This window comes from Diadema antillarum, unplaced genomic scaffold (genome assembly GCF_040938485.1).
Source record: "Diadema antillarum isolate AM-2024a unplaced genomic scaffold, OU_Dant_1.0 scf00000036, whole genome shotgun sequence".
NCBI lineage: Eukaryota > Metazoa > Echinodermata > Echinoidea > Diadematoida > Diadematidae > Diadema > Diadema antillarum.
In genome coordinates this window covers 4480350-4730058 of record NW_027270925.1, presented here as the reverse complement: position 1 = coordinate 4730058, position 249709 = coordinate 4480350, and the positions used below count along the sequence as shown (strand labels likewise).

The window sequence follows — 249709 nt, the reverse complement described above, 5'->3', positions numbered from 1 at the left end:
CCTCAATTTGCACAGACAAGATGGCATCTGAGTAAATAGTGATTATTTTGTGAAATGATCCTTGTAACATGGTCTTTGCGTGTGCAAAATATGGGAAAGATAAGACATGTATTCACTAAGATACAGGGTGAAACACCTATGACCTTTGACCCTAATTTACATACCCAAGATGGTGTCCGATCAAGTAGCTGTTATTTTATGAAATAATTCACGTGACATGAACTAAACATGAGCAAAATATAGAAGTGATAGAGGCCGTTTTTCTTGAGTTATTGCAAAGAAAGTTGCAGAAAGAAAGAAATATCTCAATACATCGAAGATAAGCCTGAATTTCAACCCAATTTTTTGACGTGATTTTGACATCGTATGAAAAAACAAAGGGCACACTTACGGTAGCGTAAAGTCTCAGCTACAACATATTAAAATCTGGGAGAAATTTACCGAAGCTTAAGTGAGCTAGTGCTCGATAAAGATAGTCATGTCAATTTTCATTTCCAGAAAAACTGCACTCCCATAGAGATAACACGTAAACTGGTCAAATTTGACAAGATTACTTTTAATCCATTTTTACGAGGTGATACTGTTATCCAATCAGAACACTGTAATTTTATGTTTGAAAGAACATTAAATAAGCTACATCATACTGAAATCTGGGTGAAAATTGACAAAGGACTAGTGAGATACGCTCGAATGAACTTGAAATTTGATGACGTCATTTTGAAAATTTACTTTTTTTACTTTATTAAGAAATTTGATATCTTTTAATCATTTTGTCAGCGTTGCCAACCCATGAAATGACATGTACAACTCATCAGTTTTCAAAATATGTATAGAAAATGGGGGGTCACCGTCCATCCTAACGAGTAAAATCGGATTCAAAATTGGCAGTTTTTTGGCATAGTTGTACTGTATATCGCCATTGACGCGCGCGCGGAATTTCAACTTTGACGGGCCCGTATGACGTCATATTGAGTCGGATTGACTTGAAACTTGGTAGAAATATTCCTTGACATTTCAGGCAGCCGATACGTGTGAAAAAACGGGAAATTTCTATTGCATATAAGCTGTGCGTGCGTATATGCGCGCGCGCGTACGCGTCCGTCCGATTTTTTCAATTTTTCAAAAAATGCTCCAAATGGTCTGAAACGTGTGCAAAAAAAATTTGAGCTCGATTTGAGCATACAAATATTTCAACGCGCGCGTACGCGCACGTACTAAGAGAAAATGTAAATTTTGAGAATATGAGTAGAATGTGCATAACTTGAAATATATGTGACGTGAATTTCATTGAAAAACTTCATTCCATTAATGAGATATGACTGAAAATGTGTTTTCATATAATGACGTCATAGTGACGTCACGGTCGACTGATCACTTTGATTTTAGTTCGATTGCCGTCTTTGGGACACGATACATACATGGTATAAGTTTGAAATTGATAGGCAGAGTACTTTCTGAGCTAACCTCTGCACAACTTTTGGGGAGAAATAAAGAAAGAAAGAAGAAGAAAGAATCCGTACAGATACAATAGGTGATCCGAGAGGATACTCGGATCACCTAACTAGAGATTGTAATTTGTCATCACTGACAAATTAAGGTGATCCGATTTTTTTTATCAATGATTCGAGTCCTGATCGCAATAGGCATGACCATACAAGTTTCATCTCTGTTTAGAGACATTGTCCGTGTGATGTTTGCATTCTCATTTAGAAAAGGGAGTCATATCTGCCATCTTTGGTACCAAATTCTGTATACACTGAATAACGAAGATACAGCAATGAATACATATGACCTTTGACCCACCTTTGCACTCCCAAGATTGCATCTGATGAAATAGTGGTTATTTTGTGAAATGATTCTCGCGACATCGTCGATACGTGTGAAAAATATGGGAAAGATAGGACAGGTATTCACTAAGATACAAGATGAAACATTTATGACCTTTGACCCTAATTTACATACCCAAGATGTTGTCCGATCTAGTAGTTGTTATTTTATGAAATAATGTACGAGACATGAACTAAACATGTGCAAAATATGGGGGTGATAGGGCGTGTTTTTCTTGAGTTATTGCAAAGAAAGTTGCAGAAAGAAAGAAATATCTCAATACATAGAAGATAAGCTTTAATTTCAACCAATTTTTTATCGTCATCCCGACATCGTATGAAAAAACAAAGGAAATAAAACGATAGCGCAAAGTCTCAGCTACAACATATTAAAATCTGGGAGAAATTCACCGAAGGGTAAGTGAGCTAGTGCTCGATAAAGACAATCATGTCAATTTTCACATTAAAGAAAATTCCCTCCCATAGAGATAACACGTCATAACGAAGATACAAAAAGAAGTACATATGACCTTTGACCTCAAATTGTACAGACAAGATGGCATCTGAGTAAAAAGTGGTTATTTTGTGAAATGATCCTTGTAACATGGTCTTTGCGTATGCAAAATATGGGAAAGATAGGACATGTATTCACTAAGATACAGGGTGAAACACTTATGACCTTTGACCCTAATTTACATACCCAAGATGGTGTCCGATCAAGTAGTTGTTGTTTTATGAAATAATTCACGTGACATGAACTAAACATGTGCAAAATATAGAAGTGATAGAGGCCGTTTTTCTTGAGTTATTGCAAAGAAAGTTGCAGAAAGAAAGAAATATCTCAATACATCGAAGATAAGCCTGAATTTCAACCCAATTTTTTGACGTGATTCTGACATCGTATGAAAAAACAAAGGGCACACCTACGGTAGCGTAAAGTCTCAGCTACAACATATTAAAATCTGGGAGAAATTTACCGAAGCTTAAGTGAGCTAGTGCTCGATAAAGATAGTCATGTCAATTTTCATTTCCAGAAAAACTGCACTCCCATAGAGATAACACGTAAACTGGTCAAATTTGACAAGATTACATTTAATCCATTTTTACGAGGTGATACCGTTATCCAATCAAAATATTGTAATTTTATGTTTGAAAGAACATTAGACAAGCTACATCATACTGAAATCTGGGTGAAAATTGACAAAGGACTAGTGAGATATGCTCGAATGAACTTGAAATTTGATGACGTCATTTTGAAAATTTACTTTTTTTACTTTATTAAGAAATTTGATATCTTTTAATCATTTTGTCAGCATTGCCACCCCATGAAATGACATGTACAACTCATCAGCTTTCAAAATATGTAAAGAAAATGGGGGGTCACCGTCCATCCTGACGAGTAAAATCGGATTTAAAATTGGCAGTTTTTTGGCATAGTTGCACTGTATATCGCCATTGACGCGCGCGCGGAATTTCAACTTTGACGGGCCCGTATGACGTCATATTGAGTCGGATTGATTTGAAACTTGGTATAAATATTCCTTAACATTTCAGACATCCGATCAAAGTGAAAAAACTGGAAATTTCAATTGCACATGAGCTGTGCGTGCGTATATGCGCGCGCGCGTACGCGTCCGTCCGATTTTTTCAATTTTTCAAAAAATGCTCCAAATGGTCTGAAACGTGTGCAAAAAAATTTTGAGCTCGATTGGAGCATACAAATATTTCAACGCGCGCGTACGCGCACGTTTTAAGAGAATATATGAATTTTGAGAACATGAGTAGAATGCGCATAATTTGAAATATATGTGACGTAAATTTCATTGAAAAATTTCATTCCATTAATGAGATATGATTGAGAATGTGTTTTCATATAATGACGTCATAGTGACGTCACGGTCCACTGATCACAATGATACATTAGATTTGTCGTCTTTGGGACATGATGCATACATGGTATAATTTTGAAATTGATAGGCAGCGGACTTTCTGAGCTAACCTCTGCACAACTTTTGCGGAGAAATAAAGAAACAAAGAAGAAGAAAGAATCCGTACAGATACAGAAGGTGATCCGAAGGATACTCGGATCACCTAAAAAGAAGAAAGAATCCGTACAGATACAGAAGGTGATCCGAGAGGATACTCGGATCACCTAATTAGGTGATCCGAGTATCCTTCGGATCACCTTCTGTATCTGTACGGATTCTTTCTTCTTCTTTCTTTCTTTATTTCTCCGCAAAAGTTGTGCAGAGGTTAGCTCAGAAAGTCCGCTGCCTATCAATTTCAAAATTATACCATGTATGCATCATGTCCCAAAGACGACAAATCTAATGTATCATTGTGATCAGTGGACCGTGACGTCACTATGACGTCATTATATGAAAACACATTCTCAATCATATCTCATTAATGGAATGAAATTTTTCAATGAAATTTACGTCACATATATTTCAAATTATGCGCATTCTACTCATGTTCTCAAAATTCATATTTTCTCTTAAAACGTGCGCGTACGCGCGCGTTGAAATATTTGTATGCTCCAATCGAGCTCAAAATTTTTTTGCACACGTTTCAGACCATTTGGAGCATTTTTTGAAAAATTGAAAAAATCGGACGGACGCGTACGCGCGCGCGCATATACGCACGCACAGCTCATGTGCAATTGAAATTTCCAGTTTTTTCACTTTGATCGGATGTCTGAAATGTTAAGGAATATTTATACCAAGTTTCAAGTCAATCCGACTCAATATGACGTCATACGGGCCCGTCAAAGTTGAAATTCCGCGCGCGCGTCAATGGCGATATACAGTGCAACTATGCCAAAAAACTGCCAATTTTAAATCCGATTTTACTCGTCAGGATGGACGGTGACCCCCCATTTTCTGTACATATTTTGAAAGCTGATGAGTTGTACATGTCATTTCATGGGGTGGCAATGCTGACAAAATGATTAAAAGATATCAAATTTCTTAATAAAGTAAAAAAAGTAAATTTTCAAAATGACGTCATCAAATTTTAAGTTCATTCGAGCATATCTCACTAGTCCTTTGTCAATTTTCACCCAGATTTCAGTATGATGTAGCTTATTTCATGTTCTTTCAAACATAAAATTACAATATTTTGATTGGATAACGGTATCACCTCGTAAAAATGGATTGAAAGTAATCTTGTCAAATTTGACCAGTTTACGTGTTATCTCTATGGGAGTGCAGTTTTTCTGGAAATGAAAATTGACATGACTATCTTTATCGAGCACTAGCTCACTTAAGCTTCGGTAAATTTCTCCCAGATTTTAATATGTTGTAGCTGAGACTTTACGCTACCGTAAGTGTGCCCTTTGTTTTTTCATACGATGTCAGAATCACGTCAAAAAATTGGGTTGAAATTCAGGCTTATCTTCGATGTATTGAGATATTTCTTTCTTTCTGCAACTTTCTTTGCAATAACTCAAGAAAAACGGCCTCTATCACTTCTATATTTTGCACATGTTTAGTTCATGTCACGTGAATTATTTCATAAAAAAACAATTACTTGATCGGACACCATCTTGGGTATGTAAATTAGGGTCAAAGGTCATAAGTGTTTCACCCTGTATCTTAGTGAATACATGTCCTATCTTTCCCATATTTTGCATACGCAAAGACCATGTTACAAGAATCATTTCACAAAATAACCACTTTTTACTCAGATGCCATCTTGTCTGTACAAATTGAGGTCAAAGGTCATATGTACTTCTTTTTGTATCTTCGTTATGACGTGTTATCTCTATGGGAGGGAATTTTCTTTAATGTGAAAATTGACATGATTGTCTTTATCGAGCACTAGCTCACTTACCCTTCGGTGAATTTCTCCCAGATTTTAATATGTTGTAGCTGAGACTTTGCGCTATCGTTTAGTTTCCTTTGTTTTTTCATACGATGTCGGGATGACGATAAAAAATTGGTTGAAATTAAAGCTTATCTTCTATGTATTGAGATATTTCTTTCTTTCTGCAACTTTCTTTGCAATAACTCAAGAAAAACACGCCCTATCACCCCCATATTTTGCACATGTTTAGTTCATGTCTCGTACATTATTTCATAAAATAACAACTACTAGATCGGACATCTTGGGAATGTAAATTAGGGTCAAAGGTCATAAATGTTTCATCTTGTATCTTAGTGAATACCTGTCCTATCTTTCCCATATTTTTCACACGTATAGACGATGTCGCGAGAATCATTTCACAAAATAACCACTATTTCATCAGATGCAATCTTGGGAGTGCAAAGGTGGGTCAAAGGTCATATGTATTCATTGCTGTATCTTCGTTATTCAGTGTATACAGAATTTGGTACCAAAGATGGCAGATATGACTCCCTTTTCTAAATGAGAATGCAAACATCACACGGCCAATGTCTCTAAACAGAGATGGAACTTGTATGGTCATGCCTATTGCGATCAGGACTCGAATCATTGATAAAAAAAATCGGATCACCTTAATTTGTCAGTGATGACAAATTACAATCTCTAGTTAGGTGATCCGAGTATCCTCTCGGATCACCTATTGTATCTGTACGGATTCTTTCTTCTTCTTTCTTTCTTTATTTCTCCCCAAAAGTTGTGCAGAGGTTAGCTCAGAAAGTACTATGCCTATCAAGTTCAAACTTACACCATGTATGTATCGTGTCCCAAAGACGGCAATCGAACTAAAATCAAAGTGATCAGTCGACCGTGACGTCACTATGACGTCATTATATGAAAACACATTCTCAATCATATCTCATTAATGGAATGAAGTTTTTCAATGAAATTTACGTCACATATATTTCAAGTTAAGTGGATTCTATTCATATTCTCAAAATTCATTTTTATCTCAAAACGCGCGCGTACGCGCGCGTTGAAATATTTGTATGCTCAAATCGAGCTCAAATTTTTTTTGCACACGTTTCAGACCATTTGGAGCATTTTTTGAAAAATTGAAAAAATCGGACGGACGCGTACGCGCGCGCGCATATACGCACGCACAGCTCATATGCAATAGAAATTTTCAGTTTTTTCACACGGATCGGATGTCCACAATGTCAAGGAATATTTCTATCAAGTTTCAAGTCGATCCGACTCAATATGACATCATACGGGCCCGTCAAATTCAAAATTCCGCGCGTGCGTCAATGGGGATACACTGTGCAACTATGCCAAAAAACCGCCAATTTTAAATCGGATTTTACTCGTCAGGATGGACGGTGACCTCCCATTTTTTTGACATATTCTGAAAGCTGATGAGTTGTACATGTCATGTCATGGGTTGGCGATGTTGACAAAATGATTAAAAGATATCAAATTTCTTAATAAAGTAAAAAAAGTAAATTTTCAAAATGACGTCATCAAATTTCAAGTTTACTCGAGCGTATCTCACTTATCCTTTGCCAATTTTCACCCAAATTTCAATATATTGTAGCTTATAAAATGTTCTTTCATAAATATAAAAACATAATTTTGGTTGGATGACGGCATCACCTCGTACAAATGGATTGAAAGTAACCTTGTCAAATTTGACCAGTTTACGTGTTATCTTTATGGGAGAGCAGTTTTTCTGGCAGTGAAAATTGACATGACTATCTTTGTCGAGTACTAGCTCACTTATGCTTCGGTGAATTTTCCCCAGATTTTAGTATGTTGTAGCTGAGACTTCGGGCTATCGTAAGTGTGCCCTCCATTTTTTCATACGACGTCGTCATCACGTCGATAAACTTGGTTGAAAAATGGCACGTGGCTTCGATGCAGCGTCATTTTGCTTAATACACAGGGCCTATGGAGCATGAAATAGGTCATTGCATAGCGCATCCGACTCGTAATCCTAAGGTCCCTGGTTCGAGGCTCACCCCTGCCAATATATTTTTTAATTTTTTAAATACTTTTTTTTCTTCTTTTTCTTTAGTTAGTCTTAATCTCCCTTCATAACTTTATCTTTTTCTGATTTTTTTATGCTTCTCCTTCAAATTTCTATAAAATAACATATTTTTTTCTTTATTTTTCTTTCTTTTTACTACTTTCTGTGCGATAGATGTACAACAACAATGGCTATTGATCCCACATTTTGCACATGTGTAGTTCATGTCACGTACATTATTTCATAAAATAACAACTACTTGATCAGACGTCATCTTGGGTATGTAAATTAGGGTCAAAGGTCATAGATGTTTCATCCTGTATCTTGGTGAATACATGTCCTATCTTTCCCATATTTTGCACACGTAAAAGCCATGTTACAAGGATCATTTCACAAAATAACCACTTTTTGCTCAGATGCCATCTTGTCTGTGCAAATTGGGGTCAAATGTCATATGTACTTCTTTCTGTATCTTCGTTATGACGTGTTATCTCTATGGGACGGAATTTTTTAAATGTGAAAATTGACATGATAGTCTTTATCGAGCACTAGCTCACTTACCCTTCGGTGAATTTCTCCCAGATATTAACAGGTTGTAACTGAGTCTTTTGGCTATCGTAAGTGTGCCCTTCGTTTTTTCATACGATATCGGGATCACGTAAAAAAAAACTTGGTTGAAATTAAAGTTTATCTTCGATGTATTGAAATATTTCTTTCTTTTTGCAACTTTATGTGCGATAACTCAAGAAAAACATACCCTATCACCACCATATTTTGCACATGTTTAGTTCATGTCACGAACATTATTTCATGAAATAACAACTACTTGATTGGACAATATCGTGGGTATGTAAATAAGGGTCAAAGGTCATAAATGTTGCATTTTGTATCTTGGTGAATACATGTCCTATCTTTGCCATATTTTGCACACGTATATAGGCGATGTCGCAAGAATCATTTCACAAAATAACCACTTTTTCCTCAGATGCCATCTTGGGAGTGTAAAGGTGGGTCAAAGGTCATATGTATTCGTTGCTGTATCTTCGTTATTCAGTCTATACAGAATTTGGTACCAAAGATGGCAGATATGACTCCCTTTTCTAAACGAGAATTCAAACATCACACGGCCAACGTTTTTAACAACAGACGAAACCTGTATGGTCATGCCTATTGCGATCAGGACTCGAATCATTGAAAAAAAAAATCGGATCACCTTAATTTGTCAGTGATGACAAATTACAATCTCTAGTTTTTCTTTATTTCTCCCCAAAAGTTGTGCAGAGGTTAGCTCAGAAAGTCCGCTGCCTGTCAATTTCAAAATTATATCATGTATGCATCATGTCCCAAAGACGGCAAATCTAATGTATCATTGTGATCAGTCGACCGTGACGTCACTATGACGTCATTATATGAAAACACATTCTCAATCATATCTCATTAATGAAATAGAATTTTTCAATGAAATTTACGTCACATATATTTAAAGTTATGCGCATTCTACTCATGCTCTCAAAATTCATATTTTCTCTTAAAACGTGCGCGTACGCGCGCGTTGAAATATTTGTATGCTCCAATCGAGCTCAAAATTTTTTTGCACACGTTTCAGACCATTTGGAGCATTTTTTGAAAAATTGAAAAAATCGGACGGACGCGTACGCGCGCGCGCATATACGCACGCACAGCTCATATGCAGTTGTAATTTCCAGTTTTTTCACTTTGATCGCATGTCTGAAATGTCAAGGAATATTTATACCACGTTTCAAGTCAATCCGACTCAATATGACGTCATACGGGGCCGTCAAAGTTGAAATTCCGCGCGCGCGTCAATGGCGATATACAGTGCAACTATGCCAAAAAACTGCCAATTTTAAATCCGATTTTACTCGTCAGGATGGACGGTGACCCCCCATTTTCTTTACATATATTGAAAGCTGATGAGTTGTACATGTCATTTCATGGGTAGGCAATGCTGACAAAATGATTAAAAGATATCAAATTTCTTAATAAAGTAAAAAAAGTAAATTTTCAAAATGACGTCATCAAATTACAAGTTTACTCGAGCGTATCTCACTTATCCTCTGCCAATTTTCTCCCATATTTCAGTATGTTGTAGCTTATGAAATGTTCTTTCATTAATGTAAAAACAACATTTTGATTGGATGACGTCATCGCCTCGTAAAAATGGATTGAATGTATCCTTGTAGAATTTGACCAGTTTACGTGTTATCTCTATGGGAGAGCAGTTTTTCTGGCAGTGAAAATTGACATGACTCTCTTTTTCGAGCACTAGCTCACTTTTGCTTCGGTGAATTTTTCCCAGATTTTAGTATGTTGTAGCTGAGACTTTGGGCTATCGTTAGTGTGCCCTTCATTTTTTCATACGACGTCGGCATCACGTCGAAAAACTTGGTTTAAAATGGCACGTGGCTTCGATGCAGCGTCATTTTGCTTAATACACAGGGCCTATGGAGCATGAAATAGGTCATTGCATAGCGCATCCGACTCGTAATCCTAAGGTCCCTGGTTCGAGGCTCACCCCTGCCAATATTTTTTTTTTCATTTTTTTAAACACTTTTTTTCTTCTTTTTCTTTAGTTAGTCTTAATCTCCCTTCCTAACTTTATCTTTTTCTGATTTTTTTATGCTTCTCCTTCAAATTTCTATAAAATAACATATTTTTTTCTTTATTTTTCTTTCTTTCTACTACTTTCTGTGCAATAGATGAACAACAACAATGGCTATCAATCCCATATTTTGCACATGTTTAGTTCATGTCACGTACATTATTTCATAAAATAACAACTACTTGATCAGACACCATCTTGGGTATGTAAATTAGGGTCAAAGGTCATAAATGTTTCATCCTGTATCTTGGTGAATACATGTCCTATCTTTCCCATATTTTGCACACACAAAGACCATGTAACAAGGATCATTTCACAAAATAACCACTTTTTGCTCAGACGCCATCTTGGGTGTGCAAAGTGAGGTCAAAGGTCATATGTACTTCTTTCTGTATTTTCGTTATGACGTGTTATCTCTATGGGAGGGATTTTTTTTTAATGTGAAAATCGACATGCTTTTCTTTATCGAGCACTAGCTCTCACTTACCCTTCGGTGAATTTCTCCCAGATTTTATGTTGTACCTAAGACTTTGCATTTTGCATCTTGGTGAATACCTGTCCTATCTTTGCCATATTTTGCACACGAATATAGACGATGTCGCAAGAATCATTTCACAAAATAACCACTTTTTCCTCAGATGCCATCTTGGGAGTGTAAAGGTGGGTCAAAGGTCATATGTATTCGTTGCTGTATCTTCGTTATTCAGTGTATACAGAATTGGTACCAAAGATGGCAGATATGACTCCCTTTTCTAAATGAGAATCCAAACCTCACACGGCCAATGTCTCTAAACACAGATGAAACTTGTGTTGTCATGCCTATTACGATCAGGACTCGAATCATTGATTAAAAAAAAAAATCGGATCACCTTAATTTGTCAGTGATGACAAATTACAATCTCTAGTTAGGTGATCCGAGTATCCTCTCGGATCACCTATTGTTTCTGTACGGATTCTTTCTTTATTTCTATCTCCTCAAAATTTGTGCATCGATTAGCTCAGAAAGTGCATTGCCTCTCAATGTCAAACTTATACCATATATGTATCATGTCACAAAGACGACAGCGCAAGTAAAATCAAAGTGATCAGTCGACCGTGACGTCACTATGACGTCATTATATGAAAACACATTTTCATGCATATCTCATTAATGGAATGGAATATTTCAATGAAATTTACGTCACATATATTTCAAGTCAAGTGAATTGTACTCATATTCTCAAAATTCATTTTTATCTCAAAAACGCGCGCGTACGCGCGCGTTGAAATATTTGTATGCTCAAATCGAGCTCAAAATTTTTTTGCACACGTTTCAGACCATTTGGAGCATTTTTTGAAAAATTGAAAAAATTGGACGGACGCGTACGCGCGCGCACATATTCGCATGCACAGCTCATATGCAATAGAAATTTTCAGTTTTTTCACACGGATCGAATGTCCAAAATGTCAAGGAATATTTCTACCAAGTTTCAAGTCGATCCGACTCAATATGACGTCATACGGGCCCGTCAAAATCAAAATTCCGCGCGTGCGTCAATGGGGATACACAGTGCAACTATGCCAAAAAACCGCCAATTTTAAATCGGATTTTACTCGTCAGGATGGACGGTGACCCCCCAATTTCTTGACATATTCTGAAAGCTGATGAGTTGTACATATCATTTCATGGGTTGGCTATGCAGACAAAATGATTAAAAGATATCAAATTTCTTAATAAAGTAAAAAAAGTTAATTTTCAAAATGACGTCATCAAATTTCAAGTTTACTCAAGCGTATCTCACTTATCCTTTGCCAATTTTCACCCAAATTTCAGTATGTTGTAGCTTATGAATTGTTCTTTCATAATTGTAGAAACATAATTTTGATTGGATGACGGCATCACCTCGTAAAAATGGATTGAAAGTAACCTTGTCAAATTTGACCAGTTTACGTGTAATCTCTATGGGAGTGCAGTTTTTATGGAAATGAAAATTGACATTCCTATCTTTATCGAGCACTAGCTCACTTATGCTTCAGTGAATTTCTCCCAGATTTTAATATATTGTAGCTGAGATTTTGGGCTATCGTAAGTGTGCCCTCCGTTTTTTCTAACGATGTCGGGATCATGTCAAAAATCTTACTTGAAATTAATGTTTATCTTCCATGTATTGAAATATTTCTTTCTTTTTGCAACTTTATGTGCAATAACCCAAGAAAAACATACCCTATCACCACATTATTTTGCACATGTTTAGTTCATATCACGAACATTATTTCATAAAATAACAACTACTTGATCGAACACCATCTTGGGTATGTAAATTAGGGTCAAAGGTCATAAGTGTTTCACCTTGTATCTTAGTGAATATATGTTGTATCTTTCCCATATTTTGCACACGCAAAGGCCATGTTACAAGGATCATTTCACAAAATAACCACTTTTTACTCAGATGCCATCTTGTCTGTGCAAATTGAGGTCAAAGGTCATATGTACTTCTTTTTGTATCTTCGTTATGACGTGTTATCTCTATGGGAGGGAATTTTCTTTAATGTGAAAATTGGCATGATTGTCTTTATCGAACACTAGCTTACTTACCCTTCGGTGAATTTCTCCCAGATTTTAATATGTTGTAGCTGAGACTTTGCGCTATCGTTTTGTTTCCTTCGTTTTTTCATACAATGTCGGGATTACGATGAAAAATTGGTTAAAATTAAAGCTTATCTTCTATGTATTGAGATATTTCTTTCTTTCTGCAACTTTCTTTGCAATAACTCAAGAAAAACACGCCTTATCACCCCCATATTTTGCACATGTTTAGTTCATGTCACGTACATTATTTCATAAAATAACAACTACTAGATCGGACAACATCTTGGGTATGTAAATTAGGGTCAAAGGTCATAAAGGTTTCATCTTGTATCTTAGTGAATACCTGTTCTATCTTTCCCATATTTTTCACACGTATAGACGATGTCGCGAGAATCATTTCACAAAATAACCACTATTTCATCAGATGCAATCTTGGGAGTGCAAAGGTGGGTCAAAGGTCATATGTATTCATTGCTGTATCTTCGTTATTCAGTGTATACAGAATTTGGTACCAAAGATGGCAGATATGACTCCCTTTTCTAAATGAGAATGCAAACATCACACGGCCAATGTCTCTAAACACAGATGAAACTTGTATGGTCATGCCTATTGCGATCAGGACTCGAATCATTGATAAAAAAAATCGGATCACCTTAATTTGTCAGTGATGACAAATTACAATCTCTAGTCTTCTTTGTTTCTTTATTTCTCCGCAAAAGTTGTGCAGAGGTTAGCTCAGAAAGTCCGCTGCCTATCAATTTCAAAATTATACCATGTATGCATCATGTCCCAAAGACGACAAATCTAATGTATCATTGTGATCAGTGGACCGTGACGTCACTATGACGTCATTATATGAAAACACATTCTCAATCATATCTCATTAATGGAATGAAATTTTTCAATGAAATTTACGTCACATATATTTCAAATTATGCGCATTCTACTCATGTTCTCAAAATTCATATTTTCTCTTAAAACGTGCGCGTACGCGCGCGTTGAAATATTTGTATGCTCCAATCGAGCTCAAAATTTTTTTGCACACGTTTCAGACCATTTGGAGCATTTTTTGAAAAATTGAAAAAATCGGACGGACGCGTACGCGCGCGCGCATATACGCACGCACAGCTCATGTGCAATTGAAATTTCCAGTTTTTTCACTTTGATCGGCTGTCTGAAATGTTAAGGAATATTTATACCAAGTTTCAAATCAATCCGACTCAATATGACGTCATACGGGCCCGTCAAAGTTGAAATTCCGCGCGCGCGTCAATGGCGATATACAGTGCAACTATGCCAAAAAACTGCCAATTTTAAATCCGATTTTACTCGTCAGGATGGACGGTGACCCCCCATTTTCTGTACATATTTTGAAAGCTGATGAGTTGTACATGTCATTTCATGGGGTGGCAATGCTGACAAAATGATTAAAAGATATCAAATTTCTTAATAAAGTAAAAAAAGTAAATTTTCAAAATGACGTCATCAAATTTCAAGTTCATTCGAGCATATCTCACTAGTCCTTTGTCAATTTTCACCCAGATTTCAGTATGATGTAGCTTATTTAATGTTCTTTCAAACATAAAATTACAATATTTTGATTGGATAACGGTATCACCTCGTAAAAATGGATTAAAAGTAATCTTGTCAAATTTGACCAGTTTACGTGTTATCTCTATGGGAGTGCAGTTTTTCTGGAAATGAAAATTGACATGACTATCTTTATCGAGCACTAGCTCACTTAAGCTTCGGTAAATTTCTCCCAGATTTTAATATGTTGTAGCTGAGACTTTACGCTACCGTAAGTGTGCCCTTTGTTTTTTCATACGATGTCAGAATCACGTCAAAAAATTGGGTTGAAATTCAGGCTTATCTTCGATGTATTGAGATATTTCTTTCTTTCTGCAACTTTCTTTGCAATAACTCAAGAAAAACGGCCTCTATCACTTCTATATTTTGCACATGTTTAGTTCATGTCACGTGAATTATTTCATAAAATAACAACTACTTGATCGGACACCATCTTGGGTATGTAAATTAGGGTCAAAAGTCATAAGTGTTTTATCCTGTATCTTGGTGAATACATGTTCTATCTTCCCCATATTTTGCACACGTAAAGACCGTGTTACAAGGATCATTTCACAAAATAACCACTTTTTGCTCAGATGCCATCTTGTCTGTGTAGATCGGGGTCAAAGGTCATATGTATTTCTTTCTTTATCTTCGTTATGACGTGTTATCTCTATGGGAGGGAATTTTTCTAGATGGGAAAAATTGACATGATTGTCTTTATCGAGCACTAGCTCACTTACCCTTCGGTGAATTTCTCCCAGATTTTAATATGTTGTAGCTGAGACTTTGCGCTATCGTTTTGTTTCCTTTCTTTTTTCATACGATGTCGGGATGACGATAAAAAATTGGTTGAAATTAAAGCTTATCTTCTATGTATTGAGATATTTCTTTCTTTCTGCAACTTTCTTTGCAATAACTCAAGAAAAACACGCCCTATCACCCCCATATTTTGCACATGTTTAGTTCATGTCTCGTACATTATTTCATAAAATAACAACTACTAGATCGGACAACATCTTGGGTATGTAAATTAGGGTCAAAGGTCATAAATGTTTCATCTTGTATCTTAGTGAATACCTGTCCTATCTTTCCCATATTTTTCACACGTATAGACGATGTCGCGAGAATCATTTCACAAAATAACCACTATTTCATCAGATGCAATCTTGGGAGTGCAAAGGTGGGTCAAAGGTCATATGTATTCATTGCTGTATCTTCGTTATTCAGTGTATACAGAATTTGGTACCAAAGATGGCAGATATGACTCCCTTTTCTAAATGAGAATGCAAACATCACACGGCCAATGTCTCTAAACAGAGATGAAACTTGTATGGTCATGCCTATTGCGATCAGGACTCGAATCATTGATAAAAAAAATCGGATCACCTTAATTTGTCAGTGATGACAAATTACAATCTCTAGTTTTTCTTCTTCTTCTTCTTTATTTCTCCTCAAAAGTTGTGCAGAGGTTAGCTCAGAAAGTCCGCTGCCTGTCAATTTCAAAATTATATCATGTATGCATCATGTCCCAAAGACGGCAAATCTAATGTATCATTGTGATCAGTCGACCGTGACGTCACTATGACGTCATTATATGAAAACACATTCTCAATCATATCTCATTAATGAAATAGAATTTTGCAATGAAATTTACGTCACATATATTTAAAGTTATGCGCATTCTACTCATGTTCTCAAAATTCATATTTTCTCTTAAAACGTGCGCGTACGCGCGCGTTGAAATATTTGTATGCTCCAATCGAGCTCAAATTTTTTTTGCACACGTTTCAGACCATTTGGAGCATTTTTTGAAAAATTGAAAAAATCGGACGGACGCGTACGCGCGCGCGCATATACGCACGCACAGCTCATATGCAATTGAAATTTCCAGTTTTTTCACTTTGATCGCATGTCTGAAATGTCAAGGAATATTTATACCACGTTTCAAGTCAATCCGACTCAATATGACGTCATACGGGGCCGTCAAAGTTGAAATTCCGCGCGCGCGTCAATGGCGATATACAGTGTAACTATGCCAAAAAACTGCCAATTTTAAATCCGATTTTACTCGTCAGGATGGACGGTGACCCCCCATTTTCTTTACATATATTGAAAGCTGATGAGTTGTACATGTCATTTCATGGGTAGGCAATGCTGACAAAATGATTAAAAGATATCAAATTTCTTAATAAAGTAAAAAAAGTAAATTTTCAAAATGACGTCATCAAATTACAAGTTTACTCGAGCGTATCTCACTTATCCTCTGCCAATTTTCTCCCATATTTCAGTATGTTGTAGCTTATGAAATGTTCTTTCATTAATGTGAAAACAACATTTTGATTGGATGACGTCATCGCCTCGTAAAAATGGATTGAATGTATCCTTGTAGAATTTGACCAGTTTACGTGTTATCTCTATGGGAGAGCAGTTTTTCTGGCAGTGAAAATTGACATGACTCTCTTTTTCGAGCACTAGCTCACTTTTGCTTCGGTGAATTTTTCCCAGATTTTAGTATGTTGTAGTTGAGACTTTGGGCTATCGTAAGTGTGCCCTTCATTTTTTCATACGACGTCGGCATCACGTCGAAAAACTTGGTTGAAAATGGCACGTGGCTTCGGTGCAGCGTCATTTTGCTTAATACACAGGGCCTATGGAGCATGAAATAGGTCATTGCATAGCGCATCCGACTCGTAATCCTAAGGTCCCTGGTTCGAGGCTCACCCCTGCCAATATTTTTTTTTCATTTTTTTAAACACTTTTTTTCTTCTTTTTCTTTAGTTAGTCTTAATCTCCCTTCCTAACTTTATCTTTTTCTGATTTTTTTATGCTTCTCCTTCAAATTTCTATAAAATAACATATTTTTAGGTGATCCGAGTATCCTCTCGGATCACCTTCTGTATCTGTACGGATTCTTTGTTTTTCTTCTTTATTTCTCCTCAAAAGTTGTGCAGAGGTTAGCTCAGAAAGTGCAATGCCTATCAATGTCATACTTATATCATATATGTATTGTGTCCCAAAGACGACAAATTTAGTAAAATCATTGTGATCAGTTGACCGTGACGTCACTATGACGTCATTATATGAAAACACATTCTCAATCATATCTCATTAATGGAATGGAGTTTTTCAATGAAATTTACGTCACATATATTTCAGGTCAAGTGCATTCTACTCATAGTCTCAAAATTCATCTATACCTTAAAACGTGCGCGTACGCGCGCGTTGAAATATTTGTATGCTCAAATCGAGCTCAAATTTTTTTTGCACACGTTTCAGACCATTTGAAGCATTTTTTGAAAAATTGAAAAATTTGGACGGACGCGTACGCGCGCGCTCATATACGCACGCACAGCTCATATGCAATAGAAATTTCCCGTTTTTTCACACTTATCGGCTGCCTGAAATGTCAAGGAATATGTCTACCAAGTTTCAAGTCAATCCGACTCAATATGACGTCATACGGGCCCGTCAAAGTTGAAATTCCGCGCGCGCGTCAATGGCGATATACAGTGCAACTATGCCAAAAAAATGACAATTTTAAATCCGATTTTACTCGTCAGGATGGACGGTGACCCCCCATTTTCTGTACACATTTTGAAAGCTGATGAGTTGTACATGTCATTTCATGGGGTGGCAATGCTGACAAAATGATTAAAAGATATCAAATTTCTTAATAAAGTAAAAAAAGTAAATTTTCAAAATGACGTCATCAAATTTGAAGTTCATTCGAGCGTATCTCACTAGTCCTTTGTCAATTTTCACCCAGATTTCAGTATGATGTAGCTTATTTAATGTTCTTTCAAACATAAAATTACAATATTTTGATTGGATAACGGTATCACCTCGTAAAAATGGATTAAAAGTAATCTTGTCAAATTTGACCAGTTTACGTGTTATCTCTATGGGAGTGCAGTTTTTCTGGAAATGAAAATTGACATGACTATCTTTATCGAGCACTAGCTCACTTAAGCTTCGGTAAATTTCTCCCAGATTTTAATATGTTGTAGCTGAGACTTTACGCTACCGTAAGTGTGCCCTTTGTTTTTTCATACGATGTCAGAATCACGTCAAAAAATTGGGTTGAAATTCAGGCTTATCTTCGATGTATTGAGATATTTCTTTCTTTCTGCAACTTTCTTTGCAATAACTCAAGAAAAACGGCCTCTATCACTTCTATATTTTGCACATGTTTAGTTCATGTCACGTGAATTATTTCATAAAATAACAACTACTTGATCGAACACCATCTTGGGTGTGTAAATTACGGTCAAAGGTCATAAGTGTTTCACCTTGTATCTTAGTGAATACAATGTTCTATCTTTCCCATATTTTGCACACGCAAAGACCATATTACAAGGATCATTTCACAAGATAACCACTTTTTACTCAGATGCCATCTTGTCTGTGCAAATTGAGGTCAAAGGTCATATGTACTTCTTTTTGTATCTTCGTTATGACGTGTTATCTCTATGGGAGGGAATTTTATTTAATGTGAAAATTGACATGATTGTCTTTATCGAGCAGTAGCTCACTTACCCTTCGATGAATTTCTGTCAGATTTTAATATGTTGTAGCTGAGCCTTTGCGCTATCGTACGTGCTCCCTTCGTCTTTCATACAATGTCGGGATTACGATGAAAAATTGGTTGAAATTAAAGCGTATCTTCTATGTATTGAGATATTTCTTTCCTTCTGCAACTTTCTTTGCAATAACTCAAGAAAAACACGCCCTATCACCCCCATATTTTGCACATGTTAAGTTCATGTCTCGTACATTATTTCATAAAATAACAACTACTAGATCGGACAACATCTTGGGTATGTAAATTAGGGTCAAAGGTCATAAAGGTTTCATCTTGTATCTTAGTGAATACCTGTTCTATCTTTCCCATATTTTTCACACGTATAGACGATGTCGCGAGAATCATTTCACAAAATAACCACTATTTCATCAGATGCAATCTTGGGAGTGCAAAGGTGGGTCAAAGGTCATATGTATTCATTGCTGTATCTTCGTTATTCAGTGTATACAGAATTTGGTACCAAAGATGGCAGATATGACTCCCTTTTCTAAATGAGAATGCAAACATCACACGGCCAATGTCTCTAAACACAGATGAATCTTGTATGGTCATGCCTATTGCGATCAGGACTCGAATCATTGATAAAAAAAATCGGATCACCTTAATTTGTCAGTGATGACAAATTACAATCTCTAGTTATTAGTGGAAAAGTGAGCAAAGAAAATGGGATTCCATCGGGATTCAGGTACAGTCTTTATTAGGTGATCCGAGTATCCTTCGGATCACCTTCTGTATCTGTACGGATTCTTTCTTCTTCTTTCTTTCTTTATTTCTCCGCAAAAGTTGTGCAGAGGTTAGCTCAGAAAGTCCGCTGCCTATCAATTTCAAAATCATACCATGTATGCATCATGTCCCAAAGACGACAAATCTAATGTATCAATGTGATCAGTTGACCGTGACGTCACTATGACGTCATTATATGAAAACACATTCTCAATCATATCTCATTAATGGAATAAAAATTTTCAATGAAATTTACGTCACATATATTTGAAGTTATGCGCATTTTACTCATGTTCTCAAAATTCATATTTTGTCTTAAAACGTGCGCGTACGCGCGCGTTAAAATATTTGTATGCTCCAATCGAGCTCAAATTTTTTTTGCACACGTTTCAGACCATTTGGAGCATTTTTTGAAAAATTGAAAAAATCGGACGGACGCGTACGTGCGCGCGCATATACGCACGCACAGCTCATATGCAATTGAAATTTCCCGTTTTTTTCACTTTGATCGGATGTCTGAAATGTCAAGGAATATTTCTACCAAGTTTCAACTCAATCCAACTCAATATGACGTCATACGGGCCCGTCAAAGTTGAAATTCCGCGCGCACGTCAATGGCGATGTACAGTGCAACTATGCCAAAAAACCATCAATTTTAAATCCGATTTTACTCGTCAGGATGGACGGTGACCCCCCATTTTCTTTACATATTTTGAAAGCTGATGAGTTGTACGTGTCATTTCATAGGGTGGCAATGTTGACAAAATGATTAAAAGATATCAAATTTCTTAATAAAGTAAAAAAAGTAAATTTTCAAAATGACGTCATCAAATTTCAAGTTTATTCGAGCGTATCTCACTAGTCCTTTGTCAATTTTCACCCATATTTCAGTATGTTGTAGCTTATTTAATGTTCTTTCAAACATAAAATTACAAAATTTTGACTGGATAACGGTATCACCTCGTAAAAATGGGTTGAAAGTAATCTTGTCAAATTTGACCAGTTTACGTGTTATCTCTATGGGAGTGCAGTTTTTTTGGAAATGAAAATTGACATGACTATCTTTATCGAGCACTAGCTCACTTACCCTTCGGTAAATTTCTCCCAGATTTAAATATGTTGTAGCTGAGACTTTACGCTACCGTAAGTGTGCCCTTCGTTTTTTCATACGTTGTCGGGATCACGTCAACAATTTTGGTTGAAATTCAGGCTTATCTTCTATGTATTGAGATATTTCTTTCTTTCTGCAACTTTCTTTGCAATAACTCAAGAAAAACGGCCTCTATCACTTCCATATTTTGCACATGTTTAGTTCATGTCACGTAAATTATTTCATAAAATAACGACTACTTGATCGGACACCATTTTGGGTATGTAAATGAGGGTCAAAGGTCATAAGTGTTTCATCCTGTATCTTAGTGAATGCATGTCCTATCTTTGCCATATTTTGCACACGCAAAGACCATGTTACAAGGATCATTTCACAAAATAACTACTTTTTACTCAGATGCCATCTTGTCTGTGCAAATTTTGGTCAAAGGTCATATGTACTTCTTTTTGTGTCTTGGTTATGACGTGTTATCTCTATGGGAGGGATTTTTTTTAATGTGAAAATTGACATGGTTGTCTTTATCCAGCACTAGCTCACTTACCCTTCGGTGAATTTCTCCCAGATTTTAATATGTTGTAGCTGAGACTTTGCGTTATCGTCAAGTTGCCCTTCGTTTTTTCATACGATGTCGGAATCACGATGAAAAAACTTGGTTGAAATTAAAGCTTATCTTCTATGTATTGAGATATTTCTTTTTTCTGCAACTTTCTTTGCAATAACTCAAGAAAAACACGCCCTATCACCCCCATATTTTGCACATGTTTAGTTCATGTCACGTACATTATTTCATAAAATAACAACTACTAGATCGGACAACATCTTGGGTATGCAAATTAGGGTCAAAGGTCATTTATGTTTCATCCTGTATCTTGGTGAATACATGTCCTATCTTTCTCATATTTTGCACACGTAAAGACCATGTTACAAGGATCACTTCATAAAATAATCACTTTTTGCTCAGATGCCATCTTGTCTGTGCAAAGTGGGGTCAAAGGTCATATGTACTTGTTTCTGTATCTTCGTTATGACGTGTTATCTCTATGGGAGAGAATTTTTCTAGATGTGAAAATTGACATGATTGTCTTTATCGAACACTAGCTCACTTACCCTTCAGTGAATTTCCCCCAGATTTGAATATGTTGTAGCTGAGACTTTGGGCTATCGATAATGTTCGCTCTGTTTTTTCATACGACGTCGTCATCACGTCAAAAAACTTGGTTGAAATTAATGCTTATCTTCGATGTATTGAGATATTTCTTTCTTTCTGCAACTTTCTTTGCAATAACTCAAGAAAAACAGCCCCAGGTGTCAAAGGTCACATGTACTTCTTTGTGTGTCTTCGTTATGACGTGTTATCTCATGGGAGGGAATATTTCTAGATGTGAAAATTGACATGATTGTCTTTATCGAGCACTAGCTCACTTATGCTTCCGTGAATTTCTCCCAGATTTTAATATGTTATAGCTGAGACTTTGGGCTATCGTAATGTGCCCTTTGTTTTTTTATGCGATGTCAGGATCACGTCAAAATACTTGGTTGAAAATAAAGCTTATCTTAGACGTTTTGAGATATTTCTTTTTTTCTGCAACTTTCTTTGCAATAACTCAAGAAAAACAGCTCCTATCATCCCCATATTTTGCACATATTTAGTTCATGTCACGTACATTATTTCATAAAATAACAACTACTTGATCAGACACCATCTTGGGCATGTAAATTGGGTCAAAGGTCATCAATGTTTCATCCTGTGTCTTGGTGAATACTAGACAGAAAGATCCGTCTGTCCGGAGGACTCTTTTATGTTTTGCCATTAACGCTGTCGGAGGGGATCCGTGAAGCCAGACGCAGTCTCCGCGGAACATTCCCCGACGGACAGATACAGACCGATCTTTCGGTCAAGGTGAATACATGTCCTACCTCTTCCATATTTTGCACACGCAAAGACCATGTTACAGGGATCACTTCACAAAATAATCACTTTTTGCTTAGATGCCATCTTGTCTGTGCGAAGTGGGGTCAAAGGTCATATGTACTTCTTTGTGTATCTTCGTTGTGCCGTGTTATTTCTGTGGGAGGGAATTTTTCTAGATGTGAAAATTGACATGATTGTCTTAAATATCGAGCACTAGCTCACTTACCATTCGGAGATTTTCTCCTTGATTTTAATATGTTGTAATCGTATGTGTTCCCTTTGGTTTGTCATACGATGTCGGGATCACGTTAAAAAATTTGGCTGAAATTAAAGCTTATCTTCGATGTTTTGAGTTATTTCTTTCTTTCTGCAACTTTCTTTGCAATGACTCAAAACACCCTCATATTTTGCACATGTTTAATTCATGTCACGTACATCATTTCATAAAATAACAGCTATTTGATCGGACATCATCTTGGATATGCAAATTAGGGTCAAAGGTCATAAATGTTTCATCCTGTATCTTGGTGAATACCGGTCCTATCTTTCCCATATTTTGCACACGTATAGACGATGTCGCAAGAATCATTTCACAAAACAACCACTTTTTGCTCAGATGCCATCTAGGGAGTATGAAGGTGGGTCAAAGGTCATATGTGCTTGTTGCTGTATCTTCGTTATAGTGTATGCAGAATTTGGCACCAAAGATGACAGATATGACTCCATTTTTCTAAATGAGAATCCAAACATCACACGGCCAATGTCTCTAAACACAGATGAAGTCTGTATGGTCATGCCTATTACGATCAAGACTCGAATCACTTATTTGTATTTAAAAAAAAAAAATGTTTTAATACTGTAGAAGAATTTTGCTCCACAAGCTAAGGTTCTGGACAATTGTGATTACCAAAGCAACATCTTTTGTGACAAACACACATACACACAGACACAGACACACACACAGACACACACACACACAGACACACACGTTTGAAAAAACCCCAAAAGCAACTTGCCTTGCATATCTACGCCTCTGAATAGCTTAGGAAGAAAGTAGATTCTTATAATATTTTGATTGTTGTGATATGTTTCTTTATTGCATTCTTAAAAGATTCACCAAGGGTCAGCTACTCTGGTTACTCTCATGGTCATGGTCATGGTTAATTCCATCTGCGTACACATAGGTGAACAACAGAAATATTCATATTCCATAAATAATGTTGCTTTCGTGTTACACAGTTTCTGTTGTGTGCATATTCTTTTAACACTTGCCTGTTAAACAATGTATAGCTCATACAACTGTACTTTGCTATTGCATATACAGTGTATTCCTTTTTATCCACCCACATACCTGTAGTTAGCACAATCACCATTGTGTGCTTAATGCATGCTCTTATGAATGATATTGAACCGGCTACTCTTATCATCTGAAAATTATCTTACTATTCCTATTTGATACACCAGATATTTGTTGTCACATGAAAAAAGCATAGTTTACTTTGTAAGCACACATTCAACCTCTTATGTGCATACGTGTGTAAGCTTTTTTGCTCTTACTCTTGATGAATGCATGCTCTGACTCATTAAAATGATTGTGCAATAAAGTTTTATTCGAGACCTAATTTCAGGCTTTCTAACATTTTTTTTTTGGTAAGATAATGAGAAACCTTTTATGAAATATGAAAGAACATGTAAATCCATGAAAAATTCAAGTTTCAGTCATTCCAAACCTGATTTTCTTCAATTAAACTTTGAATTCCTCTTCAAATGGTATGCTACATACTACTTCATAAGTTACTAGGTATCCTGCGAAAAGTTAAAAGCACGATCCTCATCTCCACCAATACTGTGCCATCCCTTTACACTGTCACATACAATGGTTGGGGATTAACAGCCAATGCACTTTTTGTATGTATTGCTGTATCTCTACGTCAAAGTGGCACATGTACAGGTATATTTTACTCCGCTGTTATATCACTACCTGCCTTGCATGCAATGAACAAAATGAACTAATCAAGTATTTGATCTCAAGACTTAAAATATTGGTTACAGCTCGTTATTGTGTAGGTTCGTTATTTCGAAGGCTCTTTAGTCAAAAGATTTGGTATTTCGAAGGTTCATTGTTCCGAATTTCATTTCGGATTAATGAATCTTTGGAATAACAAACCTTAGGAATAACGCCACAAATGTTCGGATAATGAACCCTTTTTCATTTTCGGATTAACGAACCTTTCGGTGCAGGAAATTTCTGTGTTTCGGATTAACGACCCTTCAGAATAGCGAACCTTGGGAATAATTTTAACAAACAAGCACCCAAAATATCAACACTAAATACATAATTTATGCACTGTGTCTGTTCTCAAATCATGAAACTAATCCAATTTTTATTGAAATAAGGCTGCAAGTACACAATTACACTGTACGGTAGCTGCAACTTTTGCATACATGTGCCGGTATTAATAATTTTACCACATTCTGAAGTGCATGTCAGCTTCAAACTGATTCATAGTTTGTGTGTTACAGTTCCGTTGACATAACACCTTCAGTCTTGCTCCAAGGGAAATATCTATCCATAATTTTCACCACTGTATGAATAAGCGTAGAACTCTGAAATCTGAACTAAACTGACACAATACAGCTGCATCAACTACAACAGAGCTTTAAATTGATTTCTGCAATTATTCTCAACTCTCATCAACTCATTCATTATTTATGGCTGCATCACAGGAAGTCTCATTTTTTCCATTTCCATGTCTACAAAACATGCAATGTTCATGCCCTAATTTCTGTGCCATGTGACTTAACTTTCTTTCATGTCAGTTGCAAACTTGGTCAATTTGCTTCAACCCAACTTTGACATTTATGTTTACATGTGCAATTTCCAGCAATTACGGGTTTATACATGAGTCTTTATACCCTGTATGTAACATGAAATTGTACTTTAAATTGCAATTGCATGGCCAAATAAATAAATGAATAAATAAATAAGTAAATGAATGAAACAAATAAATATAACAAAAATAGTAACAATAACAATAATAATACCTGTGCAATTACAGTCTAAGCACATTCACTGACAGACATTTTTAGAATGGCATGTTTTGCTCACACAACATTCCATTGTTGCATACCTCATAATTCGCATCTGTGCAATTCTACATGTAACATTTACATACCAATATCAAACAAAAGACCCTTGATTTATCACTTCCATTTGCATATTTGGGGGATTTCCTTCTGTGACATGAACTTTCAACTGACACACATCCATCATACTCATCTGTTGAGAATGAGAAGGGCATTAAGTTGTCTTGAACATTATAGATTCAGTGGCACCTTAAAGCCCTTATCATTCTCAACTGACAATATGTGGCAGATTCCTGTAAAAAAAGGCTGAAAAAAAAAATCAGCTTTCCCAGACAACAACACTCGATGTTTTCCAATGAGGTATACAATTTTGCCCAATTAACATTAACCTCTGTTGTATCTTTCAATATAAAGTGAAAAACACAGCAAATAGTAACAAGAAAATTATGACACCCTTCCAGTTTTGCTCAGCCAAGAAGCCTCAATTTCATGATGTATCCCTATTTCCATAAAGATTGCTTCAAAACTGTAAGAATTCTCTACGCAACATTTGCAACAGACAGTCCAACTGGTCACACACTGATTTCTACTGTATAATACCCTGTTAATACACTTCATGTGATCTTCTCATTACCAAAATAACTGTACGTGAAAATACTAGCTTAAATACGGATGTAGAGCTAGGCAAATTTGACTTTGACAAAAATGGTGACCATTATGAAAATGGCTATATATCTTTATTAGCAAGTTTTTGATATTAGAGATTAAATACATTGTTGGGTGCAAATGTTTTCCTGTGGTATTTTCAGTCAAACATCAGTAATTTTACTGTGTGCATAACATCTCAGATTTGACCTGTGACAAAAATAGCTACCTTTCAAGATGCTTGCCAGCACCCTTTTTTTTTTTGTGGGTTTGAAACTCAGGCCAATTCCCCCTGCACAAAAAAAAAAAAAAAAAAAAATCAAAACAAACAAAACAAAACAAAACAAACAACAAAACACAACAACAACAACAACAACAACAAATAAGGAGCTGCACACTGCAAAGTCACATTCTGGCATTGTCAACTTTAACACTCTGCATCTATTCTTTTCTTTCAGCGACACTCCAACAAACTACAAATTGCTCCATTGAGCTGCATCTACTCCTCAATAGTATGTAAGTCTGCATAGCATAGAAGGCGCTGAATACGGTTGTGATTTGTTCATAGGTAGTCCAGGTACCCACGCAATCTTTCTGCCTTGTTACAAAAACAAGACGCTAAGCCACAGCCACTAAAAACATGAAACATTGGCATGGCAACACATCAGCCAAGTTTTGGTGATCCCATAAAGAAGCTATGAACCTGAAGTTCTTCCCAGCTCCAAAGGCAATCCACTGTTCATGGATATTCCGGTGATGGCTGCTGCTAGGACAAGCTCAAAGGGTGCAACACTTGTATGAACAGTGCATATTGGCACGTTGCTAATCTGCGAATGTACGGCATCCTATAGGTGCACAAGTATATGATGTACCAGTGTCTGCCTCCTCACACGTGCACGGTGCTATCATCTGACATGTCCGGACAATCGCAGCAAAGAATGTCACTACCTTGTGTGGTGATGAGATCTTTGTTGGTGCTAATGTCTCTTCCATTAGAGACCAAGAAGTACAGCAGAGTCGTCTGGTTTTAATTATGTTATGCAAAAAATGTTGCCATTTTAGTAACCACAGTTGATAGCTCAAATTGTCTCCTGCTCAGTTTGCTCTCATGCTGCAAGAATCTGTCTGCAACCTATCTGCTTCTTCTTCTTCTTCTTCTCGAGTCACCACACAAGTCCTGCCCAGTGCAGAGTGCAGGATCCGGCTTTGGTGTTGAAAGTCTCCAGATCATTGACAGTGCATGGCTCTGGTAGGAGGGGGCAGACCAAAAGATGTTGCATTGTCTGATCCTGCCCACAGTTGCAAGCAGTTTCTCCATCCCTATTGTAGTCCCATTTCTGCATGAGGACTTTGCATCGTCCTGTTCTTGTCCGTAGGCGATTCAGGCATGACCAGGTGGGCCATGCCTCACTTGAACTTGGAGGGAGTGATTCACTTGGTCCATAGGAGAGCTTATTCGTCACAGACTGGAGGTGGTTGGACCATAGGGTAATCCTTCGACCGTGGGCGGTGCCATCAAGGGATTCGGTTGAATGGAGAAAACTGCGTCTGGATTTGAGTCTCTTTTTAGCAAGTTCGCGATTGTAGAGTGGGTGGCGAGGGTTAACTTCTTGCTTGGTTTTCTCCATCTGTGCTGAGACCTCTCGCCTGATGTGTGGTGGGGCAATACCACACAGTTAATAAAGGTCATCTACTCTTGTTGGTCGCAGACATCCAGAGATAGCTCTGCAAACTGCATTCAGGACTGGGTTGATCCTATCTGCTGCAATGTGTGTTTAGATCTGACACAATGTGATATGAGTCAGGATATCCTCAAAACGCATCGTCAACCAAAAATCACTATGGAATAATCCCTGGAATATAACTTCTAGGGCTGCTCCATTGGACCCCCTTTGCCATAGTGTAGAGTGCTTGATTACATGTAAGGACTGGAATCTGACCGGGGTTCAGGACATCAACTACAGTCTTCATGATGTCCATTACTTGGCGCATCATGGCTTTAAAAATTGACTTGTCACAATATTGACTCAATTATTTGCCACTTTAACTAAAACATGGACAATGAAATTCCTGATTTATACACACACACACACACACACACACACACACTCACACATACAAATAGTTCCAATCCTTAAATTGATTTGACAATGTCAAAGAATTTCAAATAAACAATGGCAATCATTATGACAATGGCAGCCTTTTTTGACACTAACCAATGCTCAGCTGAATATAAAAACAGTAGAAACTGCTGATCTGTGATTTATAATACAAAAGAGAAACATTTCTTCCCTTCAACTTTAAACCTTTATAAACAATATCAAAAAACATCAATTAACAATGGCAGCTTTCTTGAAGAAAGCAAGCAGCTACAAAAATGGCACCACTTTTGTCACAGGTCATATCTGATATGTAGGCAATAAATATCTATTAAAACATATAACTAAAACATCAATACTGCTGGAATTGATTACACTTACAATGAAACAAAATATTGAATAAGCAATGAGAGCTACTTTCAACATGGCCATCATTTTCTTTCAAGTCACATTGACAATATGTTATATGGACACTAAATTTCCTAATGCACAATTTATAACACAAAAGATTTTTCCATCATTTGATTCAATTCAAATGACAATATTCAACAATTCTAAATATGACAAAGCAACCTCTTCAAATATATTTTTCCCCAGAAAAATGCAGCATCTAGAATTACCACTGAAACATATTCTACACACAAATTCCATTCTTGTTTCATGAAAACCCTCAAATGGTTTAAAATTTTACTTTATCTGCACTTGGTGAATGTAAGGTATTATGGGTCAATTTTTGTTTTTCGCATGATGCATCAGAAATAACTGAGTGTCTTGCAGAAATTTGTGTCATGCCATTGCAATTAATCCTCTGGAAAAATTCGAGGTAGCTACATGTAGTGCTTACTTGCTACTCCCACACAGAGAAGCAGTGTAAGTTTTGAAACTCTCTTTAAAAAACATGTTTTTGTTTTTTGTTTTGTTTTTTACTATCCAACATAAATCAAATGGACTTCTTTTTTTTAGTTTCATATCTCAGAAGTATTTAAAAGTATGAAGTGATTACACGCATTATATTTAGTAAAATGTGCTAGACTTTATGGCATAAATTTATGAAGATGGTAAAATTGAAATCATGGACTATTTGAATAGAGCCTTAAATATTGCATGGCCTATTTCATTACAAAATCAGTCACTTTGTAATGTTTCAAAATGTTGAATGAAATGAACATTTTTTAAAGAAATGGTCATTACGTTGACAAATGACTAATTTCCTAACAAAATAGGCCACACCACGCCTAGTGCTCCATACAAATTGTCCATGGTCTCAACTATGTTTTCAATTGTACCATGGACATGAATGCAGGTCTTTAGGGCAAGTTGAGCCATAGCTCAATTTGCCACATAGACCCTGTTTACGATGCGAGGCTTGGCCGCAGTTCAACGATAGCCCAGCCAACCTCCATTTCAGTGTAAACGTGCAAAAGGCCAAATGCAAGGCCAAAGTTGGCCTTGCATTTGGCCTCGCTCTGGAGGTGGCTAAGCCGCGGCTGAGCCTGGCCTTTTTCTCTGTGTAAACGCAAATGGGGCCAAATGCGCTGCCAATTTTATTCTGGTTTCCAAACCCCGTACTTGTACTATTTCACTATTCAGGATATTAACCCCCTCAACATCGAAAACTAGCATAGTTTAATGTGATCTTGTCCTGCAAAGGATCTTTCCCTTCAGAAAAGGCCTTTGCCCGAACGGTGATTTCGTTGCCATGAAATTCAGTTGGCAAAGGGTCTGAAAACCAGACAACACCGAATTGTGTTTGTTTACAAGTAGAGCGCCACTATGACAAAATATTAAAAGGTTTGAAATAAAAGCGCGGCCGAGCCCAGTAGTGTAAAGGAACAAAATTGCGGGGCTTGGCCTCGCAATTGAGGTTATGCTCAACCACGGCTTGGCCGCAGCATGGTGCAGCCCCACACTGTAAACAGGGTCATAGAGTCTTCCTCAACTAACCCCACACCTAGAGCATTACTGAAGGTTTACATATATGTGCATACACAAAATATATGCATCAATTACAGACCAAGTCTCTCATTATGGTGAGACTCATGCATTTAGGGTCTGTCTCACGATTTCACACATAGTACCCATTTTTCTCAGACATCAAGTGAAATTGCAACTTGAACCAAAAATGAGGAGTGTAGCTAAAAGGATTGAAGTGATGCTTGCAATTGAAGGTGTATTTCCCTTCATCATGCCAAATTAGCAAACAATAGTCACTTAATTATGCACCAGATCCTTTATTAACAGCTACAAATTTAAAAAAGGCTCCTTACTGTGGGAGGGGGAATACCCTTCTCGTTTGCGCGAGCGCAAAGACACTAAGTCATGAAAATCTTGTTGTTAATTTTTTTTAAACTTTGCATCTTTGCAATTATTCAAAGGATAAAACAGAAAAAAAGACCCACACTTGCTTCTCACAATCATCATCTAATATCTAAGTCATAGCTTTGATCCATAATGGAAAAATGTAAAAATACTGCACATTTGCATTTCACATACTTCTACTTTTATGGTCTACATTTTGGTTTTGCCCTTAATCAAAGACGTTTCTGTGTCAATCACGAAAACAATATGGTGGTGTAAATGATTATGCTATGGGTCATTAACACGTTACCACTTGAGTGTCTCCAGGGACGGTGGCTTAACATGCCACTATGGCTAACTTACCGTACCTTCCAATACTACACATGATCTGATTACCACCACATAAACATAAAATTAATAATTATTGAGGTATTTTATGTTGCGTAAATCATTCCACAATACTTCAATTACATTTATACCCTTTGCTTTTGCATTTATCATGCATACTGTTCACTGTGCTTAGAATTATTGTAGATGGAAGAGAGTGGAAGTCCTGAGAAACTATTACGTTGCTCATCTGTTATCATCTGATATGAAGTGCTTGCATGTCAACCAAGTTTGATCCAAGATTGACAGCTGTCCACACAGTTGAAATAGATGCGATCCACACCTGGTCCAATTGACTGGTTTTGAGCCTTTAACCAGTAGAGTTCTACTCCCTGTGCTACACCAACGCTGCAAAGCAAAGCTGGTGTGTTCTCTCTGTTGGTCAAGACCCTGCTTTAAAATACATAAACAACATACTGTTACAAATGAAGTACACTGCTTATCTTTTAACATCGATAAAATGAAAGAACTGAAATATGTGTTGTTAGAATGGGAGAACATAAATATCATTATCACAAATGTTACGAAGAAAGTTACATTATGTTTTACATATTTTAGACAGATACAACCAATTTCTTGTAGTCATAACTTGCGAACACAACTGTACTGAAACATTCACAACTTCACATAACATCACATCACCTTTTATGTTAACCTTTCTTTTCATGAATACATACACCTATTTCTCTTACAGGAGTACAGCATATACATCATAGTTCTCTGGATGTATATCATGTTTAGCTACGATGTAAATTGGACAGAACAAAACTACACTTGTACAGTCACATTTATAAGAATAAGGAATATGTGAATAACATTTCATAAATGTAATATGGAATTAACAAACTGTTTCAGATCACAGACTTTAGATGATAGAACATATATTACAAACATTTCAGGGGAAAAAAAAATAATTCTGAAGAAACACCTGTGTATGCATAATTCTACAGGTTATGCTAATACAGCTTAAAAACACACCTGGAGAGATTATTGTGAGAATTTAATTTGAACACTGAGTATGATTGAGCCTGATTTTGTCAAAAAGTTGTGTGAAAAGTTAAATGCATACAAATCTGACAAAAAGTAGGGGGAAAAAAAAGCAAAAAAGAAATAAAACTCACCGGTGGAAACACTTGGGTACAAGGCTGGACATGATTGCGGCACAAGCACAGACCAGTTCATCATTCACCAGGCAAATGTAAAGACATAAAGATGTTAGCCATAAACACCTAGATGAAATACACCTAATTGATGCTTTTTTCATTTTGGCCAGTGCTTTATTCTCACTACCATGGGTGCTAAAGAGAAACAATGACATCAATCAATGAAAGCAAATGTTTGAGAAACAGGGGTTTGAAAACTCAAAACATTTTTCATAAATTTGCATGAAATCAATCAAAACTTGTGCTATGTAGCTCATAATGTTTACGTAATAAATACAATTCTTGCACCACATACATGATCACTCATGGATTTCACTCTATCTTCTCTGGTGAAATATTCATTTCTATCAATTACAACATATGCCTATTGATCAGGTTTTGCACATATAAATGCAACTCCTACTTTTTCCATTTATTTCAAAGCACTTTCATCAGCATTTACAATTTGATTTTCCTCAGCTCTAAACGCTCATCAAATAGTAACACAAACTTATCATTATCAGCATTTAATTCTCTGAAAAAAAATATTTTTCAAAATGATTATTATGCCAAAATCTACCTTTCTGCACTGTCATTTTCTGGGCTATGTTTTATTTCTGTTGTGCCTGTTCTATTTTTATTCTTTGTCTATTCTATTTCAATTCCATTTTCTGTCTTTTGTTTTATTTCTGTTCCATACTGAACTTGTATCTTCCTTTTATAGTTACATTTCCAACAATGATATTTAGAGAAGAGCAACTACCAGCTCAGCTACTGCTTTGTGAAAAGGGTTGATAATTCTCACCTAGATTCAGCATTACCACTTCATAAATTTTTAATATCACCACTATTGCTGACATACATGTAACATTATAATTACAGTCCTTTAAATCATTTTTGCAATTACACAATTTATGTGTTTTTCCTTCTTCTTGACATGCAAGCCCACATTTCTTTCAACAAGCAATCAAAGATCATTGTTTCTGTTGCATGCTCTTGTCGTTGTCTATTTATTTTTTCTTTATAATGTCAATGTGTTATGTAGTACTTTTATTGTTGCCCAAGTTTTGTTTCCTGTGCACAATCAAGGTCGCTTCAGTGGATCTCTCCACCCTTTGCACACTTTGCTCATGGCACACTGTTTTCCTCACTTCAATCACTTCAGTATTCATTACAATTTAATATTATCATAAGGTTTCACTACTGTTGAACATTCTGTTCATTTCATTCATCATATTTCATCTATTCTCCATAACATCATAAAAATATGTATGATGAAAGATGAAAATATATTTCATTTGATTTCAGCATTGTGAAAAAAACCTTGAATAAACATCTAATGTTATTAGTAAAAACAAGTTCAGTGAAACAGTATTCAAATAGCTTCATGGTAACTGTAGTAAAGGCGAATAACTTCAATGGTGAGATCATTAATACCTATACTACATACATGACCGATAAATGTGCCACCTTCTGTTGTAGCATCAACTTCATGTTGTTGATATTCATAAGAACACATCAAATTATGCCAAGCAAATCACTTGAACCTTGTCTGAGAATTTCATTAAATTCACCAATAACTATGCTTTTTGTGCTTATTTGGTGCAATTCAACAACTAATTTCCATAATTTCTCACATTATTTTTGGGTCATATTTAGGAAGTCTATAATCACTGAATTGTCACTTTCTGTCTCATAATGTCGCTGTTTTCTGTAGTACTAGTAGTCATACTTTTGTTGAAGTCTTGTTTCATATTCACAAGCATAATCTTCCCAGTGGAACCCTCCATACTTCACATGTTTTACTCATTGCAATTTTTTTTTTTAACTTCAAACACCTCAGTATTGATCATAAGTATCACTTCTACTCATTTGTTTTTGAATTGCTGTATGCTCTGTCCTATTCACACTTTTTTATTTTCCTCATTCTGTATTACAAAAGGAAATATGATGACAAAAGAAAATAAATATCAATTGATTTGAATATATGTGCCACATTACTTTGCGTAAACTCAAGACATCACTCATCAGAACTGTATTCTGATAGCCTCATGGTAACTGTAGTAAAGTGGAATAACTTCAACATGAAGTGAGTCTATACCTGTGCTATATACATGATCAATCAATGTATTACCTTCTGTTGTAGCATCAAGTACATGTTGTTGATATCCGTAAGAATACATCAATTTATGCACACATGAATCACTTGAACCTTGTCTGAGATTTTCATTGAAGTCACCAATAACTATGCGTTTCGTACTTCTCTGCTGCAATTCTACGAGTAGTCTCTTCAGTTTCTCACAAAATTGTTTCTTATCATATCTGGGAGGTCTATATATCACAGAAATGAGACATGAAGGACAAGTTACTGCAAATGTAATATATTCTAGATTATTGACATGTAAATCCAGCCTACTAATAGATTTGATTTTACTGTACACTGCAACTCCACCATGTGCTTGATTTTTCAGTGCCGAAAATAAGGGACTTTCATCTGAATAAGATTTTGACCGAGGTTGATTGTACATTTTAAAATGATCTAAATTCACGTCAAAAATGTCATCATTAAGCCAAGTTTCAGTTAAACAAATAATATCAGAATTTCTACATAGGAGGTTTGATTGGATATCTTTGAAATGTGCTTTAAGACCTTGAATGTTATGTAGCATTATATTCAGAGTCGCAACAGAAACATCATTATCAAAGCTCTTTTCATCAACAAATGTTGGCATGTTTTCTAAACTTTCTTTAACAGTTGGATTGCAATATATGACTTTGGGATCAAAATCTTCAATAGTTAGTCCACGTATTGATGTGACACGGCTCAGAGCAACATATGCTTGTCCGGGCAAAAATATATTTTTCAGAGAAACAACAGCTTTTTCCATTGTCATGCCCTGTACTTTATGTATTGTGCATGCATATGCTAATTTCAAGGGAAATTGTTTCCTCGTATATTTTTTCCCAATTGATTCCTGTTGCATTTCTATTGACTGTGTTCCTACTTTTTCATTGTCAAATTTCACAAGCACACTTGAGGGTCTGGCATTTTCATTTACTCTTACTAAGTCAGTTACAGTGCCAATGCAGCCATTTGATAAACCTTTGGTCACATTCACATTTTTGATCAGCATCACTCTAGAATTTTCAGCAACCCAAAGATATGCTGGCAAAGAAGCTTTAGTACATCTCCGTGGCTTGTCACATGCTTTGTTTTTACCCTTATCGCCAAGTTCAAAATCTTCTGCATCAAGACAGATGATATTTGTGCATTTCTTGTGAAGCATTATTTTATTCCAGTCATTTACTTGTTTGTTTGAAGAATATATATGCAGTGCATCCTCACATTGCTCTCCAGTTTGGCATGATTGAAGAACTGCAAAATCATCACTTGATAATTCATCTTTCTTTTCTTTTACCCTTAATTTGTTCAAAAGAACAGCAAAGTCTGCATCATCCTTTTGTCTCATTATTTCATCCAAGTTAATCATAGAGAAGTTGTCTGTCCATAAAGAACTTTGCAATGTATCTTTATACAAAGGAGTACCTTTTACTGGGGGTAACTGATAAAAATCTCCAACTGCAATAACTGAAACCTTTCCAAATGGAGCATCATCACGCGTCTGCTTTATTTGCCTTAAACGTCCATGTACATACCACAGTAGCTTCTGATCAACCATGGATATTTCATCAATTATTAGTATCTGTAATTGGCCCAGCTGAGTACGTAAATGACTTATCTTTTCTTCTCCAAGGGGTTGATAAGGTAATGAAGCAGAAATGGGTATGGACAGTGCATTATGAATAGTACTACCATCAATATTGTAGGCTGCAATTCCAGTTGGAGCTACTTTCATAATTGAAAGATCATCTGGATTATGCATCATTTTACCTAGAATTCTTGTCCCTTCATTACATATGCATTTCACCAGATGACTTTTTCCTGTTCCAGCACCACCTGTCACAAATATCTGAAACGGTGTGGCTTCTTTTCCATTAACTCTGTCAAGACACCATTGTCGTATTTTGTAGAACACTTTTTGCTGCTTGCTGTTTAAAGTTCTTAATAAGACATTACTGTCTTCTCTCGAAATGCTACATGATCGAAATTCTATGCCATATGACTCTTTCTCCTGAGATTTAGATTCAAGATCTGGGATTCTAAACTCATTGTCAGCATCTTCAACTTCTACATGGATTTTAGCTGTTTCATGTCTTTCAACTTCTGTTTCTGGACAGAGTAATCCCCATGCATCTTCTTGTGCACCAAATTTCTCAAGATATTCTTGTGCCTGATCAATTGTATCAGCGTTTTTTTCATACTGCCTGAGATTTTCATTGGCAATACTTTTGACACTTTCCAAATTCTTATTAAACATTCGAACAGATCCATTTTGATAAAATTCCTCATATGTCAAAAATTGGTCAGGTTTTAACTGTTTATCAGTACGATATGGCAAAAATAGTTGCAATATACTCTGATAATATTTTTCTGGGGTTACAGTCGGTGAAAAACGAGGGTATCTCACTACAGCATCATTGGTTCTTGTTCTTTTTTGTATATAGCCCAGCTGATCTCTCAATTTAAACACACTCTGTTTCTGTTTCTTACCCTTTATATCAGATTCACTGAGTAGTCTATACTTTGAACAAAATGTGGCTAAACACATATTTTCAAATTCAAAACCATCAGGTCGGGCTTTATATTTATCAATTCTGCTTGGCATCCATGGGCTCCTATCATCATCGTCTCGTCTGCTTTGAATAACACTCAGTGGTAGACTCATTCTCACAGGGTTTGGTCCAACAGGTATAAACTCTACTTTTCTTGAGCACTCTTTCAATCTCAGGCCACAAACACGATACACACTTTCTTGTGCTGAAACTTCACGGTTTTGCATATACACATGTCCTATTTCTTTCATACTCTTTCGAGCATCTTCATTGCCCTCTCTCATTTCACTTTCAGCATTTTTCAAGAGCAAACTCATTTCTCTTTCTGCTTTTGACATGTATGACACAACATAAACAATGCAGGCATACTCATTTGTTATATACTGCAAATCCATATTGGCATTCCAAGCTCTGAGTAAGAATGAATTATATTGATTAACCCATATATCTTTTGGATCTCTTTTCATGACTACATCTTCTTTTGTAGCTACAGCATTATAGGCATCTTCAAATTCCTTTTGAGACATCGCAAGAGCTTCAAAGAGCTGCCTAGCATTATCATATTTGCCTTCCACACATGATGAATTCTTTACTGCAGACAGAACATCTTGAGCCTCATCTGTAACTTCTGGATTATCATCAGGCTTCACAACAAATGTTTTCTCAGAAGGTGGTCTTGGAAAATTAAATCTACAGGAGGTTCCCTTTTTCTTGCATGATTTTGAATGTTTCTTTGAGTGAAGCTGAACATTCTTCACTATTTCATACAGTTCTTCATCTTCATCCTCACATGGAATGTTGCATGAAATATACTTATCAATAAAATCTATGACAGTTTCATCTTTCTCGACACCCAAATTAGGTGCATTTTCAACCCAGAATAAACAGTGTGTATGTGGAGATCCTCTCTGTTGAAATTCAATCCTGTAAAAATAGTCAATTATCTTGCCAATAGGTTCTGCCTCAGAAAGAATCACTCTGTTCAAAAATGCATGAAAGCGTTTATCAAACATACGAGCTACTGTCACTGGATTTGATTTTAATAAATTACACTTATCTGTCCAATCCAGATCACTTGCTTTTCTCCCATCACCTTGTTGATTTAGCAATGTGTTAATAACTTCAGGCCATCTCATTTCAGCTGATGAAAATGATGCAAACCATGTAGGCTTTCCAAGTTGTCTAACCATTGCTAATACATCTTTCTGTGTAGATTGCCAGTATGGAGGTGTTCCTCGTATTTGTTTCAGAAATTTATATCCTTTATTCGAATCCAGTATCTCATGAAGTTTTCTTGCATCCTTTAGATCTGAACATCGCATCAATGTGGAATTATCTATTTTCTCTGAGCTTTTTCTGACAGCTATAGAAACACTAGAAAGTATTTGTTGCAGTTCATAAATACACTGAGCATAGAAAATATATTCTGTATTTTTTGCAAATCTGTTGTCTACATGCATCAAACGATTATGCAAATAACGACCAAGTGTTACTTTAATGTACCTGGTATCATGAAATGTTGGCTGGCCTGTTGGAAACAGAGCAGGAAAACATTTTGCCTCATTACTCTCATCCATCAATAGTGACACAGGACTATTCTTTTCACAAGGAGCACAGCATATAATATCATCAAAAAACTGATCAAGCACTTCTTGTCTCATATCGACCTTCTGCAAACATGTGCCCAACTGAATGCCTTGTAATCGTCCATCTTGATCATCCTCTATATCATCATCATCATCATTAGTTTCACTTAAATCAAATAGTTTACCACAAGCTGTTTTACTATTTTTGTCTGATAAATCAGAGTCCCATTCGCTATCAATAGCAATATCAGAATACCACTTATTATTCTTTTTCAAATATTCCAATGCAGCTAGGACATTGTTTTTCTTGACAAACTGATATTCATAATGTCCTTTATATGACAGTTTCCTCTTTAGCTTTACGCGAATTAATTGATCATCAGTCTCCGGTCGAGGTAATATCTTTACAGTTTCATTTGTGCGTGAAGGTACACAAACTGTTGGGCCATGCACTCCATATTGTCCTCCTTTAGGCAAATTCAAAACTTTCATAAATGGAATGTTTAGTGCAATCAAATGTGTTTCCAACTGATTCAGATTTCCAAGTTCCGCAGGAATAGCACGTAATTCTAAATTATTTCTGCTAGCTTCAGCAGGCATATTACCAGCTAATAATTTCCTGTGGCAAGTGTAACAAACCCATAAAAAATTTCTTGATGACTTTACTATTTGACAGTCAATATCACAGTCATCGCTGCATGTATGTAAATACTCCTCCTTTAAGCACCTCAAATCGTTATATTTTGCTTTTGTACACTTCAATACTTGATTCTTGAATAATAATTTCAAACATACGCAACATACATATTCAGGGCCGTGTGAAACAATTTCCCTAAATTTTTTCAAAACATGGTCACAATTTCTCATATTCATTTTTTCTTGTTTTTTTCGTTTCATGTTTCTCATTGCAACCTGCTGTCTGTACAAAAAATTTGTCTTGTACTTAATGTTTGAAACTTTCCTCATAATTTTCTTACGCCTCTCTCTGAATAAAGCATTGTTTTGATATCTAGCTTTCCTCATTTTCTTAAGCCTTTCTCTATGTAGAACATTGCACCCATAGTTTACTTTCCTCATTGTCTTCAGCCTTTTTCTGAATGAAGCACTGTTTTGATATTTGGCTTTCATCTTTGTTCTCATCCTTTTCTTAATTTTTTCTCGAAATGAAGCATCATTTTGGTATCTAGCTTTCATCTTTGTCCTCATCATTTTCTTGATTTTTTCTCTTAATAAAGCATTGCGTTGATATCTAGCTCTCATCTTTCTGCTCATTGCTCTCTTGACATTTTCTCTGTAAGTAGGATCGAACAAGTACCTGTTTCTTTGTCTCTCCTTAATTTCTCTTCTCTTTTCGAACCGGTAAGGTTCATCTGTTTGATATTTTACTTTCTTTGCAGCTGCATTTTTTAGTTTGCGGAATAGAAAAGGCTGAACATCTGATAAACATTCTATTTCTAACTGTCTTTGCTCATTTTTTTTCTTTTCTCTCTGTGCTCTCATTCGATCTCTATTTTTTCGTCTGGTAATATTTGCATTACTTTTTTTTCTTTGTTTTTTCCTTTTTGTAGTTTGCCTTGTAGTTTCAACTTCTTCAGATTCTTCAGTATCCCTACTCATTTTAACAGCACGTTCAATGTCATCCTCTAAAACTTCATTGTTCAATACATTTATTTGACAATCACCGACTTGTTTCGTAACTTTTCTCTCAGTTGTGAGTCTTCTCTTTCTTGTCACAGGCGTTTCCATAGCGGTAATGTTTTGTGGTCTTGACAAGTTTTGGCATGAACTTAATGTTTGGATCCTTGGACATACAGACTCTACAACATCGTAATGATTGCCATTTGTGTGTTGCAAGTAAACACCTCTTTGTGATGTAACAATTCCAAACTGAAGTTTGCTTGCACCAAATAATTTCCATTTTGAACAGTTTTCTTCATATGTATAAATATCAGTATCTAGTAGATTTGATAAGGCCATTATTTCCAATTCTGTAGCCCATGTGCCATTGTTGAATACTCTTTCCTTTGCAATGTATTTTACAACATCTGTGTATCCTGATTTTAAAAGGCTTACATAATCTTGCTTGTTTTGTAAAATATGCATAACTGTTGCTTTTCGAACATCACGGTGTGAATCTTCCTTGCCACATGTGACATATGACATAGCTCTGTAAAAGCAATTTCCATCACCACTAATTTTATAGATAGTTAATGGTTGTGACAGGACAGTAATATTACCATTTTCCACCATATCTTTTGGCACATCATTACTGCTACATTTGTCATTAACCTTTATGCCTAATTTGCAACAAAACTTCTCTCTGTCAAATTTATTCACAGGTGTGTACATGAGATTAATCTTTTTAATTTCTCCCACTTGCTTCACCTCGGATGCATCAACATCGACTACTGTCTGTTGACATGTGTTTTGTAATGGAATTTGTGTCTCTTGCAAGTTTGACACCATTATTTGTTTGGACATCATTTTCTTCACTCTAACACTGCCTTTCTTCAATGTCAAGTTTTCGGTAGCCTTAGATGATTCATGATGACTTTCTTTTTTACTTTCCACATTTGCATCTGAATTCACATGAAACACACTTAATTTTTCATCCAAAGTACTAGACTGAACAGCAGTTACACTTTCAACTACATCAAAATGATTGCTTCCAGTGAACACAATATATATGCCTCTTTCAGTTGTTACCTTGTTATAGTACCCCGGTTTCCTTGCAGACAAAATTTGCCAATTTTTTGTACGATCATCATACACATATATATCACAATCTAGCATATGTGCCATTGAACTAATATCAGTGTGACCAGCCCATGTTCCTAAATCCATCAATTTCTCTTGAAGTACAAAGTCCCTGACATTCTGATATTTCACTGTGTTAATTAAATTTTTAAATAAATCACCCGTTTCCAGTAAATGTGCCACATTGGATTTCCTGAGCATGAAATGGTTTCCTTCACTGCCAGTAACTACATGAGAAATACTTCTGTAAAAGCAGTTGCCATCACCCATAACTCTCTTGATATTTACAGGTTTCCTCATACACAAATTTTCATTTGTATCTTCCACTGGTTCACTGGCTGCGCCACAGTAATTGACATTTAATCTATTGCACAAACACTGCTTGTCTACATATGTAATTGGTGCAAATTTGAAGTTTCTATCTCTTCTTTGTGTTGTCTTTTCAAGTGAAACAAATTCAACTTCATTCTCACTTCCATAGTCATCACTGCTTACATTAACTCTGGTTTCCTTTATTGTTACATTTTGAGTCTCATCACTATAACTCAGATTTCTTTCAATATGATGACAATGTTGCGAATAGTCGCTGTTTTGATCATTTATATTCCCACACGCAGTATTTAGGGTCTTTGATCTCTTAGAGCCACTAGTTGTCAATACATTTTTCTTAGAATTGAATTCTACTGCCAGACCGGTTAATTCAAACTGAGTAGTACGTAAATCACATGCCATAGATTTTGCCAAATTCAAACAGTGTACCTGTATACCTTGCCATGATGAAATGCTAAGCAAGACACTGCATCCATCTTGTACCAAGTATCCATCATGACTTCTGGAATGAGAATCAAACACATAATAACCACTGTGATGCCTAATGATTGCAAATGTACTCTCAGCAAAATTCATAAGACATGCATCATATCGGCACAGTTCTTGTTCTAATGCTTGACTCAATGGCAAAGCACCAAAATTTGACAAATTGTTTTGATCTCCTTCCAACACTCCATATTTCGATTCACCATAGGTTATTTGAAATTTTTCATCCAGAATATGAAGTTCCTTCGGTAATTCATCTATCATTACAAGCTCTTCATTCAGTTGTGAATCCTTCTTTATGTAATAATACAACTCATTCCCAAGGGTCAGAATCTGATCAAGATCACGAGGTCTCATTTCGATTCCATTCTTTGTTTGAATGTAGAGAACTGCCACAATAGAATTACATGCACATTGTTTGCCAGCAGTATAACCAAATCGTTGATCACCTTGATTAAAATTTCCTTGTGCGATTGTTTTAGTCAGAGGATATGATTGCCTTCTATCATATTCTGAATCTGAAAGAGAAACAGGCTTACAGACACGTTCTTCAGTCTCTAAATCATTTGCAGCTGGTTCACCATCTAATATAAGTACAGACGATTCTTGAACATCATATGAATTATGGTGGTCAACACTATTTGCAGAACCAGCATTCATTACTATGCAATCAGATGGATTAATAGTTTTTTCACGTTCAGGCAGGAATATTGATTCATTACAAACTTGAACACACATGTTTTGCATACCTGAAACAGGTTTGTGACACGGAGAGTGAACATTTACATTTGTAGTAGAATTCACAGAGAACAATTCATTCACTGATATTTGACTGTCACCTTCAACATCTTTTGTTTCGCTGTAACATGGGTTTAGTTCATGCATATCGTGGATTCTGTCACACTTCACTTTGGACATATCATTCGAGCCTGTGTTGTCTCTATTTGTGGAATTACTGTCCTCACGGTCAGATATTTCATTCTTACACAACTTTTCATTCTTTGCTGCATGTTCTCCTTCAAAAATGTCATGTTTCACCTTTTCATTGTTACGCACCTGTGAGTCAGCATTTTTAACCACTGGCACACTTTGTTTGTTGCGGATCTTCGTGAAACGACCTTTCTTTCTTGGTTGCCGTGCATTTCCACCTCCATAGAGCCTGTTTACATTCCAAACTTCTTTTTCAATGTCTGTGGAAAGGACAGAGACACATGTAGCCTGATCACCACTCAGTACGAAACATCCATTAGTCATATTCGGAGTGCTTTTAGCCACATCAGCCCAACTTCTCTGTGTTTTTGCATAGATTTGCTCAGAGTATTTTGCCATAACATGAGGTGACTGAACACACTTTGAATATACATTCAATACAGATTCAGTATACACCTGCAGACTATCATTTCGTTCTGTGTCCAAGTTTCGATTCATATTTCGCTTCACGAGTTCACCATGTTCTTCTTGCCTTGTTTCTACTTTTGATTTTTTGCCTTTGCTGGTCTTGGCTCTTCTCTGTTTTTCAAGATAGTAGCCTTTCATTGCTTTGCCAATGTAGGTCACGCCAGGTTGGAGAATCACACCATTTACTGATCTCACTGTGCTCTTGTTATTGGTCTTGGTCTTAGGATTGTTAGTCATTGTTTGGGATGTTGTCAGTTTGGCCTTCTCAATCACTTTTGTCTTCCTTGATTTCACAGTTGTCCAACCATCATCAACTGCAGTTTCTAATGGTTCAAATTGCCTCCTAGTGAGATTTGAGATGAATGTCGGATCTGATTCATCTCTGTCACAATTTGCTCTTTCCTCCACACACACATTTGTCATTTCTAGAACACCACGTTTGTTCTTTCTTCTCACATACCTCTTTTTCAGTCTCATCTTCGTTGGTTTCTTTCTCTGGTTGCTCTTGCGTGATGTAAGTGAAACATCAACATGAAAATCTTCATCACCAAGGTCTTCGAGAAGTTCGTATCTATTGAAATGACAAGGAATGCCAATTTTGTCAAAGATGCGATGGGCAATATTATTGCTTCCACATGCTGAACATATCCAAATCAACCTTGCATCACACATTCTAGCCTCATGAGAAATAGTTCCTGTACACATCACATGAAACTGCTTGCCACAATCCTCACATGGTACTCTGCTTTCATTTTCATTGATCACACTGCAACATGCATCACATTCACTGACCTCTACATTTCTCATCAAGTCACAACTATGGAGGATATCTAGGATATCACCAATAACAATCTTGAATTCACTTGCTTCCATTGTCAAACTACAGGGCTTTCGAATCTTTGAAAGTATAATGGTACCTATTACTAAATAAATGTATATCAATCAACTGTCAATCAACACAGTTATATTCCTTGAATCACTATACTTTTATGAATCACACCTACTCCACTAGTACTGCGATTGGTAACAAAATTGTCGGATTGAATAGCTTTGAAAGTTGCACTAATACATGTGTACAGTACATGTACTATATTTCACTGCAATACAAATTCCAGCAGAAGGCTGCAACACCGATCCATATAATGTTTCTACCAACAGGTGGGGATATTTCTACAATGTTTGCTTGTTTCTAGCAACAGGTGGCACTCTTTGTCTGTTACGTGCTTCAATTCCTACTTTATAGAAAAGCTATGCCAATTTCCTTTTACGATATCTGCCAACAGAAATTTCAGCTTCAATTCTCTAACATTTGATTTGACTAAATTATGCCTTTATCTCGAGATTATGCTCTTTGTAAAGAAGGTTACAATTTTACCAATTATGCTTTTGCCTTAACTGCACAATAATCGGTCTCCCTTATATGTTTTTCTCTTAGGGTAGGGTCTTTCGCAACAAAAATTTCAATTTCACCAATTATTCTTTGTCTTCACTGACAATTAAAGAAACAGTAATGTTTCTGTTTTGAGATGACTCCTTTTGCAATAAAGGTATGTCTTTTACTAATTGTGCTTTTGTTTTCACAGCCCAATATTTATAAATAGCCCTTTAAGGTGCAATATTAACGTCTCTCCCTTCATTTACTATGACTAAAATGCTTTTATCTGAAGATGGCGCTCTTCAATTATTCTTTTATCCTATTAACAATTAACGAAAATTCAAGACTCAAGATACCAAAAAATATTTTTACATAAAATTTTTAGTATACTTCTCGCCTCACCTCATAAATTGTTTCTCACACTTTTAACAATTCCTTCAAAATTTCAACTCCTAGCTATTAGCTCTTGCCAACTGTAGTTGATTTATTTGCAGCAACTTTCAATGCAGAATATATCAAATATCAAATAATCCTTGAAGGTGCAAATTTTGTCTACCCCAATTAGTTTACAACACTATAATGCTTTCGTCTTATGACGGCACTCTTTAATAATCTTTCAGTGTAATCTGGACTCTTAAACACCTTTTCTCAAATTAACTGTTTCTATTTTCAAGTTTCCAGCAAACTTCTCGCCTTCTCTAGGACAATTCTCTTTCCAGTTTTTAACTATCCTTTTAAAGAATGCACTCTTTCATTCAAACACTCTTTAAAACTCTGTTATTCTGCTTAATTTTTACTCCTTTTTCGTCAACTCTCACTCTTCCTCTCTTTGATTTCACTCTTTTTCTCTTTGACTCTAACCCTTTCTGCCTCTGATTCTGAAACTTTCTCTCCTTCTGATACTGTCTTATTCTCATGCACTCAGAAGTTCTCTGTTCTCAGCTTTCTTCAAGTTCAAGTTAAGGTATTTCAGGTAAAGTTCAAGTTAAGGTATTTCAGGTAAAGTTCAGGTATTTCAGGTATATTTCAGATATTTCAGGGATGAGTTCGTGAATTCCAGGATGAATTTCCAGATGTAATCTCAGTGAATATTCACTGAATATTCAAGGATGAAGGTGAAATGGTATGAGATGAAATGTAGGATGAAGATGATTCAACAAATAACAAACACAAACACAAACGTACTTTCAACAAAGACCAACATAAATCTCCTTCCAAAGCAACCAGTACCTGCAGAAAGAAAAGAAAGGAAAAATACAAACGTTACAACAATACCTGTATAGGCTATACAGTGAACTCTCTACAATTATCACTGATACGACGAAGTTCACTATAACAAGGTAATTTTTTTGTGGTCCTAGATTGTAATTTCAATTTGTATTGTATTATTTTTGTAACCCTGATATAACAAGGTTTCATTATAACAAGCACATTTTTCTGGTCCTGAGGACCTTGTGTTAAGGACAGACCACTAATAATGTGAGGTACACACATTCTGAAAATACATACCGGTACTTGAGAGGAATATGAGGCACAACACCCAAATTTTTTATACAAATCTTTGTAAAATTATTTTACTGTTCCTGCAATCTAAACAATTCTTATAACAAAGGAAAACCATCTTTTAAACTTATAATCTTGCTTAAAAACACATTTTTCACTGTGCACACATCTGCACAGGGAAACCCTATTGTTATAACACGGTCAGCATAACTCAGTGAAATTAGGTCAAAGTCAAGCTTGTGATGTGTAATTGTGGGACTACATATTGGAAAATAAATGACTTCTCTTCAGTTACATTTCATGATTAAACAGGAATGATACTTCTGTATGACAAAACAAGGTCCAGGCTAAGTAACGTTATATTTCTTCCCCTGCATGCCCCCTATAAAAAAAGGTGAAATGAAAGGGTTGTTGTTGTTGGTGGTGCTTAAAGGCGCATCATTCAATATTGAATATTTACGGGACAGGAAAGGGGGACAGGGAATATTTACGGGACAGGAAAGGGGGACAGGAATCACCGCTATATAGCACTGTAAAATACGCCCTCTACTGGTCGTGGTGTTAGCTACGCATTAAAGTATGGCGCCCGCATCTCGCCCAGATTTGGCAGAAGCAAATCACCAGAGTAACGCTAAGCCCTCTTAGTCAACGTCAACTCTTAAAGTAGGTTCTTTGGAACTTAGCCTTCCTAGTAATTACATAGCAAATCATGATATGGCTCACACCTTGTCCATTCAGGAAACGCGGTCTAACGTTAAAAACTTCGCAACTTCCTTCCTGATACTCCTGACATTTAAACGTACGGTCTACGCACTACAACAGCTTCGTACACGTATAGGGCCTGAGCTGTGGTGATACGATGGGCATGTCCCCAGACACTACTGAACACATAAGAGTGATACTACTGATAGACCCTAACGTTTATTATAGTCACTAACACTAACAGCACCACGACTACACACATGAAATTTTGTTCTAAAAACCCAAACATCTGTGTTTAGGCATGCCTGCGTTTACAGACTAATACCCACCTGGTACTCGAACTCCAAACTAATCAAACCGTCAGTCTCACGCAAAGGTCTTCAGAAGTCGTATTTGTGAGCCTGTCGCTGCGCTGCCACGCCAATGCAGTAGGTTACGAATTGACAAACACGTACACCACCTCCGTATTGTATATGTGGGTAAGGTACTACGCATAAAGCATGGAGCTACTAACAGAGTAGAGCCATGGTATAAGCGTACGAGCACGCGTGCGCTTCTATACTCTTTGGTACGTACGTACACTCCACGCAGGCATGCACTGTGTGGATCACGGAGGGAGCACTGCGAGAGACGCGATACTACCATGGAAAGCCCGTCGCACACGCCCGAGAATTCGTGGGTGTTTCATAAAGCTGTTCGTAAAGTCACCAACAACTTTCGACCGACTGGTGATCAGTTCTTGTGCTGAATTATTGAAATTCTAATAACTATAGCAATCGAAAAGTGATTACCAGTCGCTCGTAAGTTGTTCGTAACTTGATATACGAACAGCTTTATGAAACAATTTACGCACAACTTTGTCTTCACATACTAGCAGGGGCGTCACCAGCTTTTTTTCAAGGGGGGTGCGTTTTGACACTAAATGTTTACGAGATTTTTTGGACAGACATTTGGAATATAGGAAGCTCTCAATCCCTAGACTTTTACTGTTTTTTGAGGGAAACCAAGCGGGGAAAGGGTTAGGGTATACCCCCTATAAATGGATTATGGAATGACGGTGTGAAACGACAAATTACTGGCAGCGATATCAGGAGAATGGCATGACGACTACATGCGAGCGAGGGGAGCGAGCGAGCTTGAAAATTTTGACATTTTACAGTCCAAAAACTGCCGTTTGTAGCCATATTTTTTTGCTTTGTAAATTAAGGGGGGCGCACCGGGCGCAACTGCTGGCAATTACTGGCAGCAACATCAGGTAAACTGCATAGTAATTAAATGCGAGCGAGCAAAGAGAGCGAGTTTGGAAATTTTGACATTTTACAGTCCCAAAACTGCCATTTGGAGCCATATTTTTTCGCTTTGGAAGTAAAGGAGGCGTGGGGGGGGGGGGGGGGGGCGCAACGGGTGCAACTGCCGGTAATTACTGGTAGCAACATCAGGAGAATTGCATAACAATTAAATGCGACCGAGGGGAGCGAGCGAGCTTGAAAATTTTGACATTACAGTCCAAAAACTGCCGTTTGTAGCCATATCTATTTGCTTTGGAAATTAAGGGGGGCGCACCGGGCGCAACTGCTGGCAATTACTGGCAGCAACATCAGGTGAATGGCATAGCAATTAAATGCGAGCGAGCGAAGAGAGCGAGCTTGAAAATTTTTGACATTTTACAGTCCAAAAACTGCCGTTTGGAGCCATATTTCTTCGCTTTGGAAATAAAGGAGGGGTGGGGGCGCAACGGGGCGCAACTGTCGGTAATTACTGGCAGCAACATCAGGAGAATTGCATAACAATTAAATGCGAGCGAGCGAGCGAGCGAGCTTGAAAATTTTGACATTTTACAGTCCAAAAACTGCCATTTGTAGCCATATTTTTTTTTTGCTTTGGAAATTAAGGGGGGGGGGCGCACCGGGCGCAACTGCTGGCAATTTTACTGGCAGCAACATCAGGTGAATGGCATAACAATTAAATGCGAGCGAGCGAAGAGAGCGAGCTTGAAAATTTTGACATTTTACAATCTAAAAACTGCCTTTTGGAGCCATATTTTTTCGCTTTGGAAATAAAGGAGGGGGGGGGGGGGGGGGGCGCACCGGGCGCAACTGCCGGCAATTGCTGGCAGCAACATCAGGAGAATTGCGTAACAATTAAATGCGAGCGAGCGAGCGAGCGAGCTTGAAATTGTTGACATTTTACAGTAAAAAACAAACAAACTGCCGTTTGTAGCTATATTTCTTCGCTTTAGAATTTAAGGGGGCGCATCGGGCGCAATTGCTGGCAAATACTGGCAGCAATATCAAGAGAGCATAATGATTACATTCGAGCGAGCGGAATGAGCGAGCTTGAAAATTTTGCATTTTACAGTCCAAAAACTGCCGTTCTTAGCCATATTTTTCGCTTTGGAAATTAAGGGGGGAGGCGCAACGGGCGCAACTGCAGGCAAGTACTGGCAGCAACATCAGAAGAATGGCATAAAGATTAAATGCGAGCGAGCGAAGAGAGCGAGCTTGAAAATTTTACATTTTACAGTCTAAAAACTGCCGTTCTTAGCCATATTTTTTCGCTTTGGAAATTAAGGGGGGGGGGCGCACCGGGCGCAACTGCAGGCAATTACTGGCAGCAACATCAGAAGAATGGCATAAAGATTAAATGCGAGCGAACGGAGCGAGCGAGCTTGAAAATTTTGACATTTTACATTCCCCAAACTGCCGTTTGTAGCTATATTTTTTCGCTTTGGAAATTAAGGGGGGGCGCACCAGGCGCAACTGCCGGCAATTACTGGCAGCAACATCAGAAGAATGGCATAAAGATTGAATGCGAGTGAGTGAAGAGAGCGAGCTTGAAAATTTTACATTTTACAGTCTAAAAACTGCCGTTCTTAGCCATATTTTTTCGCTTTGGAAATTAAGGGGGGGGGGGCGCACCGGGCGCAACTGCAGGCAATTACTGGCAGCAACATCAGAAGAATGGCATACAGATTAAATGCGAGCGAACGGAGCGAGCGAGCTTGAAAATTTTGACATTTTACAGTCCCCAAACTGCCGTTTGTAGCTTCAAGTATATTTTTTCGCTTTGGAAATTAAGGGGGGCGCACCAGGCGCAACTGCCGGCAATTACTGGCAGCAACTCCAGGAGAATGGCATTACGACTAAATGCAAGCGAGAGGAGCGAGCAAGCTTGAAAATTTGACATTATTTACTGTCCACAAACTGCCGTTTGCAGCTATTTTTTTTTTCGCTTTGAAAATTAAAGGGGGGGGGGGACGCCCGGTGCGCCCCACCCCCTGGATCCGCCACTGGTAGTCAAGGGTGTGCGTTTATGTTCATGACTGGGGGAGGTATGACCAGCGAGGTGGCGTCGAAGTGACCAAGCGTTGAAAGGACGTCCAAAATCTGCACTTTAGAGCATCCCCTAAACTAATTGTGCGTGTTTGTTTGTGTGTGTGTATATTATATACATGGAAAAGTTAGGAATTAACCCAGGTCAAGTCTTTTTATTGGCAATGCAAGACATTTATATATATATATATATATATATATATATATATATATATATAGACTAGTATGTAAAGCAACACTGCAAAATCAATGATCTAGCTTTGATATAACGAAGCGTAACGTACAAAGGTGTACATTCTACATCACATTGCGCAACATTGTAGCAGGGAGGTGGAAGCCCCTGATTGTAGCGACTCTTCGTTCGGATGTACTGAGTACACTGCGCACATCCTGCTTATATGCAGAATGCCAACCAGGAATCACAATCTTTTGTCGGGTCCGGGCTTTTTGAACAATGTTTCACACTATATACCTATTTAATTATGGTTAAAAGAAATCATAGAAAGATATCTTATTTCTGGATCACCCTTTCATTCAAAAGCAGTTTACTAACACTTGAACTACTATTTCGGGAAATCCTTTTTTTTTTAACCAGCGCATTGGGAGGGGCCGCACCCCCCCCCCCCTCTCCGTAGTTACGCCATTGCTTTTGGGTGAAATAATTGGACAGATTTCTTGAATTCTAACAAAAAAGCAAGAAAATCTTTTCATCGCGGGAATTATGATTATGTGGGGTGGGGCAAATGGTGCGCTTGCCTTCCAATATTTTCATGGGGGCAACATTTTTGTTTTCTTTCAAAAGCAAGAAAATCTTCTCATTTCGGGAATTATTGATTACGGGGGGGGGCAATTAATATGCTTGCCCCTCCATTTCTTTTTATTTTTTTTTATGAGGCTAAGGCTCGCTCTTGGGCTGGCAATATGGATTGGTCAGAAATAACGTACATAGACCCTACATACTTGTAAGTAGCACAGCGTCCGGCGTTGAGGTCGCTCGCAGACTAATTTTTTTTTTATTTTTTTTTTTTAAAGGATCTGAAGGGGGGTGCGTTCGCACCCAACGCACCCCCCCTGGTGACGCCCATGTACTAGTAATATTCTCAAAGCTGCGGCGATGAATGGTACATTTCCCCCTTTCATGGGTAGCCGTTGGCCGAAAAATCGGTCTGCATAATTATTTCTTTCTGCAAATTTCTTTGCAGAAACGCATGAAAAACAGCCCCATCACCCCAATATTTTGCATATGTTTAGTTCATGTCACGCACATTATTTCACAAAATAACTACAACTACTTGATCGGACACCATCTTGGGTATGTAAATTAGGGACAAAGGTCACAATTTTCTCATCCTGTATCTTGGTGAATACATGTCCTATCTCTCCCATATTTCGCACACGCAAAAACCATTTCACAAGAATCATCTCACAAAATAACTGCTTTTTGCACAGATGCCATCTAGCCTGTGCAAAGTGGAGTCAAAGTTCGACATACGTACTACACCAGGTACTTCTTTCTGTATCTTCATGATCGTACGTGTTATCTCTATGGGAAGGAATTTTTCCAGATATGAAAACTGACATGATTGTCTTTATCGAGTACTAGCTCACTTACCCTTAACTGAATTTCTCCCACATTTTAATATGTTGTAGCTGACACTTTGAGATGTAGTGTGAGCGTCCTCCGTGTTTTCACCCGATGTCGGGATTAGAAGTGAAAATTGACATGATCCCCTTTATCAAGCACTTGCTCATTCACCCTTCAGTGAATTTCTCCCAGATTTTAATATGTTGTAGCTGACACTTTGCGCTATCGCATGTGTGCCCTTCGTTTTTTCAAGCAATGTTGTGATCACGTTAGAAAACCTGGTTGAAATTAAAGCCTATCTTCGATGTACTGAGATATTTCTTTCTTTCTGCAACTTTCTTTGCAATAACTATTAAAAAACGGCCCCTACCACAACCATATTTTGAACATGTTTACTTCATATCATATACATTATTTTATAACGTAACAACTTCTTGATCGGACACATCTTGGGTATGTAAAGTATAGACACAAAGGTCATAAATGTTTCACCCTGCATCTTGGTGAACACCTGTCCTATCTTTCACATATTTTGCACACGTATAGACAATGCCCAAGAATCGTTTCACAAAACCATAGAGATTGTAATTTGTCATGACTGACAAATTAAGGTGTTCCGATTTTTTTTTTTTATCAATGATTCGTTTCCTGATCGCAAAAGGATGACCATACAGGTTTCAAATGTGTCTAGAGACATTGGCCGTGTGATGTTTGCATTCTCATGTAGAAAAAGGAGTCATATCTGCCATTTTTCGGTATGTATAAATTAGGGTCAAAGGTGATAGATGTTTCATCCTCTATTTTGGTGAATACATGACCTACCTTTCTCATATTTTACACACGCAAAGACCATGTTACAAGAATCATTTCATAAAAGAACCACTTTTTGCTTAGATGGCATCTTGTCTGTGCAAAGTGCGTTCAAAGGTGGTGTACTTCTTTCTACAGGTATCTTCGTTATGACGTACATACGGGAGGGAATTTTTCTGGATGTGAAAATTGACATGATTGTCTTTATCGAGCACTGCCTAACTTCAACACCCTCGGTGAATTTCTCTCAGATATTGATATGTTGTAGCTGAGGCTTTGCGCTATCGTATGAGTCTCCTTCGTTTTTTCACACGATGTCGGAATCGCGTTAAAAACTTGGTTAAACTGAAGGTTAACTTCGATGTATTGAGATACTCTTTCTGCAACTTTCTTTGCAGTAACTCAAGAAAAACAGCCCTTAACATCCCCATATTTTGCACATGTTTAGTTCATGTCACGTACTTTATTTTATAAAACACCACTACTTGATCGGACACCATCTTGGGTATGTAAATTAGGGTCAAAAGTCATAAATGTTTCATCTTGTATCTTGGTGAACACCTGTCCTATTTTCCCCATATTTTGCACACGTATAGACGATGTAGGAAGAATCATTTCACAAAATAACGACTTCTTCCTCAGATGCCAACTTAGGAGTGTAAAGTCGAGTCAAAGGTCATATGTATTTGTTGTTGTATCTTCGTTATTTAGTGTATACAGAATTTGGCACCAAAGATGGCAGATGTGACTCCCTTTTCTAAATGAGAATCCAAACATCACACGGCCAACGTCTCTAAACACATATGAAACCTGTATGGTCATGCGTATTGCGACCAGGACTCGAATCATTGATAAAAAAAAATCGGATCACCTTAATTTGTCAGTGATGACAAATTACAATCTCTAGTTAGGTGATCCGAGTATCCTTCGGATCACCTTCTGTATCTGTACGGATTCTTTCTTCTTCTTTCTTTCTTTATTTCTCCGCAAAAGTTGTGCAGAGGTTAGCTCAGAAAGTCCGCTGCCTATCAATTTCAAAATTATACCATGTATGCATCATGTCCCAAAGACGACAAATCTAATGTATCATTGTGATCAGTGGACCGTGACGTCACTATGACGTCATTATATGAAAACACATTCTCAATCATATCTCATTAATGGAATGAAATTTTTCAATGAAATTTACGTCACATATATTTCAAATTATGCGCATTCTACTCATGTTCTCAAAATTCATATATTCTCTTAAAACGTGCGCGTACGCGCGCGTTGAAATATTTGTATGCTCCAATCGAGCTCAAAATTTTTTTGCACACGTTTCAGACCATTTGGAGCATTTTTTGAAAAATTGAAAAAATCGGACGGACGCGTACGCGCGCGCGCATATACGCACGCACAGCTCATGTGCAATTGAAATTTCCAGTTTTTTCACTTTGATCGGATGTCTGAAATGTTAAGGAATATTTATACCAAGTTTCAAATCAATCCGACTCAATATGACGTCATACGGGCCCGTCAAAGTTGAAATTCCGCGCGCGCGTCAATGGCGATATACAGTGCAACTATGCCAAAAAACTGCCAATTTTAAATCCGATTTTACTCGTCAGGATGGACGGTGACCCCCCATTTTCTGTACATATTTTGAAAGCTGATGAGTTGTACATGTCATTTCATGGGGTGGCAATGCTGACAAAATGATTAAAAGATATCAAATTTCTTAATAAAGTAAAAAAAGTAAATTTTCAAAATGACGTCATCAAATTTCAAGTTCATTCGAGCATATCTCACTAGTCCTTTGTCAATTTTCACCCAGATTTCAGTATGATGTAGCTTATTTAATGTTCTTTCAAACATAAAATTACAATATTTTGATTGGATAACGGTATCACCTCGTAAAAATGGATTGAAAGTAATCTTGTCAAATTTGACCAGTTTACGTGTTATCTCTATGGGAGTGCAGTTTTTCTGGAAATGAAAATTGACATGACTATCTTTATCGAGCACTAGCTCACTTAAGCTTCGGTAAATTTCTCCCAGATTTTAATATGTTGTAGCTGAGACTTTACGCTACCGTAAGTGTGCCCTTTGTTTTTTCATACGATGTCAGAATCACGTCAAAAAATTGGGTTGAAATTCAGGCTTATCTTCGATGTATTGAGATATTTCTTTCTTTCTGCAACTTTCTTTGCAATAACTCAAGAAAAACGGCCTCTATCACTTCTATATTTTGCACATGTTTAGTTCATGTCACGTGAATTATTTCATAAAATAACAACTACTTGATCGGACACCATCTTGGGTATGTAAATTAGGGTCAAAGGTCATAAGTGTTTCACCCTGTATCTTAGTGAATACATGTCCTATCTTTCCCATATTTTGCATACGCAAAGACCATGTTACAAGGATCATTTCACAAAATAACCACTTTTTACTCAGATGCCATCTTGTCTGTACAATTTGAGGTCAAAGGTCATATGTACTTCTTTTTGTATCTTCGTTATGACGTGTTATCTCTATGGGAGGGAATTTTCTTTAATGTGAAAATTGACATGATTGTCTTTATCGAGCACTAGCTCACTTACCCTTCGGTGAATTTCTCCCAGATTTTAATATGTTGTAGCTGAGACTTTGCGCTATCGTTTTATTTCCTTTGTTTTTTCATACGATGTCGGGATGACGATAAAAAATTGGTTGAAATTAAAGCTTATCTTCTATGTATTGAGATATTTCTTTCTTTCTGCAACTTTCTTTGCAATAACTCAAGAAAAACACGCCCTATCACCCCCATATTTTGCACATGTTTAGTTCATGTCTCGTACATTATTTCATAAAATAACAACTACTAGATCGGACAACATCTTGGGTATGTAAATTAGGGTCAAAGGTCATAAATGTTTCATCTTGTATCTTAGTGAATACCTGTCCTATCTTTCCCATATTTTTCACACGTATCGACGATGTCGCGAGAATCATTTCACAAAATAACCACTATTTCATCAGATGCAATCTTGGGAGTGCAAAGGTGGGTCAAAGGTCATATGTATTCATTGCTGTATCTTCGTTATTCAGTGTATACAGAATTTGGTACCAAAGATGGCAGATATGACTCCCTTTTCTAAATGAGAATGCAAACATCACACGGACAATGTCTCTAAACAGAGATGAAACTTGTATGGTCATGCCTATTGCGATCAGGACTCGAATCATTGATAAAAAAAAATCGGATCACCTTAATTTGTCAGTGATGACAAATTACAATCTCTAGTTCTTCTTCTTTCTTTATTTCTCCCCAAAAGTTGTGCAGAGGTTAGCTCAGAAAGTACTCTGCCTATCAATTTCAAACTTATACCATGTATGTATCGTGTCCCAAAGACGGCAATCGAACTAAAATCAAAGTGATCAGTCGACCGTGACGTCACTATGACGTCATTATATGAAAACACATTTTCAGTCATATCTCATTAATGGAATGAAGTTTTTCAATGAAATTTACGTCACATATATTTCAAGTTATGCACATTCTACTCATATTCTCAAAATTTACATTTTCTCTTAGTACGTGCGCGTACGCGCGCGTTGAAATATTTGTATGCTCAAATCGAGCTCAAATTTTTTTTGCACACGTTTCAGACCATTTGGAGCATTTTTTGAAAAATTGAAAAAATCGGACGGACGCGTACGCGCGCGCGCATATACGCACGCACAGCTTATATGCAATAGAAATTTCCCGTTTTTTCACACGTATCGGCTGCCTGAAATGTCAAGGAATATTTCTACCAAGTTTCAAGTCAATCCGACTCAATATGACGTCATACAAGCCCGTCAAAGTTGAAATTCCGCGCGCGCGTCAATGGCGATATACAGTACAACTATGCCAAAAAACTGCCAATTTTAAATCCGATTTTACTCGTCAGGATGGACGGTGACCCCCCATTTTCTATACATATTTTGAAAACTGATGAGTTGTACATGTCATTTCATGGGTTGGCAACGCTGACAAAATGATTAAAAGATATCAAATTTCTTAATAAAGTAAAAAAAGTAAATTTTCAAAATGACGTCATCAAATTTCAAGTTCATTCGAGCGTATCTCACTAGTCCTTTGTCAATTTTCACCCAGATTTCAGTATGATGTAGCTTATTTAATGTTCTTTCAAACATAAAATTACAGTGTTCTGATTGGATAACAGTATCACCTCGTAAAAATGGATTAAAAGTAATCTTGTCAAATTTGACCAGTTTACGTGTTATCTCTATGGGAGTGCAGTTTTTCTGGAAATGAAAATTGACATGACTATCTTTATCGAGCACTAGCTCACTTAAGCTTCGGTAAATTTCTCCCAGATTTTAATATGTTGTAGCTGAGACTTTACGCTACCGTAAGTGTGCCCTTTGTTTTTTCATACGATGTCAAAATCACGTCAAAAAATTGGGTTGAAATTCAGGCTTATCTTCGATGTATTGAGATATTTCTTTCTTTCTGCAACTTTCTTTGCAATAACTCAAGAAAAACGGCCTCTATCACTTCTATATTTTGCACATGTTTAGTTCATGTCACGTGAATTATTTCATAAAATAACAGCTAATTGATCGGACACCATCTTGGGTATGTAAATTAGGGTCAAAGGTCATAGGTGTTTCACCCTGTATCTTAGTGAATACATGTCTTATCTTTCCCATATTTTGCACACGCAAAGACCATGTTACAAGGATCATTTCACAAAATAATCACTATTTACTCAGATGCCATCTTGTCTGTGCAAATTGAGGTCAAAGGTCATATGTACTTCTTTTTGTATCTTCGTTATGACGTGTTATCTCTATGGGAGGGAATTTTCTTTAATGTGAAAATTGACATGATTGTCTCTATCGAGCACTAGCTCACTTACCCTTCGGTGAATTTCTCCCAGATTTTAATATATTGTAGCTGAGACTTTGCGCTATCGTTTTATTTAATTCGTTTTTTCATACGATGTCGGAATTACGATAAAAAATTGGTTGAAATTAAAGCTTATCTTCTATGTATTGAGATATTTCTTTCTTTCTGCAACTTTCTTTGCAATAACTCAAGAAAAACACGCCCTATCACCCCCATATTTTGCACATGTTTAGTTCATGTCTCGTACATTATTTCATAAAATAACAACTACTAGATCGGACAACATCTTGGGTATGTAAATTAGGGTCAAAGGTCATAAATGTTTCATCTTGTATCTTAGTGAATACCTGTCCTATCTTTCCCATATTTTTCACACGTATAGACGATGTCGCGAGAATCATTTCACAAAATAACCACTATTTCATCAGATGTAATCTTGGGAGTGCAAAGGTGGGTCAAAGGTCATATGTATTCATTGCTGTATCTTCGTTATTCAGTGTATACAGAATTTGGTACCAAAGATGGCAGATATGACTCCCTTTTCTAAATGAGAATGCAAACATCACACGGCCAATGTCTCTAAACACAGATGAAACTTGTATGGTCATGCCTATTGCGATCAGGACTCGAATCATTGATTAAAAAAAATCGGATCACCTTAATTTGTCAGTGATGACAAATTACAATCTCTAGTTAGGTGATCCGAGTATCCTTCGGATCACCTTCTGTATCTGTACGGATTCTTTCTTCTTCTTTCTTTCTTTATTTCTCCGCAAAAGTTGTGCAGAGGTTAGCTCAGAAAGTCCGCTGCCTATCAATTTCAAAATTATACCATGTATGCATCATGTCCCAAAGACGACAAATCTAATGTATCATTGTGATCAGTGGACCGTGACGTCACTATGACGTCATTATATGAAAACACATTCTCAATCATATCTCATTAATGGAATGAAATTTTTCAATGAAATTTACGTCACATATATTTCAAATTATGCGCATTCTACTCTTGTTCTCAAAATTCATATTTTCTCTTAAAACGTGCGCGTACGCGCGCGTTGAAATATTTGTATGCTCCAATCGAGCTCAAAATTTTTTTGCACACGTTTCAGACCATTTGGAGCATTTTTTGAAAAATTGAAAAAATCGGACGGACGCGTACGCGCGCGCGCATATACGCACGCACAGCTCATGTGCAATTGAAATTTCCAGTTTTTTCACTTTGATCGAATGTCTGAAATGTTAAGGAATATTTATACCAAGTTTCAAATCAATCCGACTCAATATGACGTCATACGGGCCCGTCAAAGTTGAAATTCCGCGCGCGCGTCAATGGCGATATACAGTGCAACTATGCCAAAAAACTGCCAATTTTAAATCCGATTTTACTCGTCAGGATGGACGGTGACCCCCCATTTTCTGTACATATTTTGAAAGCTGATGAGTTGTACATGTCATTTCATGGGGTGGCAATGCTGACAAAATGATTAAAAGATAGCAAATTTCTTAATAAAGTAAAAAAAGTAAATTTTCAAAATGACGTCATCAAATTTCAAGTTCATTCGAGCGTATCTCACTAGTCCTTTGTCAATTTTCACCCAGATTTCAGTATGTTGTAACTTATTTAATGTTCTTTCAAACATAGAATTACAAAATTTTGATTGGATAACGGTATCACCTCGTAAAAATGTAGTGAAAGTAACCTTGTCAAATTTGACCAGTTTACGTGTTATCTCTATGGGAGTGCAGTTTTTCTGGAAATGAAAATTGACATGACTATCTTTATCGAGCACTAGCTCACTTAAGCTTCGGTAAATTTCTCCCAGATTTTAATATGTTGTAGCTGAGACTTTACGCTACCGTAAGTGTGCACTTTGTTTTTTCATACGATGTCAGAATCACGTCAAAAAATTGGGTTGAAATTCAGGCTTATCTTCGATGTATTGAGATATTTCTTTCTTTCTGCAACTTTCTTTGCAATAACTCAAGAAAAACGGCCTCTATCACTTCCATATTTTGCACATGTTTAGTTCATGTCACGTGAATTATTTCATAAAATAACAACTACTTGATCGGACACCATCTTGGGTATGTAAATTAGGGTCAAAGGTCATAAGTGTTTCACCCTGTATCTTAGTGAATACATGTCCTATCTTTCCCATATTTTGCATACGCAAAGACCATGTTACAAGGATCATTTCACAAAATAACCACTTTTTACTCAGATGCCATTTTGTCTGTACAAATTGAGGTCAAAGGTCATATGTACTTCTTTTTGTATCTTCGTTATGACGTGTTATCTCTATGGGAGGGAATTTTCTTTAATGTGAAAATTGACATGATTGTCTTTATCGAGCACTAGCTCACTTACCCTTCGGTGAATTTCTCCCAGATTTTAATATGTTGTAGCTGAGACTTTGCGCTATCGTTTTGTTTCCTTTGTTTTTTCATACGATGTCGGGATGACGATAAAAAATTGGTTGAAATTAAAGTTATCTTCTACGTATTGAGATATTTCTTTCTTTCTGCAACTTTCTTTGCAATAACTCAAGAAAAACACGCCCTATCACCCCCATATTTTGCACATGTTTAGTTCATGTCTCGTACATTATTTCATAAAATAACAACTACTAGATCGGACAACATCTTGGGTATGTAAATTAGGGTCAAAGGTCATAAATGTTTCATCTTGTATCTTAGTGAATACCTGTCCTATCTTTCCCATATTTTTCACACGTATAGACGATGTCGCGAGAATCATTTCACAAAATAACCACTATTTCATCAGATGCAATCTTGGGAGTGCAAAGGTGGGTCAAAGGTCATATGTATTCATTGCTGTATCTTCGTTATTCAGTGTATACAGAATTTGGTACCAAAGATGGCAGATATGACTCCCTTTTCTAAATGAGAATGCAAACATCACACGGCCAATGTCTCTAAACAGAGATGAAACTTGTATGGTCATGCCTATTGCGATCAGGACTCGAATCATTGATAAAAAAAATCGGATCACCTTAATTTGTCAGTGATGACAAATTACAATCTCTAGTGTTAAACTTCCCGTTGTCACAAAAAAGTTCTTTCTCCTCAAATGTTGTGTAGAGGTTAGCTCAGAAAGTCCTTATCCTATCAATGTCAAAATTATACCATATATGTATCATGTCCCAAAGACGACAGATCTAATAAAATCATAGTGATCAGTCGAAAGTGACGTCACTATGACGTCATTATATGAAAACACATTCTCATTCATATCTCATTAATGGAATGGAATTTTTCTATGAAATTTACCTCACATATAGTTCGAATCAAGCTGATTCTACTCATGTTCTCAAAATTCATCTGTACTCTTCAAACGTGCGCGTACGCGCGCGTTAAAATATTTGTATGCTCCAATCGAGCTCAAAATTTTTTTGCACACGTTTCAGATCATTTAGAGCATTTTTTGAAAAATTGAAAAAATTGGACGGACGCGTACGCGCGCGCTCATATACGCACGCACAGCTCATATGCAATAGAAATTTCCCGTTTTTTCACACTTATCGGCTGCCTGAAATGTCAAGGAATATTTCTACCAAGTTTCAAGTCAATCCGACTCAATATGAGGTCATACGGGCCCATCAAAGTTGAAATTCCGCGCGCGCGTCAATGGCGATATACAGTACAACTATGCCAAAAAACTGCCAATTTTAAATCCGATTTTACTCGTCAGGATGGACGGTGACCCTCCATTTTCTGTACATATTTTGAAAGCTGATGAGTTGTACATGTCATTTCATGGGGTGGCAATGCTGACAAAATGATTAAAAGATATCAAATTTCTTAATAAAGTAAAAAAAGTAAATTTTCAAAATGACGTCATCAAATTTCAAGTTCATTCGAGCGTATCTCACTAGTCCTTTGTCAATTTTCACCCAGATTTCAGTATGATGTAGCTTATTAAATGTTCTTTCAAACATAAATTTACAATATTTTGATTGGATCATGGTATCACCTCGTAAAAATGGATTAAAAGTAATCTTGTCAAATTTGACCAGTTTACGTGTTATCTCTATGGGAGTGCAGTTTTTCTGGAAATGAAAATTGACATGACTATCTTTATCGAGCACTAGCTCACTTAAGCTTCGGTAAATTTCTCCCAGATTTTAATATGTTGTAGCTGAGACTTTACCCTACCGTAAGTGTGCCCTTTGTTTTTTCATACGATGTCGGAATCACGTCAAAAAATTGGGTTGAAATTCAGGCTTATCTTCGATGTATTGAGATATTTCTTTCTTTCTGCAACTTTCTTTGCAATAACTCAAGAAAAACACGCCTGATCACCCCCATATTTTGCACATGTTTAGTTCATGTCTCGTACATTATTTCATAAAATAACAACTACTAGATCAGACAACATCTTGGGTATGTAAATTAGGGTCAAAGGTCATAAATGTTTCATCTTGTATCTTAGTGAATACCTGTCCTATCTTTCCCATATTTTCCACACGTATAGACGATGTCGCGAGAATCATTTCACAAAAAACCACTATTTCATCAGATGCAATCTTGGGAGTGCAAAGGTGGGTCAAAGGTCATATGTATTCATTGCTGTATCTTCGTTATTCAGTGTATACAGAATTTGGTACCAAAGATGGCAGATATGACTCCCTTTTCTAAATGAGAATGCAAACATCACACGGCCAATGTCTCTAAACACAGATGAAACTTGTATGGTCATGCCTATTGCGATCAGGACTCGAATCATTGATAAAAAAAAAATCGGATCACCTTAATTTGTCAGTGATGACAAATTACAATCTCTAGTGTTAAACTTCCCGTTGTCACAAAAAAGTTTTTTCTCCTCAAATGTTGTGTAGAGGTTAGCTCAGAAAGTCCTCATCCTATCAATGTCAAAATTATACCATATATGTATCATGTCCCAAAGACGACAGATCTAATAAAATCATAGTGATCAGTCGAAAATGACGTCACTATGACGTCATTATATGAAAACACATTCTCATTCATATCTCATTAATGGAATGGAATTTTTCTATGAAATTTACCTCACATATAGTTCGAATCAAGTTAATTCTACTCATGTTCTCAAAATTCATCTGTACTCTTCAAACGTGCGCGTACGCGCGCGTTCAAATATTTGTATGCTCCAATCGAGCTCAAAATTTTTTGCACACGTTTCAGACCATTTGGAGCATTTTTTGAAAAATTGAAAAAATCGGACGGACGCGTACGCGTGCGCGCATATACGCACGCACAGCTAATATGCAATAGAAATTTCCCGTTTTTTCACTCAGATCGGATATCTGAAATGTCAAGGAATATTTCTACCAAGTTTCAAATCAATCCAACTCAATATGACGTCATGCGGGCCCGTCAAAGTTGAAATTCCGCGCGCGCGTCAATGGCGATATACAGTGCAACTATGCCAAAAAACCGCCAATTTTAAATCGGATTTTACTCGTCAGGATGGACGGTGATCCCCCATTTTCTTTACATATTCTGAAAGCTGATTAGTTGTACATGTCATTTCATGGGCTGGCAAAGCTAACAAAATGATTAAAAGATATCAAATTTCTTAATAAAGTAAAAAAAGTAGATTTTCAAAATGACGTCATCAAATTTCAAGTTTACTCGAGCGTATCTCACTTATCCTTTCCCAATTTTCACCCAAATTTCAATATGTTGTAGGTTATGGAATGCTCTTTCATTTATGTGATTACACAATTTTGATTCGATGACGACATTACCTCGAAAAAATGGATTGAAGGTAACCTTGTCAAATTTGACCAGTTTACGTGTAATCTCTATGGGAGTGCAATTTTTATGCAAATGAAAATTGACATGACTATCTTTATCGAGCACACGAGCACTAGCTCACTTATGCTTCGGTGAATTTCTCTAAGATTTTAATATGTTGTACCTGAGACGTAGGGCTATCGTGAGTGTGCCCTCTGTTTTTTATACATTGTCGGGATCACGTGAAAAAACTTGGTTGAAATTAAAGTTTATCTTCGATGTATTGAAATATTTCTTTCTTTTTGCAACTTTATGTGCAATAACTCAAGAAAAACAGCCCCTATCACCACCATATTTTGAATATGTTTAGTTCATGTCACGAACATTATTTCATAAAATAACAAGTACTTGATCAGTCGCCATCTTGGGTATGTAAATTAGGGTCAAAGGTCATAGATGTTTCATCCTGTATCTTGGTGAATACAGGTCCTATCTTTCCCATATTTTGCACACGTAAAGACCATGTTACAGGGATTATTTCATAAAATAACCACTTTTTGCTCAGATGCCATCTTGTCTGTGCAAAGTGGGGTCAAAGGTCATATGTACTTCTTTTTCTATGTTCGCTATGACGTGTTATCTCTAAGGGAGGGAATTTTTTAGATGTGAAAATTGACATGACTCTCTTTATCGAGCACTATCTTACTTATGCTTCAGTGAATTTCTCTCAGATTTTAGTATGTTGTAGCTGAGACTTTGCAGTATCAGGACTCGAATCATTGACTAAAAAAAAATCGGATCACCTTAATTTGTCAGTGATGACAAATTACAATCTCTAGTTTTTCTTTATTTCTCCCCAAAAGTTGTGCAGAGGTTAGCTCAGAAAGTGCATTGCCTATCAATGTCAAACTTATAGCATATATGTATGGTGACCCAAAGACGACAAATCTTGTAAAATCATTGTGATCAGTCGACCGTGACGTCACTATGACGTCATTATATGAAAACACATTTTCATTCATATCTCATTAATGGAAAGGAATTTTTCAATCAAATTTACGTCACATATAGTTCAAGTCAAGCGCATTCTACTCACATTCTCAAAATTCATCTATATTTTAAAACGTGCGCGTACGCGCGCGTTGAATTATTTGTATGCTCAAATCGAGCTCAAATTTTTTTTGCACACGTTTCAGACCATTTAGAGCATTTTTTGAAAAATTGAAAAAATCGGACGGACGCGTACGCGCGCGCGCATATACGCACGCACAGCTCATATGCAATTGAAATTTCCAGTTTTTTCACTTTGATCGCATGTCTGAAATGTCAAGGAATATTTATACCACGTTTCAAGTCAATCCGACTCAATATGACGTCATACGGGGCCGTCAAAGTTGAAATTCCGCGCGAGCGTCAATGGCGATATACAGTGCAACTATGCCAAAAAACTGCCAATTTTAAATCCGATTTTACTCGTCAGGATGGACGGTGACCCCCCATTTTCTTTACATATATTGAAAGCTGATGAGTTGTACATGTCATTTCATGGGTAGGCAATGCTGACAAAATGATTAAAAGATATCAAATTTCTTAATAAAGTAAAAAAAGTAAATTTTCAAAATGACGTCATCAAATTACAAGTTTACTCGAGCGTATCTCACTTATCCTCTGCCAATTTTCTCCCATATTTCAGTATGTTGTAGCTTATGAAATGTTCTTTCATTAATGTAAAAACAACATTTTGATTGGATGACGTAATCGCCTCGTAAAAATGGATTGAATGTATCCTTGTAGAATTTGACCAGTTTACGTGTTATCTCTATGGGAGAGCAGTTTTTCTGGCAGTGAAAATTGACATGACTCTCTTTTTCGAGCACTAGCTCACTTTTGCTTCGGTGAATTTTTCCCAGATTTTAGTATGTTGTAGCTGAGACTTTGGGCTATCGTAAGTGTGCCCTTCATTTTTTCATACGACGTCGGCATCACGTCGAAAAACTTGGTTGAAAATGGCACGTGGCTTCGATGCAGCGTCATTTTGCTTAATACACAGGGCCTATGGAGCATGAAATAGGTCATTGCATAGCGCATCCGACTCGTAATCCTAAGGTCCCTGGTTCGAGGCTCACCCCTGCCAATATTTTTTTTTCATTTTTTTAAACACTTTTTTTCTTCTTTTTCTTTAGTTAGTCTTAATCTCCCTTCCTAACTTTATCTTTTTCTGATTTTTTTATGCTTCTCCTTCAAATTTCTATAAAATAACATATTTTTTTCTTTATTTTTCTTTCTTTCTACTACTTTCTGTGCAATAGATGAACAACAACAATGGCTATCAATCCCATATTTTGCACATGTTTAGTTCATGTCACGTACATTATTTCATAAAATAACAACTACTTGATCAGACACCATCTTGGGTATGTAAATTAGGGTCAAAGGTCATAAATGTTTCATCCTGTATCTTGGTGAATACATGTCCTATCTTTCCCATATTTTGCACACACAAAGACCATGTAACAAGGATCATTTCACAAAATAACCACTTTTTGCTCAGATGCCATCTTGTCTGTGCAAAGTGGGGTCAAAGGTCACATGTACTTCTTTTTCTATCTTCGCTATGACGTGTTATCTCTATGGGAGGGAATTTTTTTAGATGTGAAAATTGACATGACTCTCTTTATCGAGCACTATCTTACTTATGCTTCGGTGAATTTCTCTCAGATTTTAATATGTTGTAGCTGAGACTTTGCAGTATCAGGACTCGAATCATTGATAAAAAAAAAGATCGGATCACCTTAATTTGTCAGTGATGACAAATTACAATCTCTAGTTAGGTGATCCGAGTATCCTCTCGGATCACCTTCTGTATCTGTACTGATTCTTTATTCTTCTTTCTTTATTTCTTTATTTCTCCGCAAAAGTTGTGCAAGAGTTAGCTCAGAAAGTGCATTGCCTCTCAATGTCAAACTTATACCATATGTGTATCATGTCCCAAAGACGACGGGTCAAGTAAAATCATAGTGATCAGTCGACCGTGACGTCACCATGACGTCATTATATGAAAACACATTTTCATGCATATCTCATTAATGGAATGGAATATTTCAATGAAATTTACGTCACATATATTTCAAGTCAAGCGAATTCTACTCATATTCTCAAAATTCATTTTTATCTCAAAACGCGCGCGTACGCGCGCGTTTAAATATTTGTGTGCTCAAATCGAGCTCAAAATTTTTTTACACACGTGTCAGACCATTTGGAGCATTTTTTGAAAAATTGAAAAAATTGGACGGACGCGTACGCGCGCGCACATATTCGCACGCACAGCTAATATGAAATAGAAATTTCCAATTTTTTCACACGGATCGGATGTCCGAAATGTCAAGGAATATTTCTACCAAGTTTCAAGTCGATCCGATTCAATATGACGTCATACGGGCCCGTCAAATTCAAAATTCCGCGCGTGCGTCAATGGGGATACACAGTGCAACTATGCCAAAAAACCGCCAATTTTAAATCGGATTTTACTCGTCAGGATGGACGGTGACCCCCCATTTTCTTGACATATTCTGAAAGCTGATGAGTTGTACATGTCATTTCATGGGGTAGCAATGCTGACAAAATGATTAAAAGATATCAAATTTCTTAATAAAGTAAAAAAGGTAAATTTTCAAAATGACGTCATCAAATTTCAAGTTTACTCGAGCGTATCTCACTAGTCCTTTGTCAATTTTCACCCAGATTTCAGTATGATGTAGGTTATTTAATGTTCTTTCAAACATAAAATAACAATATTTTGATTAGATAACGGTATCACCTCGTAAAAATGGATTAAAAGTAATCTTGTCAAATTTGACCAGTTTACGTGTTATCTCTATGGGAGTGCAGATTTTCTGGAAATGAAAATTGACATGACTATCTTTATCGAGCACTAGCTCACTTAAGCTTCGGCAAATTTCTCCCAGATTTTAATATGTTGTAGCTGAGACTTTACCCTACCGTAAGTGTGCCCTTTGTTTTTTCATACGATGTCAGAATCACGTCAAAAAATTGGGTTGAAATTCAGGCTTATCTTCGATGTATTGAGATATTTCTTTCTTTCTGCAACTTTCTTTGCAATAACTCAAGAAAAACGGCCTCTATCACTTCTATATTTTGCACATGTTTAGTTCATGTCACGTGAATTATTTCATAAAATAACAACTACTTGATCGGACACCATCTTGGGTATGTAAAGTAGGGTCAAAGGTCATAAGTGTTTCACCTTGTATCTTAGTGAATACATGTCCTATCTTTCCCATATTTTGCACACGCAAAGACCATGTTACAAGGATCATTTCACAAAATAATCACTTTTCACTCAGATGCCATCTTGTCGTTGCAAATTGAGGTCAAAGGTCATATGTACTTCTTTTTGTATCTTCGTTATGACGTGTTATCTCTATGGGAGGGAATTTTCTTTAATGTGAAAATTGACATGATTGTCTTTATCGAACACTAGCTCACTTACCCTTTGGTGAATTTCTCCCAGATTTTAATATGTTGTAGCTGAGACTTTGCGCTATCGTTTTGTTTCCTTTGTTTTTTCATATAATGTCGGGATCATGTTAAAAAACTTGGTTGAAATTAAAGCTTATCTTCTATGTATTTAGATATTTCTTTCATTCTGCAACTTTCTTTGCAATAACTTAAGAAAAACAGCCCCTATCACCCCCATATTTTGCACATGTTTAGTTCATGTCTCGTACATTATTTCATAAAATAACAACTACTAGATCAGACAACATCTTGGGTATGTAAATTAGGGTCAAAGGTCATAAATGTTTCATCTTGTATCTTAGTGAATACCTGTCCTATCTTTCCCATATTTTTCACACGTATAGACGATGTCGCGAGAATCATTTAACAAAACAACCACTATTTCATCAGATGCAATCTTGGGAGTGCAAAGGTGGGTCAAAGGTCATATGTATTCATTGCTGTATCTTCGTTATTCAGTGTATACAGAATTTGGTACCAAAGATGGCAGATATGACTCCCTTTTCTAAATGAGAATGCAAACATCACACGGCCAATGTCTCTAAACACAGATGAAACTTGTATGGTCATGCCTATTGCGATCAGGACTCGAATCATTGATAAAAAAAAATCGGATCACCTTAATTTGTCAGTGATGACAAATTACAATCTCTAGTTAGGTGATCCGAGTATCCTTCGGATCACCTTCTGTATCTGTACGGATTCTTTCTTCTTCTTTGTTTCTTTATTTCTCCGCAAAAGTTGTGCAGAGGTTAGCTCAGAAAGTCCGCTGCCTATCAATTTCAAAATTATACCATGTATGCATCATGTCCCAAAGACGACAAATCTAATGTATCATTGTGATCAGTGGACCGTGACGTCACTATGACGTCATTATATGAAAACACATTCTCAATCATATCTCACTAATGGAATGAAATTTTTCAATGAAATTTACGTCACATATATTTCAAATTATGCGCATTCTACTCATGTTCTCAAAATTCATATATTCTCTTAAAACGTGCGCGTACGCGCGCGTTGAAATATTTGTATGCTCCAATCGAGCTCAAAATTTTTTTGCACACGTTTCAGACCATTTGGAGCATTTTTTGAAAAATTGAAAAAATCGGACGGACGCGTACGCGCGCGCGCATATACGCACGCACAGCTCATGTGCAATTGAAATTTCCAGTTTTTTCACTTTGATCGGATGTCTGAAATGTTAAGGAATATTTATACCAAGTTTCAAATCAATCCGACTCAATATGACGTCATACGGGCCCGTCAAAGTTGAAATTCCGCGCGCGCGTCAATGGCGATATACAGTGCAACTATGCCAAAAAACTGCCAATTTTAAATCCGATTTTACTCGTCAGGATGGACGGTGACCCCCCATTTTCTGTACATATTTTGAAAGCTGATGAGTTGTACATGTCATTTCATGGGGTGGCAATGCTGACAAAATGATTAAAAGATATCAAATTTCTTAATAAAGTAAAAAAAGTAAATTTTCAAAATGACGTCATCAAATTTCAAGTTCATTCGAGCATATCTCACTAGTCCTTTGTCAATTTTCACCCAGATTTCAGTATGATGTAGCTTATTTAATGTTCTTTCAAACATAAAATTACAATATTTTGATTGGATAACGGTATCACCTCGTAAAAATGGATTAAAAGTAATCTTGTCAAATTTGACCAGTTTACGTGTTATCTCTATGGGAGTGCAGTTTTTCTGGAAATGAAAATTGACATGACTATCTTTATCGAGCACTAGCTCACTTAAGCTTCGGTAAATTTCTCCCAGATTTTAATATGTTGTAGCTGAGACTTTACGCTACCGTAAGTGTGCCCTTTGTTTTTTCATACGATGTCAGAATCACGTCAAAAAATTGGGTTGAAATTCAGGCTTATCTTCGATGTATTGAGATATTTCTTTCTTTCTGCAACTTTCTTTGCAATAACTCAAGAAAAACGGCCTCTATCACTTCTATATTTTGCACATGTTTAGTTCATGTCACGTGAATTATTTCATAAAATAACAACTACTTGATCGGACACCATCTTGGGTATGTAAATTAGGGTCAAAGGTCATAAGTGTTTCACCCTGTATCTTAGTGAATACATGTCCTATCTTTCCCATATTTTGCATACGCAAAGACCATGTTACAAGGATCATTTCACAAAATAACCACTTTTTACTCAGATGCCATCTTGTCTGTACAATTTGAGGTCAAAGGTCATATGTACTTCTTTTTGTATCTTCGTTATGACGTGTTATCTCTATGGGAGGGAATTTTCTTTAATGTGAAAATTGACATGATTGTCTTTATCGAGCACTAGCTCACTTACCCTTCGGTGAATTTCTCCCAGATTTTAATATGTTGTAGCTGAGACTTTGCGCTATCGTTTTATTTCCTTCGTTTTTTCATACGATGTCGGGATGACGATAAAAAATTGGTTGAAATTAAAGCTTATCTTCTATGTATTGAGATATTTCTTTCTTTCTGCAACTTTCTTTGCAATAACTCAAGAAAAACACGCCCTATCACCCCCATATTTTGCACATGTTTAGTTCATGTCTCGTACATTATTTCATAAAATAACAACTACTAGATCGGACAACATCTTGGGTATGTAAATTAGGGTCAAAGGTCATAAATGTTTCATCTTGTATCTTAGTGAATACCTGTCCTATCTTTCCCATATTTTTCACACGTATCGACGATGTCGCGAGAATCATTTCACAAAATAACCACTATTTCATCAGATGCAATCTTGGGAGTGCAAAGGTGGGTCAAAGGTCATATGTATTCATTGCTGTATCTTCGTTATTCAGTGTATACAGAATTTGGTACCAAAGATGGCAGATATGACTCCCTTTTCTAAATGAGAATGCAAACATCACACGGACAATGTCTCTAAACAGAGATGAAACTTGTATGGTCATGCCTATTGCGATCAGGACTCGAATCATTGATAAAAAAAATCGGATCACCTTAATTTGTCAGTGATGACAAATTACAATCTCTAGTTTTTTCTTTATTTTTCTTTCTTTCTACTACTTTCTGTGCAATAGGTGAACAACAACAATGGCTATTAATCCCATATTTTGCACATGTTTTGTTCATGTCACGTACTTTATTTCATAAGATAACAATTACTTGATCGGACACCATCTAGGGTATGTAAATTAGGGTCAAAGGTCATAAATGTTTCATCCTGTATCTTGGTGAATACATGTCCTATCTCTCCCATATTTTGCACACGCAAAGACCATGTTATAAGAATCATTTCACAAAATAACCACTTTTTGCTCAGATGCCATTTTGTCTGTGCAAATTGGGGTCAAAGGTCATATGTACTTCTTTCTTTATTTCTCCCCAAAAGTTGTGCAGAGGTTAGCTCAGAAAGTACTATGCCTATCAAGTTCAAACTTATACCATGTATGTATCGTGTCCCAAAGACGGCAATCGAACTAAAATCAAAGTGATCAGTCGACCGTGACGTCACTATGACGTCATTATATGAAAACACATTCTCAATCATATCTCATTAATGGAATGAAGTTTTTCAATGAAATTCACGTCACATTTATTTCAAGTTATGCGGATTCTACTCATATTCTCAAAATTCACATTTTCTCTTGGAACGTGCGCGTACGCACGCGTTGAAATATTTGTATGCTCAAATCGAGCTCAAATTTTTTTTGCACACGTTTCAGACCATTTAGAGCATTTTTTGAAAAATTGAAAAAATCGGACGGACGCGTACGCGCGCGCGCATATACGCACGCACAGCTCATATGCAATAGAAATTTTCAGTTTTTTCACACGGATCGGATGTCCACAATGTCAAGGAATATTTCTATCAAGTTTCAAGTCGATCCGACTCAATATGACATCATACGGGCCCGTCAAATTCAAAATTCCGCGCGTGCGTCAATGGGGATACACTGTGCAACTATGCCAAAAAACCGCCAATTTTAAATCGGATTTTACTCGTCAGGATGGACGATGACCCCCCATTTTCTTGACATATTCTAAAAGCTGATGAGTTGTACATGTCATTTCATGGGTTGGCGATACTGAAAAAATGATTAAAAGATATCAAATTTCTTAATAAAGTAAACAAAGTAAATTTTCCAAATGACGTCATCAAATTTCAAATTCACTCGAGCGTATCTCACTTAAATTTCGCCAATTTTCACCCAGATTTCAGTATGTTGTAGCTTATGAAATGTTCTTTCATCAATGTGATAACAACATTTTGATTGGATAACGTCATCACCTCGTAAAAATGGATTGAAAGTATCCTTGTAAAATTTCACCAGTTTACGTGTTATCTCTATGGGAGTGCAGTTTTTCTGGCAGTGAAAATTGACATGACTCTCTTTTTCGAGCACTAGCTCACTTATGCTTCGGTGAATTTCTCCCAGATTTTAGTATGTTGTAGCTGAGACTTTGGGCTATCGTAATTGTGCCCTCTATTTTTTCATACAACGTTGGTATCACATCGAAAAACTTGGTTGAAAAATTGCATGTGGCTTCGATGCAGCGTCATTTTGCTTAATACACAGGGCCTATGGAGCATGAAATAGGTCATTGCATAGCGCATCCGACTCGTAATCCTAAGGTCCCTGGTTCGATGCTCACCCCTGCCAGTTTTTTTTTTTTTGAACACTTTTTTTCCTTTTTTTCTTTAGTTAGTCTTAATCTCCTTTCCTAACTTTATCTTTTTCTGATTTTTTCATGCTTCTCCTTCAAATTTCTATAAAAATAACATAATTTTTTCTTTATTTTTCTTTCTTTCTACTACTTTCTGTGCAATAGATGAACAACAACAATGGCTATTAATCCCATATTTTGCACATGTTTTGTTCATGTCACGTACATTATTTCATAAAATAACAATTACTTGATCGGACACCATCTTGGGTATGTAAATTAGGGTCAAAGGTCATAAATGTTTTATCCTGTATCTTGGTGAATACATGTCCTATCTCTCCCATATTTTGCACACACAAAGACCATGTTACAAGAATCATTTCACAAAATAACCACTTTTTGCTCAGATGCCATCATGTCTGTGCAAAGTGGGGTCAAAGGTCATACATTCTTTCTGTATCTTCATTATGACGTGTTATCTCTATGGGAGTGCAGTTTTTCTGCGAATGAAGCTATGACAATCTTTTTCGAGCAATAGCTCACTTATGCTTCGGTGAATTTCTCCCAGATCTTAATATGTTGTAGCTGAGACTTTGGGCTATTGTATTTTACCCTTCGTTTTTTTCATACGATGTCGGGATCACGTTAAAAAACGTGGTTGAATTTAAAGCTTATCTTCAATGTATTGAGATGTTTCTTTTCTTTCTGCAACTTTCTTTGCAATAACTCAAGAAAAACAGCATCTATCACCCTCAAATTTTGCACATGTTTAGTTCATGTCACGTACATTATTTCATAAAATAACAACTTCTTGATCAGACACCATCTTGGGTATGTAAATTAGGGTCAAAGGTCATAAATGTTTCATTCTGTATCTTAGTGAATACATGTCCTGTCTCTTCCATATTTTGCACACGCAAAGACCATGTTACAAGAATCATTTTACAAAATAACCACATTTTGCTTAGATGCCATCCTGGCTGTGCAAAGTGAGGTCAGTGGTCAAATATACTTCATTCTGTCTCTTTATTATGACGTGTTATACGGAATATGGTACCAAAGATGGCAGATCTGACTCGCTTTTCTAAATGAGATTCCGAATATCACACGGCGAATGTCCCTAAACACAGATGAAACCTGTATGGTCATGCCTAAATTATATATTTGTTGCTGTATCTTCGTTATCTAGTGTATACAGAATTTGGAACCAAAGATGACAGATTTGACTCCCTTTTCTAAATGAGAATCCAAACATCACACAACCAATGTCTCTAAACACAGATGAAACCTGTATGGTGTTGCCTATTGCGATCAGACCTCGAATCATTGATTAAAAAAAAATCGGATCACCTTAATTTGTCAGTGATGACAAATTACAATCTCTAGTTAGGTGATCCGAGTATCCTCTCGGATCACCTTCTGTATCTGTACTGATTCTTTGTTTTCCTTCTTCTTCTTCTTTATTTCTGGACAAAATTTGTGTATCGGTTAGCTCAGAAAGTCCTCTTCCTATCAATGCCAAAATTATACCATATATGTATCATGTCCCAAAGACGACGGGTCAAGTAAAATCGTAGTGATCAGTCGACCGTGACGTCACTATGACGTCATTATATGAAAACACATTTTCAATCATATCTCATTAATGGAATGGAATATTTCAATGAAATTTACGTCACATATATTTCAAGTCAAGCGCATTCTACTCATATTCTCAAAATTCATATTTATCTCAAAACGCGCGCGTACGCGCGCGTTGAAATATTTGTATGCTCAAATCCAGCTCAAATTTTTTTTGCACACGTTTCAGACCATTTGGAGCATTTTTTGAAAAATTGAAAAAATTGGACGGACGCGTACGCGCGCGCACATATACGCACGCACAGCTAATATGAAATAGAAATTTTCAATTTTTTCACACGGATCGGATGTCCGAAATTTCAAGGAATATTTCTACCAAGTTTCAAGTCGATCCGACTCAATATGACGTCATACGGGCCCGTCAAATTCAAAATTCCGCGCGTGCGTCAATGGGGATACACAGTGCAACTATGCCAAAAAACCGCCAATTTTAAATCGGATTTTACTCGTCAGGATGGACGGTGACCCCCATTTTCTTTACATATTCTGAAAGGTGATGAGTTGTACATGTCATTTCATGGGCTGGCTATGCTGATAAAATGATTAAAAGATATCAAATTTCTTAATAAAGTAAAAAAAGTAAATTTTCAAAATGACGTCATCAAATTTCAAGTTTACTCGAGCGTATCTCACTAATCCTTTGCCAATTTTCACCCAAATTTCAATATATTGTAGCTTATGAAATGTTCTTTCATAAATGTAATTAAACAATTTTGATTTGATGACGACATCACCTCAAAAAAATGGATTGAAGGTAACCTTGTCAAATTTGACCAGTTTACGTGTAATCTCTATGGGAGTGCAATTTTTATGGAAATGAAAATTGACATGACTATTTTTATCGAGCACTAGCTCACTTATGCTTCGGTGAATTTCTCTAAGATTTTAATATGTTGTAGCTGAGATGTAGGGCTATCGTAAGTGTGCCCTTCGTTTTTTCATACGTTGTCGGGATCACGTAAAAAAACTTGGTTGAAATTAAAGTTTATCTTCGATGTATTGAAATATTTCTTTCTTTTTGCAACTTTCTTTGCAATAACTCAAGAAAAACAGCCCCTATCACCTTCATATTTTGCACATGTTTAGTTCATGTCACGAAAATTATTTCATAAAATCACAACTACTTGATCAGACGCCATCTTGGGTATGTAAATTAGGGTCAAAGGTCATAGATGTTTCATCCTGTATCTTGGTGAATACATGTCCTATCTTTCCCATATTTTGCACACGTAAAGACCATGTTACAGGAATCATTTCATAAAATAATCACTTTTTGCTCAGATGCCATCTTGTCTGTGCAAAGTGGGGTCAAAGGTCATATGTACTTCTTTTTCTATCTTTGCTATGACGTGTTATCTCTATGGGAGGGAATTTTTTAGATGTGAAAATTGACATGACTCTCTTTATCGAGCACTATCTTACTTATGCTTCGGTGAATTTCTCTCAGATTTTGATATGTTGTAGCTGAGACTTTGCAGTATCAGGACTCGAATCATTGATTAAAAAAAAAGATCGGATCACCTTAATTTGTCAGTGATGACAAATTACAATCTCTAGTGTTGAACTTCCCGTTGTCACAAAAAAGTTCTTTCTCCTCAAATGTTGTGTAGAGGTTAGCTCAGAAAGTCCTCATCCTATCAATGTCAAAATTATACCATATATGTATCATGTCCCAAAGACGACAGATCTAATAAAATCATAGTGATCAGTCGAAAGTGACGTCACTATGACGTCATTATATGAAAACACATTCTCATTCATATCTCATTAATGGAATGGAATTTTTCTATGAAATTTACCTCACATATAGTTCGAATCAAGTTGATTCTACTCATGTTCTCAAAATTCATCTGTACTCTTCAAACGTGCGCGTACGCGCGCGTTAAAATATTTGTATGCTCCAATCTAGCTCAAAATTTTTTTGGACACGTTTCAGACCATTTGGAGCATTTTTTAAAAAATTGAAAAAATCGGACGGACGCGTACGCGTGCGCGCATATACGCACGCACAGCTCATATGCAATAGAAATTTCCCGTTTTTTCACACTTATCGGCTGCCTAAAATGTCAAGGAATATTTCTACCAAGTTTCAAGTCAATCCGACTCAATATGACGTCATACGGGCCCGTCAAAGTTGAAATTCCGCGCGCGCGTCAATGGCGATATACAGTGACACTATGCCAAAAAAACGCCAATTTTAAATTCGATTTTACTCGTCAGGATGGACGGTGACCCCCCATTTTCTGTACATATTTTGAAAGCTGATGAGTTGTACATGTCATTTCATGGGGTGGCAATGCTGAAAAAATGATTAAAAGATATCAAATTTCTTAATAAAGTTAAAAAAGTGAATTTTCAAAATGACGTCATTAAATTTCAAGTTTATTCGAGCGTATCTCACTAGTCCTTTGTCAATTTTCACCCAGATTTCAGTATGATGTAGCTTATTTAATGTTCTTTCAAACATAAAATTACAATATTTTGATTGGATAACGGTATCACCTCATAAAAATGGATTAAAAGTAATCTTGTCAAATTTCACCAGTTTACGTGTTATCTCTATGGGAGTGCAGTTTTTCTGGAAATGAAAATTGACATGACTATCTTTATCGAGCACTAGCTCACTTAAGCTTCGGTAAATTTCTCCCAGATTTTAATATGTTGTAGCTGAGACTTTACGCTACCGTGAATGTGCCCTTTGTTTTTTCATACGATGTCGGAATCACGTCAAAAAATTGGGTTGAAATTCAGGCTTATCTTCGATGTATTGAGATATTTCTTTCTTTCTGCAACTTTCTTTGCAATAACTCAAGAAAAACGGCCTCTATCACTTCCATATTTTGCACATGTTTAGTTCATGTCACGTGAATTATTTCATGAAATAACAACTACTTGATCGGACACCATCTTGGGTATGTAAATTAGGTTCAAAGGTCATAAGTGTTTCACCCTGTATCTTAGTGAATACATGTCCTATCTTTCCCATATTTTGCACACGCAAAGACCATGTTACAAGGATCATTACACAAAATAACCACTTTTTACTCAGATGCCATCTTGTCTGTGCAAATTGAGGTCAAAGGTCATATGTACTTCTTTTTGTATCTTCGTTATGACGTGTTATCTCTATGGGAGGGAATTTTTTTAAATGTGAAAATTGACATGATTGTCTTTATCGAGCACTAGCTCACTTACCCTTCGGTGAAGTTCTCCCAGATTTTAATATGTTGTAGCTGAGACTTTGCGCTATCGTTATGTGCCATTCGTTTTTTCATACGATGTCGGAATTACGATAAAAAAACTTGGTTGAAATTAAAGCTTATCTTCTATGTATTGAGATATTTCTTTCTTTCTGCAACTTTCTTTGCAATAACTCAAGAAAAACACGCCCTATCACCCCCATATTTTGCACATGTTTAGTTCATGGCTCGTACATTATTTCGTAAAATAACAACTACTAGATCGGACAACATCTTGGGTATGTAAATTAGGGTCAAAGGTCATAAATGTTTCATCTTGTATCTTAGTGAATACCTGTCCTATCTTTCCCATATTTTCCACACGTATAGACGATGTCGCGAGAATCATTTCACAAAATAACCACTATTTCATCAGATGCAATCTTGGGAGTGCAAAGGTGGGTCAAAGGTCATATGTATTCATTGCTGTATCTTCGTTATTCAGTGTATACAGAATTTGGTACCAAAGATGGCAGATATGACTCCCTTTTCTAAATGAGAATGCAAACATCACACGGCCAATGTCTCTAAACACAGATGAAACTTGTATGGTCATGCCTATTGCGATCAGGACTCGAATCATTGATAAAAAAATCGGATCACCTTAATTTGTCAGTGATGACAAATTACAATCTCTAGTTAGGTGATCCGAGTATCCTTCGGATCACCTTCTGTATCTGTACGGATTCTTTCTTCTTCTTTATTTCTTTATTTCTCCCCAAAAGTTGTGCAGAGGTTAGCTCAGAAAGTCCGCTGCCTATCAATTTCAAAATTATACCATGTATACATCATGTCCCAAAGACGACAAATCTAATGTATCATTGTGATCAGTCGACCGTGACGTCACTATGACGTCATTATATGAAAACACATTCTCAATCATATCTCATTAATGGAATAGAATTTTTCAATGAAATTTACGTCACATATATTTCAAGTTATGCGCATTATACTCATGTTCTCAAAATTCATACATTCTCTTAAAACGTGCGCGTACGCGCGCGTTGAAATATTTGTATGCTCCAATCGAGCTCAAAATTTTTTTGCACACGTTTCAGACCATTTGGAGCATTTTTTGAAAAATTGAAAAAATCGGACGGACGCGTACGCGCGCGCGCATATACGCACCCACAGCTCATATGCAATTGAAATTTCCAGTTTTGTCACTTTGATCGGATGTCTGAAATGTCAAATAATATTTATACCAAGTTTCAAGTCAATCCGACTCAATATGACGTCATACGGGCCCGTCAAAGTTGAAATTCCGCGCGCGCGTCAATGGCGATATACAGTGCAACTATGCCAAAAAACCGCCAATTTTAAATCCGATTTTACTCGTCAGGATGGACGGTGACCCCCCATTTTCTTTACATATTTTGAAAGCTGATGAAATGAACATGTCATTTCATGGGTTGGCAATGCTGACAAAATGGTTAAAAAATATCAAATTTCTTAATAAAGTAAAAAAAGTAAATTTTCAAAATGATGTCATCAAATTTCAAGTTTATTCGAGCGTATCTCACTAGTCCTTTGTCAATTTTCACCCAGATTTCAGTATGTTGTAACATATTTAATGTTCTTTCAAACATAAATTTACAAAAGTTTAATTGGATAACGGTATCACCTCGTAAAAATGGATTGAAAGTAATCTTGTCAAATTTGACCAGTTTACGTGTTATCTCTATGGGAGTGCAGTTTTTATGGAAATGAAAATTGACATTACTATCTTTATCGAGCACTAGCTCACTTATGCTTCGGTGAATTTCTACAAGATTTTGATATGTTGTAGCTGAGACTTTAGGCTATCGTAAATGTGCCCTTCGTTTTTTCATACGATGTCGGGATCACGTAAAAAAACTTACTTGAAATTAAAGTTTCTCTTCGATGTATTGAAATATTTCTTTCTTTTTGCAACTTTATGTGCAATAACTCAAGAAAAACATACCCTATCACCACCATATTTTGCACATGTTTAGTTCATGTCACGAACATTATTTCATAAAATAACAACTACTTGATCAAACGCCATCTTGGGTATGTAAATTAGGGTCAAAGGTCATAAACGTTTCATCCTGTATCTTAGTGAATACATGTCATATCTTTCCCATATTTTGCACACGTAAAAATCATGTTACAAGGATCATTTCACAAAATAACCACTTTTTGCTCAGATGCCATCTTGGGTGTGCAAAGTGGGGTCAAAGGTCATATGTACTTCTTTCTGCATCTTCGTTATGACGTGTTATCTCTATGGGAGGGAATTTTTCTCGATGTGAAAATTGACATGATTGTCTTTATCGAGCACTAGCTCACTTACCCCTCGGTGAATTTCTCCCAGATTTTAATATGTTGTAGCTGAGACTTTGCGCTATCGTGTAAGCGTCCTCCGTTTTTTCATACGATGTCAGGATCACGTTAAAAATTTTTGGCTGAAATTAAAGCTTATCTTCGATGTATAATATCGAGATATTTCTTTCCTTCTACGACTTTCTTTGCAATAACTCAAGAAAAACAGCCCCTATCACACCCATATTTTGCACATGTTTAGTTCATCTCACGTACATTATTTCATAAAATAACAACTACTTGATCGGACACCATCTTGGGTATGTTAATTAGGGTCAAAGGTCATAAATGTTTCATCCTGTATCTTGGTGAATACCTGTCCTATCTTTCCCATATTTTGCACACGTATTGACGATGTCGCAAGAATCATTTCACGAAATAACCACTTTTTCCTCACATGCCATCTTGGCAATGTAAAGGTGGGTCGAAGGTCAAATGTATCTGTTGCTGCATCTTCGTTATCCTAGTGTATACAGAATTTGGTACCAAAGATGGCAGATATGACTCCCTTTTCTAAATGAGAATCCAAACATCACACGGCCATTGTCTCTAAACACAGATGAAACCTGTATGGTCATGCCTATTGCGATCGGGACTCGAATCATTGATTAAAAAAAGATCGGATCACCTTAATTTGTCAGTAATGACAAATTACAATCTCTAGTTCTTTCTTTCTTTCTTTCTTTATTTCTGGACAAAAGTTGTGCAGAGGTTAGCTCAGAAAGTGCATTGCCTATCAATGTCAAACTGATACCATATATGTATCATATCGCAAAGACGGCAGCGCAAGTAAAATCATAGTGATCAGTCAACCGTGACGTCACTATGACGTCATTATATGAAAACACATTTTCAATCATATCTCATTAATGGAATGGAGTTTTTCAATGAAATTTACGTCACATATATTTCAAGTCAAGCGCATTCTACTCATATTCTCAAAATTCATCTATGCCTTAAAACGTGCGCGTACGCGCGCGTTGAAATATTTGTATGCTCAAATCGAGCTCAAATTTTTTTTGCACACGTTTCAGACCATTTGGAGCATTTTTTGAAAAATTGAAAAAATCGGACGGACGCGTACGCGCGCGCATATATACGCACGCACAGCTCAAATGCAACAGAAATTTCCCGTTTTTTCACACGCATCGCATGTCTGAAATGCCAAGGTATATTTCTATCAAATTTCAAGTCAATCCGACTCAATATGACGTCATACGGGCCCGTCAAAGTTGAAATTCCGCGCGCGCGTCAATGGCGATATACAGTGCAACTATGCCAAAAAACCGCCAAATTTAAATCTGATTTTACTCGTCAGGATGAACGGTGACCCCCCATTTTCTTTACATATTTTAAAAGCTGGTGAGTTGTACATGTCATTTCATGGGTTGGCGATACTGAAAAAATGATGAAAAGATATCAAATTTCTTAATAAAGTAAAAAAAGTAAATTTTCAAAATGACGTCATCAAATTTCAAATTCACTCGAGCGTATCTCACTTAAATTTCGCCAATTTTCACCCAGATTTCAGTATGTTGTAGCTTACGAAATGTTCTTTCATTAATGTAATAAAAACATTTTGATTGGATAACGTCATCACCTCGTAAAAATGGATTGAAAGTATCCTTGTAAAATTTGACCAGTTTACGTGTTATCTCTATGGGAGAGCAGTTTTTCTGGCAGTGAAAATTGACATTACTATCTTTTTCGAGCACTAGCTCACTTATGCTTCGGTGAATTTTCCCCAGATTTTAGTATGTTATAGCTGAGACTTTGGGCTATCGTGAGTGTGCCCTCCATTTTTTCATATGACGTCGGCATCACGTCGAAAAACTTGGTTGAAAATGGCACGTAGTTTCGATGCAGCGTCATTTTGCTTAAACACAGGGCCTATGGAGCATGAAATAGGTCATTGCATAGCGCATCCGACTCGTAATCCTAAGGTCCCTGGTTCGAAGCTGACTCCTGCCAATATTTTTTTTTTTTATATTTTTTAAACACTTTTTTCTTCTTTTTCTTTAGTTCGTCTGAATCTCCTTTCCTAGCTTCATCTTTCTCTGATTTTTTTATGCTTCTTTAAATTTCTATAAAATGATATAATTTTTTCTTTATTTTTCTTTCTTTCTACTACTTTCTGTGCAATAGATGAACAACAACAATGACTATCAGCCCCATACTTAGCACATGTTTAGTTCATGTCACGTACATTATTTCATAAAATAACAACTACTTGATCGGACACCATCTTGGGTATGTAAATTAGGGTCAAAGGTCATAAATGTTTCATCCTGTATCTTGGCGAATACATATCCTATCTTTCCAATATTTTGCACGCGCAAAGACCATGTTACAAGGATCAGTTCACAAAATAACCACTTTTTGTTCAGATGTCATCTTGTCTGTGTAAATTGGGGTCAAAGGTCATATGTACCTTTTTCTCTATATGACGTGTTATCTCTATGGAAGGGAATTTTTCTAGATGCGAAAATTGACATGATTGTCTTTATCGAGCACTAGCTCACTTACCCTTCTGTGAATTCCTCCCAGATTTTAATATGTTGTAGCTGAGACTTTGCGCTATTGCTAGTGTGCCTTTTGTTCTTCATACGAAGACGAAATCATGTCAAAAAACGTGGTTGAAATAAGCTTATCTTTGATGTATTGAATTTTACAAAATAACCACTTATTGCTCAGATGCCATCTTGTCTGTGCAAAGTGGGGTCAAAGGTCATATGTACTTCTTTCTGTATCTTCATTATGACGTGTTATCTCTACGGGAGGGAATTTTTCTAGATGTGAAAATTGACACTATTGTCTTTATTGAGCACTAGCTCACTGACCCTTTGGTGCGTTTCTCCCAGATTTTAATATGTTGTAGCTGAGACTTTGCGCTATCGTTATGTGCCCTTCGTTTATTCATACGACATCGAAATCACGTCATAAAACTTTGCTAAAATTAAAGCTTAGCTTCGATGTATTTTTTTTTTCATATTTCTTTCTTTTTGCAACTTTCTTTGTAATAAACCAAGAAAGACATTCCCTATTACCCCCATATTTTGCACATGTTTAGTTCATGTCACATACATTATTTCATAAAATAACAACTACTTCATCGGACACCATCTTGGGTATGTAAAAAAAAACGTGGTTGAAATAAGCTTATCTTTAATGTATTGAATTTCACAACATAACCATTTTTTGCTCAGATGCCATCTTGTCTGTGCAAAGTGGGGTCAAAGGTCATATGTACTTCTTTCTGTATCTTCGTAATGACGTGTTATCTCTATGGGAGGGAATTTTTCTAGATGTGAAAATTGACATGATTGTCTTTATTGAGCACTAGCTCACTGACCCTTCGGTGAGTTTCTCCTAGATTTTAATATGTTGTAGCTGAGACTTTGCGCTATCGTTATGTGCCCTTCGTTTGCTCATACGACATCGAAATCACGTCATAACACTTTGCTAGAATTAAAGCTTAGCTTCGATGTATTTTTTTCATATTTCTTTCTTTTTGCAACTTTCTTTGCAATAACTCAAGAAAGACATTCCCTATTACCCCCATATTTTGCACATGTTTAGTTCATGTCACATACATTATTTCAAGAAAATAACAGCTACTTTATCGGACACCATCTTGGTTATGTAAATTAGGGTCAAAGCTAAAAAATGTTTCATCCTGTATCTTGGTGAATACATGTCCTATCTTTTTCCACATTTTGCACACGCAAAGACCATGTTACAAGAATCATTTCACAAAATAACCACTTTTTGCTCAGATGTCATCTTGGGTGTGCAAAGTGGGGTCAAAGGTCATATTATTATATACTGTACTTCATTCTGTATCTTCGTTACTGTATACGAAATTCGGTACCAAAGATGGCAGGTCTGACTCCTTTTCTAAATGAGAATCCAAACATCACACAGCCAATGTCCCCTCAACACCGATAAAACATGTATGGTCATGCCTATTTGGATCAGGACTCACATCATTGATTTCCAAACAGATCGGATCACCTAATTTGTCAGTGTTGACAAATTCTAAGTCTAGTTAGGTGATCCGAGTATCCTTCGGATCACCTTCTGTATCTGTACGGATTCTTTCTTCTTCTTTGTTTCTTTATTTCTCCGCAAAAGTTGTGCAGAGGTTAGCTCAGAAAGTCCGCTGCCTATCAATTTCAAAATTATACCATGTATGCATCATGTCCCAAAGACGACAAATCTAATGTATCAATGTGATCAGTCGACCGTGACGTCACTATGACGTCATTATATGAAAACACATTCTCAATCATATCTCATTAATGGAATGAAATTTTTCAATGAAATTTACATCACATATATTTCAAATTATGCGCATTCTACTCATGTTCTCAAAATTCATATTTTCTCTTAAAACGTGCGCGTACGCGCGTATTGAAATATTTGTATGCTCCAATCGAGCTCAAAATTTTTTTGCACACGTTTCAGACCATTTGGAGCATTTTTTGAAAAATTGAAAAAATCTGACGGACGCGTACGCGCGCGCGCATATACGCACGCACAGCTCATGTGCAATTGAAATTTCCAGTTTTTTCACTTTGATCGGATGTCTGAAATGTTAAGGAATATTTATACCAAGTTTCAAATCAATGCGACTCAATATGACGTCATACGGGCCCGTCAAAGTTGAAATTCTGCGCGCGCGTCAATGGCGATATACAGTGCAACTATGCCAAAAAACTGCTAATTTTAAATTCGATTTTACTCGTCAGGATGGACGGTGACCCCCCATTTTCTTTACATATTTTGAAACCTGATGAGTTGTACATGTCATTTCATGGGGTGGCAATGCTGACAAAATGATTAAAAGATAGCAAATTTCTTAATAAAGTAAAAAAAGTAAATTTTCAAAATGACGTCATCAAATTTCAAGTTCATTCGAGCGTATCTCACTAGTCCTTTGTCAATTTTCACCCAGATTTCAGTATGTTGTAGCTTATTTAATGTTCTTTCAAACATAAAATTACAAAATTTTGATTGGATAACGGTATCACCTCGTAAAAATGGATTGAAAGTAACCTTGTCAAATTTGACCAGTTTACGTGTTATCTCTATGGGAGTGCAGTTTTTCTGGAAATGAAAATTGACATGACTATCTTTATCGAGCACTAGCTCACTTACCCTTTGATAAATTTCTCCCAGATTTTGATATGTTGTAGCTGAGACTTTACGCTACCGTAAGTGTGCCCTTCGTTTTTTCATACGATGTCGGGATCACGTCAAAAATTTTGGTTGAAATTCAGGCTTATCTTCGATGTATTGAGATATTTCTTTCTTTCTGCAACTTTCTTTGCAATAACTCAAGAAAAACACGCCCTATCACTTCTATATTTTGCACATGTTTAGTTCATGTCACGTACATTATTTCATAAAATAACAACTACTTGATCAGACACCATCTTGGGTATGTAAATTAGGGTCAAAGGTCATAAGTGTTTCATCCTGTATCTTAGTGAATACGTGTCTTATCTTTCCCATATTTTGCAAACGCAAAGACCATGTTACAAGGATCATTTCACAAAATAACCACTTTTTACTCAGATGCCATCTTGTCTGTGCAAATTGAGGTCAAAGGTCATATGTACTTCTTTTTGTATCTTCGTTATGACGTGTTATCTCTATGGGAGGGAATTTTTTTAAATGTGAAAATTGACATGATTGTCTTTATCGAGCACTAGCTCACTTACCCTTCGGTGAATTTCTCCCAGATTTTAATATGTTGTAGCTGAGACTTTGCGCTATCGTTAACTGTGATTTTGTTTTTTCATACGATGTCGGGATCACGATAAAAAACTTGGTTGAAATTAAAGCTTATCTTCTATGTATTGAGATATTTCTTTCTTTCTGCAACTTTCTTTGCAATAACTCAAGAAAAACACGCCCTATCACCCCCATATTCTGCACATGTTTAGTTCATGTCACGTACATTATTTCATAAAATAACAACTACTTGATCAGACAACATCTTGGGTATGTAAATTAGGGTCAAATGTCATAAATGTTTCGTCTTGTATCTTGGTGAATGCCTGCCCTATCTTTCCCATATTTTGCACACGTATAGACGATGTCACGAGAATCATTTCACAAAATAACCACTTTTTCCTCAGATGCCATCTTGGGAGTGTAAAGGTGGGTCAAAGGTCATATGTATTTGTTGCTGTATCTTCGTTATCTAGTGTATACAGAATAGTACCAAAGATGGCAGACATGATTCCCTTTTCTAAATGAGAATCCAAACATCACACGGCCAATGTCTCTAAACACAGCTGAAACCTGTATGGTCATGCCTATTGCGATCAGGACTCGAATCATTGATTAAAAAAAATCGGATCACCTTAATTTGTCAGTGATGACAAATTACAATCTCTAGTTAGGTGATCCGAGTATCCACTCGGATCACCTATTGTATCTGTACGGATTCTTTCTTCTTCTTCTTCTTCTTCTTCTTTATTTCTTTCTCCTCAAATCTTGTGCAGCGGTTAAGTCAAAAAGTCCCCCACCTATCACTTTCAAACTTATACCATGTATGTATCATGTCCTAAGGACGACAGATCTAGTGTATCAATGTGATCAGTTGACCGTGACGTCATTATGACGTCATTATCTGAAATCACGTTTACATCAATATCACATTAATGGAACGGAATTTTTGAATGAAATTAAGATATCATATAGTTCAAGTCAAGGTCTATTGATATATTTCATAAAATTTGGTCACGTTCATACTAAACGAGCGCGTACGCGCGCGTTGAAATTTAAACATGCTCTAATCAACCTCAAAATTGTTTTGCACACGTTTCAGGTCATTTACAGCATTTCAAAAAAAATCGACGGACGCGTACGCGCGCGCGCATATACGCACGCACAGCTCATATGCAATAGAAATTTCCCGTTTTATCGCACGGATCGAATGTCTGAAATGTCAAGGAATATTTCTACCAAGTTTCAAGTCGATCCGACTCAATATGACGTCATACGGGCCAATCAAAGTTTAAATTCCGCGCGCGCGTCAATGGCGATATACAGTGCAACTATGCCAAAAAACCGCCAATTTTAAATCCGATTTTACTCGTCAGGATGGACGGTGACCCCCCATTTTCTTTACATATTTTGAAAGCTGATGAGTTGTACATGTCATTTCATGGGGTGGTAATGCTGACAAAATGATCAAAAGATATCAAATTTCTTAATAAAGTAAAAAAAGTGAATTTTCAAAATGACGTCATCAAATTTCAAGTTTATTCGAGCATATCTCACTAGTCCTTTGTCAATTTTCACCCAGATTTCAGTATATTGTAGCTTATTTAATGTTCTTACAAACACAAAATTACAAAGTTTTGATTGGATAACGGTATCACCTCGTAAAAATGGATTGAAAGTAATCTTGTCAAATTTGACCAGTTTACGTGTTATCTCTACGGGAGTGCAGTTTTTCTGGAAATGAAAATTGACATGACTATCTTTATCGAGCACTAGCTCACTTACCCTTCGGTAAATTTCTCCCAGATTTTAATATGTTGTAGCTTAGACTTTACGCTACCGTAAGTGTGCCCTTCATTTTTTCATACGCTGTCGGGATCACGTCAAAGATTTTGGTTGAAATTCAAGCTTATCTTCGATGTATTGAGATATTTCTTTCTTTCTGCAACTTTCTTTGCAATAACTCAAGAAAAACGGCCTCTATCACTTCCATATTTTGCACATGTTAAGTTCATGTCACGTAAATTATTTCATAAAATAACAACTACTTGATCAGACACCATCTTGGGTATGTAAATTAGGGTCAAAGGTCATAAGTGTTTCATCCTGTATCTTAGTGAATACCTGTACTATCTTTCCCATATTTTGCACACGCAAAGACCATGTTACAAGGATCATTTCACAAAATAACTACTTTTTACTCAGATGCCATCTTGTCTGTGCAAATTGAGGTCAAAGGTCATATGTACTTCTTTTGTATCTTCGTTATGACGTGTTATCTCTATGGGAGGGAATTTTTTTAAATGTGAAAATTGACATGATTGTCTTTATCGAGCACTAGCTCACTTACCCTTCGGTGAATTTCTCCCAGATTTTAATATGTTGTAGCTGAGACTTTACGCTACCATAACTGTGCCCTTCGTTTTTTCATACGTTGTCGGCATCACGATAAAAAAAAAACTTGGTCGAAATTAAAGCTTATCTTCTATGTATTGAGATATTTCTTTCTTTCTGCAACTTCCTTTGCAATAACTCAAGAAAAACACGCCCTATCACCCCACATGTTTAGTTCATGTCACGTACATTATTTAATGAGATAACAACTACTAGATCGGACATCTTGGATATGTAAATTAGGGTCTAAGGTCATAAATGTTTCATCTTGTATCTTGGTGAATTCCTGTCCTTATATCTTTCCCATATTTTTCACACGTATAGACGATGTCGCGAGAATCATTTCACAAAATAACCACTATTTCATCAGATGCAATCTTGGGAGTGCAAAGGTGGGTCAAAAGTCATATGTACTTGTTGCTGTTTCTTTGTTATAGTGTATGCAGAATTTGGTACCAAACATGGCAGATATGACTCCCTTTGCTAAATGAGAATGCAAACACCACACGGCCAATGTCTCTAAACACAGATGGAACTTGTATGGTCATGCCTATTGCAATCAGGACTCGAATCATTGATTAAACAAAAATCGGATCACCTTAATTTGTCAGTGATGACAAATTACAATCTCTAGTTCTTCTTTATTTCTTTCTCCTCAAATGTTGTGCAGCGATTAACTCAAAAAGTCATTCACCTATGACTTTTAAACTTATACCATATATGTATCACGTCATAAGAACGACAGATCTAATGTATCTTTGTGATCAGTCAACCATGACGTCACTATGACGTCATTATCTGAAATCACGTTCACATTCGTATCTCATTAATGAAATGGAATTTCTCAACGACATTTACATATAATATAGTTCAAGTCAAGTTCTATCGATATATTTTATAAAATTTCATCACGACCCTGGTAAACGAGCGCGTACGGGCGCGTTGAAATTTTAATATGTTCCAATCGAGCTCAAAATTGTTTTGCACACGTTTCAGGTCATTTGGAGTATTTCAGAAAAAATCGACGGACGCGTACGCGCGCGCGCATATACGCACGCACAGCTCATATGCAATAGAAATTTCCCGTTTTTTCACACTTATCGGCTGCCTGAAATGTCAAGGAATATTTCTACCAAGTTTCAAGTCAATCCGACTCAATATGACGTCATACGGGCCCGTCAAAGTTGAAATTCCGCGCGCGCGTCAATGGCGATATACAGTACAACTATGCCAAAAAACTGCCAATTTTAAATCCGATTTTACTCGTCAGGATGGACGGTGACCCCCCATTTTCTGTACATATTTTGAAAGCTGATGAGTTGTACATGTCATTTCATGGGGTGGCAATGCTGACAAAATGATTAAAAGATATCAAATTTCTTAATAAAGTAAAAAAAGTAAATTTTCAAAATGACGTCATCAAATTTCAAGTTCATTCGAGCGTATCTCACTAGTCCTTTGTCAATTTTCACCCATATTTCAGTATGATGTAGCTCATCTAATGTTCTTTCAAACATAAAATAACAAAATTTTGATTGGATAACGGTATCACCTCGTAAAAATTGATTGAAAGTAATCTTGTCAAATTTGACCAGTTTACGTGTTATCTCTATGGGAGTGCAGTTTTTCTGGAAATGAAAATTGACATGACTATCTTTATCGAGCACTAGCTCACTTAAGCTTCGGTAAATTTCTCCCAGATTTTAATATGTTGTAGCTGAGACTTTACCCTACCGTAAGTGTGCCCTTTGTTTTTTCATACGATGTCAGAATCACGTCAAAAAATTGGGTTGAAATTCAGGCTTATCTTCGATGTATTGAGATATTTCTTTCTTTCTGCAACTTTCTTTGCAATAACTCAAGAAAAACGACCTCTGTCACTTCCATATTTTGCACATGTTTAGTTCATGTCACGTGAATTATTTCATAAAATAACAACTACTTGATCGGACACCATCTTGGGTATGTAAATTAGGGTCAAAGGTCATAAGTGTTTCACCCTGTATCTTAGTGAATACATGTCCTATCTTTCCCATATTTTGCACACGCAAAGACCATGTTACAAGGATCATTTCACAAAATAACCACTTTTTACTCAGATGCCATCTTGTCTGTGCAAATTGAGGTCAAAGGTCATATGTACTTCTTTTTGTATCTTCGTTATGACGTGTTATCTCTATGGGAGGGAATTTTTTTAAATGTGAAAATTGACATGATTGTCTTTATCGAGCACTAGCTCACTTACCCTTCGGTGAAGTTCTCCCAGATTTTAATATGTTGTAGCTGAGACTTTGCGCTATCGTTATGTGCCCTTCGTTTTTTTCATACGATGTCGGAATTACGATAAAAAACTTGGTTGAAATTAAAGCTTATCTTCTATGTATTGAGATATTTCTTTCTTTCTGCAACTTTCTTTGCAATAACCCAAGAAAAACACGCCCTATCACCCCCATATTTTGCACATGTTTAGTTCATGGCTCGTACATTATTTCATAAAATAACAACTACTAGATCGGACAACATCTTGGGTATGTAAATTAGGGTCAAAGGTCATAAATGTTTCATCTTGTATCTTAGTGAATACCTGTCCTATCTTTCCCATATTTTTCACACGTATAGACGATGTCGCGAGAATCATTTCACAAAATAACCACTATTTCATCAGATGCAATCTTGGGAGTGCAAAGGTGGGTCAAAGGTCATATGTACTTGTTGCTGTTTCTTCGTTATAGTGTATACAGAATTTGGTACCTAACATGGCAGATATGACTCCCTTTGCTAAATGAGAATGCAAACATCACACGGCCAATGTCTCTAAACACAGATGAAACTTGTATGGTCATGCCTATTGCGATCAGGACTCGAATCATTGATAAAAAAAATCGGATCACCTTAATTTGTCAGTGATGACAAATTACAATCTCTAGTTTCCTTTATACTTTTTCGTCTCGGGCTTGAAGTGAGGCAGCTGTGTTGTGTTCTTTTGACCTTTTTTTTTTTCTTCTTTTGGTCTCGCATAGCAAACGAAAAAAAAAAGTTGGATAATTCCACATTGGGCAATAAAACTTTCCTTGTCGTTAAGGCTTCCTGGCGCAGAGTTAGTAGATCTCAGATCATGGCCTAATTTTCTGTTTTTTAATGGAACACAATGGCTCCCCGCGGTGTCATTCAGATTTCAAGGGAATGTATAGGCGTTGCCAGTTGTTGTATACGCCCCCAGCGATATGATGGGTAATGAGCTGAAAGCGAGTTTTCTGTGAATTTCCTGTGCGATGCTGTTCTGAGATTTTATCATCAATATTGTTAAACTATTTTACACGGCACTTCGGCACCGTTTGATTCCATGACACATCTACCAAGTTCAAGTTCGTTACCATGGCAACAAATGGAGAAAAGTCGGAACATCATCTCATAAACTTATGCTACTGACATCGTACAGCCTTGCTGCTCTGAGTCATGTCAATGTCACTTTTCCTTATTTCGAGTGGCTAAATTCCTGGAGGAATAGCGAAAGTGTGTCAAATGGACAGTATACAGTAACTTTTCAGCAGTCTAACACAACTTGTGAATGCATATAAATACTAGTATGCATGGTATCACGATCAAGCCCTATTAACCCTCTGCGCGTCTCACTAATTTCCTATCCATAGATCTGTGTGTGACTTTTGTGCACATTTGCTCATCGGCACAGGAAGGGTTAATGCAAACGGTAGAGTTTTATTGCGAACTCTCCGAAGTCTTTTACAATATATATTATGGCAGTTAGCGAGATAATGTTAACGTGCCGAATCTATTATAACCACTACATTCTGGTGATATTGTAATATTGTGTAAGGTGTCATATTGATATAATTTTGGTGATGTGCTCTTAAAAGATGACAAAAGCTTAGATCTTCTCACGTCTTAGTATAGTATTCCACTTTCTCTCTTCTGTCTCAATCCCAGAGTACTGTCTCAAGAAGATGGCGTAGTGACCACCAGGTCATTGGTTGGCGAGAAGCTCGTGATGACTCAGACCAAGGGGGACGTGACCGCTACGAGGACCTTCTACAACACGGAGAAGAAAGACTGACCGCTGATGATGGGGCAACATGCGCATGATGGAGCCGTGTGAAGAAATCGATGTGAAAGGGAGAGTTTAATCTCCCTCTCCCTCTCTCTTTAGCGTAGCTTTAAACGCGAAAACATTGTTGCAACATATTTTCAGGCGGCATTTATCATGATTATTCTAACTAAAAGATGGCGTTAGAAGCCGCTAATTTGTTTAGCAGTGCATGTATGTTTCGTGGTATATGTATCTGATTTCTAACGATAGTGCTTGTAAAATGTGCATTCTTTGTTCTCGTGGCTCTTCCTGCTACTTTGTAATAGTAATTTGATTGAAATGACGCTGCACAGTTTTTTTTCTACCATGATTCTATCAAAATTCCTAGGTAAAGACGTTTGAATTGTATATCACTTACTCGCTCTTTTTCTTACCGTAGATTCTAGCAGAAAAAGTTGCATCGTTAACACCAACGATTACTATTTTATCACTGAGAAATATACTATCATTACCAGTAGTTTTGTAGAGATGAATTCTGACATGTAGACCGTAGGCTTCTGTAAAGAAATTCAAAGGGACTGTCTTTGCGAGAAAGCTTTGCCCCTTTAAATCAGATAATGATAGATGATTATTGGTTATGCCAATCCTAGAATAATAATTCTATGCAAATGCAGACTGAACATTTAAAATGTGCAATTATAGGGCGACGCTGAGTTTTTAGGTTCTTGTTCTTAATGAACATGAGTTTGTTTGTTTGTTTGGTTTTTTTTTTCAAACCAAAATTCCTGCAATGAGTCAGTTAAGATAAACACTAGAAATATTGTGCGACAGAGGCGCACATAGCAACCGCATTGTTATAGTCATACCATCTACTTACAGACGATTTCAGTTACTAGCAGATTAGCAAAATGTTTATATTTTAGACTCGAATTAACGTAAGTAAGAGCGCGCCGTTGGTCAATAATAATAAAAATGATGCTTAACTTGCGTTTTTTTATCTTGTTGGTTGCAACTTCGGACTTGTCTTGACGGAATGAAATAAGGGTTATAATTTTGATAGTAGGGTCCTACTGAGAAGCAAAAGTCTGCAATACAGAAAGAGAACTAAATTAATGCCCGAAACAAAAGAAAAGAAAACAAAAAACATACAACTGACGCAAAACTGATTATTGAATAGGTTTCTATATCAATGACGTGTACAACTACCTAACGAGATGCGATGCGTTAGATCACCCAGTGAACCTTCATGAAAATGTATGCCTCATTTCTTACTTATGCGGAATGCTTTGTTGACTGTCTTCTTCAAGACATCTTTTCAACGTCTCCACACTGTCGCCATGGGTCTCCACAAGGTCGCAGAATCGTCTCGACCACGTCGCACACAAAATCAGTCTCCGCGAGGTGGCCGCAACTATTCAAAGGAGACGTCGCGGATACGTCACGGAGACATCTCCGAGACCAGCTGGAGACGGGAAAAGAAGTCTTCGAAACAAAATCAAACTTGTTCAATTCTCCCGCAACTTCCAGTAGAACTGGCTAGTCTCACCTGGCAGGAGACGTCATGGAGGCGTCGCGGAGATGTCACCAAGTCAACTTTAGTCTTCAAGCCAATGAGATACCCGCTTAAAGTCCCATTTTCCATTATTTTGCAGATGAAAAAAAACCCCACAGCTTTAGTGCTTCAAAATAGCTCTAGAATGTGAGCAAGGGACAGAAACAACCAATGTAAAAAAGTGAATCACTATCTTCAATGTTAAGTATTGTTCAATGTATAAAATTTGAACAGTAGTTTTATTAAATCGTTTCTAGAATAAACCGTCTACGATATGGTTTATTGAGAAAATTAGTGATATCTCCTCATATTTGTGGCTTTATTGCGAAATCTTTATATGGTAGAATGTTTTGTGATACAACTGAACTATACTTTTGCATCAAATGTGGTAACTTGAGTATTTTTGAATCACTGCTCCCAAAGGTAAACAGTGGCTTTAAGTGTGTCATCCCATCGCCATCGCCTACGGAAATATAATGAGTTCCGTACAAACTCTGTGGTGAAATTCAGAATCGCGAAGGCAAAGAGTTGAAAGTAGCGCCTCTGCCATGTGTTAGTCCAAATAGGCCGGGTTACTGCCATTTTCTCATGACCAGAAAACTTTCCTGACGTTTGCGCAACATAGCAACAACTAATACATGCATCCTGGACTCCACATTGCATGTACTTAGAAGTATCTAATCTGCTAAAAAGACCAGGTGCATTGGAAAAAATAAATAAATCCATGAAGCTGAATGCATGAATGGAGGCTTTTATCAACCTCTTCCCCCGGACAAGACTACCACAAATTCAGAATGATATTATGATCCTCGTGTTCCCATGTTTGTATAGTACTTCAGTCTTTTAGAGGGATGAAATGACAGCAGAATTTCATTTCAAAGTTATTATGTTAAATTGATATCTCAGTTTGTTAGTCAATAGTGAGGATATTTTGTTTTCAAAAGATGGTGCAGTTGACCATCTCGTTGAGGGCACGCTCTCTATTATCTTGCACTGGTACGATTACAGTGTATTTTCGATCAAGATTGCATGTTACACAATGGTACGTGCGTGCCCGTAAACATCATTGTACAGTATTGTATTTTCATTGATGCAGTCTAGTATTTTCTCAATCGTCAGCTGATCATTATTGATCGCAAAAGGTGTTGCGATCAGCAATTGCCTAAACTTGCTCATGTGGCATGTGATGTAACGTTCATAAGTAGAGTTAAGTTCATGGATGATTATGAATGCATCTAGTGTACATTATTGACCGGATTATCACGCATACTGGATTAATGTTTGGGTAGCGGCACATCAAAGGCACCAGGTACATGTCTGTCTTATTCGACTTAGGAAATAATTTCGAATCAACTCAGCTCAACTCATCTCGACATTGTGCTTGCTTTGTTTGGTTTTTTTTAACCGTGTCGCTTTTTATAGTTCTCCAAAGGGTAATGTTGTTTTTCACATCTGAACGTCTAATAGCGTTGATTTTGAAGACTTTCGCATCATTCTTTGGGACATTTTAGCAGTGAATCTGTTTCCGTCATAGTTGCTATACGTGAAAGCTCAATCTGAAGGCGAAACAACCGATATAGGTTGTGCATTTATGCAATTTTAAAATTGAATATATATGTAAATGATGTGTTTTGAATGCAGACAATGTTTTAATGTATGGAGAATTGGTACCCTGACAGCGGTAATAGGAAATCATGAAAATAAAAAGTAATCACATTTTTGTATGCAACTACCTTATTGTATAGTGACCGGTATTTATTTTTTCTGAACATGATCGTTGTAGAAATTGTAGAGGCTGTAAGTGAGCGAAGGCTGCTCTCACGAGTACTGTATATTGCCTTCAAACATCTTGGTAAATTGTTAAATCATTATTTTTGTGGAAATGTGACAGGAAATGAGACAGAGCGATAGAAATCTAGCCATCATTCGTTGAGTGTCGTCATTGTTAGGTGGGAATCTCATGCGAAAGCTTGCAATCGTCAGCTGTGATTATTTGGACTTTGAAACTTTTGAAGTGTGTTACTGATTATATAATCTATGCGGTTGACATGATCTGTTGACCACCATGCTACTACTCGAAACTGTGCTGTTGTATTGTATGGACCCCCACCCCCTCTATAATGGCAAGGCAGATGATTTTCCTTTCAGCGATAGCTACAGCCTACAGATTCGAGAGTAAGCTGATATGCGTCGTAGGAGGCGCTTGTCAATCTTAGGTCGGTCGATCATCAACCCTGGGGAGCATTATTTCATGAAACGTTTTGATCGGATTTTTTTTTTTTTCTGACAAATTCGCTCTCAGCCAATCAGATGCAAAGATTTCAGTAGCTCATAAAAGTTTGTCAGATTCTAAAAAAAAAAAAAAAATCTGACAAAACGCTTCATTAGATGCCCCCTTCATTTCCACAATATTTACTTCGCTTACGATGGCAGTGGTTTCCGCTGGGACACGCGTATTGAAGTTTCCAAAAACATTTCTTTTTAAAATCTGCACTTTGCTCTTGTGTTCAAACTTACATCAGCATTAATCCGTAAGACGGAGAAATGTAAGATTTGTGAAATCTGGATTTGTGTCCGTGTCGATACATTGTCCACACCACATGGGCCTAACTGTCTCGAGATGCGAGCATTCGAGTTTTTTCTTTTTTGTCACTTTATTTAGCACATACATTGCACTATTGTGATGCTAACAGCATCGTAAGGACAATTCGATACTTGATGTGAGTGCTTATAAAATATTTTGGGAAAATGAATTCGATTTGACTTTAGTTTTACATCTACGAAATCTATATACATCATGCATGATTCATGTCATCCGAACCAAATTCATATTACATGCTGCAGCTGCAAACTGAGAGGTGAGAGATTGCTGAGGCGATAAACGTCCTGTGCCTGAATATTTTTCTTCCAAAAATATCTGTGGTGACAGCACAAAAAGAGAAGACAAGAAGGTATGTCAGTGTGTCGAGGGAAGGGAGGCCAGCCCACGGCTTTCTTCCGCCTCCAACCTCAAGTGAAGTCAAGTCATAAATTCTTTGAGATTACCTGTCTAATGGTGTTCTCGTTATCTCCTCGCTGAAGTATTTGCTTAATACTTGACAACACCACCTCCGTGACCTTGTGCCTTCCCAGAAGGCGTCAGGAGGCTAAGGTGACCCATCTCCTCCGCCTGCATCAAACGCTATGACATCTCCACAAATATTTTCGTTGGGCGTCATCATTCTTTACTTGTGTCGTTCACCTACTGATGCAGATAACGCAGCATCCAGCGAGATGCGGGGTGTGGGAGGATAACGGGAGAAGCGCTCATGATGCACGTACATACCAGAATATCGTATGGCAATGACGCAGCGAACGCCACTATATTTTTACATCAGCGATATGTAGTGTAGGCGTTAAAAGGTAATGTTAAATCGCTGTGTACAACGTATATCGAATTCGTGTTTAGAGAAACGTAAAACAAGTCTTAGCATTAAGCTAGCGTAGGGTTTGCAAAATAACTTCGAAATAATGAAAGTGATAAGAATACACAAAGGAATGTGATGAAGAGTATTATGATTTTGGCGCAGCCTTTCATGGATCGATTACTAACAATGCTGCTCCACTGCTTCTGCAGTTACTATATTGATCACAAACAGTTAGACATCATTGCACCGATATTTTTTTTTTTTACCTCGCGATTTCACTGAAATTAAATTTGTTTTGCATGATGCCCCAGCTGTCTTTTTCCAGGGTAGATTCATAAGTGACGAAGTAAGAGGCTTCAAGTGAATTTTGTATGTTCGTCGTGTCGTAAAATGTGTTGACAGATACCAAACACAGAACATATGCAGAATGGGGCATAAGATGCGAATGTGAAGAGACTTGGACTAGAATCTTTGGAGGCAGTCTACTTTTAATGATGGTTTGTGTAATTTGCTTATGCCGATTGAACAAAGTAAGTCTTATAACTGTGACATGCTGCCACTGGAGTTTGGAAACTTTTTTTTTATGAATACATCGTAGCAAGAAATGTAAGAAAGTCATTATGCCTCGATCGTTTTCAATCAAGATTTGTTTGAAGAGCTCTTTGGAGTAGGCAACTGATTGGCATGTTAATGATTATGTCGTATAGCCATAGCAACCAACCGCCATCTTCGATAGGTAAGAAGTATCCAAGCCAACTACTTCATATAGTTTAGGAGAGAATGAGAATTGTCAGGATAATGTGTAATGAATGAGACGATTCGGACTTCGAGATTATCATGATCGTGTGAAAGCAAAGTGTTTATAAAGCATGTAAAGGCATTTTAAGCAACTATGAGACTGATGGTACATAAGTTCCCTTCGAGGGACAAAATCACTCCTCCCATCTCTCTCCCTCTCCCTGACTGCTATAATGTATGAAGAAGATGTTAGTAAAATGTGAAATGCTGATTCACATGGAAATTTGGAGTAAAGGCAGTGGCTATTTATCAATGCTATGCATGCATATTCATAATAGCTCTGTAGTCTGTAAACGATGCACTATCGCGTGATATATATGGTACTGTATTATTGTAATCTCGTCATGATGTTACACAGTTATCGATTATGATCCCGCATGCATCTCACAAAGTGTTGCGACATTCATGTCCTCAAACGACCACCACGCTTCCAAAATAAAGCATTCCCTCATAATATACCCGTGCACGCGTCGATTATTATTGTCATTTTGATTTTAACTTCAAGGTTTCGATGATTATATGTGGCGATGAGTGAGAGTGATGACGGAAGCTGTGTATCCCAATCTTTTTACATTCTCAAATGGCCCTGTACGCTTCTTGGCCGCATGCGCAGATGTCTTCAGCATGAAAGTAATAACGTTCGTAATGTGTCAAACGTGAATGATGGTGCACTCTTATGGAAAAAAAAAACTAACCAATTTTGAATAGGAATCATTTCAGATTGGCCCTGACAAGGCTTCTATTCACCTTCCTGATCTGTTCAAATTTTGAACGGATTCTTGTTTATATGTAACTTGATTTTGATCATATTTGAATGGAATCTACTTAAAATTTAAGCAAATTTTAAGTAGATATCTCGTTTGAGTCTCTATTAGAAATGATTCCTTTTTAGATTAATAAGTTTTTCTTTTGTTTTCCTCCTTTTTTGTTTAGAGTGCTGAGACTGGAGAGAGCATAACTTATGCACTATAAAGCGTCAACGTGAATGCTCTCGTTCTTTGGTAATTAATTCTAAAGAGGAAATCTGCCCCCAAAATAAGTAAACTTTTAAAGAAAAAGAAAAATATTCCCTACAGAACGATACAAAAATGACAAAAATCGGATACGAAATAGGGAAAATAAAAACCTTTTGAAATTTCACATTTTTTCGGAAACATTTCGTGACCAGTCCTGATGAATATTCAAATCAGCAAGTTGACGATGTCATGCTCTCACAATTTCTGATTTCTTTGATACACAAAAATGACAAAAAACTCATATTTCAGCTGTATATATATTTATAAAACTTGTCTTAAAACCACTCAAAATAAAAAAAAAAAAAAACCAAAATGTTAACTCTGATATTTTTGGGTATGACATGCTTTTACTTGTATTAGCTAAAGATAACAACCTTAATAAATTTCATATAAAGCATACATGAAAAATTGTGATGGTATGACATCATCAACTCGCTCATTTGAATATTCATAAGGACTGATGGTCAAGAAATATTTCCCCCCAAAATGTGAAATATTAAACTGTCGTAGCTTCCTTTCTCAGCCGATTTTTGTTTGAAGTTTATTTATTTTTTGGGTGGATTTCTTCTTTAAGATGTAATTCCAAACTATGCTCAATTCTAATTCCATTCAATTTATTTCATACTTCTCATTCGAGCCACATTGAAATGATATGAACTCAAATTATTATACTTTGTATGTATGTATATAAATACAGTGTACTTTTACACAATACTTTTGTAACTACATGTAACTGGTTAATATTTCGGTTCGGGTTGCACAAAATAGAAAAATATGATGGCATATATATATATATATATAAGTATATATATATATATATATATATATATATATATACATGTGTATATATATGTATATATATATATATATATATATATATATATATATATATAAATATGTTGCGAATTCACGTATTGGCTCCAATTTAACGAAGAATAAACCGGTAATGCAATATTTCGCCAATATAGAGTTTTGATTTGATTTGATTTGATTTTATTGTTCCACATTTCAAAACATCAAACATGATACGATCGATTGAACATAAGATTGAACATAGCGTCGTAAATTACAAAAAATACAAGAGAAGACAATTTAACAAACATGAAATGTGGGGACCTACTAAAAAGCAAAGCTTGTAATGTATAGGTCCCTGTATATATGAAAGTGTTGGTCTTCTTAAACAACCTAGAAACGAAAACTATGAAAGGAAGGAAAGGGACGTAAAAGAAAAGAGAGCAAAAAGAGCAAAGGAAAGGAATAAAATATACGAAAGCATAGCGAAATACAAAGTAGCCACCTGTAACGCGTTAACAAGACTCCTTGTCACCCGAGCAACACAGTTACGTAACTGTAAGAATGCGCAAAAACGCACATGATACATAATGATTCATTAATTCAGGAATAGCCTTGACATAAATGACTCAGTAAAAAAAAAAACAAAAGGCAACCATGGAATACATATGATAAACAACGAATCTGATAAAAAAGAGGGAGTTCAAATAAAATTGCATGCTGTATTATTAGATATAAGCCTGCACAAGGGATTTTTTTAGTTTACGTTTAAAACAGTTCAATGACAACGATTCAATAATGTCGGAGTCAAGGCCATTCCAGAATGTTGGACCTGTATGTACTATTGTTTTAAGAGCAAATGCAGTTCTCACGGGAGAAAAGTGAAATGAATTTTCCTGTCTTGTAGGGTAGGAATGTATAACTTTATTTTTTACAAACATGGGAGTGAAAGCATAAGGTAATTCGTCTTTAGTTAACTGGTACATAAATATCCCAAGGGAGTAAGAATATATATCAAAAATCTTTAAGAGGTTATTACTTTTGAACAGAGGGCTTGTCGGTGCTAAATAATTGGTACAATTGATAATCCTTACAGCTCGCTTTTGTATTCTAAAGATAGACTCCAGGCGTATTTTGGAACAATTCCCCCAGGCCAGTATGCTATAATGAAGATACGGCAATAACAAAGTCGAATATAAGGTACGTAATATATATGTGGGGAAAACATGCTTAAGCTTCTGTATAACACCCAAATTTCTTGATAATAACTTACATAAATGATTTGTTTGTTCCTGCCAAGATAATTTACAATCAATTAAAAGACCAAGAAATTTAACTGAATTTGTCTGTTGTAAGTTTACTCCTGTGATTGAAATTGAGCCAGGTAAACAAGTGATTGTATTACTAAACACCATAAAATTAGTTTTGTTTAGATTTAGAGATAGTTTGTTACTTTGAATCCAATCATTGACGTGATTCAACTCAGAGTTAAGCATATCAAGTAACTCAGTAGGATTTTTGTGCGTCAAAAAAAGACTTGAATCGTCCGCAAACAAGAGGAAAGAAAGGAGTGCTGACGACCTGGGCAAATCATTTATGTACACAATAAAAAGAAGTGGTCCCAAAAGGGAGCCTTGTGGAACACCACACGTTATATTTGCTGTGCTTGAATCAGAATCATTAATGTGTACAAATTGTGATCGATTTGTGAGGTAATCTCTGAACCACTCCAAGGCGCTGCCACGAATCCCGTAATGAGACAGTTTGTACAGTAATATTTCATGATCAATTGTGTCGAACGCCTTGGAGTGGTCCAGAAAAACTCCAACAGTGTGAGATTTAGCTTCGATAGCTTGAACAACTTTATCTATTAACAACAAAACAGCGTGAGTAGTCGAATGTTTTTTGCGAAAACCAAATTGAGTGTCTACTAAGATATCATGGTCATTTAAAAACTTGATAGTTCGGGAGTAGACAACTTTTTCAAGTACTTTGGAGAATGATGATAAAAGAGATATAGGTCTATAATTGCCCAGGTCGTCCTGTCTGCCTTTCTTAAAAACAGGAATAATCTTGGCAACTTTCATTTTACTAGGAAAAACACCAGTCATTAAAGACAAATTGAATACATGGGTCAAAGGTGCGGCTACTTCATAAATGATTTGTTTAAGAAGAAACATTGAAATACCATCATAACCTGAGCTTTGTTTAGCTTTAAAATTATTTACAATATCAATGACATCCAATGCATCTACGGGCGTGAAAAATATAGAACTAGGATTGGGATTCACAAGAAATGAATGAAATGTTTTTTCCGTTAAAGGAATATTTCTGGCCAAATTTGACCCAATATTTACAAAATACGTGTTGAATGCTTCAGCAATACCACGGGAGTCATCAATTATCGTTCCATTTTGTATTATTTTATCAATTCCCAGTTTCTTTCCATCATTCTTTTTTAATACATCATTTATAACTTTCCAAGTAGACTTGATATTATTTTTATGGATTTGAAATTGTGCAGAAAAATAATCTTTTTTTGCTTTACGTAGCACAGAAGTCAAAGTATTTCGGTAAGCTGAGTATTTACATTTTGCTTCTTCTGTACCACTAGACTTATATTTATAAAATAAATTGTTTTTACGATTTATAGATCTCAAAATTGATTTGGTGATCCAAGGACTTCTTGGGATTTTTTTATAATTCAATTTGATCGATGAAACTGGGAAATGAGCATCATATAAACGCAAAACAATTTCATTGAATATATCAAACGCTATATCAGCGTCATTCATATCATAAACAGCAGACCAGTCGGTATGATCAAGACTCATTTTAAAACTTTCTATACGTTGTTGTGACATTACTCGAAATCCCTTTTTATTATAATTTGTTTTACCTTTTTCAAAAATATCGTGTAACGTCACAAATATAGGGAAGTGATCCGATATATCAGAAACAATGATTCCTTGATCAGCAACGTGAGATAAATTTGTAAATATGTTGTCAATTAGTGACGAAGTTGTATCAGAAACCCTTGTTGGTTTCGTGATACAAGGTATAAATGAATTGTACATCATTGTATCTAAGAATTCCTGACACTGGGGCTTTTCATTATAACAAAATAAATTAACATTAAAGTCTCCCATCAATATACAATGCTTGTTCATAAGAGAGGGAGAGTCAAGTATAGTTTGCAGTACACCGACAAAATCGTTAAAATTACTATTTGGTGGCCTGTAAATTTCTCCAACTATAAGGTTTTTCGCATTCGGTATAACAATTTCTATAAAGACACATTCAATCATATCAGAAACTTGGCAAAATGTTTCCATAACATTAAACTTGACATCATCTTTAACAAACAAGGCCACACCACCACCATGCTTACGTGTTCTATCCTTTGAAACTAAAGTGTAACCGTCAATACATACCAGCGAATGAAGCGGATCATGCAACCAAGTTTCGCAAAGACCAATAACTGAAAAAGTAACTGATGAAAGATTTAAAAGTAATTTTAATTGATCAAAATTTTTACTTAAACTTCTCACATTATGATGCATTACAGAAAAACTATTACGTGAAGAAAAAGTTTCGCCGTGTACCAGTTGTTGTGGTAAAACATATTCAGTGGTTATATGAGGTACAGCTGCATCATTTTCGTCATATATTAAATGTAAGTCAGGCATTTGCTCATGTAAACGATGAATAACATCAGACTGAAAATACACCTCATTTGTTTTGTGAGACGTAGTATAATTACTGGCAAGAACTGCTTCTACAAAATCATCGTTTGACAGTGACTGCATTGGAAGACTATCCATTATGATGAACTATCGGGGAAGCAACACAACGGATTGCAAAAGTGTAGAAAATTCCATCTCCATGACTACCACGCAATTCACGAATAGCAAAGAACACTATCAACAAGTACCCAGTGTGCATGAGTAATATCAAGTTTATTGAGTTCCTCAAGTTTATTGAGTTCCTCAATAAACTCTATATTGGCGAAATATTGCATTACCGGTTTATTCTTCGTTATATATATATATATATATATATATATATATAATAGCATACATACTTATGATACAGGCCGGCAGTGCATGACAAAAGTTATAGTGCACGTAAAATATAACGATTGCAAACGATAACCCACTATCGATTTGATATCGGTTTTTGCTCCCTCATTTTAATCATCGAGTACTTGAATCCCGCACCTTATCGACGCGATTGCGCCACAACCGCGATATGCTTTGCTCGATATTATCGTTATTCTCAATTCTCGCTGGCTATGCCAGCAACTTATCTGTATGGGACTAGACTTTCAGCGGTAGATTTAAACATGGAAGCTGAAATGAACAGGTTCGCTACTTTTACAGAGACTGATCTATATAAACAGTATCTTAGACAATAAGGACACAATGGATGCCATCAAATACGCCCTACGAATTTTGGACTCCTGCTGTTCTGAAAAAGGAATCAGTCCGACGGATATTGAGCAAGTCAACCCAAGATTTGTGCCGCAATCTCCGTACATTCTACGCGGAAGTGCGCCGTGGAAATGGGTAGCGTGTGTACGGTATACGCTAAGCGCTCTTTGATCACGCTACGCTATGAACTTTTACTACGACATTTACAACACACTCTCGGAATCCACATGTGCAGCAATGGTGACTTCAATGATGCCTGGCACGAGCCTTGTGTTTAAATCCAGTAGATCCCTAATCCTACAAAACATCATCTAGTCCTGGTCCTGGACCCACAGTGCAGTAAGTAGGGGTTCTAACGTGTTACTGTTAGATCCATGGTAGACTTATTGTAGGGTCAAGTGTTAACTAGCTCTGTCGCTCGTGAGTAGATCTATCAACGTTAGGCCAGGGCCACTAGACCTAGCCTATCGTAGGGCCTAGTAAACGTTAGATAACCACGTAGACCCTAGACTCTATAGTTGAATTTGGATCTTCAGGATTTTGTCTACACAGGTTCAAAGAAACTGGTATTATTGCCTGTCTAGACACGTGTAGAGTCTTAAATGATCTAGGCTTTCGTATTTTTTCAATTTATCTTGCCTGGGTATGTATGCTATTTTATATAACACATAGTGCATGACATCTTATTGCACTATAACAAGTACCAAGCACCTCCAAATTCTGAATTTGCCCTCAGGCAATTATATTCAATTCGGCCTGCGGCCTCATTGAATATAACTGGCCTTCGGGGCAAATTCAGAATTTGTCGGTGCTTATATTGTTATAGTGCATTCAGCCTCATGCACTATATATATAATATATATATATATATATATATATATATATATATGTGATAAACATGCTTGTATGGATGTAAGCCCGGAATAATCAGTCGTTGTAAATAACAACAACACACACACACACACACACACACACACACACACACGCGGAAAGCAGATAAAACAGTTCAGACCAGGGGCCCGTTGCATAAAAGTTACTATTACGGTAAATTTGCCATCCAGTGGTAACTACCATGGCAACAATACTCAACAGCCAATCAAAATCAAGAATTCCATGGAAGTTACCATTGGATGGCAAAGATACCATAATAGTATACAAATAGTGAATGGTCACGAGTGCAATGGTACGAGATTTCGCACGAGGTGAAAGATAGAGGCGCTCTATTCAACGAGGCGAAGCCGAGTTGAATAGAGCTCCTCATCTTTCACCGAGTGCGAAATCTCGTTCCACTGCACGAGTAAAGACCATACACTATTTGATTTATACAACGTCCAAGTAGATCTTTTTGGTCTAAGTAGGCCTAGAAGTCTATGTATGTATGAAAAATATAGCCATACTTACATGTGGATCCACTGCGATTCTCTTTCTGGCTTGTGCAGTCAGGGCGTTTAGATACAGGTCACAGCCTAGCGCTCATACACGTACACTACCACTACGAAGGCCTACGTACGCGCATGCATGTACCGCACACGTACACTGCGCTAGCTACATGCGATCCTCAATATGCAACACACAGTACACGCAGTACCGTACACTTTCTCGAACCGTGGAATAGAACGAAAAAATCGAACCAAGTTGCACGCAAAAATAGAACCAAAATTGCACGGCGCACTGAATGGAGTACTTATTGAATATCACGTGACCAACAATCCTCCAATCAAATTACAAGGATCTACTTGGACGTTGTATAATAACTTTTATGCAACGGGCCTCAGATCAAATAAAACTCAGTACATGTACATTGGAGTAGGACATAATATGTGAAATATGGAATATATATATATATATATATATATATATATATATATAGCACAAACTCAATGTGATCCACGATCTCGATAGATAAGGAATGTTCGGATGAACAGTATGACATGTTACATCAATCTCGGAAATATAGAGATTTTATAGAATTTCAAAGTTTCGCATATACCTTTATGGAATATACAACGAACAAGAAAATTGGGAAAAGCAGTTATGTCAGTCCCTATGGTTTTGTGCAAAGAATTGAAATAACACAATGTTTTGGGTCAATAATTTAGCGTACTGTAATCTCTTTACCCATCGCTGGATGCGTTACTCTGTACAAGACTAAATCACTTCGTTATGATTAGATACAAACTGTTTTTATGTATTGGTATTTATTGAAGACTTTATGATTAAAGAACAGCACATCATTGTGGACGTTGCTGCGGGGTATGTTTGTTTCTAACTTCTTCGGAGATTTTGTGGGCTTTGTTGACAAAATGTCACAATGTCGTAATTAATTACGGATTTTGAACGACACCTGTGCAGGGTATTGTCATTTTGCGGAGCACAGAGAGCTTTTAGTCTATAAAACTGCAAAAATCGACACATTAACCAATGTCGCCCTCCCTCGTGAGATAAAGAGAGGTGTATCACAGTGCAATCAAATCATAAACTGATACTTGTGACTGTGTTTACGTGCATGGGTCATAAAATACGACGTTCCGAGAATGAATACTATGGTCATCGAGCCATCTACGTCCTATATAGCCACAATCATCAAAGGACAATTCCACTCATTTCTCAGGTTGACTAAAGTGATAAGTATAATATACAGAGCATATTTGAATAAATATGGTAGAAGTTCAACTGAAGTCTAATGGCAAATTAAGAGTTATAGTAAAGTTCCTCATGTTTGCACTATTGATAACGGTACTCACCGTCACATAAGATGAAAATACCAATGATGTCTCTCTTTATTGACCCATACAAAAATCTTGACTGTCTTCCTAATTTGATTCAATCAAGTGGCAAACAAACATACAATACACCCTGCATAGCTTCAAATTATTGTAAATTTGTAATAACATGACAGCGGATGACTACTGGTATCACAATGAGCTTGCTGTCGATTATCAGCCAGAAAATATGATTTACTTACTTTGTATGAATACTTCAGAAACTGAAGACTATTTCATCAAAACTTTAAAAACTTCAAAGTTTCATTACTTAATTATGACTTTTTGTAATGGCCTTTGTGATCATTTGTTGTATGCATACATTTGTTTTGTTTTATTCATTTCATACTGCAGGGATAGATGGTATTGATAAATACCACCTGTTATTATGTTGTTACATACAATGCATTAAGTTTCAGAGGAACCTTTTATACCATTTCTCTGATTTACTTACCAGCACGTAATGACGTCATATAGGCACATGAAGGAAATTTACTACTTTGAGAAATGGATATGAAATTCGTTATCCGAAATAACGGGATGAAATGTTATAGTTCAAGGTCTTCGAACGCAAACATATAGTACAGGGGCCTGTTTCATAAAGATTGAGCGTAAGATCAATCGTAACTCTTTATGAAACAGGGCCAAGATGTCATTTTGGCCAATAATTCCTCATGGTAAGTCCAGTTATAATGTTACTGTGTAATGGATAGAAATAGAGTGGAAAATATTTCCTTTGTGCAGAGAGGGTCACAGGCAGACCCTTGGTCAGTGGTCAAGATTAGTGAATTTTATCGGAACATAATGACTGCATGAGAAGCGGATGCATCACAGTCGACTGTTATGCAGTCGTTTTTTTTTTTTTTTTTGAAGTCGGCTTGTGCGTCGATGAAGTAGGCTTACTGTACTCAGCAATAACAATCAATACTGTACTTTTATACCATGATGAGCTTGTAGCTTGCGTAAGAGTACCCTGGTAAACACAAAAGGGTATTTGACAAGGACAAATAGACATGTAATGTGTTACGCGCTTGGCTGCTTTTGTCAAAGAAGCATGCATTGTGTGCACTCCACATAAGAGCACCCTACGCTGTACATGCTGTCAGTATAAAATGCTTGGGTATTTTACTGTCCTTGAGTATAATATTCGATGGCGATTGTGGAAGCACATATAGGAGCAAGTCATCGTGCGGCTCGTGTGTGTCAAGCTCTGCCTCCCTGCGTCAACTAAAACAGCCTCGGGCTTTAATTGGACCATCGATGCATGCTGCTGAGAAAGTAAATCAGTCCATACTGCTAGAGACATAACGTATCTACATTTTGACCACTGCGTCTTGTGATTTAAAAGTCGAAAATTACCATAATTACAATAGGACTATTTTGACGTCTCCCATTCCCCCAGGCTTGCTGCTTCATCTGTCCTCACCAGCTATAATACTCCGCTGTCATACCGTGTATTATAAAGCGACCGTCTATATGGTTACGAAGGAAACAACTTACTGCAGATCTACGTCCACATTTTGATCGGTCATTTGACATATTATCATCAGCCCCTCCCCTCCAATAATATTCATACAGTATCCTCGCTGTACAACTACAAGATTAGCGAAAGATGGCGACGGTAAATTTCAGCGGAAAGTGGAAACACAGCAAGGACGAAGGATTCGATACTCTGCTGCAGAAGCTAGGACTAGGTGTCTTGAAGCGAAAGGCCATCACATCAATGTCCCCTCAGCAGGAGATCACCCAGAACGGCGACGAGTTTGTCGTCACCAACAAGACCACGTTGAAGACCACAACGCTCAAGTTCACTGTGGGCCAGGATTTCCAGTTTACCAACGTTATCTCGGGCAAGGAGGAAACCATGCGGGCGGTCTGGGAGGGCCAAAAACTTGTCATCAAGTAAGTAAACCTTAATTTACAAGGGAAAAATTGCTATTTTCGTCCTAAAATGTTTCGGGTTTGTGATCAACGTTTGAGAAAACAGGTGCGAAGCATAAAAAGACTTGCAGGCTACTAATAATCAGGAAGGCTATACTACTAATTAACTGGTATAGCGTATCTTTGGTATATTAGCACTGTTCCACACAGAGGGCCCTATTAACTCTACACTGTCATGATATAATTATGAATGGATGTAAACTACAAGTATACCCTCTTCGTACACCTACGTGTATACAATGGTATAGGTCAAAATAAACATACGCGTAAGGAGTGGTTCAAACCCAGCCTCTCCTGTTTACGGGTTGAGCAACTGATGTACAACACCATAACATTCTCACCACTACCGCTACTTCTACAGCATCTGATCACTATTATGCCACCACCAATCACCACTGATACGTGCATGGCATTACAAAACGCCCCACCATCCCCACTTTCTTGGGTGCATTTTGTCCTTTGAAAACGTACCTCTGTGTAGGCACACTGTCAAATATTTGCCTACAACAAACACAGCACAATATTGTCCATGGGCGGTCTTTGAACATTCTTATTTTCTCACAGATCTCTAGATTTTAATGTGTTTATGACGTGTCATTGCCTTACGTTATTACAGTGCACCAGGACCCCACAAAAAGAGGACACTAAATTAGTTATTAAAATACTTGCTGGTAAGCGGCGGATCTAGTCGCCCGACACCCGTGCTTAATTTATAAACTGACCAAAACCGTCATAACTGCTTGTGGTGTCTTTCCATCATGAAGATTTAAAAGGAAAAATTTCACGATGATATTGATTGAAAATAACGAGTCTCTTCAATGGAACACTTGTTCCTGACTCTCCATCTCGTGGTTCCCTGGCATACCAGAGGTTGCGTCATTGGCAAGACGCATCATCCTCATTACCTTATAGCACTTCAGAGGGAACTTAACAGCCATCGGTTCAGTGACCATAAGCTTGCCCATAAGCGTTTTAGTGGCCACGTGCAATCACCAATTTGTCATTTCCCCCAAAAATTCCCTCCCAGAACAAGACAGACAAAACGGTAGAGGCTTCATTGCCGATTATCATCTTAGTCAGTTACGAAATAATTTCATACTTCATCTGAGGGTTTTTTCACCTTTTATCCTCTGCCAGTGATATTTTGATCATAATTCTGTACACAAGATAGGATAGGATGATGTTTTCGTTACATCACTTGTCTCCCATTGACTTACACACACACACACACACACACACACACACACACACACACACACACACAAACACACACACACAAATTATGTATTCAAATGAAATCACAATGAAAAGGACATATCCCTCTCATTGCCTATCAAACGTCATTCAAGCTCACACGAGTGCAAATGCAGCGGAAATTAACGGTTGGGTAAAGGCCTACTGACGACATGAGCATATTGTATAAGAACCAATGCTAATGATAATTAGTAGGCCCATCATCATTATGATCTTCTTTATTCAGGGTTGTCTCTGCAGTGTTGCCACTGCTCTACCAGAGGTAGAACATGCTATGCTCTGAAGGCATGCATTACGAATCAATGCTGGGTGTGTGTCCTCCAATACTGAATTTGATGAGTGTAGTGTTATACGAAACACCGTCTTCAACAAGATGTGATTGTACACACTGTAGGAACGTGTATTCAGAGGATCGCTTTTTCACTTGCGATAACCGGATAATGAAATGTATGTACAAACCGGATTGAGTCGCATGGGTTGCAAGAATAGCACTTTGATTTGCTCTGAGACAGATCCTCACAGATCCATTTCTTTTCAAAAAGTGACACATCAGGGGCATCAGGGGCATTTCATTTACGGTGTGGCTGGCAAATATACCATTTATAAATTTGAGCACACAGTCTCAAACATAATGTTTGCAGTTTTGTTAATTCTATTTCTTTAACCTTCGATTTCACTTAAGTATCTGATTTATTCAATATCAATGCCCTTCCCTGCTGAAGAAGGACTGATCTCTTTCTCGCTACGATCCACTCCTCCTTTGTATCTATGCATACTTTGTATTATGTATGATATACTTTGCATACCTTGAATTATTATCTTAGTACCTTTCGATGGATGGAAATACAGTGTAATTGAATTGAATTCTGACGTAATGTATAGATTCTTCTTATGATAATACTCTCAATGATTTTGTTTTTGTTTTTGTTTTTTGTTTTTGTTTTTTGGGTTGTTTTTTTTTTCATCAGGAATATGACTAACCCGGAAGGAGTATTGGCCACCAGGGAGCTCGAAGATGCTGATCACATGACTATCACTCAGCAGAAGGGAGACACCGTTGCTAAGAGACACTTCATCAAAGCGTGAGGAATCAACCGGAGCGCCCTCTACCATTAAAGCCTGCACTTCTCACTGAATTGGAACTGCTCTTTAGTGTGGCGCCATAGCAAAATGAAATACGTACTATGATTTTCGATCAGCTCAAGCGAGATGCACACAACGTCATTGCATACAAATAACATGTATTATATACATTTTTTAATGATTATTCTCTTAGAGATGTTGGAAATTACATAGTGGATGTCTCTATTTAGAGTGCCCAGAAATTAAGTGCAATTGAAGTTGAGATTTACACGTATAGGAGGCACTGTTTCAGTATTCCAGCACATCAGTCTGATCCCGCTTACTCAGGCAACGCGAACTTACGTAATGACATCATCAGACATTGGACGTGACCCATGTAGACTATAATGATTTATTGCAATGTATGTGAATCATGGCTCTTTTTAAGTTTTTTTTTTCCAAATTAAACGACTTGTTGTAAAACTCTGATTTATTATGTTATTAAACCACAAGTGTGAAATCTGAATATTGACCAACCTTATTCTTTCTTCTCCTTCTTCTTCTTCTTCTTCTTCTTTGGGGGGGGGGGGGAGAGAATAATTGTATGCAAAGAATCAGTTTTGAGATAAAAATAACAAAGCACAACGATTTATAAAGTTCTTAGTTTCATTAGGAGACAACACTCAAAGCTATACATTTCTTTTTACTGTTTGCATAGAGCTCATTATATATATTTCATATATATATATATATATATATATATGTTTGTGTGTGTGTGTTTATTTCCATTTATTGTTGAAATAAACATTTAGCAAAAAAAAAAAAAAAAAACCACCCAATTGAAAATATGCGCATAGCTCATTGGCTACAACAGTTACTCTCACCCAAGTCGCAGTTGCAAACCCACGTTTATTTATTTATCTATTTATTTATTCTGTCTTCTTTATACAGGGTAGTCTCTTCATTACATAAAACTGCTTTACAAGAGAGCCCTGTATTACATAAAAATATTAGAATACAATTTACAATTCGAAACAAATTTGAAACAGTATAATGTTACAATCTATAACATTGCATTTGATAGAAAAGCAAAGCTATGTCGTAATGTCGGAAACGCGGCAGCAGAAGTCACAGTTTTTCGTGCTCCGCTGATACGTGGATGTGCTCAGTTCGTATAGATTGCCATGGCGGGATAAAACGAAAAAAACGAACAAACAAACAAACAAACAAACAAAGTGACAATCAGTGAAAGTAAATGGACAGGAAAATAGAAACAAAAAATAGAAAGATGTGTGTCATTGAGTTAGCAATGATATACGTTACATGTCTCCGTTACATAAAGATACAGATATGAATTTGCAACAAAATGATTGTAATCCTATAGCTATATGAAATATTCTGGCAATCACGTATCGGAGTGTGGCAGTTTTTCGTCTTTGTTTCAAACAAAATCTTGTTTTGTTTTGTTTTGTTTTTGTTGATTAACTACATGAGTAGTCTGTATAGCCTGTCCATCTTACACAAGATCCAAGTGGAAAAATGTAGAACTGTAGACCGTCTTTTGTTAAAACTGTCCCGACCATTTTCTCTAAATGGAGAGAAAAAATACTTTATTTCTTTTTCATTGAAGGGTTCATCAATGAATGTTATACATCATTGCCCAGTGACTAAATTGCATATAATTTTACAAATAATACGTCAACATTTAAAATCGTACAGTTACATATAAACTGCAGACTATTTAATAAATGATCGTGCAAGAGATCTGAGGCCTATACCGTAACAGAAGTAAGGAAACTAAATACAAAGTAATGATTTAGAAATATGAACATGAAATAACGAAATGAGGACACAGGTGACATTGAAAACAAGGAAAAATCATATTAACTTAATTCTTTTATTCGTTAAAAATGTACAAACAAATCTAGACTTTCATACGATTACAAATCATTGAGCATACACGTATGACTATGAGAGGAATTACATTATTACACAAAATTCATACAGTTATACAGTGTATTGCACACCTTTAAAAACAAACAGAACAAAAAAATGATGTTGCGATAGATATGCCTCCGCCATTATTCTTCCAATAAAACCACAAAACATCTTCTGTAAGACGACAGTTTCACATTATCAATAAAAGAAAACATAAACTGATATAATTTCTATTAATTTGGAAGTTTGATAGCACAACTCATAATACATTATCATGTTTAAGTTCATACATTCCTCGACCAAATTTCCTTTAACATGACTAAATTTATCTCAGACAGCAAAATGATTTTGAGCATTTTCGCTTGACCTTTGACCATCGCTCTTAAACCACATGACCCATATCTTTCTACAAATAATCACTAATTAATAATATCAAATCATTATGACGATACTTTTAACTAATTTCAAAATATCTTCCCAAAAATTGAAGGTAACCGATGAAATGGAAAGAATGGACTATAACAAAATCACGAATCATGTATATCCTACCGACTAAAGTGGCTGCATGTTTTCAACATTTTTTTTTTTAAAATTCGTATACTTCTTTGAGGATCCTCCAGAAACGTCTCGATGCGAAGAGAAAGGGATCATTCCAAAGTCACACAGTTTCAACTGCAGTGAAATATAAATTTTACGGAGAGTATGGGTACACATTATCATGGTTGAAAAGGAGTTCATTGGCCTTGTAAACAGGTAAACGTATAAGTTCATACACTCATTGCCAAGAATTCCCCCATCTTATTATGCTGCTCACTTGAAATACTTATTTCCAACTCAAGCACCATGAACTTTTGTTGTAGGAACACAACCGGGTGCCTGGTAACAGAGAACTCGTATACCTTCTTGGTATAATGTTGGCTGTTGCATCGGGCTCCTATGTGGCAAACGCGACGATGATTAATTATGAGCCACGTGTATAAAACGCTCACCAGAGTGTCAAGAAACTTTGGCGCCCGCAAAAGGAGAAAAGCAGACATCATCTACTGAGACTTGCTTTATACTTACCTTCAATTTCTATTGAAGAGAATGCCAGCCTTTAAGCCTGGCACATTGTAGTGCAGTGCTGGAGTATCATTTATCTTTTGTGTTCTATGGTGGTAGAAAATCAACAATATCGTAATGGTTGTTCACTTCAAACGTGAAGTCCTGGTGTACAACCTAACTGCCTTCTATGTACTGACAAAAAAAAAGCAAAAACAAAACAAGCAAACAAGTAATTTGGGATTAATAGTCATAACTTCAGACTGTCGGTTAGTAATAGAGCTACTCTCACGTCTCATTTCTATTTCTATGGGAGTTTGTCTTCGACATAAAGCTGTGCCTATCTGCTTGATTTACGGGGGTTAGGGGGTATTGGTATTGGAATTAGAAATTGCGCAGTTTGGCGAACTACAATTTTACTTGCATAATTCTCATAATTTATATTCGTTATGAAAGATTTTTATGGTCCTGCAAGACATCATTTTGAGCATTTTTTTGCCTAAATTTTGGTCAAGGGTAAATGAGTCTAGAATTTTATGACTGGCATGACTTAATAGATGATAGAATTTTTTAGAGGGTCTTTGGATTACTTATTTGGAAAGTAAAATAGCTGTAAGATACAGCCATGTTATTGGAATTCTGCATAGTCAACAAAAAAGAATAAGGAAAGTAGCTATAAATAACTCGGTTCAGTTAACGGCCTTCCAATCAATCTACCTGAAGCGGTTTTTTGTTTGTTTGGGTTTTTTTTTTTTTTTTTGCTTTCATTTCAAGTTTTTTTTTTCTCTCTGGGAGGCGTGAGAAAATGATTGCTGGGCTAGTGAGCGTGAGATGGGTTGCTGGGGAGTGAGACTCATGCCCGTATTAAGCGTGAGACTTAGTAGTTCTGCCCAGAGCCGTATAACAGCATTGATTAACCGATACGTGTAAGTACTCACGCAAAAAGAAGGAAACTAGCCAGAAATGAAGGTAATTTATTGGTGGAAAAATGTCTCCGAGTCTTTTTTTTACCCACATACACTGTATAGGCCTATATATGAGTGTGTGTGTGTGTGTGTGTGTGTGTGTGCTTGTGTGCTTTCTTGTATATTAAGTAAGATACTCTATTTCAGAAATTTTATGAAATCTTCTGTCTATCGGACCTCCGGTCCCTTTATGTGGTCTGTTGGATCTACCAAGACTATACAGTATATAGAGATGGCGCCAGACAGCAACTCAATTTTAATGATAATTTTACAGTGATCATACACTGCAAAAAGTCGGGTGTTAAATAGTGAACACCGAGCTGGTGTTAAATTTTCGGTGCTCATTTATGGTGTTAAATTAACACCTCCGGGTGTCATTTCCAAATATAAAACTGTTTTTTGAAGAGTTTCTTAGTAACTGCACTTCTTGTTGATTTTTAATTTAAACAAGACGATCAAGAATTTTACATTAAAATACTAGATTTTTGAAAAAATGTGAAAATAAATTTACACCACAGTAACACCAGCTGGTGTGGTCTCTTATTGAAGCTGGACGGGTGTTAAACCATTGATATTAACACCAACAAATATCAAATCAACACCATGTGGTGTCATTTTTTAATTAACACCAGTACAGTGTCAAAATAACACCAGGTACAGTGTCAAATTAACACCACGAAGTTTCAGGTGAACACTTTTCAACACCATCACAGTGCATTTTCTACACCTGTGGGTGTGGTCCTCTATTGAAGTTTGATCGGTGTTAGATATAACACCCATGGTGTTAAATCTAACACGGATGTTTTTACAGTGTATAATACTTATTCTGTCATTTCATTGGTCAACCATCCACTGCATATTGCTTGTATTTCATGGCGCTGTTGTTGTTGTTCTTATATTTTGCGTTTTTGTTATTTGTGCGTATGCCCTACATAAATCCACCCTGCATGAATATTTCCCGTATTCCGAGATAATGTCATCACTAAGTGACAAAATCGTTACCCCCTGCATGCTTGTTCGTATGAAATACGGGAAATATCTACCTTAGATATAATAATTTGCCCGCATACAATATCGTGAACAAGCATGGGGGCAACTAACATTACATACGTCACCTCCCTGGTTGAGTTAATTGCCGTTCTGTCCCGCATTCTGGTGGCAATCTCATTGGAGCATCGCGGAATCCAAGGCCTTCAATCCTGGACACTGTACCATACTATGATCGTAGATGGCGCCGTGCAGACATCAGCAGCTCCCGGAGAAATTTTGAACGGCATTTACATTGTGGACAGTGGCAGTGTTTGAAGGCAGGCGAGTCCGCAACTTATTACTTTGATAGTCCATTAGGAGCCAGACTGATTTTTGAAATACATCGGGCTCGATAATACTTTGTTAAAGTATCAAAAATTGTGAGGAGGGCTTGTAGAGGGAAGGGGGAGAAGAAATCAGCAATGACGCCAATCACTTCAACATGTATACCGCGCGTTTCATAACTTGTCGTTGCATCAACACCATGATCCAGCCGTAAAGATCAGGGGAACTGAAATATAGGTTTTCCCGGTCAATTTCATACATTTGTCATTCAAGTTCCTATTCTGAGCATTCGATTTCACGCATTCCACGCTCACAATACTGAATCAGCAATCAAATTCAAAATCCGGTCATTCGAATTCACTATCCGAGCATTCAAATTCACTATCGGAGCATTCAAATTCACTATCGGAACATTCAAATTCACTATCGGAGCATTCAAATTTAAGAGAGGAGCACGCATTTCATCAATGAGCATTCAAATTTATGTCAAGCTGGCGACGGAATCTCGTCGGTCATTCAAATTCGTGAATAGGCAACCATGTTCCAAATAACTGCATTCAATTTGAAAGAAGTCCTGAATTTAGTTAGTTTGGGGCCGTGTATGCATGTGTTTCTCACTTGGCTTTGAATATATTGGGATTTATGATGATTATTTATTTTGCAGTATAGAGGTCCACCTGTTAATTGACAATTTGAACTCGCGCTCAGCAAATAGGGATATACAGGCACATGCCCCTTGGATTGGACATAAAATGGAGGTCCCGCGTGTAAAAGAGTCACAACTCATGCACGTAAAAGATCCCACTTCATGTATTCATCGCAAAGAGCAAAACATTTAACTGGACCCCAAATGGAAGACCAGCTTTTGCAGCTGAATATGGGTTATCCAGCCATCTTCTCTGATAGAAAATGAAACAAACAAACAAAAATTAGGCACTGTATAGGCCTACAGACGAGCATAATACGGAGGGTTGGTTGACACTTTCGAGGAAAAAAAACCCCACAATTTCGACTATATTGAAACTGATACATGAGCATTTTATACGTGTTGTTTGTTGTGTATTGCTGTCTTATTGATCTAATTTTGCGGGACTATAATTATGAGATCATTGTGTGTCAGTTTGTCACAAATTGATGAATTGCCATTATGTGGTTGGTGTTGGGGCGTTGTCAGCATGCAATATCATCAAGAAATATGATTACTAGTCGTTGTGTTGTTTGGATGCACTGCTGATTGGACATTGCAATTTGAAATTTATTGAGATGAAAAACAAAGAATACATGAACAGAGAACAATGTAGCACATGTAAACAATCCTAATTACAATATATGCAAGCATTCATTGGTTGTGTTGGCCCTTTTTCCTTTCTTAAAAGTCTCCTCCTTTTTCCTCGTTAAATTGATTGCACGAAGTAGGAACTTGATCGCCTAAAAATGAATTTGAACGCTCCAAACAAGCTCATTGGGACTATCACGTGACTATCGCATGAATTTGAATGCACGAGTAGGAAAGTCAGTGCTCGCATTCTGAAATTGAATGCCCAATCGTGAATTTGATTTCACGAAAACGAAATAGAACGCTCGTAAATGAAATTGATCGCTCGGATTCTGAATTTGAATGCCCCAATATTTTCGCGTGCGTGCGCTGCGTGAATTTGAATGCACATTAATGAATTTCAGTGACAAAAGTATGAAATTGACCGGGGAAACCTATACTAGTATTAGGTCTTCCCATACCTGATGATAAGTAATACGCTTCTAATGCACAGCATTCGTCACCACTGCTGAAAGCATAATCCAGGCTATCGTATACTTTGTGGCGCTGCCTTGCAAATAACGAATCCAATGACAATGCTTTCCACGCTTGAGGACACAAAAGGCTGTGCGACCTTCAGACACCCACGAACGAATCTCAGAAAACTGTGCATACAGTTTGTTAGTTACTCCACGAATTACAATAACTTTGTCCGTTGGATGCCAACAAAACTGAACACATGGAATTCGCAATGAATGAGAGGTACAGGAAATCGAACATCTGGTCTGGAAATCTTTCGACCGTCGAGTTTGAATCATTGGACATAACCCTTTGATGACCCTGTTATGTTCACCATTTAGCGCACCAAGATTGAGAGCGTCACGGGAAAAGCGAACTCTCACAAAAGGTGTTTACACAAACTTTAATAGTAGACCAACATGTGAACACCACGAGTAAACGCACCCTCCATTATCAATAATATGCACAACAGGGAGTAACGTCTCTCTCCGTACTGCTTAACTACATCTCACTTGGCACTTCAGGTTGTATTCCCCGCAGTTCTTTGGTATAATCTTCACCAGTGGCGGGGCCGTCATGGCCGCTGAAGGCGAGACGCAAGTACCCAACTTCACCGGCTACTGGAAATTGGAGCGGAATGACGAAAATTTCGATAAATACCTACAGGAGGTCGGGGTCAACTTCGTCATGAGAAAAGTGATCAAGAATGCCTCCATGTATCAGGACATCGAACAAGACGGCAACAACTTCAAGCTTAAAGTCATGTAAGGTTCATAATTTATCTGCCATTATTTTTATTTGCCCGTAGTCAGACGTAAGAATGACATTCTTTCGTGATTGTTACTTTATATACAGTATATAATATATATATATATATATATATATATATATGAGTTTTATAACGGGTTAAGCGCCATTTTCTTACATCTTAAAGTACCAGGTAAGTCCTAAGCAAGATAGAACCTTTCCAGTGATATATCACTTGTAACATTACAACAATGTTCTTGTCGACAATGTTCTTGTCGACATGATCAAAGATATCATATTTTCACATTATTATCTTTGTCTTTAAGCAGGTTTAATTGCAAATATCTCAAATCAACAAGAATGGAGTTAGCTCGTTTTGCTAGCAAACTCTTCACATAGGCCAACATGTACATATAGATTGTGCACATGCACATACGACGTACGTCGTTGGAGTTTGTGAGTTGGGGTTACATAGTTGTAGGGCGTTCGTGAGTTGTGTTTATTTTATAGCGGAGTGTGCATGTATGCACAGGGTGCCCTTTTGTTACTGTGTATTTAATTGGAAGATAATAGTTTTGATTTAGCTATTGCTTCTGGCCTTACTTCTCTCATGAAGTAAAAGGAATAAAGGTGAACTAAGAGCAAAGTACGGGCACATGGCTCATGCAAACAGATATGTCGATAAGACGGGGAATAGGTTACTTTGAAAAGAAAATACGAACCCCCCAAAAACACGGTTAAATAACCCACATTTGACTTTAGTATATAGGCTTATACGTAACTTTGCATGTCATTTTTAAGCATCTTTGCATGTCATAAGAGAAAAACAAAATAAAAGAATGATTACGAAATTGATAGCGACATGAACTGGGGACATTACCATGGAAAGTTCATCACTACTTCCACTGGAGAAATTAAATTAGGCAATCTACTTCATTTTTTTTTTTTCAGTGGGCTTACATCCATTGCAAATTCAAAGCTCGTCGACAGACTTAAATCACTTCATTGACAAGGCATATAATTAGTGCGGAGACGGTAACAATTTAATAACTTGTTAGTCAGGCAAACAATCATTACACAAGTAGAGAAAATATTGAGAGATCCGTGCAGGAAATAGAAGGACACATCTACAATGATAGAAGGGCCCGGCAGAATGAGAAAGTATAATGCAGACCTAATTTTCCGTTTGTCTTTCCCGCCATAGAAAGCTTAACTCGACATACAACGTCATGATCACTCAGACGTGCCTAACAAAGACAACTCTTACGTATATATGCATAAAGTCTCACTCAGTGCAAGAACAATGCATTGCTCATTTTGTTATGTACTCCAGGGTCACCAGAAACCCCCCATACACACACATACACGCACACTTTTGGCTCCTCCAAAACAAGTCAAAAACAAAACAAAAAACAAACAAACAAAAAGCGAATAGATAATGGCAACAGAAAATCATATAAAATCTATGATGTCTCGAGGGTTCTGTCCGGAGATTCTTCCCGTGGAAGGGAAGGGGTGTCATTGACCAAAAAAAAAAAAAAAAAAAAGAAAAAAAAAAGAAAAGAAAAGAAGATAATGATAATAATAAAAAAATAAAAAAATAAAAAAGAACCAACAACAACAAACAAACAAACGAACAATAACAACAACAACAAAACCATTCCACGACCCCTGTATGCACTGTTTGGTTATACTATCATGAAGCTACAACAACGAGCATGATGAGAGTATCCATGGGACACCTCCCTGGAATGATATGATCCCTATATCTTATAACAATTCGAATCCCTTGCTGTATTTATCACAGTCTCGATGTAATTTCTTCTGGCTGCTGACTCTCGACAGATTGCCCGTTGCGACCCAGGAACTGACCTTCACAGTGGGCGAGGAGTTCGAGTTCTACCACTCTTTTCGGAAGATGACCATTCGACGTATTGCCAAGTAAGGAGCGAGAGTTGTTCACTTCGAATTCATGAAATTGTTATGAGTTGTTCATTTTGTCCAGTCTTCATGCTATCGCGACGAAAGATACTCCAAGCAAACCGCGTAATTTTTATATGAAATAAACGTTTTGGTTTTTTTTTTCTATTTCTTGTTTTATATGATGTTTGATATAAACGACAAAGATGTGCAAGTTAGTCGAAGCAGCACTTCCAGCATAGGTTTAAGCCAGAGATCGGATGAGTAGAAAGTATTGAAGCAGTTGCGACATTTCGAATGTTCTTTTTCCAGTTATACGGATCAAAATCGCATGCAAATACGGTGAGTTGCATAACATTACATGACTTTACCTCATACGTCATTGTAACATTTTTTGTGCATTTGGTATCAACAAGATATATAGGTTTATTGGGGTAAAAATGATTATGTCCACACAAGCGCACCAAAGGAGATTTGTTAGGGGATTAAAAATATATTTCCTTATTCCAGTATCACGACGCGTCAGGTTATTGTTACCAATGTTATTGAATCTTGAAAAGTTTTAAAGCGGAAATAGAAAATAAAATCGTGCAGTTAATACCACCTAATGTCAATGTTCCATTCGACCACAATTTTCCTGTCAACTTGGATATAGTTATGGAATTTTCCTTTTATATCGATGTATAGATCCATTATCATTGACTTTATTTTTCCTTCTCATCCCATCCGGTTATGATGATGATGACATCAAATATTGGTATAGGCCTAATTATCAGTATCATCTTCATCATCACAAGATGTCTCTTGCAGGTCAACATCATGTCAAGTTCCATTCTGGAACCTCGGACTTCTTTACTTCGTTACTAACGATTCTCATCGTCCTATAAGTAATGCTGCTTTTTGAATTGTCTGCACTCGGTAGGCCACACCCAGATCATCCAAGCAGTGTCTTAATGGCCCTGGTGTTGTATAAGTGCTCCTATCTACTTCAACAGGGACTACCTTCATTCATCCACAGGCGGCGAAGTTCCCTGGCAAGGTCCCGGTACTTTTCTGTATCTTTTCCTTCTCCTTCTTGGCTGCTGTGTTGTCACAAGATACAGTGACATCGACGTTCTTACACATCTTCCGACCCCCTTTTACGATGATGATGTCCGGGCGGCCTATGCTGGATGACATTGTCATTTTGGACCTCATAAAGATCGCACAGCATTTTTCACCTACCGGTAGTCATTTTCGGACACTATCTGTAGTTCATGTTCGTATCATTTTGCTCTCACATGCTATTTCATGTTTTTTGTTGTTTTGTACAGCTCCCATTGAACGACTTTTACTAGTTTGTCCTGTCGTCTTTTGTGCATGTTCTCTTTTTGTGCGATTCTGCTGCAATCACGCCGGAATCACACATGATATGTTTCGTATGTGATTATCGATATCATCATTGCTATTACTATATCGGTAGGCACTATCATTATAATTATCGTTATTATAATCATTATCAATAATACTATCATCATTACCATCATCATTATACAGTAGCCAGTATCGTCATCCTGTTCTTTTTCCGGTTGTAGCTGTTTTTATGTGCGTTGTTTTGTTTTATTTTTCTTCCAACACCAGATGGGAGGGAACGGCTCTGGTGACGCGGCCGGTGAGCGATGACAAAGACCCGACGGAGAGGAGAGAACTGGACGGCGAGTTCCTAGTCCTCACGCTGACTAAAGGAAGCGTCTCGACCAAACGATACTTCAAAAGAGCCACGAAGAAGTGATCTACAATGTGCTTTCGTCTGTCAGTCTACCTCTGAAATATTTCCTTCTTAGAGACTAGTTTTGAAAGTCCTGTAATTTCTTTTCCCTATTGTATCCAGGTCTTGTATAAAATATTATATAAAAAAAAACACATTCTCGGCAACTATATACCAACTTCAGAGGTGACTTTTTATTAATGTGTTCTTATTCTGTGACTACAATAAAATGTCATATATCCGTTGCTCTTTGTGCCCAGATTCCAAACAATCAACGTTTTTCAGGGACCGCGGAACCCCTCCTCACACACTGATTTTTAGCTTCTTAAAACCCCACTGAACAGATAAAACATCGGAAAAGCGCAAGAAAACCAACATTGGCGGGTGGGGGGGGGGGGGGAGAGGAGGAGAGGGAACATTGATTCAACCAACAACGAGTAGGCCTACTGTCCCCTGAGCCGAATACCCCCCCCCCCCAACACACACACACACACACAAACAAACAAACAAATACAAAAACGTTCCGCGGCCCCTGCGTTTCCTATCATGTGTAAAATTTTTCATGGGAATGATAATTGTTCTATTATTAGTGTGTATGTATGTGTGTGTGTGTGGGGGGGGGGGGGTGTCAGGGCTAGTGCTAGTGGTTGGGTCAACGAGCAACGAATGGCCAAAAAAAAGTTTATTCTATCACATGAACGTTCTATTTGTTTCATGTCGGAGGGGCAAGGTTTCATCTAAACCAAGAAGAGCAGCCCATTGTACACTTTTTATGAAACATTGATTTTCTTTTTCCACTGATCTGATTGCAAAACACTATACTACCAGCACCTTTTCAGTGGTTAGATTGTGATACAAATCGGGGGGGGGGGGGGGGTTGTAGTGTTTGATAATCTGATCAAATGAGATACACTGTTCACTGCAAAAAGTCCGGTGTTAAAAAGTGAACACCGAGCTGGTGTTAAATTTTCGGTGCTCATTTATGGTGTTAAACTAACACCTACGGGTGTCATTTCCACATTTTAAACTGTTTTTTGAAGAGTTTCTTAGTAACTGCACTTCTTGTTGATTTTTAATTTAAACAAGACGATCAAGAATTTTACTTTAAAATACTAGATTTTTGAAAAAATGTGAAAATAAATTTACACCAAAGTAACACCAGCTGGTGTGGTCCCTTATTGAAGCTGGACGGGTGTTAAACCATTGATATTAACACCAGCAAATATCAAATCAACACCATGTGGTGTCATTTTTGAATTAACACCAGTACAGTGTCAAAATAACACCAGGTAGAGTGTCAAATTAACACCATGAAGTGTCAGGTGAACACTTTTCAACACCATCACAGTGCATTTTTAACACCTGTGGGTGTGGTCCTTTATTGAAGTTTGATCGGTGTTAGATTTAACACCCGTGGTGTTAAATCTAACACCGATGTTGTTACAGTGTTGTTACACTACTCTTTGGAGCTCAGTACTAATAATCACAAAAATGACGATTTGTTTTCCTTAAGTGTGTGTATAAGGACTTACATTATACCAAGATCTATCATTCAAGCAGAAGTAATTTGCATTAAAATGAACATAAATTCCAAAGTGTCAGTTGATTTCTTTTTAATGTTTTAATAAACAGCATTTACATGTTTCTTGATGCCTGTACACGTGTATTTCAGAGTAAATATACTTCAGATACCAAAATTATTCTTGCATAATAATACCCATGTGAAACTTGCTAAAAAAAAATAAGCTACTTGATGGCGGTACATGTATTACAGATTTCAAAATGATAATTTTTCACACAACACAGTACAATGAACATTATGTATCGAGTATAATACCAAGAGCAAGATCTTCATTGCACAAGAGTGATCATCATGGACATATTTATCTGTCTGTGGTCATTATTGCGGGTGCTGTTCGTTATTCCGAAGGTTCGTTATTCCGAAGGTTACATTTTGTTGGCAATTATCAAATACAAACTATGTGCACGTTCATGATTCATTGCACAAACAAAATGAAGAACGAAGACCTTTTTCCACAATACCATGACCTATCTATTACCTGTGAGACATTGATTAAGAGGGTGGATTCAATTATGAAACATTCAAGCTGAAACGATTTCAGTTATCCGCAACACTGAGTTCTAGTCATGTGCCCTCAATATTTCTAAAAGGTTATTAAAATAACTTGATTTAAAAAGAAAAAAAATAGATCAATGTATGAGTACAGCAATGAAATTTGAATCAAAATTGGATTTAGAAAAATAAGGAAATTATGAGATTTAACAAATTAGCTATTTTTTTGCAAAAGAATGGATGTGCAAATGAGTGAGCTGGCAAGTGAACAAAAAACACATTATGCATAGCAAAAGCACCACTAATATGAGTATCATTACCTTCATCGCTTCAAATAGCTAATATGTTAAATTTCAACAATCTCAACATCATTTCATCTCCATGAAGAGAGAAGAATACAATGTATTGCAATATTGACTACTCTGAGCTTTATTTCTCAACTTCTCCTGACTTGATGCCTTCTGCATCTTAGTTGAAATGTTCCTTATCTCCTCCTCAACATGACCACTGATACTTCCAACTATGTAGCTCTACATGAACTACACAGCCATCACTCCTATGTTATTTAACTGCCACTGCCCTCACATCCATTACACGTACCCACAACTACTGAAGACATTGCTGGAGAAGAATAGTTGAACAAATTCATCTAAGTGAAGGGAAGACATGATTTTGATATGCACCAAATACTGTCAAGAATGGACTATTAAATGTGTTTTATATACAGTCTTCATGGTCACACTATTGCACTATATGGTAGCTCATATACACACAGGCATGCACACACACACACACACATACACACACACACACACACACACACACACACACACGCACATACATAAACAAGTTAACAAGATTGCGAAAATCAATTTCACGGTCATTCATCATCTCGAACAGAGATGGGACAAGAACAGGCTGATCTCTTCCGATATCACTTTGTCTGGCATATGCATGTTGCTGGGTGCTGACGGGTAGGAAAGGTTCATGTCCCATGTATCGACAAAGAGGGCGCCAACACCAGAAAAGGCATCGAACATTGCCGCTCTCATCTGGTAAAACATCCAGTCCCGCGCCTTCATCTCCTGCTGCATGTTGACTGGATGTGGGGTCTTCACCACAAACTTCAGACCTGGACACCTCTCTCGCGCAACCAGGAGAGCGTCCCGCACCCCTTCCAGCCACTCCAAGTAGGACCTCCAGGGGTAATTCGGGAAGTGAGCCCACGGGCTGAATACCACCACATGGTTGCAGGAATCTCGGGGAAGTCCAAGGAGAACATCGGCTTCGAACCTGACGACAGAGAGGTTGACAAACACTGCGTGGGGATGCAGTGACAAGGGGTGAAAAATGAATTTGAAGTTTATGTCACTCTGCGTGTCCCTTCTTTCCAGATAGAACGACTTATTTTTGAACTGGTTGTCCTCTGGCTTACTACGACCCAGGGCTTTGACTACAGCCGAGAACCACTGCCTAGTAGTGGAATCTCCAGTGAAGAACACGTTCTGGTGCTTGAGGCAGCTGCGAATGCTTGGACCGCGAAATTCCACCTGGGGGCTGCAGACCAGTGAGTGCCAGCGATTTCCAAACCAAAATCCATCTGAAAATGTGACGGGGAGGTCAGGCTGGCAGGTGGGAAGCAGGAGAAGGTCCCTATCCAAAACCTTGCTTCCTTCACGGGTGGCTGTCAAAAAGATATCATAAACTCAGAAACATGAGATGATGTACACCACTGAACACTCAGTTAAAACAAGATATTAGCCCTCATCTTCTACCAACTTGCTGGACTCGCATCATTCCTCTGTAAGTTGACCTTGACAACTGGTTTTCAGTATGAGCCTGTATGGGCCTGACAACTAGTTTTAGGTGGGAGGGTTATAAAGTATATTATGTTTTCAAAATAAGTCCAATTCACGTACAATTCATAAAAGTAACTTAAACCAAATCTATGGTTATAAATGGGTCCATGTGGTGGTGGACATGAGGATTCACATGCACTTAGGCAATCAAAATTTTCACAATATGTGAACTACTTTTAGATTACCTTTGCCAAAATTTGGGTCATTTTCTATCTCTCATACCAGCAGGGGTAGGGGAGGGGGAGGGGAATTGTCATGGTGGTTACTATATACTGCAGTAATGGACAGCTTTTATCTAGGACACAATTCTACATCCTGAAAACATGAATTCTCGCATCAAGTTCCATTTAAAATTGTGGCATACTAAGTATATGTCACTACTCTGTCCTCTACATTATTCCATGATGCACAAAAAAAGAACAGTTTAAAGGTTGAGATTTACATTCACGACTTTCCTACTGTTTCTGAAGAAGCACATTCTGAGTAGAAAACATTTTCACTATTTGATTTGATTTGTTATTTTGTGTATGTTGAACTGTTATATTTTGTCATTTTGTTGCAGGGCCCCCTAGGATAACAGTGTGTAAACCACTGATGGGGCTACCCTGGGTAAAGAAAACTGAATACATAAATGAATGAATAAATAAATAAACAAACAAATAAATAAATAAATAAAGACATACTGTGTGATTTTAGCATAATTTCTGTGTTACAAAACAGCAAAGGGATGCTTACACTCATGGATGATTTTCAAATTTGATTTCACTCACCCTGGATGGTCACTGAACTTGAAAACTGCAATTTTGCGTGCACGTAACCTCTGCAAACAATGATTACGACAGTGGGAAAAGAGCACACTTTCTTGATGTAAACAATACATTACTGTGAAACATTATGTGCTAGAAGTAGAACCAAATCTATCTATTCACTCCATTATTCTGAATAATTCACTTTAATCATTTTACCTACACAACTTTGAGGAGCCAAGTGACTTTATAAAGGCCCCTCCAAGCTCCTGTATGCATTATAGGTTTATCTTCTCTCGTAATAGTTGAGGATATCTGAGAATAAGATGAAGAGAGTGAGCACAGGTTCACCAAAGTAAGGGGACATGCTCTACTAATGTGGGAACAAGGGAGATGCATGTCAAAAGAAAATGCCCTTGATTCCTTAACTGAAACTTTATTGACACTCAAATCAGTTCTAAAAGTACTATATGGGCAAACAAACAAAAAAGAGAGAGATGACCTCGTAATGCAGGGCTGCAAACATTGACATGTTAAAGTCAGGGAGATTATCTATCTGCTATCTTAGAAGACAATTGTGCATTTGAATTCATCTTGGTGGGCAAAACTGATTACCAAAGCAGAAAGGCCTTCATATTCTTTTGTCACAATTTGAAGAAAATAATTTGAATTTTTCACAGAACCTCCTGCAGATCAGGAAGACTTGGCACCTCAAGTAGTATCATGCATGTCATACATTTATTCCAGTTAACAGGAAGTGTTGGACCAACAAGAGAAACTGATGGCATTTATTCATTTGAACCAATATTCTCTTCTCCGCTGGAGGATTTATTCAACAAGCCCCTGCCTCTCCTGTTTACTTTGTTGTACTTTTTTTACAACTGGCAATGATATAGTACGAAGGCCCAAAACTCAACAATTGATGCATTGTTGAATAATTCACAAATCTTTGCTACATTGCAGAGCGTTTGTTGCAAAGTCTGGGTTTTGTATAAACCGAGACCTCCAATGTCAGGTCAATTCAGGTCTGAGACACTGTTTTTACATTCACATTCTCAAATAAAGAAGTAAGGTATGAATTTGCTAATAATATAGACTTCTTACTCTTGAAATAAGTAGGCCTTCTCTTTGGGGAGAACTCGCTCAAACTGGTTCCTGTATGTTGTCGTTCCCCTCAAGCCCCTCAGGGTGTTACATGGCAGACTAGGCGGTGGTGAGCATAGGATACGTGTTTGGAATAGCGCCCTCACTGGCCTGTACTCGCATACTTTGGACCATTCACCACTGTAAGCCACCCAACAAAGGGAATTTTCCGTCCGCTCTGCAGATGTAAACATCCCTTCCCATTGCACTTTCTTTTCTTCGTGTCTGAGAAAATAAGAATCACAACAGTTATGCGATGATGCTGTTATGGGGAAAATCCTGATACAATTACATCATATCATGAGCTCAAATGATCGTGGAGTTATTGGTTAAGGACAGAGCGTAAAAAAAGATGACACACTAGTAGATCAAAACAAATAATCAGTGATTCCTTTCAATCAAAACAGCTGTCATTTCTCACATTCAAAGTGACAGCAGAGAAATATTCAGTTTTATACAAGGGACTCCTGATATAATGAAGTCCTTGGGACCGACAGTTTTCTTTTGTTATATCGAAATATCAATGTAGGCAAAACAGTAAAGTATACAAAGATGTATAGATGATAACTTTGGGACCTGAACTTTAACTTTGTTATAACAAAAATTTTGTTATGCAGCAATTTTTGCTATAATGGGATTTACTGTATTAAAACTGTGAACATTGTATCACAAGATAATAAAAAGATTCATCAATGTGATTCATTGATACATCGAAAACACAGATTAAACTAAATACTATATAATATCCCAAACCATGTTTTGTTAACCAATCAAGTCTTGGTAGACAATTTCATGAGTGATTGAATCAAATAGAAAACATCTGCAATGAAATGAGAAATAAACATCACAAAATATCGGGACAAAAGTTGGTGATTTCCAACCAGCGAGTCGTTTATTTCACGAATATAAGTCAACTTGCATAACGTGCAAAAATGAAAACGCAGGATAAATGTGCCACATTTCCTGTGTATCATTGAATTCAATTCTTGCAGCAATAAACACTTTGGGCAGACTGTACAACAAGGATACTTACAGGGGACTCTATTAACTACGTCATACTGTCAAAACAGGATGATAAAAATCACTGCTCTAAGAGCAAGAAGCAAAAACCAACCGAAAAGAGCCCCTGAGGTAGTCCACAGCCTCACTCGGATGGACCAGAGTCACATTCACTTGCACCTTGCCGGCCCAGCCTGCCAAAAAGTACAAGCTGTACGTCCCATTGTCGTGGTCGACAATCCTTGCCGCAGTGCTTGCCTGCATGGACAAAAACGAAGGAAAGTGGCAAAGGCGAGCGCGTTACGCTGAGATCATCTGCTCAAGATATCTCACAAAAAGAAAATGCTATTATTTCGTCTTCTTGCACTTCTTTTTATCAGGAGTGTTTCATACCAGTGAAAGACTGGTAAGTACGTGTAAAAGCATCCCGTCATAGATCATCAGATGAGGCCCAACAGCGTAGCCAGGATTTGATCTTAGGGGGGGGAGGGGCGGTTAGTCTGCGAGGGAGCGAAGCGACCGAGCCCGAGCGAGCGGAGCGAGCGAGGGGGGAGGGTGTGGGAGGGGGGTGTCCCCCCTCCCACGGTAAGAACTTTTTGCATTTTGATGTTGTAAATGGTGCAATTTGATGCATGTTTTTGCGCGTTTTATCGACGTGAAACAGTCCCACTTGTTTAAGGTTGCAGTATATTTTGATGTAGATTATCATTGAATAATTTGCCTATAATATGGTATAATCAAAATACACTTCTTGTATTACTTCTTTTCACTGAATATCATGAACGCGACTGAACCCGAGCGAAGCGACCGAGCCCGAGCGAGCGGAGAGAGCGAGGGGGGGGGGGTGGGAGGGGGTTGTCCCCCCTCCCACGGTAAGAACTTTTTGCATTTTGATGTTGTAAATGGTGCAATTTGATGCATGTTTTTGCGCGTTTTATCGACGTGAAACAGTCCCACTTGTTTAAGGTTGCAGTATATTTTGATGTAAATTATCATTGAATGATTTGCCTATAATATGGTATAATCAAAATACACTTCTTGTATTACTTATTTTCACTGAATATCATGAACGCGACTGAACCCGAGCGAAGCGACCGAGCCCGAGCGAGCGGAGAGAGCGAGGGGGGGGGGGGGGGGGGAGGGTGTGGGAGGGGGGTGTCCCCCTTCCCACGGTAAGAACTTTTTGCATTTTGATGTTGTAAATGGTGCAATTTGATGCATGTTTTTGCGCGTTTTATCGACGTGAAACAGTCCCACTTGTTTAAGGTTGCAGTATATTTTGATGTAGATATCATTGAACAATTTGCCTATAATATGGTATGATTTAAATACACTTCTTGTATTACTTATTTTCACTGAATATCATGAACGCGACTGAACCCGAGCGAAGCGACCGAGCCCGAGCGAGCGGAGAGAGCGAGGGGGGGGGGGGGGGGAGGGTGTGGGAGGGGGGTGTCCCCCCTCCCACGGTAAGAACTTTTTGCATTTTGATGTTGTAAATGGTGCAATTTGATGCATGTTTTTGCACGTTTTATCGACGTGAAACAGTCCTGTGTAGATTATTATTGAACAATTTGCCTATAAAATGGTATAAGTTAAATACACTTCTTGTATAAATTCTTTTCACTGAATATCATGAACGTGACTGAACCCGAGCGAGCGGAGCGAGTGAAGGGGGAGGGGAGGGTGTGGGAGGGGGTGTCCCCCCTCCCACGGTGAGAACTTTTTGCATTTTGATGTTGTAAATGGTGCAATTTGATGCATGTTTTTGCGCGTTTTATCGACGTGAAACAGTCCTGTGTAGATTATTATTGAACAATTTGCCTATAAAATGGTATAAGTTAAATACACTTCTTATATAAATTCTTTTCACTGAATATCATGAACGTGACTAAACCCGAGCGAGCGGAGCGAGTGAAGGGGGAGGGGAGGGTGTGGGAGGGGGTGTCCCCCCTCCCACGGTGAGAACTTTTTGCATTTTTATGTTGCAAATGGTGCAATTTGATGCATTTTTTGCGTGTTTTAACGAGTTGAAACAGTCCCACTTTTTTAAAGTTGCAGTATATTTTGATGTAGATTATCATTGAACAATTTGCCTATTTAATGGTATAGTTTAAATACACTTCTTGTATTAATTCTTTTCACTGAATATCATGAACGCGACTGAACCCGAGCGAGCGGAGCGAGCGAGGGGGGAGGAGAGGGGGAGTCACCCCTCCCACGGTGAGAACTTTTTGCATTTTGATGGTGCAAATGGTGAAATATGATGCATGTTTTTGCGCGTTTTATCGACGTGAAACAGTCCCACTTGGATGTAGATTATCATTGAACAATTTGCCTATAAAATGCTATCACTTAAATACGCTTCTTGTATTAATCCTTTTCACTGAATATCATGAACGTGACTGAACCCGAGAGAGCGGAGAGAGCGAAGGGGGAGGGGAGGGTGTGGGAGGGGGTGTCCCCCCTCCCACGGTGAGAACCTTTTTGCATTTTGATGTTGCAAATGGTGCAATTTGATGCATGTTTTTGCGTGTTTTAACGAGTTGAAACAGTAAAGTTGCAGTATATTTTAGTGTAGATTATTATTGAACAATTTGTCTATAAAATGGTATCATTTAAATAATCTTCTTGTATTAATTCTTACACTGAATATCTTTTTATTATCATGAACACTGTCTGTTCAGCAGTCAAACAGAAAAAGCATGCACAAGAGGGTGTTTGATAGGGGAATATCCCCTCCAACACGAAGGTGATTTTGCATTTTCAGACCTGAAATTCAGCGATCTGTTGCAAATTGTTGGTGCAATACTTTTTCATCGAAGTGATAAAATCACAGAATTTAGCTCTTATTCCGAATGTGCACCATCTGTGTGTACACTGTATGTATAAAGTCTAGTGAGGTAGAGCTTAGGGGAAGGGGGATTCCTCCTCCCGCTCGCGGAGCTTTTGCGTTTTTAGAATTGAAATAAAGCGATCTGGGTAGAGCCACAGTCTACTTCTATGCATGGCGGAAGGGGGGGGGGGGAGGGGCGGGCGAGCAGGGAGAAGGCGTGGGCGAGTGTTATCCCCACCCCAATTCCATTCCGATTGAGCTTTTGCCTTTTTAAGGTTGAAATTGAGATATCTCGTCTACGCACATTTGATGGAATCAACATTTGGAAAATCACACACACACACACACACACACACAAAAAAAAAACTGATGGGGGGGGGGGGACTGAGGGAGGAAAGGGTCGATTAAAAGGGGAAATTCCCCTTATACATGAGGGAACCTTGAGTTTTCCGAATATAAGTGATAAGTCTTGTGCACTCAGAATTATTCATAATTTTTTGTAAATCTAAAAAGTGTACCAAGCTATGGAAAGAGGCACAGAGGGGGAGGGTTTGGGAGGGGGTATCCCCCTCCCAAGCACGAGAGATTTTGCATATTTTGAATTGAAATTCAACGATCTGGTGCACACTTTGAGTGAAATATTAAAAAAAAAAATCTTATTTGATGAAAGGTTCCAAAGGAGACCCGCTTCATGTGCATGCATACAGTATACACGCATTTTTTTTTCCGCCTCCCAAATCCCCGGTCCAAATCTTAGGGGGAGGGGGGCGATCGCCCCCATCGCCCCCCTGGCTACGCCAGTGATGAGGCCGTAAGTGCAATAACCCACATCATGTCCAATGTTTTGTTTCATGCATCTATTGAGGAAAAAAAACCAGAACATAATAGGACTAATGGGAGAATTTTTTTTCAAATTGATTAGAATGCAAAATAACAATGTTCAAAATCTGTCAAGTTTTAAAACAGTGATATACAGCAGTCATTATGTTAATCAGACAAGGAGATACAGTTCGTGGTCTCTGCACACGTGTTTGATTTACAAACACATACATCTCCTGAAATTTCTTTGCGACAAAACAAAAACAAAAACAAACACCCATATATTGTATCCTTTGTTGTGTTGATGTAACTTTTCAAGGGAAAATGTCGCACTTAATTAATCAGTCAAAATCATGATATTTATATTTCAGTGCACAAACTGACACTGGACTTGTGACTTAATGACACCGTCCCCTCAGCTAATTTGCATATAATGCAATTGCCATTAATATCCCTACTCAGTGAAAGCGTGTGAAACTCATAACTTCCGTAACTTTTAAAGTTTCAATTCCACCTTGATAAAACCTCAAAGATTTTGCTCCTTTAATTTGATTACATTCTTTTCATAAGGTCAACATGACAATGGTGTGAAACATGTGTCAATCTTTGAGATATTTTCCTGATCTGAACATTTGCCACTGCCAAAGCACAAATGAATCGAGGGTGACTACATTAAAAGTATGTCTCCAGAAAACAAAATGTACCAAAGAGAGAAGAGACTGCTATGCTATTTTTCAATTTTCCCATAATACACAGCAAATGGGAAAAAAAAATAAAGTGTCATGCAATGCTTTACATATTTCAGATTATAACAACTGCTGCACAGAGCAAATTCTGACTCATTCAAGATGGATAATCATATCAGACACAGAGTGAGGAATATTAAAAACACACACACACACACACACACACAAAATACCCACTCAACATTAATAGCATTAATCTACCTTTAGTTTAGGTGTTTGTAGAACAGCGTACCAGAAATCACCGCCCCGATACCGAGCTCGCCCATTGGCATCCTTGGCAAAGAGATGGTAGTGTAGAGTATCGCCTACGCTTGGATGCTGTGGAGATATCAGTTCATAGTCGCTAGTGACCGCTGAAGTAAGTCCCATTGATAAGGGCTGCACATCCACAGCAACAAGTGACTGACCAATGGAGCCCTTGGCGATGGGCTCATCTGGATATGGTCTCCTGCGCGTAGTATTCCAAGGTGATAGAATATGGCGCCACCTGGTCTCAAGCCCCCTTTTTGTAAGATCACTGTTACAAGTGTTCGTTGATGTCACGGGTGCATCAACATGACCAAACTGTGAATAGAGAAATGAAATGATTAAAAATCAAAAGAAAAATATCACACCTGTTGGGATTAACAAATTATGGTTATTGACCTAATGAGCAAGATAAGACATTGATGTGCAGAGAATCATTTTACATTGAAACAGTGTGTTGTGCCATCCTCACAGAATCTCACAAATCACAAGCACTATATGCAAGCATTACCTGTGTGCATCACACATATACATAAATGTACATACACATACTCACAAATTAGAGACCATTAACCTGTCATTTGATTGAAAGAGAAACATGCTCTTCAATCATTCTATCCAATGTGGTGTGTCCCTCACTGAACTAAATCTATGGAAACCAACATTTTTGCAGATATAATGTACATATGGGGAAGAATATACCTTTTGAATACTTTAAATAGACCTTGATGCAACTTACTTGTGCTCTTTCATTGTATGCTATATAAACTAACTAATACTTCTTCTTCAGAGGTGCTAAAAGCTACACCAATTACATTATTCCTCACCTATTCATGTAAAAAAAAGAATTGTTTGGTTTTCGAATAGAAAGAGACAGGAGATAGACTTTTCTCCCACATAGGATTCTGGACCTGTTAAAAGTTTGTCTGATAAGAAAGAGTGAACTTTTTCTAGCACAACGGTTGAAATTTGATCAAAATTTGAATAATATCAGGGAAATTATGAAATATTATGGAGTTTCACTTATTTCACACACAAAAAAGTTCAGTTGATATGAAAAGAAATATATATTTCGCAGTTTATTTCCAGACATTAGACCAAATCTATTATATTATCAGTATAGACTTATCCTTGATAGACATTTAAACCGAACTTAACCTAGCTTTGACTCTTATCATTAAAATACATGTTTTTTTTTATTTCATTCCAACCATTCCACCAAATGATATGACCAATGCACTTCTGAACTGATGTTGTGGCACAAGAACGACAATTCTTACTGAAGTTCAGTGACCTTTGACCCATCACTACAGCAATGTTTACGCAACTGTTTGCTGACTATCTTCCACCCTATCCACTCGATTTACATTGGACACTCAAAGTGGAAGTAAAGACTTAAATGTGTTATTTTCTTCTTCCTAGAGTATGGCTGCCTCTGACCTTGACCTTTGACCACTTGATTTCATGGAAGTAATTGTCCATTTATTTGTACAATTCCTATCAAATAATTACTGGACAATATTCAAACTTTATTTTTTTTTCACTTTCTTTCTTCAACAGAATGTATAAGAAACAATATCATGAATTTGACATGCGAATCGTTGTAAATATATATAACTAGACAGGATTAACAACATGTTCTTGTCTACATGATCAGTAAAATAAAGATACATACACTCTATATACACCCTGAGGAGAAAAAAAGTGGAGGTACCCATGCACTCAAAAGACTCAAAAACACTCAAAATGACCCTGCACCACAAAACCAAAAAAGAAAAGTCGCAATACACACATGGATTTTTAGTTAAGGACAGATTCTGAAAGAGCAGACTTTAAGATTTAAAATGATGTACATGTATAACTCAATTCAAATGGACATCCTAACCTATCTAGATATTGAAAAGAAAACACAAACTGTGGAAAAGTGTTTACTGAGAAAAGAGGCTCTAAAGTATACGGATTATTTAAGCGTTTTGATATCAAATACGGAGTCGTGCAAGAGAGATGCGCAGTGAATGGGACAAAAAATAGGATATAAAACTCCACAGCATAAACAATGAAAGGATTATCAGAGTAAGCCGAAATTGGTCATATTCTATATCAACACATTCCATTCATGACTAATGGCAACTTTCACAGAAGTAGCATCATCCTTTCAAAAGTTATTAGAGTTGAAAGTGAAGAGTGTGTAAAGGGTTTTTAAGAAATGAAACGTTTACTCTAAGACACACCTAATCACGTTGTTCTACAAAAAAAAAGTTCTAGAAAAACTGCTAACAAGACAATTTCCCATTCAGTTTATGATCCCAGACCTTACCATGATGGAGATGACGTCTTTCTCTTTCAGAAAACATGAGAAACTAAAAATTGACTATGCTGACTCATATCACCTATTTTGAGTACTGACACAAAATCAGTGTGTGCAACTTTTTGTTGGTTTTTGGATGCAGGGTCACAAATGAGACTTATGCTATTTAATGGTTATATAATGTAATATATATATATATATATATATATATATATATAGGATACATATGAAATATATATATATATATGTATATATACGAAGAAAGAGTCTCAAGTACGCGATGGATCCAACGATATCTACATCTATATCTACATCTATATCTATATTTATATCTATATACACTCAGCAAAAAAAGAAAGTAAACACTCTCTCGAGTTCAAAATTTTCATAGAAGATTTTCATGAAAATCAATATATTTTATACCATATTAAAGGTAATTTAAATGGCTATCAATCTAGTAGGTCAATATAAAAAGAAACTTTACGCATGAGTGAACACATTTTTTTTATCCTCCAAATCACAAAAGTAAAATTTGCAAAAATTGACGTATTGTCTTTCATTTGCAAATGCCCTTTAAAACAACACTAATAACAAAAGACCAGTTTAACACAATGAGAGACACAAAGAAATGGCCAAAATAAGTTTATATTCTCTTAATCTCTTTATAACCTCAAACAAAATAAAAGTGGGAAACTTCAGGGCGGAAAATAAGAATTTGTAATGAACTACAACTTCAAGTGTCATAGGGAGTAAGGGCACGAAGATGATTAAATGAACAAAATATCTTTATTTCATTCATTCAATTTAGTAATTTAAGAATTCATAAGAAAAATTCAAGAACCAAATATAATTTACAATTTTCCTAATTTGAATATTCAATTCAAAATTCTACCACTTTTGTTAATGTTGCTTATTCTCTCATTTCATGTGAATTTGGATTTGACAGAACATTCTTCATTTTCCTCCATTATTTTTAGCCTTTATTGATCTTTTGGGCTTTAAAGAATTTATAGAGATCATAGGTATATTTTTGCAACTGAATCCATGTTCATCATTGTGTCAAATTTGTCTTTTGTTCTTATTGTTTCATGGTAGAGCATTTAGGCATGAATGACAACTTGATCATTTTTGCAATTTTCACGTTTGTGCCTTGGAAGAAAAAAAACAAAGGTGTTCACCCATGCGTAAAGTTTCCCTTTTTATTGACTTATGAAGTTGATAGCCAATTAAATTACCTTTCATATGGTATATAATACGTTAACATTTCACCAAACATTCTATGAGTAATATAAACTTGAAAAAGTGTTAACTTTCTTTTTTTTTTTTGCTGAGTGTATATATATATATATATATATATATATATATATATATATATATATACATTCATTTTCATAGGGACCTAGGAACACACACACATGAAAAAAAAATCCAGCGAGGAGTTTTTCACTGCATGATCACTGTTTGATAATCTATATGTTTAAAACTAACTTCACGGTGAAAGATTTACACTTTTTTTCTTTCAGGTATATTACATGAGATGGATAATGACAGCTGGAATTTTTAGGGACCTAGGAACATCTTTTTTTTTTTGGGGGGGGGGGAGATTAAAAAAAAATCTAAGGACAGAACCTTCGACAGGAAGTCATGGGCAATATTGTGGGGTTTTTTTTTTCTTCTTCTTCTTCTTCTTCTTCTTCTTCTTCTTTATTTTAACCCGTTAAGGAAGGACTGGTTTTTGCTACAACACGCATTTCCCATAGACCCTGCCCGAGTATACTTGAGACACGTCTTCAAAATGATAAGCCTGAAACTAATAGTATAGGTTTTCCCGGCCAATTTCGCATTTTTGTCAGTCCATTTGACAGAAAGTTCATCCAATTAAGCAAAACCCCTCGTTATCTCACAGTCTGTCACAAAATTGTAACTTGTGCGTTCAATTTAGCATTTCGATCCTTGAAATTTGCACGTGTGGCTTTCGAATTCGTAAAAAGGGTATTCAAATTGGCTGGTACTCTACGTTCATTCAAATTCACCATCACTCGCCGAAAAGGGCATTTGAATCATTCAATTTCGCGAAGGGGCAGTCAGATTCCAAACATTTTCATCATCAAATTTACGTCGTGATATTTATTTTTTGAAAAGGTGAGGACATTTGAACGGGTGTTTCTTTATATGACTTTTTGTTTCATCCACACACTGTCGAAGCAGTAAAGGTATCATATTTTTGACCCTATATAACTCGAGTTTGTTGTTCTGTAACACCCATTTTCTTTCATACATCTCATTATAGGCCTAGATGTACCAATACTTCAGTTTAATTTCATCCGATCTTCTTACAGTCATGACAGCATAAGTTAGATACAGACGTATATCTCAAGAAGAGAGAGAAAGAATGTTATTATAGGAACATTAATGTTGATGATCATAACCTTGACTTCCTAAAACTGGCCCACACACTCGGAATCAAGATAAATTGTGCCCACATGCACTTCGGACTGGCAGATTCAATAAGCACATTGGAAAAAAAATGGTGCCAAAATCTCTAAAACGAATACGAAAATATGAAGTTATGATGCTTACAAAATGATAGCTATGTTGAAAAAAAAAATAGCATAAGCATGCGTGCTAAATTGACTGCAAATATGTTAAACAACAATTGGATTCCCCAAAATGAATTTCGAATGAACGCACACAGCATATACGTGATCACGTGAATTTATCATTCTAAACTGAATGACCAAATAACGAAATGGTGCTTGTTTTACGAATTTAAATTGATAAAGTGTGGATTAGAATGAGGTTAAAGGTAATTTGAATGTTCCAAAATGAATTTCAATGAAGAGATCATAAAATTGAAATAACGAACATCTACGCTAAATTCTGCTTTGTATTGAATGCAGCAATAAGGAATTGGACTGACAAAAGTTCGAAATTGGCCTGGAAAACCTAAAGTAGAAAGTGTGGGGGGCAGTTGTGATTTTCTCCCAGAGAAATTGTAGACATCCCAACTGCAAAGTAGACAACATCGGTATCCTGTTTTAGAGCGCAGTTTTGTACTGACACAAGTAGTTCACACAAGCAGGAAATACAAAATCAAGATCACGCCAGCAGCTATGCAGTTGCTGAGGAGTCGGGACACACATCTATGCCTTTGCCTACAAGATTACTAATAACCGTCTGCTTGTGTGGTAATGTAGCAGCAGTAGCAGCAGGCAAGGCGAGGACATGGGCTGATTATGCACCTACATGCAGATCCACTAATAGTATTCATTCGAGTACGTGGGAAGGGATGCCGTGTAGTATAAGATCGCCGTTTGTCTCGTTGTAGGAGCGATCGACTTATTTCCTTTTGACTGAGACCGACAGAAATCAAATCAGTGCAGATACTTCAATTCGAAATAATGATCTCAATAAACATCGGTAAAATCGACCTACGTCGACAGTACGGCGAGATGAGAATGACATATTATTTGCTAGATAGACATTTTGTTCGGTTACGGTACACACACAGTGATGCATGCATGGGTGGCTGAATTATGTAATGTGATGAGAATGAGGAATGACACGAAGGAGTTATCACTGCTTCATACTCACCCATTTTTGTCTGATGTGCAGAAGGGATAATATAAGAGCCAGATTGATGACGAGAAAGACGAAGAAAAGGGCTTTGATATTCCTGAAACCGCAAGGCGCTTGCATCGTTGCATTTATTACAAGTCACTACGCTACGTAGAAAGGAATGAGCATCTGTACCTATCATTCGCACCGCAGTCTGCACTTGACCGACCTCTATATCCTATACAGTCAGCTTCCTTAGAGTGTACTCCTTGGAGACGGGAGCGTCGAGCCGCATGAACGCATCAAACAAACCATGTGATGATTAGTAGTGAGATGTTTTGGCAGGGCAGCATCACTATGCCTAGCAGTGGCTTTTAGTTCTCCTTTGTTTAGTTTTGTGTTTTTTTTGTGTGTGTGTTTTGTCTGTTTGTTCATTTTCCATCTGAGAAGATGGCTGGATAGCCCATTTTCAGCTCTGCTAAGCTGGTCTTCCATGGGGTCCAGTTGGATGTGAGGCGGGACCACTTCACCGGGTCAAAACACCCTGCTCTTTGCGAGCCCTTCCTTGACGTTACCTCAAGCTAGGAGTAGATGCGTGGCCCATGCAAAGGAACTGGATTACGTTATTGAACTTGAACCAATAGGGTTCGCATCATCCCACATCGCATGATAAATAGGGATTTACTTTTTAATGACTATATACTAAAGAGACATTAAAGGCATAATTTACCATTTGCAGATAAAACAAAAACCCAGCTTTAGTGCTTCAAAATACGCTTGTAGTTCTAAAATGTGAGTCAAGGATAGAAACAATCTATGTAAGAATTTGAATCAGTATAATCAATAATGTTATAGTATATAAAAGTAGTTAAATATACAAAATGTTAACAATGGTTATAATAAAATGTCTCTATAGACTAAACAGTCTATAATATCATGGTTCTAAATATTGAGAAAAATAATGATATCTCCTTATACTTTAGGCTATATTGTAAATTTTTTATCTTGTAGGATGTCTTGTGATACACCTGACCTACACACATGCATCAAAATATGTGATATCTCAACAATTTTTAAATCACTGCTCCCAATGGTAAACAGTACCTTAAATGGTGAGGACAAATTGTTAAATATTTTGAAAAGTGATTAATCACATAGGGCTTATTCAAAGAGTATTATAAATACAGTCTCTTTCGTAGGACTTTTATTTTTTTTTGTGTGTAGATATGAAAATTTAGTTGGTAGGCATGATATTAGGAAATTTTGTATATACGATTGTATTTATGAGTTCAGTGTTTTAGTGCTCGCAGGAGGTGCCTGTATGTAACGTTTCTGTACACGTTATGTTTGTGTAATGTTTTCACATATTTTGTATAATATAATGCTTTTGAACTCGCATACCCCAAATGGGGTGATTGATGAGTCAATAAACTTTCAACTTTCAACTTTCAACAGCCGCACATGCAGCGCGCCCGGCCCTCGTTCTTCAGCACGTCCAGACTTACTGATATGCACTTTGACACTTCCAATTTCGTGGGTAACAAGTGGGTCTATGTATTACAAGTACTCGCACTGCAAACACATTCAGAGGACTTTTTGCTCATATGATGTTTGACGGAAAAAATAATAATAATAATGATAATAATAATGATAATAATAATGATAATAATAATAATAATAATAATAATAATAATAATAATAATAATGATAATAATAATCAATAAATAGATAACAATAATGAGATGAAATATCAACAAAAGGGTTGAAGTAAAGCAAACAACTATAATTATTCACAGGATTCGGTCCGTGTTTATATGAGTATATAAACTCTTAGTCAAATAAATCAAACAGTCGCCTCTTTCCACACGAATTCTTGGAAGACTTATGATGATGATGTATTATGATAGGAAGATGAGGCGTATCAACCACGAAAAAAACCCACTTATTTGTCAATTAGTGTAAGATTTATATTCTGTTCTCTCTTTTTTCTCTTTTGCAGTCTTTAATTGTGCAATTCTGCACATCTTCAAGGTGACTGTTAACGTAAAGAATGCCTCAGCGAAGTCCGACGTGAAAATAACATCATAGTTTCACCAAACTGTAATATTTGCCACAATCGCATGTACGTAATTAAGAAGCTGGTGCATGGCAATAGAAGGGGCAACAGGATGTCGAAATTCTGTATCAGTGGTCTATTCGCATAATGTAATAGGGCCTACGATAAAGATCCTGTTTTGATTTATTGTTAGCAAACTTAAACCTCCCCCCCCCCGAACATAATAGTTTGAAGGTAATGTCCTTTCTTGAAATGAAAGAAGAAAACAAACAAACAAACAAACAAACAAACAAACAAACAAAACTGTATATCTTTCGCGTCTATACTGCATGACTTGTACTGCGTCATACAGAATAATAAAAAGCGAATAAATGAAATGAAATGGAATGATAAAACTATAATGAAAGGAATTTGCCTATAATTACCACTTCTGTGCCACCTTTATTTCCTGTTCATGTGTGAAATTTGAATAGAATAACTCACATTGACTCATTGGGTCAGAATCAAAAGAGTAAAATCTTCGAGGGAAGCAAGATGACTTTGTCGAACTACAATTGTGTATACAAACCAATGGTGCAGGGTTGTGATGTGATGACATCATCAGCACCTCGTCTGGATATTGATGACGAACAACATCGCTTTTCCATGAAATAAGGGAAATTCTACCACAACTACATTGTACCTTATTTTAGGTCTGATTGTTATAATAAAATAACCTACCACTTTTAATTTGACAGGGTCCGTGATCCGTAATTTTTACTCTATCTGAAGCTAATCCAAACATGTCTTAATGATGGAATGGCATTTAGAATATAAATAAACAGCTTGTATGGTGTGGTTTTTTTTTCTCAACCAGAGGTCTGCACGTCTTCTCATGCTTGGGGGGGGAGGGGTCGTATACCTCCCTGCGTTAAGCATGTAATAACCAGGAAAAAAAGGGGGTATACGGGGTTTGCAAGTACTGTTGGTATTATAGTATCTCGCGCTTTTCACTTAATTTTTTTCAGTTCCATTTCAGTAATTTATAAGCACGTAAGATACATTTTGTAGCTTATGCAGAACGGCATTGCACATCACTGGTTGATGTGATTATGATCCATGATTTTGATACTTAATGTTACTGTAGTTAATGAGAGACGTGTGTAAGAATACATTGTATAAAAATGTGATAGTGTATACAGGACCTTATGACAGTTTCATCGTGAATTGACAAACATACATTGGCAATGGATTAAGTTCAAAACTTCTCTCTATATTCATGACTAAATAAGTATTGGGAAGTTAGATCTAAAACTTGGCCGAATTTATAATGCTAAGTTATGCATTCGACGAAAATGATGTATCACGTATGTCAGTCATAATAGATTACAGTCATTAGATTAAACAGGGTCGCCGTGCATATAGTCTGTCATACCCAGTCGTATAGATTACTCACCGTTTATATAAAATGAAACATGAAATATAAAATGAAAGTTTTTATGGTACCTAACGAATAATGGCGCTTGGTTTAGCGCCCCTCCTAATTCTATATAGAAGGGGGTTTAATAACATTTTAAACGCACCTTTACAAGCAACACAAACAACAGCAAGTTGTTCGTGACACCATGCTGCCAAGTTATTTATTTTATATTTTACTCCATAATTTTTTCAGGTCTGATTTTTATGAAATTCCTGGTAATCATATTCATTTGATTTTACTTCTACTCAGTATGGGTGCGAAATTGCCTTCAGAGATATTTCATTATTATATTGTTGGTGTCTGTATGTACGTCTGTCTGTTTGCTTGTTTGGTGTGTTTGTCACGCATTCGTTTGTTTTCTAGCCAGTTCGATTCGTCGCACTGTGCTGGCTTCTCAGGAAAATTTCACATTTGTTTGTTATACTGAAGAGCCACTATGACCAAATGAACGTTATATACTCCAACTATCAGTGATGAGATGAGTCCAAGGTGATCCATTTTGATACAGGCTTCGTGCGAGCAGTGTGCTATATTGCGTGATTATGCAGGCTCGTGTAAAAAAATAAAAATGGAAGAAGATGCTATGCGTAACTCTGAAGTAGTTTATTGTCGGATATTGATCTAAACACTCTTCCCAACCAGAAAATGAGCTTACACTCTACTTAACAATGAATATTATGTTAATGAAAAGGCTTCTGTATATGGTTTAACCTCATGCATGTATAAAACAAATCATGTGATGGCAGGAAATATAATTTTTTTCCTGTATAATGACAACGTGATTTTAATAGTATAGTCTGAAGAGATCACATAAACATAAAGGGCTATACAATCTGAACAGGATTTGATGTGTTTCCAGCCCACCAAAATTATACAAAAGTCATGTATATTATATTCAATTTCCAGATATAGGTAGGCCCAAATGCAGTTTTTGTCGAGCCTACCGGAGGTGAGGGGAGACTAAGGGATCGCCTGCGGCGTCTGTCAGTCCGTCGTCCGTCCGTCGTCCGTCCGTCCGTCCGTCCGTCCGTCGTCTTTCCGTAACACTACAAAAACTTCAATAACTCTTTACTCCGGGCTTCAGTTGCAATCAAACTGCGAGGGAAGAGGGGTCATACAAAGTTTCACGTTTTACCAACATTATATGAAGGTCACCTCAAGGTCAAAGCTCACAGGCAGGGGTCAATGAACTTTCGGGCCCAATGTAAAGTTTTTATGGCGCGTTTCTATTATGGGTCATAACTTTTGATCCATAACTCCATTTGTGACCAAACTTGGATGGTAGATGTCCCTTGGAGAGTGGATGATCACCACAAGGTGAAAGGTCACAAGCAGGGTTCAACGAACTTTTAGAGCCCAATGTTAAGTTTTTATGGCGCGTTTCTATTATGGGTCATAACTTTTGATCCATAACTCCATTTGTGACCAAACTTGGATGGTAGATGTCCCTTGGAGAGTGGATGATCACCACAAGGTGAAAGGTCACAAGCAGGGTTCAACGAACTTTTAGAGCCCAATGTTAAGTTTTTATGGCGTTTTTCTATTATGGGTCATAACTTTTGATCTATGACTCCATTTGTGACTAAACTTGGATGGTAGATGTCCCTTGGGGAGTGGATGATCACCACAAGGTCAAAGATCACAAGCAGGGGTCCACGAACTTTGAGAGCCCAATGTTAAGTTTTTATGGGGCGTTTCTATTATGGGTCATAACTTTTGATCCATAGGTCCGTTTGTGACCAAACTTGGATGGTAGACGTCCCTTGGGGAGTGGATGGTCACCACAAGGTCAATGGTCACAGGCAGGGGTCAACGAACTTTAAGGGCCCAATGTTAAGTTTTTATGGCACGTTTCTTTTTTGCCATAAATTGTTACCCTTTTATATCTCTTTTTTATCTGTTATATCTCTTTTTTATCTGTTATATCCCATCCGCGTACAATTTCTTGTACGCAAATGAGCGAGACACATTATGGCACTTGCCTTGTTTTAATTGATGTGCTTTGACAGAAGAAGAGAAACGGAATAAGGAAGAGAGTGTACATAATTACTCTTGTTGAGTGATTAAGGATAGGACCTGCACTATATCTATTCAGAGAAAAGAATTGTTTTCCATTGCTCTTAACATAAGAGTAAACCATTTGGCATTCTGGACGTGTTTTTAGTGTTATAGCTTTGTGTCTTAGAGGTATACGTTATGTATGTGTTCTATATTCAAGTAGTCAGCACGGCAACACATTGAAAAACAAAAACCACAGATAAATTTCTATATGGACTAATATGGACGTCAGCAGTGACGAAGAATTCATCGTTGACAGTTACCTTCTACTTAGTTTTTGTGTTGTTTTGGGAGGGGCTCAACGCGATAAAGCATTATTCACCTGTCAATAAATTGCACTTGAGATGACGAAACAAAGAAAAAATGTTTGTGTTTGTTTTAGCTTTGCACTACTGAACTCATTTGGAAACTTTGTTGAATATAATAATACAGAATGGATTGGGAAGGCCCTGTCGGAAAAAAAAAATAAAGTCAGTTAAAGGTGATGAGCGAGGTGCGTTACGCTGTCCATCAGCCTTTTACACCAACAGAAATCATTCTGTGGTTACGCCTATGTGTAGCATCAACCTCAGCAGCTTACAATGATTTCTAAAGAAATCATGCACCACTGTATACGGATGTCAAGGTGCCTCTTTTATGACAGCATTCCTGGCTGAATAAGTCATGCAACTGATATGATATCATATACGCTAGCTAAAAGAAATGAGCAACTTAGCATATCCTGCCAAGAAACAGACGAGATAGTTCCTCGCCTCCTCGACATTTTCTGATCCTAGAAGCGAGTGAGTTGGAGAAACCCGGCCGAGATAGTTATGGTATTCTTTCAGAGTTTTTGAGTCCGAGGAGGTAAGAAGGCGAATTGTGATGAGAGCTCACCTTCTCAACATCTACAGTCCAAGAAAGGGGGGAGATGGAGGTGATTATGGGACCTTATCATGACGAAAAGATGTTTCTTTTTTTTTATACCAAAATGAAAAATGTATTGATCATTAAAAAAAAAGAGCATGCACTCTTTTCGACTACCTGTAAAAATGTTATCATAGTTACAACATGCACAACTTAACACATTGATATAACTTCTCTATATCAAGGCCGGCGCAAAGGGGGGGGGGGGGGGGGGAGCAAATACAGTTTGCATACTAACATCGGAATACATAAGGTTCTAACCACTTGCCCCCCCTTTTTTTTTGCATAATACATATAGGAATACATAAGGGTCAACTACTCCCCCCCCCCCGCCCTCCTTACCTCGGAAGTGGCAGCAGAAAGGTGGTTAAACTTCTTTTTTTTTTGTTTTTTTTTGCTTGTCAGTCGATTAACCTGTACCAGAATACCAGAAATATAAACTTATCTATATAAGGGGGCTAAGTTTTTACAAGATGTACATTTGCAAGAGTTTCGAGTATTGATACAGCTGTATAGCTGGAACCATCATGTTAAATACCCTAATAAGCAAGAAAGCAAACTCAACATCAGCCTTCCTCAGAAGCAACATCAACGCCTTCCCAAGGAAAACAAAAATCCTGTGTTACACAACTCTGTTGCGCCCTATCCTAAAATATGCCTGTACTGTCTGGGACCCCTCTACACAGGTGCACATCACCAAATCAGAGAAAGTCCAGCGACGTTTCGCACGTTTTGTACTAAGGCGGTAATGATGTACCGGGTCATGAACTCCCTAGACTAGTGGACATCCCACGGACAGTACCTGCACCATCTCCGTACTTGCATCGTGGACATATCCTGAAACTTGTTGTCCCTCACACAAGAACAAAATGTTACAAATCATCGTTCTTCCCAGATGCCATCCGATTGTGGAACAGCCTTCCTCTGGATGCTGTCAACTGCACCTCGCTAGATCTATTCAAAAGGAGGGTGCAAGACATACAACTGCGTTAACAACCAGGGGTGTTTTTAGCTGTAAATAGTGACTTTGTAGACATTTTAATGACACTGTATATGCCTGCACCATTTAGTGGACTGTACACGGAAGAAGAAGAAGAAGAAGATGCAATTACAAGGGTAAGAGTTCTGTGGTGCACCGGGGTGCAGGGAGGGGGATCAAGGCTCTTCGAGAAAGGTAAAAATTAGAGATGGCCCTCTACGTCCAGAGGGGCACTCGTACAATATCGTGTTGTTGAATTTGGTCCGCGATCCGCGATATGAAAGATGCATGCATTTGATTGCATAAGATGACGCATTGTACGTGTGTAGTTGATTTAATTGGGTCTCGCTAGCTAGTTTGCTGTTGTGTTGATTTCTAGGATCGCAACCGACGGTGTATGGCACTTTGAAAGAACACGTCTATGTTTGCTGTAAATAAGCCTATGTACCTACCAGCAGAAGCTGAGTGAGACAAGTTTTAGGAGACTCTGTCCTACAACGTCAATAGACATCTAACGTTAGTGTCTACTGGAACATTCTAGCTCTACCTGCCGGCTACGGCCCTGGTGACAGCGTCACGCGTCATGGACATGGCTACGCCGGAGAAGCCCGTTACAGGCCCGACGAGTCGGCTGTCCAGCAGGGGCAGGGCCCACGAACGACTGATGGTTTGTGCACGTCACTTGGATACTGCTCATCATGTTGTATCCTTACATTACAATGTTTGAAGCCCAATGTTGATACATAACGGATGGCCCTAATGATGAGTCACTACGACATGTTAACGTACTTGTGCTCAACTGCATGATTTCCATACCACTTGACTTAACAGCTAACGGCTACAGGTGAATCTAGAATGTTACTGATTACTGTTAGCTCTCTAATACGTATGGCAGTATGGTCCATAAATGGACCAACGATGGCAGAGGCTAGCAGAGCTATGCTTTTTTTGAACCAGTGAATGGAATATTGAAGTTGTAACAAAATAGGGACTACGGCTGATGGTTACAATTGCAATTGTTTGTTTCTGGAAGCTAAACGTTTGATAGTCGTTCAGACAAATGGTGTGCAGATTGAAGACTCTAGATTTCTCTACCTGAATATTTGCCTTGATGTGCCCAAATCTAAAGTTAGAGTTCAATACTCTGTTTGCAGGAGGTTTTGTACAGGGTGCCTGTTTGTTGTGAGGGTTGACCGAAAGATCGGTCTGTATCTGTCCGTCGGGGAATGTTCCGCGGAGACTGCGTCTGGCTTCACGGATCCCCTCCGTATACAGACCGAAGTCAATGATTGCGGCTCCTGTGTGGAGCAGTCGCGCACAGATCAAACGTTACGATAAACCAAATTTCAGACAGCTTTTTTACATTCAAACAAGTATGACATGACATGACACATTATGCAGCAATATTTGGGATAAATTTCTCACATTGTGCAATCAAAATACTCACATAACCTCGGTTATAATGCAGAAATTTTATCGATATCGCAACATCGCCGTTCGCGAGCAGTAAGTCGCCATTTTGAATCTATAACAATTGCTAAGCCAATCACATGCGAGGTACGTGTTTTAGTAAAACAAACACGTAGAAACTACCTCGCATGTGATTGGCTAATAGATTCATAGTGTATGTTTCTGCAGTTTGAATGTGACGACGCGACAGGCTGTGTTTTACGTTGAAAATTCTCCTAAAATGTTGGATTATTCATGAATCTGGTGAGTGTAACGTATTCTTAAAAAAATAAATTCACCATACAAGCTTAAATGTGCCGACCTAGGGCCGTGAATTAGACGCAATCGAGAAGGGTGAGGTACCTCACCCAATTTTCCATAGAGACAGTGGTTAAGAACATCCACACAGCAATGGGTACTGCAACCTTCCGTCTGTCTACGGAGGACAGCGTTAATGGCAAAATATAAAAGAGTCCTCCGGACAGACGGATCTTTCTGTCTATTGTGAGGGCTGTTCCATTCATTGATGAAAAAGTCCAATAAATGTCACTTCCCATAACACTTGCAAGTATTATCCCTGCTTGTGATCTATCCCTAGTGAGACTGAGCACACATGATATTCATTATTAGCTGTTTTATTGATGAATGAAAGTGCTCCTGCCAAAAATAGTCATCCTGTGCCCCCCCCCCCCAAAAAAAAGACAACTGGGTAGTTTACTCAGCATTCAGTAACGTTCAAAACGTTCTTGCGTCGCAATTCCTGTGTTACAGAAGCATGCAGATACAGGGCTACAGAACGTTTTTGTGTGGGAATGTGTGTGTGTGTGTGTGTGTGTGTTTGTATGGGGGGGGGGGGGGGGCAAAAGGGTGGGTCTGGCTACTCAAGTATCAATGGTAACCTAGCCCCACCTATGCTTTGATGGGAAGTGAAGACTGTGCGAACGGGACCCGCAGGAATTCATGGGTCTCGTTTGTTTGTTTGTTTGTTTTAATACTTAGACTTCTATAATTATCATTATCAGTATTACCGTGATCATTTATTTTGGTGGTGTTGTTGTTGTTGGACTTGAAGAGTCAAATGGGTGGGGTGGTTCCTGATTCATAGAGCCTGATAATATTATAGCAAGCCTACACAAAGCCCAGTCAAAGTGGCAGTAGTACTATCACTAGGGATACAGTATTTGCAGAATGTACAGGTGTGTACATGTTCACAAATGTAAGTGGGTTACTCTGAAATCTACTTCTTACGTGTAGCATGACCATAAACCAAAAATTTGTTAAGGCTGTAAATGCAATCAGAAGTTCCAAGGTTGCATGCCATAAAACAATGAGAAGACACCCAGATCCACAAAGTGTATGTGCTGAATATGCTGTGCAAACATTGTAAACAAAGTATAGTGATTTGCCTTGAAGTGCCTCTCACAATTGCCAAACTCTTTCACAATGAAACTATCATAATCTGTGAATGCTGGTTAAAAAACAGAATGGTGTGCTCAGAGAATTTAACCCAAATAATATTTATACACTGTACACTGTATATCCATTTTTTTTTTTTTTTTGTTTAAGATACCATTTTGTTATTTACCCACAAGCAGTAGATCAGTCATGAAGATCTAAAGAAAGAGAGACTTGTTGTTAACAACATCACTAAAGTAGCAGTTCTTTGATGAAAGTGAGCAGATAGCATATTGATGCCCTTTACCATGAAAATCATGTGTGTGGCCTAGACTGGAAATGCTGTCTGCCTATTTTACTCCCCTGTAAAATCTTCTGTATACAGTAAGTCAGTCACATTCATGAAATGATTATTTGAGTGTTTACATGATCAACCAGTCTTATTCACCTTGACACAACAATGCCATGCCTAGTCTCCTAACCAGACATCGAGTGATGCCCTGCCAGTCGGAGTGGATTTAAGTCAGCCTTCTGCAGACACCATTGGTTACGTCGTAAAGAACTCCTTTCTCACCCCAGTGCAAGAGGAATTTTACAAGACCAATGGCTATCTGGTCATCAAAGACCTAGTTCCTCACGACAAGATTGAAAAATACAGGTGAGACACCCAAAACGGCTGAAACAGTAAAAACATTCCTTTGTGTTGTTATCATGTCTTCATGATTATTGTTGGTTTTTTTTTCAGAGTACTAAAATAATCTGTTTTTATGGTTATGATTGTAAATATGTGCAATTCAGCCTTTGGCTGCCAGACATGATTTTTAATGACACCTGAAATAAGTCACACTTGGTTGATTTTCGTTTAACCTTGTAAAGAGATGACAGTCGAGTAGCATTGAAATGTTCATTTCAAGAATAGAATGTGGTACTAGGATACCCAGTTTCAGAATGATGTAACAATACCATTATTTAGGTGCTCAGATTCAAATCTTCTTTTTTTTAAAATTATTTTTATTAAGTTTCTTTGTCTTCTTCCTGTGTCTTGGGTCAAGCAAGGAATGAGTCAGTATCACATACGTAGATGGGAACATTTCTTCAAATTCCTTCCACTTTATGTAAAAAAAAAAAGAGAAATTATGCTGGAAGTCAAGATTCTGATCTTCTGTTTGAGAAGTAATCTTGTCCTGTAGGTTTTGATGACTATGTGATGTGAGGTCACAGTTATATCTGTAGTTATACACCCCTCCAAAATTATATTTTTTTCACTTTTGCTACTTAAATAGTTTAAGTCAGACACTGGAACACTAGAAACTGGATAGAAAGAAAATCAGAGGGAGAGCTAGCAGTATCTTAGGTTTTGTTCTTGTCATGTACAATGTAACTTCCATAAACTTCCTTTAGCTCAGTTGGTAGAACATGTGCACGTAGTGCCTGGTGTGCAGTTGCTGACAGGTTGAAGCATTCATGATTTGTTCCTTCTTTTCTTTTTCTCCGTTATCGAGCAGATCAAATGATTCAATCTTGTGTACAGAAAATTATTTAAATAGCAGAGCCAAAATCTTTATAAGAAATGGCACTTTGTAGATATAGGAGTTGTCATTTTATTGAATTTACCAAGTAGCTGCAAAATGATACTAGACATGCACTAGAAAATTGCGCCCTACATTGCAAAATAATGCTTCAAACATTGCAATGATTACTATTACTGGAGGAAGCCAAGCAGCAGCCACTCGTTGAAGATTTTGTATCGCAAAAAGCAGTGACACAGTGAACGATTTAAAGAGTTATACCTTCATGTAAAACAAGTTGTAAAACAACATTCATGAAATGGGGCTTTGGCATAAAGTTATGTTTGATAGTACTGAAGAAAGAAAATAAGAATGAAGTAGAATAAAAACAATCGACTGGGAAATCTCACTATGTATAAAGCAGAAGGTTGGCCTTTTGCTTTCAAAGTGCCCTTAATAAGCGTTCGTAAACATAAGGGTTCATCCTCCTTTATGTGTGTGGGTTTTTTTCTTTTTAATGTTCGAGATGTGGAAAGTATCAACACCTCCAAACACCATCACCACAGAAACAAGTCAATAGTATTAAAAGTACAGTGTGTGAGTTCATTGTTAGTGGTGATTTCTATTCTGATTGGTAGGGAGGAGTTTGACCAAATTTGCAAGTTAGGCAAGAAATCTTCGGGAATGATCGTAATGAAGGACATCGCCCTTCGAACTTCAAGTGGAGAAAGAGCTGTCAACAAGATTCAGGACTTCCATGAGAATGAAACCTTGTTCTCATACTGCACCCTCCCAGAGGTAACCTTGATATTGTCATTCAGGACTTTGGTTTCTTTCTGAGTGATTTGTGTCAACTGCTGTCACGTGAATATTTGGTGTGATTTCTTGAGAGACTTTTTTTTTTTTTAAATGCAGCCACCTTTGCTCAGAAGCTTGTTGGTGCTTGTAGTTCACACACATAATATTATGATGCATATATATGTACTTGGCAATGGCTAGACAAACAAATGTTCCATTAGTATTGTAAGTCATGATTTTATACTGCTTGTATGTTTGTGTGGAGCTACTTAACCTGGCCCTTGTATGGAAACACTTACATTGTAAATGCCTATGCGAAATCTACTACAGGGCAAACAGCTTGAGGTTCTTTCCTGTCTGCAAGAGATGAAATAGCGTGTGGGATTGGAAAGGAATAAAATCTTAATTAAAGGGATCGTATAGTTTTGGTTGAGACTTACTGTAAGAGTGTGACTAATTTTTTGCGTTTGGCCGGGTAAGAAGAGTTTCGCGTGTTTTTAATTCCACGGAATCAAGATATCACGCACAGGAACATATGGCAAGCAAAAATATTCGCGTGCTTTTATTTTCGCGCTAGTTTCTAGTTGCGCGAAATGCGCGAAAATTTCAACGCTGCAAAAATTTCCACTTTTACAGCAACTTCAGGTTCTTTACTTTTTTTTTTGGTGAGACAGTGAGAAACCTCTCATAAAATATGAAAGAGCATGTAATTCCAATGAGGATTTCAACGTTTGTTTGATGAAAATTGGTTTTGAAATGGCTTAGATATCCAAAATTGAGTGATCCTAATAAAGTGTGGGACCCACCTTTTATTACGATCATTTTGTTTTACTTTGTTTTTGGATGTTTCATCTATTCCAAACCCGATTTTCATTAAATAAACTTTGATTTTCTCTTAAAATGGTATGCTCTGTACTATTCATAAGTGTTTTCTTGGTATCTCTCAAAAAAAGTTAAAGCCCAATTTTCATCTCCATCAATACTGTACCATCCCTAGCTAAGTGTTCTAATTCAGAATTTGGGGAGAATACAATACAATACTGTATACGTGGTTTCTTTCGCGGTGGTTTTATTTTCGCGCTTTTCGCACTTTGAGGTTAAACCGCGAATTTAACATCACACGAAAATGTTTTGAACCCGTCGCTTGTTACAACGCTATCATTACCGACCGCGAAAGTAAACACACGCAAAAAAGTCGGCACCGATGGAAACCGCGAAAGTTTACCCATTGTAGTGTTCTAAACATAGCTCATGTACAATGTGTTCTGTGAACTACATCCCTTGCAACTTCTATTTTAAAAAAAAAATCTCTCTGCAATTGCAATGCTGTGATCTAGAAAAATATCTGATGCAGGAATAACACTGTGATGCAGATAGGGACTGATCAAACATGCTCCATTATATTCTCCTGGGGCTTATTATCATCCTTAATCTTGTGTTAAACGTTCTTGCTTACACTGGCCTGTACTGCCTGGTTACCTAGTTATTGGGGACATGGCCAAAGATCAATGTCCAGGCTTGATGCAGATCAATCAGCTCCAGAGGAAGAAAACCAAAATGCTTTTTTGACAACCAGAAGATACCCAAAGTGTGGCCCCAAATCTCAAATGTCCAGGCTTACTGCAAATATTGCTGTATCTCTCTAACCACTTTTTGTGTGCCTTGTTCATCTTTGCAGATCCTTCAATATGCGGAGTGCTTTGTTGGTCCAAACATCATGGCAATGCACACAATGCTAATCAACAAGCCACCCGACCCAGGTGATTATGAACTATCACAGATATGTATAACCAAGATTAACCCATTGAGGATGGTTTGATTCTGCTTCATCACGCATTTTCCATAGACACTTGCCCAAGTATACTTGGGACTCATCCTCAATGGGTTAACTTTGAATTCTAATAGCAGTCTTTGGGATGGTAAAGGATCTAACCTTTATGACTAATCACACAAACACATGAAGGTGATTGCTCAGATCTAAGTAAATAGCTGTTATGCAGGGAATAGCAACGTTTTGTTCCTTGCAATGCAAATTAGGATCGTGGGAGTGTATTATCATGTAGATTTGAATCATGGGAATGGACCATCTATATAATGAACTCAGCACCGTGTCCCCCTCCCCCCCCCCCCCCCCCCCCACCCCCATTGCCAATTCTGCATTCTAGTGTTTTCCTTGCATGTCCTTCTATGTATATACTATAATATATTTGTATTCTCTCTGTATCTTCACAGAATGTTATATCAGAAAGAAGCGTCTTCAAATGCCATCATTGTCATTTAGCCCAAGCAATCATTCTTATTAATATAAATCAAAAACTCTTTTCCACATTATTTCCCATGTCAGTTGGTGTCTGCAGAGTTGTACACCTTAATTTATTCCAATGGTAATGCTCAGAGAGGGAAGGAAAAATCCATGTGCATACAAGCAGTCTTAAATAAAGAAATAAAACAAAACAGTATAGATTTAATTTCTGTTTGCTTTAGAAAACATTGATGACATTATATGTCTCATGCTCTCTTTTAAAGTGAAACAATAGTTTGCAGATGCCTGCATAACTGTCAATTCTTGCTTTGAAATGTACATATGCATAGAAAAAAAAATATGTGAAGTACCACTGTGATAGCATGATTTCAGTTGGGTAATGATAGAAATGTGAAATACTAGTGAAAAGGGTTCATTGTAAATACTGCAATCTCAGAGCTTTATACCCAATCATGGTTGCTATGCATTCTTTAAATAATTGATTATTGATAATGAACACATTGGGCCACAGCAATATCCACAGATCTGTGCTAGAGTGTATGGCGCTTGGTGGAAAATATAATTGCTAGGGTACGATCGGTCATGATTTCACATACATACCTGCTACTGAATAGGGGGGGGGGGGGTGCCAGGAATAAAATAAAAGTTGTGTACTTCAATGGAAATTGTTTGACACCTTTGATCTCAAAATATTTTAAAATAATATCAATATCATGGCAAATTGTGTCAGCCAGCCAAATTTCTTTGTAGAGCTTTTCAGTGCATTGCAAGCAAATTCCAAAAATGGTTGGAGATGAATTTAGCCCCCATCTGAGAACTGTGTTTTGGCTTTTGATGTGACACTGTCATCAACTCCCTTGCATACATTAGAATGTGTGTATGAAATACAGTTTATTAAAGGTCCTGTTTACCTTTGGGAGCAGTGATTTAAAAAGTGTTCAAGATATCACATTTCATGCATATGTGTAGGTCTGTTGTATCACAGAACACCCTACCATATAAAATTTTCACAATAAAGCCTAAAATATAAGGAGAGATCAATATTTTTCTCAGTAGTGTATACCATAGCTGCAGACGATTTAGTCTGGAAACAGTTTTATTATACATATCATTCACATTTTGAGTATTTAACAATACTTGACATCGAATATACAGATTCAAATTTTTACAGTGGCTATTTCTTTCCCTAATTCACATATTAGAACTATTTTAAAGCACTAATGCTGGGTTTTTGTTTCATCTGTAAATGTAAATTATGCTTCCAGGAACCAAGACTTCTCGGCATCCAATGCACCAGGACCTTCACTACTTCCCATTCCGTCCAGCAGAACGCATTGTGTGCTCCTGGACTGCCATGGAGAAGGTGCACATTGCCAATGGCTGCTTGGTAGTCATTCCTGGATCACATAAGGATCACCTCTTGGAGCATGGGTACCCCAAGTGGAAGGTGAGAAGAACTGTACTCATTGTACTGGACCATAATGACATAAATTGCTTGTTATTCTTAGCATTGCCATGGACGTAGTTACTGGTATTGCACGATTTTTGTTTTTTTCATTCTTTTCTTTTCTCAGTGTTGGGATGCAAGGAGATCAGTGATTTGCATGTTACTGATCAATTGCATTTTGGTTAATAGAAATAAATAGGAATATTTGTTCTTATAGTTCAGGGCAACATTATAGATTGAGATGACAGCCTTTACATGTATGTCACAGCATTTCATTTGTGGTTGCAGTATGCAATAGTAATTTTGTGTATTTTGTATAGCCTGCAAGACAGTGATTGCAATAGACATTTAATGAAATAAAATAAGCAAAACCATTGATTATTTGAGCTGAAATTCAATGCATGCTGGTTAAAAACCAAATACGGAGATATTGACTTGTCAATGCTACACAAAGGAATACCAAGTGTGATATACGTACCTCGAGTCTTGTTCTACAAAAGATTATTAAACTACTGAAAATCTTGAGCAGCATATTTTGTTTCCCATTTAAATCAAGGTTTAACCTGCACCTCCACTGATGGATATTTGTGTAGGTTGTGTGTGTGTTTATAGATATCTTCTTCAAAGGAAAGGAAAATAAACAAGCAAACAGAAAGCAATAAACACTGCCATAGATTTTACCAAGCTCAATAGTGAACAATGTTATAACTTGAAAGGTGTTTTTATTTATTTATTTTTTAAGAAAGTTTAGTTCTAGAGGTTTTATTCTTGTTTTACTGTAACTCTCCTTGAACAATACCGGGAGCTTAAAGGGATGGTGTAGCTTTGGATGAGATTTGCCTTCAGGTTTCCAACTTTCCAAGTGAGATAATGAGAAACCTCGTATGAAATATGAAAGAGCATACAATTTTAAGAGGAATTTGAAGCTCGTTTGATGAAAATTGTTTTTGAAATGGCCGAGATATTCAGAAACAAAGAGATCCTAATAAAAAGTTGGACGCCCTTTTATTAGGACCACTTTGCTTTCCTCTGTTTTGGGATATCTCGGTCATACCAAAACCAATTTTCATCAAATCAACATTGAATACCTCTTAGAATTGTGTGCTTGTTAATATTTTATGAGTGGTTTCTATTTATCTCACAGAAAATTAAAAATCTGGGCCCCATTTCATAAAAAAGTTGATATGATAGCAACTGTTGCTGGAATGACAATTGTCATAGTAACAACAAGAATCCAGCTTCCTGATTGGCTGTTGCTATTGGAAGTTGTCATTACAGCAAGAGTTGCCATCTTAGCATCTTTTATGAAATGGGGCCCTGAATCCCCTATCTCAGCCAAACCTATCCCGTCCTTTTAATCTGTGTTATCGATGAGGACCAAGTGAAAGAGAAGGAACCAGCTTGGGATTTGAACCCATGTCACTTACTGCTTTATGGGCTGCGGCACTGTCAACTACAGTAAGCTACAGCCAGTTCTAGGTAGTGACACTATAAATTCAGAACAAATACTTAATGCCTCACTTCTATGTCCAACTTCATGCCATTATCAGCAACAATAACTTGAGCAGGAAGTCAAGATGTCTGTATTTGTACATTAGATGTAAAGAATGAAACAGTTGAAGACACTTAAGTGATGCCACTGAAGGTCATCCGGAAACAGATTGTAATGTGCCTGTGCCAAAACAATGAAATCATAGAAATCAAGGGCAATCTCTTGGAGAGCATGTAGTAATAGACAATGAAATCACATTGGCAAACTTATGAGCAAATGCTGCCCTCCATTTGTTTCGTCAGGGGGGTGTGAACAAGGCGTACCATGGTGTGCTCCACTACGATGAGTCCATGCCACGAGTGCACCTGGAGATGGAGAAGGGAGACACTGTCTTCTTCCATCCACTTCTCCTCCATGGCTCAGGTGCCAACAAGACCACTGGATTCAGAAAGGTGATTTTTCTCCTCTTCATTTTTTTTTTTTTTTGCCCATTTGCCTTTGCGAGTAATGCTTTGCACAATCAAAGAAAAAAAAGTTTTCCACTCATTCAGTCTCTTTTTTTTTTTTGCCTATTTTTATTTTTTGTCTGCTTTTGTTTTTTTATTTCTTTGATACCACGAGTTTTACTTACATGCTATTACATGTATTTGAAATTACAATGTTGACTTATCTACTTAGAGTAGCCTAATCGGTGTAAGCACAACTACCAAGAGGACCTTACCATTATTAATTTGTTAGCATAAACACATGTCCATTACATTGTACCCTTGTGTGCTCTTTATACTCATGATGTGTAGTATGTCACATCGCAGTTTGGATTAATCAGTCAGCACATATACAAGTTTGATGTTAAATCTAGTACTTGTGTACTAAAGTTATTTGATATTTGTTTCATTCTGAGTGAAATTAAAGAGAAAAGTTGTAATGATAAATAAATATCTTTAAAAGAATGAAATTGATTCACAGAAAGACTGACCTGCAGTGCATGCTACTTAGACCTCAGCAAACACAAAACGATTGGCATCATATTGATTTTCATGAGAAAAGTCAGAAGGTAATGCTCAGCAGCTGCTCCTCCATGATTACAGGCCATCTCATGCCACTATGCATCTTCTGACTGCCACTACATTGATGTAATGGGAACCACGCAGGAGGTCATCGCTGAGGAGGTGAATCAAATGGCCAAGAAAAAGCTTGGGGATCAAGTAGAGATTTCCTTCGAGGTAAGTTCCTGTCATAGACTGATATTTTGCTCACAATCCTTGGTTTGTGTGGGCCGTAGTCCAGAGATGGCACCCTCTAATTCATAGCAAACAGCCATTTTGTTCACTGCAAACTTTCATACAGAAAGCTAATATAGATTGAATGAATTAGATATTCAGTCAACCTTGCTTACGTTGACCTCACATAAGGCTTTATATTCTAGTGATTTTGATCCCTCAGAAGTCAAAGCTATTTCTTCAGTTCTAATAGATTCAACTTAGTCAAGGTTGACTGTATATATCATTATATGCTAACAAGCATTCCGTAACATACATACACACATATATCATACATTTACATTAGCATGAGCACACTCATATAAGGAGCATATATTGTGTACTTCTCATTGAAATAAAAGAACTTGCATCATACATGTATATGGCATTGAAATCATGCATGAATCAAGATTACTATTTTCTTTTCGAAAACTACAATGAAAATTACAAAATTAATGGAGTCAGATCAAATTAATTGAGTTATTTTTCACAAGAATACTTTGATGGTGTTTTTCACTGTCATACAGTTGTATGTGTATTCTAGGGACAGCATGCTATTCTAGCATTTACAGTAGGATTATGTAATCTGGGCAAGAATACTGGATATTTTAATTGCATTGATGCATGGCAAATTGTCAATCATTTACTGTGAAAAAAAAATTGAAATTGAAATAAGAAAAAAATATTGCATTATTGTAGTTGGGGCTTTTGGGCTTATTTTCATTCTGACAAGAGGTTGTATGTTTTGCCTTTTCAATGATGTTTGTATGTGTGTGCCACCTGCTGTGTGTGTGCTAGTGTCAGTTAAAGTGTTCCATGTCTTTGTCTACATCACCTCTTTCCTGGCCAACTTTGGTATAACAAAAGGTTTCTATTGAAGAGCTTGGATTGTGTGTATTTTCTTTCCTGATGGAGGCGAAGCAACCTGGTTTTTACTTAACATTGGTTCAATAATGTCATCGCCTCTCATAATCATGGTACAATTTCTTAATCAAGTGACCATCATCAATGAATTATGCTTTCTTCGTGTGTCAGTGAGTTTTGTTGTTTAATCTTTGAACGTGTAAAGGTAACTTGTGAATGTGGTCTGTCATTAGCAGTGGATCTGTGTCAATCTGTGTCAATATCATACTCAAAGTAATATGAATGGCTTCAAAGATTACATGGTTCTTTTATCCAGACACATGTGATTAAGGATTGTAAGATACAGATGCTGTATGTATATAAATTGACCGCTCCATGTGTAGATTTATGGAATTTATTGTGGTCCCTGAGCAGAGAAATCAATACTCTTAAATTTTTTGTTAACAAATTACACTGAACAGTGTTGATGACGATGACAGTGTAATTCCATGACAATAGAATGCCGCTTGCTTAACAAGTTCACCTGTGTAGAATCTGTGCATGCCTTCTTCTTTTGTTCTCCTTCCTTGAGCCCCGACTCATGCATTCTTATGATGAGGCTGCCATGTCATCATCCTTGTTCATTGCAATTTGTTATAAATTTTGGAAACATTCTTATTCTTCATCCCAGTCATTATGAATTCCGAAACTCTGTACTCTTTATAACTAATCTATAGTTGTTCAAATGTAAAAGTCTGAAAATCATCCAGATGTCTCCTTTATTAATGCCATGCAAAGTGTAAGGAGATCCATGTCATCTTGGTATTAGGTGGAATACCTATTAATGTCTTATTCTGTGTGTATTTTGAATGATGACTGTGTGTTATTTTTGTGTCACGACTGTTTTGCTATACAGGATTTGTGGGCTCTCAAAGGACGTCTGGTCCAAGGCGAACGCATCAACCTGTAAACCTTTTGTGATCGCGAAGATGAAATGCTTCCCAATCTTTAGCAGCTGAATGTGCAAGCAATTTATACACTAATCTGAGGTGGCGGTAGTACCTGGCCTGTGTGTGTTATGTGTGTGCTGTAGAGAATGTTTGCACAGCAGTACTGGTATTATTAATTAGTAAAGTTCTGGAGGATTTTCCTGCAGAAGTTATTATCTTTTCATCACAGAATTGGTACTTCTAAATTTCTGTGCATAACTCATATTATAGAAAGAGTAGACGAAAGTGGTTAAATTTATGGAATCTAAGCAAAGTCAGAAAGCAATTTCCAAACATCATTTTGCCAATTTGAGAGCAAAACAGGAACTTCAGTCTTGTAAGATATGTTGTCAACTTTAGAATCAGTTATAGATTTAGTAATCAAGGAGCTTTTGAAATTCTGCAACCAAAACAATAACATATGAACACCGAAAACTCAAATAAAAGATGATTTTTTTTTTCTTTGTGATCTACCTTTTTATGATTCACTGATTATGAAAAGTAAAAATGATGAAAAGATAAGAACACACCAAACCACAGAAATGGTGTGTGTGTGACTTGATGATTGAATCTGTCAATGAATTCTCTGTGTGATGGACACATGTTGCAGCAGTTTGGTATTTCTGTATTTCAGTCATCTCTATTCAGACACCTGTGAAAGAAGAGAACAGCCTTTTTTACTGAGATGGCGTGTTGTCTGTGGGTGTTACACATAGTACATATAGATATTTGTATTTCTCTTAGCAGGAAGATGCTTAAACGAAATTGGATTTTCCATAGGCCATTGTCAAATATGGGAACAAATATTGCTCTTTCATGTGATATTTCATATGTGCAGAGTAACATAGTGTTCTCCTGGAAGTAACACAGACTTCATATTTACCCCTGTAGTTTTGAACATTTATTCTGTGTGAAGCAAAATGTTGAAAGTTACAAATTTTTCTAAGGATTAAGAATGGAGACTTCATTTGATAGCGCTGTATATTCATACATACCAACAATATGATTGGCATTAATTTTTTTGCAAGCATATTTTCATACGTGCCCATACAAGTTCCACACATTTGTGTTTTCACCAAGTTTTTGTTTCATCATTGCCGTGTTGCTGTCTCCTTCAATAAATAATGAATTTGATTTTGTTTACATGTACAAAAATGTGGAGAACAAACAATTTTTGCTACCAAAACTATGCCAATGTTTTAACTAGAACAAAGTTCATTATGTGTATATGTATTATGTAAACTTCTGTACATACAAGATTGATGATATTAAATGAATTGAATTCTTACAACATTGTTTCATTTATCCTTTCATGAATGATATTGATGACTATCCTTATAGATTATTAGGAGTGATTTCAGGAAGCTGAACTAACAGATGGAAGTGACGTTTATTGCAGAACATTTTGGACGTCCACAGAAAATTAACATTGAAACTTAAAACAGTATTGCAGCATAGTTCCCCCACCCCCCCCCCAAAAAAAAAGAGAAAAAAAATGAGAAAGGATTAAAGATAAAATAACATCCTTCAGAAAAAATCTCTGGATAAATCAATGTTTATACAATGTAGAATAAAAGTAATCGAGACAAAATCCCAAATTAGTCAGCTTTTGACAGTTTCAAATTGGCAGGAGTTCAGTGAAGAACAGGTTTGTCATATTTGTATTTAATTTTACTGAAGACCACTAAGTTTTCACGATATATCATTAAGATGTAAAAAAATGTACAATGTATTATGAATTTGTGTATAATAATTTGTGTATATTCAAGAAGAGACTGCATGTGGTATACCTACACAGTGGGCGATATATATAATGTGTGTTTTCTTCGGTTTCCTATGCTGAAAATTATTATTTGGATGAAAGTGCAATTGTTTGTGATGGAATGGGTGAACATCATCTGTGACACCTATGTACTTTTCTTTTCTGCAACAAATTTAATCTAATCAGTGACATGAAGAAATGATGTTACCCGTGAGTTTAACATTGCTTAATCTTCATGGATATCTTATTTTGAGAGGAATGCAAATTAAATGCAAAATACACACATTGAAGTCTGTGTTCTCTGTGGTCTGTGCATTGTTTTAGATTTGTGCTGGTGGAATACATGAAGTTTAAAAGTACAGTGCAAGTAGAGATGTTGATGTCTGTCATTTCTGTATGCCAATACAATGTATATGTACTTTATACCACAAGAACAAAACAAAATAAAAATTACTGTGTAATTTCAAAGTCATACAGAGGGTTCTTGTGATAAACCTGACATTCATAACACAAACTTCAGTGTTCTGCAATTCTGGTATGAAACACTTTAAAATCAAAAGAGAAAATCTTTATGCCGTATTAATTGTCTCTTTAAAAAAAAAAAATCTATGTGCCCCCATATATTCTTGAAATATGTTTAGTCTCTTTTGCATGCACTATTTACCCTAGATAAAGAGTTGCAATCGATTTGAATCGTAAGTCCCCAAATCGATGACAACTTTGCCATTGATTTCAAACCATCTTATCCGATAGTTGTCATTGATTATAAATCAATCAAGTTTTAAGTTGCTTTTGCATGGATTAACGTTGGTGAAGATTTGATGAGATGATTATGATAATAAGGTTTATGTAGGTTTTTTTTTTTTGGGTATATATGTATGCCTATATGTGTATTTGTATAATTTATTATATTACATTTTAATGCGGATTATTGTATTAATACTGTGGATGATAACTACATCACTGATGTTATTGTAACACAGAAATAGTATTATGTATTGATTTTTTTTAATTGATTGATCACCGGTAATATTTGATATTCTATGTGCGATATGGGTTGCAATAATGTAAACTCTAATATTGTTGTTTTGTACCCCCATGTACGTGTCTAAACCTGCCATTTGTTTTGAATGAAACGGTGGACCTGGTTCTTTTGTATATTTGTTATTCTCACACTTGAACTTGTATAAAGTCATGATTAAACAACAATGTATATATATATATATATATATATATATATATATATATATATATATATACGTATATATATATATATATGTATATGTATATATATGTATCTATTTTGTATATATATATATGTGTGTGTGTGTGTGTGTGTGTGTGTGTGTGTGTGTGTGTGTGTGTGTGTGTTTATATAATATATTTATGTATACATATAGGCCTATACAACATATGTTAGAGAGAGAGGGGGAGAGATTAGTTAGCATGTTGGTTCTACTACACAAGAGATGAAAAGGGGAGACCAGTAAAAAATGCGTTATCAACCTCCAACAAAATTTGATGTTTGTACGTAATTTTCAACGCGTCACATGCTTCTCTTTCAGGGTTACACTCAATCTGAACGAAAAACATCTACACACAAACAAAGCAATGAGCAGGTTGCAAACAACTACATACCACTCTGAAAGGTCAAGGAAAAGAAATTCCTTTTAGATGAACAAAACATCCTGTTTTTTCTAAGTTATCTCCTATAAGGCTCTGCTTACATAATCCGTTAGGCTATACTGATGTCTCACCAAGATAGAGTGTGCTCTAATGCACATTCATTTATAGAGTGTCAAAAATATAGCAGATTTTGTAGCAGGTGGTTCCACTAATTAATCTCTAGAGCATCGTATTAGCGAAATGTGTCATACACAAAGTCAGTGTATTTGCTATCTGTGATGAACGTGTCTATAGCAGTGGACTCATAATTCCCGTTAGATGAAGTGTGTGCGTGGTGGACTCGCCTCCAATGCATTCATGCATGTCTTATACGTGGACCGAGAAGCGCATCTGTAATAAGATGACGTCATGTCGTCGCCGTGGATAATGATGATGATGCTCGGGATGCGTGCGTTGGGAGAAGGAGGAATGGTTATAATAGTGTCGTGCGCAGTACCTGCGTCTCGGGGCTTCTGAAAACATCCTACGTGTCCGCCATCCAACAGCATTGCACTGTCTGTCTGCTTTTGGGCAAAATTATTATACCGTCTCGCATATTTTACCTTCAAATCATCAAAAAACACTGTTCTCATCACCGCGGGCAAGCATCTTCAATCAGTAAGTATATTTCCATATTCCTATTTTTGTGCTACGTGTGCTAATTTCTGTCTGCTTGACGTGAAAAAGGTGTACATTTGCATTAAAATGGAAGCTGTTACTCAGTTATTTGGACATTTGGTCATCTGTCGATGAAATCCTTTGAATTTCAAGATCCTGACACCAGCCTCTCCACTTATTTCTGTAACATGATAAACTGAGTCCTCTGCTTTTTATTACTTATTTACTTTTTTTTTGTCGTTGTTGAAATTGATTTGCCCAAGTCACCGCCACTCGTCCATCTGTCTGAAGGTGGTTGGCGTGGAGCGTAACACATGCTCTATAGCACAAAGAGGAATATACGTGTATGATGCTGAAATGCACAATATGGCGGTCAAATGCATCCGCCACTGCAAAGATTCGATTACAACTGTATGCCTTACCACATGGTAATTTGCATAAATGCTGCTATCACGTAATCTCGTAAGCCAATTCGACCTCAGAATCTCCACAGATCATTTATTAAAATCAATTTCAACAGTTATAATTTCCTAAGGATCCACCATAGTTGGGTCTTGCGATAACTATAAGAAGCAGTTTAATTCCTGGGTGTATTTATATCATCGCGGTTGTTAGTGTGAGTGAAACAACAAACAACGTTCTGTCCTCATTAATGTTGTTTAGGCATGATACTGACATGTATCACAGGGGCCGCGGAAAGGGAGCGCATACACACACACACACACACACACACACACACACACACACACACTGCAAAACCTTCCGCGGCCCCTGTATTACAAGATGGGTGACTACAGTGACAGATGGTAATTCTAATGATTTAGTGTATGATGGCAGTCAAACAATGCAATATAAAATATTTAAGTTTATAAAGTGCAGTACTTTTATTCTTGTGGTGAAATTGTTATCGTACGTGTTCTGATTATGAGAACTTTCAAATAGGCGTGCGTAAAACCTGACGTTACAGTCTGACTTTGTAACAAATCGTTATATAGAGTTTTGATCTATCTTAAGTTCGTTTGAGTCACATCTAGCTATTGAGTTATATATTTGCGATGTGTTTTCCAGTCAGAGACAAGTTAAGATGACACACGGCCAGGTGCCACAGATGTCTTTTGCCAAAGTTTTACCTATCCTTGCAATGGGGTAACTTATCTGCAAAGTAAGATTAAGAAATATGTATGTGAATATAATATATATATATATATATATATATATATATATATATATATATATATGCGAGAGATCGATCCCGACCGAAACGCACGGGGTGTCTCATTGCGAAGCTTGAATATGTGGAAGAAATCAAGTTTGAGGTGGACGTTCCTCTCTACTTTTCCCTTTATTCAAACTTTCGGCATGATGTGTGGCCTTCATCAGAATCTACCAAGAGAACATACAGTATTATTTCAATAATTGTCGAGATGGCATAATGTGCCATGATGTAATAATTGCAATGTTATACAGTGTAATATCGTTTAATTCAATAACAATTACCTTTACACAAATCAATCCATTACTTCAACAATAAGATTCAACCTAACATTATCTCATAAACAGAAAAGTGATGTGTATCATACAAAAAAAAAATAGATTCAATTCCTATATATCATACTTGCAAAGTACGATAATCGTACTTCACCATCAATTTCCACATGAAGTATGATGGGTACAGTCATACATTTAGCCGATTTAGTGTTATCTGAGTCAGCATATATATTTGGATATTGTCAAAAGAATAAGATAACTGAAACAACTTCTGAATTATGTTTACTTTCCAATCAGGTGTCATGGGTGTGGTAGCAATGATGACATTGTATGGAATTACATGGGGAATAAATACTTTGGTTAATTGTGGGACGTCTTGCATCACAGCAATGTGCGGATATGTAATACCATGTACAGACTCATGATCTGTCAACAAAATGTTACAGTGAATGCTAACAAAAACAAATTCCATGATTGAATGAATATGATTTGGTGAATATATCTGTGTATGATATTGCACTTACTACATTATGGCTCATTATACCATCTAGACAATTACTTTAATGTGTTCTCTTGGTAGATCCTGATTACGGCCATGACAGGCCGAAAGCTTCATAAAGAGGAGAAGTAGAGAGCAACCTCCACCTCAAACTTGATTTCTTCCACATTACAGTTATACATATGATTTGTAAGCTGAATTCTAGGCTTCGGCTGATATGTTTTCTGCTTTTCTGTTCAATCCATGCATGGGACAAGATTAGTTTGTATAGGAATTCTGTGTACTCCATTATTCCTGTCGGTCCTGGTTATTGTCTTCTTCATCTCATTTGAGACTCTGTCTTAAGAGAGTGTAAAATGTGATGATGATTATACGACAATCTCATTTCATTAAAATCTCGAAGTACCCAACTGCACAGCGTACGGGATGATTTGTAGTTAAACCCATGCACTGAAGATGAAAGCTGACAAATCCATGGTATTTTTGGAATGGTGTGTTGCTTGCACACCACTTTGTTTTGAAACGGAATTACGGAAACATGATGAAAATTGAATCTTCGCTGATATACATAACGGGAGGCGACCTCTCAACATTTGTATATGAAATGTCATTAATAGCAGTTGGTATCAAAATAACATGTTTCAGATTAAGTCCAGGCTGGACCTAAGTTTTGCATTGGGAATAGATATCTTCCTCTGATATCGCAAAGTGTGGTTTTTGTATACCTCTTTTGCTTCCTTCCTTTTCTGGTTGATTATGTATGTTCTGCGATGGAGATAGCGTAAAATTGATTCCGATGTCTTGACTGGTCTACCAGAGAGCATTTTAAGTATTGCATTTGCATTTGCATTCAAGTTCAAGTTCAAATTTATTTCGTTTTTCCACAATGAAATAATATAAACGTAAGTCTCACTTTCTTGAGTGACAGAAACAATGCATGTAAAGTTGTACAGAGAAAAACAAGAATAACTGAAAAAAAAACCTACAGTAGCGATACATTGCAATAGTTGCTGAGGTAAGGATAGTGAAAATATGCACTGTGTGAAAAAAAGGGACCCACTGAAAAGACATTCTCTCAGACGAACTAAAAAGAGCATTCTCTCAGACAAACTTCTTCTTCGTTTAAATCTTCACGAGTTTGTACAATTTTCCTGTCCTTTTGTCCTCCATCAGAAAATGTGCTGTAATTATCATCATCTGCATGCAGTTAGTCAGTGGTTTCAAAGTGAGAGCGATTTACATAATTACGCCATCTATCTCGGCGCCACGGTCCATGCACGTGACAGATTAATGTGCGATTGGTAAACGACATAAACCATATTTATGCGTCACATCCTGTTTAATCCTTTGTTCTATATCACCTGTTTGTTTTTGATTTTCTTTGTTTTTTTTGTTTTATCTTAATTGGTGTTGTTGTTGTTGTTGTTTTAATTTGTTTGTATTGTATTTTCGTGTCTTGTGTGTGTGGTTTTTGTTTTGTTTTGTTTTTAAAGCACTTCTCTCTCTATCATTCTGTTTGTGGGCGTTCTCTTCCCCACAGGGATGCTCTACGTCATCTTGAACCTGCTGCTCCTCGGGGCTCTTGTCGGGAGTGAATTCGTTGGTTTGTCCCTGAAGGACAAGCTCGCCTTGAAGGACCTGCTCATGGGAGGCAACTACTACGATTTTCCAGTCGGCCCGTCACCACGTGACCTGGAAAATACCGCCACCAACTCGAAAGTTGTGATTCCCCCGCTGACATTCATTGCTGGTTGGTGTCTTTTACTTTCACTAATATACATTGTCCACAGTACGGAGATTCACACACACACACACACACACACACACACACACACACACACACACACATTTATACGCCTACTCATCAACGCACACACACAACACACACACACACATATTTATACGCCTACACATAACGCATAATACTATTATACTCAATACAACACGTATACCATGTACATATTATACAAGGTTTGAAGAAAAAAAAGACACACGCCGTTTTCATTTTTTTTTCACGTAGGGGCATCATCTAAATTATTAGAGAAAGATGAAAATCTTTTCAGCGATACTGCACTCATTTCATAACAAGAAATATTTTTGAAGATACCAATGAAAATGTATAGATTATGATGCTTTTCAGCAGCTTTTATCTTACATGAAATGTATACATGCATCTCTTCATGTACATGTGAATATGTGCGAAATATTCATATCTATCAGCTTACTTTCAAATGATTTTCTTTATCTGCTCATTTTATTATCATCCTGTTTAAAATTTAGCATGAAAATTAGAGACGTTTCCGCTCTTCATCCTATTAAGGTGGTGCCGGTGAGGGTGTCCAGCATCTTGGAGCCGAGGGTGACATCCCCAACAGGCAGAACCCGATACCGGAGGTGTCAAGTCAGTACGACAATCCTCCCAACCCTTGCCCGCAGCTGGAGGATCTCACCAGTAAGACCATGGAGTTCTGTTTAATTTTTTATTTCATCTTTTGCTTTCTGTGAGGTTTCAGACTCCAAAACCGAAATACATGGTCAAGCGTTGCTCCTTCACCTTAAGTTGTATATTCAGGGCCAAACCACCATAATTTTACACCACAATGATTATTGTCCAGTTGTTTTTTGAGGAAAGTGTTGGAGAAATGCGATTTTGATTTGCTTTCAGACTTTTAACAAATAATCATGATATAAGAGCACGATCAGCATGAAACCTGTTTCTGAACATCCTGACAGACGAATACGGACTTCTATTTCATGTACGTATTTGTATTCACTTTATTACATCATTCTAATATGCTTTTTCACCTACTTGCACAAACGGCTATTGTTACTTTGAACAAATGTATCTTTGTATATGGAAAATAATGTAATGAAATGAAATTCATTGTTAACTCCTTCTTCTTGGTTAGTTCTCTATAGGGAATTGACATGGGTGACAGTTGGTATCTAATTCGTGAAACAAATAAACAATCGAATACAATTACGAGAAAACGTCCGCATGATTACCGTTCATTTACTGTAAGTTTCTTTGTGCCATTTTCGTTCTTTAAATGATCACAAAAAAAGTATCTCTTTGTCCTGCCACACAAATGAATATAATCTTCTTTAGTTGCGGGTAGAACTTTGTGACATTTATGATAACTTACCATTTTCACGCCTTGCAGAAATAACTCAATGTATTTGCTTCCTTGGCAAAAGATTTTGGAAGGTGTTGCTTCGTTCGATAAAAGAAGAAGAAGAATTTGATCGTTTGTAAATGATCGTTTGTAAATGATCGTTTGTAAATGGATTGACATATCTGTCAGAAAAAAAAAATCATACTACTTTGTATTTTTTTTTACTCCTTAATGTCCCACTTGGCTTCCCATGGAATCAAGTATTGTGAAGATGATAGAATGGTTCATTATCAACGTGTACGTCCCACCCCCCCCCCCCCGATAAATTGACCTTTGGAGCATCAGTATGGTACCCGTGTGTCCTCTAAACCGTGGTCTCAAATGATTTATGAATATCAATAAATGCAAAATGAAACTATGGCAGAAAAATGATCGATGTCGATGTCTTATACATCCGTTTCTTCTTCGATGAATGATTCATGAGTCTATCCATCTCTTCAAAGATAAAATGCGTGTCTACTCCAAGATCCACCGCCACCAGGTGTGTGCCTGCGAGAAGGGCTGGGACGCAGGAGAACGGAGAGACTGCTCCGAGGGTAAGTTGGTGCCATGAAGTGGTGAAGAGGGTATTATTTATGCGCCATGATCCCTGTGCTCCACTAGGGGAAGGGAGCAAAGTTCCTCTAGAGACTCTTTTTTCTTAACCCTCTAATTCTTTTTATTATATATATATATATATATATATATATATATATATATATATATATCGGCTACCGTTTTAGCTACTATATTTTGCAAAGACGATGCTAGTCACCGAGTTCCCCTTTGATCACTTTTGCAGACTTCTTTTCTTCTTTTTTTAAATCAGCGATCTCGTGATTTGAGTAAATATAGTTGCTAATGTTGGGCACATTATTATCGTTGTACTTAATCATTTAGTCTTATACAGACATGTCAGAGATACTAGTAGGTTGAATTGTTTACCACATGCATATGGGAGGGTTATCCTCCATGTCCTTAGACAGTTGGAACAGGATAATTTTTTTTTTTCTTTTAACGTTTAAAGGGATGGTATAGTTTTGGTTGAGATGGAAATTAGGGTTTTAACTTTTTACGAGACAATTAGAAAACTTCTTATTTGAAATATAAAAGAGCATACAATCCAAGAGGAATAAAATGTTTATTTGACAAAAAAAAAAAATCAATCTGAAATAGCTGAGATATCTGGAAACAAAGAGGTCCTTGTTTTACTTTTTTTTTTATCCCAGCGATTTCAAAACCGAATTTCATCAAATAAACTTTGAATTCCTCTTAGATTGTATGCTCTTTTTTATTTCATATGAGTGCTTTCAAATTATCTTGTAAAAAGTTAAAATCTGAATTCCCATCTCATCCAAAACTATATCATCCCTTTAATGTCCCTCATATTCGTATGTTACTGAAATGAAATTACATTTTATGTATGATATTGTTCATCATTTGCAATATTATCAAGCTGCAGTAAGTATAATGGAAGAGATGGAAGGGGTACATTTCTCACATTCTAGAGCGAGTTTTACAAAACAAGGTCTAACACACTATTGAACAGAAATAAATTTGTGCGTTTTTTTTTTAAAGTTTTGTGTTCATCACTTTTGTGTTCCATTCAAATGAATGTGATATTGTAGGTATCACTGATGTGCATTGCTAATTTCTCGAAACTTTTGGTCACAATTCACAGCTCCTAAGTGCTGTCTGCCTAACATGCCGAATGATGCAGAATTCGTGAACAGATATCAACAGTCCACCAGATCTCTGAAAAACAGGCAAATCTTCTCCCAGACCAGGGTCAGTATTCAACGTGAAATAATAATTATCAACCTGCGTTTTCAAGTTATTTTTAATAATTTGAATCAAATGCAAGAACAGAACTGCTCGAGTGAAAGTTTCATTAAGTCAGACAAAAGAAAAGAGAATAATTGAATAGAATTCAGAAGTTTGTATGTATTTTCCCTTGGAAATTGACATTGGTCAAGGTTAGATAATAGTGCATCGTACATGAAGTGACAACTGTAAGTTTCTTAGTGCATTCATAATTCGATATTGTTATTATCCATTTCAACATGAATTTAAAAAGAAATAATATCCTTACATACTTCACATTTTTTTTATATTTGTAACGAACACCTTAAAGGCATAATTTACCATTTGCAGAATAAGCAAAAACCCAGCATTAGTGCTTTAGAATAGTTCTAAAATGTGAGTTAGGGATAGAAACAACCACTGAAAAAAATTGAATCCGCATAATCGATGTTAAGTATTGTTAGATACACAAAATGTGAACAATAGTTTTAATAAAAATGTTTCCCGACTAAACAGTCTACAGTTACGGTTAAATGAGAAAAATACTGATATCTTCTTATATTTTAGGCTTTATTGCAAAAATCTTATATGGTTATAGGATGTTTTGTCATACAACAGACCTACACATATGTATCAAATGTGATATCTTGAACATTTTTTTAAATCACTGCTCCCAAAGGTAAACGGGACCTTTAATGAATTTATACAGGGTGCATGATATTACAGTTGATACTGACAAAAATAATAATTCTACGATAGGTTTGTTATGCAAATATTTTGAAGGAAGAGGTGAGACAGTGTATTTATCACGGACTTGTCACTGCTTGTCTGATCAATTTATGCATACAATTTCAGATTAATGACTAATTGACAAATTCTCCTTTACAATTCCATAACACTTTTCTAATACTTTTCCGCCATTGATATTGACGTCAAGTTCGATCATTATTCTTTTTTAGCGTATACTAATAGTTTGGTTGATATGGCACCGACGTGCGATGTGATATGTTATATAGTTTATATGTTTACATTCTAATATTCTAGTTAGTATTGTTCATAGAATCAGTATCAATATCAATGAGTAAATGTACAATAGTACAATTGTATATAGAAGAATTTGAAATGAATATGTTTTATTGGTATGGCAAATTGGTGCTGTTGTTGTTTTGTCCCAGTGTTCCACGTCTTACAAGCTTGGCTTTCTTAGTGGAACACTGTTTTCCATTGTTGTGGTTATTTACAATTTTTATTGCCATGGCAATATCCATTGTTTCTTTTTATGATATCATTCGTGCATATACTTTATATTGTATTTGAGAAAAAAAATCCTTTATCAGACGAGTGTAAGAAAAATGAAAAAATTGTATCACTTTGGATTATGTCAACTTTTTCTTTTCTTTTTGATGATGGAAATAAATACACTATTGAAATTGAAATTGAAATTGAAGTTTCATAGGAAGATATCTCTTACGCTGACCAATGATCGACGATCTTTGTTTTGAACTATAGCTTGTACTAGCTCATAGGCACCTATATATGAATTTTTCACGAACCAACTACCGTGAATGAACGACTGACATTTTCATACAATATGGGGGGGGGGGGGGGAAGAATATCATAGTATGACGTCATTGGGTATCCCATGCTACCTATTATCCTATGTTGATGAAGTTGCAAAAATGCTTACTTGTTCGCTTTTATCATGTATTCGTGTCTTTCTCTTTTTCAGTTCCACTCCACGTTTCAGCAAAAGAGTAAATCAAATGGCAGCTTAGGCGAAGCGGATAAACTTCTTACTCCTGCTGGCATTGTTGTTCTGAAAAGAAAATCCAACATGATAGCTGTCTTCAAGAGCATTATTATTGATTATAGACATGTTATGACTAATAGAGAGGTGATGATCATCCCAAGTTTTAAATTCTCTCCACTGTGTGTACAAATATAGAATAAGTATTCCACCGGAAACAAGCGGGCTGACCACTCGGCCAAGAAAACCCCTGTCTACAAGAGGGTAAGTAAATCATTTGAATGAATGCTACTTTTTTATTTTAATTGCACTTTAAGCGATTGGAACACCTTTTAGATTATCCCGTTTTCTGCATGCTTCACTATTTCTGCGTACTCCGCCGATACACCATTCAAAGTTATCTTTTTGTCATAATATTGCTATACATAATTATGTAAAAACAGAGTTTGTGGTTATTGTTGTTGGTTCAATCTAATAGTAATCTCTCTAGAAAAAAAAAAAGATCATGAAATTTTCATTTCTTCAGAGTGCTTATCACATTCATGAAGGAATTCCAGTACAGATTTCTTCTCTGTGCTTTCTGCAGACTGTAACACACTATATAAAATTGTTGACCAACAATTTTATATCATGACTCCATTTTCCAATACTTGAAAACATTGTCTACAGTTCTAAACCGATGGCGTCATCAAACAAAAATATAGAGGGTTTTGCAGATTTTCTTTCTTGCAAACATCAAAATCTATAACAAGTAAATATTTCTATAAGCAATATATATAACCATGCGGATAGTTATTTTGTCTTCTTTTTTATATGTAGATGTTTTGTAGATTAAAAAAATAGTAAATCCCTTTCGGAATGTTATCAACCTCTATAGGGAAATCTTGGAAGTGAATTACTCTCATTGCGGAAATTGACACAATGTAAAAATGGAATCCCTTCTCCCGCGATGAATATGTTACCCCTTCCTCAGAATCAATGAATAAGAAGGAGTGAGCGCTGGACGACCAGCAAATTAATTATTGGCATGCATGTATTGGGTTTCTGTACATAACAAAGTCTTTCATATTCGTAACAACAATATTGATTGAGCTTTGTTTTTATATGCAACACCTTTCTCAAATGCCGTGTGTGTCCGTTTGTTTGATTTGCTCCCTGTGTAGAGCGCTAATCCATTTCTGGAAGGCAACATGCTGAATAACGTAGCCAAGAAATCTCCGAATATGATGGTAAGGATCGAAACGTTGTCATTGTAAAAATGCACTGTTCATTTCATATTTAATGGGGTCATTCCATATGAGCTCGTCACCCACGAGTCATACGGCCCACGAGCTTGACATTTAAAAAGATCTATATCCATGAGTCAATATACACTCACGAGTAATAGGTCCCTACAACCCACGAGGCCCTTGAACTCGACATTAGGAAAAAAAAAAGAGCTCCATGATTTAATGTCCGGCTGGTGGGTCTTTTTGCGTAGTGTCGAAGTCGTGCTCCTAATTTGCCTATTGTCGAAATCATGGGCCTTATTTGCCTGTAAGTGTCTAGCCAGTCGAGGTATATTTCAGTTGACGTTGAGTTCGTGGGTCTTGTTCATTTAGTGCCTAACTCGTGGGCTGTATGGCTCGTGAGCTGTATAACTCGTGGGTTGTATGAGTCGTGGACAGTATGACTCGTGAGTATTGAGCTCGTGACGTGCACCCACATACTGGTGTCTCAATTTCGAAGATTGTCTGACTTTGTAGACTGAGCTGTAATAGTGTATAATGATGTTCAAATGGACGAGAAAAAAACAATTAAGCATGATTATAATTATTTTAAACCTTTGAAAATTACACAGTCACTATCTGAAAGAACACAACCTTGCATAAAAATTTTCTCGGGAATTCTATTCTCACACTATACTCTCTGAGAGTTAAATTGAGTGGGGTATGATTTTGCGGGAAGTCACTCATTTTCTAATGCTTCGAAACATTTCCTGTATGATGCATAGCATTAAGACGCAAAACATGTTTTACCAATACAGAGTAATGAGAGTTCAACTTCCACCCGAACGACTTGATTAATTAATCTCTCAATGCCATGCTCTTTCTTCTATCCTCCTCAGAACGCATACGTCAATCCCTACATCTACAATCAACCCCGCCTGCACTCCGTGGTGGCCAAGAAAGCCCCACTCTATTCCGGCTCCAAGCCAGTGATGTAGACGAAAGGATGGTTGCATAATAATCAGCATTGATTTTCTCCTTCACCATGCTATAGGTTCTGTTCAATTCAATCATCAGTTATACGTTCATTTTGCTGGGGGGGGGGGGGGGCAACGGACCGCTCAATTTTTGTTGTTTTTAACTTTGTACATGTTTAGGTTCAAAGCCGACACTTCTCACATCACTTGGAGACATTCAGCAGGATTTCTATAATGAAATGGTGAAGGAAAGATAAGGAGGAAATGTTTTGAAATCAAGGAAATCTCTTATTTGAACAATAAAACTTGTCCGTGATTTATTTCAGTGATAATCATTCAAATTTTCTTCAAATGACATCATTGTTTTATTTTACGTGTTATTACTATAATTATTCTCGTCATTTACCTTTGTCATTATTATGGTGATAATGATGAAGTATTATTATTCTTGTTGTTATTACTTTTACCATGGACCTAGGTCCATGCTTTTACAAACATTATTATCATTATTACCTATTAATCTTTTTATGTATTTATTTCTACGGTTGGTAATAGTAAAAATCTCGGTGCTTGGTCGAAAACACAACAGGGGTGCTCGTGCAATATACATTGATTCAATTCGGTAAAATAGCTCATCTTTGTTCTTGTCATCATATTAAAGGAAAAGTGGACCACATAGCGATTGCATACATCTCGTTCACTCAAAACAAAACCAGTGGGGAAAGTTGCCGTTGCATGTCTGTCCTATCATTATCATTATTATTATTATTATTATTATTATCATCATCATCATCATCATCATCATCATCATCATTATTTCTATTATCACTCTATCGTTAGTTGAAAACATTTCTTTAATTTCTCACTATCATACCTGTTGTCCAGTAAACAAATAGGTTGTGAAACCATACTTGATAGTTGTTGAATCTTATCTTTTTATTTCTTGTTTATTTATTAATGAATTTATTTATTTATCTAATTTCCTTTTTGGTGTAGGCATCCATCCTCGTGCACTATCACTTGTTAAACTAAGCGTCTGTAATCAAGAAGATTTCGTGTATGGCTGCATGCCGGAATTCAATCAAAAAATCAAAGAATAAAAAGAGAAGAATATCGCATGATTTCAGAATTAATAGTGTAGATAATTGTGTAATTTACATATTGTAAATAAGATCACGTATCACGTATAAGTCTGATTTATGATGAAGGTCTCAATCTGATCATGATCACTATAGATTGTGTCAATGTTGTGGAGGGATTAGGATTTACCACAACTGTTGATTTTTAAATGATGGGGATGTGATTGCCGCTTCATAGGTTTTGATATAATTTGGTGGTGTCAGTGGACGAAAACAAAAATACAATATACATCTTGTTTCTATCATCTAAGCTTTTCAAAGGCGCAGCTGCTGACGCCTTGGACAAACTTTGCTGTCATGGCTTGTTTTGAAAAAGAAAAAGAAAATCAATTTCTTCGAAGCATGTAAGAGTGAATGAAATTGTTGACTGACGTTTGTCATGTCACTGTGCGTCTATTCAGCTTCGTCATGTCAAATTCTGAATGACTGTGTCAATTTTTGAACTTAGGTCACCCAAAATAATGCCAATATTTGTAAATAGTACCAATATGGATTTCACAAGAGGTGACTCATCGTAAAAAAAACACGTAACTACTATTATGAAGATATATGATGGATAACTAAGAACTAATTATAGGAGTACATGTATATATAGATATATTCAATATTCAGCTTGGGTATCATATACAGCTATACAGTCAAAGAGATTGTAGTCCTTTTCCGAGTACTTATGGAGAATCAAATAGCGATATAGTACTGCTAAAAGAAAAAAAAAACATAATAAGCTTGTTAAGTGATTTACAAAAGGACAAATCATTAAACAATTTGAGGTTGATTATATGATATTGTTTAACTTTGGCGGGAGTCAGTAGTGTACTGCGTAAAATGTTATGATATCGTCTGCTCAATATTCCTAATAGTGTGGGTAAGGAAATTAATTTTAGTCATGATCTCTTGTCAAAGCAAACCGATCATTTTGATTATGATCCGTGAGTTTCATCATGTCCATGTCACTATCGAAAATATACATCATCATTTGAAAAGAAAAAAAAAATAGCCTTAAAGATCCAACCTAACAATTTTATAGCTAAACAGGGATAAGGATCACCTATGCACATAATGCAAGTAAGCAAATGCATTGATGTATATCAAAGAATCTGTAAGAGTAAAATTGTCATTTATGAACGGAGAATTGTTATCACACAGGAATTTGAAAGTTTTGGAATCGATAGAAATAACACCCCTGATCTAAATCAATAAACGAATCTTAATGAATAACTCAGCCGTGTATACTTTTTTGTATTTGTGCACTCTGAATAGTTCAGATTGTTACGCTAACAGAATATGTTCAATGCATCGTAATTGTAAAGATATATGATAGAGACATAAACACCTGTCGGAAGGGCAATGTGTGACGTCACAATATCACGCTGATTCAGTTAATTCAACAATGACACTGCATGGTGTTGATTTGACATTGCTGCTGTTAATTTCAATGGTATAACACCCTTCGATTGTGAACAGGAGAACACACCCTCTGATGTTACGGTGGTGTAATTATGTTAACATTTTTTTTTTCAAAAATCAAGTTCGTTATCTGAAAGTTCTTGTTCGTCTCGTTGAAGATTAAAATCAGCAAGAAGAACAGGAGATAATTACTTTAAAAGTAAATTATGTTTTGAAGTGACAATCGTTTGTGTTAATGTAACACCACAAATGAGCATTTTATTTCATAATACTTTATCTGTCTCCCAAGGTTTACTAAGTACTTATCTGAATTCCTCGACCCCAAATGGACTCAAAATACCATTTAGGAGTAGGCTCCTACATTGTATGCCAGTGGGCGCACCGCAGTCAACACTTCGACTTAAAGTATGGGTGGACACGAACGAAGTTCTCGTTCAAAACTAAGTCGGACAGATTTCGAGTCAGACGAATCTCTTCGAGAATAATACTAGTAATTGAGAATAACTGAGAAGCTTTATGTTACTACAGTCTTGTGGTAATAAGAATACCGCTTTACATGCACACAGCACGTACATTTTAGGGCTATACATTCTCTCCCAATACAATCATTGACAATGTTATCATGAATGTTGGCACTGTGTGTGTGTGTGTGTCTGTGTGTGTGTGTACGTAATAGACATAGACCAATAAAGATATTTGAATGAATGACTGAATGACTGAATAATTCTGACGATGCTGTTATTTTGTTGATCTGCCTGTTTGTTTATATACCTGACAACATTGAATAATTTTATGAACCAGCTCGGCATCTTATCTATAACTAATTACTCGAAATAATTGCAACCAGTTAGGCTGTGGCTAGCTTAGGAGCCGTCGCACTCAATCCAACAACGGCAACAACAACAAAGAAAAAAGGGAGAGATTTAAAAAAAAAACGGAAATAAAGATGGGGTGATGATGTCATCGCCGGTGATGAGATTTTTCCCGATGCACTCCGCAAGAATTTCTTACCCATATTGGCATGTAAATGAAATTTGTGCACATGATTAACTCGTTGACACAGAAAGGGTTAAGCGGTTTACTCTCTAAAAAAATCGAGTGAAAATATTCACTCTTGAAGGAGTGAATACAAAAAAGAGTGAATTTTGAGTGAAATTAGATTGAGTGAAAATATTCATTTTCACTCGTTTTAGAGTAACCATTGGGATCACTTCAAAATCTTCGAGTGATCCCTGAGGTCACTCCAAAACGAGTGAAAATAAATATTTCTACTAAAAATTCACTCTTTTTTGTATTCACTCCTTCAAGAGTGAATATTTTCCCTCGATTTTTTTTTTCTTAGAGAGGTGGGCTCTCTGCTGCCGACGAAAGCATTAGGGACTATGCTTTAGAATATGAGTGATACAAATGCAACAATTTTATGGCAGTTTCCTTCGATTTCAGTTTGGCAAACGAAAAGAGCACAGTCCACTTTCTTTATCTGGTGAAATTCTATTTATAGTGAAAGAATTAGTTTATAATGTTAATTGTATAATTGGTATCCCCGCTCAAAATTGTCTGAAGTTATTCTCTAAAGCGACATTGCATAAAGGAAATCGCCCCCCCCCCCCACACACACACCAAACAGTAGTCACGGTTGGCATATTATTAAAAAATACAATTTACCTCAAGCTACGGTCACAAAGGTTCGTACGAACGATGCGTTCGTACAAAATATGTCACTGTTCGTAGGAATTCTGGAGTTCGTAGAGATTCGTAGATGGGGAACAGATTCTTAGAAGGCCTTCTTACGAATTTCGTACGAACGCTGTTTAATTCGTAAGAACAACTTAAAACCTTTCAGAGAAACGAAATGATTTATGGCCCTAGAATTCTTACGTTTTTCGTAAGAATGACTAATTTGAGATATTCTTTCGTCAGACTTACGACCATCTTACGATTTCTTTTTGTCGTAAGATGGTCGTACGTGCAACTCACGGCACTCTCAAGTCATTCGTAAGAAGATTTACGATTTTTTTTTTTTTGTATATTTTGTCGGGTTGTTAAACATACGCTGCCGTGTCCTGTCGAAAATTCTGTAACAGTTGAAGATTTTATACTTCAAGATGGCAGTAGTGCCAAGGAGAGTACAACTGCAGCTGCATCTGCAAGTAGAGGAGGAGGTTGTTGCTCCAACTCTCCCCTCTCGCTTCTTCCTCCTCATCTCCCTCTTTTCTTTTCTTCCCCTTCCCTCTTTTCCATTTGATTGCATTCCCTGTTGGTCCCATATTTAACAGAAATGCTTTCTGGTCGAACACCTAGAACAAAGTGAAGATTTGAACTTCGCACATTAGGCTTTATACCCTTAAAACTCGACAGTTGCACATTAATATTGTGTACCAACGCCTTACGAGTCCCTTACGAACGCCTTACAAACCGGAAGAATTGTTCGTAAGAACGCCGTACGAATCTCCGTTCGTAAGGCATTCTTACGAAAGACGAAAGAGCCCTCTATGAACGACTTAAGGCGTTCTTACAATCATCGTAAGAATCTAAGGCTTCTAGAATATTGTCTCTCGACCCTGCAAAATCTTGCGTATTTCTTACGATGTTCGCACGGCGTTCGTACATCCGCCTTGCGAAGAGAGGGTTTCGTACGAAGTTAAAAAAAAAAAAAAAAATCTTGGACAAGACCATCGACCAGGCTACTAACTTACGAACGGTCTACGAACGCTGGTTTCGTACGGCCTTCCTAAGAAGATCTTACGAAATTGTCTAAAAATCGTTCGTACGGCGTTCGTAGCAGTTCGTAAAGGCATTTGTGACCGAGCCTTGACTAATATCTTCCAGCAACCAACCGCAGTGAGCATGCTTTGCCGCCCTCTGTTGATGATGCTAGCTTGTATGAATTTTTGTGAAAGAAAGAAAGAAAGAAAAAACATTTTCATTATCAAACAGAATATGAGAGGACATCGTTAGAATAGGCATTCAATATTTATAAACGGGGGGGGGGGGGCAAGTACCCCATGAAAACGGCACATTTCTAATTTCTCTCATAAAATGTGGAAGTATGATAACCATTATGATAATAATACGATATGCCATGAGTATTCATTACCTCAGCTGTTCATGAAAAATCATGAAAATAGAAATTTGTTTTTCATTGGTTCACAACACAACAAAAAATACATTAAACAAATACAATCATACAAGCTCTCATCCACATACAATACGTCGTACAGTATGTACAGCTGCACATGTAGATACAAGTACATTATACAGAAATTGCCACAATTATGATAGCATATTTATTATGACCATTTTATTCAACAGGAACAACATTCCAAATTTCTTAGAGTAGTTATTGATGAAAATTTAAGCTGGTATGCTCATATGAGTTAGATCTTTAGTTCAATATCTATAATTTAGTGTCGGAATTATCTCTAAACTATAGTTCATGTTACCTTTAAGCACTGATTTTGTTATACACTGTAATACCATGGTATTACCATATATTTCATTGAATTCATATTTGCCAAGATATTCGTTCTACCACATAATAATGTTACATTACATGACTCGTGTCCATACATTATGCATGCATAAACATACCTAATATAGGCATATTGTTTTTATATCGTCAACAATAATGAAACAACAATACTGCACATATTATACACTTTCACCCTATCTGTGATAACTCACCTTTGCACTCACGCATGTCTTGTATCGTAATACCCCACTCCGTTACACAATAATTAGATAATGTATTAAACGATTTGTAACGTAGTATAAACCATATGCTTTTCCAGAGACGGTCAAAAAATTCAAGCTTCAGCTTAAGACTATGGTTTCCTGCATTTTGTTTGTATTAATTCGAATGAACACTCAATGATTTTCCAACTATCTTTTTTTTTTTTTTTTGGGGGGGGTATGATTATTACTTACTATGTACAATATTTCATCATTGGTACATTCAATGATTATCTATTCATTTTGTGTTGGATATAACATGATTAGTATTGGAAAGTTGTTTGTTACGTTGTATATACTTGGTGAAAAATGCAGCAACAATATGAATGAAATCAAATCATGAGGATTGTTTTCTGTACAGGTAATTCCTGAACCATCCAAAACCCGTAACAGAAAAACATGATTCATATAAATCCTCCTGTATTTAATGGCTTTCGACCCAATAACTGAATAGGACAAGAATTCATAATGGTTTTGTTATAATAAAGAGTTTTATCGCAAAATAAGTTAGCTCCATTCATGAGACGTTCGCCTTGTTTGCGATTGAAACTATTAAAAAACAACACAAATTATCAGAGAATGTCAAATATTTTAACAATATTCCTTAGTTACAAGTGAGGTATTGCTGGAAAGGCTTCATTTTGCTCTGTCTGATGATGAATCTTAAAATACAATAAAAATGTACTTACAAAAATAAAATGTTTATAATTAGCGCTTAACTCGTTTTGCGAGTAAACTCTTCGTATAATAATTTTATATAATTGTTTCCGACTATTTGTTTTTTTTCTAATGGTCCATTCAAGCCTTCTCCTTCTCCTCGTCTTGGGCAATTTCAAAATTATTATGATCATTATCATGATTATTATCATTATTCATGCCATTGTTGGTTTCATTGTATGACTATCATGCCTGTTATCGTTGACAACACAAAATCTGACGCTCTCAATGCATCCTTTCGGTAAACAGGGAGCTACCACGACGCTATACGCCACTCTTCCAAATATTACTGTACTTGTGAGGCTATAGCAGTGCTGTGCTATAAAAGTGTAAAAGTATAAAAGTGGACTAATCTTTACCTAAAGGATATCACTTTGCGGCTTGCCAGTTGCTACAGCGTATGGTCGCTTACCGCAGCAACATCAAACTTAGCTGCTGATACACAATCTCCATCCTTTTTTCACTCTTTTTTTTTGTTTTGTTTTGGCAAAATGTAGCCATAAAGAAGTTGTTTTCACAAAACACTAAGAGAGATCACATCATAATCTCGCCTCTTTCCATCTTTACTTTGAAGACATTCTTATTCAGGTATAGAGTTCAGTTCAGTTCAATGACATTTATTTCCAGGAATATATTATATATATACGTAAGTACAAAGAACAGTGACGATGCGATCTTGAACAGGCTGGGTGCATCTCTCTAACTGTAAGGCATTGTGACTAGTGTGATTCAATTATGATGTGCCATAATAAATTATGCGGTATTATTAGTAAAAGAAGATACAAAACCGAGGTAAAAGACAGAGATAGAGACATTATGGACAAACGATGACAGATAAAGGAGGTTCCATGACATTTGCTCCTGCGACAATTACTCCAATGAAATCTGCACGCTAAGCCAAACATAAATTCTACTCACAAACATAAACCTAACCCTAATCCTATAATCCTCACATCAAAATAACCTATTCAAACCCTATCACAACCCTAACAGAGTGAGACGTGCATGCGGTACGTGTTGTAGAGTATTCACAGATTCTCTATCATCCTCAGTTAATCTTTCTTGAAATAATTCAATCGTGAAAAATAATGGTGTCCCATACATGGCATAATATTTACTTGATTCTTTCGCTGGAAAGAAAAAGATTAGCTCTGTTTTCATTCTTAACCTGTCTCCACCCAAAAAGGATCCACACAAAGTGATCAGATTAAGACAAAAAAGTGTGTATTATAGGCTTACCTCTGTATCGGTAGGTGAAGTTGCACGAAAGGAATGGAAAATTATTCTGACGTACACGAAAGGCCTAATATACAATAACATCTTTCCCTTCATGCCTTTCAACCCAAGAACTCAATGACATACGAAAACTCAATGAATATACATGCATATTTGCAAACTCGGTATCTTGCGAATAGTATTACATGCACTGCGATGCAAGAGGGATATGTCTTGATAACCTCTACTTGTATAGGCCTACTTATCAGAATAATATAGGGCCTATGGGGTTTTAACTATTATGTGATAGCGACACGAAAGCGCGGTTCGAGGTCATTCACCCCGCAATAACAAAAATCAAACTGCTGCTATCCGAGTAAAGCATTATAGTCTCAAACATTCTAGGATTTTGATTGGGAATGAAAAAGAAAAAGGCTTGTAAGTGGAATAACATTGAATAGTATAGTTATATGAACGAAGGTTGGAAGATAGGGAAAATGACTTTATAGTTATATGTATAATACATGTATAGGTCTATACAGTATGAACAAACTGCTATAAATCAAGCAGGTATAGTACAAGATAAAGGGACATTTTAATCGCAGAGGTCGTTCCTAGGAAAAAAAGCACACACACACACACACAAACACAAACACACACACGAAACCGCTGCTCGTGTTAATCTCAGACATAACGATTTTGGGGAACTTTTTTTTTGCAGACAGACTACTGGACCGGCGGAACGGGGGGCGGGGGCAAGGGCGGGGGCGGGGGAGCCTTTTACTCCGGAAGTGGCACTAGAAAAAAAAATAGAATAAAGCATTTGAGAGCTGTGAGGCGTTTGTTCTATGGGCTGAAGACCTCTTTTTTTTTTTTTTGTTCTTTTTTTTTACTTGTCGGCTGATAAAACCCGGAAGTGCCCCCCTACTTTCGAAAATGGGGCGCACGCCATGGACTATAAGTATGTCGAAAAAGTGAAGGTATTGACCACGAATTTAACTATTGCCAAATAAACGACTATTAGAGGCCTTTATACAATTTATATACATATAAATGTTGTCCGCTTATGTAAACAAATTATTCAGGCCCGTTACTATGATGGGGGGCCGGGGGGAGGTTCGAACAAACCTCTATCCCTTAGCGAGAAGGATCCGTGAACAAAACTGATTTTCATGTTTAATTAAAGATAAAGTGAGTCAAGTGACTACTCCCAAAGGCCATATCCATCATGGTTTGGTATATTGGGGGGGGGGGGGAGGGAGATTGGCACGTATACGCTCTTAGAAAATTAAGTTCAAATTTAGACCTTTTCGTGTGACATCCCATAATGTCATTATTGTAGAAACGTTTCACCTTTCCGACCAATAATGAGCACGTATCTAGAAATGCAACCTTGCAACAGGCTTTGGACCTTTGAATTTGACTCTATTTTTCTTAGACATGCTGTTTTCAGACATTCGAATTTGTCTTGGAAACAAGAAGAAAATGCATATAGCAAGACCGACCATAGTCGTCGCCACAGGTTTTTAAAAATGGGGGCCCAGTTCATAATTCTGGTGCCACTTCAGAGACTCCAACCCAAAGCACCTTCTGATTTGGAGATTCTCCCGCCTGAAACCCCTAGCAACGCAACGCCCCACTCCAAGTTGATGTGCGCAAAAAGTTCCTTGCAGCCGGGGTCAAGCTCTTGAGGTCTAGCGGATTCTAGATGCTCAGCTCTCTCGTGCTATCTTTTCAACGGGTGCTGTTCGTTATTCCGAAGGTTCGCTATTCCGAAGGTTCGTTATTCCGAAGGGTCGTTAATCCGAAACACACAAATTCACTATACCTAGAGGCTCGTTAATCCGAAATTAATGAAAAAGGGTTCGTTAATCCGAACATTTGTGGCATTATTCCGAAGGTTCGTTATTCCGAAGACCTGTACACACCACACTACCTACTAGAGACTGTTGGAACCACAGCGTGGTTGATGCCCCCCTCACTGAGCTGCACACCCGCTTTAAAAACTTTATTGATAACAAACGGCAACAACAACGACTGCAACAATAACAACGACCTGTACATCGACAGCTACAGTGATACAGTGATACAGTGATTTTTATTTCTTGAACGGCCCCTTCAGGGGCATGGAAGAAATACAAATGAGTATTCTACAAATGAGTACTTTACAGCAAATATAAAAATACATAAGAAAGAAGAAAAAATATATATATATATATATATACATGTATAAGTATAAGCTCTAACAGCAAGCAAGTAAAGGCAAGAATTGTTTGAAATTAAATACCTATACGGACTAATAACTAAACATAATCTTTAAAAAAAAATGAAGTCTTAGCTACCATGTATGTACATAAGTTTACAATAAAAAAGAAAATTACTTGAACTTTGACATGATGATTTTACAAAATTTTGAAAGATTCTTTAGTTGCTTGATAGACTTAACATTAAATAACTGATTTAACTTGACGACATTAGGCCTGCGGTAGTAGTAACGCTTAACATACTCCCTACGCTCGTCAATGAAAAACGGGCATACCAGAACATAATGAAATTCATCACCCTGTACTTCAAGGCTACACAGCTGTTCTGTGTGTTTGGTGGCGAGGTTGTTAAACTCTCTCTGCGGCCCATGTGTGCGTGAGGCCAACTATCGCTGCTACAAAGCGAGATGTCACTTGAAAACCTCGGGAACGTTTCCCGGTGGTAGCTCTTGGCCGGCCGCTGGGAGATTTTCGCTGCGCACAGACCCCGTACAATACTAGTACACGTATTCGGTGGTGGATTGTCCGCAGAGATTCGTATCCAAAATCACCAAAATCACCAAATACAGCATGGATCCCCAGAACTACCAAGGTCAAGTAGATGTCCTTGTCGTAGGATCTTGTAACACAGACCTTATTAGGTAACTAGAGAATAAGTTTTTCTGTACTTTCATGTTTATTTTGTTGTGGTTCTAGGAGTATTTAAAGACAAATTAGTCTAGCCATTTCAATTGAGGGGGTGTGTCCCTCTCGCAATCGTAATTCTTATCCCTGCTGTGTGCAATTTCAACTTCAAGAGCACTCCAGCACAGCACATGGCTTTATATGATCATGGCTTTATATTTTTAGCTTTGTTTGCCTTTCTTTAAAAACCTCAAGTGTCACCAAAATGCTACAAGAACTTGATTGGACCACTCTGGAACAGCGCAGAGAAAATGACAGGCTAATTATGATGTACAAAATACACAATAATCTTACTCCTCTTTCAGCACAGGACTATATTATCAAACAGGCTACTCAGTTAACAAGAGCCTCGCAACATCAGGTACCATATTCGAGAACTGAATCGCATCGCCATTCGTTCTTCCCAAGAACTGTAAGGAACTGGAATTCCCTGTCGTCTGACATTTGATCTGTGGGATCATTTCGAAACCGTCTAACGGTTGATCACAGTGGCTAGTTGTTTTCGTCAAATTTTCTATGTGCTTGTAAATATCTGTAAATAAAGTGTATTATAATGTAAATAGCACCAGTCTGCAAGAATCTTCAGTCTATTGAAGGAGGCAGACTTAATTTAATCAGAAGAAGAAGAAGAAAATGCCACCCCACTTCCCACCCCAATTCCACCAACATTTGCAGATGATGTACCATCTGACCATTTTATAAACTAGTATTGTCTATGATCAATCAATCGATGTAGGCCTACCTAATGTAGAGAGTAGAGTAGAGTAAATTTACAAACACAATGCCTAGTCTAGCTACTAGCTGGTAAACCTTACCCTCTTTTTCGATTGTTTTATATCCACAAGTAATGTCATGTAGTCACCACATGCCAGCATGTGACCCTATGTGCATATGTGCCAATGTGGTATTAATTCATACCCACCTTTGTTCGTTTGGCATATGGTACTCATTACATTCCTCATTGTCATGGCAGTGAATATACCAAGAGCTCTATATCATGGCTGGGAGTCCAGGCTTGCTTCATGCTACTAGTATACACAACCCTGTTGCTTTACACAAGTATCGCACGGCATCTAGTCAGGCTAACCCCGGGGCGCTCCTCGTATACAGTTATTATGCTACGCGTTGGGGCTGGTCGCAGTTATTGGTCGGGCTAGCTTCATACAGGGGGGTGTTTCATCAATGTTTGTCAGCGCTGACCGATTTCAGCAAAATCCTTGGATTTGATTGGCTGAGATGCTCTGGTCAGTGACTGTTACTATGGTGATTTAAGTTGTCAGCGCTGACAAACGTTGATGAAACACCCCCCTGGACCTCAGTTTGATCCGACCAAACGCTGTGCGAAGTGAGGCATCTCACTTTGTGACAGCTTTGTGTATAGTATGACTATAATGGGACCTTGATGAGCAGATAGGACTTATTGATCCTGCATGTGATAAAGGTCACACTGTGTAAATTCAAAGTAATTTAGTGTACCCCATTGCCCATGTCTGAACCGTTTTCCATCAACATCCACATGTTCCCTTTATCTGGAGTCATGGCACCTTGGTTTGATTGGAGCACATGCAGCTGTGTGCATAGCCACATGTTAGCAGGTTTCTGTTACATGCATCATATTGGGCTTGAGTTCCTTCCTGCAAATTTCCATTGCATGCACGGTTGCACCCATTATCAAGTTATTGTAAATATGCGAAAGTCCCCCCCCCCCCCTTCATAGTTCTTCAGGGACAGAGTTTCCAGACTCAAAGATTGATTCACCCAATTATATGAGTAGGGAATACTAGTAATTTTCCTGGTACATCGCACCCCAATATATGCGATGCATTTTTCTCTACCACTGACACAAAGTATCTTTTCTGTTGCAGTTTTCTTCAATAGAAGTTGATTCAAGATGTAATTTTTTTTTTCAAATATTATTCATGAGCTGATATTGCTACCGCCTAGTACCGGTACATTCTCTTTCATATTTCACTAGAGGTCTCTCATTATCTCACTAAAAAATGTTAGAAACCCAAAGTTAGGTCTCAACCACAACTTTATACGATCCCTTTAAGGTGAACTTCTCCTTTAATTTAAAAAAAAAATGCATTCCAGATCCAGTGCTTTTACATGTAGGGCCTACAGTTCTACATAAAAGTGGAAATTTTCACGGTGTTGAAATTTTCGCGCATTTCGCGCAACCAGAAACTAGCACGAAAATAAAAGCACGTGAATATTTTTGCTTGCCATATATGTTCCTTTGTACAATGTCTTGATTCCGCAGAATTCAAAACACGCGAAACTCTTCTTGCCCGTCCAAGCGCGAAAAATTAGTCGCGCGAAAATATCCACTTTTATAGTACCGTACGGTATATTCTTTCCCTTGCAGTTAGCATCCAAACAGCATATTAGGGTAGTTGGACATCAATAATATAGTGGTTGCACTTTTGCCTCTTGTACAAAGGCAAAGATAAAAAAAGGATAAGGATGATCCACCTGTTAAACTATGTTTTTGTTTGCATGTTTTCTGGGGTTGTGTTTTGGCTGAAGTGACTGAAGTGCATGCTCAGTAATGTGGATTAGTCACTTGTACAGTGAAGAGGGAGTCTGGTCCCTGATCAATTCACTATCCATTATGAAAATAAGGAAGGGTCCCTGATCACATCAATACTCCATTATGAAAATTAGCAGATTTTGCAGATACTATAGTACTCTCATGAGTTTAATGAGGGGCAGATTCTTGGAAGGGAGGGGGGAGGTACACTTGTAGGGAATCGTCAGCTGGTGTAAAGTTAGTTTTTAATCTATGGGACTTTCTAGCTCAGATCATGCATGCCTCATGGTCATACTTTACAAGTTATCCTGTGATGATTAGTGTATGATAGTATCATACCATGCTCTGCTTGGATCAGGTACCTGGTATGTAGAATAGGTCATTGAGGGGGATGAGTTGATGGAAGTACACTTTGATACTTTAGTACTAGACTTAATTGAGGAGGAGGTTACATTTTCTTAGGCATTTGTTGGTTTGTTTGTCCGTGTGTAAAACAACTCAAAAAGTTGGCAACGGATTTGGATGAAACTTGCAGGAAAGTTTGAGAATGACACAAGGAATAGATGATTAAATTTTCATAGTGATCTGGAAATTTTTATGGATTTTATGAAGGATTTTCAATATTTTGGCAGGTAGGGTCAATGGCCTTGGGAGTTCAAGCTACGCATTTTGGGGGTTTTCATATGCACACTGAAGTGTGTGCTCTAGTTTCTGCTAGGGTGGGGCGCACCGTGCAACTGAGGGTTTGTGACATAACAAAAGGCTTCTATACTGGAAAATCGGGCGATTTTCAGCATGCATACGTATGGAAGGAAATCACTGATCTCTATGGAAGAGCAAGATCATTGGTAATAATTAGTTGCTTGGCGGAGATTCGCGCTCTCAGACTGCTCCTCTAGTCGTATTATTTGATTGACCTTGAAAGTGATTGATTATTAAAAGCTCATCAGTAATGGTGGAGTTTGTGGTGTACATGTTTAGGTAAAAATGAGATGGGTTGTATAGATCAATATTGCCTGCACATGTTCTTGCAGCAGGGTTTGATGCCTTAATGGCAAGGCATTTTGACACATATACATTTTGATATTCATACTTGACACTTGCATGATGATTGAGTGACCATTCCGGTGAATTGCTACTGGGTATAATCCCTCTCGATGTCTGATAATGGCTGTTGGTGTCATATCCCACATGGTCTATTCCTGTGTAGATTGATTCAGTGTTTGCCAACTCTACCGCTTTTGGCGGTAGACTACCACGTTTGAGAGATGTGAAGCTAGCGCTGCTTGTGCAGGCAGCCTGGATTCTACCGCTTAAGCATGGGTTTAGCTGTAATGACGTAAAGTGATCTGGGAATTTACACTTTGATCCTCTTATTAAAAATGCATGGTCAGTATTTTCTACAAATGTGGTATTTTTGCAAGTGTGATAGAATTCAAAGGGATACCATGCCTCCTGAAGCCCCCTCCCTCCCCAGCCTCTTCAGTTTGCCTTGTTCTTCTGTCAATAGGTAACAGTCTGCAAGAATAGTTTGATCCAGATTATTAGCTGATTTGTATTTGCAACGTTCATCCCAATAATGAGCGCATAATTCCACTGGACATTAAATGTATACCTCTACAGACTGTATGTACCCTTGCACTAGTTTTCAAAACAAAGTGTGACTGCCAAGTCATACAAGTTGCATTTATAACCATTTTTTTTTTTTTTTTGGGGGGGGGGGGGGCATTGTGATCACACACAAAAGCATACACATATATGCACTATTCTCATACCCACAATCTGCTATCTGCTATCACCAGGTCAGCATCATCTTTGCACAAAAATGTTTGCATGCAGACATTCTCGATGGAATGTTTCTGTGTTTATACTTCAAACACATCCCAGATCCAATGCTTCTACACAATTTTTCTTTTTCGATTAGCATCCAAGCAGAAAATAGAGGTTGTTGGACATGAAATTAAAGGACTTTTGCCTCTGGCAAGCATGTTTTTCCAGCATGCTTTCTGACATTGTGTTTTGGCGTTGGTATCTCGGGGAAAATTTGTATCATATCCACCCCACCGAGAGCAAGTGAATTGCCCAGCCACTCCTTGTGGAAATTATTGAAGTAGGCAAAGATGTGAAGGAAGAAAATAACAATAATGTAAATAGATCCATTTTCCTGAAAGCGACAAGTAGTGTGCAAAACATTCAAAGGTTGCAACCACCCTAGTGTTACATATGTATGTATTTTATACTCTGGACAAGTTGTTTGTCAGAACATGTCTCAAAAAACTGGAATTTGTATAAGATAGACTTTTCTCTCTCTCTCTCTCTCTCTCTCTCTCTCTCTCATTATCTTTCTCTCTATCTCTCATATATCTATTTATATATCTTTCTCTCTACCTATCTATGTATCTCCATCATTCTATCTTTACTTTGAATATTTCTTTCTGTCTCTATCCATTGTGCAGCTATGTATCACAGTTTCCGAGGGCAGGAGAAACCATCCATGGCCATAGATTCAGTACTGGGTTTGGAGGCAAAGGGGCAAATCAGTGTGTGATGGCTGCGCGCCTAGGAGCCAGGACGGCAATGGTTGGCAAGGTGAGTCCAAACCCAGGGATGCCTTCCCTCTTCTCCTCCTCCTCCTCCAATCGGAGCTGGTCGGAGCAGAATCGACACACTCCATTCGCTAGCTGTCCTGGCATGCCTTGTTCTGGCATCTGGCATTGTGTGCAATTTCTTTTTTGTCCCCCCCCCCCCCCCCCATTCAATTTGTACCATTTTTCTTTTAGAACACCCCACAACACATTTTCACTAAACTTGGCTTCCCTTAGGGTGGTAGGATCTCAATTTGTTCAAATTGGCACAAAGCTCCCCTGGGGCCCCCAGTGGGCCCCAAATCCCTGAAATCGAGGGATCTTTACAAATCTTCACTAGAACCACATGTGACACAGGTAAGTTAATGTTAAAAATATCAAGCCCATTGTTGACTGTGGTTTCAAGTTTGTTCATGCCAAATCCAGGGGTGTCCTTCTCGAGGTCCTGAATGTGTGTGTATATATGATATGTAAAGGCGTGGGGGGTAGCAGTTTAAAGGCCATCTTGTCAAATTGTCATCTTCCTCATAATGCATGGTTGAATTTTAACCAAACTTAGCAGGCATCCATTGCTGAGATGACAGAATATGTTTTGTACAAATGGTTACTATATTCCCCAGGGGGTCCATAACCTTTATATTAGAGAATCTTACATAAATTAATCAAATCAAAACAAGATACATCTATAAAACCAAAAAGATAGAGCTAAAATGCTATATCAAAGTAAGTATGTTTGTTTATGCTGTTTCAAGTTTGTTCATGTCAAATTGAGGGGTGCTCATGTGGTCCAGTTGGGGGGGGGGGGGTGGGACAAAGAAGAGGCCAATATTCACATTTTCATTGTCTTGAAAGGACATTGTCAAATTTGTCGGCAAACTTGACAGGTGTTTTCACCAGGGTGATAGAAATTGAACAGATGGGTGCCATGCCCTCCACCAGAGCACCCAAATTTTAGTGAGTGTATTTCCAAGCTTGTCTGTGGCAGATCCAGAGGTGGCACCCTTGGTGCCAGTACCATATTAGGGTGCAATTTCTTGCACGTTCATCATCTTGTAAAAAATATTGTCAAATTTTCACCAAACTGGGCAGGTGTAATTGTAAATCATTATTTCATCAAACAGACACCATGAGCACTTGTGGGACCCAGGTCACACCAAAACACCATGATTAGAGAATCTTTTTTTTTTAAATATTTGTCATTAGAACCAGAAATTATCAAGTGCTGTGTATCAGTAAATACATTCGTGATTGCACTTTTATTCTTTTTTTAAATGTTTTATTTTATTTATTTATTTTTTATTTTTTTCTTCATTTTGGGGATTTTCTTTCAGATCCAAGCAATGCCTTTCCCTGGGGCTGGGACAAAATTTGTCTATTTGGAAATGCATTGTCAGATTTTCTTCAAACTTGGCAATGATTGTCACTAGTTTGAAGAAATATACAAATGGACACAATCCCCCAAATTTGCTATGAAAGCTAATACTCTGCAAGAATGTGTGGAAGATGAACTTGCGATTCATCAGAGGTTAGTGTTGTGTTATGTGACCGCACTACATTTATCACAAGTGTACGCATATTCCATGTATTCTATATTTGAGTGATACGGTCAGAGTAGCAGTCATTACATGACGCTAGTTTGTGATAGTGGATTAAAGTTGTTCATTTTATCGTTAAACAACTATGTCCTCTGTTCATCATTGAATCTGGTCCACTATTACAACATGGTGGCAGCGGTGCAGACACGGATTTATGCCAAAACAGCACGGAACTAAAGTTTTCTTAGGGAAATTCATCATGAGTGACTTGTGCTGAAACCGCCCAAGAGGACACTGCGCACAACACGTCTACGTCTACTGCAGATACGTGCATGGACTAGCTGAACGACTCGTCTTGTGAGTAACACTGTGCGTGAATAAACCGATTATTTTATCATCCATGCTGCTCATCAACGAATAACGATACGAATACATATCATCGGATTGATGAACGCTTTGCAGAGCATTCTATATTCGTTTCTACATCGTTAGATATAGCTGTGTAGCTCGTACAAAATGTTGTCAGAATATTTTCGTCGCACGTATCACTGACATTCGCCACATTGGACAGTTGCAGTTCTGTAAACAAGCATTATCGACGCGCACCGTATCCAAGTACGCGCAATACCCGAGCGTTTCATCCAAGGACTTCCATTGTTGACGTAACAATAGACCAAGTTCGCATTACCTGAGCGCACCGTATCCATTGACATCCATTGTTGACATAACAATAGAAGACGCAGATAGACGCGTATTATCCTGGACTGGCCAGAAATGTGTTTATCTTATCGGCATAGCAACGTGTATTGCGACATCATTGCTTCTACTGGACCATCACTCAGCGGAAGGATATTTCTGACAGAGCATACGCAGTTTCCCGTTATCGCAGTTCATCTACCCTGCAAGCTACAACGTAGCGAGGACGGACAATCAAGACACGGCACGATCCAGACTGAGAGTTGAATCCATGCAACCAGATAAAAGAGATGAGAATGAGTACAATTCAGTAAACTATCTCAGACATTTGAACACTTGCGTGTGGACAATTACATACATTCGTTATTTGTGTACATGAATGTTTTGACATATTCATATGCATCTGTGTATTACTGTGGTAATATTGACATCTAGACATGTTTCGATGTATTTTGGAGAGTGTATATTATTGATACATGTATATCAGTAGTGACTTTGTGTCACATATTTCTGTGTTTGCAAACTATTCTTGATTTGTTTACTTTGTAAACTATATCTGTAACCATTCAGCCGTATAAGTTTGCACAGTGTGACGTTGATATCAAGCATTGTATCATTTGTATCTCCAACTCAATCTAAATCAAAACGCACGATGGCAAAGTATCCAGAAATGAATTGGAATAGTGCTGATGTGCCGGAAGAATTCAAGTTATTCAAACAACGCATGGAGTTATGCTTCCAAGACAACGATGTCCAAGACCCAAAGAAGCAAGCAATCAAAATCAAAATTGCAGTAGGAAATGAAGGTTTGCGTAGAATTAACGCATCCGGTTTATCCAGTGAGGATCAAGAAAAACCTGCAATGTTGTGGTCTACTCTTGAAGGTCAGCTGAAAGTCAAGCTAAATTTTCGCATCCACAGACTGGAACTGATGCGATATCGTCAACACGCAAATGAAACTATCGACGAATTTGTAAATAGATGCCGGAGTAAAGCCAAAGAGTGTGACTTTACCGAAAATGAGCTCTCAGAACGCGTGACAGAGCTAGTCATTGCGTCTACACCTATCGAGGCGTTCCAGAAAGATCTTCTAGACCAACCCAAAGGCTACAAGATAGCAAACCTCCTTGATGAAGGCAGGAAATACGAAGCCATAGCCGTAGGCAAACAGTGTCTTCGTTCGATCGACTCCTCCGCAAGCAACGTAGATGCTCTATCACATAACCAAGATAGACGCAAGAAGTGTGGTAACTGTAATTTGAATCATCCACCACGAAAGTGTCCAGCCTACAGAGACATTTGCAAAGCATGTGGTTCCAAAGGACACTGGGCTAAATGCTGCAGAAAGACAAAACACGGAAAAGTGCTTCGAGGACGAAGTCCAAGCAGAGGACGCCAAGGTGGTAACCGCAGTTTTTCACCACGAAGACAGAAGACACCCACCAGGCAGCCAACCAAACAAAATGTAGCCGAATTCTCCAAAGAGCCAAAAGGAGAAACCCAGGAAGATTTTGAGGAATTTAACACTATCGTACTGGGAAACGACCTAGATGCATCTATCGATTCTGTGCATCAGAAAGAAGCATTCGTGAAGATTGGAATTATCTGTCCCAGCAAACGTGGACAACACATCTTACATGCAAAGGTCGATACCGGAGCGAGTGGAAATACACTCCCTCTACGGACAATCAAGGCCATGTATGGAAGCAGGTGGCAAGCAGTTGTACACCCGACTTCAGCACGTCTTACCGCATACAACGGTTCCCCGATACATTGTTTGGGCACCCTTCAGATCACGTGCAAGTACAAAGACTCCGAGTGGAGAGATCAACTTTTCTACGTGGTCGATGTCTCAGGACCAGTGATAATTGGACTACCTATGTGCAGTGAGTTACACGTGGTAACAATCCATGAGATGCACCCTCAGAGTCGTAGTCCAACTAACAGACCGTCTCCGTTGAAATCTGTCAAGGACCTGCAAGTGCTCTATCCGGACCAGTTTGATCGTATTGGTAACTTTCGTGGAGAAGCAACACTACATGTCAAAGAAGGAGCTGTCCCCACCATTGATGCTCCAAGAAAGTGCAGCGTCCACATCAAAGACAAACTGAAGTCTGAGCTTGACTCAATGGAGAAGCAAGGCATCATCAGACAAATTGACCAGCACACCGACTGGTGTAGTTCGATTACTACAGTTCTCAAGAAGGATGGATCCTTGAGAGTATGCCTAGATCCCAGGAGATTAAACCAGAATCTCAAACGATGTCCCCACAAGATTCCAACTCTTGAAGAGGTCAACCCAGCTTTCTCCGGAGCAAAGTATTTCTCTAAGCTCGACGCGAAATCCGGATATTGGTCTGTTCACCTATCCAAAGAATCCCAGGAGCTGACAACTTTTCGTACTCCATTTGGCAGATACTGCTACACACGCCTACCTTTCGGACTTTCTGTCAGCCAAGACTTGTTCCAGCAACACATGGACCGTATCGTTGGTCAAGTAGATGGATGCATCTGTATCGCTGATGATATTGCAGTTGTTGGACGTACCGAGGCAGAGCATGACAAAAACCTCCACAGACTGATGGAAGTTGCCCAAAGAGAAGGACTTGTCTTCAACAGTAAGAAGTGTATCATCAAAACTTACAGCATCAACTTCTTCGGCTCTGTATATACCAGAGATGGCATCCGCCCTGATCCACAGAAGATTGAAGACATTCATGCCATGCCAACACCTCAAGACAAAGAAGATCTACAGAAGTGCCTTGGTCTTCTTAACTATCTCGCTCCACACATCGCCAACTTCTCTGAAAAGGCATCACCCTTACGTGAACTACTGAAGCGAGATGTGCCATTCACATGGCAAGACGATCATCAACATGCCTTCAACGAACTCAAGAAAGCGATCTCTGCAGAATCTTGTTTGCAGTACTATGATCCAAGGAAGACAACGATCCTAGAAGTCGACGCATCATCAAAAGGCCTAGGAGCTTGTTTGATGCAAGAAGGCAAACCTGTCGCATTTGCTTCAAAGTCTCTCTCATCGTCACAAGCTAACTACTCCAACATAGAGAGAGAAACGCTAGCCCTCGTGTTTGGAATACAACGTTTCCACACATACCTGTTCGGAAACCAGTTCACTGTCCAAACTGATCACAAACCCTTAGAGATGATCACCAGAAAGCCACTGAGATGTGCGCCACCACGTTTGCAGAGACTTCTCATCAAAATTCAAGGCTATGACTATGATGTCAAGTACAAGCCAGGCAAATCGATGATCATATCAGATGTTTTGAGCAGAATGCCTAATCCAAGCAAGAATCAAGACGTTCCCCTTGATGTCAATGTGGAAGAGATCTGTGAGGAAATCGACATATCACAGATTGACCTTATCTTCTTTGGACAAAAGAAGAGAAATGAGCTGCAACAAGAGACGTCGAGAGATCCTACCTTGCGAGCTCTGTGGCAAATCGTCACGAATGGTTGGCCAGACACAATCAAGGAAATACCTAGAGAGGTCAGAACATTTTGGCCATACCGCGATGAAATCGGAGTATCAGATGGTGTACTTTTCAAAGGCAATCAAGTCATCATTCCCACAGACCTCAGACAAGACATCCTGAATCAACTTCATCAGGGTCATCAAGGTATTGAACGTACCCGCAGACTAGCAAGGGAAACCGTGTATTGGCCGAACATCAATAAAGACATTGAGCAAATCTCAAAGAATTGCTACGCCTGCCAAGAAAATCAGGTCAAGCAACAAAGAGAACCCTTGCAACCTCACGACATACCAACTTCGCCGTGGACGAAGCTTGGAACTGACTTGTTTACTTTCAACAAGGAAGAATACCTGTTAGTGACCGACTACCATTCAAAGTATCCAATCGTTCGCAAGTTGAAGGATACATCCAGTGCGGCAGTCGCAAACATACTGAGTGGTATCTTCAGTCTTTTCGGACCACCAGCAACTCTGATATCAGACAATGGTCCACAATTCGTTGGAAGACCATTCCAAGAGATGTGTGAGAAATGGTCAATTGATCACATTACATCGTCTCCGCGATATCCAAGATCCAACGGACTCGCTGAACGCATGGTACAAACTGTGAAAGGAATCATGACCAAGTGTACCAGAACTGGACAAGACATCCAGACAGCACTACTACATTTTCGTGCCACACCAATCGACTCCAACCTACCATCACCTGCTGAATTACTCTTTGGAAGACCAATCAGGACAACACTTCCAAGTCACCACTTGACCAAACAATCGTCTACGCCTGATTTGTTGTTTCAGAGACAGGAGAACATGAAACACAATCACGACTTGCATGGAGGTAGGGATTTACCACCTCTGCACGTTGGACAGAAAGTGAGAGTTCTGAATCCCAAAGACAACACTTGGCTTCCTGCCGAAGTGAGCAAAGTACGTCAGGAACCAAGATCCTACGAAGTAGCAACTCCCAACGGTAGCATCTTGAGGAGAAATAGATCTCACCTGAGAGAGATGCCAACCGGAACGAAGCCAATAGTTCCAAAACGGGTTCACTTCGAAGACGACGACAGGAGTGAGGAAAGGAGACAACATCCGGACAGAAGACAAAGACAATCTGATAGGAAATCAGTCTCTACCCGGTACATAACGCGATATGGACGTGAAGTCAGACCCCCATCGCGGTACCAAGAGTAATGCAATGCTGGAAGATAAACTAGCAGCATTGTCAGTGTAAATAGTATATTCATTCATTATGTTTAGTGTAGATTTATTTACAGCACATTTGTGTAACCAAGTGATACACATCATTGTATTTCACAAGACAATATTTGAAATTTAAGTCAGGAACCATAACAACTACGACATATGCTACATTTATCAAAATGTTTGTTGCATGCTATATCTGTGTATTACTGTTAATCACATTTGTGTATTGAAACTATGATGTAGCTGTTCACTAATTTCACATACAAAAGTTAATCTCAACTGAATGTTAAAAAAAACAACAAACATACAAGCATATATAAATTATTTCCTGTGTTGATGATAATCTGAGTACAAACTCAAATGCTAAATCATTCTGTTTTTATTACATATACTATATATACATTCCGTATGAATATAATTATTTCTGTCTTATATTATCAAAGATGTCACGAAGATATACGTGAAATTATTTGTAAATATGCTGGTGTTAAACTACATGCATTTTGTGACAATAAGTTTGAATACGTTATCGTTTTATTCGTCTTATCTTTCGATACCAGATATGTCGAGATTTGTTCAGTTTAATTCTATATGAGAAATGTAAAACTTATACTGATATAAAAAAAAAGAGTTTCTTGTACTGAGTATATTGCATTTATGAGACCGGCTGTTTCAAGAAGAATAGATTTCATTTGCCTGCCTGATTATAATTCAACGTACCGGTATATATGCAAATCTCAAACAAGCTTCCTCCATTTTTCAGCATTTTGTGTCAGAGATTCACATTTATAATACTTGGAAGATCAATGTGAATGTTTCCATATGTACAAGTGCAGTTTAAAAATATTCGTCATTGTATCTTTTCAGAAGGAGGGGGATGTTGTGTTATGTGACCGCACTACATTTATCACAAGTGTACGCATATTCCATGTATTCTATATTTGAGTGATACGGTCAGAGTAGCAGTCATTACATGACGCTAGTTTGTGATAGTGGATTAAAGTTGTTCATTTTATCGTTAAACAACTATGTCCTCTGTTCATCATTGAATCTGGTCCACTATTACAACAGTTAGCACTGGACCTGCTGGGTCTCTTGTTTTGTAATCTTCTGTTGTTCATTATCAGTCTTTGTTAATTGAATGTCACATTCAGTAGCTTGCTCCCTTTACTCAGTAATTCAGATAGATGTTCAAAGAGAAATTGCCAATAAAGAAGTATCATTCATTCAAGTGCTGATAAAGACTGCAGAACTAAGTGCATGACATAATAAATTGTTACGATATAAAAGTAAATTGCATGCAGACAGGTGTAGGAAGCATCTTTTTTGAAGGACTAATTCAATTATCTAATGCAAACCATACATCTCCTACCTGTGTCTGTAGGGACTGAAAGTCTGAGAAAAAAAAAGTGTATTCTCACAGTATTTTTCTGGATTATAAAAATGATGGAATTAGGTTGTGAAATATGTGGGAATCTTTTGTCAATATTCAAGTTTTCCCTTGAGAATGCCCATTGTTGTTCCAACTGTGCAGTAGCTCCAACTGCAGTTCCTGGAAAGTGAATTGTCCGAAGTCTGGAGAGTACTAGATCAGTCATTTATATTTCTTCCTTTCTTTGTGCATCTTTGTGTGACTTGATGTTATGTTTTATTTGCTGCCCTTATTTTCTTCATCATTTCTGTATTATCATCATCAATTTGTTCTTCATATTTACTTTGGTCTCCTGTGTTTGCTAACTTCCTTTTCTTCTGTTTTCACTTTTTTCCTGCATCTTTTGTTCCTCTCATAGTATTTCTCGCCCACTCTTCTTTCTCGTTTCCTTTTACTTTTTTTATGCTTAAAAACTGTTTAAAAAGGAGTCAGACAATTTCTTTTTTAATCAAAAAGGAGTGCTGAAAAAGAAGAGAATGAAAGAACGTGAAGAAGAAAAAGCAAGAAAGTTGAGGATTGATATAACACAGATAGTGATAAGTTTCAAAAAATTCATTGCAAGTGTATTTTAACTTTCAGTGGCATTTTTAGATGCGCTGAAGCTGACAATAAAATCAGGCCAGTACCTATATTTTTGGAAATATGGAGCATCTGTCAGTATCCTGTGCAGCAGAGAAAAACAAGTCATAAAATGACAGGTGGATCATTACTGTCAAAAACTAAATTCCATGAAGTTTTTGCTCATATACTCCTGTGTGAAAGAGTGCAGGGCTTCAGAGCTAAACTATCCTACTTACAATGGAAGAGTGGTGTTTGCATGCATGATTGTATTAAAATGAAAGGCATTTAAAGGGCAGGTCCACCTTCATACATGTGGATTGAGTGAATGCAGCAATATTACGAGAACACATTTATTAGTGAAAGTTTGGGGAGAATTGGACAATCCGTCCAAAAATTATGAATTTTTAAAGTATCTGCGCAGTCACTACTGGATGAGAAGACTACTACAGTGTATGATGTCACATGCATATAACAATATAAAGAAAATATAAAGATTATTTCAAAAATTTTACTTCTTGAAAAAAGTTTACATTTCCTCGAATTGTCACTGATGTATGTTAAGAGTAATATTATACCACCTGCCTTCTGAAAGAGGGAGGTCAGTGTTCTTTTATTATGTGAGAAAAGTAAAAATATGTTGAATTTTCTTTATATGTACATTTCCTCGACTTGTCACTTGTGTACGTTAAGGGTAATATCATTCCACCTGCCTTCTGAAAGAGGGAAGTCAAGTGTTTTATTATGCGAGAAAAGTAAAGATATGGTGAATTTTCTTTTATTTTCTTTATATCATCATTGTACATGTGTGACATCACAAGCTGTAGTACTCTTCTCATCCAGCAGTGACTGAGCAGAAACTTCAAAAATTCATCACTTTTGAATGGATTATTCGATTTTCCTCAAACTCTCGCTGATGTGTTCTACTAATATTGCTGCATTTACTCAATCCACATGTCCATGAAGGTGAACTTGTCCTTTAATACCAATGATTAGCTTCAGTTTAGTTATTGTTTGTTTTTTTAATGTTTGTGTGTGTGTGTGTGTGTGTGATATTTGTGATTTGTGTCACCAAGCCTTCATGGCCACCCGCGCTGTTGGCTGCAGTGTTATTATTCATGGCACCCTGTTAATGATGTAGTTGCTAATTAGATTTTGAATAACCTGTAAATTTGCTGTGACATGCAATTGTATTCTGAAGGTTTCAAATTTGGAATAAGGCAGTAAACAACCAAATATATCAGAAAGCCCTTAGGCAGGAACTCTGCCTATAAGGTGCAATGAAATTCTAATTGTTTGATGTGTTAATATTGCTATGGCCTTGTTGGAGTAGAAAGCAATTCTCGGTATCACCAATGTGTACAAAACTTCTGAGCATGCTGAAGAGCCATATCACAAATGCACTGTGGGATTCCTCGGGAGCATTGTCGCTTCCTGTTGTCTTACGTGTTTCTCAGTTCTCTTGCAATTCAACCCAGTTTTCGTCTGCTTTTCTTTTGTTGAGCACTGCTTTTTTTTTTCTTCTTTCAGACTAAAGCTAAAAAGAGTTTAAAACTTCTAAATTTTACTGAATTGCGTTCACTAGAGTCATGATTTGCTACTGTGAAGCTTCAGTGTGATGGTCACATGATGGAAAGCAAAGAAATCTTCAACAAAAATATCCCTGGATTAAGACGGAACATGACCTGAATGCATTTGCAGCCATAACTAGATGCAACTTTGTCCCCTGAGCTATCCCATAATGCATCTGAAACGCTGCTTGCCGTATGGCACCTAGGTATTGGCGATACCGAGAATTGGTGGGACTGATGAATTTTTGCTGGTTTTGCTGGGGTTGCCTTCCCACTCAAAAATGCTCAGTATGTAGAGCTGCCTTTCCCTTATCTCTCTTTTTTGAAATAAGTGTGTGCAGTCAGGTACCGTATGGGTTTGCACACGAGTGAAAACCAGGGGCACTGGCTTGTAGCGGGAGCCTGATTAGATGAGATGGGGTCATTCCACAAGACCAACACCCATGAGTCATAAAGCCCACAAACTTGGCATTGAAGAAAGGTCCATGAGTCGTAGAGCCCACAAGTTGGACTGCCCATGAGCTTGACACTAGGCAAATAAAGTCTGACAGTAGGCAAAGAAGGTCCACAAGTCCAACACTTGGCAAATAGGCCCCAATACCGACACTGCGTACATTAAGCTCTGTGATGTCATGAGTGTTGGACTCGTGGGCCTCGTTTGCATAGTGTTGGACTCGTGGAACTTTGCCTAATGTCAAGCTTGTGGGCCTATGACTCATGAGTATTGGACTTGTGACGATGAACTGAGTAAATGTGAGAAAAGTTGCATTTATTTTTTCTCCAGACATACGGAGTACATCTGTGCAGTGCACATCTGCACAGAATACATCTGCGCAGAGTACCATCTATTGAAATGTTTCTATTTACCAGAGGTAATTCATTTTGGAAAAGATGTTTTGAGAACCAGTTTTATTTCAATAATGGCGGTGAATTCACTTGCTTTTGAGAACATTTGAAAAATGTACAGCAGGTACTTCAAACTGTTAAATGCTACCATTTCCAGAATTTTGTCAAAATGCTATATAGTAAATGATCGATTTGAAACTATCAAGGTTACCAGATATAATTTCATATGTGTGATTTTCTACAAAAATTCAGATATTTTGGAGATCATGTGCCCAGCATGTAAATAACCCTTTCAAAGAATTACTTGTGCACTAAAATCAAAGATTATGAACAGATACATATGATTACTATTTCTGTGTCTTTGGAAACTTAATAATTTGCCTTTAGTGTTGTCATTTCATACAATATTGGTTTTGAATCGAAGTGTTTGCTCTTCAGCTTGTAGGCCTATACTGTAGAACCAGAAATTTGTGCGTGCATTTTGATTTTGTGAAATTTGCAAGAGCCAAGATTTGTGAAATTAAAATGCATACAAAAGTTCTTGTCTACACCATAATGCATTGGATGCCTGTGGCAATTCACACAACTGCACTGCAAAATAGGTCATTAGCTCCAATTTGCAAGAATTTCATGCCATTGATATTACTCACTTTACAATAATTGGTCTCAAATGGCATTGTGTAGATATTATCAACAAATAAAGAAGGAAAAGCACTATAAATGTCTGAACGTTGTGTTTCTAAGCAGTGACTGGAAGATGACCACAGGATTAATATCAATGTACCATCTGGTTTTGGATTAAAAAAAAAAAACAAAACATCCTGGTAAGATGGAAAAAAAAAATACCAGAAAGTGCTCTTGAGTACTAATAATCACTCCCAGAAAACATTTTGCTGAACTGAGTAATTAGGTTTGATCCTGATTTTATAAGCATGCTGTATTATAACTGTTTGTTGAAAGTGGAATAACTATGAGGTTGAGAAATTTGCCTGTACATTACATTTGTTTACAATCAAGCACCATTCACATCTGTCTGCTTATCTTTTTTTTAGTTACTGATAGGGTTTATATTTCGTGATAATCCACTGTTATGTTTCTTAAATCAATGATGATGATATGCAAAGTACCACTTTGAGTGATGTGCAAATCATTTTGATTTTTAACCTGAATTTGAATTGAAAAATATTTCATGCTGTTTCTTATGCTGTGTCTGAGGTTGGGGATGACTCATTTGGCAGAGATACATTACAAAACTTCAAGGATAATGCAGTAATCACGGGTAAGTGTAACCATGAAGGCTTGATCTTCATCTTTGATTCTGTATTGGTTCACGTGTGTTGCTAAAACTTGCCGTATTGTATGTGAACTTAAGTATAGTGTGATGCATGCATGTCTGACTCAATATTTTCCTAGGTGCATTTTTTCTTGAAATGGCCTTATACACATGAATAGTGGACCTGTTCATGTGGGAACCTGGATATACAAGGTTCCCAAAATGTAGACAGGAGTGTCTACATTCGGGTCTTAACTCATGTTTAATTGTGTTATGACTTATTTGTGTTTTGACAAAATGACTTTAATTAAAAGATGAGAGTTGTTGCTATTTTAGCGTAATATCTGTTCTTTTTCTGTATGAAAACTACATGTATTCTAGTCTAATTTTTCTTTTCTAAAATACATGTGTAGAAGTGCACTTGATTTGCTAAAGAATTGATATGAAGATGTCTGTGGCAATTGAGGCTGAGCTCATGAGATTTTGACTTTTGCTGACCCCATTTAGGGTGTCTTTATAGCGTACCTGTATAAGAACAGAGTTTACGAGTCCATCAGCACAGTATGCTTTTATCATGATCTCACATTCGATCTATATTTCCCATCGCTCGAAGGCACATGCAAGTTGACCGTGAAAAGAAGATGTACATATACTGCTTAACTGGATATGCACAGGCAGATTGCCAACCTGTTGATTCTTTGTCGTTGTGGAAAAAAAAAAAATCTTGTTTTGGGGCCTTGAAGAATCTCAGAGAACTGCAGAAGGAATGAGTAAATAAAAGAGTATCCATAAACACAGATATCACTGCATAGACACCCCCTATCTAGGGTGTTGAGTTAATGCAGATCAGTGATCAAGTGCTATATACAACCAAGTATATTGATTTCAGCTGATAATCCAGTAGGCCGGTTTACTAATATGCACAGATCTTTAATTTTGCACACGGCCGCAACCTCGGGCAAACAAAGGATACGAGCTGGCAACGTCGGCTGCTGCAGCCGTCCCCGACACGTCCCCACATGTAGACTTACGTGTATGTTGTGTACATGTGTGCGATGCATCAACTTCGACTTTACCTCCTGGCATTTCATGTGGCTCTAAATCAATTCCCAACTGTAGATGAGGGAGAATTCTGCTGTGATCAAATGCAATTTGGCCTATAGTTTCGATTTTGTTGAATTTTGGTTTCGATTTTGTCTTCAGTAGTTTCTGAAAATGGGTGGAAAACACTACTGCTACGGAACATGCAACAGTATGACCGCCTCACTTCATACTTCAATGATTTTAAGCATTATGATTGATTGTAAACTCTAAACTTCTCAGAACTTTTTTTTTTTTTTGGGGGGGGGCGTGTAGACAATGAATCTCTCATAATCGATACCGGTATGTTTCAAAGGATTTTTTAAAGTAAGACTCAGACTGATTAGACTTCATGAAATAGAATGACGATTTTGACCCGATTTTCTATTAACAATAACAGTTTGGGTCCTAACCTAGATAGACTAGAGATCTAGAGTAGATGTAGACGTAGACCTAAAAACAGAAACAATGATAGACCCAACCTCCCTGACATTCGCAGTAGGCAACATTTATTTCCCCCGTTGACTTATTCATCACGACCCAGGTCTGATGGTACATTGGTTTTGTTGAGGTATGTCCGGTCCTTTTGCGTCGGCCTAACCTCACCAAGGAAAACACAAACAGGGCTCGTGTCCAAAACCTCATTGAACTTCAGGCTTGAAACATTCCCATCCACAAAAAGACGGTAGTCCTCAAATGACTTGTATCCCTTAAGCTTTTTCCGGTCATAGTCAGTCCGTTTGATGATCAGGTAGTTGAACACGTCAAAGAGTTCAAAATCTGGAATGGAATACTCTTAAAGTTGGATGTTGCAAGGAGGATGTTATCTATAGGGACATCCACTCAGAAGATGACAACATCTCCCTTCAACGTGATCTTGAGGTCTTATCCACCTGGTCCAAAGTCTGGCTTATGTCATTCAATGTGAAGAAATGTGCAGTGCTCACCATTACAAGAAAGCGTAGACCCAACATGTACAACTACACACTATGCAATGAATCCATCCCTAGAGTTGACAGCTACAAATACCTGGGAATTACAGTCACCAAAGACCTCCGATAGAATGAACACTGCCAGGAAAAGGCCAGCAATGCCAGCAAAACTCTTGGCCTGCTTCGCAGGACTCTTGCACCATGTCCAAAGACTGTAAAAGAAAATGCATACAAAGCCCTGGTTCTCCCCAAACTTGAATACAGTCCAGAAGCTTGGAATCCCTACACATCACAGTGTGTTGAAAACCTTGAACGAATCCAGAGAGCAGCTGCACGTTTTGTAACCCGGGACTACCGAACGACTACATCATCTTCGAGTCTCGTGAGACAGCTTAGATGGGATCCTTTGCACACACGTCGCCTCCTTGCACAATCCACAATGTTCTTCAAAATACGGCAGCAACTTGTAAATATCTCCTTCCCAGCTTTCATAGCACCAGCCCCATACATCAGCAGAAACGACCACAGCCTCAAGCTTACAGTACCTGTGGCCACCATAGATTCCTACAAGTTTTCTTTCTATCCTCGAGCCATCCGTATATGGAACTGTCTACCACATCAAGCAGTAACAGCACAAACCCTGGCTGCTTTCCAAGAGGCTGCCCTTCCAGCCATCCGAAGGATGAAGCCTCCCATTGGTGACAGGATGCTGTAATTCAAGAGCATCTTTTACTTGCACATGTATCACGTTTTAATTGTACATATACTGATATCATCACGTGCACCATCACATACTGCCACTGCACCAACCCATCCCAGTCTAGCTGTGCTTGCAGCTGCTATAGGGATTACTCCATCAAGAATCAAGAATCAAGGATGTAAACCCAGCAAGCTTGGTATAGGATCGGAGAACGAGCAGCCTACCTGAGCGAGCTTCTCCTGCAGTGACCGGCCGGTGTCTGCCGCCTGGGAGAGGTCGGGATCGATGGGCAAATCCAAATCGGCTACGGCAGTTGCAAGTTTGATGAGTTTTTCCTTGTTGTAACCGCTTGTGCTCACACCTCTATCCCTCAAATACTCAATTAATACCTTAACTGTCCAATCCTTCCATGGCTTGCTCGAACTTTGGTTAGAACTTGAAGCTGACGCCATCACAAAGCAAGATTATAGCAAGCAAAAGTTGTCGATTATCCGCATTGAGTAACGATCGTAGACAATACACACGTGAATGCAAAAACAATGTGGTGTCCGCGCTTGATCGCTTGCCCGACATAGTTACAATCACTAGGGTCGCGTGGGATGTGACGTCATTATGCATATCATTAGTAAACTGGCCTGTTGATGTGTTACTCAGGCTGACAAAGCTGACAATGTACGTAATTTCTGAGGAAGAAAGGAAATGCAGCAGAAGAGTTATTAGAATCCTCTCGCTAATCCAAGATTTTTGCAAGGAACAGGATTAAATGTATTTTTGATGTGCAGAGAAAACTAAAAACTGATAGGGGTCTCGAGGCAAACTGTTGAGAAACACCACCAACATGATATCACGTACATGTACTAAACAACCAGAACAGAACTTGCTTACGATAATGACCCCATCTAAGAGAGTCAGAAAATGAACAACCAAATTTCCAAAGTTTACATTCTTGGAGCATGGCTCCTTTAAACGCATCGGTGTAGAGGCCACCATTCAGGCCTGTATAATTGTCCAACAGGAGGCACTCGACTGTCTTGCACCCACTAAAGCTTGACAGACATTGTGGGGAATGGCTCCAGAAGAATGACTGTTACAGGCATTCCAATCCTGCAGAAAGCACATCAGCTGTGAATGTAGAGCCTCCATCATCTCCAGGAATCCCAACATTCACAAAAGTGCATATGAGGCACTGGTTGATGAGTCATTCTTGGGCAATTGATGAGTTCCTCTGTGCCATTAGTGGCCTCTCAGTGATAGCCCAATTGGAATAAAGATAAACCACTACCATGGAGCAAAGAAAATCCACACAGAGGCATTGGAATAGGAAGGATTATGGTGAGGGATATGGTTGATGGCATGTTGGGGTTTGAAAGTTCAAGGCAATTGCCTTGACTACACCACATGTGGAGTTGGTGATGGGGGATATGACTCTGAGGTCTTTGTAGAGGGCTACGCCATCAACAGTGAAGGGAAGCAGGGAGGGCATGGCGAGAATAAAGGAGACCAGACTCAGTGATGATGATAAGGGTACTTATGTTGTCGTCAGTAGCTGTGGTGGTGCAAACCTGATGGATCCATGTGACAGACTCGCCTGAGGCACAGTGCATCAGAGGCAGAGTCAAGGGAGAAAAGGGTGTCTTACTTCAGTGGTGACATCTTGTGGCTCTGCAAAGACTTGACGAGGGAGTGGGGGACTGTGCTGAGCAGCTCAGTATGAAGTAGATTATAGGTGCTATGTTGTCAAGAAGGTGAAGTACTGGTAAGTTAATGTCAGGTTTGCCAGTTGTGCAATCTGTGGCATGGCGCTAGATCCTTTGCTGTGGCATGCACTATGCCGTTACTGGTGGTCAAGAAGGCAACCACAATGGCCGCAACTATGGTCAGGATTTACATCGTCACAGCTGGAGAATGGGCATTCCACAATAGGCATTCTGATAGTTTAATACAACTACTAGAGAGTGTACGTGGACATGGCTTAGATCCAGTTCTATTTCTGCTGTATTTGGCTTGCACAGTACATGTACTACTCAGACTCTCAAGGCTGACAATAAACACAGTCTCTCAGGAAGAAACAAATATGACACAATGTAGAATCCTGCTTTAAATGTAGAAATCTACTTTTTTTGAATAATTTTCCTAAATTTTTGTTTCAGATCACTTGAAAGTCGCACATGATTCAGCCACTGGAGTAGCGCCCATAACTGTAGCAGACAATGGTGAGTTTTTGTCAAATCCTGTCAGACAAAAGTTTTATGATACCCCTAGAACAGGGCACTACACCACTGCCTTCTCCACACTAATTCCTTTTATTCATGAATCCAAAATCATGACACTTGATAAGTATATCCAACTAATTGAGGATATCGCCAATACGTAGGTGCCGTGCGCAGAGCAGCATTTTAGATGCATTATGGGATAGCTCATGGGACAAACTTGCCCCGGTTTTGGCTGCACATGCACATACATCACGCTCTGTCTTTTATAAAGAGGTATTTTTTGTTGAAGATTTCTTCGCTTTCCATCATGTGACCAGCACATTGAAGCCTTGTAGTAGTGAACCATGACTCTAGTGACCGCAAATTAGTAAAGCTTAGACACTTTCAACTCTTTCAACTCTTGGCTGAATTATAGCCAAGAAAAAAAGGGCTAACAACGGAAAAGCAGACAAAGAACTCCATTGAATCGTATGGGAGCTGCGACTCGCGTGAGACAACCGGAAGCGAACAAGGGACCGAGGAATCCCACAGTGCACCTGTGACAGAGCTCTTCAGCATGTGCTGGAGTTTTTTACGTCATTGGCGATAGTGAGAATTCTTTTTGGTGTTTTTTTTTTCCAGTTGGTATGCATACATTATGTGCTGGCTGATTGGGTAATTATCATCTGGTCTGAGATCCAGTGGGGCAGGTTTTGTTCCCCCATCACTGTGGTGTGCACTATTACTATGGGTGTACTGTATACCTGGTACATGTGTTTTGTGTCTGAATGGGAGTGTACGGTGTTTAAATTGTATGTGCAATGTATGATCACTTAGCTTATGTTTGTACTCTTTCTTTATTTTTTACAGGGATTAATTATCTCTTCTGCACAGCATGCAGGAAGATTTATAAATATCAATGATGAATATAGATGATTGAGTTAAAGGGGAAGGCTAGTAACTGATCAGTGGGAATCAGTGGAAATGCTGGGAGATGATTGTTCCAATCCTTATGGGATTCATTCAAGAGTTCATTGTATATCTATTGTTGTGTGAAAATGATTTGCTTCAGAACGGTCTCATATTCAAGTAATGTGCAGATTAATGCTCCGTCACTGACCAGGGACGCTAACCTGGAAGCATTAAACTGCACATTACTTGAATATGAGACCATTCTGAAGCAAATCATTTTCACACAACAATAGATATACAATGAACTCTTAAATGAATCCCATAAGAATTGGAACAATCATCTCCCAGCATTTCCACTGATTCCCACTGATCAGTTACTAGCCTTCCCCTTGAAAGATTTGAAATCTGGGCTGAAAGCAGACAGCAGGATATTAGGAAAAGGGCAAAATGAATCCAAGATGGCAAATGCATGATAGGAGTATTTAAAGTGATATGAAAATTGGTATTAAACCAACTCTTGCTATTCCTTATGCTAAAAGATAGCAATTACACTAAAAACTGCCATGATGATAGGACCAGCAAAATAATGGAGAAAAGATTGAGGGGGCTTTGGAGATAATTAAACATTGAATGTTAAAGAGAGGAACAAGGAGGGAGGTAATCAAGTATATTTTGTTTTCAGATTTCTTCGGACTTCTTCAGACTTCAGACTTCTTCTTCTTCTTCTTCTTCTTCTTCTTCTTCTTCTACAGACTAAGTATTGGGAGGTTGAGAGAGCAACAAACATTTGATTCTGTAAAGTTCAACATATATCTTATTCTATGATAGATTCTATGATGTTTTCTGAGATGGAATGTTTAGCGCTAAAACACAAACATTCCAACAACTCCCCCCCCCCCTTTTTATTATATGTGCATGTGTGTAGCTGAATATAGTATATAGATATTTGTGAATATGCATATATGTTGACAATATTATTTTACCAGGACAGAACTCGATAGTAATTGTAAGTGGAGCCAACTTCTTGGTGACTGAAACAGAAGTAGAACAAGCCATATCCAAGATGTCGTCAGCAAAGGTCTTGGTGTGCCAGCTGGAAATTCGACCAGAAACCACCCTGGCTGCTTTGAAGGCTGCCAAAGCAAAAGGCAGTGAGCATTTTTTTTTCAAGATTTAATAAAGCCTTCTCTCTGGTTGACTTGTACAATGTACATTGTACACTTAACAGAATTCACACTGCTGGTGGAAAAAAATAGTACCATTTCTAGTAATAGTTGCTGAGAGATTGTACCAAAACCTACCAAACTCATGTGCCAAAAAATCAAAGCCACCAGTGTGATTCTTCAACTCTGCCCATAGTTGCTATGACATGTTACAATGAGACCACTCACCACAGCAAAATCACAATGTACATCTCTGGACTTCCATTTGATGTTTATAGAGTTATGCACAAAATTTACAGCTCAGCCATGCAGGATTTTGCTGCATCGTAGCAGCAAACAAATGCAGCAGACTGTCAAGCTGAGTCATATATTCAGCGTACACTGTAACTCAGATAAGACATGATAAAGTAGATAAATGGTGATAAAATCCCAATAAAAGTTTAATTAAGTCTCACATGCTGTAGTTTTCATGTAGGATTGATTTCTTAAAACACTGTTTGTGTATGTAAATTCCTGATATGTAAATTTCCTTTGTAGGTGCCAAAATACATGTATTATACGTGTTCAAAGGCAGTGTAAAAATTCATTTTTTGGCGAAGTAAGTACTGTTCCCTACCAGGTTCAAGGCAAAAAAGCTTACCGGTACTATAGATCAAAGGTCAAGGTCATGTTGTAAAATGTTGCTGTTTATGTTGTGCATTTCAGACTCTATATGCATAAAAAAATTCAATTCAATTCAATTCAATTCAATTCAAGATACGTTTATTAAGGTGCAGTTAAACAGGAACGTGCAACTCGAAAGCTGAGGTTGTTCATTTTACTAAACACAACATGAAGATACTTGTATTTTGGGAGGTGAATAAGCTGAACTCTTTAATTGTGTGATTGTTTGTATGTTTGGTTCATTTTCAGTCACAACAATACTGAACCCTGCACCTGGTGTAGCTGGATTAGGAGATGAATTCTACAGCAATGCAGATTTTTTCTGTCCCAATGAGAGTGAGGTATATTATCTTTATCTTTTTTTTAAATCAATAAAGGGCCAGGGCCCTGTTTTATCAAAAGATATAATTGCTTATAAATTCCCTTACCACACAGTCTGTTATAGAATTATAATATAAATCAACTAATTAATTATAACTCTTCATCAAACAGGACCCAGATCTCTAAAGAGGACAGTACAGAAATTGTTTCGTTTGTCAGACTATGATAGGCTTCAAACACCATATTTTATTATTAATATGCATGTATTTTCATCATATATACATATATATATATATATATATATATATATATATATATATATATTGTCAGTCACAGGGATATGCAGAGCTCACATTAGATTTTCTGGTGTGTGAGGTAATTGTTCACCCAGTCATAATGTAAATAAAGTTACATCAGTAATGACAATAGCAGGAAACCAAAATTCCATAGAGGGGAAGGTGCAGAATGATTATATTGTCAAAGGAAGCAGGCGGTAGCTTCATATTTTTGTGATTAACTTTTTCTCTGTATGAAGAACCAAACTAACCAGCTGCCACATTAGAATGACAAATTTGATTACCCAGCTTAAAGGACAAGTTCACCTTCATATACATGTGGCATGAGTGAATGCAGCAATATTATTAGAACACATCAGTGAAAGTTTGGGGAAAATCGGACGATGCGTTGACAAGTTATGAATTTGTAAAGTGTCGGCGCAGTCACTGCTTGATGAGAAGACTACTACAGTGCATGATGTCACATGCGTACAACGATATGAGGAAAATATAAAGAGAATTTCACAAATTTTTTATTTTTTTGAAAAAAGTGCACATTTCCTCAACTGGTCGCTGACGTATGTCAAAGGTAATATTATTTCCCTTGCCTTCTGAAAGAGGCAAGTCAACTGTTCTTCTATTATGTGAAAAAAGTGAAAATATGTTGAATTTTCTTTATGTCGTTGTACACATGTGACATCACAAGCCGTAGTAGTCTTCTCATCCAGCAGTGACTGAGCAGAAACTTCAAAAATTCATAACTTTTGAATGGATAGTCTGATTTTCCTCAAACTCTCACTGATGGGTTCTACTAATACAATGTATTGCTGCATTCATTCAATCCACATGTCTATGAAGGTGAACTTGTCCTTTCACTTTTTCTCTGTATGAAGAACCATATTAACTAACCAGATGCCACATTAGAATGACAAATTTGATTACCCAGCTTAAGCAATGTATGACAGTAAGAGAGTTAGAGAGTTAACATTTTGCAATTGTCTTTGACATTTCAACTATTTGTCCCATTAATCATGTGCATTTGCAAATTGTTTATATTATTTATGTACTTTGTATGTGTGTAGGAAGCAAACTAAACTGATCTTGATATTGTCGTATGATACAGGAGGGATAAAAGAAATAAATGTTCTTTTAACCGTTGAGGACGAGTCTGGAGTATACTCTGGCAAGTGTCTATGGGGAAATGAGTGTTGTAGCAAAATCAGCCCGTCCTCAATGGGTTAACATTGTTGCATTTGACAATGGTAGCTTGTTCTAACACTGGGAAAGATCAGTAATTAAGTTATGTTCTCTGGTGTTGGTGTCCACCCTGTCAAAATGAACACCACCAATGTTGGTATCACTTTTTTTTGTTCTTTGTAGCATGTGAAAGAGGATAATAAGTGGTATTAATGGTTTCTTCAAAGATTTTAAAGTTAGATTGATTTAAAAATGCTTCAATTTGCTCGCAGGCAGAGGTATTGACGGGTCTCCCCGTCACCACGGTCGATGAAGCCAAGACAGCCAGTGTGGCTCTCCTGCAGAAAGGTTGTAAGGCAGTGGTCATCACGCTGGGTGGAGACGGGATCGTTTACCTCACCATGGATGCTCAGTCTCCTGTTCACTTACCAGTGACACCTGTTCAGGCAGTGGATACTACAGTAAGTCAGTCTATAAATCTTCAGCGTCGAAATTGAAAGAGATCAAGAAAACCCGACAAGAACCCACATAAAGAAAATATGAAGAGAATTCCACAAAAATTTGGTTCTTTAATGAAAAGTACACATCCTTTGAAGTGTTAGTGACACATATTGTGGGTAATATTATTCCCCTGCTTTCCTAAAGAGGTAAGCAACTTGCTGTTTCATTACGCTAAAAAAAAAAATTAAAATTTGTGGAATTCCCTTAACCCTAACTTACCTGGGCTATAATAGCGAGCTTGAATTCCTGGTTGGGGGGGGGGCATTATGGCCCCCCCTTCAGATCTGGGCCGTTGATCTTGCGATCGCCGCAAAATTTTCCATGAACATAAAGCCGGATGTAATCTACAAGACTGTTAAGTTAAATTTTCAACAAATTTGCATTTTCTATTTTAAATTAATTGATTATGCAAATATATGCAAAAAATCTCATTTTCATCTGTAATTGGCTTATAAAAGCTTTTGGAATGCTGATTTTTGGTGTGAATATTTCTAGTGACATTTCGAACATTTTTGCATTAAAAAAAATCAGTATCAAAATTAATTTCTTATATTTTTTATTGTTTTATCAATTTTTTATGTATTTCTTTGTTTTTTCTAACTTTTGTTTTCATTGTTTTTTTTTAGCAGAATTTGTCATACACATTTTTTGAAGCATAATTATACTAAGATAAATTGATTTCAGCCATCAAAATTAAAAATATGAATCTTTATATGAATTAATTGAAAAAACACAATTAGTATTGACTTTGTACACAAAATCACGTTTTTTAGCAATTTTGGGGTTGACGAAAATTTTTTGAAGGGGCATGGCTTCGGAACGGTATGCCTGGGTGCAACAAATTTGATCTCAAAGGTTGCGAGAGACTTGAAAGTAAAAAGTCAGCGAGCGGCGTGGTCAAAAAATTTTGTGCGCCGGAATAGTGGCGGAATTCGTCGAGGGGGGGGGGGGGGCATTATGCCCCCCCAGGTAAGTTAGGGTTAATATTGTCTTTATATTCTCTTCAGTGACACCACAACCTATTATTGTCCAATGGCTGCAAGAAAATTTTAAACGTTCATAACTTTTGAGTGGTTCATCCAATTGTCTTCAAAATTTCATCAGTCTGTTCTATTATGGCTGCATTCACTGAATCCATGTGTATATTTTGGGAAACTGCCGCTTTAGATAAAGAATCGCTAAGTTAATGCTCACCCAAGTTCAACCATTCCAATCTTCTATAGACTAAAAAAAAGCCAGGATTCATGGACAGGCTCAGTCAAAAATACGGTTAAGTGCTAGATAGGTGAATAAATGGAATCAAAATTTATACTTTGATCCTGTACTGCAACAATTTCTCCTGCTTGTTATTAAAAAAAAAAATGAGTTCAAGTTTAACTTCCCATGCTCTTCTAAAACACAAGCTAGCTGCTCATAGTTGCATGCTCGATAAAATGTCTGTCAATGAATGCGACTAGAACTTGGATGCAGTATAAAAATGGCCATCTTTAAAAGCTATGTTGCTACCAAGAGTGCCTCTGTACAGTACCTATTCAATATGCTACAAGTCTTCACAGTCTAAATTCACTCTTTGGTGATTGCTCCTGGTGATGATCTTCCCAGAATATTCAATTTATGCTGAATGTTTTGGAAGTAAGTCTTGACAGATAGACCAGAAAGACAGAAAGTCCATGGACTAAATCTTAAAGGCAGCCGATCGCCATCCCTAATGGTACGTAAACTCTGAACGACCGAAGTTTGTGCATGCAATTGCGCAATGCCAGACTCGGTGCTATATCCATAAACGTGTGGAACAATGCTGCCACCGAGACACGTGTGTGTGTGTGTGTGCGTGTGTGTATGCGTCATACACAAACATTGTCACCGCAAGCTGCGGTGATTGGAAGAGAGAGGCCAGAAGACACGTGTGTGTGTGTGTGTGTGTGTGCGTGTGTGTGTGTACGCATCATACACAAATATTGTCACCGCGAGCTGCGGTGATTGGAGGAGAGAGGTCAGAAGCCGTGTGGCTCTTTTGGCCTCTCTTCATGCGCATGCGCACTGAGAGTGTATGTCCATTCGGAAGCTCCCGTGGCTCGCTCGGACAGCCATTTTGGGTTAGGAGATTAGCACAGAGAGCTCTCTTGTAGCACACAGAACTCTACGTTTTGTTCGCTGACCCATTGAGCCAGCGCTATTCTCATTCGGGGTCACTACATTTGATACAGAATGGGGGAGGCAGCGTGTTGCGTTCGTCTCCGTGCCGCACAAACCACTCGCCACAACTGAGTGTCTTTAACAAAGACAGAAAGTCTACTGACTAATCTTGACAAGATGCTATACAGTATGTCCCCCCCCCCCCCAAAGAAAAAAAAATACAGTTAGATTTTCGCATTGATTACACCCATTATGATTAAACTGTCTAAATGCTATTTCAGGGTCTTAAAATATAACATCTTAGCTACAGCTTATATTTTGCAGAAAACTCCATTCAATTTGGTTAAGCGGTCACAGAGAAATGTGGATTGTTGTAAAGCATGTCATGAGTTTGATTCTTCCAAGTTTAGCATTTGGATGCTCTTGTGTGTGAACACAGTAGACAAAACTTCGAGGGAAGAGATTCCTGACATGCTCTACAAAATTCCTAATTTCTCTTTGACCACTGAAGCAAATCGAATGGGGTTTTCTGTAAGATGTGGGCAATGAGTTATAGTTTCGTACCCTGAAATTGTATTTGGATTGATTCACTATTTTTAAAGTTATAATTGCGGAGGGTCCCATTGTAATTTTTGGGGGGACATATGGTACTTTCAAACATAATCATGTTGTTACACAGCTACAGTCACATGTGTTTTATGCATGTACCAGACATAAACCAAAGTAACAAAGTACTGCTGCAAAAACAAGTAAGATTTTATCTGAAATGCATAGACTGATGGCATTCCACATACCCCACAGCTTGTAAATTTGATCATATCGAAGACAAGGAGAAAAGTTTGACCTGCAGGAATGCTCAAGGCTAGGAGGGCTTACTTCTAAATTCCGTCACAATAATTCAGCTAGCCAGTGCTTGCTGTGCTACTAGAGACCCAATAGTGACCTGCTTACACCAGATCCCCTCCCCCTCATTTTTACGGTGGTCTTTCCAAACCTTCAAAAGTTATCTACATTGAAGTGAGTGTAATCAGATATGTTCACACACAATAAGATCAAATTCTCTCTATAATTTGACACTGCTAAGAATTTCAAACTGTGGAACTACTTTACAGGGCAGTGATGTTATTGAGTGAAATGTCTCTAATTATGCACTATAGGCTGATTTATTACTGAGTGAGATCAAGGAGGTTCAAGAGAATGGAGTCACAACCGTCTTATTTCCTTTGCTAGATGTTTGATGCCGCTGTTCAAAAATATTTGATGCATGTGCCGAACAGGATTTTCCACGCAGATAGGAAGACAATTGACTTGTGTCTCATTGCGTAATCACCAGCCACTTTCTAAGGAAGATATGTCTTTGTGATGGTAATTACTTTTCGCTATCCCTTCTTAGGTAGGTGGTACAGACACGAGGATGCGCATATAGAAATTGTGCAAAAAATGCTGAAATAAAGATTAAAATTACTTGACTTGGCATACCCGGGCACTAATCTGATATATCTATCAATAAAGAATCATACTTGAAGATTGTTCCATATTAGTTTTATTTGTGGAAATTAAGTGGAAAAATGATAAAACTGGCTTTCAAGGATGGTACAGTTTTAAACATGTTCACATGAAACAGCTCTGATTTACACTTATGCACAAATTTCTGGACGAGATTAACTTTTGTTTTACATGCTTTATCATTAATTGAAATTCATTTAATGAACAAGTAAGCAAAATATGGCCAACATTATGTTAACATTCAAAATGAATCTTCAGATTGCTCAGCAAGACGGCGTCGATCATCAAAGGCACAAATGCACCTGTGGACTTCTTTTGTACATCAATAGGAAACTGACAACTGTTTGAATAATTACAGCCAGTTGGAACTTCAACTCTTAGGCTGCGTTCACATAGAAGTATTTGGTATTCGCTATTCGCTATTCGCTATTCAGGCACCGAGTACACCATTACCCGCACCGTCAACTCACCATCCCATGCAGTGAGGATTTCTTCCTCCTACATCCCAGCAAATCTTATTAACAATTTCTAAACTGCATCAGAATGTCAGTATACATGCTTATTTTTGCTAAAGGGCAAATCCAGACCAAAATTGTCACTATTTCATAAACGAGAGACGGTATACGCTGCAAGAAAATCGAACAAGCTCGATTCCCATTTTACTATACTATTCGCAGCTATTCGGTACTTTCGAATAGTGCCCTCTTATGTGTACCGGTGTGAGGAAATCCTATCGTTCAATTCAAGCTATTCGCGTGCCTTCGAAAAACGAGCCCGAATACCCGAATAGTATACTTCTATGTGAACGCAGCCTAAAACCTCCTTGGTGAGATCTATGAGGCTGCAATCAGAGTGCTTGCCTACCTACATTTAAGGAATTTCCAGCTGTTTAAACCTCTAGGTAAGCAGGAGGTGAATGCACCCTAATCTCCAGAGTTTACAGCTCTCTTGCCTCACTATCTCAAAGTGTTATATTTAAACAACTATGGAAGCCTAAGGGGCACTACACTGTCAAGCGATTGTGAAAATGCATTTATTTCCTGCAATAACAAGCAAGCAAAATCTGGCCCCCGATAAGACATGTATTTCATCAGGATTTGCCCCTGTATCCCTATTCTCAGAAGTAAAATGAAGAAGACTTTATGCAAGATAGAAGTGTACAATATTGCAAGGCCTTGTCAAAACTTTTGACATTGGAAATTTACTAAATCACTCCTCATTATTGCTCTGAAAGGTGGTGCATGTTCTGATGAATGAACACCAGATGCACAATTAGGAGAATGTGCTTTTAGAGGAAATGTTCAGAGCATGAGACAGCTGGTGCTAAAAGGTCATTTAATTCCAGCTCAAAATTATACCTGTCAGCCCATCCTTTTGACACTGACACAGAACATCTGAAATTTAACTTGATCACATTTATTTGTTTTTATTTCATATCTTTTTCTTCATTTCACACCAAACATGCCTAATGGAGAATATAAATCTTATAAGGCCACCGTGATATCTTCAGTCCAATTATGTGAGATGTCTTGTGGAATGAATTTGGAGGGGGTATCCGATAAAATGTCCATGATTGCCTTAAAATAGGTAATCAACAAATTTCAAAACTAAAATGTGAATAAAATGACCATAATTTTGGGCATGCTGTGTTAGTAATGGAAACAAAGAGAGTAGTTACTCAACCACTTGATTGGATACATTTTTTTTTCTAATGAAATTAATCCTGTCATAATCAAGATATCACCAATATGTGCAAAACCAATGAGATTTTGTGATAGTGATCCCGAGAGTGTTGAATTGAAGGTACACTCTGCTGACCTTATGGGTCCACACTTCTCAACCAATGGGCCACAATGTTGGCCAAAAATGAAATAAAGAAGATTAATATGTGATCTGACTTGGCGTCGGTTGAAAAAGGTTGAGAAGCAGTTATAGATTATTGTCTTCAAAGCAACAAATATTGTTTACAAAATCTGAGTGATTACTGGTGAATTGCTGCAAAATTTATTTCCATTCACATTCTTGTATTATTGCAGATATTTTACTTCTAAAATATTGTGACAGTGGAGCTTGGATTTTTATTTAAATTCTCGCCTCAAGAAATGGACTAAGCTAGAATTGTCATCTACCGAGGATTTAGCCTCCTGTAGGTACTTTGTATTTTTCCCCCACAATTATCCACTTTGATGCTAACCAGATTGCCTGTTTAAGCCAGCAAACTTAAACCTACTGGCCCGAATTCACGAAGGTGGTTTAAATTTAAACCATGGTACAAATTTAGACCATGGTCTAAAATAAGCGTTAAATAGGCGTACCAATACTTGCGCGCATAATGCACGTTTTTTTACTGGATGGCTGTTAGCGTACGCAATCTGTCAATCATAAATACGCAGAAGAAATATACATAAACCATGGTTTAAATTTAGACCACCTTCGTGAATTCGGGCCATTAAGTTTTATTACATGCAGAAAATTAAGCAGAAAATTTGTCAAGTATTGAAGTATCAATATCAAGCATCGCCAACCCTTGATACAGGACAGTGGGAGGGGTGCATGGCCTTCTCTCCCACGGGAGGGAGTTTTTTAGTTTGAGATTTGGTGCAATTGATTGCATGTGTTGCGAACTCCTCCTACAGTTTTGAAGCAATTTAAATGAAACTTCGGGTAAATGATGATATTGGGGTATAGATGTGCAAGACATGTTTTTTGTGTTTGTCGGACAATGCGTTGCCATGGTAACCATAATTTTATCAAAACCTTGTGGATTGAATAACTTCCATAGTATTTAAGCAATCAATTTCAAAATTGGTATCTATGATGATCTATAGGTGTAGTTATGCAAGACACTCTTTGTGTTTGTTATTGACAAAGCGTTGCCATGGTAACCGCATGTTTTCTTCAAAATCTTGTGGAGTGAATAACTTCCACAGTTTTGAAGCAATTGAAATCAAATTTGGTAGACATTATGGCCTTGAGGCATAGACGTGGAACACATAATTTTTGTGTTTGTCGAACAAAGCGTTGCCATGGTAACCATAATTTTACCAAAACCTTGTGGATTGAATAACTTCCACATCATTCAAGCAATTAAGGTCAAATTTAGTATGTATGATGATCGGGAGGTGTAGTTATGCAAGACACCAATGTGTTAATATAAGAAAAATTTGTTGCCGTGGTAACCACTCATTTTTGTATCAAATTGAACCATTTAATCTATGAAGGTGAAATTTGGTGTGTATGATGCTCTTTAAGTATAGTTTTGCAAAATGTCCTTTGTATTTGTATCGGACAATGCGTTGCCATGGTAACCGCATTTTTTTTTAAAATCCTGTGGAGTGAACTTCTTCCACTGTTTTCAAGCAATTGAAACCAAATTTGGTAGGCATTATGGCCCTGAGGTATAGATGTGGAACACATAATTTTTGTGTTTGTCACACAAACCGTTGCCATGGTAACCACAATTTTACCAAAACCTTGCAGATCGAATAACTTTTCCATCATTCAAGCAATTAAAGTCAAATTTATTATGTATCATGATCTAGAAGTGTAGTTTTGCAAGACACCAAAGTGTTAGTTTAAGGAAAATATGTTGCCATGGTAACCACTCATTTTTTTAATCAAAATAAACCATTCAAGCTATGAAGGTCAAATTTGGTGTGTATGATGGTCTTTAAGTGTAGTTATGCAAAATGTCCCTTGTGTTTGTATCAGACAATGCATTGCCATGGTAACCACACTTTTTACCCAAACCTTGTGGAACTCAGTGTCAACTCTGTAATTGTACAGTAAACTAAAACTATTCTGTTTCCAATTCGACAAGTGCACAAACTTGGTATTAACGTCATTACCCTCATGACATCACATACTATAAAGCGACACTAGGGGCGGGGGTATCAATCACCTTCAGTGATAATTCTAGTTTAATTTGGGATATGAAATTATGAGATTTGTTGCACACCTGTAAGGTAATTTCGTTAATAAAAATCGCATTACAGATAGGCTACACACCAAATCTCATGATTTTATTGTCGAGCCCACTGGAGGTGCGGGGAGACTAAGGGATCGCCTGCGTCGTCTGTCCCTCCGTCATCCGCCCGTCGTCCGTCCGTCTGTCATCCGTCCATAATGCTACAAACACTTGAATAACTCTCTACTGACGACTTCAATTTCAATCAAACTTTGAGGGAAGAGTGGTTATACAAAGTTACATATTTTACCTAACATGAAGGTCACCTCACGGTCAAAGGTCACAGGCAGGGGTCAATGAACTTTAGGGCCCAATGTTAAGTTTTTACGGCGCGTTTCGATTGTGGCTCATAACTTTTGATGTATATGTTCGTTTGTGAGCAAACTTGGATGGTAGATATTCCTTTGGGAGTTGAAGATCACCACAAGGTCAAAGGTCGCAGACAGTGGTCAACAAACTTTTAGGGCCCAATGTTAAGTTTTTACGGCGCGTTTCGATTATGGCTCATAACTTTTGATCCCTATTTCCATTTGTGACCAAACTTGGATGGTAGATGGCCCTTACGGCGCGTTTCAATGATGGTTCATAACTTTTGATCCATATGTCCATTTGTGACCAAACTTGGCTGGTAAATGTCCCTTGGGGAGTTGAAGGTCACCACAAGGTCAAAGGTCATAAGTGGGGTCAATGAAATTCTGGGAGTTAGAAAAACGATTTCTTCTATGCGAATGGACAAAACACATTTTGGCACTTGCCTTGTTGATAAACTGGTTGTCTGAGAATAAAATGCAAACAGGACTCTTCTGCTGTCTAGATGCATTTTACCTATTTTGCGGTCTTTTTTGTTTTCCTTGCCACACCCGAAGGCTTGAAAAAAAATGTATGCTGGGCGTGTTAGCGTGAGATGAGGCGCTGAGGCATTAGTCTTATGCTGGAGGTGTGATACTTGGTAGGTCTGTTAGTGTGAGCCTTGATATACATATGCCCATACTTCATGCATTGAACATTGCGGTTAGCGATTGAGCTGTTGCACACTACCGTGCACACTGCAAGCAAGCTTTTCATGAGTGCATTACATGTATTATACCTGGATGGCTGATGAATCACTGAATTGTTCACCGACATGATAGCCATGGCTTCTAAGCATAAAAACAGACAAATATAGACAGGTTAATATCTACTGCAGAAAACAGAATGGGTGGCCACTGGCCACATTAGACCTGTGTGGGCCGCTATGCACAGGGTCTTTAACATTGGTGCTGAGGTAGGTTTGACTGTATATTAATGTGTACATATATATTGGTATGTATGTATATGTATATATATATATATATATATATATGCACGGGCAGATCCAGAGGGGGACGCACCGTGCATGCCCCCCTCTTTATTCGTTGTTAAAACAAAAGAAATAAAAAGAAAAAAATGAGATGAAACCCGGAAGTAGCACCAAAAATATCGTTTGCACCCCCTCTTTACGGAATTCTTGGATCTGCCCCTGATATATATATATATATATATATATGAATTACAGTATGTGTGTGTATGTGTGTGTGTGTGTATGAGTATTTATTGTTCAATTATTATACAATGGTGAATTCAAATTTGATGTTGATTCACCTTTTCTTTTTCCTTTTTTTAAAGGATTATTCCAGACAATTTATATAATTTCACATCAGTTAGAAAATATATTGGTAGGCCTACAAATGCGTGGAATTGAAGAGTTTGTTCGCAAAAACCGATAAGTCCATTTTTAAAGATTTTGAAGTACGATCTCTGTCATAAAGTACAAAATAACACCTTTTAAATAACATATTGGTCACTACATATAAAGGTACATTTTTGAAGTTATGATCAAAAGAAGCACAAAATTTCTAATTATTCTCTTTATTTTTCTTGACCTTTAATTGCAAATATCTCCATTTGGCAAATATGGACTTATCGGTTTTTGCGAACAAACTCTTCAATTCTTGTTGTCCTCCAGCAGATAAACCAATGCTCTGAAAAAGCAAAAAAAAAGACATAGTACACTGAACAAGGGTGATGACATAGGGGCTCACACATTCCAATAATGTAGCAATGTAATTTCACTACAGAAAATTCATTGCCTGTGTAGAATTTATGCATGCTTTCCTCTTGTGTTCTGTTTCCTTGAGCACCCAATCATTATGTGAAGGTACTATGTCATCACCCTTGTTCATCGTGATTTACTATGAATTTTGAAAACATGATTATTCCTTATCCCAATCACTGTAATTTCTGAAACTCTGTATCCAGTATAGCCGATTTGTAGATGTTCAAATGCAAAAGACTAAAAATCATTTGGAGGTCTCCTTTTATTTCTTGTATGTCCTTATTTGTTATTCTTCTTTAATAAGAGGTATAGAGGACAAGTATACTGTAGATAAAATTGGACAGAACGGTGAGGAAAAATATGGATTGCTATGGGCAACATGGCCAATTTGATACATTTTGTTTGATGTGAAAAACATGAAATGGTAAAAAACAAGGCTCCCTGTCGACATGTCTTATGTTCATGGAGCATTTTTTTATCATTTCAAAGTTCTGTGCCACTTTTCTCTGTTTGGAAATGCGAAATTGCAGAGAATAATAGGACCCAATAGCAAGTGCCAAAACAACTTTCAGTAATAGCTTTTCATATATTCTTGATAGTTGAATGTGCATTTGTTTGTTTTTATGTCATGTGGGAAGTTTAAAACAGGAACCTACTTTCCCATTATCTTTATTTCTCAAGCACACACACGGACACAAATTGATGCATTGGAAGCTCACGACAACTTGACAAAGAGTTAGATGTTTTCTTTAAAATAAAAAACCACCCACTGATGTTAGTATACTTCATGACATTGTGCTAAGTGTAGTAATTTAGATAATGCATTCACCATCTACTTAAGCGCTGTGAAATAAGGTCCATTCAAGATAACCAGGAGAAGACATCCCTCAGTGTTAATGAGCACACTTACACTAAGACAGGATCTCACCCACAATTAATACCATCATTTTGTATCCTTTGTTCACAGTTTTCAAGACTTTTTTTTTCTGGTAGAAATAAAGATTGCAAAACAAACAAATATGCCGTCAGTTCATAGCATGTGTTTAAGGAAAGGGCGTAATAGTAGCTCCTACTTTTCTTTCTAACCCTCAAAAAGGGGTATTATCAACTTCCTTGAGGCTTTAATAATAGTTGCTGTAAAAAAATGTTTGAGAAAAATAACATACATACACATTTGCTCCCACTGTTTCTCAAAGAACAAGATCCAGCGTGGGAAAAATGATATACACATTCACTCTCACTGTCTCTCAGAGAAAAAAAGATCCAGAGGATCATCAATGGCCAGTTCTCAGTAGTGCGCTTTGATCCGTGTATGACACTAATGCAGTGTGTATTTGCAGATAATTTATCTTGCCCAGGATATATTATCAATTCAATCTTCTTCCTGAGAGATACCTGGAGGAGCTATATGGAAGTTATGATCTCTTGCTAGATCAAAGATTATGTGTGAATTTTATCCTTTTCACAATTTGCGCCCATTCAAAAAACGAAAAAAAAAAACACTTGCGTTACGATAATGTTCTGATCACAATGCATGAACAAACGGCAATGACCGGGAATACCTTCCAACATAGGGTGTGAAATATGCTAAGTCTTTCAGAGGGAGCATCGAACGCTGGTGAAAATGATAATTCGGTCATAATTTTGATTCTGCTCTTCACACAGTGAGAACTAGGGCCTACTTTGTCGCAATATCACATTCACAATCAAAATCAGATTTTAGAGTATTTGCTGATAATGGATGTTTATAATGAAGTTGTCTTGTTTCCATATTCTTTGTTTTGTTTGTTTGTTTGTTTGTTTGTTTGTTTGTTTGTTTTTGTTTATTTGTTTGTATGTTTTGAGGGGAGGGGGTTGTTGGTGTTGTGTCTTGCTTGTTTGTTTCAACAGTCAATACTTGTCTCATGTACCGGTAACCAAAAAGAAATCATGTAGTAACAACACTGACTGAACTGCCAAACCTTTCACTTAATAAGCGACATGTAATATAAAAGCATAAACAAAAAGCAAAACAAAATTTTTTGCGAAGAAACATATCCGTTGGCTTTTAGTGTGAGCTTTTATATGAATATTTACATGCACGGCTATACAAAGCAACATCCATAATTTCTTGAAAAAGCTATGGTTATGTAAAGACTGTTTTCAGGTACGTGTAAATGCATAATTTCTAGGGGTGAAACTGCTGCCACATGTGCATAGGCATCTCACATCAGAGAATATGTTTAATTCCATGAAAACTGTTTTCACATCACGGTATTAGACAGCCGTGAACGGGTCACGTCAGGATTAGGTTTCAGCATTTGCAATAGAGTGGACCAATTCCTGCTCTCGCCAAAAAATAAGTAAAATAAAAGAAAAAATAGATAAATGGATAAATACATAACATTTTTTTAAAATCCAATATTGCAAGATGTAATGTGTATACAAAGGTACTTTAATCGGCATCAGCAGTGCTTGTTTATACAGTCACTTATGATATTGAAAAGGAGAAGCAACAAGTGTTATGAAAACTTTTGCAGGCAATTTGAAATGTAGAGCATTTGCAGAGGACTGTGACTTTGTGTAGGCAATGTGATTGATTTCCTAGTTTAATGTGGATTGTGAGCAATAAGCTTGTTGAACCCAAGATCTAATATACCGGAGGTTGTAACCAGCATGTTATTTCCCCATTATACTGATGAACTGCACATACCATAATATACGACGATAAGACCGAGCCAAGTTACTCCTATTGGAGGGTTTTCTGAATATTTAAACTTTGATAAACCAGTCCTTCCAAAATTTACAATGGCAACAAGAAGAAGAAGAAAACAGCCTTGTACTAAGAATGTGTTCTGCCGTCGAAAGTAATGCATTTGTTAAATTGAGATATACTTTATGCCTGTCAGGACAAAGTGAAAATGGGATGTGGGGGATGGGATGGGAATGAGCTAGCACATTACTGATTTTGTCACATATATATAAAACATAAATTTCATGATATCCAAGTAAATATTTTTTGTCAGTTTTCATGTCAATATCGAGCAGAAGTTTAATATTAATCAGACTATGATGAGAATAATTATCCCACCAAATGTGAAAGATTGCAAAGGTACAATTTTCAAAACTTTTCTTGTACAGGGAGCAGGAGACGCCTTCATTGGATCGTTTGCATACTTTTTGGCTCATCATGCCGCACTGCCATTGGATGAAATCCTCCGTCGAGCTTGCCGAATAGCCACAATCAGTGTCCTTCAGCCTGGTACTCAGACCAGTTTTCCATGGAGGAAAGACCTACCGGAAGAGCTTTTATCTTAAAGGGGGAATTTGTCCCAAACATAATGCGTGGATTTAATGAAGGCAAAAATAAATGTCTGTATAAAACAGTATAAGAGCTAGCACACATTATTGGAGATTGATAAAAGTCGGATAATAATCGGATAATCCATTTCAAAGGTTATATGAAGTTTTTGTCCCCGCCGAACGAGTTCGAGCAGGGGACTATGAAACGGGCTCCGTACTTGTGTGTGTCCGTGTGTCCGTCCGTCCGTCCGTCCGTGTGTCTGTCCGTCCGTCCGTCCGTCCGTGTGTCCGTGTGTGCGTCCGTGTGTGATCAAAATCTTCAATTTGCTACTTCTCTGTCATTTATGAGCCAATTTTGATTCTGTTTGCTTTATATGATAGCACTACATGGGAGCTTTGAAACTTCTACACAGAATTTCAGTCGTGACCTTTGACCTTGACCTTTGACCTATATTGTACATTTTGCTACAAAATGCTACTCCTTCGCCATTTCTAACCCGATTTCGATTCCGTTTGCTTTATATGATGGCACTAGGTGAGGGCTTCAAAACTTCTACACAGAATTTTGACCTTTGCCTTCTTTGACCTTTGACCTTGATTTTTGACCTATATTGTACATTTTGCTACAAAATGCTACTCCTTCGCCATTTCTAACCCGATTTCGATTCCGTTTGCTTTATGTGATGGCACTAGGTGAGGGCTTCAAAACTTCTACACAGAATTTTGACCTTTGCCTTCTTTGACCTTTGACCTTGATTTTTGACCTGTATTGTACATTTTGCTACAAAATGCTACTCCTTCGCCATTTCTAACCCGATTTCGATTCCGTTTGCTTTATGTGATGGCACTAGGTGAGGGCTTCAAAACTTCTACACAGAATTTTGACCTTTGACTTCTTTGACCTTTGACCTTGATTTTTGACCTGTATTGTACATTGGCTACAAAATGCTACTCCTTCGCCATTTCTAACCCGATTTCGATTCCGTTTGCTTTATGTGATGGCACTAGGTGAGGGCTTCAAAACTTTACACAGAATTTTGACCTTTGACTTCTTTGACCTTTGACCTTGATTTTTGACCTGTATTGTACATTGGCTATAAAATGCTACTCCTTCGCCATTTCTAACCCGATTTCGATTCCGTTTGCTTTATGTGATGGCACTAGGTGAGGGCTTCAAAACTTTTACACAGAATTTTGACCTTTGACTTCTTTGACCTTTGACCTTGATTTTTTACCTATATTGCACATTTTGCTACAAAATGCTACTTCCGGCGGGGACATATATTACGCACCGCGTAATTTCTACTTTTCCTGTTTAATTGCATGTGCTATCATGGCTTGTTAAGATAACTGCAACAATTTGTTGTGTCACAGTAGGGCACTATATACAGAGAATAAAAGAGAATTCCAGAATTTAATTCTTGAAGAATAAAAGTACACATTAACTCGAACTCGTCACTAACATTGTGATTGTGTTGAAGGTTATGTTTCCCCGCTCTGCCTTTTGAAAGAGGAACATCAAGTGCTTTTTGCTTCTGCTTGAAAATGAAAATATGTTGAATTCTTTTTCTATTCTCTTTATATCGTTGCCTTACTGTGACATCACAGACTCATTTAGTCTCTTGATTATTTGGCAGTACATGGATTTAACTAAAACTTTAGAATTACATAACTTTTGAACAGATATGCAAATTTTCCGCAAACTTCACTATGTGTACTGCTACTATTTTCACATTCACTTGACCCACGTTCATATTTGGAGTAAATTTCCATTTAATAAAAAACTCTACTGTCAAAAGTGTTTTGTGGTCAATGATTAGAGCTCAATAAAATTACCGCTAAAAGTCCCTTCGTGTTCATGTAGTCTTCTGTTGGAACATTATTTTGCTGTAGAAGTGAACAAACTTAATGTGAGCTTGATTTAAAATGTGTCTTAACTGGTGCCAAACATAATTTCACTTCAAAAAGATATTGACGAGGTGACATGTACAAAGTCTTCACAAATTCCAGTATTATAATAAAGCATTTGATATTGTTACAGGTAGGCCTACTATTTTACGTTTTGCTCATTGAACTCAAATTATCATCAACGCCATTCGTTAAGAGGGTTGTTAATTCAGTGAAGTATACATCTAAAATACACAGAATGAGTGCAGGAGCCATTTTTATGCACAAACTCCTGTCCCATTCTTAAAAATACGGCATCTTTTTTCTGTGATGGAGACTGATACTTAGCCATCATTTCTTGTGTAATGACGTTTAGTGTAGTTACAATCTTTTTGAATTGCATAGTTATTCGGTAGAAGTAGACATAATTATGGCAGGGATAGTAAAGGATTTCTGTTTTGCACTTTGAATTCTTTAATACACGTTCTTTTTTCATGAATATTCCATAAGAGAGGCCAAGAAGGCATTCTCAAATTCGGTTTTAGAATGCAGCTTAATTTGATTCATAAGCAACCCCCGACTTCTCCAGCTGGTCAATTATGTATAGTTTTCCCTCATTTATACGTCGATGTAGGGCAATTTGTCAACATTTTATTTCTCTTTATATTACACAAGGTCAAATCACACAACTGCAAGATTTCAGTGTGAGATGATCTGATTACATGAAAAATTAGAACTTTCCAGTTTTCATACCTACTGCACCTTATGTGTATAATGGGACAGTGATTATACTTCTGTTTACCGTAAAACTTGTAGCAGAAGAGGCGGAAGTGTAGAATCTGATAGAATGGGATACTTTCTCTTGTGATACTGGTGAACGTTAGTGCCACATTTTGTGCCTTCTCAAGCTATTGTGATAGCATCATTTTTTTTTTATTGAAATTAGGTGTGAGGATTGGTTTGGAAATAAATGAAGACCAATTCTTATTTTTTTATTGCTCCATCATAAAGGATGGAGAAGTCATTATGGTTCCAGATTGTCCGTACTTCCATATGCTTCCAGTCGTCTAACCCTCATCTTGTTATCGTGAATGAAGAATGTGTTCAATATTTTTACTTAGTGGCTGACCCACATATTCCAAGTGAGGTGTATTTAAGATGATTGAGCCAATTAAATCCTGCAATGTCGAATGTCGAAGTCAGTATGATTTTGGCTGAAAAAGCAATTTTGAGTTGTAGCTTTATCTTGAAATGTAATGTACGTAGAAATTGGTATAAAAAGAATAAGAAGCTATAACTTTTTCAATTAAATGATAGTGAGCGGAGATCAAAGGTCAATATCAAAAGCCACTGTTCTTTTGACAAAAGAAGTAATTTCCAGTCATTACTTTACCAAGAAATGTCCTGTAACGTCAGTCAATAAGCAGGTATAAAATAGATGGTCTTTAGTTTCAAATTTCAATTTCAAGCCAAAAGGATTGTCCATAGGCAGTACTTGATGAGAATAGTGAAAATAGATTAAAATTGCCTTGCCTTGAATAACAGGGATGGAACGTCTCAAAATGCATCTCAAATATCATTTCTAACCATAAATTGCACAGGGTATAAGTTTGAGAGCATTATTTGAAGGAATCATGGATAGAAATGTGTATTTCTTTTGAGCTAAGAGGGCGTAAGGTCAATACTCCAATCAGATGACCAATGAGCTTCATTGTAAATGATGGGCCATCTTTTCCTGGCAGATATAGTGACTGCGCAAAAGATGGAGGGATCCAAGCCGACGGTGACAGTCGAATCACTCTTTCGTTTTCTGTTTTGTTACTTTTTTTTCGGGGGAGGGGGGGGGGGGGGGAGATGTCTATGCTGTAGATATTTTTCCGCGTCAAGGAATGGTGTATAGTGATCGTCGTCCTCATTCTGTGTTTTTGTTTTTTCGCTGTTACAAATGTCTTGAACATAGACCTCTGTACTCTGTGATTCCATTTGTGATTTCTGTGAACTCCCATCCTATACCAAGCCACCATACAGCCATGTTGCAATAAGAATGAAATAAAATTTTCATTTAAAAAAATATATTGTTATTCAGAAGCAAGTTTCATCCTTGGAGTTATTTCTGCGGATTGGCTTTTACTCCCTTTTCATATATGGCCGATGTAAAGTTGTGTGTGTGTGTGTGTGTGTGTGTGTGTGTGTGTTCCCATATGCTTTATATTATACATTGTACTAGGTGTTACCAAAACATTTCCCACTTTTGATCCTTAATAGTTCAAAAACTATCTGTTTCAGATAACACTGTCATTGATATGAGTAGGCCCTAATAGCTGAATACTGTGCAATTTAGTTGGCAGTGATTTATATATGAAAGCCGAAATCAGTTCATTATGTCCATGATTAATTTTGAAGTTAGTTTCCAGCTTTCAGTCAAATCTTAACCCTCTGTACCAAACTTCAACTATACACAAGAACCAATGATGTGTGGTGAGTGTGTGCTTACAATGACCCTGAATAATGGACACGAATGCCACCTTTTCAAAGCTCTGCATGCTGACTAGGCTTCTTGTCTCTTGCTGCAAGGCGCATGAATGTTATACACACCAGTTGACCCCTGTGTAAAGTTAAAGTTTTGTACAGATTGTTGAAAATAGATCAAAATCTGAACCCTTTCTGAAAATTTAATCTTGAATTTAATAAAACTGAGCTATGCTATCATTTCTAAATTACCTCCAACAAAATTGTACACTATTCTGGTATTGCTCATATCAATGTCAGTGTTATTTGCTACTTACTTTATGAACTATTAAGGATCAAAAGTGGGAAATGTTTTTTCTTACACCCATTATTATCTCATGGATTGCCTTGGTCACTGGTAATCTGAACTCATGGTAAGGGGTAAAATGCATACACATGAAAAAAGTAACACATGTCTCTATGTGCTTACTTACTTTACATTTCAGGATGAATAAAGACTAGCTGTAATAGTGTAATTCCTCGTGAATAAATAAGCATTGAAACCGTGGCCATTGTCTGGGTTTTAACTACACACTCCCATACACACCAGTTGACCCCTGTGTAAAGTTAAAGTTTTGTACAGATTGTTGAAAATAGATCAAAATCTGAACCCTTTCTGAAAATCTAATCTTGAATTTAATGAAACTGAGCTATGCTTTCATTTCTAAATTACCTCCAACAAAACTGTACACTATTCTGGTATTGCTCATATCAATGTCAGTGTTATTTGCTACTTACTTTATGAACTATTAAGGATCAAAAGTGGGAAATGTTTTTTCTTACACCCATTATTATTTCATATTATTAGTTATATACTATTTTATATTATATTATATTATATATCATATAATATTGTATTTAATTATATTATGTTATGTTATATTATATTATATCACATTATATTATGAAGAGTCCCTTTTATGAGGTGCTAAATCCACGTGTGATGGTTAGGAGAAAACCTGGATTTTTGTTTCAAATGCTTGTGTTTTCATGCAATGACTTTATGTCCCGAAACCAACCTCATTATAGGACAAAGAAAATGTGCTCTGAAAACAAAGTGCTGACACTGATTTTAAGGAATTCACATTCCTTTTTCTTCATGGATTTAGCGCTTCGATTATTCATAGTCATTACGATTCAGTGGTTTAGGTTGCTCTTGACAGCAAAGACACTCTCCTGAGGCTTGTCCGACACAGCGGCATCTAATTGAATAATGCTAATAGTGAACAGATCTACGGGAATGAAAGACCATTGCCCTCCTTTGTCCTCTCGGATGATGAATCAAGCAAATTAATTGGTGAATGAAACACCCCTACTTCACCAAACTTATATGATATAGTTCAGATACCCCTTAACAAAGAGTGATTATCGTTACCAAATTTCCTGAGACAAGGAATTATAAATTCAGGAATGCTTTCCCTAATTGGGAACCTCCGTCAAAACTGATCATCTCGGCAAATGTGATAAGATATCAAGATCATGGCAAAAGGCTGAATGGGATTCTGAAAGATTCTGAATTCTGAAAGAAGACGCTTAGTGCAAACTGCAGACAACATCTAAGCAGTTACCAGTCATCTTCACGTCTAACCAAGGAATATCAGTGCTAGGAGAAATGGCATTGGGCTCTCCCATTATTCATTAAACCGCATTATTCTCGTTTGCACTTGCGTTTCCATCCGTACATGACTCACATTCGCCATCCGTTTCCCTGCAGATTTAAAGGGGAGGCGAGATTTTGCGCAGTAGTTACTGAGAATAGACGTCAACGCAGCCCATCAAGGTTCCTTGGTACCTAATCATTGGTGATGAGGCGACATTTGTCATGAACAGAAATGTCAACACCCACGATGTTCTGCAGTACGCCCCGGCACATTATCCTCCAGAATTTTTCTTAATGGTAATGTTTACCATTAGCTGAGAGAAGATTTCGGTCGCAGTTTGTGGCAATGGCGTTCTCGGACTGGCCGTCTATTAGCGGGAAATGAACGGCCAAGTATATCTCCAGATGATAAATGAGCATGCGGTACGCCAGCAAGAAATGCATTTTTAACGATGATTACATAGACTGTAACATTCCAAATTGTGTGGTGGATGTAGGATGGGGCACCAGCTCACAAACTCTCCGCTGACAAGAATCGGTTTACGGAATTTTTTGAAGGCCTATATGCCGCAGTGGTGTGCGGAGTACGTGTCTAAGCCAAAATAAAGTGTAGCAAATGGGTTTTGTCATTAAATCTTCAAAATCGTGGTAAAAAGTGATGAATGAATAGATAATCTTGACTAGTTGTTATTCTATAAAGAACATTATTAGCGAAAGTTTATCAAATGGTATACTGTCAAAATGTGTTTTCAGTTATACGCCTAAAGGCCAAAAATCAAAACAAAAAAAAATGATCTAGCAAATGGTATTCGACATTACATTTTCAAAGTCAACTTACACAGAGTTGAGTGAAAAAAAAATAAGTTTGACTAGTGTAATATTCGGAAGAGCATATTCAGCAAAAGTTTATTTAAAAGACAAAGGTTTATTTTGACAGTATGTTTTCAGTACGCCAAAAAGCCAAATGACCTAACAATGTAGACAACGTTTGAGTGTGTGTGTGTGTGTGTGTGTTGTTAGGGTTTTTTTTTTTTTTTTTTTTTGGTAGAAAGTCATAGACCACAGAGATGAGTGAATTACTAAGTAAGATTAATTTAAAATTTGAAAGAACATAACTAGTGAAAATCTTTTTTTAAATTTGAAACATGTGAATTCAGTTACACGCCAAAAGACCAACATACCAAAAAGTGTAACAGATGATTGTTGATATTGATGTATCATTTGATTTTGAAAGAGCATAAGTCAAAGTTTACTTTGAACATGTTCCTTCAATCGTACGCTCCATTAGCACTGCTGCCGCACATTCTTAAGCCCTTATTTTAGGGTTCTGTTAATTCTGTTTAGGGAATAAGAGGTGTTCATCTCTTTCTTTTTTTTTAATAATCTGAGGGCTTAAAGACAAAAAGTGCAGCTCCTGGTTTGTGACATTAAATTTTCAAAGTCACAACACAGAGATGAATGACTAAATAAGTTTGATTAATCTAACATTTGAAAGAGCAGACTTAGTGAAAATTTATTTTCCAATAAAAAACAAGTTCATTTTAAAAATGTGTATTCGATTATACGCCATGACACAAGCCAAAACGTGTAGCAAATGAATGGTTTCTGACATAAAATTTTCACGGTAGATGAATGAATGAATGAGTTTGCTGATTGAAAGAGTATATAAGTCAGAGTTTATTTTGAACATATTTTTGCCAATCATACCTTCCACTGCTTCCACACTTTAAGCCTTCGTTTTTGGATTCTGCCTTTTGGGGACTGAGAGGTGTTCTTTTTCTGATGTGGTAAAGGTCTAAGCCCCCCCCCCCCCCTCCCCCCAAAAAAGGCATATATATATATATATATAAAGTAAAAGAGCTAATATTTTTTATTCATCAATTTTCAAAGTCACGGTACTCAAAGATACATGAATGCATAAGTTTGCTTAATGTAGTATTTGAACAAGCATTAGTCAGTTTATTCTAAATATTTTTTTTTCAATTATGCACCCCATTGCTTCCGCACAATAAGCTTTTGTTTAAGGGTGTGTGTTTGTGTGCAGTTTTGTTTTTCTGGGACGCACTGTATAATTATTCGTATGTAATATAATCGTTATGATTCCAAGATTTGTAAAATAAACTTAAGAAAAGTACGACTCGTTTCTGTTTTTCTGCCTTAGATGATCATTTTGTCTGTGACTCTGTGTCTGTGTCTGTGTCTCTGTGTGCGTGTGTTGTGTGCATGGGTGTTTATCTAAGATGATGTTCCAGCAATGAACTCTATCAAATTAATCAAATACAAGATATGAATTCGCAGTCTATCGCGGAAGAGAGTTATCGATATGCTAGATGAAACAGGTAGTACTGTATGTACATGTAACCAAATTGACCCGCATGTAGAAAAGTAAAAAAAAAATCCGGCAATTTGACACTTTTTCATTCATTCATGCATTCTGTGTGCGTGTATGTGCGTGTATGTGCGTGTGTGTGTGTGTGTGTGTGTGTGTGTGTGTTATGATGTGCGGGGGTGCTTCTCACTAGATACAAAGGAGTCAGCGTTCTTCGCCCACTTTCCGATTTGCGTTTGTAGCAGTGTGCCCTCCAGATGTTAAAAAAATAATCAGATGTAAAAAAAAAAAAATCAGACGTACGAGAGCTTTGAAATAATTGTGTCTTTGTGTGTGTCTTTTCTTCGTATAGATGTAGACTGAAGGAAAGATTTGTGCAAAAGAGGTTAGAAAGGGGACGAAATTATTGTCCACCCAGCTCCATCGTTTATTTTGACTTGGACAATACGCGAATTATTATTTGCAGGGTAGTCAGGTCGAAATTTGCTCCCTAAAAAAGAGGGAATTTAACAACATTCTCATAAAATGCCACATGAAGTCACACCTCTACCCATAAACGGGTCATTATACGGTTCCATAACCTCAACCCTTATCCTTGCTCTCACATCAAACTAAACCTATAAAACCATATCACAACCCTATAACCCTAGCCCTATAAGTCCTTGGAAAAAATAAGATAGGAGCAATTGTCGCAGGAACAAATGTCATGTCACTTTATCATACAAAGAGCAATCCCTGAACCCTGTCAACACATCGTAATTATTTATGTACACACACGCACACATACACACATACACACACACACACACACACATTGTATATATACATACATATATGCATATCATATTTGGACACAATGACACCTGACAAGTATATTACAGGTCAATTCAAGAATTCTATCTGAGGGAAGGGTAGACCAGTGTTGTGTACAAAGAAAAAAAAATGGGTCAAGTACAAGGGGGCGTACCAGTGTCATGGCAGCACACTTACAAAGCTCACGGGATTGTTCTGATTTATCCCTTGTGTTTTTTCGAGCCCAGAAAGGGATAATTGGGGATGATTCCTTTTATAATATTTGACAGGAAACTCCTCGTTTGCTTTACACTGGAAAAAGATTTGATATGGCTACCTGATAAAAATGACAACAGTAGACTGACAATCTCGGTGCATCACTGAACCTATATAATTCGCATGCCATAATTATTCATCCAAAAGTACGTCATATTATAGCTCTTTCATCTTGTTTTTGTTCTTGGTTATGTTTGTTTTGCAGGTGTTTGGTTTGTTGACTTTGTCTTATTCTGATTTGGTATTGAACAAACGTAAACAGTGCTGGATATTTTACGCTATTCACCAGGACAGATATATATATATATATATATATATATATATATATATATATATATATATATATATATCAAGTGTAAAAACAGTCGTTTATATAAACACCGCAGAAGCCAAAAATTGGGCTGACGTTTCGGTCAAAGACCTTTATCAAAGTAAATCTGAACATAAACAATTTGATGCAAGAAACTATAAGAAGACGCATAAGTTGCCAGGATACAAATAATTATAACAAAAGGCTGGCTGGACGCATGGTATAAGCACTAGGGAGTGACGCCCTTTTATTTCTTCCTTTGTGGCGTCACTCCCTAGCGCTTATACCTTGCCAGCCTTTTGTTATTACTATTGTATCTTGGCAACTTATGCGTCTTCTTAGTTTCTTGCATCAAATTGTTTATGTTCAGATTTACTTTGATAAAGGTCTTTGACCGAAACGTCAATCCAATTTTTTGGCTCCTGCGGTGTTTATACGACTGTTTTTACCCTTGATATCTATTTACTACACACCGACGCAGAACTTTCATATATATATATATATATATATATATATATATATATATATATTATAGATATCAGGAGTAAAAACCCAGGAGTCAAATAAAAACACCGCAGGAGCCATAAAACTGGACTGACGTTTCGATCAAAGACCTTTATCAAAGTCCTTTGATTGACCCTACCTGTGGATACTGAACTGGGTTGAAATTAACTGCCGGCCTATATGCTCGAAAAATGTGAGAATTGGATCGGCGCACTGAAGGTTATACAACTATATAATCTAATTTTTACTAAAATTTTTCCTCCTCGTTTTCAAAAGTAAATTATGGACATTGTATTCTTTGTTTCTTTGTATTCGATTTTTTTTTTTGATGGTTTTGCTCTACTTCGAAGGTGCTGTATCCGAATCTTGATAATGCAACTCTTGCATCCTTGAGGGTTTGGAGATGGCTACCAATATTGCCGCCAAGATCTGAATTCCAATATATTTCCCATAAACAGTGAAAAAGTAGAAACAAATATGGTTTAACTTTATTTCAAAGGTGCTGAGTCCACATCTGGATGATGCAACTGATGATGGTGGCCATCTTGAGTATCTCAAAACCTTCAAGGATGCAAGAGTAAGATGAAATGCCTGAATCGGAGTCCCGGTTCACTGTCATTTCAGTGGACTTTAAGTACTTTCTTTTCGGCGAAGGCAACTCATGTTATCCATTCTCCTTAATCTGACATGTATTTGTAGCGCAACGTGTCGACTTTTGAAGACCACTAGTATTATTATACGACCAGTGAGGTCGTAGAATCGTCGACGACCGGTCTGCACTTAAGTGTGACATGGGCTTTAAATGGATGGTATAGTGTTGGTTGAGCTGGGGCTTAATGTTTCCAACGTTTTCTGATGATAATCTTTTAGATAGTGAGAAAACTCTTATGAAATATGAAAGAACACACAATTCTAAGAGAAATTCGCAGTTTAATGACGAAAATTGGTTTTGACATGGCTGAGATATTTAAACAAAATCCAAACAAAAGGTGGGACCCGTCTTTTATCAAAATCGCTAAATGCTTTACTTTGTTTCTAGATATCTCAATCATTTCAAAACCGATTTTCACCAAAAAAACTTTTAAAATCTTCTGTCTGAGTTGTATGCTCTGTAACATTGTTCTAAAATGGTTTCTAAGTATTTCGCAAAAAAAAAAAAAAAAAAAAAAACCTTAAAACCTGAATCCTCACCTTGCCTAAGTAAAAGCACGCACGCTTTTACTCAGGCCTTCGTTACGTCAATACTACCTGAAATTGAATACTTTTTAATTGTGTTTTATCAATTGATTTTATAAGTTCACTTCAGAAAAATTGAAAGTGAATGAGACGAAACGTGTTTTTCGACACTTGTAACTTCGGTTTTTCATGTGCTTAACAATATCACTGATTTATTTGTGCCTCTATAATTGTCATTTAAATTGCCATTATGTTTGAAGACGACGTTATGTGCAGTCTCTTACCCACAACCTCTATAGCGTATGGCACCTGAACAACCTGCGCTCATCGAAAATCCATCTACACTAGAATTCACAACAAGATGTTTCTAGACTTCTTCATGATCACTCGATAATTGGGTATCCCAATTTGGAGTCTTAATAACGCAAAAAGGCAATGATTGTGAATAGGCAGTTTTATTCATCTCTCGTGAACAAGGATAGATGAATACATACTATCATAATTATGATTTTTGTGACGTCTCGAATCGGTCGTCAAAGCGACGTTTATCTACGCAAGAGCTAAGTCCATTAGATTGACTTCATTTCTACCTCCTTGCTAGGTTACAATAGTTGAAAATATTTTCAAGTGACATCAAGTAACTTCATGAAATCCAAAGGCTCTCGGAGAGTGAAGAGTGCTTACAACAAGGAGGCTACCCTGGGTAAAATGATTATACATTATTATCATTACAAGCGCCATCGTTACCATTGTTATAATATCTTCACTTTTAACGTTTGTTTGTTTGGTAGGTTGTTTGGGTTTTTTCATGAAAGAGGGCTTTATTTTATTTCAAGAGATACATTCTCTGCCGTAATCCTTTCCCTCCTAAGTATGATCCCCATAGATTCCTTGCAGGGACGTTCACTGCATGTAAACTCGACTTTTAAGCGAGAACAGAAAAATGTCAAATAAACAATACAAAAAAAAAATCCATCAAAATCGGACCTAGAGTCAACACATTTAATGTTTCGTGTGCTTCCTAAAGAAGGTGATATTCATCTGAACCTTAACAGTAACAAGTTAAGTTTGTGGTCGATATTTTAACAACTTCAATCCCGGGCTTCAATCACCTCTGTAGTAAGGACATCCTAGCCTTTTCTAATTAGAATAGGCGATCGCAAAATGTCAACTTCATTACTTAGGTAATTGTATAGCTTATGACTGTCTGCTTTGATTGAAACTTACACCGTTCTGTTCACGCCACTTGACGTTGTAATAACCGCTATTCGTGGAATATTTTGAAATGATATTACTGAAATAAAGCATCAGATTAGCGCAAATTTCAGCGAAGCCAGGACATGTCTTGCATGATATCCAGTTCTCTGCTGAAAATGTCATTGGGCTTACTTTTCTGCCCACATGCTTTCACTACAATATCTCCGCGGAAGGTATTAAAGCTTTAAACAGGCTTCAAAAGGATAATTATAAAGAGTATTTAGATTTTCACAATTGAAATGACCATGATATATCCTTAAACGTTTACACAATAATATTGATCATGATCACATTTTGTGTTTGAAAACGTACATGTATATCTTGGATACATAGTAGGGCCTATGCGTATATATATATATATATATATATATATATATATATATACTAGGTGTTACAAAAAAAATTCCCACTTTTGATCCTTAATAGTTCAAAAACTATATAGATAACTATGTCAGATAACGCTGACATTGATATGAGCAATAGCTGAATAGTGCACAATTTTGTTGGAGGTAATTTGAAAATGATTGCATGAATCAGTTCCATTCAATTCAAAACTTATTTTTAAGTTAGGTTTCAGATTTTGCTCAGTTTCAACCCTCTGTACAAAATTTTTATTTGCACAGGGGTCAATTGGTGTGTATAGGAGTGTGTGGTTAACACCCTGACAATGGTCCTGAACAATGGCCAGGATTGGAATGCTCTATTACATATTCAGAGAAATCCCACTATCACAGCTAGTCTTTATTCATCCTGAAATGTAGTGTATGCAAGCACATGAAAACATGTGCTTATGATTTTTCATGTGCGTGCATTTTACCCGTTACCATTCAGACTAGCAGTGCCCATCCATCATGAATTATTGATAAAGCATTCATGTGCCTTGGAGCAAGAGTCCAGAAGCCTTGTCAGCAGAGCTCTGAAAAGAGCTCGAAAAGATATTCGAGGTATTCATACCACCATGTCTATTGTGCAGGGTCATTGTAAGCACACACTCACGTACACATCATTGGTTCTTGTGCAAAGTTCAGATTTTGTACAGAGGGTTCAAATTTGACCAAATCTGGAACTTAAAGGGACATTCCAGACGATTTTCATAATTTCACATTGTGTAGTACATAAATCGACAACTCCGTGTGTAGATTTGTGGAATTTATTGTGGTTCTTGAGCAGAGAAACAATACTCGAAAAAATTACACTGAACAAGGATGATGACATAGGAGGTTCACATATTTCAGAAATGTAGCAGTGTAATTCCATGACAATACCGCTTGCTTGCGAGTTCACCTGTGTATAATCTATGCATGCCTTCTTCTTTTGTTCTGCTTCCTTGAGCCCCAACTCATGCATTCTTATGGTGACTCTGCCATGTCATCATCCTTGTTCACTGCAATTTGTTCTAAATTTTGAAAACATTCTTATTCTTCATCCCAATTATCACAGATTCTGAAACTCTGTCCTCAGTATAACTAATTTATAGTTGTTCAAATGTAAAAATCTGAAAATCATCCGGAGGTCTCCTTTAACTTTGAAATCAATCATGGATTTAACGAAACTGATTCATGCTCCTATATTCAAATCGCCTCCAACTAAATTGTACACTATTTAGCTATTACTCATATCAATCACAGTGTTATCTAATGTATAGTTTTTGAAAAAGTGGGAAATTTTTTTGTAGCACCTAGTATATATACATATACATATATAACATGATATTGTGAACAATAGTCCACAAGGCGTGACACTTAGTATCAAAATCATGCTTAAATGCTGTTCACTATACATGACAACCTCACGGCCCAATCAATGGTTCACAACAGCTTAAGAGAGGAATAATGACAAAAAGAAAATCGAGGGCGCTGATGAATAATATGCTAAACAATCTGCAGAGGATGGTTATGGACGCGACTGTCTGTCACTGATCGTGCCTACAATGTCTTCTGGTAAGCTGGAACAGCTTACCACTTACCAGAAGATAATTACGTAATCTTATAATTATGTGTGTATGTATATTATAACCATATTCACAGGTTGTGTGTTGTATTATGAATTCAGTAATTTCATTGTATCTGAATTGTCACGGATCTTTCCCCTCATCTGGGGTAATGTTGAGGGGAACATGACATAACATGAAAGTATTCACCGTGAAGGGATATTTCTATCAATGTAAGAAATATCTACGGTCTAAACTGTTGTAAATACCTGCGCTGCTGCGCTGCAGCGCGCTGGAGCAAGGCCTTTGGAATATCGAGTCATCTTCCAATTTGCCTTGAAATCATAGGCCAACATGTCAAAGACTTCAGAGAATTGACCATTGCATGTATAACTTCAAAGAGAGGGGACAGGATATCTAGACCATCCCGCTACCTCAGGTGGAATATAGGTTACAACGCAGAAAAAGAAACCCGACAAAACAGTTCCAGTTTATATCCCGGGTTCATCGCTTGTAACACGAACGCACACACAAACACGCACGCACACACCAACATAATGTATTGTATATCACAACAGTGATAGCGCGCCCATATTATGCGCATATGTATGGTTATATACATAATATTACATATATACGCATAATATAATGTGTATGTATATAATGTGTTATATATATATATATATATATATATATCATATTTATAATATATATATATATATACATATATCATATTTATCATATATATATATATATATATATATATATAGAAAACAGCATAGCACAACCCACGCTTTGTTAGTTTTCATTGATAAAGTAGCTCATGCTTTAGACGACGCTTCCCATACCATCGGTGTTTTTCTCGACTTCTCGAAAGCGTTCGATACTCGTACTATAGACCATGATATTATGCTTTATAAATTAAGCCATTACGGCATTCGTGGGACAGCTCTAGATTGGTTTAAAGACTACCTCACTAATAGAAAGCAATATGTTTATTTAAACGGTTATGAGTCTCTCTTGAAAACAACTTCTTGTGGTGTCCCCCAGGGTTCCCTACTTGGCCCATTATTATTTATTTTGTAGATAAACGACCTCCAAAATTCGTCTCAGATTCTTTCATTCATAATTATGCTTTGCTGACGACACAAATTTATTTCTTTCACATCGTAACTCTAACACGCTTTACATATGCTAAACAATGAACTGAAACTTGTTCAGTCCTGGATCCACGCAAATAAGTTGTCACTAAATATTGATAAGACGCATTAAATGCTGTTTAGCAATTCTCTGCACTCTGTTTCTGATTATGTCAAGATCAATGGTATCAATTTAAACCAGGTAGATAGTATCAAGTTCTTCTAGGACTTTACATTGATAGTGATCTATCCTGGAAAGCCCATATTAAAGGTATTAGCCCACGTGAATATTGTGTAAACCTGCAGCAATTGGTCTCATAGTTAGCATGGAGTTTGGGTATGATTGCAGTAACACCTGTGCAAAATTTCGTTCCAATTAGTCCATTACTTTCATAAAAATAAATGAAAATGCACCGTATGCATGCGTATAACGCTCGCTAGCTCCGGTCCACGTACGTACTACATGCATGCGATACATGTGTAAGTTACATGTACGTAGCTAGCCCGCGCTCGTAATTCGATTTTGGGTCGGGTTGACCCGGTTTGAAAATTGATTTTAAAACGATGATTTTCTCTCTTTTATCGAATGGTATAGACAAAGAGCAACAGGTGAGGTATGTTACTATTATAACTTGTACTTGAAGTCATATTGGACCTGTTTTATGCAGTTTTGATTTTCGTGGGTTTACAAATGTGGGCTAATACCTTTACCTACTTAAGTAAAATTTTGTCCAGAAACATAGGAATTTTAAACAAGCTGAAATATCTTTCCCCATACATAAATTATATTACAAATTATTTACTCAATAATGATTTCCCCTTACCTCAACTATGGAATTCTTGCAAGGGGTAATTCGTCCAGATTTTTGCTTGATTCGCTTTTCCTTCTCCAAAAACGCGCAATCAGAATTATCAATAACGCCGGATATCTATCTCATACAAATGAATTTTTTCACAAGAATAAAATTTTGAAATTGACTGACTTGTTTAATTACAACCTAGGTATTTTTATGTATAAATTCTCCACGAATAATCTTCCTGATGTTTTTCTTCTGGTATATGTTTTAAAGAAACTACTCTGTTCACAATTATCCCACCCGCCAACGGGACGCTTATCTCCTTCCACGTACTCGCACAATTTTCGCGATGAAAACAATTACGCATGCGGGACCGAAATTTTGGAACGATCTCCCCTCTGAACTCACAGGTTGTTTATCACTACCAACCTTTAATGCAAATTAAGACAGTATTTATTGAATAACTACATTTATTCAGTTCACTGAAATCTGTTTTGTGCTGCACAGTACTATCCCGCTGTACTGTACTCCAGGGTTGTTGACATGTTAAACCAGCCATTTGCGCCCTCAAATTCTGTCACTGTGTTTATAACCTATTGTATATTCTTCCTCTTTAAAGACAGTTGGGGCGAGGAAACAGCTGGTATTTTAATTCTCACTGCACTATAACTGGTTGTTGAATGTTGCATGTGTTCCCTTCTTAATACACGCAATGTAAAATTTTCTAATACTGTTTAAACCGTATTATTGTTATCATATATTGAGTCGTATTGTTATTATTGCCAGAACGGCAATCATCAACCTATGCAGCATATGGCTTATCCGACCCCAAACCTGCATTAGAGAAGAATTTGCTATATAATTGTATAATTGTACTTTTTTTATTTTTTTCTCCTTGTTTCGGTCATTGTTGCACCCGTGCTCCCATCTTAATCTTTAACTCGATTTTAACTGGGACCTACGCTCAACAAGCTCGCTTTTAAGTAGGTTCCTTCATATTTCTTTAGCATTCATTCACAGATTCCAAACTTCATGGATCGACCACTATATGTTTCATATATTTACAATATTTTATGTATGTCTCCAGCTGGATATCATGTATTTCATTTAATTTTGTTATATTTGATGAATTTTTTATTGAGAAATATGAAAATAAATTGAAATTGAAATATATATATATATATATATATATATATATATAATACAGTAAGAGGAATAATGATGTCAAAGCTACGCACCGATTTCTCCTCATTTCTCATATCTCACATAATGTATATATATGTATCAACACTTGAGAAAGGGCGGCGAGACGCCCGAAAATTTGTGTGAAGAAATAAACCGTTGGTGAATACAGCATGAACTTTGTTGCAGCTTTGTTACTTATCTTTTTATCTTGCCAACACGTGGACTACCTTATCAACATATATATATATATATATATGTATATATAGCCACATACACATACATGTTCATAACACATTATACAAACATAGCCGCTTTTTTCCATGGACTACACATATTCGTGAGAAGATCGTATCCGTAAAGCCACAAAGTAATTGAAAACCGACATCATCTTTTGAGATTTGACAAGTCATTCTTTATACCGACACATTTATGTTCAGATTGTCCGACAGAGAACTTTTTTATTCCTTTTAGAGATGGCTATAAGCCACTAATAAGTGAAAGGAAAAAATGCTTGATCAGATATTATTCAAATGTGAATTATACATAACTGTAAGTCTTAAAAATGTACAAATAGCTTGTTGATATACATTATAGCGAGTCCACCAGAACTTTGTACGTAAATAAGCACATTTTCGCTTTTGAAGTTTTTATTCAAAATAAATTTCGAATGTTTATGCTTAATGCCTTCTTGGACAGAAGGCTTCCATTTCTCACTTAGACAAGTACAAACGCCTTACATAGTATACAATGTATTACGAGCAATATCGTCACACACTTTTTAGAGACACAGAACATAGGCCCTACATTGCTGTGTATTTCCATTGCAAGTGTAGTTCATGTATCTGCAGTATTAGTTTAGTTATTGTTGTCACACCTGCTCCACAATGAGAAAATCAGGTTCATATAATGAATTATAACATTCGTCATCGCTCCAGACAAAGCAGATATTTGTAATGTGGATGAATCACTTATCTTTGTTTTACTTTCTGCTAGATGTTTTTGATGGTTTTACCCTATTTTGAGGGAACTGAATCCGAACCTGGATGACGCAACTCTTGCATCATTGAGGATTTTTTTTTTTTTAAGATATTCAAAATGGCCGCCAAAATAGCCGCCAAATTCTTAAATTCCTATATATTTCCATATGAATGGTGAAAATTTGTCAGAAAAATGAAGTTAAACAGCATTTTCAGGGTGCCGAATCCGAATCTGGATGATGCAAGTATTGCATTCTTAAGGATTTTGAGATATTCAAGATAGCTGCCAAAAATGAAAATTTCCATCTATTTCCTTTGAAATAGTGAAAATGTGAGAAATTTGATGTTCTTGCCCTTTTCGAGGGTGCTAAAACAGAATCTCTTTTAAGCAACTCTTGCATCCCAGACGTTTTTGAGATATTCAAACTGACCGCCAAAAATGTAGATTTTGATATTGGTATTTCCTTATGTAATGCATAAACAAATAGATGGTTTATCCTATTTCGAGAGTGCTGAATCCGAATCAGGTTGATGGCAGTCTTACATCATTGAGATTTTCCAGATAGCGGCCGAAATGAATATATAAAAAAAAAATCCCATCATAAAAAAAAAAATCTGAACAAGGATTCTAGAGTTCTATGAACTAAATTCGGATTCAGTACCCTCAAAATATGGTAAAACCATACTTTTTGTATCGATTAATTACCACCTATAAGGAAATACTTAAATTGGAATTTATATTTTTGGCGGCTATTTCTGTATAATTATGTCAAAATCCTTTTTGAAACAGCAGTTTGATCAACCTGATTCGGATTCAGCCTCCTCGAAACAGGGTTGAACCTTCAATTTATTCTCAATTTTGTACAATTTATACGGAAATACATTATTATTAAAATTTCAACTCTTGGCGGCTATTTTGGATATCTCAAAACCCTCACGTACTATAAAAGTAACTGTTGTCATATCCATATTCGGATTCAGCACCCTCGAAATAGGTTAAAATTATCAGAGCTTTTCAACTTTGAATTAAGGTATGTATCATGTATAAGGAAATACATGCCGGAATTTAAATATAGGTTTTCCCGGCCAATTTCGCACTTTTGTCAGTCCAATTCCTAATTGCTGCATTCAATTTAGCAAAAATGTTCGGTAGTTCAATTTTATGATCTCTTCATTCAATTTCATTTTGGAGCATTCAAATTACATTTAGCCTCATTCTAACTAACACTTTTTCAATTGAAATTCGTAAAACAAGCACCATTTCGTTATTCGTTCATTCAATTTAGAATGATATAGTCACGTGATCATGGACATGCTGCACTCGTTCATTCAAATTCATTTTTGTGCATCCAATTTAACATCTTTTGCAGTCAATTTAGCACGCATGTTTATGCTTTGGTTCTTTCTTTATTTTCTTTTTTCAACATAGTTATTGTTTTGCAAACGTCATTACATTTCAGAGTTTCGTACTCATTTTAGAGATTTTGGCAACAGTTTTTTTTTTCTTCAATGTGCTTAGTGAGTCTTCCAGTCCGAAGATAGTGCATCATGTGGCCACAACTTATCTGGCCGTTGAGCGCTTTATTCCGAGTGTGTCGGCCAGTTCTAGGAAGTCAAGGTTATGATCATCAAATGTTCCTCCATATAATTCTTTTTCTGTCTTCTTGAGAAATACATCTGTATCTAACTTGTGCTATCATGACTGTAAGAAGATGACGTAATCTGTAGTTTTGGTCATGTAGGCCTAAAATGACATGTATGAAAGAAAAGGGGCGTTTCAGAACAACAAACTCGATTTATATAGGGTCAAAAATATGATACTTTTACTGCTTAACAGTGCGTGGATGAAGCAAAAGGTCACATAGAAATACGCGTCTAAATGTTATCACCTTTTCAAAATAGAAATAACATGACTTTAATTTGAATGAACATGTTTGGAATTTGACTGCCCATACGCGAAATTGAATGACTGAATTACTCCTTTCGGCCAGTGCTGGCGAATTTGAATGACTGAAGAGCACGTGCCAATTTGAATGCCCCTTTTACGAATTCGAAAGGCACATGTGCACATTTCATTGATCGAAATGCTAAACTGAACGACCAACTTGCAATTTTGAATGACAGAATGTGCAGTGACGAGGATTTTCGCTAAATTGAATGAACCTTTTATCAAGTGGGCTCACAAAAGTACGAAATTGGCCGGGAAAACCTATATTTGGCGGCCATCTCGAATATCTCAGAATCCTCAAGAATGCAAAAGTGGCATCACCTTGATTAGGATTCAGCACCCTGGAAATGCGGTAAAATTTTTGTGTCCAATTTTTCATCATTTATAAGGAAATATATAGGAATTTCAGATTTCGGCGGCCAGGTGGCCCTTTTGAACAATATCGTAAACCAAGAGTTGCACCATCCAGATTGGGATTCAGCACCCTCAAAAGGGGAAAACCATTAAAAAAAAATCGGACAAACGGTAAAACAAAGTTAATCCCTAAATACATTGGCACCAAGACTCTAAATCATCGGTGAAATAGTTACAATTGCATCAAAAAATCCAGTGATACATCATTTAAAAACATTCATACAAGAGCAAAAACACAAACAGTTTCTCCTTTCCTAAAAGAGAAAGGGGAGAATTATGGAAATGTGATGCGCTCCTCATGAAGTACATGAGTTGGGGGTTTTTTTTAACCTTTTTTCTTCACTAACTTGAGAATCAAATGGTATCTCGTCACATTAAGTAATCACAACAAATATTCTCAAATCTTTAAAAGGAATTCCCAATCATTCAGGTCCTCATTTTTTAAAAGTACAAACGAATCTCAAATTTGCTTCATCATGAAAGTTGTAGTCATTCCTTTCAAGAAAAAAATGTCCTTTGACGGGTTTGAAAAGAAAAGTAAATGCAGATTCCTGTTGTGACGGTATCACTGTCGGAAAGTATACTTTCCGTTGGATCTTCAGCGTTTGAAAAAAAAAATCATCTATCAGCTGTATCTAAATCAGTATTCTGGGGACTTTTGCTACTGTACTGGACACTGACCCCACCTTCAGAAGGATCGCTGTGTCCCATTTCACAAGGCGAGAAATAATAAAAATCATGTCAGTTTCACTAATAAGACACGGGAGCCAATACATCGACAGTATAGGAAAGCAACTGTTGACTTGGCAACGGCAGTCATTGTAATTGGCACCATAATTATGCAAAATTCTCGCGTTAAGCTAGAGTCAATATCACTGAGATGTTATCAGATATTGTAAATCAAGTAAGTGCACTTGCCACGACAAGAAAATACAATGCCCACTAATTGATTGCTTGCTGCCCTGCCATAAATATTGTAAATCGCAATTCTCTTAATTCTTGTATTTCTTGTAAAGTGTCCGTACACCACACAGTACTCAGTGCTGAAGAACGAACAATTAAACGTTAA

The 249709-nt window shown here is 37.2% G+C and overlaps 6 protein-coding genes and 1 long non-coding RNA gene across 11 annotated transcripts; 5 read left to right on the top strand and 2 right to left on the bottom strand.

Annotated features, from left to right (window-relative positions):
* Positions 1 to 27957: 27957 nt before the first annotated feature.
* Positions 27958 to 47743, bottom strand: LOC139708643 (uncharacterized). 3 transcript variants are annotated; one of them, XR_011709381.1, is made up of 7 exons: positions 47589 to 47743; positions 46240 to 46284; positions 44140 to 44250; positions 43338 to 43471; positions 42225 to 42297; positions 32428 to 32451; positions 27958 to 31696 (listed from the first exon to the last, which is right to left on the bottom strand). It is a non-coding gene; the product is annotated as an uncharacterized lncRNA (long non-coding RNA). The 3 variants fall into 3 exon arrangements; XR_011709380.1 differs by having other exon boundaries at positions 42233 to 42297; XR_011709379.1 differs by lacking the exons at positions 27958 to 31696; positions 32428 to 32451 and having other exon boundaries at positions 37671 to 42297; positions 47589 to 47736.
* Positions 47744 to 108052: 60309 nt separating this feature from the next.
* On the top strand, positions 108053 to 111719 carry LOC139745509 (cellular retinoic acid-binding protein 1-like). 2 transcript variants are annotated; one of them, XM_071655909.1, is made up of 3 exons: positions 108053 to 108239; positions 108540 to 108863; positions 111125 to 111719. In XM_071655909.1, exons 2-3 carry the CDS (start codon positions 108574 to 108576, stop codon positions 111240 to 111242), a joined length of 408 nt encoding a protein of 135 aa, XP_071512010.1. In that variant the 5' UTR covers positions 108053 to 108239; positions 108540 to 108573; the 3' UTR covers positions 111243 to 111719. The 2 variants fall into 2 exon arrangements, with proteins under 2 accessions (XP_071512010.1, XP_071512002.1); XM_071655901.1 differs by having other exon boundaries at positions 108053 to 108863.
* A 7019-nt stretch (positions 111720 to 118738) lies between these two features.
* Positions 118739 to 122688, top strand: LOC139745499 (fatty acid-binding protein-like). Its single transcript, XM_071655891.1, has 3 exons — positions 118739 to 119014; positions 120843 to 120938; positions 122538 to 122688. Exons 1-3 carry the CDS (start codon positions 118827 to 118829, stop codon positions 122686 to 122688), a joined length of 435 nt encoding a protein of 144 aa, XP_071511992.1. The 5' UTR covers positions 118739 to 118826.
* Positions 122689 to 125625: 2937 nt separating this feature from the next.
* LOC139708381 (NXPE family member 1-like) lies at positions 125626 to 140293 on the bottom strand. Its single transcript, XM_071620336.1, has 6 exons — positions 140243 to 140293; positions 134088 to 134450; positions 129601 to 129743; positions 128448 to 128711; positions 127368 to 127417; positions 125626 to 126422 (listed from the first exon to the last, which is right to left on the bottom strand). The coding sequence occupies exons 1-6, from the start codon at positions 140291 to 140293 to the stop codon at positions 125626 to 125628; spliced, it is 1668 nt and encodes a 555-aa protein (XP_071476437.1).
* A 7775-nt stretch (positions 140294 to 148068) lies between these two features.
* LOC139745487 (phytanoyl-CoA dioxygenase, peroxisomal-like) lies at positions 148069 to 160930 on the top strand. The gene is made up of 8 exons (XM_071655883.1): positions 148069 to 148159; positions 150774 to 150958; positions 152447 to 152606; positions 154285 to 154366; positions 156135 to 156316; positions 158111 to 158260; positions 158897 to 159031; positions 160827 to 160930. The coding sequence occupies exons 1-8, from the start codon at positions 148121 to 148123 to the stop codon at positions 160878 to 160880; spliced, it is 987 nt and encodes a 328-aa protein (XP_071511984.1). The 5' UTR covers positions 148069 to 148120; the 3' UTR covers positions 160881 to 160930.
* Positions 160931 to 164759: 3829 nt separating this feature from the next.
* On the top strand, positions 164760 to 175882 carry LOC139745472 (uncharacterized). 2 transcript variants are annotated; one of them, XM_071655867.1, is made up of 8 exons: positions 164760 to 164944; positions 168472 to 168681; positions 169252 to 169383; positions 170551 to 170643; positions 171768 to 171874; positions 173835 to 173900; positions 174800 to 174865; positions 175744 to 175882. In XM_071655867.1, exons 2-8 carry the CDS (start codon positions 168474 to 168476, stop codon positions 175840 to 175842), a joined length of 771 nt encoding a protein of 256 aa, XP_071511968.1. In that variant the 5' UTR covers positions 164760 to 164944; positions 168472 to 168473; the 3' UTR covers positions 175843 to 175882. The 2 variants fall into 2 exon arrangements, with proteins under 2 accessions (XP_071511968.1, XP_071511974.1); XM_071655873.1 differs by having other exon boundaries at positions 164919 to 164948.
* Positions 175883 to 186865: 10983 nt separating this feature from the next.
* On the top strand, positions 186866 to 227657 carry LOC139708370 (ribokinase-like). Its single transcript, XM_071620326.1, has 8 exons — positions 186866 to 186936; positions 191969 to 192101; positions 204653 to 204716; positions 209573 to 209635; positions 211513 to 211677; positions 212602 to 212693; positions 214418 to 214606; positions 227450 to 227657. The coding sequence occupies exons 1-8, from the start codon at positions 186866 to 186868 to the stop codon at positions 227624 to 227626; spliced, it is 954 nt and encodes a 317-aa protein (XP_071476427.1). The 3' UTR covers positions 227627 to 227657.
* The last annotated feature ends 22052 nt before the right edge of the window (positions 227658 to 249709 follow it).

Excerpts from the sequence above, each read along its gene's own strand:
- LOC139708381 (XM_071620336.1), bottom strand. The coding sequence starts at position 140,293 with ATGCGGCTCGACGCTCCCGTCTCCAAGGAGTACACTCTAAGGAAGCTG. Across the intron at positions 134,451-140,242 it reads ACACTCTAAGGAAGCTGACT|TTTGGTCATGTTGATGCACC; the intron begins GTATAGGATATA and ends CTCTATTCACAG. Across the intron at positions 127,418-128,447 it reads AAGGCCTACTTATTTCAAGA|AGGTTACGTGCACGCAAAAT; the intron begins GTAAGAAGTCTA and ends CATTGTTTGCAG.
- LOC139708370 (XM_071620326.1), top strand. The coding sequence starts at position 186,866 with ATGGATCCCCAGAACTACCAAGGTCAAGTAGATGTCCTTGTCGTAGGA. Across the intron at positions 209,636-211,512 it reads CATAACTGTAGCAGACAATG|GACAGAACTCGATAGTAATT; the intron begins GTGAGTTTTTGT and ends TTATTTTACCAG. Across the intron at positions 214,607-227,449 it reads TTCAGGCAGTGGATACTACA|GGAGCAGGAGACGCCTTCAT; the intron begins GTAAGTCAGTCT and ends TTTCTTGTACAG.
- LOC139745499 (XM_071655891.1), top strand. The coding sequence starts at position 118,827 with ATGGCCGCTGAAGGCGAGACGCAAGTACCCAACTTCACCGGCTACTGG. Across the intron at positions 119,015-120,842 it reads AACTTCAAGCTTAAAGTCAT|ATTGCCCGTTGCGACCCAGG; the intron begins GTAAGGTTCATA and ends GACTCTCGACAG. Across the intron at positions 120,939-122,537 it reads ACCATTCGACGTATTGCCAA|ATGGGAGGGAACGGCTCTGG; the intron begins GTAAGGAGCGAG and ends TTCCAACACCAG.
- LOC139745472 (XM_071655867.1), top strand. The coding sequence starts at position 168,474 with ATGCTCTACGTCATCTTGAACCTGCTGCTCCTCGGGGCTCTTGTCGGG. Across the intron at positions 170,644-171,767 it reads ACGGAGAGACTGCTCCGAGG|CTCCTAAGTGCTGTCTGCCT; the intron begins GTAAGTTGGTGC and ends CACAATTCACAG. Across the intron at positions 173,901-174,799 it reads AAACCCCTGTCTACAAGAGG|AGCGCTAATCCATTTCTGGA; the intron begins GTAAGTAAATCA and ends CTCCCTGTGTAG.
- LOC139745487 (XM_071655883.1), top strand. The coding sequence starts at position 148,121 with ATGGTTTGTGCACGTCACTTGGATACTGCTCATCATGTT. Across the intron at positions 158,261-158,896 it reads AGACCACTGGATTCAGAAAG|GCCATCTCATGCCACTATGC; the intron begins GTGATTTTTCTC and ends CCATGATTACAG. Across the intron at positions 159,032-160,826 it reads AAGTAGAGATTTCCTTCGAG|GATTTGTGGGCTCTCAAAGG; the intron begins GTAAGTTCCTGT and ends TTTGCTATACAG.
- LOC139745509 (XM_071655909.1), top strand. The coding sequence starts at position 108,574 with ATGGCGACGGTAAATTTCAGCGGAAAGTGGAAACACAGCAAGGACGAA. Across the intron at positions 108,864-111,124 it reads GGCCAAAAACTTGTCATCAA|GAATATGACTAACCCGGAAG; the intron begins GTAAGTAAACCT and ends TTTTTTCATCAG.